The 288,358-nt window shown below is 42.4% G+C and overlaps 2 protein-coding genes and 1 long non-coding RNA gene across 7 annotated transcripts; 2 read left to right on the top strand and 1 right to left on the bottom strand.

The window, feature by feature from the left end:
• Positions 1 to 4,971: 4,971 nt before the first annotated feature.
• VSNL1 (visinin like 1) lies at positions 4,972 to 145,483 on the bottom strand. 5 transcript variants are annotated; one of them, XM_045011297.1, is made up of 4 exons: positions 145,290 to 145,483; positions 85,336 to 85,498; positions 6,692 to 6,907; positions 4,972 to 5,202 (listed from the first exon to the last, which is right to left on the bottom strand). In XM_045011297.1, exons 2-4 carry the CDS (start codon positions 85,495 to 85,497, stop codon positions 5,005 to 5,007), a joined length of 576 nt encoding a protein of 191 aa, XP_044867232.1. In that variant the 5' UTR covers position 85,498; positions 145,290 to 145,483; the 3' UTR covers positions 4,972 to 5,004. The 5 variants fall into 5 exon arrangements, with proteins under 5 accessions (XP_044867232.1, XP_044867231.1, XP_044867230.1 ...); XM_045011296.1 differs by having other exon boundaries at positions 85,336 to 85,502; XM_045011295.1 differs by lacking the exon at positions 145,290 to 145,483 and adding an exon at positions 107,883 to 107,900 and having other exon boundaries at positions 85,336 to 85,502.
• LOC123367213 lies at positions 5,106 to 15,938 on the top strand. Its single transcript, XR_006578358.1, has 4 exons — positions 5,106 to 5,222; positions 5,809 to 5,889; positions 14,409 to 15,092; positions 15,786 to 15,938. It is a non-coding gene; the product is annotated as an uncharacterized LOC123367213 (long non-coding RNA).
• Positions 145,484 to 189,825: 44,342 nt separating the features above from the next.
• On the top strand, positions 189,826 to 198,593 carry RAD51AP2 (RAD51 associated protein 2). Its single transcript, XM_045008884.1, has 4 exons — positions 189,826 to 189,962; positions 191,040 to 195,094; positions 197,039 to 197,140; positions 198,321 to 198,593. Exons 2-4 carry the CDS (start codon positions 191,077 to 191,079, stop codon positions 198,437 to 198,439), a joined length of 4,239 nt encoding a protein of 1,412 aa, XP_044864819.1. The 5' UTR covers positions 189,826 to 189,962; positions 191,040 to 191,076; the 3' UTR covers positions 198,440 to 198,593.
• Positions 198,594 to 288,358: the final 89,765 nt, after the last annotated feature.

Raw genomic sequence — 288,358 nt, forward strand, 5'->3', positions numbered from 1 at the left:
CAGTTTCCTAAACTAGATAAGTTGTTGCCCAAATGGGAGGAAACCAAGCTCTTCCAAACTTAACTGCCAAGTTTGTGTGAACACTTTTACTGTATTTGTCAAAATCACTTTAAACATACGTGTTCCATTTTCCAATGGAACTGGAGTTCCTAAGTCTATGACAAGATTCGTACTTTTCAGTGTATGTTCTTATGACTAAAAAGTGCAGAATTTGTTGGCAAATGATCTCTGATTGTAAAACTACCCTCTCACTCTTCCCAAGTGGTTCTCTTTAGCAGCCATTTGAGGCTCTTAGGACATCTGCATAATACAACTAGCAAATATTGCCTTTTAGGAAGTTAAATGCCGGATCCTATTTAAACAAAGCATGTATGTTAATGTCTTGTGCAAATATGACACAATTTAGATCTATAGTAAAACAAAACAAAGGAAACAAGCATACCCCACACAGAGCTGCCAATACCAGGGAATAGACAACACCGGAAGACATGGCACTCTGATAGTATGGTGATGGTCACAAGTATAAAAACCTAGCCTAAGAGACATGAAATATCAGATATTTTTAAATGACATTTGCTAGGTAGCATGTGCAAAAATATGTAAAACTAAATAGTTATAACATGTTTACTAAAATGCATGTCGGGGTTAAGATCCATGTGCAATAGCATGTATAGTAAATGTGTCAGTAGTTTACTTCTGTTTGCTGTTGTACAGTTCTGCTTCTGATTTTGTACTATACCTAGGAACAGTAGTATAGTGTTAACGCATGCAGGTATGTTATACAATAACCTTACTGCTTCGTTTTTGTAAATGTTTTAATAGCTTTTGAGCATGAAAAATAGGGGAGAGACTTTTTCTTTGTTTATTAATTTGATTTATCAAATTATTCCAAGTAAACTCTCTGGCCCCTTAGGAATTTAAAGCTATTAGGAGCTTTTCTGCAACTCAGTTTAAAATTCAGCCATTCTGCCTGCATCCTTTTGAAGTTGCTGTGGCTCTGGTATAACTCAGTTCTTTCAAATAACCAGCTGTTGTAATTAAAAGGGGTTTTTGTTTTGTTTTGTCTTTCCCTTTTTGATGCCAAATTTTAAATTTGTCTAGAAAAGCTTCCTTTTCAATTTTACTGTTTTAACTGACCTCAATGGTCCAGGTTTTCTTCAGTTGCAGTAGGGCGAGATGTCGATGTTCAGTGTTTACGTGTCTAGATTCATGTGAAATGGGAGAACACAAACTGTGCATACTTGACGCCAAAGACTATGGTTTTCCTCTATAATACCCTTGGTTTTTTGCTCTCTTTCATGAGCTATTTGATGTGGAATCCTGGTCTCACTACATGCTCTTAAACTAAGTGATAAATGTATTAAGATTTACTGACATCTACTGCCACTGGGAAGAAGTCCTCTAAGGCCCTTGCTGGTAAAATACGAACCAAAAGAATAACGTGGCATTTGTTCCCACTGACTTTCTTCAGGATTGAAGAGAATAAAGTGCATAGAAAGTGTGTAATGGCAAAAGGAAAAGCCTGCTTCATCTTAAATAAATATACATCCTTCATTTCCGCCTTTTTAGATAACTGCTCGGAGGAATAGGACTAGAGAGTTAAATTACTGCAGCTCTCACTAAATATCCTTCTAGCTTTTATACTTGATCCCAAGTTTTCTAGCAGTTTCCAGAAATAGGTAGACTTTTCTTAAACTATTTAAAGCAACAGCAAACATTTCTTCAGGCTTTCTGTTCAAATCACATGATGTATTTCTTCTGAATTTATCAGTTCCTGTAAAGTATAAAAATGTGGGACTGACAGAACTTCATAGGCACTGACAGGACTTCTTTTGAAGTTGATTTGCCCTGAATAAATCAGTTGTTAATACAATAGCTGAATCACCTTGTTCTTGTAATGCTCTTAAATGAGCCTTCTTGGTTCTTGAGTTCTCCTATTCTTAGAGATATTGATTTACTTATGCCTGTGATATGGCTGTTGGGCTACAAAAAGACAATCTTAATGCTGCCATAATTACCTTTCTGACATTTATATTCAAGCCAATGGCAGCGCTTTAATGTCTTGAGCTCATTGCCACTGAAATCTGTTGGAGCTTTTTCATTTACTTTAATATGAGGCCCTAAGTGAAATGTCGAAGACCCACTGCAAGTCACAGTAAATAAAGCAGTGCTTGATATGAGCATTAATTCAAGGAAGTACTCAATATATAATTACTAGCTTAGCGTTTAATAAGCACTTAATTATTTTTAAACTAACATGAATTATACCACTTAATAAATTTAGTGAGGGTACTAATAGCAGTGCCTTTCTGGTGCAAAATAGTAGTTGAAATTTCTGTCTTTGGCTGCTTAATGTGCACAGGCAAATTAAATGGGAACATGCCTGTTGTCATGATGAGGGTGGACCAACTGAACTGATTCTGATCAAAAGACGATTTAATTATTAGTATGCTTCACGGGAAAGTTTTATGGTGAAGAATCTGCAACATATGGACATGTCAAAAAAAAATGCTTGCTGCTTATTTATTGACTTGTTTGGAGATGTTTACTCTGACTTGAAGCTTAGAACCCAGCTTGCTTTCTCAGTCTCGAAATGAGGGATGATTTGTCTTGTTTTTTTGAGGCATGATTTGGAGATGGTCAGAACTCTGTGGCTTCTTCAAAAGGTAACAAAAGTAATTTTAGGGCACTAGAGCTTTGCTGTCTTCCCCCAGCTGGCAAACATGGCCACAGTGCATGCATTGTATTTTTCTGCCATAATCCTGTAAAGCATTTTAAGGGAAGTCAAAGGCTAATAAACTTGAGGGCCTTAGTGAGCTGGACAAGTGAAATGTTATCTGCAGTTCCTCAAGTCATTCCAGGTGGTTTCAGCCATGTAATAAAAGGTAATAATTGGAGATATACCAATCTCCTAGAACTGGAAGGGACCTTGAAAGGTCATCGCGTCCAGCCCCCTGCCTTCACTAGCAGGACCAATTTTTGCCCCAGATCCCTAAGTGGTCCCCTCAAGGATTGAACTCACAACCCTGGGTTTAGCAGGCTAATGTATAAACCACTGAGCTATCCCTGGGCTGAGTTGCTTATCTGTTATCTCACAGATTTTCTACTATTCTCTTTGCTTTTTTATTTGATCTAATTGAGGTTATAGTGCTATGTGGGATAAAATAGGGAGAGTTAGGCCAGCTTTAGGTCAAGAGAATGGGTGGTGCTTTGATTTAGAAGTAGTTTAGAAAGCTATTTAAGCAAAAGAGAATTGACATTCTTGCTGGCTGGAAATCTAAAAGGATGCTTTCAGGTTCTGGGTGAAATGAAGCAATACTTCAAAAATTGTCAGGAAGTAAAGCAACCCCTTTTCTTCCAGTTTGAGTTTTGAATTAGTGGCTGGTAGGCCTTGAAAATGTTCACCTTACAGTGCTTGTAGCCATTAAATCTTAAACTCCATTCTAATGACTCTTGTTGCTGCTGCCCTCTGAAGAGTTAATTTTGAGTGAGAACCTTACTCGGGTGTCAGTTGTGTCTGTTTTCTCCTCCATAATCAAGGCTTCTGAGGTACTTATTTTAAGCTACCTAGAAAGAATCTTGACTTGAATGTTTTGAATATCAGACTTAGCAGGACTGTATGCAGTAACAATAATGGTGATAGATCGAAGGCATTTAATATAGAAGTATTACATATTTGGAATCAAGGTCCTTTTGTGAGCGGGACACGGTCTCTAATATTCAGTGATTTTTCTGAAGGAGGTACCAGGAGAGAGGAGCTGCAAGTTTACAGTCATATCACAGCTCTTCTGACAATGCTGTGAGAAGTCCCACTGTCCTATTCCCTAGCTGCTTTTTCTTCTGTGAAATATACTGTAGCAGTGACTACTTCTGCAAAAGTAGGATTTGCTGCCAGTGCCATATTATTAGGGAGATCAGATACTAGAATACCATTGGATAAGGAAGAATTTTGAGGGTGAGCACCTTTGTATTTTTACCTGCTGTTTTCTCTCTGACATGTAGAATTGAGAATCTGTCCCTACAGATGCATATTAGAACCACAGCATTTGATTACAATTCATCAAATAAGGCACTTTGGACAAGAATTGAGTTCTACTTCCAATTCCATTTACACTGTTTGTTTTCATAACAAAATATGTATTTTTTCCAGTATTGTAGTAGCAGATTCTTGTCGTGACTGAATTATTTTTTTTTCCTCTCAGTAGCAACATGCTAAAGATGTGAAATAAGAATTAGGGGGGGAAAGTCAAATGTTATAAATTTATTTTGGGACATATATTGCAACCTCTTTGGAAGCTTTTGAAAATTCAGGCAGAAATCAATATAATTCCAATAAAACTTTTTTAAACTTCCAGTAATACAATATTTTAAATGTATATATACTTTTTAATTAAGGGAACATTTTAGCAGGATTTACTTAACTTTGTTCATACTGCATTCCTCTGACATAGCTCTTTCCAGATTGAAAGGATGCAAATGAGGTAAGAAGTAAGGCAAACCTAAAAGGCATGCAAATGAATTACATTTATATTCACTGACAATACAAGCACATGTGTGGATCAGACTCATGAACTGAGGAACTTTCGCCTCTGTCTGTCCAGTACTACTTTACAGCAGAATGGTGACATGGTTTATAATCAACAGTTACATTACCATGGGAAGTCAGTGTCACGAACATTACTCAGGCTAGGAGACACATAGCTAGCATCAGTAAAACGAACAATCAATAGTATTTCACTGCAGCACGGTACTGCTGCACAGGCTTCAGAGGAATAGGATTGTTATGAAATGACATTGCACACATCACATTGTGGCAGTTTATTTTTATAATATATACTTTTAAAATTCTTTAGCAAATGACATTCTCATGCACACGAGTGTTTCAAACACAAGAAGCAAGTCCATTTATAGGTAGTCCAAGCAATTTTTGTGTGTGTGGAAATAGCTGCAAACTGAATGGAACATCTAAACTTCTGTGCAGTCCATAATGCATTTTACATTAGCTCATTTTTGAATGTCACACTGCAGGAGTAATACAATGGAAGGATCACTCTTTGCAGCTTCTTTGAATTCATCCAGTGTGATCTGGTCATCTTTGTTCTTATCCATCTTGCTGAAAATCTTATCTACTCGTTGCTCTGGCGTGAGACCATCCTCATTCATTTTCATCATTATCACAGTACCCACCATCTTGTAAATGGCCTTTGGAAAGAAACAAAAAGGTAAATAATAAATTTAAAAAATCAAGACTTGGAGTAAGTATAATTAAGTCTAGTCAGTACATGGTTCTGGGTTTCATGACTATATGCAGAGTTGATTTTCTAACTTGAGATGGTGATTATGCCTTCAAATTAGCTTTAAAAATCCCAAACCCATTTGCTTCTGACAAGGAAAAACAGCCTCTTAAATATTTTAATGAAATTCATTAATATAAATACAGGCTTCTTTAAAATGCTTATTCCATTTGGCACATTAGAACTAATTTGATTCTTCAAACACTTGAAACCTTTGTTTAAAGAAAATCATAACTTTACTGTTATAAGTGAGTTTCCAATTACAAGTAGATGCATAGTTTTATTTATGATAATCCAATAGAAGTGTAGTCCTGTAGTCTTAAAACAAACTAGAACAGCACTACAGCTCAAATCCCCCTATGCTCTGGATCAGATGTGTGTGCACTTCTGCAGTCTGAGGTTTTTACCAATCTTCATCTCTTTGAAACATTTTGTACAAACTTTGACTGATCAGTTTCCTAAGGTCATATTCTTCAACTGCTTGGATCTTTTTTTGTTTTGTTTTTGTTACAAGATTATCTTGGTTGGTAAGAAGTAAACCTACCGTAATCATCTGTAGAACACTTGACCAAGAATGAAAAGATTTTTCCATCAGGTAAAGATTTAAGCTTGTTTTAGAACTATATGTCACTGTGAGAATTCCTATTTGAGGTCCTAGAAGTGTTCAGCTGTATGTTTTTCACACACATCAGAAAATTATCAAATGTACCTCTATTAAAATATAAGTATATGCAAGTGTGCACATACAGCCCTCAGAAATCATGGAAACATTTTTTTTTAAATCTTTCCATTTGCTAATCACTTTGAGAAACGACACTAAATGATGGCTCTGCATTACATCATTGTTATTCTATTAAGATGGGGGCCAGCTGAACAAGTCTATAACAAATGTCCAATGTTTAGTGGACACTGGATATCCTATTTTAGATAATGGAATGGTTTTTTTACAACTGGAAATATTACTGTTTGGAGAATCCAACTAAGCTACTGTATGTAATCACTAATTTGGCAACATTTTTAGACGTTACTTCTACTGCACATTTTTATAATGGAAGATTCTAGTTACTAATAGAATTAGCATTCTAATGTTGGACAGATAAGTTCTAACTATCTTAATGTGTTGTAAGATGCAAACTCCTTGGTGAAACTGCTTTCCACAAACCAGTAAGACTTAGTTAGGTTTCAGCATTATCAGCACAGCTTCTAGAGAAATACAAGTTCTTTGTGCACAGGCTGCATGTTTTATGCACAAACTCTTCTGAGCTCGGCACGCCACCCATGCCTGCTTGAGAGTGTTTGTATCAGGAAGTTTGTGTACTGGAACGGATGCTACACCTTATGGAAAATGTTCAAAATGTACAAAAATTGTTTGTAACAATGTGTAATATTTATCTTACCTCTATAATTTCCAGCATCTCCACTCTTGTAATTTTACCATCTCCATCTAGGTCATACATATTAAAGGCCCAGTTTAGTTTCTGTTCAAAACTACCCCTTGAGGTGATGGACAATGCACAAATGAACTCTCTGAAGTCAATGGTTCCATCGCTGTTCTTATCAAAGGTTCTGAAGGCATGTTGGGCAAACTTTGAAGCATCTCCATATGGAAAAAACTGCAAAATGAAATATAAATGCAGTCATTGGATGTTCAAGGGAACAATCTGCATACAGAAATATTGAAGTGAAGCTTTTAGGAAGACTTACTGTGATCTGAATATTTTATTGCATATTCTCAATTTATCAGCAATAATCCAGTATAGTCTATCAGTGCCTAATACTTAGAAAGTGACTCCTTACAAAAGTGCATGGTACATTGTACAGTAAAGCATTAAGAGCACTTTTTCATAAAAAGAGAAGGGGGGGAAAAAACCTTCCAACAAGGAAATATTTTGTACCCACCCACTACCTTATCTTCAAAGCGAACATTAAAGCAGATAATTCTTAAAGTGCAGCTATACACTGAGAAGTGATTGTAAATAAAAACAATAGCACTGAGGGAGCTAGCATCCCATGTTTCTTTATAGCAGCGGCTTCCAGAGGAAATTTGCTTAGTTTACATGTAGAGAGACAGTTTCTATCTTCCAGCCTTGAAAATTCAGCCTGTCATCTGAAAATCAAGCTGATTTTTTTTCTGGCTCAAGTATCTTTCTTAATAATATTCTGCATTTGAAAAATGTAGCCTAATCTGATTCCAAATGAAGTCAACAGGGATTTTGCCATCCAATGCAGGATTCAGCCATTAGTTAACAATTCTATTGCTGGTGGATTCTATTCTAGCTTGAACAACTACAATTCTCATGGTGGGTTAGCTCTGTGCAGTACTGCTCTGCAGTATGAATAGCAATGAAAACCTTATCTTGAGAAAGGTAAGTAAAACATCTCTGACTTAAATAAAATGTTAGAGAGGGTGACCTTTTAGAGCCATTTTTCTGATCATAACTGCCTTTTACAGTGGGTTCCTTTAAATGGGGTATGGATCATCAGCAGTAGTTACATTTACAACTGCATTTGCATTGAGATCTGTTCTAAGTATAGGAATTATTGCAACAAATGCCACAAGTTCATATGAACAGCACTGTCTTTATTTTTAAATTCAGTATTTTTGCTGCTTAAGAGAAATCGGTTGTTTTTCTGCAGTCAAGTTAGGGTGACCAGACAGCAAACATGAAAAATTAGGACAGGGGGTAGAGCCTATATAAGAAAAAGGAGCCTATATAAGAAAAAGACCCCAAACTTGGGACTTTCCCTATAAAATCAGGACATCTGGTCACCCTAAGTCAAGTACACGGGCATGTTTACTGCTGTTATTTTTTTGTTTATTATAACAAATTCACACATACAGTACAAAATCAGGAACATATGTTTACTTATGCTGATTTGCATAATACGAGTAAATGGGAAATAAACTGAGATCCAACTAAATATTACATTATGCTACTCGTGTTCATTTCTCAGTTTCTATTATCAGGTAAATATGCAGCATATTCCAGTTTAGTGAAAAAAATTAAAATTACCATTGCATGCATGTCTAGGGCTGAGACTTTCTAGTAACTGTAATGTCCTAACTCTCAGAGATTGTCTCTCCTATGGGCTCAGTGCAAGAAAATGTCATTCATGAAGGATATTTTCAAGCTCATGTTGAAATCCCAGTGGGCAAAGGGACTTAAGTACTTCCTGGCTCAAGACATATGTTCATAAAACACCAGCACCATGGAATCTGATCACAGTCTTTGGGCATTGCCATGATATAATGCCACAATGAGGTTGAGGGGGATGGGTGATACCATTCAACGTTTCATCTTATCTAATGCTGAATATGAGGGAATCATTTTAGAACCAGGGCAACCTTCCTGCTGTCTAGGGCCCCGAATGCCACTACACTATATGTAGTGTGGTACAAGTTTGCACAGGGGCACATGCTGCCTGTGCACTGTAGAACAGAGCTGCCCGTGGGTGGGAGTAGGGTAGGTCTGGGATCTTGAGGATCCATAACTATGCACATTCCATCAGCCATTTCCACCTTGTGGGAGCTGCTGCAGTCCTGAGGCTCTGGTAGCAGGGGTGAAGCAGCTTTGCCACTGCAACTTTTGTGGCAGGAAGGGGAGGGGCAAAAACTAGGATTCCTTATGCCCTTCGCCCTACTGCTTCATGCACTGGGATCAGGCTGTACCCCTCGCTGAACCAAAACAAGATGCTCATTGGCATGTGTGATTACCCATTTTTATCAGTTGAGAGTATATTTAATCTTGGCCCTGAGCCCCTAACCAGCTATGTACATCATACATCTTTGGACTGTATTAGGTTAAGCTACCATTACAAAGTACAATATATTTTAACCATTTGCATTCGAAAGCTGCGCTAATAGAGTATGTCTACACTGCATTGGGAGTGAGCCTCCCAATCTGGGTCCACAGACTCACATTAGTGGGGCTCATATTGAAAACAGCTGCGTAGAGATGGCTTTGACATTGCAGCTGGGGCTGGAGCTCATGACTACACAAGGAAGAAGTGGAGATTTGGGCCTGAAATCTTAAGCTATGTATGCAGCTATGCCTCAAGCAGGAATCGGGTCAGAGTTTGGATAAAAAAGTAGACAACCACATTGCATTTTATCTGTCTTCATGCCCTTCTTTCATTCTGACCTCTACGTGTACTTTGCTGTAGTGCTGAACGAGCTGATGAACAATGTTGCTTTCCTTGTGTTTGCCTAAAGGATATTTGTATATCAGGCTGTTTTTCTGCTTGTCAAATATTTATGGTCCCAGGCATTACTGTCTCCCACCAATAATGACAGCAGCAATGTTAGAAAGGTACAAAGCGAATTCAAACAAATCTCCAGTGATACGTGTTGCCATGAAATAGTGCAGTGGTCCCCAAACTATTCAGGGTCATAACCCCCCTGGGCATGGGGCTGGCAGCTGGGGCCAGGACCAGGAGCAGAGCTGGGTGGCACTCCCTCTCCACCCCCAGGCTCCAGCTGTGCCCCCCCAATGATCCTCCCTGCTCCCCTAGGGCAACATGCCCCACAGTTTGGGGACCTCTGGAATAGAGTCTTATGAAACTTGATTGGAAGATCGGTGAAAGTAGCTTTAGCCATTCATTGTTAGAATAGTTGATTCCCATTAAAATGAAATAGTGCCACAAGATGTTTTTATAAAATATATGGACATTGTACAGCTTGGAAAATCTGTTTCTTTTCTGAAGGGGCCTCTGCATATTCCCAGTTGTGGGGTGCACTCACCTGCCCATGGCAACAGTAGGCTTTAGGAACCTTCTAGAAGAGCAGCACTGGGTGGGGGTGTCCTCGCATGATACCAGACATGCATCACTTAGTTTCTAGTCCCCAAGCCCCTCACTTCCTGCCTCTTCATGGTCACCAGAGAACTTTTCCAAGGTCAAACCAAAAGTTTCCTGTTAACATCTTGTGAGGTTTAGACAGAATTTTAGGTAGCTTCTGCATTGCTGTGCAGTTTAGACTGCTGAGCTATCTCTGTCCTGGCTCCTGGGCTTATTTCCATTCCAAAGTCTCCTCCTATCCCCACAAAATACACCAGGTTTACATGGACATACCCAAAACCTGATGTGCCTCAAGGAAAGTCATTCCATGGATTGTTATTTCACAATTTCATAGGATTTAAGGCCAGAAGGGATCATTCAATTATCTAGTCCAGTGGTCCCCAAACTTTTTACATCATACCCCCCCCCCTTGCCTCTGTCCACCCACCCCCAGCGGTTGGGCGCTGGACCACGCTTAGGTCTGTGGCTGGGAGCTGAGCTGGGGGTGGGGATGGGGCCAGGAACAAAGACACAGCTTGGGGGGTGGGGGAGGGGAAGAGTGGAGCTGCAGCAAGGAGCCAAGGCTGGAGCAGAGTTGGGGGCAGAGTGAGGCTGGGTGGCGCTCCCGCCCTGCCTGATGTTGGGGTGGCCCGGGCCCTGCTGCATCCCCCCAGAGAGAGGGCTGCCCCACAGTTTGGGGACCATTGATCTAGACTTACTTGTATAGATCATGCCCTTAAACTTCACCCAGGTACCCCCGTATTGAACCCAATAACTTATGTTTGGCTAACGCATACATTCCAGAAAGGCATCCAAGCTTTTCCTGAAGACATCAAGAAATGAAAGATACACCACTTCCCTTGGTAGCGTGTTCCACTGGTTAATTACCTTTATTGTTTGTTTAAAATAAAACAAAAAACAGATGCCTAATTTCTAATTTAAATTTGTCTGGCTTCAGCTTCCAGCCCTTGATTCTTCTTATGCCTTGCTCAAGTTGCTCTGCAAAGTTAAAAAGCACATTAGTGCTCGCTATTATCACCTCACAAAGGTACTTATACATTGTAATCAAGTAATCTCTCCATCTTTTAGATAAGCTAAACAGGTTCAGCCCTTTAAGTCTCTCATCATAAGGTATTTTCACCAGCCCTCAAATAATCTTTGTGGCTCTTTTTCCTGCACCCTCTCCTATTTTTCAACATCCTTAAAATGTGGACACCAGAACTGTATGCAGTATCCATTATTGATTTCACCAAGGCCATGCACATGGGTGAAATCATAGCCCTACTCAACACTCCTGTTTATATCGCCTAGGATCCAATTAGCCCTTTTTGCCACAGCAGCATGCACTGAGAGTTCATGTTCAGCTACTTGTGACCCTTAAATCCTTTTCAGAGTCATTGCTTTCAGGCTGTGGTACCTTATTCTGAAAGCATAGTCTGCATTCCTTGTTCCTGGGTGTAGTCCCTTGCACTTGGTTATATTAAAACACATCTTGTTAAAATGGGCTCAGGTTACCAAGCAATCCAGATCACGCTGTATGACTACCCTGTCCTCATAATTATTTATCACTCTGCCAATTGTTGTGACAGCTGCAAATTTTATCAGCGGTGAGTTTATAGTTACATCCAGATCCTGGATGAAAATGTTGAGTAGTGCTGGACCTAGCACCAATCTCTGCAGAACCTCACTAGGACCCCCCCCATTCGATGGTGATTCTCCATCGACAACCACTTGCTGAGATCTGTCTGTTAGTTCTTAATCCATTTAATGTGTGTGTTAGTGATATTATGTAGCATTAAATTAGCGTGTCATGCAGGACTCAATCAAATGCCTTACAAAAGTTTAAGTAGATATTTACTCAGTTACTTCTCAACCAAATTTGTATCTCAAATAATGAAGCTAGGCTGCCTCACATTCATTGTTTGGCAACAGGGATCTTTGATGTCTTGGACCCCACAGGAGAGCCCAAAATTAGGGCCACAATCCCATGCTTGCACAGTGATAGAATTAGGCCTGCATTGAGTTTGATGCTTTCTAAAGTGGGGAAGCAGATGTCTTTGATACCAGGGTTGCTCCCTTCCGCAGGCTCTAATATGAAGAAGTATTCTTGGTTCATTTTTAGGCTTCTACAGGGCCCAGGGCTCAGTGATACCAGCATGAGAGAATTTTTCAAGTGTGAATATCCAAAGGTAACACACTATGAACCATGGTAAGAAAACTTTCTCTCTCTCTTTAGCTTACTAAAAGGAAACCTCTTATAAGTCCAGTTACAAGACAGCAAACATACCATTCCCATTCACATCATTACCAACCTCCCTGTTCAGAAATCATGAAATTGGCTTAAAATAGAATCACAGGACTGGAGGGGACCTCGAGAGGTCATCTAGTCCACATGGTGGGACTAAGTATTATCTAGGCCATCCCTGACAGGTGTTTGTCTAACCTGCTCTTAAAAATCTTCTGTGATGGAGATTCCACAACCACTCTAGGCAATTTATTCCAGTGCTTAGCCACCCTGACAGGAAGTTTTTCCTAATGTCCAACCTAAAGCTCCCTTGCTGCAATTAAGCCCATTGCTGCTTCTCCTATCCTCAGAGGTTAAGGAGAACAATTTTTCTCCCTCCTCTTTGTAACAACCATTTATGTACTTGAAAATGATCATATCTCCTCTTCTCAAGACTAAACAAACCCAATCTTTTCAATCTTCCCTCATAGGTCATGTTTTCTAGACTTTTAATCATTTTTGTTGCTCTTCTCTGGACTTTCTCCAATTTGTCCACATCTTTCCTGAAATGTGATGCCCAGAAATGGACACAATACTGGAGGCGAGGCCTAATCAGCATGGAGTAGAGCAGAAGAATTACTTCTCATGTCTTGCTTACAACATTCCTGCTAATACGTCCTGGAATAACATTCACTTTTTTTGCAACAGGGTTACACTGTCCACTCATATTTAGCTTGTGATCCACTATGACCCCCCCAGGTCCCTTTGTGCAGTACTCCTTCCTCGGCAGTCATTTGCCATTTTGTATGTGTGCAACTGATTGTTCCTTCCTAAGTGGAGTACTTTGCATTTCTCCTCATTGAATTTCATCCTATTTACTTCAGACCATTTCTCCAGTTTGTCCAGATCATTTTGAATTTTAATCCTATCCTCCAAAGTACTTGCAACCCCTCCCAACTTGGTATTGTCCACAAACTTTATAAGTTTACTCTCTAAGCATCATCTAAATCACTGATGAAGATATTGAACAGAACTGGACCCAGAGCTGAGTCCTGTGGGACCCCACTCGTTATGGTCTTCCAGCTTGACTGTGAACCACTGATAACTACTCTCTCGGAACAGCTTTCTAGCCAGTTATGCACCCATCTTACAGTAGCTCCATCTAGAAGTTTATGATGAGGTTTTGTTTAGTCTGAAGGACTCTTTATTTGTGTTTTGCTTTCTGAGCCTTTAGAATGCATTTTGGGTCACATTTTCAGGCTTTTCTCTGAAACCACAAGAGCTAGAAAGTATTTTAAAAAAGAAATCTCAGATTCTTACAGGATTCCAGCATAAGAACGTTAGAACATAATGGCCAAACTGGGTCAGACCAAAGGTCCATCTAGCCCAGTATCCTGTCTACTGACAATGGCCAATGCCAGGTGCCCCAGAGGGAGTGAACCCAACAAGCAATGATCAAGTGATCTCTCTGCTGCCATCCATCTCCACCCTCTGACAAACAGAGGCTAGAGACACCCTTCCTTACCCATCCTGGCTAATATCCATTAATGGACTTAACCTCCATGAATTTATCCAGTTCTCTTTTAAATGCTGTGATAGTCCTAGCCTTCACAACCTCCTCAGGCAAGGAATTCCACAAGTTGACTGTGTGCTGTCTTGGACTTTGAGAAAAACACCAACTATTGTGAGGTTCATGATAAAATTTCACGGTTTGGCAATGCTGTGCTAAATACAAGGAGGTCTGGGGCAGTGAAAACTCAGAGCTAGCTCCTGTGACAGTTCCACCCAAGTTCTGCAAACCAGTATAAACAGTCTAATATTAAATGTATAACAGTGATGCTGTTCCACATTGATTTGTTCCAACAAGAGCTTGGTGATGGTTCAACCCCAGAAGGGAATTAGAATGAACCTAATCTGTTTCAACTAGAGTTTCAGGGACCAAAGTTAGATGAACACTAAATGCCTTTGAAAATCTCACCCTCGTCCTGTTGGAGCAGGAGGCTGGCCTATTGCATAGCGGGTTAGGTACATTGTTATGGTTACTGTATTGTGCGGGTTTGCATGGCTGTTTACTGTGTGTATGTGTGTGAATCTCTCTTTTTTTTTTTTTTTAGGATATGAAGCTTCACAAAATCATGCTGTCTCACAACGTGCTGAGGAGCCTGGCTGTTGTCGAGGAGTCAGCACGTACTGCTAAAGGGGACCGACTACACCTTTGCAGATCTCTCTGTTACTTTCATTGGTGGTCACTATAAACACTACGGAGAAAGGCAAAGAGATGAAGGGAATTGGAAAAAAATAATTTTTGTGCCTTACATCACTAGAGAACCTCGCTAATATGCTTCCCAGTTCTACTCCCTGCGAACATCCTCAGTGTAATGTACACGCCCCTGGGCTCCCAGGCATTCCTTAGGCACTGACTGCAGGCCGCCATTAGTGGTGTTCAGGACTGTCTGCAGCAGAATGAGAAATTCTGTTTTGTCTTCATCAGTCACTCTTCTGTGCAGTGACTCTGCTCCCCTGTACTGAGAAGCACCAGGAATGGAGTTGCCCTTGGAGCCGAGAGGCATAACATAGCCGAGTATCCCTTTAACCCATTAAATCAAGCGCTGCAGAGTGAATGATAGAGATTGTAGGAAATGGGTCAGGAAGATACTGGGAGCATGGACTGCTGTGAATCAAGGAAAACAGACAAGGGGAGCAGGGAAGGAGACCAGCTGCTAATGAGACTAGGCATCTACCCCCCCAACAGAAACACTCTGGAGCCCAGCAGTCAGACTGGGAGCCCTAGAACTGAGGTGGGTGGGTTAGGATGGACTCTTTGGCTAGCAGGGTGAGTAAAGAATAAAGAGGGGTCTTTCTAATTTGTTCTTGGGGACCCATTCGTGTATCAGTACATCCCTAGTTAACATGAGCGTGTGGGCATAGTCTTGGTGTAAGCACAGGACTCCCACTAATCTGTGTTATGCCCACACAACTGGGAATTGAATAATATTCTATTACTCTTCATCAAGGCCAAGAGCTGGATGTGTCTCCTCTGGGCTAACATGAAGGCATTTAATATGTTCCAAATCTGAGTACTGAGGCAAATGAGTGAGCTTTTCACTGTTTGTTTGTTCTCAAGTTAACAGCAAATACAACAACAGGCCCCTGTATCACTGAACTGGAGCTCTCTTCCCAACTAGGAACTGGAACTTGTAATTGATGCTTGAAATACCCAGAGGAAGCCCTTAAACCTGCAGCTATGGATTTCTAGTATTCTTGCTTCAGACAAACCAAAACTCATTGTCAAAAATGTTTAAAGAAAAAAGACATGGATAATGTTTCCATTGTGCAGCTTCTGGCTCTGAGATTTCCATGTAAGAAATGGAGCCAAGAACTGACTTAAGAGGAAATTGGCACCTGGCCTGTCCTTGAATTATTTTTAAAACTATCCTTTTGTGTTCTTTGCTTCCAATCTAAGGTACATTTTAAAATGTTTTTTTTTACAGACAACTGGCCTAGAGATGAAGAAAGGAGGACAAGAACACTGCTGTGCCCCCTGTTCCTAGGCAGACGCAGGAACTGAAATAACCTCCTCAATCTATTCCCAGCAAACGGAACATGAAATTACCTAAATTGGAAAGTATCAGGGGGTAGCTGTGTTAGTCTGGACCTGTAAAAAGCGACTAAGAGTCCTGTGGCACCTTATAGACTAACAGACATAGTCGAGCATAAGCTTTCGTGGGTGAATACCCACTTCGTCAGACGCAAGCTCATGCTCCAATACGTCTGTTAGTCTATAAGGTGCCGCAGGACTCTTTGTCGCTTTTCTAAATTGGAAAGTTACTTGATTTTTATTAAAGCAGAGAATCTGCTGAGGAGGGTGAAGGGGAAGAGAGAGGTTGTTCACATCCACACAATAAAAGGCAAAGTTGCTGCATCCACCTTTGCCTGATTTTCAGAAATAAATGCTTAATGTCTATTGCTTTGAATAGATCAGGAGTACGCGTCGGTAGATGGAATCTGGCATATGTTATTGGGAATTAAAGGAATTAAGCTTTATCATTATGAAATCACTGGGTCAGAGAACAACAAAACACGTTTCTGTGGTTTGGTTTTTTGTTTCGTTTTTGGAAAAGTCCTATATAGTTTAATAGCTACTGCCCAAAGGGAAAGGAAAGGAAAGGATCCCTAGAAGGCACAGAAATGGTTCTGAAAAGATTGAATTTACCAGTCAGGCAACTGCCATAGGCCCAGTACTTGATGTTTCAGAAACAGATAAGGAACCAAGACAGGGATTGTCAAAAGATCCTAAGGGAGTTAGGGGCCCATTCCCATTGAAATTCCTAATTCCCTTAGGCTCCTTTGGAAAAACCTAACCCAAACCCTGGCCGATTTACAATGTGTTATGTCAAAAGGAACAAAATCTTCCTGGCTGCCACCAGCTTACACCAGGAAGGATGAGACTGATTTACTCTTATCAGTATAGGATCTTGCCTTTGCCATGCATGTTAGTGACTGTAAAATTAGCCATTTATAAAATCAAAGCCAAGTATGTCTTTGTGACCTTGTGCAGCATTGAATTCCATGGCTGACCAGCCACAGACTATCCAAAGGGCAGGTGAGAAGTTAAATTTAACATTTCTTGCATTTCTGCCTGTCAAATCTCATCTCTTTTCTCATCCATGCTTTCTAACTGGAGTAAAGCAACTGCTTAACAGCCACATCACTCCTTTGCAGTGCTAGGGATATACTAACTATTAGAATAAGTAGGCAATTTTAACTGGGGTGGGAGGGGAAGGCTCTTTTTTTTTGTAATGCTGGTTCCCAGTCTAGGAAAAGACAATTTTAGGGGGTTCTTGTCTCCTGGAAGATTTCTGACAAATCTCTTTGGCTCTCTCTGGTTTTGTTCAAATAGCTTAGGAAATAGCTTTAACGGTCTCCAGACCAAAGCACTAGGAATATTAATCAAATGTCTAGAAGATTTAGTTATGGCTGCACCTTCATAATGTCAGGAGGTGGGTCCTCTACCAGTAACAGACCTTTGAAAAAGTATTGTCAGCTGCAGCTCTCAAAGCACTCTCTAAACATTAACGCTCAGATCACACTCGGAAGGTTGTTTATTAACCCCATTTTACACATGGGCAAAACTGAGGCAGAGAGGTTAAACACATGCCCAGGATCACAGAGTGAGCTGGTAACAAAGCCTAGAATAAACCTGTAATCTCCTGCTTTAACCACTTGCCAACACTCCCTCTACTAAATATGCATATTGTAATTTGTTACAACAATAAATAAATATCAGCATGGCCCCAAACTTCTGAATGCTGAGCTCACTTGCCCGTACAGGAAAATAAAACAAATCACAAGCTTGACACCCCTATTTTAGAACTGTAATTGAATCACATTTTAAAATGGGGCCTTAAATGTTTAGTTCAGTGATCGTAATGGTTTCTTGTGTGGTCAAAATTTGGTTTTAGTTTAGAAAGTTGGATGTGATTCTAGATCACAGATAGAAAAATCACCTCAGCGCAACTCTTCACCCAACCTAACACAGGGCTAGAGTCTCAGAGTTTGTCTATGTGGAGAAATTTAACAGCAGAAATATATAAGTATAATTAAACCATTACAGTTATACTAGTATAACACCCCATGTGGACAGAATAAGCATGCCTTTTTCCAGTTTAGTCTATGCCCAAGTCTCAACCAGCTTAGCATTTATCAAAGGAAGTTGGGACAACTTTCATAAGTGCCTGAGTCCTATTTTCAGAAATGATTTAGGCACATAGGCTCCTAAATCTATTGAAAGTCGAGTGAAATCCTGACAGCATTAAGAAATCTTAAATTCAAACATGTAATCTCTTTACGGTAGCAGAAAGCACTAAAACAAAATCATCTAATTTCAATTGACAACGTATAAAATGTCTGGCATATGAAATATAGAACAAGAATTAAAATAATGTATAATAATCTAGCTATGCAGACCAAATTTTATTGTCTAGATTTATCAGTACAATATATTTAATTGAAGCAAAATTTGAAAGCTTATCACATCATCTGATTTGAAACATTTTACAAGAGATCATTTAGCTCCCAATGAGACAAGAAATAATGAAAGATCATTAAAATAAAATGTTTTATTTATTGACAATTTTATATTTAGAATTAAATTTGTATGTGGTCATTTCAGACCTCCAAGAAACTCCCTTCAGATCATAATAAAGGTAATAGTGAGAGACTGGACTGTATGACCACTAGGGAAAATAATAGGGAAAATAATACTCCAAAAAAACTTGGTTTGTTGGCAAATTAACATTGCAGTGTACTTATGTTTTGGATGAATTAATGATCACATTGTGTCCTATATTCAGAAACCTACCAGAGATACATGAGACTTCCATTTAAAAAAAAAATTAGAGCATCATTTACCCCATATATGAGAGGAGTTTATGTTTCTACTGAAATCAGCTATCAAGGTAGGAAAGCGGAATTATTTGTGAGTACAATAAAATGCAAGCGGGATACGCGTGTGGCACTTCTGAAATTACTAAGAGTGGGATATTTGGTGTTATATCCTTTAGCCCAAAATTGTCTACAGACATTTGACTGCACTTTGATACATATGTTCTTAATTAGGGGAAGTTGAAACTGTCTCTGTTCATTGATAAGAAAGATGTTATTGTCCGGCTATGCTGAACAAAGGACAGAAGACACTGCATGCGGTTTAATTAGGCAGCAATTCCATTCTTAAATGTCTGGGAGTACCTGGCAATAAAGGTACAGTGCAGGTAATTCCATAATCATTTCAATATATACCCAAGGGGCTTCCATTAGCCCTCCCCCTTACCCGTCCTGGTCCCCAGCAAACCCTCAGTCCTTACTCAGGCAAAACTGCCATTCGCTACAATGAGTGTTTTGACTGCACAGGCAGTGACTAAGCACTTCAGAATTTGGCTCAGTGTAAGCAGAAGTAATTACAGAAGCTTATCGGCCATTAATACTTTAATCAAATGTTAAGTGATATAGATCTTGCAAATGCAAAGGGTTCTGTAATGTTCTCAGCCTTCATCCAGATAGTGCCATACCACCACAGACAGTCACAAATATGCATCTGAAGAATACATCTTAGAGCTATTTTGTTCACACATATGGAAAATCAAATCATAGTTACTCTGGATTAATTTTATTACGGAAGTTCCAGGGGGTTGATTTTAACAGCTAGATTGGAACATGTTCCAAATCTTCATTACAGAATGAGATTTCAGCATACTGCAATACGACTGGCTACACTGCACACAGGTCTATGTAGTGAGCTCTGTTCACAGTTCAGATTTACATTAAAGAGGGGGCCCTTTCCGATCTGATGTTAACCCACTTTCTAGTATCAGTCTGTTCAGCAGTGGAATCTCAGCAGTTGTCCTATGTCAGAAGCTCACAATGTGTGGGCTTTATTCACCTCATATGCAACTGATGCTTGTAGGACTTTCCCCAGATTTGCAGCAACAGTTCTATGGAGAGCTTCACAACCATTTTTCTAATAACTGTAAGAGGATTCAAGGGAATAGACACTGTAAACATACTACAGTTCTGCTCCACCAGATGGTTATGTTTGTGTGCTTGAGTAGACAGGCTAGTAAACCAGGCATTTGCTTTGCTAAGCTATTTCCAGTTTTCAGATGAAGCTGTAGAAATCCACATTTAATTGCAAGGCCTCTGACAAAGCATGATCATTATTAGTCTTTCTTCACAAATGTTAATAAATATTTTCACTGGGTTGGGTTTATTCCCCTTTTAAAATCTTTGGACCACTATTCTACAACTCAGGCACTGGCTTCTATCGCACTTCAAGAGCTTCACATGTGTAACCGCAGGAACCGTAAAATTATCAAAGCAGTTGATGACATTTACATTGGCTCACCTATGGGACTTCAGCAGGAGCTGATAGAATACTCAGTAAAGAAACAACATTGCTGAGGATGTAATTTTCATTTATCTTAATGCAGTTAGTCCAAATGTAGAAGGAGATGCCATTTCAGAATCAGAGGCCTGCTCCTTCTCCCACTGACTTCATTGGTCACAAAATCAGGACCTGGGATCCCTCCCCTTATTGCAATTATTCCATCTTTGCAGAAAACAGCTATGCATTCCTCACAGGTCATACATCTGCCAGGGTATTTCCCAGAGCTAATACACGAGTCTCTGTTGGATAACTTGGAGAAAGAAGGCCAAATTATGGGTCACATGCCAGCACCTCTATGGTGCAAAGGGGCCATAAAGCTGCCCTAAGAGAGCAAATGCAGAGACACAGCCTGAGTACACTGTACTGCAGCAATCCTTGGCTATTGTAACAGTCCCTTGGTAGCCACTGCAAGCGGTGAAAACTAGAACAGCCCTGCGATACATAGTCACCTTCTCCTCCCCACTCCAGGCCTTCCTGGGCCCTGCACTAAGCACAGCTCCCCCAGGCTCAAAGATCTGGTTTTATGTTCACTGGTTAAATCTGTTAGCTGATAGTCAATGTGAATACAATGGATCCATATAAATGGAACTTGGTTTCAAGTTGCAGGATGCCTAGTAAGGAACTGGAATTACCATTGATTTCAGCATTAGCATAGGCTGTTGGTATCACTGCCACACTGCATCACAGAAGATAGCAGAGTATTTTCTGCTATAAAATTAATACAGATAAATAGCAGAAATAAAATGTCAACCCCAATGCAAGAAAGTTTAATAATGTTGAGAAATGGTCTAGGAAAAAGACACAAGAAATGATAAGTATTATTAAAAGTGACCTGTATTAGAAAGGCAGGAAAGAGATTCCCTCCCAATCCTCCCCCCCAGTTGTTTTTGGCCTTAGAGTTATTTTATACACAAACTTCCAGTGATCTAAGTAAACTGGTTTCATAAAATTGATATAGTTATTTCAGTGCAAGTCTCTGTGTGGTGACTCTTGTCCTCTCAGGTAAGCCTAACTAAATGAGTTTTAAACCACACCTTTTGTTGTTATAATGCATGCTTGTATGTAGACCCGTCTTTAGACAGATCCAGTGAAATACTGGCCCCAGTGAAGTCAATGAGAGTTTTGTCATTAACATCAGTGATGACTTCACTCATCAAGTCTTGTCTTCCCCACTTTTTCTGGAGGTTTCCTTGGAAGATCAGAGAATTGGAACAGTAGTTTTCTTAGCCCTTGATAACAAGGTTTTCTCTTCCAACTGTCTATTATATATTTGAGTTAAAATAGACAACAAACAAATCAACCAACTAACAATCTTCTGAACTGACAAACATACACAGCTTCTACTGACTGCCACAGGAGACATGGGTGCTCATCACCTCTGAAAATCAGCTCAAATTACCAATCAGCCTGACTAAACATTCCTGCTGAGCCTGCGGGTATTCGGGAGACATGCTAGTGAATTATCCTCATTTGAATTATTTGCAGTGTGCGCCTCTTAGGTTTTAGTGCACCACTCAACACTGTAGTGTCAGTGGACCAGAAGGCTTGTTCTTTGTGGAAAGCTTGGTGTTACTGCATGTGGACATTGCTTATTATGCCTGTCATAGAAACAGCAGATGGAAAAGATGTATTAGGTCATCCAGTCTATACTCCTGCACATTCAGAACTGAAATATGTGATAATTTCTTCCATGTGTGATATCCATGTTGCCCTATTTGCTGTGAGGTCTTCTTAATATTTAAAAAAGTTCAAATTTATTATGTGATTATTGTGTATAATCTAATTTCCTTCTTCAACGGGGAGAAGCAGTAGATGTGATAAAGCTTGACTTTAGTAAGGCTTTTGACACAGTTCCAAACAACATTCTTATAAGCTTATATAGGGGAAAACGGTCTAGATGAAATTGCTATATGATGTGTGCACAACTGGTTCCAAAACTGAATTCAGAGTAATTATTAATCGTTTATTGTCCAAATGGGAGGCCATATCAAGTATGGTCCCACAGAGGGTCGGTTCTGAGCAACAGTCGATTGACCAGTATTCAGTATTTCCATTAACAGCTTGGATGATGGAGCGGAGGGTACATTTATAAAATCTCAGGATGACACCTAGCTGGGATGGACTGTAAGCACTTTGCAGGACACAGTTAGAATTCAATAGGCTATTGCTAAATTGGAGAACTGGTCTGAAATCAATAAGAATAAATTCAGTAAAGTCAAATGCAGCGTAGTACACTTAGGACAGAAAAATCAGATGTACAAATACAAAATGGGGAATCACTGGCTAGGCAATAGTACTGCTGAAAAGGATCCGGGAGTTACAGGGTATCACAAAGCGAACATAAGACCACAATATGATGCTGTTGTGAAAAAGCCGAACGCCATTATGAGATGAATTAACAGGAGTATGGTATGCAAGATATGGGAAGTAATTGAGTCACTCTGCTTGGCACTGATGAGGCCTCAGCTAGAGCACTGCATCCCAGTTTTGGGTGCCACACTTTCAGGAAGCTGTGGACAAATTTGAGGTGGTTCAGAGGAGAGCAACAACAATGATAAAAAGTTTAGAAAACAAGACCCATGAGAAAAGGGCTAGCACCCCTTCTGGTCCACTCACACTGGTTTACATTGGTATAACTATACTGACTTTAATCAAGATATTCCAGATTTATATCAGTGGAAATGGTATCAGAATAAGGCCTATGGCTTTACTTTCACTATTCAAATGAATCGAGTGGATTTTGTATTAGTGGTGCAGAAGCTGTATACACCCCTTTTTGAGATCGATGAGGGCCACTGTAGATAAAGTGAATGGGCTGCAGAAATCCAAATATGAAACATCTAGAGAAGACATTTACACACTGCAACAGGGAGAAGTCGAGTTACCTGTTGTTTATCACAGATCTCCCGGCAGATCTCATGGGGAGGGCGTAGCATTAAAAAGCTTCCAACCTGCTGGATTAATCTCTTTATTCACAATGTGGAGAATTAGTCATTAACTAGGAGGAAAATGAATTGATTTTCAATCACTGCTTTTCTGTAATTAGATTTAAACAATGAGCAACCTAATGCAGCCACGTTTGTGCTACAAACCAATGTGCTAGCAGATCAGTTATGGCCCACTGCAAACAATCAATCGCAGAGAATTATTGCCCAAACAGTTAGTATTACCAGTGCATTACACCAGAGCTGGGACTGATTAAATGCGATTTCTTTTTATTCTTCCCCATTTGAGTGACAGCACTGGAGCATTTCATTTCTCTATTTTAATTTTGGCACGGTTCACACTGCCCCAGGGTCAGTCACAATACAGGGATTCAACAATGGCAGAATCCAGCTGTAGCTATACCCCCGTTTAATTACAACATCCCTTCATTTGACACCACGTCATCTGTTTAGGAATCTGGGACCATAACAGACTGTAGAATGCACCAATCTGGAGCAGATTTGCCCCTTAAAGAAGCTTCTGACTTCCTTTCCCTTCTGAAAAGGACTTGACTTTCCCAGTGAGTCTTAGCCCTGAAGGATCAGAGCATTAATTCTAATGTCATGCGTGCTGTCTCATGCAACTTTTTGAATATCAATTTGTAGCTCCCAAAGAAGCAGGATTAAAAGCACTAGTTTGTGCAGTTTGCAAAACAAGAGATTTGAAACGGAGCTCATCAAATGGAGATAATCACCTTACAAATAAATAGAGGGGGCTGTAAAATAATGAGAAATAGCTCTCTCTAAGCACTTATGGTTCTCATCCCCTAGCTACCTGTGTGCCACATTTACATTAATAAATCTATTCTCACAGCTTCCCCACAAGGTACAGAAGTAGTAGTATTCTGCTTTTACAGAAGGGCGATTGAGGCATAAGAGACTAGATGGCCAAGACAGAGAAAATTTTCCAGTAGACATGGGATTTGAACTCAGCCCACCTGAAACCTAGCTAGGGTCTTTAACTACCACTCCATCCTTACTCTCTGATAGCCAAATTGTACACCTGGGGGCCCTAAAGAGGCCACAGCTGACCCACAGCATGCTAAACTGCCAGCCACGGCCTGAACATGATTTTCAGAATGCAGCACCTTTAACTGCAAGATGAGCGCACTGTCCAGGATTTGGTACTGAACATAGAGCCCACTACCTCCAGAGACAACCTGGAGCTTCCCACAAGCAGACCTTTATTACAGCTCACTCAGAAATCATTCTGCCGTCACCACACCTGGACCCAGCCACCTGCACACTCTTGGTGTGGGCCACTGCTCGTTCGCTCAAAAGCCACAGTCTACTACCATGCAAAGTTGGCCAGCTGAAGGTTGGTGAGCTCAAAAACCAAGTATAATGAAAATGCCAGCTTATTACTGGGTATTGCTTTTACGCTCCAGTTTAGCATCCAACCAGTAGAGGACTCCACACTCCCTGTGCCGCTGACAGACCAGATGCCAGCTTTTGCCCAGGCTACAGGCATTGGCTGAGAACTGACAATCTGGTAGCTGCAGACCAGACCAAGTCACCTATATGTTACTTTTGCTCAAAATAGGTATTAGTCTCATACAAATACAAAGTATTTAGACTATGAATTCCTTGTAAATTGCTGCCTGCATTAATCTCACTTGTCAAGTATGGATTTCCTTATAGCATGAAATACAGGTGGTTTGCTTTATAACGTCAAAAATGTTTGCTCTGAACTTGTGAACTGAGGCATGGGTATAATTTCCCTCCCCATCCCATCCAGCAGGGCTATCAAAATCATATGGGCCATCACAGATCATCACACTACAAATGATTGGCCCTAGTGCACTGAGGAAATGCTACATGCAAGGAAGCTCGTCCTGTGGACTTGGAAGATGAATGAAGCAATAAAACAAAGCCATGGGAAAATTTGCCATTGTTTTGGCTGTTTGAATCTAAAGGGCCAGAGACTCTAAACTGAAGCCAGAGATCCCCTGGGGATGCCTCTTGAGTCTGCCCTGAAAGACACTTTGAATTGACAGATCACTGCAACTCTGTCACTCTCAGGATTTAGATGGTAACTCATCTGTGTCTATATGTTTGCTTGCTTTCACCTGTAAATAGGGTCTCATTTCTTTTTCCTAGTTAATAAACCTTTAGATAGTTTATTACAGGATTGGATACTGGGGTTGTCTTTGGTATAAGATCTAGCGTACCAATTGACCTGGGGTAAGTGACTGTTTGCTTGGGACTGGAAGCAAATTGCATGTGGTGTGATTTTTGGTGTAAGTGACTATTTATCACTAAATCCAGTTTGTCTGGGTGGCCAGGTGGACGTGAGAGTTGTCTCTTAGGGACTGTCTGTGACTCCATAGTCAGACTGTTACAGTGATCCAGGAGTTCACATTTGTCCCTGGCTTGGTGAAATCTAATTACAGAACACACCACCAGTTTGGGGTGTTTGCCCTGACTTTGACAGTCTGCCCTGAGGTAGGCACTCATCATCGTCAGCCACTCCAGGCCGCATGACACCCTCACAACAAAGAAAATGGAAAAGCAACCTGAGATCAGAGCCTCGGAGGAAGCCAGAGGCTGCATGGGAGCAGGAACATTAGGCTGGAGACAGTAGCCTGGGAGCTGTATTGAGACAGCCAGGTAGCAGCCACTATGGGAGGTAGGATGGGAAGACTGAATGCCAAAGCACAGGCTGTGACTTAACAGCATCCCAATGCAAAAGCCTCACTGGTGTCTGGAGTGAGTTTTAACTGGCCTGACCAGTTCACTGTATTTCAACTCACTAATGTCATAGCCTGTAAATAAAAGGTGTCATGTCAGATATCAACAGAAAGCTAATAACATACTGATCAGTAATATTATTGTCTAGTGTATGTACAGATGACAAATTCAAAATTACAAACATATTGGGAATTATGTTCTTAAAATGTATCTGTCAGGCAGGACTAAAGTTACCCCACCCTAGACAAAGGAATGTGGGTCTGCCACCTTGAATGTACTTCCAAGGTATAGTAAGAGACAATGGGAATGCTAGAAGCAGCAAAGAATCCTGTGGCACCTTATAGACTAACAGACGTTTTGCAGCATGAGCTTTCGTGGGTGAATACCCACTTCTTCAGATGCAAGTGGGTCTGAAGAAGTGGGTATTCACCCACGAAAGCTCATGCTGCAAAACGTCTGTTAGTCTATAAGGTGCCACAGGATTCTTTGCTGCTTCTACAGAACCAGACTAACACGGCTACCCCTCTGATAATGGGAATGCTGTTTGTAGAGAAGGTGATCAGGACCATCAAGCCAACAAGAGGAGAAGATAATCGATCAGCGTCACAGCAGGGAGAGGAGATTGCAGGAAACAGACCAATTTGCAGTTTAGCAAACACCAGTGGGGAAAGAAACCAGCATTAAACGTCATTCTCATGGAGACTCTATGGTGTTTTCCCCACAGTTTGAATGAATTTTACTTTGGGGGGGACCTACAGAAGAGGCTAGTTCAAAAGTTCCCAGGACTCTACAAGAGAGGGTTCAAGAACCCAAGTTATCTTTCACCTACGAAGACAAAGAAACCAAACACTCTGGGCTTTGTGGGGGATCCTGACCTGAGGGGGGTCAGCCACCTTGCTGGATGGTAGATTGTTAATAAAACTACCTTGAACAAATGCTGTAGCTTGTTGTGTTCAGTCCTGGCCACCAGAAAGCGTTTTTCACTTTTATCTGCTTGTAACCATTTCTCACTCTATCCTTTATATTTGAACTCATTTAAAATGCTCTCACCTTCTGATAATAAATTTGTTTTACTTTTAATTTAAACCAAGCCAGTGCTGTGTTTGACTAAAAGTGACAGCTCCATCCAGTTTAAGTGATAAGCTGTGCATTTTGTCTCTTTAAAGGAGCAAATGAACCTTATCTTCCTCTGAATGGTCCTGGAAAGGTCTGGGCATTGCAGAGCACACAGTTTTGGGACAATTCAGGACTGGGAGTGTGTGGGGATCACCCCTGCATATGGTAATTTGCTGATAGAGGGATGTTGTGTTGTGGCAGGCTGCTGGGGTCAGAGTGGTGACCCAGGGCTGCACAGCACACGGGCACTCAAGAAATTCATGCTTGTCTGCTGGCTGTTGGTGTCCAGGCTGTGAGCCACAGCAGCAGAGCATTCAAGGCATCCTGGGTTATGGGGCAGGCAGGGTAACAGCCCCTCACTAGTCTGAACCGCACCCGAGAACGTGACAGAGACATGCACTGACCTTGGCGGGGTTTGGGGGGGACAGCAGTTGCCGTAACAACCAGATTGAGAGCTATACCTGCAGGCAGGAGGATCATGTGGCCAGGCTCCAATGAGACCGTAAGTGATGGATAAAATAATTAGACTCTGGCCAGACAATCTACAGGCCAGTATATAGTTGCCTCCATGAGCGGGATGGGCTGGAGGGAGCATGTTCTGGCACTATGGCCTGCATCCACTTGTAATGGAACAGCTCGAGGGGCTGGGCTGAGCACGGTTGGGTTAACATTTGTATTGCAACCGCTAACGCTGTTGTGCTGAGAGTGTTTGATTTCTAGCAGCTTTAGCAAAGGAAGCCTCAGTTTCTGGGAGTGGGCGAGGGGATGTGGAAATGCACCTAGAGGTTGGGCCCAAAGGGCTCAGTGTCTGCCCCACGGCTCCTGGCACACCCAGGATGCTACATCTCTACATCAGAGGGGACTGGTGTACCAGTACAAATGCAAATATTAGGGTGTCAGAGGTTGGGTTAGAACGCAGGATGGAAGGGCATATGGTAAAGGCTGGGGCGTTGCTGAGAAGGACCCCCAACATTGAGAGACAGGGAGGATGGTATCTACTGTAACGGAGACTGGAGGGTTTGGGGGGGGGCCGTGTGAAATGGGCTTGTGTCATCCTTTTTTCATCAACATCCTTTAGCCTGGAGTTTATCCTATTGACTTCAGCTTTCAATGTTCAGTCTGAAAGCTGGCAAACCTGTCTCAAAGTCAGACTCGGTAATGAAATTGCAACAGACACGTTTTCAGATTTCCTCCCAAAGGAAGATTCATCCAGCGATAACTCTGTACACTTTTATTTTTATTTGATTTATTTCAGCTGCACGTGTATATAAAACCCAGGAGATATCATGATCTAGGGTATATGGCCAGGGCCGGCTCCAGGCACCAGCTAAAGAAGCAGGTGCTTGCGGCGGCCAATACAAAGGGGCGGCGCGTCCGGGTTTTCGGCGGGAGTTCGGCGGCGAGTCCCTCAGTTCCTCTCTTCCTCTTTGAGCTGCCGCCGAAGTGCCGCTTGGGGTGGCAGAAAACCTGGAACCAGCCCTGAATATGGCATGAGAGGGGGGTTAAGAAACCTAGGTTCTCTGCCACTGACTGGCTGTCAATTAGATACTCTTGGTGCTTTATTTTCCCTTTCTATAAAAGGGAAGGTGATATTTACCTGCATTTGTAAAGTGCTTTGAGTTCTACAGGTGAAAAAGGTTGTATTATTAAAAGGCACAGATAATTAAGTGTACAGAAAACAGCACAAATTACATAAAATATATAGTGGTATTTTCAAAATAGGCTCTAGATTATACACTAATTAATTAGCCTAGACCTTAAGACAATGAACTACAACCCTGGGCCAGATCATATGCCCTAGATGCATGCACAGAGCTTTGTCTCCATAAACGGGGGTGCTGGAACAATTTTTATAGTGAGCATGCTGAGAGCCATTGAAGCAAACTGTAAACCCTGTATATAATGGAAACCACTTCAAGTTTGGGGGTGCTGCAGCACCCCCCGCACACCTAGTTCCAGCACCTATGTCCATAAATGCATCTGCCTCTGGCTCTGGCTCTGGCTACTGTTTCCATGGAACTGTCTCACTGACTTTGACCCAACAGCAAGTTCTGTGGATGCAGGAATCTGAGCTTGGGGTGGGCCACCAGAGTGATGGGAAGATGACAGCTGGGAGGTAGCCAGAAGGTGCAGCAAAAAAAACTTCAGGACCAGACTTCAAAGAGAAACTGCTGAGCTCCAGTTCATCTGCAAATTTGACACCATCAGCTCAGGATTAAACAAAGACTGTGAATGGCTTGCCAACTACAGAACCAGTTTCTCCTCTCTTGGTTTTCACTCAACTGCTAGAACAGGGCCTCATCCTCCCTGATTGAACTAACCTCGTTATCTCTAGCTTGCTTCTTGCTTGCATATATAAACCTGCCCCTGGAAATTTCCACCACTTGCATCTGAAGAAGTGGGTATTCACCCACGAAAGCTCATGCTGCAAAACGTCTGTTAGTCTATAAGGTGCCACAGGATTCTTTGCTGCTTTCATAGAGTCAGGTAAGATCTCTCCCAGCTACCAACAGTAAATGGGTCAAAAAGTATACACAAGCTTCATTAACTTTTGCATGGAGTCTCCTTTGTGCCAAAGAATCTCAGGGTAAGGAAGGATTCCAGGGGCTACCACGTGCATGGTGCATGGTGCGTGGCAGTAGCACTCCAATGGAATCAATGTGCTAGGAAATGAAAAGCGAGGCAGGGAGATCTGGGGCCAGTATGGAGTATCACCTTGGAATGGCCATTCCTGTGTGGCTCAAATTTCCATGATCCCTGAGGACAGAGGCAGAACCCCCTATTCATCCCATGTAGAAGAAAATCCCAGCCCTATACGATGATGTGGGGAAAACTTAGTGAAGGGAACCCTCTTAAATCCTTAGAATTCCAGATACTAATGTTAATTTCCTTAGCATAGAGGTAACTTTAATCCAAATTAATGCTGTGAATTTTTCCCTTCCCCGTAACAATTGTCTAAGTGCCTGGAGTTCAAACTGGGCATCTACCGTCTATTTGTCAGAAGAAAGCTTCAAGGGCAGGGGTCTATTTATAGGCAAGGCAAAGCACAGAAAGATGCTTCAAGATCATTGTTTTCCTTTAATAAGCACTACCTAAGGCCTGGTCTACACTAGGACTTTAATTCGAATTTATCAGCGTTAATTCGAACTAACCGCTCAACCGTCCACACCAGGAAGCCATTTAATTCGAACTAGAGGGCTCTTTAGTTCGAATTTGGTACTCCACCCCGGCAGGTGGAGTAACGCTAAATTCGCACTTGCTAGCTCGAATTAGGCTTGGTGTGGATGCTAATCGAACTTAGCAGCTCCGGGAGCTATCCCACAGTGCACCACTCTGTTGACGCTCTGGACAGCAGTCCGAGCTTGGATTCTCTGGCCAGCCACACAGGAAATGACCCGCGAAAATTTGAATTCATTTTCCTGTCTGGGCGGTTTGAATCTGACGTTCTGGTTGCACATCGGGGCGAGCTCCGCAGCACCTGCAACGATGCAGAGCTCTCCAGCAGAGGAGTCCGGGCAATCCCAGAATAGAAAGAGGTCCCCAGCATGGACTGACCGGGAAGTCCAGGATCTGATCGCTGTGTGGGGCGAGGAGTCTGTGCTCTCGGAGCTGCGCTCCAACAAGCGGAACGCGAAGACCTTCGAGAAGGTCTCTAAAGCCATGAAAGACAAAGGATACAGCCGGGATGCGATGCAGTGCCGCGTGAAAGTGAAGGACCTAAGACAAGGGTATCAAAAAGTCAGAGCGGCAAACGGACGCTCCAGAGCCCAGCCCCAGACATGCCGCTTCTACGAGGCACTGCATGCCATTCTAGGTGGGTCTGCCACCAGTGCCCCACCAGTGACGGTGGACTCCGAGGACGGAATAGTGTACCGGGACAGTTCCCCCTCCCTGTTCGCCGATGGGGAAGATGAGGAAGGGTCTTTAGAGGACGGCGCAGGCGACATCGAACCCACTCCCGCTTTCCCTGACAGCCAGGATCTCTTCATCACCCTCACAGAGATCCCCTACCAACCGTCCCCGCCCGTTAACCCGGACTCGGAATCAGGGGAAGGATCAGGCGGTAAGTGCTACAAACAGGGAAACATTTATTTTTTTAAGAAACAGGGATTTATATAAAAAATAGAAATACTATATAAACATTTTTAAATATGAAACTAAACAAACAGCAGGTCTACACAAACAGCAATGGAGCAATAGTCCTCTGGGGATATTTCAAAAAAGCTCTCAGAGAGCAGCTGGAAAAGCCTCAGCAAGAGGTTTCTTGGGAGAGGTGCTTTATTGGGTGCTCCGTTGAAGCACACTCTTCCGCGCCATGCCATCCTCAGGTAGAGGGGGACCATCGCCTCTACAAGCATGGCAGCGTAGGGTCCTGGTCTGTGCAGGGCTTCTATTAACATCCGCTCTCTCTGTGTGCGCCTGACACGCCTCAGGGTGATGTCGTTGTGGAAGTGCTGCATCTAATTAGTGGAATTAGTGTACTGTTACTATTGTGCATGGTAGACTTTTACTTTGCATAAGAATGACCCTCGCTTAACAGAGTTTTACTTTGCATAAGAATGACCCTCGCTTAACAGAGTTTTACTTTGCATAAGAATGACCCTCGCTTAACAGCCACGTGTTCCAGGACTCAGAGGAAAAGCATACAGGGGTCTTTCGCGGTCACTGGCGGGAGATGCCGCATAACGCTCATCTTTTCTGCTTTGCACATTGCCTCCAGCAGGAGAGCACAGCTAAGCACTATCTGATAAGCAGTCTGTACTGTAAGGCTTACCAGGACTTTGTGCAAGAGGGATGCAGCTGTCTCTCCTCGCTTGTGCGCTATCCAGTGCAATCGCGCCGCCAATGAGAGCGTAGTCCGAAATCTCGGACTAGTTCCGAGATCTCCTGAGACTTGGTTCCCTGTTTGGTCTTCTTAACTGAAAATGACTAGACTGTGTTTACTGTTGGCAAACATGTATTTGTTCAAGGAAATCACCTACTTTTTCGCATCACACAGCTTCGGCTCCTTCACGGACTGCCCCGCCATCCCCCTCGCAGAGGCTGGCTCAGATTAGACGCCGAAAGAAAAAGACAAGGGACGACATGTTCCAGGAACTGATGGCCAGCTCCAGAGCGGAGGCGGCAGAGCAGAGACAGTCGAGGGAGAGCCTGTGTCAGCAGCATCGCACACACCTGGAACGGGAGGATAGGTGGCGGCAGGAAGACCAGCAGGCGACTCAAACGCTGCTTGGTCTAATGAGGGAGCAAACGGACACGCTCCGGCGCCTTGTAGATGTTCTGCAAGACCGCAGGCAGGAGGAGAGAGCCCCCCTGCAGTGCATCTGCAACCGCCCTCCAACGCCAAGAAGTCCTGTCCCCCCCTCACCCAAAGTGACAAGAAGGAGGGGCGGTAGGGGCCGTGAGAACTGTCACTGCACCGCAGCAGAGCGCTAATGTACAAGACACCTCTCGCGCTGTAAATCTGTAGAAGTTCTTCCCTTACAGGATCACCCAGTCCCAAATCCAAGTTTCAACCCCCCACTGTGTATAACATTATTAAAAGCGGTTTGCTGTTACTCTCTGTTTCCGTCACGTTTCTCGTGTCAGAAGACTTTGTGTGTGTGGGGGGGATTTTTAATTGCAGTGCATAGCCCACATTACCAGGGTACAGACTTGGGGGCAGGGTCAACTGCAGGGCACACACAGACTGCAGTCACTAGGCACCAGGGACAGTCTGTGTGGTGTATGCTGCCCCGGGTCTTTCCTTGATGTGTAGGGTCCTGGTGCCTGACATCCCCGAATGTAAAGGCAGGCTTCCCTTCACATGCATTTGGACCGTAGTCACGATCCTCCCCGGTGCCCCGAGCCCCAAAAAGAGACCTCATCCAGGGGCAGATACTCACCCTTCCCCCACACCCCTCACCCCTTCCAACGCCCAAACCCACAGCCGTCATGGTAACCCCTATCCAAGGACGGCACCCCTCGCCCCTTCCTGCAAACCCACCCATCAGTGCACACCTTAACCAGCACAGAATGCTTCCATGTTTCAACGAAGAAACAGAAATGCAAAGTCAACGAAAGATTTATTATTAATTACTAAAACATGTCCTTAGTTTTAAAACGTCCTTGGGAAGTGGGGAAAACTTGGTTTATGATCAGGCTCTCTTAAAATCAAGTGGACAGTCACAGGTTACCCTGCTCTGCGAGGAAACTCGCTTTCAAAGCCTCCCTGATGCATATCGCTTCCCGCTGGGATATTCTCTCAGCACGGGTGTCTGGCTGATCGTAAACAGCAGCCAGGCGATTTGCCTCAACCTCCCAAGCGGCCAAAAAGGTCTCGCCCTTGCTCTCACAGAGATTGTGGAGCACACAGCAAGCAGCAATAACTACGGGGATATTCTTTTCGCTGATGTCAGAGCGAGTCAGTAAGCTCCGCCATCTCCCCTTGAGACGTCCGAAAGCACACTCCACCACCATTCTGCACTTGCTCAGCCGGTAGTTGAAGAGTTCCTTTTCAGTGTCTAAGGCGCCTGTATAGGGCTTCATGAGCCAGGGCATTAGCGGGTAGGCCGGGTCCCCGAGGATCACTGTAGGCATCTGCACATCCCCAACCGTTATTTTGTGGTCCGGGAAGAAAGTGCCTGCCTGGAGGCGTCTAAACAGACCAGAGTTCCTGAACACACGCGCGTCATGAACCTTGCCCGCCCACCCGACGTTGATGTTGGTAAAACGTCCCCTATGGTCCACCACAGCTTGCAGCACCATTGAAAAGTAGCCCTTTCGGTTAATGTACTCGCTGGCCTGGTGGGCTGGTGCCAGGATAGGGATGTGAGTCCCATCTATAGCCCCACCGCAGTTTGGGAATCCCATCGCGGCGAAGCCATCTATGATGACCTGGACATTTCCGACAGTCACTACCTTTGAGAGCAGTTGCTCAACGATTGCGTGGGCTACTTGAATGACAGCAATCCCCACGGTAGATTTGCCCACGCCAAAGTGGTTCGCTACTGACCGGTAGCTGTCTGGCGTGGCAAGTTTCCAGAGGGCTATGGCCACTCGCTTCTGCACAGTCAGGGCTGCTCGCATCCTTGTGTCCTGGCGCTTCAGGGCAGGGGACAGCAAGTCACACAGTTCAAGGAAAGTGCCCTTACGCATCCTGAAGTTTCGCAGCCACTCTGTGTCATCCCAGACCTGCAGCACTATGCGGTCCCACCAGTCTGTGCTTGTTTCCCGGGCCCAGAATCGCCGTTCCACACCATGAACTTGACCCATTGCCACCATGATCTCCACTGCCCGGCGTACCCTGCTTTGTGAGAGGTCTGCGCCACTCTCCTCACCGTGCTGCCGGAGCCTCCTCGCCCGGTTTCTCAGCATCTGACTGTGGAAGAGGTGGACGATAACGTGCGAGGAGTTGACAACGGCCATAAGTGCAGCGATGATCGCAGCGGGCTCCATGCTCGCAGTGCTGTGGCGTCCGCGCTGTAACCGACCAGAGAAGGGCGCGAACAGATTTCCCGCCGGCGCTTTCAAGGAAGAGAGGGAGGGCGGGATTGACGGTTCAATGATGACACATTTTTCCCCCCAGCATGCATTGGGGGGAAATCCCACAATTCCAATGGGCAGCGGGGAGTGCGGGAACTGTGGGATAGCTTCCCACAGTGCACCGCTTCCAAAGTCGAAGCTGGCCCCGTGAATGTGGACTCAGAAGTTCGAATTTGTGTATTTAGTATGGATATACAAATTCGACTTATTAAGGTCGAATCCACAAATTCGACTTAAGTAGATTCGAAATAGTCCTGTAGTGTAGACAAGCCCTAAGAAATGCAGTGGAAAATTCAGTCTGATACAATTTGAGCTGCCCCAGAGTACAATTAATTAGTATGCACTGGGGGGAACTATTGATGCTTTTCCACACTGAATAATGAATATGAGCAATTGGTTTCACTTTGTTCCCCAAATATTCTGGCAAACATGTTAAATAGATCAGCTTGTATTTGGACTTGAATAAATGGCAGCAGTTACTCAGTGCTTAATGTGCAGATAGCAAAAAACACGGAGGCTCAGTATTGTGGGGGTGAACTGAGAAAAGCATTAGTCAGACATGGCCTCACTAGCTTTGGACAAAAAAGATCCCATGGAGCATTAAATACAAAATCTGAGAGAACTGAAAGGAACTCAGAAAAAAGACAGCTATTTAAGAGAATTTCTCATTCATAAATGAGAGCTCATGGGCTGAAGCTGAATTTGAACTAGTGTGTAAATAATTCAGGCAGAATGTTTTTTTAGATGAATGGAACAAATTGTCAGTGTCCTCAATAAAAGCCATTTGTGTAACCTTGCTCAGGAGGAAGCTGGATGCACTTTTGAAAAGGAAACACTACAAGGGTAAAAGTCTTTGAATGCCTTGGCACAGCATTTGCTAAGAATTCACTAGCAGACCATATCATCTTTAATGTTGCTGTGTTCCAAATGCAGTGAAGATAAATAAAATGCAATATAGGCAGAAATGGCTGGACTATAAAATACAGTAACCATGGCAGACCTGTTATGTTAGCACTTGGCTTTTGATAAGTAGACAAGGCAACTATAAGATATAAAGCTATAAGAAATTATTATGAAGAAGCTACCACTTGTATCAAGGTTGCAACCAGCTTCCTTTGTTAAAGATATTTCCTCTAGGGAACATTCTAAGGCCAGATGTGGAGCTCATTCCTATAAGAGGTGGTCAATGAGTGATGTGTGTGTTGGAGGAGAGAGGTAGAGGGAAAATGAATAGAGGTTTCCTGTTAAACAAGAGAAGAGAAACCTGTAACATGCCTCAGCCAGGACATGGATAAAGACAGAAAAATTCTAATGGACTGGGGGACTCCAGTTATATGAAGAAGTTTGTAGTCTGTGCGACACAGTGCTGGAGCACTAACAGGAAACAGTATTTTGGTGTTTTACCCTATCACGAAAGGGCCCACATGACCAACAGGGCTCCTGCAGTGGCAGAACTGACAGCTCTGCCTGAAATTCCTTAGTAGCAGTTCAGAACCCACCCAGTGGCCAGCTTGAGAGAGGTTGTATATGTTCCTAAGCCGCTGTACCACCGTTTTAATTCTATGAGCACTAAACCAGACAAACATTATTACACTGCCTGATGTGATAGGACAGACGGGAAGAGGATTATCAATACAGCACAAGCTATAAAGGACCAAAAGATATTGCTTTTCCCTGACCTGAGTCCTCTCCCGGACATGTCAGAAAGAGTTTGTCCCTCTCTGGTGTAGCTTAGCCTACAGGCTGTAAATAGGCTTCCAATGGCCCCCATGGAGTTAAGAGAGCACAGGGGTGCTTAAGCCATTACCCCCTTTCAAAGAGGTGGCTCATAAAGCCATTGATGTCAGCCAGGGATTCTCGCATGTCTGGGATTCTTCAGCTAGCTAGATCTATCCTGTTTGTGCACCTCTGCCTGGTGGACTGTTGCAAAAGGGATCTGGCACAGCATGTTACACGAGTGGAAAGAGCTGTACTTCCCCAACAATACGCCAGGTTATCTGAAGAAAAATCTACATCCAATTCAGCTAAGCTCTGCTGGGAAAAAAATCTTAGCGTATCTGTCAAGGTATTTTTAGTTCTCAGAAAAAAAAGGACCAATCGTTGCCCCTTCAAAGAATGTTTAGATCCCAGTTTTTTTATTTACCAGGTTCCTTACTATCGTTCAGCTGTGGCTGATTGGCTGCCTATTCTGAACTGGAGTGACGTTCTTTTTTTACTTTTATAATTGTTTTCACTCTATTTAGCTAGCATTGCACCTAGTGAAAGTAACTGGAAGCACAGGCACTGACTTTCAGCTTTCCCTGGGGGTGCTCCACCCCCACTCCACTCCAAGGCCCCACCCCCACTCCGTCCCTTCTCCTGAGGACCCACCCTTGCTCCGCCTCTTCCCACCCCCTCTCTGCCCTCTCCCCTGAGGCTCTGTCCACCCCGCCTCCTCCCCAAGCATGCCCTGCCCTCGCTCCGCCTCTTCCCCCAGCTCCTCCCACTCTCTCCCAGCACCTCCTGCCCACTGCTGAACTGCTGATCGGCGGCAGGCGGGAGGCACTGGAGGGTGTGTGTGTGTGTGTGTGAGCTGATTGGTGGGTGCTGAGGACCCACTATTTTTTTCCCTGTGCGTGCTCCAGCCCCAGAGCACCTAGGGAGTTGGCACCGATGATTGGAAGAACTTTTTGTGGGTCACAATATTTAATATTTAATTTTGATAATTCAGTCGCTGACCTGTTTCACTTCAGACAATAGGTTTCTTTCTGGGCAAGAAAGTTTGTTAAATCTTACCAGTTACTTATGTATACAAGATAGGGATTTGACCCAGTCTCAACTTTTGTGACTGGACTCTGTATCCCACTCTCTAACCCAGTGTAATATGTTGAGTTTCTTTTGCCTACAAGCAATAAAATGTATTTTGAAAAACTCCCAAACAAATCCCCAGGCTGCAAACTGTGGTGTCTCTAGACATGCAGCCCTTTTCAGACAGGGTTGAAGCCGGGGATTGAAAAATGAATAGAAAACCCTAGATAAGGCCAATTTCACTAGTATATGCCTCTGAGGTAAAATTCACCAATGCCTACAGGGCTGGCACAAGGTAAGCTTATGTAGTGCCAAAGCCTTGTGTTGACCTCCTGGACAAGGGTGAATGTCACCCATGGTGAACATGTCAGCATTTCCCCCAAGCAGCTGAATGTGATTGACTGAATAAGTAATAGCTCATATCAATACAACATATGAAAGCACTCTTCTTTTAGCATAATTAATATTTAACGATCTCCTTAAATCACAGGTGCTATATTGATTATGTTGGTTATCTGCTTTGTTAAGGAGGACTCATATTACCCAAGTGAATAATATAAACTGAACATATGAACTGTAGTTCAAAGAACAGGATTCCAATAATCAGGCAAAATCTGAGGTGTTATTTCCCACTTCAAGCCTTCTTTCATGTTGTCTTTAACCACTGACATGTTATCTGTGATCCTTCCAGGAAATTTACTAATGAACTGGAAAGCCCTGCTGAATTCCTAGTAAAATCCGTAAGTATCTACAGTGTATGGCAAATAATTCTAAACATTAATGTTAGATGACAGCAAGAGGTGGTGATGGAATGTGACTGAGGTTTGAACATGATGCAAGTTTGAGGTCACAGTATCATGTGGATGAGACTTGTCATTACGCTGAAATGTAACTAAAACTGTCATAGTGATACTGGTGCCAGAACAGTTTAGTGTGACAACGAGGTGACCAAAATCCAGAACGACTGAAATGCTAAAGGAAAGAAGCTGGGTTTTTCCTATCACCACTACATAACTAGGAAAGGGTCCAGCACCACTATTGTTCTATAATCACACTCCTTTTGAGATGTCAGCCTGAAATCAGAATAGAGCTGTGCTGTATTTATGCAGAGATGGATTTAGTGTGGCAGAATGTAACTTTTGGACAGGAACATATCCAAGGATGTTTCTCTTGCTGCATTGGCTCTGATCAGGATTCACAGAATCATAGAATCATAGATATCAGGGTTGGAAGGGACCTCAGGAGGTCATCTAGTCCAATCCCCTGCTCAAAGCAGGACCAATCCCCAACTAAATCATCCCAGCCAGGGCTTTGTCAAGCCTGACCTTAGAAACTTCTAAGGAAGGAGTTTCCACCACCTCCCTAGTTAACCCATTCCAGTGCTTCACCACCTTCCTAGTGAAAAAGTTTTTCCTAATATCCAACCTAAACCTCCCCCACTGCAACTTGAGACCATTACTCCTTGTTCTGTCATTTGCTACCACTGAGAATAGTCTAGATCCAGCCTCTTTGGAACCCCCTTTCAGGTAGTTGAAAGCAGCTATCAAATCCCCTCTCATTCTTCTCTTCTGCAGACTAAATAATTCCAATTCCCTCAGCCTCTCCTCATAAGTCATGTACTCCAGCCACTAATCATTTTTGTTGCCCTCCGCTGAACTTTTTCCAATTTTTCCACATCCTTCTTTTAGTGTGGGGCCCAGAACTGGACACAGTACTCCAGATGAGGCCTTACCAATGTCGAATAGAGGGGAATGATCATGTCCCTCGATCTGCTGGAAATGTCTCTACTTATACAGCCCAAAATGGCGTTAGCCTTCTTGGCAACAAGGGCACACTTTTGACTCATATCCAGCTTCTCGTCCACTGTAACCCCTAGGTCCTTTTTTGCAGAACTGCTACCTAGCCATTTGGTCCCTAGTCTGTAGCAGTGCATGGGATTCTTCCACTCTAGGTGCAGGATTTTGCACTTGTCCTTGTTGAACCTCATCAGATTTCTTTTGGCCCAATCCTCTAATTTGGCTAGCTCCCTCTGTATCCTATCCCTACCCTCCAGCATATCTACCACTCCTCCCAGTTTAGTGTCATCTGCAAACTTTCTGAGAGTGCAGTACACGCCATCCTCCAGATCATTAATGAAGATATTAAATAAAACCGGCCCAGGACTGACCTTTGGGGCACTCTGCTTGATACTGGCTGCCAACTAGACATGGCGCCATTGATCACTACCCATTGAGCCTGATGATCTTGCCAGCTTTCTATCCAGCTTATAGTCCATTCATCCAGCGCATACTTCTTTAACTTGCGGGCAAGAATACTGTGGGAGACCATATCAAAAGCTTTGCTAAAGTCATATAAGGCAATGAATGGGTCTCCAGTTACAGTAAACTATTTTGTGCTTTTGCTTTCCACAGACACAGACAGCAAAGCTGTCACTGCCTCGGGAGAGGTGACAGCCTGTGTATTTAGCCAGCCTCACGAATTTCTAAGATGTGTGGTAATAAAAGGTTTTATATTTTCCCCACATATAGGGAGCTGTTCTGATGACAGTTTCTCTACGGGCTTTATCAACTGTCATCTCAATTCCACAGTCATCTCAAAACAAGAAACTATTCTTCATGGCTGGGCTCCTGCACCAATGCAGAGCCCCACTGCCTTTGATGAAGCTCTGTGTGGGAAGCCCTCCATTGAGGTCACTGGGGGTCTGCACAGGCCTGGAGGTCCAGTCAGCTCGAGTAGTTTGCAGGATCAGGGCCTGTATACATCCATCCATCACCACTGACATCCATTACATCTAGGGTGAAGGCAGGAAGGTAACCAGTGTACAGTATGCTACACAACAGTGAGGGAGGGGAATGAGCAAAGAGCACAGGGCAGAGGCCTGCTCTTCAGAAAAATGCCCAGGGATTCTAGTTTCCATGTAAAGCAGATGGGATCGCAATTTTTGAGCAGAGAGGCATAGTTCGGCATAGAATCAGATCTGAATCCTGTCTTCCAGCAAATTCTTTATCGAAAGGATGTCCCCTACTTTAAAACATTAAAAAACAAGTGCAAAGGCCAACAAATGGGCTGTCCTAAGGCTCTGAGACATTCACCTTAAATTATGTTTTCAAGTGATTTCCAGGAATTACTTTACAGTATCAACTGCCATTTTTAATGCTGCATTAGTACATTTATTGATATTGTACTTTTAATACTAGATTCTCAGCTACACCCACTTGGGCAAAGTGAAGAAGAGAATGGAGCACAAAGGAGTCATTAGTGAAGAGACGAACCGGGCCTGCTGATAGTGGGGTGGGGGTTGGGGGTGGAGATCCCTGATCCTGGGGCTGGTTTCATGCTGGTCTCTACTGTAGCTTAGTCTCTGGGCTGTTGTACATTAAGCAGGCTGCCAACGACCCTCTGGGTGGTACCAGAGCACAGGGATTCTTCAGCTGCTTCCCCATTTGATAAAAGTGGATCACAGAGCCATTTATGTCATGCCACGGGAGTCATCAGCTTGCTTGATCCACTCGGTTGATGGCCCCTTTGCCTGGTGGACTCGTGTGAAAAGGCTGTGACACAGCCTACCCCATCGCTGGAACACCACTTCTACAACATGCACCAGATTTTTTTTTCCAGGTTAAATGAAAGAAATAAGAGCAATTTAAGCCTTTCCCTCCTCTGCTTCCTTAACTATTTTGGCCTAAACATATTCTGACAGGAGAATTAAAGATAAATTGTCAATAGCAGTAACTGAGACAAACTGAATTATGCATTTGCTTTACAGGAGAGGCTCTCTCTCTCTCTCTCTCTCTCTCTGCTAACAGTGCTATCTTTCTTCCAACAGCACATGTAGTAGAATGCAAAGCACTGCTCTGTCCCTTCATGGCACTTTATAGCTGGCAATACATATTTAGCGCACAGAGCACAGTCATTTTATTTCTCTTACACATGACTGTGCCATATCTCCCTTCCTAAATTCCACTCTGACCAGGAGTCAGGGATGTGACTCTGGATTGCTGACCAAGCTGGGTGGAAAGTTTATACACTAATGAATGTAGCCTGACCTATAGATTATGTATTAATTATATTGATTAAGAATTCCCAGTTATCACTTGAGGGTTGACAGGATCCCAAGATCAGGCCCAGTGTTATTGAAATGACTGTATAGTTGGGAACCCTGATGTGCACAGTTGCAACACTCACACTGTCAGAACCCTTCTATATTTACACTAGTTTATTAATATATTTAGCAAAGTCACAACCGCTCTAACTCAGTCAGGTAGATAGAGATACTACAGCATGTACAGCTGCACAGCTATATACTCACACCATCCCTTGCAGAGCAACCTACTATGTTAGCCATTATCTTCCTCATCACCATTACCTCCCTTCTCATCACCAGGGGCCATCATTCTGGCTCCTCCCAAGGGCTACATCTCTCTCTCCTCTTGCAGCCAGGCTGGGATACAGCTTTTATAATGTTATGCTGACACCACGTCTAATGCATATTCAGTATGGGTTTCCTCCCCTCTTCCCTATTCGTATTTCCTCATCCTACTAACATTGGGGTGCCTTTCTCCTATAGATTAGCATATGAATGATCTCTACTCTTGTGGTAACATAACTGCAGATGTTAGCTCATGTTCCTGTGGTTGGCTGGTGTCATTATGGTAAATTCCAACAGAATTCTCTCTTACACACTCTAGTCTCAGTTCCCCAAAACTCGGGGGTTACCGTTGGGCCATTTATCTGTGCCAAAGCTCATAGGCCTTGAGCCTTATGCTAACTGCGGCGCTAATATCTTACAGGGTACGGGCCTGTAAGTTCCTTGCATTACTGCTGAATATAATAAAGGCATAATATAATGAAGGCAACACAATGAATATAATAAAGGCAAGCTAGCCCTATAGGCTAAATGGACTAGAATGCAGATTTATTCCTGACAGAGTCCATGGTTTGTTTGGATCTCGGTGTAGCATCCTTTCTTTGTGTAGTCGTCACTGAAATCGCATGCCAGCTGTGGGCATTGTGTGGAACTCCAGGAATAGTCACCCAAAAGCAACATGACAATGCCAGGTGACGGACTGTACTTATGTTTTAGGATATCTTATTTCTTCAGTGCCACAGAAAAGCTAGCAACGGCAGACTGCAATTACCAGTGGAGGAAGGGTGAATTTACTAATCTAGGGTCCAATCCCAAACTCCTTGCTCATTTTTTCTTGGTCCTTACTCAGACAAACTCCTGCCGGAGTGTTTGCACAGCATTATAGGGCAGCCTAATAAGGTTATGTGGTTGCTACTATAATGTAGATAGTGGTTTTAGTGGGAGTTGGATAGGACATCCAGACAGTGGGAGCTGAGACCACAAAGCACCTCCAAGGAGACACTCAACACCGTGCAGAATCAGGCTCCTTTTGACTATCCATGAGACAGAATAAAATCCAATTCAATCTTCTATTGCTTTGCTTGGCAGCAAGATTAAATTCTTGTTCTGCCAATGCAATAAAGAGCTGTTATTCAAACAGACATGGTTAGCAGACATCCTGAATAAGAGGAGACATTTTTACCTAGTTGTTTGGTAACCATAGCTACACTTGTAACTACTTTGTAGAGGTCTAGGTGAAGATCATTGATTAAAGTTTGTGCCACTCATCATTTTATTAAATGAGGCCATCAAATAGTCATTTTAAAATATGTACGCATATGTTAATTCCTCAAAAATGACAAACAGAACATTCCTCAAAAATAACAACTCACCAGGCTTGAAACTATGGCTGTATGTTGCATTACTACTGTCATTTTTCACAAAACATCTATGTTTTGTTCATCTGCTCAGTAACGATGAAATGTAAAGCACAGATAATAAACATGCAAAGCAGTAGTCATTTGTTTTCCAAAATAATTTCCTCTTAAATATCCTCCACTATACATGGAAATACAGAAGTGATATATTAATGGAGTATTTGATCATTTGTGCTATCAGCAGCCTCTTTAAAACAAGCAAACAATGTTCTTGTCTTTTATACTCATTTTAGATCTGACCTGCTGGGTCACCTTGGTGCAGGTTATGCCATCCCATCCCAGTTAATAAACAGTGATAGATCTAACAAATGAATTAAAAGCTTCAACCCATTTGCCTCCCAGTCAAGAAGATCTTCTTGACTGGGAGGTAAATAGGCTGATATTACTAAGGTACAAGTCCTACAGGTGAAATTTTTCAATTTCCATATGTGATTCTGCTAAAAAGTTTTTTAACTATCTACCCACGTTAGGCTACAATTTTACCAGTAGATGGTAGTATTGCTTATTACACTTCTATTACACTACATATTTTGTCTGCCTTTATCAGAAACATTCTATCCTCTGAGAAAGATGAAAAATGTTGGCTGAATATACAAACCTCTGCCTTGGTATAACTCAAACAACATTCTTGTTCCTTCTAGATTTAGAAGCAGCCAACAGCCTTAACTCACAGCAGACTGCTGGGTCACAAAAACATCATACCAAAGTCTTAAAACCTTGGAAAATTATACGCCCAATGTGATATTATTGAGCATTTCAGACCATGTATGAAAACAAAAAAGAATTCAAAAGTTTCTCTAGATTTCACTTAAAATAACAGAGTTCTGTTGCATCTCTGCTTTACCTAGAAATTGCACTTTAAGAAGTAGAGGGCACTGGAGAAAACATCTGAGGCTTTTCCTCCTGAAGGGATCATGCATATGGTACAACTTCCAAACCCCGATAGTACTGACAAAGGGTCAGTCCCCAATGGTGCCAAACATGTGGGTGCCAAGGAAGATCCCAGTACTGGGACTTGTGAGGTGAGAATATTAGGTGCCATAGCCTTGACCTGCATCGGCGGTGAGTCTGGTACCAAAAGGCACAAAAGATCTCTAGCAGCTGCGTCACATTAGGCGTTGTTGGTAATGATATGGTAGCATGCACTGCAGAGGAAGTGAACACTGTTGAAGGTCCCAGCAATGGAGTCAGTCTCTAGGGTACTGGTAGAGGTGCTGAAAACAACAACTCTACATTGCTAGAATGTACCAGTGAGCATCTTAATGGAGCTTCTCTGACCTCGGTACCCATTTTTTTCTTATGAGACTGACGAGGATTTAACCCTCAAAGAAAAGGGTTTCTGATGATCAGAAATCGAAGTGCTGGACTTCTGCTGTTGCTTGCATGGTACTGGAAACAAAGAACGCTGCCTTCTCTCCAGCTTCTGCCAATGCAGGGAACCCGCTATGGCTGGCGGTGCACTTCGGGACTGAGTCATGTCCGAATGCCGCAAGCCCAGCTACTGCGCAGGGTATCAGACAGAGGCGCAAAGCCACTTCCCTCAGGATGTCTTTAAGCCAAACTTCCCTCAGCTTCTTAGTTCTGATTTTAAACACCTGCAAACAGGGCACTTACATCCGATGTGTCTTTCTCCCAAACACTTTAAGCAGTAGGAGTGAGGATCACTGACTGGCATAGATTGGGTAGAACCAGAACCAGCATCCTGGGGACTTAGGCATGCTCTGGCACAAAGCTAAAAGCAAACAGAGTAAAAAAAAAAAGTAAAACAAATCTCTAAAATGAACCTCACTATCTAAACAACAACTAGAACAGTACTACACTATTTACATGAAGGACCTTAAAAATCCTGCTAAAAGGAAAACAGGAAGAAAACAGATGCTCACACGTGCTCCAACTACCGATCACGGCTGATGAGAAGGAACTGAGAATTGTTAGGACAGTGCCACCATCTGTATACATTCGGCTAGCAGCATGAGCATGCAGAGGGAGCACGCAGAGGGCACATTTGCCACCCCAGTGAGCACCACTATGGGAAAAGTTCTCCTGCTTCAGTGCCTTGGTGCACAGACACCTAAAGTGGGATGAATGTGTGCAAGCACTCAAAGAAGAACGAAGCCTGTTTGATGAAAACAAAGTGAACTTCCTCACAGACTCTCTAACCAGTTGGAAAGAACAGCTTAAAAACAGGTAACATTTTAGGGTTAGAGGCTATATTGTTGGCATGGGCAGACAAGAAGGTACAAGGAAATAAGTAACTTTTCCAGCTCATAAATACTTCCACAAAGGGCAAGCGCAATATTAGTTCTTGCACTCCCAGCAAGAAGGACTGATGCTGTCTCAGAACCACAGCAATGCTAAGCACTCAAAAGTGGGTGGGGCAAGACTTTGAGACTTCATCCCTCCTCCTCCCCCATTTTACATTGTCCATCAGAGCCTCTTTTTGAAAAAGTGTCACTGCTCCTGTTCTTACATCTGCTCCCCTGGCACTGTCAGAGAGATCTGTGCTGAGTCATCCAGAATACTTCCAGGGACTGTGCTGGTGCAAGGGACCTCCATAGCTCCTGTCCTATACTTACCCTATTCCCCAGTGCGGGGTTTGACTGTAAAAGCTAGAACAGACCCTTAAACCTTCTCAATGTCCCTTAACATTAACAACAGAGTCATTCTATTACTGTGGCACATACACAATGCTTTTTTACTGAAAACCCAGTATTTGCTTAGGTCAATAATCAAGAGGTTCAAGATCTCTTCAGTTCCCTGGCATGGCAGATTCATTTGTGTATAATAATATATCATTCCTTTACTCTGTTAGCAGATTAATACCAGAGACACATAATTTCAATCCAATCACCATTGGATGACAACAACAGGCAAACGGAAAATACTACCTCCAAACCCGATTTATAGCTGATCATCCAAGATTAGAAAGAAAAGAGGATTATTGTAATGATCTAACATAACAAAAGATGATTTGGGAAGTTTTACAAATGGGGAGGTACATTTAGGATGTGACATTGATGGGCAAATGCTGCATAAAGCACAGTCAACTCTCCTCTGGAAAATGCCTCAGTCACATTAATTTAAGGGAAACTAACAGATTTGATGATTAGCGATGAAATTGTTAAGCTCTTGCTCTAATAAAGCTTTGCTATATTCTAGTACAGTGGCTCCCAAACTTGTTCTGCCACTTGTGCAGGGAAAGCCCCTGGTGGGCTGGGACGGTTTGTTTACCTGCCACATCCGCAGGTTCAGCCGATCGCAGCTCCCAGTGGCCGCGGTTCGCTGCTTCAGACCAATGAGAGCTGCAGGAAGCAGCGTCCAGTATGTCCTTCGGCCTGTGCCACTTCCAGCAACTCCCATTGGCCTGGAGCAGCGAATCGCGGCCAGTGGGAGCTGCGATCGGCTGAACCTGCAGATGTGGCAGGTAAACAAACTGGCGCGGCCGCCAGGGGCTTTCCCTAAACAAGCAGCGGAACAAGTTTGAGAATCACTGTTATAGGGAGGTACATATTTCCCTCAGCCATAATTTTAACAGAAGTCATTTAAAAATGTCATGGTCATAATGACTAATATATTGCCCTGCATCATAGCAATTATATTCTAATACAAACTGTGCAGTTCACAGGTATTTAATTTGTGATGATGTTTGCAGTGGGTATTATTATAGAGTGAGGTCACTGGATTTCATTTATTGATTCATGACTGGAAGAAATGAACATATTAAATGAACATAATAAAGATTGCACTATTCATTCCTCCAGCCAGAGGAATAAACTATAGGGAAGGACACATAAATGGCCTTTAAAAATGCTACCAATATTTGCAGACATTTCAGTAAACTCTGATGGCTGAGAGTGCCATTACTTTTATTTCTAAAGTCCTCTCCCTTCCCATTCCACATGTCCAAGGAGATGTAGGATGCTTCACAATTAACTGGGCTTGAATAAATTGTGCAGCACCTAATTGCCTGAGGACTAAGTCAACAAACCCAGGTAAGTCAGCAAAGATTATCCAGCTCTATGTCACTGCGGCTAAAAGACAGGATTTTAATACTAAATCTATTATGTGCTACACAGTGAATAAGAAAGAAAACCAAGTACAACGCATATTATACTCTTGCCATTAGTGGAATGAGCCCAGAGCTGGGAACCAGGAATTCCTGACATTTGACTGCTTCTATGGTCTTTACATGACAGCAGTAAATGTATTACGAAAACAGTCATTATCTATGAAAAATATATTTTAAAAAAGCCTTTTGGAACAGACATGACACAGTCCTAAGCTGTGCCTCCTACATGGTGCTGAGCACTCTGATTTCCCATTCAAAGCTCTTTAGGGCAAGGAGCCCATCTTCTTCAATAGCTGTAAAGCGGCATGCACAACCGTGGTGCTAACGACAGAAAGAAACAACTAACACTCTCTCTGATTCAGTTTCCCCACCTACGAATAATAAAAGTTACTTAATCTATTTCATAGGGGGTTTAGTAAGGATAAATTAATTAATGACTAATATTTTCAGACCTGGGTGGCTAAATTTAGTCTCCTCAACCCATAATTTAGGTAACCTAAATAAAAGAGGGCTGATTTTCAACTCCCACAGAAGTCAATGGGAGATACGGGTGCTAAGCACTTTAATAATCTTAATAATGACTAGTAGCTGAAAACCCAAGCTGCTGCATAGGTGTGGCAGTCGTGTCAAGTAATTTGCCATCTGTTCAGTCTCCCTTATATGACCAATTAAATTGTTGCATGCAAATTAGTTGGTGAGTAAAGGATGGCAATTGGTTGAGTTACCTCTGCTACAACAATGGTCTAGAACTCTTAGTGTGGCACAGATACTTGTAAGGCATGTAAAGTCATAAAGTCAAAATGGCTGATAACTTAAAAATTGGATGGTAACAGATTATGAATCCCATTGTTGACTCAACCTGGTGATATGCTGAACAAAGAGCTCTGAACCATGCTTGAAGCTGTTTTCATCACTTCCCACTGACTCACACATTTTAGGCTTCAGAGTGGCACATCCTAGAACTATAATATTGTCAAAAAACTTTTCCTATTGAAACAATATGGATGAGCCAGGCACAAATCAAAGTCTTATTCTTTTTTTATTTAATATTTAAATTATAGTAATGCACACATGTCCCAACCAGAACTGTGCTAGGTGTTGTACAAAAAGAGATAGACACAGTGTCTCTTCCAAGAGCTTGCAATATACATAATTTGTTCATGTGGGTTTTTCAAACTGGTCAGTTGGTGAGCAACTGGTATTTCTTGTGGGGAAGTCAGTTTGTTTACTTTATACAAATTGTCTGAGCCTGGGTTTCATTTGCAAAACCACAGATGATATGTTTAAGATATAGAGCTTTGTCTTCATCCATTCATTCCAGATCCTTCTTCTGGCCAAAACCAACAGAATATGATTTTCTCACATTTATTAAGATGAGACTAACTTTCTGAGGAGGCAGAAAAATCAAACAAAACCAAGCAAACACTCTGGGGACTGAAATGTAAAAACATGGCTTGATGTGGAGAAGAACCACAGTTCACGCATAATTTATTGATTACAGATGTCATATGATGGGCCTTCAGCTAGTGACATCATATAAAATAACAACCATGTGTTCCTTGTTGCATAATGTAGCAGAGGAGCAGGCCATAACTATGTATCAGTAAGTCTTCATACTGGGAAAACTGTTTTCATCTTCGACACGTAATGGCAAAGGGAATTTTATTGGTGTGTGAGTTTCTTCTTGTTTTGGGGGTTTTTTTATGTGAGACCATGGCAAATCAATAATAAAAAAAAGGAAGATAATATTGCTAGTGAGTTAGATCAGTGTGTAAAGTTTGGAAGGTTGATTTGAATGCTTATGCAAACTGCTGACTATTTTCTGGTCACCCTATACCCCTTCAGTATTCCTTCTCTCTCTCTCTCTCTCTCTCTCTCTCTGGCACAGTCTATCTAGCTATGAATTTCCTACCTTTGGCTTAGACTGTCCATTTTGTCCATAAGTGGAAGGGAACTAGATGGTAGCACTAAAGTGAGGGCACTACTATCTCTATGGCTTTGTTTCCCCTCTCCTCCAATTTGGAGAAGCAATTTCCATGGCTGCATTACAGGAATCAGTTTCTATAGCATGGAAGGGGGCAGGAATAGGTGTTGCCTGCTGGGCCTGATCCAACTCCTACTGACGTCAATAGGATTGACTCGATAGTCAATAGGATTGACTTCAGTGAGAAGTTGGATCAGGTACTATAACATCATCGCCATGCCCTCCACCCACCTCGGAATCCCTGATGTGCAGGGCCAATGCAGGTCCAGCTGTCAGAAGAGAGTCATTGCTAAAAACCGCTCCATGCTGTCACAGCAGTAGTGGGGAGGGAGCACAAGCATTAGAGGCTCTGGCCTCCATGGATCATCCAAGATCTGGGAGGTCGGGGGTTGCATCTTCAATCAGTTGTGAGGGGACATGACCTCCTGCCTCCCATACATCTACCCCCTCAGTGGGTCCATAAAGATGCTGAGTTTACTACTCTCTGTCATGGCTTTCCTCACATAAGAGATGACATGGCCCTTTGTTTGTGGCACATACTTACTGTTATGTAAATACTTACTCTTATCTTGTATTTAAAGTTCGCTCAGGATAGGTTAGCTCAAATTCGATCAGTTAGGTTATAAATACTACAGCATGTGAGGGTTTTAATGGAAGGGCTAGTATAACCTTAACGGCAATGACACAAATGGTAATAAGATTCTTCGGAGGTTTAGTTTTATTCCTATGGCTTTTCTCCATGGGTGTCAGAGATGGAATATCTTTATTCCAAGCATTTTATATTAGCTCCTTCAGGTTGTGTCATTCAAAGAATAAGACCTCTTAAAAATCATAATACACAGGAGAAAAGGAAAAAGTAGCTTGTCTCCTTGAGAGATCAATTACTTTTCAGAAAATGACAACGAGATATTCAAATGAGTTACCCGCTGCTCCTTCTTATACCTTTAAATATATTCCCACTTGAAAGATTTTGTAAAGACAGAGTTAAGGTTGAGACTACATTGCCCTTTAAAACAGCATTAAAATATTATAGTTAATAAAAAATAAAGCACTATGAATCACAGAAACTCAGAAAATTCACATGTAAAGGTTGTACAGTCCTAACATTGTTTACATATAACCCTATTGTTGAGTGAGCCTCACTAGTTGCCACACCATATTTAAGTCTCCTCTGTTGAGAACATTAATTTCAATCAGTGTGGTCTTTAAATGTATGATGACATAATATGTGATTATGTGTATCTATTACCAGGAGGCTGTCAGTGTAGATTAAATGTAGATCCTACTTTCTTTTGCTTTCACTGGATTTGTCAACAGTGACAGGTTCTAAATTAGCTATTACTACCCAAGAAAGAGATCATGGATAATTCTCTGAATACCTCCACTTAGAGCCCAGCAGCAGTCAAAAGGCTAGCCATATTTTAGGAACCATTAGGAAAGGGATACAAAATAAGCCAGAAAATATAGTGTCACTATTTAAATCTATGGTGTATCCCCACCTTGAATACTGTAGCCAGTTCTGGTTGCCCCATCTCAAAAGGGATATAATGGAACTGGAAACGATTCAGTGAAGAACAGCAAAGATGATCAAGGGTCTGAAACAGCTTCCATATGAGGAGAGACTAAAAAGATTAGGGCTGTTCACCTTAGAAAAGAGATGACTGGGGGGACAAAGGACTATAAAATCATGAATGGGGTGGAAAAAAGTGAATAGAGAAGTGTTATTTACCCTTTCATACAATACAAAAACTAGGGGTCACCTGATAAAATTAAGAGGCAGCAAGTTTAATACAAACAAGAGGAAGTATTTCTTCATGCAACGCATGACTAACCTATGAAACTTATTGCCATGGGAAGTTGTGATGGCCAGAAGCATAACTGGATTCAAAAAAGCACTAGATAAATTCATGGAGGATAGATCTATCAATAGCTATTAGCCATAATGGTCATGGTCAGGTTACTTGGGGCAACCCTAAACCTTTGACTACCAAAAACTAGGCGTGGAAGACAGAGATGGATCATTTGAAATCGCCCTGTTCTGTACACTCACCTTGAAGGTGTGGTATGGACCAGTGTCAAAGACAGGATACTGGCCACGCAAGACATGATCTGACCCAGTATGACAGCTCTTATGTTCTCACATCCAGCTCAGCTCTTGCTGTTGGCCAATGAAGTGATGCATCATGCACCGTACAGGACTCAGTGCACACAGAAAGAAGAGATTATTCCTGAGGGAATTCTGCACCAAAAAGTTAAAAATTCTGCGCACAGTATTTTAAAATTCTGCAAAAGAACACTATAGAACAGTGGTTTTCAAACTGCAGGGCATGACCCAGTACTGGGTCGCGGAATGGAAAGCATTGGGTTGCAGCAGCTCTGGTCAGCACTGTCGACCGGGCCATTAAAAGTTCAGCTCCCTCCCCCTCCACCCAACCGTGTCTTTTATTTGCAAGCTGTGAACTGGACTCTGAGGGACTAAGTCCAGCAGCTCCTAGTGGTGGCCAGAAGCTTTGCAGCCCATTTCTGCAAGAGAAAAAAGAAATTCTACACAGAACACTAATTCTAGCAAATTTTGCATCATGCAATGGTGCAGAATTCCCAAAGGAATAAGAGATGCATTTGGTGTACTGCAGCCTGTCCCAGTTATGTGATGTGTCTTGCTGCCTGGCCTGAACTGGGTAAATTGGCATTTGAGTGCTCCATGAGGTGCAGAGAGCTGCCACAAAGGGAAAGCAAACATGCTAGCTCTGTGTAGATGCCCTTACTTGGGGGGTGAATGAGACACATCCTTTTTCCAACTTGGCCAATTAAATTACATTTTTTACTAAAAACAATAAAAATTCTCCTTTAGGCAGAGAATAGAGCCAAGGATATTTATATAGAAAAGAACTTTCCCCAGTAAGTTAGTGTTGCGTGTGTACACACACACACTCACACTTGTGCTTTCTGAAGCAGTACATTTCATCTGAAAGACAGCGAGTCAGGACAGTACTCCTAACAGAATGATGGGGTATTGGTTCATGCAGACTCACAGGAAAGTGTTCTTGCAGCACCTGAGTTTTCATCAGAAATCTCTCAAACTACTAGCCAGTCCAGATTCTCCTCACAACTCAAAGTGATATGAATTAATACTGACTTTGACTTTAAATCTGTATTGTATGCACTTGGTTGTAACAAAAAAAAATCCAAAACAAAGCACTTCACTGTACACACTTCTCACTTCTCCCCCGATGAGATGAAAAAACAAACATGTGATACATGTTAGTCACGTTGCTTAATACACGACAAGAAGGCACTCAGATACTATTGTGATGAGCAGTATGAGAACGGAAAAGTAAAGCCTACACCGATTTCTGCATTCTGGAAAAAATCGAAGAATTCTTCCAGCAATTCCCTTTATAAGTGAGTGCTGTACTTTGTAACTCTACAGAAGCTCAAATATAGCCAGTGTAGGCAGCACAATGCAGCAAGTCTGCAGGATGCTATGGAGAGTGTGAGGAGCACTCTGAGTACCATGTATTTCCTATGAAACTAGACCTATTTAATAGGTGTTAATGAGTAAGGCAATAACTGAAAAGCAGTCTTAGTACTGATGATGTTGACAAGGAAAATATTCATACTGAACATTGTGCCTTTGCTCATGAGGAAAAATAGAGTGTGATTAGATGGAACAATTGCTTTAATCCGGCTATCACATTCTGTTCCTTTCACAAAATACTTGTCAAACTGCTTTCTAACAAATATATGACTGGAGATTAATTATTCAAAAATAAAATAATGCAAACTCTCCTGGCTTCTGTGGCGCATGTAGCAACATCCTTTTTGTCCTTTCCCCTCATCCTTTTCTTCAACTGCAAATCTGGTGCTGACAGGTCCCCTCAACCCCCCATCCTCCACCCCATGGTAATCATATTAATTTGTGGGAGGAAAATCCCAGACAGTAAATGAGGTCTTAAATCAACCAACCTGAGACCAGCAATGCAACTGAGGTATTTTATTATTTTATTTAATCACTACTAAATGTTTTGGCCAAAATGTCATACTCTTATATCCTCAACTACCTTTACGGGTATTAACCAAACAAAGCCTCTGGCTAGTTAAAGAAGAGATAATATGTGCAAAAGCATTTTGCAGCTTATAACTCAAATTCTGCATTTAAATTATTTCTGTGAAAACCAAGACCACTAAAAAGAACAGTGCAGCTCCATTTTGACAATGCTACATGTTTACAATGGCCTTTTAGGACCACGTGTTCCCACAGGGTCGGGTGCCTTGGAGTGCAGGAAATAGTAGCAATTTACTATGAAACTTCCCTGAAAAGTTCAAGCAGTAGGTAAATTTCCCATTTGTCATGTTGCCATAGTGAATTACTCCTAAAAAAGAGAGTATGTGAAAGATCTGAAGAAGGTCTGCAAAAAGAAAAGAATGTGGGAGAAGTCAATGGGAAATAAAGTCGTATGTAACCAAGGTACCGACTTTGAGTCATCCCTCTCACTAGACCCAAACAAATCTTGCTGCTTCTTGTACAGCATCACTAAGATCAGGCCTTTTCTCTCTGTACTGACAGCTTAAAGTCTCATCCTCATCCCTTAGTATTGTTGTTTTCACAACTTCCTTCTTCCTCTCTCTTTTGGAAAAAATCCCATCTTGCCTCACTTCATGCCATTTACAATGCTGCTGCAAACATTATCTTCCTGGTTTGTCACTTCAATCACATCACCTTCCCCCCCGCCCCCCGCCTTTTCGCATCCCCACTGACCTCCCTTTCTCTACTACTTCAAACACAAAATACTTGCCTTCACTCTTAAGGACCTTCCTGGACTATCCCTACCATCCCTATCATTTCTTGTATAGAATCAAGATGTAGACTTCCACCTCTGATCAGCCAACAACGCCACCCCGGATTGTGGTTTTGTCAAATTTTTGGGCAAGCACCATCATGATTCTTTCCATGTTGTCCCTTGTGCATGGAATTTGCTCCCTGTAAAAGTCCCCAAGGCCACCACATCCTTCTCCTTTAAATCTCTTCTTAAAACGCACCTATGTGGTGATGCCTACAAAACACTTGACAGCGGCTTGGCGGGTGGTGTGCTGTGGCATCAGGGGCTATTCCACTGTACAGAACTGTCATTGTCCATTTTTGCTCCCACCTAAATCTATTCGTCATACCCACCTGCTATCATTCAGCTTTATATTTAGACTGTAAATTCTTTTGGGCAGCGACCATCTATTTGTTAGATGCCTGTACAGTGCCCAACACAATGGAGCCATGGCCTCTTGGTATCATAATACAAACAACAACACACTTATCCTCCTGTAATACCGGTATGTAGGATTCCCTGCAAACACACCACTTAAAAACAAATCTATGTCGCATGTTACCGGTGCTTTTGGAAATATATGCGTTTTTACTGTTAGGGTGAAAAATGGCATATGAACACATTTGTGTGTTTCCGGCCCATTTGCAAACAGCAGGAGGATGGGGGACTCCTGTCAGACAGGCTTGGAAATGATTGATGCCCTGGCCCTCAAATCTACATTATACATAAAAGGAGCCCAAGTTACATGTGAATGAGCTCAGTGTTACCTAGGGTTGCCAGGCGTCTGGTTTTTGACCAGAACGCCCGATGGAAAAGGGACTCCGGTTGGTGGTGCAGAGGAGCTAAGACAGGCTCCCTGCCTGCCCTGGCTCTGCGCAGCTCCCAAAAGCGGCCGGCATGTTCGGCTCCTAGGCGGCCACGGGGGCTCCATGCGCTGCTTCCGCCCTGAGTGCAAGCTCCACAGCTCCCATTGGCCAGGAACCGTGGCACCACCAATGTAAAAAGAAGTGAAGAAAAATTACGGTACCTGATCTTATGGAGGCTGATCAAGTCCTTGTATAACAAATAACACAAACTCACTCATTTCGCACTCAAATGCAAACACTCCTTCCTCTGCCAAAACAAAAAACAAAAACCTCCATGCAAAAAAAATATGAATCAAACATGTGCTGAAAGCCTTTTGTTGTTCCTTAAATATGTAATTTATTCCTTGACGCCTCCTAGAAAGACTGGTACCTAACACTGTATGTGGACAGCTGTTCGTGACACAACTATGCAGTAGCTTTTATCAATTCAAATAACTGTCTAAACATCTTTTAATTTTGTTTTCACCATGAGTAGCCTAAATATAATGCATAAACTTGCTCTCAATTTTTTCAAACAATTATTTTACCTTTAGTAACATCTCTATATCACAATTATGTTCTCTCTACATACTGTTTCAGAAACAGACATTCTTATTCTAAGCATATTACACCATCCATCCACCCATCCCTCTTTTTTACAGCCCTGGGATTTAAATCCCAGATTTGACAGGTAACTCAGTCTTGTTGCTAAGCAGCTGGTTGGTCCACATGTAACTGCAATAATGCAAAAGTGGAAAGCTCTTGTCTGTAAAAAGCAGATGTTTATAAATCAGCTTGAAACTCAGTAAGTGGCAATATTAGATTAGCAAAATTCTTTCCAACCAAAATTCAGTCTTTAATCCCCAATCATCCAACCTGACACTCTGCTACCTATAGAATATAGAGAACTAGGAAAAGGGGACAATAATCAGCATTCAATTATGGCAATTGTAACCCATTCATCACTGTAGTAACTAGGCCCCCATACGGTTGCCAATAAAGTAGATCATCTTCCATCATATTTAGTAGGTGTGTGATGCTAGCAAACCAGGTGCTAGCTCTTGCCAAGATTACAGGCATTAGCTAAAAACTGACAAACTCATAACTGGTGACCAGTCCAGTTCACCTGTATGTTAGTTTTGCTCAAAACAGGTATTAGTCTTAGGCCTGGTCTACACTGGGGGGGGGGGTTCGATCTAAGGTACGCAACTTCAGCTACGCGAATAGCGTAGCTGAAGTCGAAGTACCTTAGTTCGAATTACTTACCCGTCCTCACGGCGCGGGATCAACGTCCGCGGCTCCCCCGTTGACTCCGCCACCGCCGTTCGCGGTGGTGGAGTTCCAGAGTCGACGGGAGCGCGTTCGGAGTTCGATATATCGCATCTAGATGAGATGCGATATATCGAACTCCGAGAAATCGATTGCTACCCGCCGATATGGCGGGTAGTGAAGACATACCCTTATAAGACTGTATTTAGTGTTTAGCCTCTATGACATTCTTATAAATTGCTGCCCACATTAATGCCAGTTGTAACGTCCAAGCTATAAGAAAATATGTAAATTTGAATTAATAACTTTAAAATGTTTGCTCTGAACTTGTGCACCGAGGCATGAGACTCCACCCGACCCCCACCCATCCAGGAGGACTATCAAAATTTACGTGGGCCATTATAAGGCAAAAGTTTTGTTAGCTGCCCCATCCACCTACGGAGAAGTATGAGCAGAAGGCCTTGTCCCATTGCTATGAATGCTGGAAGACGGAAATAAAAAAAAGTTGATGTGAAGATTTTTCATCTCTTTGCTGTTTGAACTCTCACAGAGTCAGAGAAACCAAACTGAAGCCAGAGATCCCCAGGGGTTACCTCGTGGGTGTGCCCTGAAAGACACTTTGGGACAGATCACTACAACTGTCACTCTTAGAATCTAGATGGTAACTCATTCGTGTGTATATGTTTGCTCATTTTAACCTGTAAATAACATTCCTTTCTTTCTCATAGTTAATAAACCTTTAGGTAGTTTATGATAGGATTGGCTACAGGCATTGTCTTTGGTTTAAGTTGTAGGAAACCAATTGATCATGGGTAAGTGATGGTTTCTTGGGACTGGAAGCAGCCTGAATATGGTGTGATTTTTTGGTGTAAGTGACCGTTTATCACTAAGTCCAGTTTGCCTGGGTGGCAAGATAGACTGGAGAGTCTAAGGGGACTGTCTTAGACTCCATGGTAAGACTGTTATATTGATCCAGGAGTTCACATTTGTTCCCGCCTTGGTGAAATCTAATGATAGAACACTGGGGTTTCTGCCCTGTTTTTGACTAAGTCTGTCCTAAGGTAGGCACTCATGGTCATGCTTGTGAGCCACTTAGGGTGACCAAAAACAAGTGTGAAAAATCGGGACGGGGATGGGGGGTAATAGGAGCCTACATAGGAAAAAGCCCCAAATATTGGGACTGTCCCTATAAAATCGGGACATCTGGTCACCCTAGAGCCACTCCAGCCAGCCTGACAGGATGAAATTTTGGCCTCATTGACGTCAATAGCAGAACTCCCATTTGACTTCAATAGGGCCAGGTTTTCAGCTAATGGCTTTTTTTAATGACAGTATATATTTAAACAAGCATCAAAACTTGTGTGTGTGTTAACTCAGAGCCATCAAAACTTGTGCATGTATATATGAACCCAGAGCCAACTATTTTGTCACTGCACCTCTGTTTACAGTCAGAGATCTCTGTTTCAGTCCACACTGTGATAGTTCCAGTTGCACCATGCAGCAGATAGACTGGTGAATTATACCTGAAGCTCCTATATATAGTGTCTTATTTTTAAGGCATCCAGAAGGATCCAAAAGTCCTCTAATGGGTTTTGAATGATCCAAGTCAGAGCAGAAGGATATGACTTCAAGAGACTACTCACAAACTTAAAGTAAAGCACATGCTTAAGCGCTGGTTTGGTGGGAGACAGAGTTCAGCAGAGGACTGTGCCCAAGTTCAGCATTGTAGACTTTAGCCCCAATTCTGCATTCTTCACACACCCAAAAGTCACTGTGTTTGGGGTGTTCACTGTGTTACTGAAACATTCTACACAATGAGTCAAATTCATACCCGATGTGACTCTACGGACTTATGCCAGAGATGAATTTGGCCTCTTTTGTACACCCCTGTGCTGTCTGGGCCTAAGGCACTATATAAAACAAATGTGGATTTATTTTCCATGTTTAATGTTACTGCTTTTGATGCAGGAAGCAAGCTGTACAAGGATCACTTCTAGTGCCCTGTTAAATGGCATGCTTTGCAGCGAACAGTATACCAGCTACAAAAGACTGAGCTAGCATCTTGCATGGCTGTTTAGGTTAAAAATGATATTTTCGTTGCGGCTGTTAAATGTATCAGCATGGTATGGCGGAGGCTACATTTGTTTTTAAAATATCTCTGCAGCCCAAAATAATCCTCGAACAGGACAGTCTCAGAAGATAGATGAGATTCCTCTTAGAAGCAGTCCCTCTAAGTCAGTGTTGAGGCACACAGGGGAGGCAGAGTGGAGACAAACAAACGGTGTGGTCCAGAGGATAAGGCACTAGACTGCAACACATGGGACTAGGGTGGCCAGATAGAAAGTGTGAAAAATTGGGACGGCAGTGGGGGGTACTAGGCTCCTGTAAAAGAAAAAGCCCTGAATATTGGGACTGTCCCTATAAAATCAGGACATCTGGTCACCCAACCTGGGTGCTATTCCTTACTCTGCCACTGCCCTGCTGTGTGATTTTAGGTAAGTCATTTCAGCTCTGTTTCCCTGCCCACCTTTTGAGTATAAGTTACGTGAGACAAGGACTAATTTCCATTAGCCAGGAGGATTAGATGCTCTCTCTTGTGACAAACAAGTCAATTGAAGTGGTAGGGTAAGAACCCAGGAGTGCTAACTCCTAGTTTTTCGCTCTTTACACCATATCATGAATTTATAATGCACTATTAGCAACATGAAAGTAAAGTATGTCAAAGGCCATGCTGTTCCAGGCCCAGACCAACACACACACACACACATTCACTTTGTTCATTATTACTTTAAAAATACAGAACCAGTTGTCTTCAAACTTCGCTAGAACCTCTTATCTCAAAGAGATCTTCCATATAAAAGGGGTTTGAAATGTCTAGCTTAATTATCAGAACATAATATTTCTGATCAGAACTTGTAGGCAACTTGTACTGTTTTATTCTTGAAAAAACAGACTACATGAACAGTTTTTGCTCAGACTCTTCAGACAATCACCACTGAAGTAAGACTGCATAGAAAATTTCAAACTAGAAGAAATTATTTTTCATAGATTAAGGCCAGAAAAAACTATGATCTACTCTGACCTTGTGCATAACACAGGCCATCAAACTTCACCCAGAAATTCCTACATGATGTCCATAATTTCTGTTGGATAGCTACAGTATATTTTGTTAACTGGGAAAAAAAAGAGTCTAGAAGTAGAAATTCAACTTCACCTAATACACCCACACTACATATACAAATACATACATATATACACACACACACGTTGATTTTACTGTGTTTATATTTCAACAGTAGTGGTGTAGTTTACCTTACAGGAACAGCATCACAAAAAATAAATAAAAAACAGTTCCACCTGAAAACTATACCTGCTTTGGTTACCTGTAATATCAGAGCTTTCCAAAACTGACAAATTAGAAAATTTCTCTCTATTTTCTGCCATTTACCTTGCATATTTGACAGCCCTTCACACACAACTGGGTTTGCTGTTCTGTTAATGGTCAGTTGCACTTCCTGTCTCATGCACCAGCATGACATTACTCATGTACTGCTCTGAGAGGGAATGCTTGTGCACACCCATGCCCAGTCCCTATGGCAGGGCCGGCTCCAGACCCCAGCGCGCCAAGCGCGTGCTTGGGGCGGCATACCGCGGGGGGCGCTCTGCCTGTCGCCGGTGTGCCTGCGGATACTCCACCGGAGCCGACAGACCAGCGGACCCTCCACAGGCACGTCTGCAGGCGGTCCACCGGAGCCGCGGGACCGGCGACCGCCAGAGCGCCCCCCGCGGCGTGCCGCCGTGCTTGGGGCGGCAAAATTCCTAGAGCCGCCCCTGCCCTGTGGAAGGCTGTTTACTACTAATCATAAACCAGAGAGGTTGCAGTGCCTAGCACACAGGGGCTCTCTAGGATTTACTGTACTAGAAATCATTTTTTAAAAATAATTTAGTCTGCAGTGTTGTCCACATGTGCTTAGGGCCGGTACAACCTATTAGGTGACCTAGGTGGTCGCCTAGGGCACTAGCATTTGGGGGGCGTGGGGAGGGCCACCTGCAGCAAGTAAGGGGGGGCACCGCACGCAGGGGAACCGCTCCCCGCTCCAGCTCATCTCTGCTCCACCTCCTCCCCTGAGCACGCCGCCCTGCTCTGCTTCTCTCCCTCCCAGGCTTGCGGCGCCAAACACCTGATTGGCACCGCAAGCCTGGGGGGCGGGAGAAGTGGAGCAGCGACAGCGTGCTCGGGGAGGAGGCGGAGCAGAGGTGAGCTGGAGTGGGGAGCTGCTGCATGGCTCCCCAGGCCTGGGGGAGCTGCCGCGGGGGGGTGGGGGGAGCACCTCAGGGTGGAGGGAGGGAGCTGCCATGGGGGGGGGTGCCTCAGGGCGGAGGGGGGATGGAAGGCTGCCACAGGGCTCGGAGGGGGAGGGAGGGCCCAAGGTGGAAGTTTTGCTTAGGGCGCAAAACATCCTTGCACCCGCCCTGCATGTGACATTTCAGGAGCACCAAATCCATTCATCAAATGTTTACATAGACTTGCTTATTTGCACATTGCTGAACACTAACAAGTTTTTACTTAATTCAACACCAGATTACTGCAAAAGGGTTGAAGTAACAGATTTTTCTATTCCCAGTGTTTTGTGGCAGGTTTTTTTTTATTATAATTAAACAACATTCATTTGTGATTTTTTTCTTTTTTAAAAAAATGAATGTTTTGTCAGCTTTAGTTGCTCATTCTCTAGATTCATTTCCATCAGCCACAGCACCGAATCACCTAGGAATGTTTCATTTTGGTAGCAACCAATGTGACGATTAAGCAAATATTTCTAGCTCAAATTCTCTACCAGTGTAAATAGGTGCTGGCACACTGACTTCAATGGAGTTTCACCCCTTTGCATTGCACCATTGTCCCATTATCTGGATGCCCAGAAGTGTAATGTTACAATTGAACCACATCCTTTCCCAGTTCTAGCTCCCAACAGACAAATAAAAATAAATATTATTTTACATGAACAAAGCTGTTTTAAAACTGTCTGCATTTTTAAGGATTGTATAAGAGATGATCAGTTACACTGCAGCCTCTAACAACTAGAAAATAAAATGTTTAGCATTTACATAGTGTTTTTCATCTTAAAGTGCTGCACAAACATTAAGTAATCAAGCTTCACAATAACAAAGTGAGGAATGTAAGGAAACATTATTTTGACTATGTATTGTAATTATATTGTCTTATTAAGAATTTCCTGGTTTGTGCCTTGTAAAGTAATTATTGTAATTATCATAAAAGCTAATAAAATGTCACAGTTTTTTTTTGTTTGTTTGTTTTGGGTTTTTTTTGTTTTTTTTGTTTTACTATGAATCAACATTAAGCCAAGGAACTAATTTACAGCCTACTGTAGGCATACATTTTTTCCATATACCTCCACTTCTGTTTTCTCCTCTTGTCTACTTGAGTAAAGTCCATTTAACCATTTTGGGCTTGACCTTAAGCCAACGGGCAATTTGGCCACGAACATCAATGGGAACAAGACTGGGCCCTTTATTTTTAGCAAACAAATTCAGGAATAAATGGTAAGTGTGGAGTTGCCTCAACAGTCTTTATTGGATGTTTGCAAAGTGCTATCATGAGACCTTTGAATGAAATGTCCTAGATAGGTTCAAAGCAAAACCATTAAGACATGATTGCCTGTGTATCCTTTCACTGGGAAAAAAGAGTCTGTAACCTATTTTACTTCCAGTAATCATAAAACCTGTATGTTCAGGTGCTATGGTCTATATAGGTAACTGGATAGAAGTGTTGCATAATGCTGAATTTCAACTGACCTCTTCTAGATCATCAGAAATGCAGCCAGAAAAGGCTAGGCTGCATCACTGAAAAATCTTGGAGAGTGAGGAAGATGATAGTTTGATTAGCCCTTAGGAGGGACTTCCTTATATGTCCGTGATTGACTGAAGGTTAACTCTGAAAAGAGTCCCAGTTAGTTTTCCTTAGCTATAAGCATGGCAGTAGTGGGCTAAATCCTAAAAAATTAAGGGTTTAAAAGGTAGGAATATGAAAGGCCTTAGGGCTTTGACAAGCATACTGTGGCATAGATGCTGGAACTAGAGATGCTGAGGTTGCTGCCGCACCCCCTGGCTTGAAGTGGTTTCCATCATATACAGGATTTACAGTTTGGTTCAATGGCTCTCAGCACCCCCACTATACAAATTGTTCCAGCACCCCTGCACTGTGGATTCCAGAGGAGACAAGGAAAAGACTGAACGTAAGTGAATTCCACTGGCCTCATTCTCCTCTCACACTGGAGTAAATCTCAAGTCCAGGAAGTTACACTGGTGCATAACCGACAGAAGGGAGAGGAGCATCACACCCTATATTTGGATTTACTGAGCTACCTGAACTGCTGGTAGATCCTAACAATACACACAAGTAATCTGCCTTCCAGGCACATCCAAAATACATACTGTTTTTTCTGACTCCCTGAAAATGACTGCCTTGAATGGTGCCGTGCTTTCTTGTATTATTCTCTATCACAGCCATAAGCTTATATTACCAGCTAGTCAGCTGCTAAATTGTTGTGGCATTAAGACCATCCAAAGCTGTTTCATAAACAGAGCTTCATCTATCCCCACGGGCTCTAATGTACCTTAATATGGGCTTTTTTTCAAGGGGGGGAAACTATCTTCCTTCTCCCTCTCTCCCACTTGAATCTTTATTATATTCTTAAACTTCTCCACAACAAACTGGTAGATCACAGGGCTTGGAGTTACCTAAGCAAATCCACTTTTATTATTACGATTGTTTATATTACAGTAATGCCAAAGAGTTTACAATGTGAATAAACAAGACAGACATAGAATGGGAAGAGAACAGTGAAGTGAAGAGACTTGCCTACGGTCGCATAGCAGGACAGTGGCAGAGCCAGGAACACAACCTAACTCAACTGACTCCCAGTCCAGGGCTCTGCCCACTGGCCACGTTGCCTCTCCAAACGCTATCTTCTGAAAGTTCCTTAATTCCTGAACACTCCAACCACGGCTGGACATGGTGCTTTAACAGCACTGGAAAAGGAAAGAGGCATCAAGTGCCATCAACAGTGGTCTTCCATACCAGACAGCATTTCTCCAATGGGTACCAGCAATAACATGCTGCTGGTTGTAGATATTTTGCGTGGCATTGACCTAGTGGTGCTAGAAACGGCTCTGACAGCAGATATGGGAGTATAATTTATGAACTAGAAAACCCTGCAGAGCCTGTAAGAATGGAACCCGATCGGCATGCCCGTTCCAGTTTCTCCTACCCCAGCTGTTACAGTAATCACCTGAGATGCGGGTGACCTGGGTTCAATTCCTTCCTCCACTGATGTGGAGAAAGGATCTGAACAAGGATCTTCCAAGTAAGTTACAGTAGCTCCTGGGGCTGCCCTGTGGGCTGTAGTGCTGCTTGGACTTTGCAGAGTGGCCCCACTATGACATGTCCCTCCCACACCCAGCCCCACCTCTGGAATGCCCCCATGCCAGGGCATCAGAGAGGATCCATGGAAAGCAGCCTCATGGCTGTCCTCCTCGGTTTCTGACCCATGGAAATACTCCCCTCAGCAGACACAGGGATTTTAGAATACTTTTAAACCGCTCCAGTCTTTTACTTGGCATAAAAAGGCCAGAGCAGAGGTGAGGATCTCACCCTCTTATTGCAAACTTTCATTCACTTGAGTATTCCTTATTCCCATGAGCCATTCGCATTGAAATCGGTGATCCTTACAGGATGAAGCCCTTCGTTTCTTTCTCCAACTCACAATACTGTAAGTAGAATAATGACATTCTACCAAGCTGGAATCTGAAACGCAGTACAAGATACTCTTGCAGTGTCTGATGTGTGAGTGCATAAACCCAAAATGGATGAAACTGAAGAAAAAGACTGGGAGGAGCCATTCCATGAAAACAAAGAACAATGGCTCAAGTATAGAAAACGGAAACACATAACTTGCCAAAGTGAAAGACACCCTAAGGCAAAGGCTAACCACAGCAGTAATACAGGAGTAATATTTTCACAGGGATGAACTGTTCTTGAGCAATTTTTTCCCCACATATAAAGCACAAACATACTTTTATTCAAACATTTATTTCTGGAATAAATACATTCATTGTACCCAGGCAAGAAAATTCCCACTCTGCACTGAATAATCCATTGGCTAGAGTTTAAGATCTTATTTCTAGTCTCTGTGGGTTGTAATACTTTGGTCTTATTTCACTTGTTGGGGGCTAGGTGGTGGCAGTGGCCTGTGATATACAGAAGGTCAGACTAGATGATCTCGGGGTCCCTTCTGGCCTCAAACTCTAGGACTGTATGACTCTCCCAACTAATGTCCTCTTTTGTAGGATCGCCTTAGACGAGTTGTGCTAAAGGAATCATTTTCACAAGAACTGGGTAATTTTGGTGAAGTGTCAATTGTCACCTTTACCAGGCAAGCATAGTTTGGGGACTGAATGTGTTGAGTTTTCACATTGGAAACAAACCTAAAAAATTTCACACATTTGTCTCAGGCAAAATTTCATCATTTTCACATACAAATGCTGTGCTTCTTACAGCAAAATGAGCCTGTTTTAGATAAATGAAACAATGTTTTACATCTGTTGTTCACATGCAAAGGAGAGAAAAAAGAACAATGAAATATTTCATTTTGGGGGGGAATTGTTGAATTATGTAGACTCCCCCTCTTTTCCTCTCCCTTTATTTTTTGCTTTCAACTATACTTCCTCCTTAAGTGTTATGGAGCTGCTGGCAGTATCTGCACAAGCAGCTTAGTCTTTTGAAGGTGAAAATAGACTTTATCTGAACATTCAACACATGTGCTGTTCTCTAAGGGTCCAGGAAGGAGTGTCAAGTGGAAAGAGAATCTGGAAAGAGTACAATAGGTCTGATTCTTCTTTCAGTTACATATTGGTTTTACATTGGAATAACACCACTGACTCCTGATTTACACTGCTGTGAAAGTAAAATCAGGCCCACTGCATACACCAGTTTCAGACAAGACTTTCCCCTTGATATGTAGAAAAACTCTCATGAGGGAAAGATTAAAAAAATAAGTGTGGAATGCACACATCTTGCAGGAGGTACTCATGTCAGTAGTCCCACCGATCCCTGTATTGTCCTTACAATTTTAATCTAGAACCATAAATTCATCAGGGTTTTCTTGTTACATACTATATTTTAACTCTAGCAGAAAATGATAAACAGATTGATTGGTTGCTTTATTATGGTAGTGTTCCACAGAACCTTTGTATATACCAGTGTATAAACATTTTCATTCTAAACTCTCATTTGAAGATACTTATACTTCAGCAGCAAACATTTGCTTTAAATGCTCAAAAATGTAAGACACACTTCGATAGAGCTGTTTGAGATTCTAGCCACTGGATTCCCACTGACTTAGGGAACCACCCACATACCGTAGCTTTGAAAATTAACCATTCTCAGGCCAAGAGTTATTTTATTTATTTACTTTCATTTTTTAAACAATTCTTCAAATTGGATATTGATTTTTTATTTAAAAAATATTTATTTTAAGCTAACGGGACCTAATACTGGAATCTCTGATTTTTTAATCCTAGAATACGGAGTGCCACAGAGGCCCCTTCCGTTCAGTACAAGGCAGCTACGGGGATGTAGGGAGATGGTTCTGGGTCATAACACTCAGCTATGTCTTTGTGCGGCATTGGAGAGAGATGGTGCAGTCACTCCATTTCCTACATCTAGGGCTTGGATCAGCTAACAGTCCAAGGCTCAACCCAGACAAGGCAGAGGTGATGCTAGATTTGGGGAAGCAACAAGAGGAGCATGGCAGGGATAACAGTGGCCCCTTTGACTAAAAGGGTATCCCTTGCTTCTGTTACCAGAATTTGTATCCTAGGGATACAGTTACATCCCTGGCAGCTTTTGAATGTCTAGTTTGGAGCTGTTAAAAGAGTGCTCTTTTTCCATCTTTGCATGGCTAGAATATTATGACTTTCATTGTGGATGTAGCTCACCCCAGTAATTCACACCTTTCTCATCTCCATATTCACATTGCTGGCCTTCTCGACAGCATTTGATCCAATCCGCTCTAGAATCCTACTCGTAGACGTGGTAGGGATTAGCATGATTGCACTGAGGTGGCTTCAACCATCCTCTTCCCAGGCCTCATCCAGATGATGGATGTCAGCTCCTCTACTTTCAGAGGAGCCTTGCAAGGATCCATTGTCCCCCTCATCCTTTTGAACAACCATGTAAAGATGCTAGGGCAAACAGCAACACTAGCGCTGCATCACATGCACTCCAGATGCAAATTGCACCTGCTCCCAGCTATCTAAGGGCACTGCTGAGATCAGCTATTAGATGAAAACAGCTGGCTGAAGTTAATCCTGGAAAGACAGGTAATGCAGGTGGGCAGGGGGAAGTATTCTGAAGTGCTCTGCAGGTGCACTCTGCAGGCCTTATTTCATAATGTTTTAGAGGATTTTGGCTACATAATTTTCTGTCTTAATTGTTAGGTACTTAGATGTCTCTACCATTACAGTTATGTAGCCTAATTACATAATTATCTGTGCTGATACATATTACAAAATTAGGGCATACCATTACCACATAAGGAAACAACTACATATTTAAATAAAGGTGCAGGGGGGAAATTTACTTGAGGAGGGAGATCGGGTTAAAGGAAAAGAATATGTCACCTTAAAGAAAGTCAAAACTTGGCCTTCATATGAGTGAATAGGAGCGGGTGCAGAGAACCTCCATTCCCTGGGCACCCTGGACAGAACAGGAGTCCCCAGGGCTCAAGTGAACTCAGTGACTGCTCCTTCCTAGTGTTTTCTGGGGAGCATGTCATGCCTTTTACAGAAGTTAGTGTTGGTACCAACCCAGAAACTTGTATCCAAATACTCCCAAACATTGGAAACTTTTTCATAGCTAGATCCCAAGTCATCTCTTGTTAAACAAAGTCCCAGAGAAGTTAAGTGACTGGGTTTAGGTGAGACAAGGTAGATGAAGTAATATCTTTTATTGGACCAATTTCTGTTGGTAAAAGAGACAAGCTTTCAAGCTCCTCAGAGTCTTTTTCGGGTCCAGGAAAGGTACTCAGAGTGTCAAAGCTAAATACGAGGGGGAACACCTTGTTTAGCAAAAGTAGTTAACACATATTCTAAGGGACCATGCAAGGAGTAATGCATATTAAGATGCTGGGCATGCTATGAGAACACAGACAGGCCACACATTGAGTTAGTGGCAGAGCTGAGAATCTGACAAGTTCCTTATTCTAGATACCGACATACTGGGTCAGATCTTCAGCTGATGTAAACTGCCATAGCTCCATTGACATTAAGCTACACTGCCTAGATTCTCACCCCACTACCTTTATAGGATGCTTTATAACAGACATTAACATGGCTTTAAATTCTGCTGAGATTTATGTCCCAAATCTAGGGTATTCAACATATCATTAACCTTATGCCACAAACATCAAGGGAGTAGACACTGCAAAAGGTATCTGGTGAGTCTCCAAAGGTAGAAAGCAGTTATTTCTCTATGGCAGAGGTGGGCAAACTATGGCCCGCAGGCCACATCCGGCCCGCGGGACCATCCTGTCTGGCCACCAAGCTCCTGGTCCGGGAGGCTAGCCCCCGGCCCTTCCCCTTCTCTTTCCCCTCCCCGGCAGCCTCAGCTCGCTCGCTCCGCTGCTGGCGCAATGCTCTGGGCAGCAGGGCTGTGAGCTCCTTGGGCAGCACAGCTGCAGACCCAGGTCTGACCCGATCTCTGTGCTGCATGGTGGTAGCAGTGGCGGCGGCATGGCCCGGCTCCAGCCAGGCGGCACAGCCGTAGCGCCACCAGCCACCGGTACTCTAGGCAGCGCAGTATGGGGGCAGGGAGCAGGGGGGGGTTGGACAGAGGGCAGGGGAGTTTGGGGTCGTGGTCGGGGATGTGGCTAGGGGTCAGAGCAGGAACAGGGGGTTGAATGGGGGGCAGAGGTCCCAGGAGGTAGTGAGGAGGGAGGGGGGGTTGGATGGGGCGGCAGGGGGCAGTCAGGAGTGGGGGTTCCGGGGGCAGTCAGGGGACAGGGAGAAGGGGTGGTTGGATGGGGCAGGGGTCCCGGGGGGGCCGTCAGGAATGAGAGGAGGGGTTGGATGGAGCGGCAGGGGTCCAGGGGCAGTTAGGGGACAGGGAGTGGGTGTGTGTGGATGGGGCACGGGTCCCAGAGAGGCTGTCAGGGAACAGGGTGGGTTGGATGGAGCAGGAGTCCCGGGGGGGACAGATAGGAGGTGGGGGACAGGCCATGACCCCCTCCCCTAACTGGCCCTCCATACAATTCACGTAACCCGATATGGCCCTCAGGCCAAAAAGTTTGCCCGTCCCTGCTCTATAGCATCACTTGACATATTTACTGCTCTGGAAACACTGGAGGTGAAGTACCAAAGTATGAGGTGAGGTACCACAACTGCTGCAAAGGACAGCAGACTGGGAAATAAGAGGGGGAAATGACATACATGAAGGAAGAGGTCTCAACCTCTTTAGAACCTAATCAGATTGACAGTAACACTTCTTTAAGGAACAGGTGGACAAAACTCATTCAGAATGAGCTGTGAGGGGAAGGGAGTAGAACTACATTGCTGCACCTTCTTAATGATGAACAGTAGGTCTGGGAGACATGTTCCATAGCCCTTTAGCACCTCAGATTAAAAGTTATATATACGGTGCATTTTGCATATGGTAGCGTGAGGGGGATAAGCATAGCCTGATATACCTTATAGGAAGGCTTGGTAGAATTTTATTATTATTTTGCTTATAATTTTGATGGGTCATATAAGTGGTTATTTTAATATTTTTTCTTTTCATTTTTTAGCAAATTTAAATTTTCACAGTTGTAGGAAATTATAAGGGGATCAGGCAATGGGGGTGGGGGGGTCCAACAATAGTTATTTATTGACAGTAAATGCGGAGATTCAAAAAGTTAAAGCTTTGTAACCGTTTAACCATCAACATCACATACCAAAATATACAAAATAAATATCCTTAAATCAAACTCTAAAAAGTTCTCAAACAGTATTTTTCTTACTTTGCCTAAATGTAAATGTCTCTTATTTTTTATCAAAATATTTGTTCATTGGGTTTTCTGTAGAGTGAAATCAATGTTTACCGATAGCTACAGATAAAAACTAGTTCTTCCAAGCCTACTAATAGGTGAATGGACTTTGTAGAAAATTGATGGCAAGACCCACAAAGGATTTCAGAGCAACCTCTGACTCTATTTTGTGGACTGTCTTATTTAACACTAGAAGCAGCAAAGAATCCTGTGGCACCTTATAGACTAACAGAAGTTTTGCAGCATGAGCTTTCGTGGGTGAATACCCACTTCTTCGGATGCAAGCAGTCCACTGCTTGCATCCGAAGAAGTGGGTATTCACCCACGAAAGCTCATGCTGCAAAACTTCTGTTAGTCTATAAGGTGCCACAGGATTCTTTGCTGCTTCTACAGAACCAGACTAACACGGCTACCCCTCTGATACTTGATTATTTAACACTGTTAGATTTAAATAATCCCAACCAGATTTTGTTGTTAACTCCTCTCCGAGGTAAATAGGGAGATGTTGGGTTACACCTCTGCTTCTGCTTCTCTGCATTAGAGAGAGGTTTTATGAAAGGCTGTACATTCACTTATGATGGGAGTGCTATCTCTGCAACCAATAGGCCTGGGAAATCCTTGGGTAGTGTGGATTCCATCCAACCACTCCTGAAAACAAAGCAGGATCTGGCATTTTTCTCTAGTCCTTTCAAATATCACCATATATTTCTCTACACTGAATTTTCTTGCTTTTGTCACTTTATCTTCCAACCTGCATGTTTTCTTTAGTGTTGTTTTGTTGTGCTTGAATATACAATTAACAGAGCAAACTCTCATGCCAAGTCAGTCATCTCAACTCTGCAATTAATAGGGTTGTTGGTGAAAACAGGCAATTCAGGTGAGCTTAATTAAACATGAAAAGAGGGGAAATTACTCTCGTTGAGTAAAAATTAGGTTGATGTCCCAAGGTGCTGGGACTGTTCTATGTTTAGTAGAAACCTGATTTGAATCTCAACTACAGCCTACATAATAATTAAAGGCATCTAAACTGATGCCTAATCCAGCACCTGACTGTTGTACTATGCCACAGAACTTCCTAAAGAGGCATAACTATTCATTATTAACCTACCGACCCACAAGAACGCCCATCACAGTGATATATGGGTACTGCACAAAAAAAGAACAAAGCCACTGCATATCTCCTGTTTATTCTCCACTCCCCCCGCACTCTCAGAAACGCTCTTCTCTCTCCCCCATCCTTCCCACATTTGTTGCAGGTTTTATTCTGGGGGAAAGCTAACTCAAAGAGCTGTGTTTTGGAATTCACACTGAAAGTGGTGAGATTTGTGGTTATTGCAATATTCTCCGGCAAGCGAATTCCACAACCTAGGACATGTTGGTTAGAAAGCCCTGCCTCCAGCTCTTACTACTATTACTCTTGGGGTTGAAGTTTCATCATCTTCAAGAAATGTAGCGCTCACGGGAGGCCATCACTACAAAGAGAAAGGCACTCTTGGAGGTATTTCAGACCAGTTCCATGGAGGGTCTTGAAGATCTGAGACCTTGAATCTGATCAAGTATTCTACTGAGAGCCAGCATAGTGAGCAGAGCACCAAGATGATGTATCCCTGGTGCTTAGTGTTGGTGAACAGGTAGGCTGCTGTATTTGGACTAACTGAATCCTTTTAATGTTGGATTGCTCAGACATAGTGAGTTGCAACAGTCTCTCCTGGAGACCATGAAGGCGGGGATCACTGTGGACATTTGGTTTCCTAACATGCTACTGAGTCCAGTACAATATTTGGGGCCAATTCAGCCCTGGGATCCGTGGAATTGTACTGTTTACATCAGGGCTCAGTATGGAACTCAGAGTTCCCAGGTGCACCTTCCGTAACATGAAGACTGTTTGTTCAGCCTGAGTTATGTCTACAAAACAGATATTGAAAACAGACACGTGGCACCACAGAAAAACATTCTTATATTTTGAAACAAAATTCCTTGTCTCTCACAATACAAGTTTACTCCAGTATCAAGATAAAATGTCTTCTACTTCCCTTTGTTTCAGAGACTTCTTCACAAACCTTGTAGTGCTGAACGGTTTTTAATATTTTAAACAAGTAGAAAGGCCGATTGTAAAAAATGTGTCACATTAAACTTACTAAAAGTCAGCAGTTCACTATCTTCATAGTGTTTAACGCTATGACTAAATCAAACTTACAGGAGACCTAAAATACCAGAAGATGGTCACAACCTTAATTATGAGGAGGCTACCCTTTATATATAATAATAGCTCTATCCACAGGACACATTTGGCTACAATCTAGTCATCTTTGCTATAATGAATCCCTGTAGACTTTGTGCTCTTGCAATTTAAAGAGAGTGCTCACTGAATCATTCCAGAGGAAAAGAAAACATTTATGCTACAAACAAGAAAGGATGCGCTTGTATTTGGAGCACTGGACAGGAACTTGGGAGATCTGATTTCAGTTCCCTGCTCAGTCACAAACTTCCAGTGTGATCTTGGGCAAGTCATTTAATCTCTGCATGCTTGGGTTCCCCATCTGTAAATCAGAGACTATAATACTTCTTTTCTCCCACCCTTGGTCTGTCTTGGTTATTTAGAGTGTTAGCTCTTTCGGGAATGGTTTGTCTCTTACTATGAGTATGTTCAGTATCTACCACATGGGTTCTCAACATGGCATTTGCGACTCCTATGAACAGGTTTCTTTATGGGTAGATGGAGGCAGGGTAGGGTGAGGGGGGCGGGTCCTGAAAAGTAAGAAAGGGGGATTCTAAAACTTTTTTTCTGTTGTAACATGAGGTCATGGTTGGGAGAAGGTTGTGAACCACTGACATAGCACAATGGGGCCCTTATCTCCATTTGGGGGCTGTAAGCACTGCTTTAAAACAAATAATAAAACAATAACTACACAAAGAAATCCATGGTCTGATTGTGGCAGCAGGATTGGCCTCTTACTTTGCCAGTGTTTTCCTGCACTCCCTGATATTATGTTTTAATGATGGCTTTGTCCCTTGCAACGGCACCACTCCTTTCCTTCTGTTTTATCCTCCAGGGAAGTCATAACCTGTACTTATGAATTCACAGGGTTTTGCCATGGAAATAATTTTGACATTCCAAATGAGGGACCCAACAGGTAGTAAAGGTGAGCTGTAATGGAACAAAGCCCTTTATAAATGATGCACAATCGCTTTTGTAATTAGCAAACATGCTTTTGAAAAAGTAATCTTTAGAGAGATGCAAAATGGGAATGAATTTACCTATTTTTGCAGTATCTGGAGAATTTTCCTAGCGTGGCTTTCCCTCATTAAGGTCTTTTGGAATGTAATGTGTGCATGGATGTGTGTCAGCTTTTTAAGTGCTCTAGGTAGGATTACCTTTCTACTATCTAACCAGGTTTTTTTAAGGTTGCCCATCACTATCATATCTTAGGGCTTTTCACACAAAAAAGATAAACACAAAGATCCGTTAGCCTTTAAATTCTATGGTTACCAAAGAAGCTTTCTTTATACTTTATGAGAGAATCTGAATTCAGCAGTTAGGGCCAGATTTTCAAAAGAGCTCACAACCAGATTTTTAAGTGCTCGGTTCCCACAACTGTGGCTAGAATTTCAAAAAAAGCTTATCTTAATTTTAAGCCCCTAAATAAGAGGCAGGATGGAAAACTTCCACTGGTTTCAATGAGGTCAGGATTTCAATTTCAGAATAGCCTGGCATCCAATGTGCTGATCTTGTTTGAATATCTTGATACTTATTTTGAAGTCTAAACAAGAGTTGTTTTTTTTTGTTTCTGTTTTTTTAACTGAATGCTGGGCTTTGAAAATCTGTCTGTTAGAAACTGGTCTGAGGAAAGGTTTCCTAAAGTGTTTCTGAGTCCAAGATCTATATATAGAGAGAAATATGGGAATACGTTAATGTATCATCCCCCTCCGCAATCACACAAAGAATCGACTTCACAGTTAATGCTGCCTCATTATACAGGATGGTCCTTCCGTGGGTGTTTCCATGGGAAGAACAGTCTGCCCCTTTGTTTTAGAATTCCTGAGAGCAGGCACACCGCGTTCCTGGCTTCTTCTTAAGAAATGCAAGAAGTTTCTATTATGGTTGTCTAATATGCATACATGTTTGGCATAACACCCTCTTATTCATGTTGCTAGCGAGGAGAAAGAGGAGATATATTGATAGCAAAAACAGCAGTGTTATGGGAAATTGCAGAAAGACAGTAAGAATCTTCAAAAAGAACAGGAGTACTTGTGGCATTGCCAAGAATACATTCTTTATGTTAACTAGCTTTGTACTAAAAGTAATGTCTTTTCACAGTTTCTCATAAACCTATTTAATACAATATTAGGGCACCAAATATATATTTAATACTGAAAAACACTACTCTATGAAAATTCTATGTCCCAGTGTGTTCACTTTTTATTTGTGCTTTACAGTTTCTTCTAAGTGCATTCTATACTGGGGCGGCGTCCCGCGGGAGGGCGGCAGGCAGCTCCGGTGAACCTCCCGCAGGCATGCCTGTGGAAGGTCCGCTGGTCCCGCGGCTCCAGTGGACCTCCCGCAGACGTGCCTGCGGAGGGGCCGCTGGTCCCGCGGCTTCAGTGGAGCATCCACAGGCATGCCTGCGGGAGGTCCACCGGAGCCGCGGGACCAGCGGACCCTCCGCAGGCACGTCTGCAGGAGGTCCACCGGAGCCGCGGGACCGGCGACTGCCAGAGCGCCACCCGTGGCGTGCCGCCCTGCTTGGGGCAACCCAAATCCTAGAGCCACCCCTGATTCTATATATTTACCTTTAAACAGAATAAACTTACTTTTGCAGAAGTTTGTGTCTTTATCAGGTATTTGTCACAAATGATTTCATTATATTTTTATCAAATGTTTAGATTTTGATTTAGCACTGAGGGAATACATTTAACACGTCTTCTGTCCATTTGATGTTTCCTACAAGTTCCCCATAATCAAAGCAGCATAGAATCTCAGGGTTGGAAGGGACCCCATGAGGTCATCTAGTCTAATCACATGCTCAAAGCAGGACCAATCCCCAGACAGATTTTTGCCCTGGATCCCTAAATGGTCCCCTCAAAGATTGAGCTCACAATGCTGGATTTAGCAGGCTAATGCTCAAACCACTGAGCTATCCCTCCCCCCAGCATCAGTAATGCTTCTGCTCCTTCTCTCTAACTGGTCTCCATTTGCATTTTTATCTATCTGTTGTATCTAGTCATATAGATTGTGAAATCTCTGAGGGCAAGGACTGGCTTTGTTTTACTTGTTTGTGTACATTAGCCCTGATTGGGGACCTTTGCCCCGCCCCCCAGAATAAATAATAAATTCTTCTTCTTCTTAATAATAATAATGGCTTCTTATCCAATTCCTATTTAAAAAGCTCATTATAAAATAATTACTATTATCTTCCTCATGGATCCTTAAGTCATATTTATAGATACATAGATATGATGTATGACTACGTCATGTTAGGTGTATACATGCTGCTGGTAAAAAGCATACAGTATATCCTACCAAATGAACTGCCCCATTGTCTAGGAAACTTCTCAGAATTCCAGGAGTGATATTTACATATAGCTGAATTGTTCCTGAATGTTTATATCCTGTAAGGCACAGACAGACTTGCCTGAAATAAATGGCATGCCCATCTACCCCTGCTCCACCCCCCTACAGTATACTAAGGGAGAACTGGTTCATTGTCCCACATTGGTATACTCATCTATTTCCCTTTAATGCTACAGTGGAGTGAAACAAGTGAGAATGTCCAGTAAAGTGCTACAGTGCAGTAATTATCTTTAGCAGGGCTGGACAAGGATCCTCCTAATTTTGTTGTGATGACAACTATCTACCTTGTCCTGCTGTCTTGCATACAGTGGCATGAGTAACAGGGTGGGGAGGCAGCAGGTTTAAAGGCAGAATAAGATGGTGACATCTATGGGCACTAGGATGGGGATCAGGGATGCAAGACTCTCACAAGGTTCAGAGTTCAAATAAGTGACCATAGATTGGATGCTTACCCAGTGCCTGATCCAAAGCCCAGTGAAATGAATGAAAATACGTTGATTGACTCCAGTGGCCTTTGATGTAGGCACTCAAAACTCAAGTGAATAATCCAAACCCTATAGACAGGAAAAACTGGGCTGGAAACCTCATAAGAGCAGATTCTTTCACACGATTTCTGACATTTTTATTTCCAGTCTTGGCAAAAAATTATGAAAGAACTTTCCGTATTTTATTTTTGTACTTCTGGTTATAGTCACAGCTGCAGGTAGTAATGGGGGAGAAAGGGGAGCCCATATCCAAACATTAAAAAAGGTTCAGGTTAAGCTCAGTTCTAAACATGGACAAAGGTTTATGGAGGGTCATGTTTCAAACCAGTTAAATATCTTTCTTATTAGAGAAGAATTAAGACATCATTCCTACTTTATTATATAAAGCCATCAATACTTAAAACATTACTGCAGAGTTGAAATGGTTGTCTTTGTTGATGAATATTAGTCCCTAGATTCCCCAACTGAGATCATCCCCCTTTGTGCTAGACATTGTGCAATCATAAGAGACAGTCTTTGCTCTAGCAAACTTACAGTCTAAACATAAAACAAAGATAAAGAGTAGGAGAAAGGAAGTATTTTTATTCCCAGTTTACAGATGAGGAACTGAGGCACTGAGATATTAAATGGTTTAAAAGGTTACACAGGGACCTGTCTAGGGCAGAGCGAGGAATTGACCCTAGATCTCTAGAGCCCCTGTCCAGTGCCTTCACCCCACAAAAAAACATCCTTCCTCACTATGCAAGTTATCCAGCCTTCAAGATGGGAAACTTCTCCCAACAGTGTTTTTTGTTTTTCCCCGTTTTGTCCAAACTACAACAATCATCCCTGTGTATATATTTGAATGTCTTACTCCCGAGACCCTATAAATATGCTAGTGGGTAGACAAGTATTGTTTATTAAGATTTTGAGGAGCTATGTACTTCCTACAGTACTTTTTGGCATATATTGAAATTTGGGCGGGAGTGAGGGGCTGGAATGGAGATCCACCTGTCTAATCTTCAGTAAATATTTGAGAATAGAGCCTATTTTTTTTCCATACACTCTTAAAATGACAATAGATTTCAGTTGGATCTCAGGGTACGTCCAAACTTACGGCCGGGTCGACGGGTAGCATTCAACTTCTCGGAGTTCGAACTATCGCGTCTAATCTAGACGCGATAGTTCGAACTCCGAACGCGCTCCCGTCGACTCCAGAACTCCACCACCGCGAATGGCGGTGGCGGAGTCGACGGGGGAGCCGCGGACTTCGATCCCGCGGCGTCTGGACAGGTAAGAAGTTCGAACTAAGGTAGTTCGACTTCAGCTACGCTATTCGCGTAGCTGAAGTCGCATACCTTAGTTCGATCCCCCACCCTAGTGTAGACCAGGCCTCAGTCAGAGAACGTGAGGGATAGCCCAAAACATGAACAATTATTTGACTAATTAAATCATATTATATTTTTCAGAGCAATTTAAATTTAAACTCAATAGTATGGCTTAATAAAATACATAAGATAAACTCATAAAACTTTATGCCCAATTTATTTTTTAATACTAGCCTAAGGTGCATCATATCATAATAGCTCTGAATATTTCCTTTCCATTTGTAGGACTATTGGCGTTTACTTTCACTGTTAACCCAGAGGACATGCTTGCCATGTTCAGTGACCTGGTTCAAAGAAGTATGACATCATGGGAGCCTATTTTCCACTCAGTACACACACATAGCTCATGTTATCATTAATGCCCATTATGTACACTTGCACAGTATGGGGCACATTCATCCCTGATGTAATCCTGCTGAACTCAAAACTTAAAGCAGAATGAATTTGGCCTTTTAAACCAAAATAAGATGTATGGAATCAACATGAATTCAGAATGCCCATGTATTTAAGCTGATTTACCTCCAGTCCCCAATTTTACCTTAATGTATTTTTATAAATTAAATACTCTGGGTCCTGGCCACCGGCCCCACACAGCCTGCTGCTGGTCTGGGGTTCTGTCTGACGGACCCTTGCCAGCCGGGGTCCCAGTCGCAGGCCTCGCTCAGCCCGCTGCCGGCCTAGGTGAACAGAACCCCAGAGCAGCAGCGGGCTTAGCGGGCCGGCAGCATAAGCTCAACATTTTAATTTCATTTTAAATGAAGCTTCTTAAATATTTTGAAAACCTTGTTTATTTTACAATACAACACTAGTTTAGTTATATAATATATAGACTTATAGAGAGAGACCTTCTAAAAATCATTAAAATGTATTACCGGCACACGAAACCTTAAATTAGAGCAGGGGTCTCAAACACGCGGCCCGCGGGCCGCATGCGGCCCGCGGAGCTCTTCCCTGCGGCCCGCGGAGCTCCCCCACCAGGGCCGGCTCTAGAGTGGGGAGCCCAGAGCCTTTTAACTCCCAGCCGCGGCTGGGAATCGGAAGGCTCCGAGCTGCCCGCCGCGGCGGGGAGCCCAGAGCCTTTTAACTCCCAGCCGCGGCTGGGAATCGGAAGGCTCCGAGCTGCCCGCCGCGGCGGGGAGCCCCGTGACTTTTAACTCCCCGCCGCGGCTGGGAATCGGACGGCTCCGAGCTGCCCGCCGCGGCGGGGAGCCCAGAGCCTTTTAACTCCCAGCCGCGGCTGGGAATCGGAAGGCTCCGAGCTGCCCGCCGCGGCGGGGAGCACAGATCCTTTTAACCCCCAGCCGCGGCTGGGAATCGGAAGGCTCCGAGCTGCCCGCGGCGGCGGGGAGCCCAGAGCCTTTTAACTCCCAGCCGCGGCTGGGAATCAGAAGGCTCCGAGCTGCCCGCCGCGGCGGGGAGCCCAGAGCCCTTTAACTCCCAGCCCCGGCAGGCTCCGAGCTGCCCGCCGCGGCGGGGAGCCCAGAGCCTTTTAACTCCCAGCCGCGGCTGGGAATCAGAAGGCTCCGAGCTGCCCGCGGCGGCGGGGAGCCCAGAGCCTTTTAACTCCCAGCCGCGGCAGGCTCCGAGCTGCCCGCGGTGGCGGGGAGCCCAGAGCCTTTTAACTCCCAGCCGCGGCTGGGAATCAGAAGGCTCCGAGCTGCCCCCCGCGGCGGGGAGCCCAGAGCCCTTTAACTCCCAGCCGCGGCTGGGAATCAGAAGGCTCCGAGCTGCCCGCAGCGGCTGGGAATCAGAGGGCTCCTGGCGCTTCCCGCCGCCAAGCCGCCAAACAGCTGTTGGTGGTGCTTAGCACTTTCCAGGAAGGAGGGGGGAGGAGCGGGGAGCCCCGCACTTAGGGGAGGAGGTGGAGAAGAGACAGGGCAGGGGCGGAGCCTCATGGAAGGGGTGGATTGGGGGTGGGGCCAGGGGCAGCAAGGGGGCGTGTCAGTGATGCGGCCCTCGGGCCAATGCACTCGTCCTCATGCGGCCCTCGGGGTCATTTGAGTTTGAGACCCCTGAATTAGAGTGAATAAATGAAGACTCGGCACACCGCTTCTGAAAGGTTGCCGACCCCTGCTATAAACACTAAATAAATACAACCCTCCAGTAAAACTGCTGCTAAAACTATTCAGTATCATTCAGCTTGGGGAACAAAGTCTGGGGTCTAATCTTGATAGCCATGACACCAATTGAGTCAAAAATCACAACAGTAACCCTACACCTTCAGATCTCTTAAGAGCTGCACACTGCAAGTCAGTTGCAGTGCATTAAAAAAAATAATAATAAAAATAAAAACTTTATTGAACCTACAAATTTACAGGCAATGTTAAATATTTTATATGCCAATACAAGGTGCTCTATTAAACTGTCTACATATACACCTGTTGTGACAAAGTTCCTCCTGTACCTTGGTGGGTCCTGCGCTTATTGGCAGATTTTCTCACCTCAGTGATCTTCCCCACAGTCTGTATCAACTCCTCCTGTGTCTGATCAGGAGTTGGGAGGTTTGGGGGGAACCCGGGTCCACCCTCTACTCCGGGTTCCAGCCCAGGGCCCTGTGGATTGCAGCTGTCTATAGTGCCTCTTGTAACAGTTGCATGACAGCTACAACTCCCTGGGATACTTCCCCATGGCCTCCTCCAAACACCTTCTTTATCCTCACCACAGGACCTTCCTCCTGGTGTCTGATAACGCTTGTACTCCTTAGTCCTCCAGCAGCACACCCTCTCACTCTCAGCTCCTTGCACCTCTTGTCCCAGCTCCTCACACACACTTCCTCTCCTCTGGCTCCTCCCCACCTGACTGGAGTGAGCTCCTTTTTAAACCCAGGTGCCCTGATTATCCTGCCTTGATTGGCTGCAGGTGATCTAATCAGCCTGTCTGCCTTAATTGGTTCTAGCAGGTTCCTGATTACTCTAGTGCAGCCCCTGCTCTGGTCACTCAGGGAACAGAAAACTACTCATCCAATGACCAGTATATTTGCCCTCTACTAGACTCCTGTACCCCACTGGTCTGGGTCTGTCACACTGTATACAGAAATATCACTTTTATACAACACTCCCAAAGCAAGTTCTGTAAACCAGCAAACACTCTACACAGAAGGTCTAGTTGCATGAATGCTATTTGTCTTAAGTGCTGCACAGTCAGTTCACAGAAAGAACCCCAGTTGCAATGAATTCAGAGCTGATCCTAATCAACATGCAGGGGAAAAAACACAGAACTGTTGGTGCCACCTCAAACAAAGCAGCAAACACTCCATCTACCACAAAGCCTTCACAGAGTAAAAACTAAAAATCAAATGAAAACAAATCACTCACAGGTCTCTACGTAACCACTGAAGCCTCCGAAGCAACAATGACTACAAGTTTTCCAATGCATTGTAAAAACAGAATGAAGTCACCAGACCGTAAAACTCTGCAAAACTGGCAATTTATATTAATATCACAAGAACATATTATGTGTTGTGACAGTAAACATTGTGGATGTTTTCCATTGGCTGGCTGTGTGTGGAAGGAGTCTCTTTCCTTAGACCAAAGTTTTGCCATGAACATTCTAATATCACTCCTTGATCAGACATGTCCAACTGCATGGTACAAATCCCATGAGCAGACAGATGCTGACATCTAAGAGAAAATGTAACACTGAAGTGAATGTAAACCTTGTAATCATCTTCCCAATAAAATATTTATGGAAGCCTTCCTGGCTAAAATCAAGTGAATATAACTTGTGAACTTCTTCTCTCCTAAGTGTAGGCTCACACTCAACATAAAGAAATAAATTAAGAAATCAACATAAATGTTATACCTTCTTACCATTAATATGCATTTCAGAGAACTGGAATGCTTAAAATCCAACAACAATGCCTTGTGACTTCTTGTGGTGACCTCTGCTGTGAAAGTCAATTTTCAAATCTGGATTTTTTTTCTGTAGTCAGAAGCTAATACTGAATGAGGGTCCCAAGCATCAAGAATCAACCTCCATGGGAACATGAAAAGTAATAGTGTCTCAGAGAGTCAGGGAATGACCTGTTAGAAGCTTTGACAGTAGTACCTCAGAGTCACGAACACCTTGTAAATGGGAGATTGATCATAACTCTGAAATGTTCATAACTCTGAGCAAAACGTTCTTTCAAAAGGTTACAACTGAACATTGACTTAATACAGCTTTGAAACTTTACTATGCAGAAGAAAAATGCTGCTTTTAACCATCTTAATTTAAATGAAACAAGCACAGAAAGTTTTCTGATGTTGTCAAATCTTTTTTTAAAAACTTTCCCTTTATATTTTTAGTAGTTTACATTTAACACTGTACTGTACTGTATTTGCCATTTTTTCCCCCTTTGGTCTCTGCTGCTACCTGATTGCATACTTCTGGTTCTAAAGGAGATTTATGGTTGACCGGTCAGTTTGTAACTCTGGTGTTTGTAACTCTGAGGTTCTACAGCAGTGGCTCTCAACTTTTCCAGATTACTGTACCCTTTTCTGGAGTCCAATTTGTCTTACGTACCCCTAAGTTTCACCTCACTTAAAATCTACTTGCTTACAAAATCAGACATAAAACTACAAAAAAGTGTCACAGCACACTTACTGAAAAATTGCTTACTTTCTCACTTTTACCATATAATTATAAAATAAATCAATTGGAATATAAATACTATACTTACATTTCAGTGTATAGTATATAGAGCAGTATAAACAAGTAATTGTCCATATGAAATTTTAGTTTGTACTGAATTTTTTTATGTAGCCTGTTGTAAAACTAGGCAGATATCTAGATGAGTTGATTTACCCCCTGGAGGATCTCTGCATACCCCCGAGGGCTCACATACCCCTGGTTGAGAACCACTGTTCTACAGAATATACATGATGGGGAGAGAAACTATGAAATCATGGATTTATTTAAACCAATGTGAGTTTTACCACTCACTTCAGCAGAGTGGGGATTTTGCCCTGCGTGTAGACATATATATAATTTTCAGCCTATAACAAACTAGGCTAAACACATAATAGTTACGTTAAAACAATATTAGGGGTACTTATTAACAAAAGCAGGAATAGCCAAACACTGGGGAATCTTTCTTAGCCTATATTTCCAAGCACAAGTGGAACATAAAGGCGCTAAAGCTCGTAGCCAGATTTTCCTTCTCTCTGCGTTGTCAAAGTTCTCATCCTCTTAAGCAGCACTGAACCCTCATACTCTGGGATTTACATTTTGCACTACCATTCAGTAACAATGGAACTAAATTTTATCTCTGGGCTATTTCCCCCTGGAATAAAGCACCTTGTGGGAGTCTACAATGACCTCTAAGGATTACTCAGAAACACTTTTGAAAAGAAGTCCTCGGCTGAGAGATGACATCATAAAACTGTCCCTTCCACACAACCCCCCTCCCCAAATACTTATTTAGACTTTATTCCCACCTTTTTATTTGTAATTTATCAAACAGGAAGCAATGGTTCCACAACAGTTAAACACCTTATATATTTTGCTACACATACATATTTTGCAAACGCTTATTTACTTTTCCTACAAACATGCATGAGAAATAAGATGCAAGTCAATGTAGGACACACGCCAAACATCATCTAAAATGGAGGCAATCAATAATCACTTATTACAAAACACAGTGCTCTAAAGCTGTAATAGCAGGGTTGTCACGAAATAACGAGGGAGTCAGAGTCTTTTGGAAGACGACTTTTCAGAACGCCGTTTTAATGTACAGAAATTAAGTGCACAGATGGTAACTTAATTCAGATATTCTGCAGATGGCAGTGTTTGTACAGTAACCTTCACTAGCACCGGGAAGGGGGACTGTAGCGGGGTGGACCCCGCTCCGGCCCGGAGGGGTTTAAAAAGTGGCCTGGCAGGGCTTGAGAAGACAGCCTTTAGCCTGGGCTGACTGGGGAAGTGGCTGCAGCTGAGGCCACGCCCCAAACTGAGCCACAGGCCTTATAAAAAGGCCAGAGAAGCCAGAAGCCAGACAGTCTCTCTCTGGCTATAGAGAGAGATGGGCCTGGCTGCTTAGGAGCTTGAGACTGGATACCTGAGTGAAGCAGGGCTGGGGAAGGCTGGGGAGCTCCAGCCTAGAAAGCCCCAGGTTGTGGCCTAGCAGTGGGCCAACAGGTACTGGGGGTTGCAGAGGGCAGCCCAGGGGTAGGCCAAGGCAGCAGGTCCAAACCCTCCTTGCCTGTGATGAGTAGGCTGATACTGCAGTCTGCCCCAGAGTGTGGTGCTAGACAATGACTGGCAGTAGCCAAAAACTGAGGCAAGGTAGGGATAGAGGGTGAGGGTTCCCTAAGGAGGGGAGACCCAGAGAGAAAGGGGTTACTGCTAGGGGGCAGCACCCCATGTAAGAGGGCACCGGGTCCAGGGAGGGACACGGGGGGCCAGAAGACAGGTGGATCACTGGCCTGCAGAGGGCGCTCCAGCGCTGGAACAGAGCTAATTCCCCAGAGCAACCAGCAGGAGGCGCCGCGGGGGTGAGTCCGACCCGTTACATATGGTGGAGAATGCGGGCATAGCGGTCCGCCCCTGATACAAGGGGCCAGGGCAAGGACTATGGGACTATTGCCTGGACTTTGAGACTGAGGGATAAAATGGTGGAGAAGAAAATGAACAGAGACTACTTCTGGAGAGCCTGTGTGGCCCGGCTCGCCGAGCAGCAAGCATGGCTGCTTCAGCTGCTGCGGGGGCGGGCACATGGACCTCAACTAGGGCCAGGCACCTTGGGCTGGAGGCCAGTGCCAAGGCCAAGGAACTGTTGGGCCTGTGGAGAACCAGGGCACTTGAAAAGGGAGTGCTCTCACGGAACTCGCAGGGCCCAGGCGAGCCCTGAAGGAAGGGCTATGCCAAAGATGGACCATGGACAGACTCGAGTGCCCCCTGTGAAGTTAACAGGGGGCCTCCAAACTTGTTGGGCTTGTGGGGAGCAGGGACACCTGAAGAGGGAGTGTCCTCATGGAGCTCCCAAGGCCCGGGCCAGCCCAGAAGAAAGGGCTAGGGCCCATACAAGCAAGACTGGGGCCGTGGCAGGGGGAAGGCACCAAGGGTGCTTCCACTGTCACACCAAGGGCCACATAAAGAGGCATTGCCCCCTGAGACAGAAATGGGGAGTGCCTGAAACCAAGGCTCGGCCTGGGACTAGCCGCCAGGAAGGGGTAGTCCAGACTGAGGCCCCTAGAGAGAAAGGGACTGGGGCAGAGAGGCCCCACCTTAACCAGGGAACCCACACAAGGGCCAAGAGGGCTGAGGTGGGGACCCAAACAGATGTGGGGACCCACGTAGGACTAGGGAGGTCTACGGTGGGGACCCAAACAACAGAGGAAGCAAGCAGGCTGCTCCAGAAGATGGAAGGCCTGCGAGCAGAGAGAGATTCTCTGCAGGCCCAGTTGAGGAGAAAGCTGGGCCGGTAGAGCACCCCACCTGCCCCCCAGTGGAGGGGTTCTTGAGGTGGGTGGTGTGTAGCGGGGTGGACCCCGCTCCGGCCCGGAGGGGTTTAAAAAGTGGCCTGGCAGGGCTTGAGAAGACAGCCTTTAGCCTGGGCTGATTGGGGAAGTGGCTGCAGCTGAGGCCACGCCCCAAATCAGCCCAGGCTAAAGGCTGTCTTCTCAAGCCCTGCCAGGCCACTTTTTAAACCCCTCCGGGCCGGAGCGGGGTCCACCCCGCTACAGGGACGTTTATAATATCTGTGGGGATGGTGTGGTCCAGGGCTGGGGAAATGCAGGAAAGATGGACTGCAGTTCCATTTCAGATAAATACAGATAGTCCTTGCCTACAGAGATCATTACTGAGCTCCAGGCCATCAAAGGTCTGGTAAAATTGACTGCTGGCATTTTTATTGTTCCTCAGCCTAGCACTGTAATTTTCTGAACTAAGTGTTCATCGCCACTATCCAATATTTTTCCTACTTAAAGTTACTTTGAAGCCTCTGACCTTCAGGCAGTTGTTCCATTTTGAATGAAAATGTCATTATTTTTGTAATATGAATACACATCTCATGCTGTCTCCAATGTTTCTCCCCTTACAGAATAAATACATAGTAAAAATAAGAAGACATGGTACATGATAAATTAATGATTAATTAAAAGAAGGTAACCAGATGTCTTACATACCCTCTCTCATACTCCAAGGACAAGGGGAAAGTTAATGAAAAGGCAACACATTTATAATATACAAAAAGAAACTTTTTTCCCCCACAGTGCATAATTAATCTATAGTACTTACTGCCACAGGACTTCACTGGGGCTAAGAAATGACTGGGAATCAAAAGAGGAATAGATATTTGGATGGGTAATGAGAACATGTACAGGATACTCATTTTATAAACCAGTGGCACTGCATGGAGGTATAGGAATCTGCCAACATGGATCATCTTGCAGGAGTGGAGCCATAACCCCTCATCCTTCAGAGCATAAAACAACCTCTAATTGAGAGGGGTTAGGAAGAGTCTTCCCCTTTGGGAAAATTGTATCCTTCCTCTGAAACATTTGGTATTGGTCACTCTCGGAGATAGACTACTGATCTATTTGAACCACTGGTCTAATTGCTATGGCAATTCCTATGTACATACCTGTCTGCTCCTTGTCAGAATAGACTTTAATTTGAATGATAGCCATGAAGGATATTTTTGCTCTACACATATTGAGGCACCACTCTGATACCCTTCTTGTGGCAGTGCAATAGGAAGCTAATAAATAACATACCTTTACATAAAGCTGCTGAAATTCGTCAAGGTTCAGTCTACCACTAGGACAGTCCTTTAGAAATCCTTTGTACCACTGTTTGAGTTCATGTTCGTTAAACTCCGTGCTCTTCACCAGATCCTCCATCACTTCAGGGGCCAGTTTGCTATTCTGTTTCCCCATTCTGCCTTAAGAAAAGCAAATTAATACAATTAGCCAAGTTGCTGTGATCGTTTTAAAACTTGATTAGCAACCAAGCTGGAGTATGCTACTGACAGCCTTGTTTTGTGCTCACTGATGCTTTCAGCCAAGCCTGACCTCATGCTCCCCCGGATTATTTGGATGCTAAACTATGTTTTAAAAAGTGTTAGGCTGAATTTGAGAAAAACTAAGACATTCATCTTTCAATTAAAGCTCTTAAGTCCTGCAGAGAGACTGCTGAGTTTGCTTTCAAAATAAATGAGACTTTGCTTAATCTTTTTAATAATAATTTAATATAAGGATTCCACCCTTTTTTTCCTTTTCTTTTGGAGAGGACTAACAAGTTCTTCCTACCAGTGGTTACCATCATATTAAAAAGTGACCTTTCTTTTAGTAATCTTGATAAAGTAGTTCCTAACCATTCCTTGGGTATTCAGTTATGAGAGAATGTGACTTAGGCTGACATTGTTATTAGTCAGTATTATGCTGGGTTGAAAAGGATCTTGTATGAATTAAAATGCAATGGAAAGATCACATTTCACAGATTCATAGATCTGATATTATTTACAGGTTTCTCTTTAATCTTACCTTAAACCCCTCCACCGATGTCAGTTCAATGATTGCCAGACTTTACAATTTATGGCCCCAATCCTGCAAAGGCTTCCACATATGATTAATGTTACATTTGTAAGCAGTCCCATTGATGTACATGGGACTTCCCACATGCATGAAATTAATCACAGGTGGAAATCTTTGCAGGATCAGGGCCTGTAATACACCTCGCTCTTGAAATATGAAGTGCTCTGCAGTATATTAGTGGGGCTACATTTTTATTTTGATAATTTTAGGTCTTTTTATTATATCCACATTGACTAGTACAAATATTTCTCCCTCCCCCCACCTCATTTTTTACTTTCTTACTAATTTTTTTAGATAATCATAGTTTATCCCAATGTGCATTTTTGCAGTAATCAAGACAGTGGATGAATGACAGTGTTGCCATTTCCTGTCCTAGGCTCTTAGGGCCTGATCTTGCAAGCCCAGCTCACCTGAGCAATCCTCACTCACATAAGTAATCCCATTGAATGAAGGGGCGAAGCCCTTACAGAACCAGGACTGAGGAAAAGAGTGGTTAGCTCCCCAAACTGTGAGAGATGGGGAGGGGCTTCTCTGCAATGGGTTCTGGGTAGGGAAGCCCTCATTAAAACCCCTGGCTCCCTCCAAGCTAGAGAGTCAGAGTTAAAGGGTTGATGAGGAAGAGTCACCTGTAGCAGTGGTTCTCAACAGGGGCCCAGGGCCCCATAGGAGGCCTCGAGCAGGTTTCAGGGGTGCCTCCAAGCAGGGCCAGCATTAGACTCGCTGGGGCCCAGGGCAGAAAGCCAAAACACCACTGCCTGGGACTGAAGCCCAGGTCCCTAAGCCCCGCCACAGGACTGAAGATGAAGCCTGAGCAATGTAGCTTTGTGATGGCCCCTGTGGCATGGGGCTCCATGTAACTGCCCTGCTTGCTACCCACTAACAGCAATTCTGGCTTTTATAGAACTCTTGTGGCACAGGTGGGCTGTGGAGTGGGGGGTCTCAGAAAGAAAAGGGTTGAGGACCTCTGACCTGGAGGAACCTGGGGCTGCAATAAGGCATATGGAGTACTTCGAATGGGTAAATGGACTGACACTATCTTATGGAAAGACATTCTTTGTTGTTCTTTTGGGGTATTTTATTTAAAATATTTTTGGTACTTTTACTAATAGCCCCTGGACTGTGTCATGCTGATTTTAGAAATCTTCCCTTATACTGTTAAGTCTTCCATTCCAGCTATGCCTCAGCTCATCACAGAACCATGTCTAGGGCGCTTTCTATATGGTGTCTTAAATATCCCTGGTATCACATTCGAGTCACCTGTCAACCTCTGCTCAGCTTCTTCACAAGCCAGCCATCCCACTCTTCACACCAACTGTAGCCGAAAGGCTGTCCAAACAAGTCAGCAGGATGCAGTTCAGAAAGGTTTAGCAAACAAAGTATCAAACATTCTTTTTTTTAAAAACAAACAAACAAACAAACAAACAAAAAAACCCGAACAACAAGTGATATTTTTCCATAACAAAATGTCAGTCCATTTACCTGCCTAAAGTACTCCATATGTCTCACAAGTGGCGGAGACGACCCTTCCTCACCAGCCCTTCAACTCTAACTCTCTGAGAGAGCCAGGCATTTTATAAAGGGTTCCTGTACCTAGAACCCTTCGCAGAGAAGTCCTTACCGTCTCTCTGGGTGATTGACAGTTTGGCTGACTCTTTTGGTCACTCCCAGTTCTATAAGGGATTCACCCCATCACACACACTAAATTCAAGTTAACCTGGTTAGCTGAGCACCTCCTGAACAGTGCTGAATGTCCTCAACCTCCATGGACTTTCTTGGGTGTGGAAGGTGCTCCTCAGCTTGCAGAATCGGGTTCATATAGTCTTTCATTCACAATCTGCTCCCATCTAAGTCAATAGCAAAACTTCCCTTTGTATGCAACAGAAAACCCACTGGAAAAATATAGGGCCTGATTCTCCACTCCCCTGTGCTTAGTGTAGTTATTTAAATCTGAGCAACACAGGATTAAAACACTACCATTCTGATCTGATTGCCTTTAACATCTACTGTGCCCTCACTCTGCACAGGTGTAACTGACAACACTAAATACAAGGTCCTAATCAGGTCCCTAACGTGAAGCATTGAAGAATATACTGTGGGGAAACAATCCTGAACTGGTGGAAGCATAGACAAGTCTTTTTCATCTATTGTGAATAGTTAATTTGAAGTCCAGAGATTAATTTAAATCTTGAAAAGGAATAAAAACAGACAGGAAAGAAGAATGGAAGTGGAGAAATATAATCATTAAGTGCTATATAGTGAACATTCAGTAGATCATTTACATCCAATTATTGTCAACACTTGAGATATTAGCTGTATTTATAAACAAATATGTCAGTTCTTTCAGTAATTTTTATATTGGCCCCTTTGTCATCTTTTACCAAAAATGTAAACATAATTTCCCTTAATCTCTCCTTGTGGGCCACATGTTCTAAATAGTAGTACTTTAGTTTCATTGTATATGATATTTTCTCCACTATTTTGCTAACAGGGTGCTCAAAATTTCATGCAGTGCTTAGTTGTGTCCTGTGCACAGAAAGAAATAATGTCTTCCCTGGACCGACACCTAGCACTTGTGTTTCTACATTCCAGTGTAGCACTCGCCTTTGGTGGCAGCTCTGCATTTCATATGTAAGTTCAGTTTTAAATCACCTGCCAACCCTTCCCCGCCCTCCCCGTCTTAAACTTTTTTTTCCTGCAATATTGCTTTTAAACAAACTTTTCCCCCATTTTTAAACGTAGTCTCTTTCTCATCAAGTGAGCTACTCGTTACTCTGCCCATTTCCATCACTTCCCCACAGCCTGCTTTATCTGGCCAGGCTCCCATAGCGTTAGCCATCCCTCCTAGCTTTGCGTGGTTAGTGACTGTGACAGGTGTATCTCTTTGCACAAATCTACTGAGTGATACTAGACATGGCACTAAAGCCTCTGGATCTCTGCTCAGTACCTCTTCCCAAGTTGTCACAGTTCTATTAATAATCTTTGTTTACAGCCCTTCCCATTCCATCAAGTATCCATCTAGGGTGACCAGATGTCCTGATTTTATAGGGACAGTCCCAGTATTTGGGGCTTTTTCTTATATAGGCACCTATTACCCCCACCTCTTGTCCCAATTTTTCACACTTGCTATCTGGTCACCCTATATCCATCCCATAATAATTATATCCAAACCAGCTTGTCCCAGAGGCAAGTCATAACTGTTGGCAAATCACTTTGCCAGGACAGCACAGGTTTCAGCAACAAGAGCATTTTGGACACCCAGAAAAAGGGGCACAGTTTCAAAGGATTTACTGGGTGTGAAATGAGTGCTGCAGGTATGACCAACTAAAATAGTGCAACCAATAGGACAAAGTATTATTAGCCAGGAATATCCCAAAGCCTTAGGGACAAATTCTGTCCTCTGTTGCACAACCACATTATGGTGCTGCACAGATGTAACTGAAGGCACAACTGGGCTCAGAGTTTCTTTAGGCATTGCCAATATCTAGCAGACAGACCTGGTAAAACATGCCCTGCATTTGCTTCGTATGTAAAAATCGAAGCCCATTTTCAATCTCTCTGTTCTTTGTGAATTATAATAATCCTCATGTGGAACAACTATCGATTTATCCATTTTGTGTAGGCAAAAAAACCTAGTGCCCTTGCTTCTACTCTCATTTAAACCAGCATAAATCATCGAAGTTACACCAATTTAAACATGGGTAAGGGAGAGACAATAGCGCTAAATGTTTGTCACAGTCAGACATACGCGTTCAGCTCGAGTGCGCCTCCCATACATTGTACAGGGAACCTCAGAGTTATGAACACCTGAGGAACGGAGGTTGTTGGTAACTGAAATGTTCATAACTCTGAACAAAACGTTATGGTCGTTCTTTCAAAAGTTTACCACTGAACATTGATATAATACAGCTTTGAAGCTTTATTATGCAGAAGAAAAATGCTGCTTTTAACCATCTTAATTTAAACAAAACAAGCACAGAAACAGTTGCCTTACCTTGCCAAATCTTTTCTTTAAATCTTTCCCTTTATTTTTTTTAGTAGTTTACATTTAACACGTTACTGTATGGTGTTTGCCTTTTTTTTTTTTTTTTAAATCTATGCTCCTGCCTGATTGCGGGCTTCTGGTTCCAAATGAGGTGTGTGGTTGACTGGTCAGTTTGTAACTCTGGTGTTTGTAATTCGGAGGTTCCACTGTATATGGCAAAGTTAATATACACACCTGCTTTTGTGGTAGGTTGATAATGTGGATATTCCAAATGCTTTAATAGGGCAAGACTGAGCCTTTTGGTCAGAAAGTCATATATTCCTCAGAATATCTGGCCCAATATTGTCTTTGGATGCCCTCCTTTTCACAAAGCTTGTGAATTTATATTGAAAAAAAATTATCTTGGGTTAATTTGACACAGCATATATTTAAAACCCTATACTGGCAAATCTAGTAGTAATACCTTTTTCTCCTTGCCTCCAGTCCCAATTGTTTACAGACTGGCTATTTTACTTGTTTTTGTGTTTTAACCGGCCTGTTGATTTCCTTTGCTTTGTTTCTTTTTTGTCTTTTAAAAATAGTGCTATATTTTTCAGTCCCCAAGTACCTTACTTGTTTTCCAAGAGTTCTCAAAGATGCCTACCAATACGTATAACATCTTTTGCTATACTCATAAGGAGCCTAAAATGAATGTCGTCTGGCTTCTTTCATTCATCTATGTCATTTTTACTTGACTTATTAATTTAGATTCTTGATATTTCCATATCCTCATTTTTTATTTATAATTATATTTTTTCTAAAATGTATCCATTTATTTACATAGTCCCATTGATTCATATGGCACTTCAGATATGTAAAGCAGCCAAAATCCCTTCAGGAAATAGCATTCTTCTGTAAACCTCAACTCCATTTTCCAAGAAAAAATATTTTCTCAGTTATGTGGATGTAATTATTGAAGTCAATGGAGTTGCTCCAGATTTATACCTGTGCATTTGGGCAAACAACTGGCCCAACATATCTATCTATATCTATCTATCTCTTCCATCATCATATTCACAGAAACAAAAGACTCCTTTTCCTGTCTTTCTCTGTGATACATGATCCTAGTATTTGCTCACCTGCTTGTTCCACTACAGATTGTCTGATCTGCCTCAAACACCTTTCAGCAGCCTTTGATGTATCTTGCCATATAATGTGAACCTCTCTGTGTATTGTATTCATGCTAATTGCAATGAATAGTTTAACAGAAACCTTTCATAGATGATGCTTTCTGTAAAACTTAACCAACATGTAAGGAAGCAATAATTTGGGACTGAAATCTTATGTATTTTCATTTATTTGTTGGTCCAGTTAAACATGGTACATTATTTGCTTTGCTCCATTTGATACAGGGAACCGAACAAGTTGATCAGTCTTGTCAGGTATAATCCTCTACTGTAATTATATCAACTCATTTTTTCCATCTCCTTTTCAACCTCTAGTTCTTTTGTTAGCAAAATACATTTGAATTACAATCTGCATTAAGGCTCAACAGTGTCATATGACTATCCAGTGAGCGCCGAGGCTTCTGGTTGCTGTACAGCCAATTAATTGTGGAAAGAAACCTATTATTCATAGATTTTTCTAGTTAACCATGAGATTTAGTTCAGTCTTCTATGGTTTCTTTGCATCTCTTATTATTATGGAAGAGGTATAATCCATCCTTAGCAATGAATGTACTAGCTGCCAACACACATTTAATTTTCTAAAATTAAAACATTTTTACATTAAGCCACAATAATCATGGTTTACAAAACATGTTTTTTTTTCCCATCTGAAAATTCATTAATATGCATTAGGCAGAAACAGCAGAGCACAGCTGCACAACCGCTAAGTTCTTCAAGTATCTATTGGGTTTCCGGGAAACGGGGCGGGCAAAGCCCACCCCATGCTAACGGAACCCCCCCCAGCCTAAGGGGAGGTACCACAGGGCCTCAGAAACCCATTAATTGCGGGGGACAACTAATAAAAGAACAGGGACAGGAGTGTGGTCAAAGGGTCATAAGAAGGGAGCCTAACGGGGACACCGAGCAGAGAACCCCGGACAGCGCCCACTGCTCCTCGAAGGCGTCAAGGGAGCCAGCGGACGCCGCCCAGAGGAACTCTGCCCGGAGACGTGAACGGACTAAGGATCGGAAACAGGCCCCACAGCTTCAAGTAGGCAGAAGGTCACTTGCTCAATATTAGAATCTTTTTGTGGAGCAAAATTTTTGTTTAATCTATTCATTTGCTTCCAAATCATTGTAGTATGTCAACATCCAAGCACTGTTCTTCAAGTGTTGCATATTCTGGAGAATGGCACATCATCAGGGGCGGCTCTACCTTTTTGGCCGCCCCAAGCAGTCATGCGCGGGAGGCGACCCGGAGCCGCGGGAGTAGCGGACCTCCCGCGGGCATGACTGCGGAGGGTCCGCTGGTCGCGCGGCTCGGCTGGACCTCCCGCAGCTGCGGACGGTTCGCAGGTCCGGCGGCTCCGCTTGAGCTGCCGCAGTCATGCCTGCGGGAGGTCCAGCCGAGCCATGGGACCAGCAAACCGTCCGCAGTCATGCCTGCGGGAGGTCCACTGGAGCCGCGGGACGAGCGCCCCCTCCGCAGTCATGCCTGCGGCAGGTCCGGTCGTCCCGGGGCTCCGGTGGACCTCCCGCAGGCATGACTGCGGCAGGTCCGCCGGCCCAGCCTGCCGCCCCCCCGGAAAAGGGCCGCCCCATGCGCGTGCTTGCCACGCTGGGGTCTGGAGCCGGCCCTGCACATCATCCTACAAAAATAATGTTTTGTTTCTAAGCAACATGCCTTGAACAAACATTTTTGAAACTTCTGTGTCAGCAAAATAAAAAAATCGACTTAATACAACCAGGGCAAAAATCAAGACTTTCCTGAAGGGTTGGCAACCCTAAGTATTGTCCTGGAGTCTCCAGGAATTAAAGATTAATCTTTAATTAAAGATTGACATGATAAAACCTCCAGGAATACATCCAACCAAAATTGGCAACCCTATGTTGGTGAGCACTTTCTTACATGACGAATCCCAGTGGGTCAAATTCTGATACCTTTACTCCTCCTGAGTAGTACCTTACTCCTTGAGCAGTGCCTTTGTGCCACATTGCAAACTTCTAGCAGACACTGAGGATGGAGTTGACATAGCTTAGGTTGACTTACTGCGGTGTCATCACCGCGCTGAGTCGACAGGAGACGCTCTTCCATCAACATACCTTATTCCTCTCATTCCCTGTGGAGTACCGGGGTCGACCAGAGAGCACTCTGCCATTGATTTAACGGGTCTTCACTAGACCCACTAAACTGAGCCCCGGTGCATCGATCAACAGAGCGTCAATCCTGCGGTAGTGTAGATATAACTTCAGATGAATATCCCCACTGCTCCTCACCATGAATGAGACAGTCACAGTCTATTCCTTTGTTGTTCATATAAGTACACATACTGTATCATTCATATATATAATATATATATATATATATATATAAATGGAAAAATACTGAAGGCAAAAACACTGGGCAAGTGAAGAACTGTGGGCGTAATCTGAAATAACAGACCAATTTTCTTGTTATTTTTTTTACTAAGCTGCTTAACAAATTCCCTGCCGTGCCCTGGTAATAACTACAACTCCTGACCAATCTCAGCATTGTTCCTTTCTCCTCAGGCTACTTCCGACACTGCCTTTCCTCTTACTAATGTCAGCATGAAGGATAGTTGGAAGCAAGACAAGGCTGTGAAACCAGCCTGGTGATTCATCCTTTCAAATATATTTCTTGTTCCACAGAAAAATAGAAATCTAGAGCCAGAACCTACCATTCACACATAAAGACCAAAAATCTTCTCCAGAGAACTCAGCCTGAGTAAGTAGCTGGGGGACTCTGTGAGTGGAATGGGAGAGGAATTCTCCCACCCAAACAATGGTCCCGGAGTCTATGACTGGAGTGGCCTGTTCTGGCCACAGCCCTCTCCAGAAACACCCCCGCACAATACTCTCAGGGATACACTGCAGAGGGGTATGCACCTCCAGAATGGCCTCCCCAAACCCTGTCCCATGCCTTATAAAAGCAAAGTGGTTCTGCTCCCCAAAGGTCCTCTGCACCCACAGGAGAGGAGACAAGATTTGTGCCATCATGGCCCAGAAGGGGAAGATTTATCAGAACAGTGCAGCTTTGCAGAGTGGAGGTAATTGCTGTATTCTTCCTTTTGGAAGATAGGGAGGAACCTGAATTGCCAGTTTTTCCCTTCACACGGCACTTTGGACGTAACTGTATGATTTTAACCACACTTTTGCTTTTATTTGTGCCACACAGTGCAACTGAGGCTATAGCCTTTAATGAAAAATAAATAAATGGGAATTTTCAGTGTAATGCTACATTAAAGTTAATGGCAAGAAGGCACCATTTACTGCTAACGAAACGCACTTCACACACAAAGTGTGTAAAAAGGCCAGATTCTTATTTCTGTTACACCAGAGTAAATCCAGTGCAACTCCACTAACTTTATGCAGTTACTCCAGAGATCAGATCCTGGCTCAGTGTCTCTACCCACAATGGAAATGATTTCTTTACTTGGGGGGGAAATGGAAAATTCTGACATTATACAATGCCGTCATACACAATGAATTCCTAACTCGTTAAAAGAGTTAAATGATACAATTACTGAGCTATTAAATAATAAACACAGATGGAGAGAGAAAGTAAGAGGTTTAGGCAAGTGGAAAGAGTTGTTTTCAGATGCTATTTGAAATGAGATGGACAATTGACTAGGTACTAAGATACAAAGCAGAGTGTTCCAAAGGGCAAGAGCTGCAGGGGCGAAAGCTCTAACAGCAGCAGTGGCCAGATTGTGTGAACTGATGCCTTTTTAGACCAACTGTGTTCCCCCCATTTCTGCTTATTTTGTTTCCTCTCCTCTTTTGGATGAGGTTTGTCACCTATGCAGGGGTGAAAGTAATATTCAATTCTTACCGGTACGGGGGCCCAGCTCTGGGCCCCTGGAAGGGGTGGGGCCTCGGGCAGAAGGGGCAGGGCTGGGGGTCAGCCTCCCCCAGCCAGCCCATCTGCGCTGCCTGGCCATGCTGCCTGGGGCCCCAGCAGGGATTTAAAAGGGCCCAGGGCTCCCGGCCGCTGCTACTGCGGCAGTGGCTGGAGCCCCGGGCCCTTTTAAATTACCGACCCCAGGGCAGCTGCCCTTTTTGCACCCCCACATCGGCAGCCCTTCTGGTAGGGTTCCTACCAGCAGGACCACCAATGGGGGGGTGGGGGGTGGGGCAAAAGGGGCAGCTTGAACATCGGCCACGTACAGGCCGGTACCAGCTTCTTACCGGTACGCCGTACTGGCCCGTACCAGGCCACTTTCTCCGCTGCACCTGTAACAGATCTCTCAGATAGTTTAGTGATATAAGGCTGGTTGTCCGTAAGGGATAATGGGTAGACATGTTTTGTTTTGCTAATGCTGACAGAAAATAACCATCTCAGTATAGGAGACAAGCAGATCAGTGGCCTCATTTCTCCTCATGCCTAGCCGTTATTAGCTGAAGTGTTCTGTAGGCACTGGGTTGTTACAAGTTTTAAGGAGAGATTTGTTTTATCAGGATTAAGATGAATATTTCCTTATTTGGACTATTCTCTTCAACTCTGTCCTCATCCAGAATAAGTGAAAACAGAACTTCAAAACATTTCCACCATCTATTGCTGTAATATGGGATTTATTCATATGCTAAATACCATGCAGCTGAACTTCAGTAATCATTAATCTGATTATTCAGACTGCTTCTCCCTCTCAGTACTCATTCATGCTTCATGGCAAAGTTTCCAGTTTCCAGCTGATTTCTGTGAGGTTTTTGGTTATAAGAGTTGTTGCTTCCAACAGAACACACTATCTCCCCCTACTTCAGTTTACCTCAGTTACTGATAAGGAAGTCCACAGTCTCCTGAATATACCAACTTCAACTTGACCACTTAAAGCAAGTTGGGTGGCTGTAATGCCACCATTGATAAGCATTTCAAAGACTTGGGACCGCCTGCACCATTTTAAAATCTTAAGAGATTCATTCCCTATTCAAAATACCCTTTCTTGATGCTGAAATATTTGATAAGAATTGCTCAGTTGCAAACTCCTCTTTGGAAAAGATGAGCAGTTCCAGCTATATTTGAACATCAATGCCAATCTCTGTGGGTTCCAGCCTTCCTTTCGATTTGAGACGATATTTGCCAGGATTATAAACAATTTACTGTTGATTTTATATCCTGGTGACCTATGCATTTTAGTCATACCAGGCATCTCAGTGGTTTTGATACAACTGAGCATGGGTTGTTGCTCCAGTGACTAACGGTCATTGCTGCTGGGTCTGGAATTGTCCTCTAGTTCCAGTTATGCCTAGAAGATAATGTTCAACTGATCTTGATGCACATTTGTGTAATCACTGAGAGATTAGACATATGATAACTTTCAAAGACCTAACCTGTTTCCCATATTTAGCCCTATTGGTAAGATTATTTAACACCATGGGGTAGAGCACCATCAGTGTATTGATGCCTCACAACTGTATCATTCTTGCTCTGGGATGCCTGCAAGTTTAGTCTTTACAAAATGTTTGGATGCATCAGAACCACCTTCTCCTCCCCACATAAAACCAAATTCTTGTCAGCAGTTAGAGCTCATGGTTACGAAGATACTCTTTTTCCTTGTGACCTGCATATTGAGGGTACATGCTTGGAGACAGTGAGCCAGATTTAAAATCTTGGCATCGTTTCTATGGAAAGCACGTGTCAGAAAGTTTTTTTTTTGTTTTCTTCCCACTGGTTATGCAATTTACAATGGCTGCTCCCATTTCTAATCTGTGGCAATTTCACAAAAACAAAACACATGCCTTCATGACCACCGGGTTTGATTGTTGTAATTTCCTCTTAACAGGAATTCCAGCAGTTCATCTGAATTGCTTGCATCACGCTTACTCACTAGGTTGAACAATCATGATTATTCCTGTGCTCCTTATACTTGATACATACAAAATAGCTAAATTACTTTAAATTGGCACTGTTGGTATTAACAATTTAGATCTTGGCCACATTCAAGACTTCCTCTTTTAGCCTCATCCTGGCAGGTGGCTATGCTCAAACACCATATGACTTTTTATGACTATGCCTTTGAGTCTTAAATGAGTGAGTTCTGCTGTGATGAGTCCTATGGTGTGGACTTCACTCCTTCTTTACATCCATCTCAGCCTCTTCATCAGGGCTTTTAAACAATATCTAACCACCCTTTTCTGTAAGTGTTTTAAGCACTCTGCTGGCCTCGTATTTATTACCTTCCTCCTCGAGTGCTTGTTTTTTTTGGTACAAACTCTAAAATGGTGGGCTTTATTAACCAGCTATTTTATTGTGCTAATAATTTACAGTGTCCAGAGCACTTTAGCAGGAAGGAAAACGGGTGCAAGGGCAATAAAGCTACTCTACGACTACTATTACTTGTGTAAATATTTATTCTTTTTTCACCACTCTATTTACAGTTACAAAGTGCAGATTTCCTTAAAGACAATCACAGAACCAATATGTTAATTGTTAACATGACTTCAGCCTGTCATGAATTGGTATGTACTGTGTTCCTGACACTGGTGGTTAACTGTTTTTCGAGGTCCTACTTGCTAGGGTATAATCTTGCCTCACTAGTCGATCATTCTCTCTCTACACTAGAAACTTAATTCAGGTAGAACTCAGTTTCAGAGAGCACTAGTTTATACAGCACAGGTTCTCTCTTATGGGACTGCTATTTACTTCAACCAGGGAAGGAAATGCATTAAGAGGCAAATCGAGTCTCTTTCTTCATGGGTGTGGAGGTTCCCCCTGCAGAAGAACTAATGCAGCTATAGTGCACAAAGGAGGTGAAGACAAAGGATGGGAAAGGTATGGGAGTGCATACTCCCTACAGTGTGAAGCCCTGCTCAAGGTGAGCTCCCTGAGTGGCAACACACAAGAGGTGGGAGAGGGCAGGAAAGTGCTATGGAAGGGCAGGGCCAGAGGGCTCCTGGAGCAGTCCTCCCATTCCCCCACAGGACGGGGAGCTGTACAAGAGTCTTAGGAGGCTCCTCCAGCCACTGGGTTAGAGTAACTGCCATGAAACAGAGGTTTCAGCCCAGAGAGGAAGTTTCCTCCTATTCTATGTATCTGTCCTCTATCTAAGGCCAGGGGATGAGTTCAGGTGCTGGGCCTGAAAGACTTAAATTATGTATGAGAAAAATCTAGGATATAATCTTAAAACAACAAAGAAAGATTCTATTAGAATGTGTCATGAAATTTTTGCAAAATTACGATTATGCATACTAAGACTTCTAAAAAGCACGATAAAATCCAAAATCTGCTCCACATGGAATTGTTACCCAACTATACCCTTATCCATGCTGTCAAGGCAGTATGTTTGTGCACCCATATTCTGGGTGTAATGGCCTCACACAATGATTTCCCTCAGGTTGCCCCTCCAAGGAAGACAAATAATTTGCAGATTGACATGTACGTACGTAGCATTACTGGGCCTCAAAGAAGACCAAATCCTGAAGCCCTTATTCAATGTTCACTTATTTAGTGCTACCTCATCGGGAATTTGCCTCAATACAGATGTTAGTAGAAACAAAGTACAGACTTTAGGATTTGATCATAGTAAACAGAGTGGAATCTTCTATTTTTATTCCTCCGCTCTTCGCATCCCTTCACTAGTTTCCTCTTCTCCAGTGAATCCAACTACTTGTAGTCACCTTTAAGGCCCTTCACAGCCTATCCTTGGCCTAGCTATCATCTCTTACATGGTACTGAGAGGTCGATTCCCACTCAACTTCCTTAAATGAAGCTAGCTATAATTGCCCATTTTTAATTTTTTCCAATATGCACCATTGGACTTTCTCACATTCTGCCTTTCATGAATGACAGGAGCTCTCCACAAATATCTGCAAAGCCACCTTATTGTCCTCCCTTTAAATTCCTTCTTAAAACACTTATCTGGCATGATGCGTACAAAAAACGCCCCCACAAATCCTTAATAATGGTAGGCAGCTGGTTTGCTGAAACCACTGATTTTCATGCTCAGCAGTATCATCTCACTATTTTCCTGGGCTCCCCAATCTGTTTTGTTCACCTATACCCTTATATGTAGGTTGCAAGCTCTTTGGGGACAGGGACTGTCTCTTTTGTTTGTACAGTGCCTAGCACAATGGGACTCCGGCCTCTAAGGGCAACAACATTAATTATTATTCCATAAAAAATTTCCCTATAAGCAGTCTCATTATAATACGAAAGGTTCAATCAGGCAAAAGATTATTCTTCATCCTGGGTGTAGCATCTGGGTCTCTCTTTGCTCACTGCAGTTACAGAGGGAGGGCACTAGTAGCTGTGCTTATTGGTGCGAGAGGGTCTCTGCTAGACAGTATCTGAAGCCACAGGGAAGCAGGCGTAGCAAGACAAGTCCAGAGCCTCTCCCTCTTTCTGCAGGGAATAGCTGCAGCAAGATTAGGCGCAGGGATTCGCTCTTACTCTCACCCCTACTCACAGAATACTGGCAGCTTCTCTTCTCCCCCTCCACCTCTACTTTGTCATGCGAGTTTTGCCTGATAAAGGCATGAGTAAAAAGGTGAGCAAGGACATCAGGATTTGCCTCAATTAACAGAGTTTCACCATAACTGAGATAATTACAAGCAGATTTCACTAGTCTCGGTCTTGTATTTACACTCAATTATTCCATAAAAGAAAGAAAAAGTAAGACTGATCCTCATGGGATTAGCTGTCTTTGGGTCAAATTTATCACTGGTGTAACTGAGCGGATTTCAGCTGATGATTTTGACCCTTTGTGCTAAACAACCACACTAATGAAAACCATATGAATGTAGATGCAGCAGCTGTTAATGGAAGTGGTTAGTGTGAATATAGATTAAGGCTTATTTTTCTACTAAAACCCTTTTACATCTAAACACCGCATCTGTGTTATTATGGCTATTGCTTCCCTCAGTACAAAACCCACCCCGCACTCAGACCTCAGTCATCAGAACTTTCCCCTGTGGCTACTTTTGATGGTGCTCAATTAAATGCAGGAAAAAAAGTATTATCGAGATGACGAATACTAATTCTGCAGGATTAAATGAGTGGCTTAATGCTTTCAAGTCAGACATAGAGGGATGGTCAAAATTATTACTTGGCTAAGTAAGTCAATAACTGAATCATGCATCACTACTTATAACTCAAACAGAAAAAAATACTGAAGATTTAACTTGTGGCAACATTAAATACAGAAGAAAAATAAAAGAGACCTGAAAACTTGTCTTTTTCATGGAGAAAGATGGGCAGGTAAATTGCTTCCTGGGAACTGGATAGCTCTTAGACTGGTAATAAAAGAGAAAGCCTTTCAGACCCAGGTTATGCTTCACATTCCATCCAAGCCAGCAGTGACTGAAAGTTATTGTCATTTGTCAGTTGTTTGATGGTCTATGTGGGATAAATTGCTGTTTTCTCAGTCCGATTCTAAATGGGAAGGTAAGTACCTATTTCACAACAGAGTGAAAGGATGGGCTTGTGGTTAAGGAACTAAGTGGAAATCCGGGTTCTGGAAAACTTTGCTTTGTCAAGGATTTACTGTGCTACCTTAAGCAAATCAATTAATCTTTCTGGCCTCAGTTCCCCATCTGTAAAATGGGGGTAATAATACAGTTTGTGTCTGTTTTGTCTATTTAGAGCTTTTAAGGACAGGGCTGTCTCTTACTATGTGTATGTACAGTGCCCAGAACAATGGGGCCCCATCTCTTGGTTAAGGTCTCTAATCTTAAATAATAATAACCACTGCACTAATTGGCACCCTTATTGGACATCTGGGCAAAGAGGCCAACGTCAGATGGGCATGGAAACTGAATGAGCCTTTCACTGGGTCCCTATAGTTCAGAATTTAGGAACACTGATGGGGAAGCTTTCACTGGCAGTGCCTGTGCTACATCTTTTACATAGATACTGAGCAGACTTCATTTTCTAGGACTACAATGTGGGTGAGGTAATATTTTTTATTGGACCAACTTCTGTTGGTGAGAGAAAGAAGCTTTCAAGCTACCCAGAGCTCTTCCTCAGGTCTGAGAAAGGTACTCAGGCCTGGTCTCCATGACAGAGTTAGGTCTATGTAAGGCAGCTTACGTCGACCTAACTCTGTAAGCATCTACACTAAAATGTAGCCCCCACCATTGTAATTCGTCCAACACACCGACTTAATAACTCCACCTCCACAGGAGGCAAAGCACTTAAGCTGATGTAATTAGGTCGACACAGTGTGAGTGCAGGTACTGCGCTGCTTACCTAGACTGTTGCTGCCTTCCAGAAACTATCCCATTATGCCCCACACTAGCAGTTACATTGGAGCAACCCCTCCTGGTGAGGATGTGCACCATCGAAGCAAGGAGTGTAGTGTGGACGTATAAAACCGATTCAATTACAGTAGTGACTGTATGTCTACATAACTTAGGTCGACTAAGGGCACGGCTACGCTAGAGAGCTTGCCGCTGTAAGCTCTCTAATGTAGCCACGCTAAGCCGATGAGAGTGAGCTCTCCCATTGTCTTACCTATGCCAGCTCCAGGGAGCGGCAGTAGTTATGTCAGCTGGAGCAGCTCTCCTGTTGACATAGCACTGTCTGCACCAGCACTTATGTTGGTGTAACTTACGTCACTCAGGGAGGTGATTTATTCACACACACACACCGAGTAACAAATTATGCCAACAAACTGTAGTGTAGACATAGCCTTCATTTTGTGGTGCAGACTTTCCCTCAGAGTGTCACAGTTCAATACAAGATCAAATAGATGGTTTATCATTAATAGTTAACACATATTCTAAGGGACTATTCAAAATGGTGGCCCTTTAACACACCTTTAGTCATAGGAGAAAAAGGGGAGAGGGTTAGCGGCTTACAGGCTGTTGTAATAGGCTATGAATCCAGTGTCTTTCTTAAGACCATGATTTTTAGTGTTGAGCAAGGTTATGAATGTAAGCTCCCAAGCTCGTCTTTTGAAAGTGTTGTGCAGGTTTCCTTTGGGGCTGAGGACTGATCAGTCAGCTGTAGAGTGAGCGCTTTGTGGAAAGTGTTCACCCACAGGTACTGTGATGTTTTTGTCTTTTATCATTTTCCTGTGAGAGTTCATTCAAGAGGGGGATGATTGTCTGGTTTCACCCACAGAGTTTTTATTGGAGCATTTAGTGCACTGGATGAGGTACCACATGTTGTGATAGGCATGTGTAGGACCAATGAATCTTGAAAGATGTGTTGTGTAGGGTGCTGATCACTGTAGTAGTGGAGATATGTCTGCAGGTTTAGCATCTGTTGTTCTGGCAGTGTCTGGTGCCACTTTAAATTGGTGTGTCCTCATCTCTGAGGAACCTGCTTCTGATGAACTCACACAAAAAGATGATAAAAAACAAAACCACCACAGCACCTATGGATGAACTACTTTTGTTAAACTATCTGTTTGATCTTGTACGTGGAGTGTCACAGCTAAATATCTTTCCCAGACCTGAAGAAAGAGCTTTGTGTAGCTCGAAAACTTGTCTCTCTCATCAACAGAAGTTGGTCCAATAAAAGACATTACCTCATCTCCAGTTTCCTGGGATCGACACGGCTACTGCACCACTGCATACAACAATAGAAGATTTTCTAGGACTATTAATCTAACATTTTCAAAAACCATGAAATTAACTCAATTTTTTCTAAAAGAAATTGCTTCTATACAGATAGAAAAATTATGGGTTCAGTAATCCAGAGGAACTTTTTAAAGGCAATATATGCTTATACTATCTTGTCAAAAACTAATAATGCACATAATAATTTATCTTCTTTTGTATTTCACTTGCATTACTACAAGTTAGCAATACTGGTATTTGAAATCTGATTGACAGATAACATGCATGAATCTCCCAAATCCTTTTTCCTGACATAATAAAAAAAGTTTTAATAGATGAGAGTGCAAAAGAAAAGAAACAAGTTTCCTAGCAGGGATATTTATTGGAATGACAACTGAATGTATTTGGATTAATATTGATAAAAAAGGCCAAAAAAAAAAAAAGCCAAAGCAAAAGGAGAGCTCTCTCTGTAAAGAGATTTTGTTCACAAAAAAGGAATTTCATTATTATTTCATGCCCTTCATAGCAGGACCTTAAGCCCTGGCCATATCCTTCATAGCCTAAGCTTCAAACAGAAAACTGAGATGCTGAGATATTCATCAACTGCAAACTGTTAGGTATATTCAGAATCAATACCAGCATTTTAAAATTAACTCTGTATTGAATAGGACAGGGTAAATAATATGATACATTTTCTCAAAATATAAATAATACAAGTCCTTTGGCCAAATATAATATATATCTATACATATATACACACACACCAGATGTAGTCAGAAAGATTTTTTTTGTCCTGAAAGATTGTATGTTATAATTTCAATACATTACAAACAATTAGCAAAAATTTTCTCTAATGGTCTTCAATGACAGTTGCATTTGCACAATTTTTTCCTCAAAGTTAGCTTCTGCAATTGTGCTAATACAAGACTATGAGACTCACATTGTGTGTGTATGTGCTACTAGATTCTACAGCTACCAAGAAGGATTCAACCTATGACTCGAGGCGGGGGGAAGGAGAGGAGAGGGGAAAACAGAGAAATCATCCAGTACCATAAGACACCACAAATCTGCAGTCACTATCACATCAAAACTATGTACCTCAGCCTGCAAGGATGAAAAGAGAGGACACTATTCATTTTCTTCCTCTTGCAGAACTGAGATAGACTTGTTTCTTAAATGCTGTATTTCCAGAATTTAGCAGTGCAGCAGTCACCTTTGTTTTGAGCATCAGTGTATGGACAGATTCTAGCAACAAGCTACTGGAATCAGTTCAAGATGAGTAGCTCAGGGAATGTGCAGTAGCAAAGGTGCCAAATGAGATAGGGGCAGGGGAAACCAGCAATAAAGTAGATAAAGAAAAACTGTTGTCACAACAAGGAAAATATGTTAGGATTATAAAACTAACCCAATAAGGAGCAAAATTAAAATGACTTTGCTTGAATTCACAGCACTTATATCCACAAGGATGGAGCAGTAAAAATGGACAGATTCAGAAATCTTGAAATTCAGAATCTTGAAATGCCAAGTTGCATTTCTGTTAGACTGTAGTTGAGGAAGTAAAATATCTTTATGATTCACTGCCCTACAAAACACCAGCTGGCAGATTCAGATCTCCTTGAGAAAGCTGCCTGAGAGGACCCAGCTATGAAGGCAGCACTACAGTCTTTGCATTCTGAACAGTGGGACTTGCAGTAAATATCCATAACCCTTCATGGGGGCGTGATGGTTCTTCATAACTCAGAACAGGTCACTGCTGCATTGTCCATTGAGGCAGACGATGCATACTACATACTGAGAGGCTCAAGGATGGGGATTCCAAAAGCTCTTCAACAACTAACCATGAATCTGGCACACAAAAGGTACCAGTAGGACCAAAACCGCAGTATGAGAGTTTGGTTTCGGGGCATACAGATGCTCTTGTTCAAAGGATTGTAAAGATCTGCCAATTAGGGCAGTTAGTGGCTTTTCAAGCCAAAAAGAAATCATGGGTCACATAAGACTAGCAAGAGCACCCAGAAAGCACTCAGCATTGAGTGTGTTTTATCACAATATCTGTTGATCCTGGATGACGCTTATTCTCATTAGTTACTGTAGTTCCTATGACTTCATTGTCAGCTATCACTGTAATCCCTTACCTACTTAAAGAGTGACCAATGAGTGTTTCCCCAAATGAACCCTAACACTGAGTGTTTATAATGTGAGTAAAATACATGAAAACATTTTTTTAAAAGGAATTGAAATTATGTGTGGTAATCATCTCCATGACTACTATGCTTGTATGTTTTCTTCCTTTCCCCAACATTTATGTTTTAGAGTGCAAATTCTTTGGGGCCGGGACTGTATCTTCCCACATGATTATGCAATGCCTATCACACTATGGGAGCTACTGCACTATAAATAATAGAAGAGGTAATTCACAACTTGATGTAGGATCAGCTTGAGATATATTATTAATTTATAGACTAGGAATCTCAAACAAGGATTTATAGATTCATGTATTTTAAGGTAAGAAGACACCATTGTGATAATTTAGTCTGGCCTCCTGCCTAATACAGACCATAGAATTTTTCCCAGTAATTCCTGCAACAAGCCAAAAAACTTGTGGTTGAGCTACAGTACATCTTTTAGAAAGAATTCAGTCATGATGTAAAGATTTCAAGAAATGGAGACTCCATGACATCCCTTGGTAGGTTGGTCCAGAGCCTCATTGTGCTAGGCGTCATACAAATATTGACACCTTGATATCAGTGCATGCGGGGAAAACATTAGAGAAACTCGAAGAAACAACATGGACAAAATTTAAAAGCAGACTACAAAAACTGCAGCAAAAACCAAAATAACCATAAGAGCTATTATGGCACTGGGCAGAATATTGGAACTACTAGGTAAATCAAATAAGAATCCATAGGGTGCCAGCAGGCAAGGAACTGCCTGACCTGATTATATTTGTAGTACTATTGTTGTTAAAATTACTCACAGAAGTCACTGTATATACAGAGAACTGTTATGAATCCCCTCCGGAGTTGAACAAGGAAAGACTCCAAACGATGGCTCTTTGATTTCCTCACTTTCCAATCTCAAGGACAAAGAGACAATATTAAAACAAATGAAAACTAGAAAAGCTGTTTGTTGTTTGAAGGTGAGGAAAAAAGAACCTCATATCCCCTGTCCTGAGCAGACTGGTGACTTGGGCCAGGCAGAAAGAATTTACAGGGTCAAGAAACAACTTCACGAAGGAGCAGAAGTCTTTTTTTGTCAGTTTGTCAAATCCACATTATCCTTCCAAGCCTATGTAAGCACCATCCAATCTATGCACTAACTGAGACAGAGATCCAGTAGAAAAAAATCGTACATAATCATGTAATTAGAGACTGCATTATTATAGATACACACAAAAGGGCCAAATTAAGGTTGCACAGGTAACCTCACTTTGACATTTCCTAACTTTTCAGTCCTTGACTCTGCAACCCTAAATGATATGGAAAAGGGGGTAAACAGTGAGATGGCAACATTTGCAGATGGTAATGCACATTGGAAAACATAATCCTAACTATACATATAAAGTGATGGGGTCTAAATTAGCTGTTGCCACTCAAGAAAGTGAGCTTGGTGTCATTGTGGATGATTCTTTGAAAACATCCACTCAATCATAGAATATCAGGGTTGGAAGGGACCTCAAGTCCAACCCCCTATTCAAAGCAGGACCAATCCCCAGACAGATTTTTGCCCCAATTCCCTAAATGCCCCCCTCAAGGATTGAGCTCACAACCCTGGGTTTAGCAGGCCAATGTACAACTACTGAGCTATCCCACCAAATAATATATGTAGATATATACCTATCTCACACAGCTGGAAGGGACCCTGTATCAGGGTGCTGCTGCAAGGGCACCTAATTAGCCCCTGCTCAGCCAGCCCCAATCAAGGGAAATAGATTGGGGCTGGGGAGAAGTCTGGTGCCTGGCCTCTGGAACTGGCTGCACCTGTGGGCCTGCCTGTTGAAGAGCCATAAAGGCTGGCTGGCAGCCAGAGCAAGGGGGGAAATGGCTAGGGAAAGGGCAGTCTCCAGGCTGGGGGAGACTCCCTGTAAAAGAGGAAACAGTAAGCCCTGTAAGGCTCTGTAAATAGTATCACTGGTGGTGGGAACTTTGTGTGAATAAAAGCCATGGGTGCTGCATCAAGAAAAGGCTCGCAGTGCTTTATTGGAACAGCAAAGAGATCAGCAGGATGGGGGCTAAGGAAAGGACCCAGTTACAGACCCCAAAAGGTCATTGAGTCTAGCACCCTGCCTTCACTAGCAGGACCAAGTACTGATTTTGCCACAGATCCCTAAGTGGTCCCCTCACAAGCCTGGGTTTAGCAGACCAATGCTCAAACCACTGAGCTATCCATACACAATGTGCAGCAGCAGTCAAAAAAGCTAACAGAATGTTGGGAATCATTAGGAATCTCTTTTCCAAACTGAAGAAAGAATGGTTTGTATTAATAACAACAGTTAATAATAAAAATCAGTTACTGTTTAACAGCTTCATATGATAAGGAGCAATATGAAAGCTAAACAATTACACCATTAAGACTTTTTTGAACTCTGTGAAATGGTTGTGCAGGAGACCAAGAAAAGCCTCTTTGCCCCCAATGTAGCATCCATGAAATCATGCATTAAAAAATTCTTCTGAATGGTGGAGAACCTGATTCATCTGGATTTTCTTCACTTGATGGCTGATTTGAGCCCCTTACATTATAAGAAATTTTAATATTTCCTTGAGATCAGATTCAGGCTGAGCCGTTTGCACCCGTGGTGGGGGCAGACAACTGGAGAGTGTTCACTAGTCAAGTTTCAGGCTGTCTGCCACTTGGAGGTTATTGGAAGAATTTCATTCCTCAATCTGTGACTTGGATCCAGGTTCTTGGAAGGAGAAGACCTGTTAGGAGAAACTGGGGTCCACTGTTGGTTGAGTTTGTCAGGACAAGGAGGCAGTTCATCTTTATGAAAGCACTCTGCCCAAGAAACCATTTCTTGACAATCTGGCCAATTATCGAACTGTTTCAAATATTTCCTTTGGGAGTAAATTGAGACAACTCACAATAGGTTGGGTGCCTCGGATTTCCTGGAGCCTTGTCAATCTGCATCCACAACCCATTACAGAGACTGCACCTGGCTGATGAGCTCCATCTGGAGATGGATGAAGATCAAGTGTACCAAGTTTATATAATTATATCTATCAGCTGCCTCTGATAATGCTGATTATGAGTTATTGTTGATTTGCCTGTGGTCCAAGTGGATGGGCACTATTAAGTGGCTCCATTTCCTTCTGTTTAATTCTAGATAGTAGTCTGAACTATTAGCCCTGAGGATGGAAGAACAATCTTGTAGGATTCCTTCTTGTTTACTGTATATGTGTGGCCATTTCTATGTTAATGAGGAGACACAGGTTACAGTGCCTTCAGTATGCTGTGTCCTCATTTCATCTTACCCAGAGGATATAGATGAGGACCTTACCCACTGCCTGATTGAAATTGGATATGGATACGGGCAATTTGATTAAGACCAAAATGATGTTAGTGGTTGGGCAACATCAAAGCAAACTAATGAACTGTAATATGTGGGAGGAGGAGCCACAAGTTTGCCATGACCATAGCATCAAATTCTCTATTATTTTTAATGTGACTGTGCTGTGAATTATGAATAACTTTACTGTGACAAAACTGTATCCATACTCATTGGGGTGCAGCTCAGCACAGAACCTGACCTGGTAAATATCATCTCAAAAGCTAGTGCAGCTGGTGCTTTTCAGTTGTCATTTATCTTTAAATGTGCTGACTTCAGATGCGGCATTAAACATGGAAGATGGAAGTAACTTTCATAATGGTAATACCACAGAAAGCTCTTAAGTTGTTTGAAGCAAATACAACAGTTAGTATAACAAGATTAAAGAAAAGTGTTCTGGAGGACATAAAATCTGGTGCAGAATAAGAGACTCATAACGCATTTTGTATAAGGAAAAACCAAAATACAACCACGAATGGTAAGAGAAAGAGGCTCATTCATCACTGTGTTTGTGCTTCAATTTTATGCCAGGGTAACTATGGAGCAACACTGACATTAAACTGAAGCACACAGTAGAGAAATCAGGTCCACAGTTTACAAAAATTCTGGCAGTAAAATTGTCTGATTTAACGTCCACACTTTGGACAGCAGCAATTCAGGAGATAACGGTTTGATGAGGTTTTTTTTTCTATCCCATTATATCTATAGACTGTACCAAAACAAGCATACTATGAAGTAGTTTTGAGGGTTGGTTTGTTTGTTTTTTTGCAAAATATGCATGACAAATGTCTTCACCAAAGACGTGTCAATTTGCTCAGTACAACTGTATATATTTTTGATGTACTCATTTTGTATGAATTTTAGTTATGGGAAAAAAGCCAGATAATAAAAAAGATTACACTTTATTGTATTACATAAGGAATTAGTTGTGCAACTCATCCTTAGAGCTTGTGCATCTAATTTCCAATGCAGCTCACTATGAACTAATCCCAAAATTTGAGCTAGATTCTGCTCACAGTTCCATTGCAATTAATCCAGGAAAACTCCCTTGATTTCACTGGCATTTTAATCTAGATTTACACCACATTAATCAGAATCTGACTCAAGGTCTCCAGGTTCATACATTTTTTTTTCTCATGTCTCAGGATACATTTCTTTAGGTTCTTTTTTTTCGGAGACAATCTTCATATCGAAATGGAAGTGACATGCAAGAGCTTTTAACTTCAGATTTATTTAAACTTATTTCTTTGATTTGTCTTCAGCCATGAGTTACGGTTATTTTGTCCTTGTATTTGCTCTCTAAAGCAGTTTGTAATGCTTGAAAGAGGAATTGATTTGTATTGTGTGTATATATATATATAAAAACCAACCACACACCACACTGAAGGGGACAATACCAAGGTTGAGAGACCTAAAATTAGACTTTTGAACTCTGTTGTCATTGGCAGTGGTGTTCGTGCGTATGCATTGTACCAGGCCTTTGCTCTGCCTCTTCCATTCTTGTGAAATTAACTCTAAAAAGCCTGTTTTCCTTGAAAAATATGGCAATTTCAAGTTAGCAAATGTCTCTAATACTATGCTTTGCTGGCCATGGTGAATAGATTCTCCCCTCCCAAACCTTCCCCATCGATGGTGCTTTAACAGTGCACAAGCAAATTGGTGCTCTTTTATAAGCCATTAAGAAGCACATGGCAGAAACTGAAAATATATATAGTGTGCTTTGAATACAGATATGCAAGTAAAACTGTTCTACAATGGTGTCTGAGGTAATTCTGCAATTTGCAAGTCCCCCCCCGCAACCTTAAAGAATATTTGATTTAAGATTTGTATTTTTCTGTTTAGAAAGAAAGCTAATGAGCATCCATCCATCATACAGAACAAATAACAGTAGAGCAGGGGTTCTCAAACTGGGTGTCGGGACCCCTCAGGAGGTTGCGAAATTATTTTATTGGTGGGTCATGAGCTATCCGCCTCCACCCCAAACCCTGCTTTGCCTCCAACATTTATAATAGTGTTAAATATAAAAAATGAGTTTTTAATTTATATGGGGGGAAAGGAGGAGGGGATCGCACTCAGAGGCTTGCTATGTGAAAGGGGTCACCAGTACAAAAGTTTGAGAACCACTGCAGTAGATGGTAATTAGTCATAGTGAAGTGTAAGGGAGGTACTCTTGTGCCCCCCCCCCCCAGTGTCTGGGTGTGGTACTGCAGTCCTTGGTGGGTTTTCAGCACCTTGGTCCTCCACCTGAGTAACAAAGTCCAAAAGAACCCCCTTAGGGGTAGTAAAGAGTTCAGCACACTGTCTGTCTGCCCGTACCAGGGTCTTTAGCCATATGGCCCCTCTAGTTTCACTCGACCTTAGGGTTGAAGTTCTCAGGTCCTCTCTCATCTCATCTCACCCAACCCAGCCCAGCCCAGCCCGGCCAGGAACTGATCTGATAAGGTCCTTTCATCTGAGCCAGCTGGGCTCTGATTTGCTGCATCCATGCAGCTTCTCTAGGGAGGCTGCAGGACCCACTGTTGCTGCTCCTTTCCTGGGGCAGGGTGTAGAAGGACTGCAGGGGATCCAGCCGGGGCACCAAGGCCCTGGTACACTTTGTCACATGAAGTAACAGGGATAACTTAGTCATAGTTGGGCTCTGTGACAAATATTGCAACCACATTCAATATCTTTGAGGACCATATTATATTAAGTTTATGTATCACTGAAGGCCAGGGATTGTATCCAACTCCAGGAGGAAGAGTTACCACAGTTCCTTCAATAAGGTGATTAAGGTAAAGCACTTAGCTCAGAGGTCCCCAAACTGTACGGCGTGCCTCCCTAGGCGGGCACGGAGGAACCTAAGGGGGGTGCTGAGGCCCCAAGCCAGCCCCCACAGGAGGTGAGGAGGGAGCACCATCCCACCCTTCCCCACCCCCAGCTCTGCTCCACTCCTGGCCCAAGGCCGAGGCTGGGGGATGGGGGGGGCTAGGAGCAAAGCTGCACCTGGCCGCAGGCCCGGTTGCTGGCCCCCACCACAGCCCGGCTGTGGCTCCGCTCCCGCCCCCACCATCAGCCTTGACTCCTGACCAGGGCTCCATCCCTGGCCCTGCTCCCAGCCCCAGCCTCAGCCCCCTTGCCCCTGTCCGCATATCCCCCCGAGCCGCGGCCCCACTCCAGGCCCCAGCTCTGGGGGGGGGCAGGGAGGGAGGGAGGGGCACGGACAGGTGTAAAGGGGGGTGCGACAATGGGCAGTGGGTATCATAGGCTGGGGAAGGCTGTGCCTCCACAAACAGCCAGGCATGGCCCCGCCCATTCTCTGCCCCCAGACCCTCCCTCCAGCTTCCTATTCAGTGTGGTTCCAGTCTTCCTGTGGGGTGGCTCTGGCTCAGGATGCACCACCCGGTATCCCATCGCTCTGGGACTGGGGGAGGCTGGGGCCACGCCACCCACTATCCCATTGCTCTGGGGCTCGGGGGCTGGGGCCGCACCACCCACTATCCCATTGCTCTGGGGCTGGGGGGCTGGGGCCGCGCCACCCACTATCCCATCACTCTGGGACTGGGGCCATGCTGCCTTCCCTCCCGTCGCTTCGGGGCTGGGGACAGCGGCTGTGGGGGGGGGAGGGGCGGGCTCTGGGCTGCAGCCGGGGGAGGGGAAGAAGGGGCAGGGCCTCATGTGGAAGGGGTGGGGCTGGGGGTTAGCCTCCCTCAGCCAGTGGTTCATGTGCCACCCATGGGCATGAACCTCAAAAGTTTGGGGATCACTGACTTAGCTTATAAACATCTCCAGAGAGGTCCCACCCCCTGGAAAGGCTTGCATGTACTGGTTCCAACTAGGTTTTCCAGAAAACAAAAGGCAAAAGAAAAGGCTTTTGATATAAACAGACTGGGGTTTAAAATGACTTAGGGTTTTCTTTCTGATCCAGCAAATAGACAGGACATTCTGTCCAAGGTTGCGGGGGGGGGGGGGGGACGGACCGATGTGGGGAACACTTCCATATGCGTTGGAAAGACTTTAGCCTTGTAAGGTCCCCTAAGACTGATGGGTGACCACTGATAAGCTTTTAGCATGTGTATAGGAATTTTTATTGGTTTCAATATGCTTTCTCTGCAATGCTTTTACCTGAAGAACAAATGATGGTAACTTGAGGCAATACACTGGTTTTAGCCCTTGGGGAGAGAGCACAACACAGAGGCATTGGCTGTTTGACAGAGTGCCTTGCTGAGGATATAACAGATATGATACCTTCTGGGTCAGAAGGGTATGGACAAGGGCCCTGCCCAGAGCAGGTGATGGCTGGAGCCCTGAGAGCTGACTGGATACTCTTAGAGTGGACCATGGAGTGGGGACACAGGTGCAGTTACCCTAAAACTGTGACAGGTTAGATTCTGATCTCAGATGCTTCCAAGCAACCCCTGCTGTAACCAACAGGATGGGGGTCTGCATGGGTTCAACTGAGAGCAGAATGTGTCATAGAAGGTCAAATTTAGACCTTATTGGATTTCTGAACGTAGAAAGTTAATTAATGCTACAAAAGCAGAGTTTCTATTTGTTCCCTATGCAGAACTCTCCATGGAGAGCATGAGTAATCTCTGTGAGATATGGAGTGGCTAAGCCAGAGAACTCCATACCAAATCTGCGGATGCTGCCCCCAACTCCAAGCCTCTCCAAAGCTTCTGACATGGAGGAATTGCAGAATAGAATAAAGGTTATGAGGAAGCCCCAACCTTGCAAAAACTGAACTCAATTTGGCAGTCTCTCCTGCCCATGCACTGGCAAATGCACATAATAGGAGAGAAGCCTGAATTTAGCCCCTAATGTGTGATTATTCACACAGCAATACACACTACTGTGAGAGGGGGATTTTATTATGAGTTAACCTTGTCTGAGCTGAAAGGCAAAAATAGTTTAGGCTGAACACCATATGTTGCCTTACGGCTGAAATCTTCCCCTCCTGTTAGAAAGAAGGCCTCTTTCCAACTCCCTGTGCTATACAGTTTGGGGGCCTGAACTGTGAAGAAACATTTAGAATTTTATAGTGTATCTGTTCCCCTGGAATCTGATGGAGGAGCCATTGTATTTCATTTCCCTGGATCCTGTTGTAGTTTTTTCTAACTGTGCAGTATTTCTCAGTCAATCTATAAAGTCTTTTGTTTAGAGGGTTCAAGTGACTGTAACACTAACTACTGCGTTAAAGAAAACTTAAGCTGTTGCTTATGTACTATTCATTCCAAGTGTTGCCTTTTGGTGTTTCAGGGGAATACATGAAATTGGAAGTGAGTTCCAGAAGTGAATAGTCAGAGTAATCCAGTTTCAACAAATATTCAAGCCCAGCTGTTGGGAGTTGCTTCCTGGGTGTTAAGGATATAAATTTAGTCTATGTTAATGTCTGTATAGCACTATGATATAAATACTAAATGCTATAACTAGCACCTGGGTACCATGGCAACCAAGTGCTCTTTAAATATCTAGCTAGCTAAAATTAGACTAGCTAAAAATGCTTAGTAGCATTTTGTCACTATACCTAAATTACAATATACGGAATAGGTATAAGTAAGGCAGCAATTATTTACCTATCCTAAAATGTCAGACTGCATCTCCAGTGTATTACTTGCACTGCTGCTGAAGACCTTGTTATGGCCTTGGGCACTGATTCAAATAGTGATTTTTTTTTCTATTAGAGGACTGTGGCAAAGTATATTCCTACTGCTATTAGACTAAGCAAAGAGGTGAACAGTTGGTAGTGGCCAGAGTAGGTACCAATGACAGTTGAGAAACTGCTGGTCCCAGAACTTGATTCAAAGCACATCAGTGAATGGCCTGTAGCCAATTCCCTGTATAAGAAATATCCTTTTTAGTCCAACATCTAGAAGCAATGTGGACACTGAATTTTACTACAGTTCAATATTATCAGTTTTTCCTAACTTTTTCTCACCCAATAAGAAAATGCACATGTGCATATCCCACGTGCTTTGCGCATGTGCTTTGTCAAGCAGTAATGTCCCCAGGTCATACAGTGTGCTTCAGACAGTGTGCAGGGAAAGAACTCAGGGAGGGAGAACAATTCAACTTAATATAACCAAAATTTAAATAGACACACCAGCTGTTCCCTGATTCACTGAGACCCTGTAGTGTGCGAAATCAGCCTCCTCAAAACAGCATCCAGGTAGAGTTTCAAAGCCAGTGTACAGTATTTTTCAAAGGAATGCATGGATAGAGAGGAGGCTGACTTTCAGATTTCTTCTTAAGTAGTATATCACTCCACTCAAGAGGCTCCTACCACTCTTAGGGAATAGGGTTGCCAACTTTCTAATAGCACAAACCCGAACACCCCTGCCCTACCCCTTCACAGAGGCCAAGCCATGACCCATCCCATCTCCAAGGCTCCACTCCCCACTCACTTCATCCCCCCTCCCTCTGTAACTCGCTCTCCCCCACACACTCACTTTCACTGGGTGGGGGCAGAGGGTTGGGGGGCATGAGATTCAGAGTGCGGGGTTCCTTTTCGACTGGGGGTTCCGGTCGAAAACCAGACACCTGGTCACCCTATTAGGGAAATCTGGCTTGAGTGCAGAAGGAGAAGACAAGATCTTTTTCCAGTACGCTTCAGATATCACAGATATCAAAAACACTAGGGCCACTTTCCTTTTTATGGCCGGGTGATAGAACAGAAACAAACAATGAATTTGATCTCCTAAATGCTTTATTCTGTCCAGCTGTAAGGGTCTAAATGAACTGAGTGAATTCTCCCCACAGCTAGCTGGGAGGGGGAGAGACTGCCAGAGAAAACTGTATTTACATAAACACACCTACTCTGCTTAGATATCCAGCAGACAGAGCGGATTATCAATTTATGCTGGTGTTGGGTTACAAATCACTTTAGTACTGAATGCAGGGGTAGTGAAATACTGTTACCAATATTGTTGGCATTACTGTAACACAGGGAAACAGGACTGTGCTTAACCTGTCCCAAATTTGGGGGTCACCCTCAGCTGAAAGAACTTTGTTAATCCAGGGGCTCAAATGCCAGACCTATGTGAAAGTAAGAAAAAGGGGGATAGGTGTCCCAGGAAGAATATATAGACCTCTTCCTGGACTAGTTTAATCTGTTCCCCCTCCCACACACACATTTAAAGAAAGAGTTACACAGGCTTCATTAAAAGTCTCTTTGTTATTTTAAATGCTCAATCAGACCTAAAATCAGTTGTGGTGGGACTGTGTTTCTGCCCAGCCTGCTAAGAGCTAAACATCACTGAGAGCTGAAATCACTTTGAGATGGGGCAGTGTTTCTGCCCACCCTGTAAAGAGCTGAAAATTACTAAAAGACTGATGTGCACAGGTCACAGCAGAGAGGCACATGGCAGAAGGTGACTGACTGCTGGCTGGCAAATGAGTGGCTGGTGAGGTGCTAAGCAGAACAAGAGGTTGGTGAGATGGCCAGACGGTGAGGAGCAGTGGCTGGTGGGGTGGCCAGGTGGCGCAGACAGTGGCCAGCAGCGCCACTGGCAGAGAGGGGCAACGAGCGAGTGCCCAAGCAGCAGAGTGTGTAGAGTGGGAGGTGAACTCTGCAGAGGCACCTCTGAACTCTGTGTCTGCACTGATCAAGAACAGCAATTGTGAGTGAGGTGGAGAGAAGGAACAGGTACGTTAAAGGGACTTTTGGGTTGCTGGACTTAAGAACCTGAGGGGAAAAAGACACTGTCCAACTTTCTTGGGGTGGGTCTTTTGCTCAAATAAACGCCGAGTTACTTCTCTCCTTCTATTAAAAGTTTCTTTTCTACACTCGGACTCTGTGCTTGCGAGTGGGAAGTATTGCCTCTCAGAGGCACCCAGGGGTAGTGTGTAATTTTCCCAGGTTACTGGGTGGGGGCTCGAGCCAGTTCTGTGTTGTATCGATGGAAAGGAACCCCTAGATATTGAACCCAGCCCTGGTTGCTGCTGGCTACACCTGTCAGAAGGGTTACATAGCTATAGACTTGTTAAATGGCAAAGCCTTGCTTGGGAGGTGCAAATGGAGAGGAGCAGCTGTTTAAGACCCTATGAATAGGGCATAAATGATGTGAGCTGTTTGGGTTCTCAGATAAATTGGACACCCACTCGCAGTGGTCTGCTGGATCTTTGGCTCTTTGTCTTTCTTCAACGGCCTTGCACTTGGAGAAGGGGACCCATTGTTGGATCAGAGGTCACCAGCAGTGATTAAAGTAGGTTCACTAGGCTTGATGGTAGTGATATTTTCCTTGGACAAACTGCTCTGGGACCGCTGCTTCACCAGATCCTTTCAGCAGCAGCAGCAGAAGAAAGGTGGCACTTGCCACTTTCCTGCTGGAGCTAACTCTCTTTCTAGCATGACCTGGTCTGGCTACCTACTGGCCCAGGGAAGGGAAGGCTTGAGAAATGTCTTCCTGGGCAATGCAGTTCAGAGAGCTGCCCCAGACCACAAAACCAGCAGAGCTCATTATCCATGTACTCTGTTTAGGAAGAGCTGCAAAAAGAGCAGGTTTTCCAGTTAGGCTTCTCTGCTTATCTGCTATGCAGGGATCAAGCAGAGACTGCAGGGGCAAGCCAGGGCATGTGCTGCTGCAGTGCCTCAGGAAGAAATGGGAGCTGAGAATCAAGTAAGTCAGCCCCTTTGACAGCCAGAAGGTCTGATTTAGTCCAGCCAAATTGAAACTCGTTTCCACCAGAAATGTAACTTTTAGGCTTTTATTTAGTTTAGAACTGTTTGAGATCCAAAGAGCCTACAATTATGGAACAGGGAGGCCTTTAACAAAACAGGCAGGTTCTTCTTTTCATGAAAAAAATTGTCCTTTTCATTGATCAGCTCTAATATATTTTTTTAAATGTCTTTTCAATGGGTCAGCTATCCTTCCACTGTCACACCCATTCCCTCCTGAAATAAGCTGGAACAGATAATAGCGCCTACTGCCAACTATTTTATTACAGTGACAAATCTCAGGCACTCCCCACGGATTAGCCATAAGGTGACTAACTATGCCTGTTTATTGGACTGCACTCTGAAATGTTCCTTTCTCATTCTTTCCCTTTCCTTTATTCATGCTGAAACAGATCCCTTGATACATCTTTTATGATACCCAAGGGGAGAATTATTTGTAAAGCACGTATTGCCACAAAGCCTGCCCGGCATGCAATCCAGCTATACAGTGCATGAGAGTTCTGCCATGTATGTATTCTGTCATGAAGAACACAAATGAGAACAGACTTGTTGCTGGCTTTTCCACAGATGGCCACTGTGTTCAAACTCAAATGAGAAAATAACCTGGGACCTCATTGTTTGTCCACTGTACTTTAGAAACCATTGGTGTATGGACAATTTTCATGCAGAGACAAGATGGCTGAGATAATATGTCTTATTGGACCAACTTCTGTGTGTGAGAGAGGCAAGCTTTCGAACCCAAAGAAGCACTTTATGTAGGGTTGCCAACCCTCCAGGGTTGTCCGGGTGTCTCTAGGAATTAAAGATGAATCTTGACGTGTGATGAAGCCTCCAGGGATACGTCCAACCAAAATTGGCAACCCTAGCTTGTCTTTCTCATCAACAGAAGTTGGTCCAATAAAAGATACTACCTCATCCATCGTGTCTGTCTTTCTTATCCCTGGAACCAACCTGGCTACAACAGCACTGCATACAGTTTTCATCCAGCCATTTGTGAGTGATAAACTCTGCTTTTATTGTACCATTGTACCATAGGCCTAACTAGGGAAAAAAACAAAGGAATTCCAAAACAAAAGGCAGTAAAAAAAGAATCTACGGACAGACCAGTGTTTGAGCCTACATGGAACAGCTGGTATTATAATTCAGTGATAATGAGGATATCTACCTCCTACACTATCTGTAAAGAGTCCAACTGCTATCCCAATAGCACATTTCTGCACAAGTTCTTGTATTATTATTATCAACATTATTATCAACAAGACCCATTGTGAGATCTCAGCGGATATATCACAAAATCTTGTGCAAGATGTGGAAATTCCAGCTGATTTCCATTTTATTGAGTAACCATCATCGTATTTTGGCATGTCTTTAGATCATACTTTAAACAACTTCTTTGTACTGAACATATATGATTTTGACTAGAAGTATTTTAACACGATTGTCTTGAATTTTATGAAAAGGATTACATTGTGTTTATATTTTGGAACAGATAGTGGGATAATATGACCCACTACCCACAAAACCTTGATTTTAAAAAAATGCAGGGCGGGGACTCAAACATTAATATCAACTTCTCTGACATAGGGTACCCCAAAGGAGCATGGGGTCAATATGGTTTGAAATAGCTTAGCTGAAACAATCATACAATTCTTGCTGTGCTGGTACTCTGAAAGGTAAAAGAGAAAAGGTTTCCTGAAAGTGCATAATAGTATATAGCACCAGACTGAAAAGCAGAGTAATTGAATCAGCTTCCTTTTTTGAACTCCAGAATTCATTTCGAAAATCCCCTTTTCAAATACTAGCCTTTTTATTGTATTATCCTTGAGATGTGTTTTTGCAAGATACACAGGCTACCAAAATATGTAAAGGGACAATGTAAACTACAACTCCACTCAATTTCAAAATGGAATTAAGAATAATTTCAGTTACTACACTTGTCTCTGGGTCCTTCTGCCAATTGCTGGTGCCTTACAATCAAATTTTCCAAATATTTTAAATGTTTCGTTTCCCTCACCTCTGTGACTACTGCAAAGACCCACACAAATGACAAAGAAGACTAACAGATTATACATGGGAAACAGTTAAACTATCTACACACACAGTGCTGACAAAAGTACATATGAAACAAAAGACAACAGAGAAAATATTTTCTTCTCTAAGCTCTTTCACACTAATCTTAGAGGTTACTTGTAACAACAGTCGGCAGACAAAAGGGTGATTTAAATTGACAGAGTCCATATAAATACAATGGACCAAGTCCATTAGTTCAATAGAGCTGTTACAACCTTACACCAGCTGAGAACCTGGGCCACAATATTTTAAATATTAGCTTTATTTCATTATGTGTATCCATACATACTGTACAACACAGACATTTTCCCTTATAGGGCCTGATCCAAAGCCCATTGAAGTCACTGAAAATCTTTGAGTTCAGATCACGTATATACAGCATATCTTTCTGGCAACACATTTGACTTGCACTTCATAACTGAGTACCATTACATTTTCTTAAACCACTTTTATAAGTAATCCAAATAATAAATCTGTGTTGTTAACATATTAAGTTTTTGTATATCTATTCTTGGGGTCATTGCTGCTTTAGTTTGCTCCAGGGCGAGGTAAAAGCAAACATATTGGAAAAGGATATTTCACTATCGTCATGCTGTGTATTTGAGACTTCATAGTTTAGGTTTAAGTTAGTTATTTTAATATTTTCAAAGAACGTTGAGATCCTCCCTCAAAAGGAACTATATAGTGATTGTCACAGTTTCTGTATATCTGCACCTGTATTCTTCCTCTGACCATCTCTTTCATGGTCCACTCCAGGAATGCCAAGCCAGGTCTCATGATTCCAGCTATCACCTGTCTCTGGGCAAGAACTGTTGGCCAACTCCCTTCTGACCAGGGGTAGGGAGCCCCTTGCCTTACAGATATTCCCCAACAAGCCCATCTATCTAAAGGCCAGTACCTGTGCTTTGCTTTCAGTCCAGCATCCATGGTTAACATTTCTCCAGGTGCTATAACAGTACTTACCTGTTTCCACACAGCTCTGTCTATGAAAGCACATTTATTCTTCAGCTAAAAGCATTACTCAGAAAACATAATACAAATAATAAATGTTCTGACACACATGCTACAAGCTTACCAGGGGTCACCCATCAGTCTTATGTGGCCCTAGTACCCCAAGGTCTTTCCAACCCTTTTCTGTGGGTTTGGGCCCTTGGACAGATTGTCCTGTCTGTTTGCTAGATCAGGAAGAAGGTCTCAAGTTAGTTCAAGTGCATCCTTTTTTACCCAAAGCCCTTTTATTGTTTCCTAGTCTCTGGAAACCTGGCCTGAACCAGTATATGGAAGCCACCTCACAAGATGGAGTTTTTTTAGTCTCGGTCCCTTAGGGGCCGGAGGACATGCCGGATGCTTCCTGGAGCAGCGCAGAGCCAGAGCAGACAGGGAGCCTGCCTTAGCACCACTGCACCACTGACTGGGAGCCGCCTGAGATAAGCGCCGCCCGGCCGGAGCCCGCACCCCAAACCTCCACCCACACCCCAACCCCCTGACCCAGCCCGGAGCCCCCTCTTGCACCCTGAACCCCTAATTTCTGGCCCCACCCTGGAGCCTCCAAACCCAGCTGGAGCCCTCACCCTCTCCTGCACTCCAACCTCCTGACCTAGCCCAGTGAAAATGAGTGAGGGTGGGGGAGAGAGAGCGACTGGGGGTGGAGGCTGGAGTGAGTGGGGGCGGGGCCTCAGAGAAGGGGTGGGGTAGGGTGGGGGCAGGGAAGGGTGTTCAGTTTTGTGGAATTATAAAGTTGGCAACCCTACCTGAATTACAATTTCTATCTAAGTTTCAAACAGAGATGCTTGACACTTAGCTGGAAATTGAAATTCAAATCTCAAGGTAAGAAAGTCAAGCTGAGTTTGCTGTTATCTGCTTATTCACAGCACTGTCATCTCGGATTTTATGTCAAGATGTGGATGCTGTGAATAAGGTCATGTCAAGTTCTAGGAATATACCGGCAATACTACAGGTGTATTATCCCTCTCATCACTGACATGGAGAATGAAGCATAAGCAACAGAAAGTGCATTCAAATGCAACAGGGTCAGAAATGTGTGTTATTTAAATTCTTCAAAACTAGGACCCCATCATAACGGTGTTGTACTGCTATAAAAGCAAGACTGTAACAGCAATATAAACAATCATAAGATCAATGAATCACGGGACTTACTGATGACAAAGACCTATAAAGGCTATCCAATGCAGTGTTGTTCCTCACAGTACATTCTTCAGCCCATTTCTGGAATTTACATAGTTTAATAAATCATAGAATCATAGAATCTCAGGGTTGGAAGGGACCTCAGGAGGTCATCTAGTCCAACCCCCTGCTCAAAGCAGGACCAAACCCAACTAAATCATCCCAGCCAGGGCTTTGTCAAGCCTGACCTTAAAAACCTCTAAGGAAGGAGATTCCACCACCTCCCTAGGTAACCCATTCCAGTGCTTCACCACCCTACTAGTGAAAAAGTTTTTCCTAATGTCCAACCTAAACCTCCCCCTCTGCAACTTGAGACCATTACTCCTTGTTCTGTCATCTTCTACCACTGAGAACAGTCTAGATCCATCCTCTTTGGAACCCCCTTTCAGGTAGTTGAAAGCAGCTATCAAATCCCCCCTCATTCTTCTCTTCTGCAGGCTAAACAATCTCAGTTCCCTCAGCCTCTCCTCGTAAGTCATGTGCTCCATCCTCCTAATCATTTTTATTGCCCTCCGCTGGACTCTCTCCAATATATCCACATCCCTCTTGTAGTGTGGGGCCCAAAACTGGACACAGTACTCCAAATGAGGCCTCACCAGTGCTGAATAGAGGGGAACGATCACATCCCTCGATCTGCTGGAAATGCCCCTACTTATACAGCCCAAAATGCCATTAGCCTTCTTGGCAACAAGGGCACACTGTTGACTCATATTCAGCTTTTCGTCCACTGTAACCCCTAGGTCCTTCATGTTACTCCTAACATCTCCGGCTAGCTGCAACTCCAAGTGTGATTTGGCCTTCCTAATTTCACTCCTGCTGCCCAGCCATTCGGTCCCTAGCGTATAGCAGTGCATGGGATTCTTCCGTCCTAAATGCAGGACTCTGCCCTTGTCCTTGTTGAACCTCATCATATTTCTTTTGGCCCAATCCTCTAATTTGTCTAGGTCCTTCTGTAACCTATCCCTATCCTCCAGTGTATCAACCACTCCTCCCAGTTTAGTGTCATCTGCAAACTTGCTAAGGGTGCAGTCCACACCATCCTCCAGATCGTTAATGAAGATATTGAACAAAACCGGCCCCAGCAACGACCCTTGGGGCACTCCACTTGATACCGGCTGCCAACTAGACATGGAACCATTGATCACTACCCGTTGAGCCCGACCATCTAGTCAGTTTTCTATCCACCTTACCGTCCATTCATCCAGCCCAGACTTCTTTAACTTGCTGGCAAGAATACTGTGGGAGACTGTATCAAAACCTTTGCTAAAGTCCAGAAATAGCACATCCACTGCTTTCCCCTCATCCACAGAGCCGTTCATAGAAGGCAATTAGGTTAGTCAGGCATGACTTGCCCTTGGTGAATCCATGCTGACTGTTCCTGATCACTTTCCCCTCCTTTAAGTGGTTCAGAATTGATTCCTTGAGGACCTGCTCCATGATTTTTCCAGGGACTGAGGTGAGACTGACTGGCCTGTAGTTCCCTGGAACTTCCTTCTTCCCTTTTTTAAAGATGGGCACTACATTAGCTTTTTTCCAGTCATCTGGGACCTCCACTGATCGCCATGATTTTTCAAAGATAATGGCCAATGGCTCTGCAATCTCATCGGCCAACTCCTTTAGCACCCTCGGATGCAGTGCATCTGGCCCCATGGACTTGTGCTCGTCCAGCTTTTCTAAATAGTCCCGAACTACTTCTTTCTCCACAGAGAGCTGGTCACCTCCTCCCCATACCGTGCTGCAGAGTGCAGCTGTCTGGGAGCTGACCTTGTCTGTGAAGACAGAGGCAAAAAAAGCATTGAGTACACTAGCTTTCTCCACATCCTCTGTCACTAGGTTCCCTCCCTCATTCAGCAAGGAGCCCACACTTTCCTTGACTTTCTTCCTGTTGCTAACATACCTGAAGAAACCCTTCTTGTTACTCCTAACATCTCCGGCTAGCTGCAACTCCAAGTGTGATTTGGCCTTCCTAATTTCACTCCTGCATGCCTGAGCAATACTTTTATACTCCTCCCTGGTTATCTGTCCAATCTTCCACTTCTTGTAAGCTGTTTTTTTGTGTTTAAGATGAGCAAGGATTTCACTGTTAAGCCAAGCTGGTCGCCTGCCATATTTACTTTTCTTCCTACACATCGGGATGGTTTGTTCCTGCAACCTCAATAAGGATTCTTTAAAATACAGCCAGCTTTCCTCGACTCCTTTCCCCGTCATGTTATTCTCCCAGGGGACCTTGCCCATCAGTTCCCTGAGGGAGTCGAAGTCTGCTTTTCTGAAGTCTAAGGTCTCTGTTCTACTGCTCTCCTTTCTTCCTTGTGTCAGGATCCTGAACTCGACCATCTCATGGTCACTGCCTCCCAGGTTCCCATCCACTATTGCTTCCTCTACTATTTCTTCCCTGTTTGTGAGCAGCAGGTCAAGAAGAGCTTTTCCCCTAGTTGGTTCCTCCAGCACTTGCACCAGGAAATTGTCCCCTACACTTTCCAGAAACTTCCTGGATTGTCTGTGCACTGCTGTATTGCTCTCCCAGCAGATATCAGGGTGATTAAAGTCACCCATGAGAACCAGGGCCTGTGATCTAGCAACTTCTGTTAGTTGCTGGAAGAAAGCCTCGTCCACCTCATCCCCCTGGTCTGGTGGTCTGTAGCAGACTCCCACCACGACATCACCCTTGTTGTTCACACTTCTAAATTTAATCCAGAGACTCTCAGGTTTTTCTGCAGTTTCATACTGGAGCTCTGAGCAGTCATTCTGCCCTCTTACATACAATGCAACTCCCCCACCTTTTCTGCCCTGCCTATCCTTCCTGAACAGTTTATATCCATCCATGACAGTACTCCAATCATGGCTCTGGCCCTAATCCTGTAAGGAGCTCCAAAAAAGACAGATCCCCTCGATGCACACAGAGCTCAGTTGCTAAACTGGAGCATCTGTATGGAAATGTGTCCTGAGATTCAGCCAAAAGATTCCTCTGCTCACCTTCATATCATTATTCCCGGACCATTTGTACCATCTTAATTTCTCTTCATCCTCTAGGGTGTACATCCTTCATGTATTTATGAGTGTTCATGTCATTCACGCACACACACACACAAGTTTTATCATGATTTACCTAACTAGATATTGTAATCTTCTCACATAAATCAGTTAATCCCCTCAGCCCTTAAATAAATTCATTTCTCTTCTCTGATATAGCCTGGCATTAATCTGACATTTAAGAAAACCGATTAAATGGGGAGAAGCTGTTCAGCTGGAAATGGCACGAATCAGCTGCATCTTTACTAACGTTCCATTTCCCAACACTTATTTTGAGACTCCTTAGATTTATCCTTCCTCTGCTCTAACAGTTATTTTCTCTACAACGTCTACAAAATTCATCTTTTTATCTCTGTCTCTCTATGATAAAACTAATTTCTATACTCTGGTTACTTCCTACCTCAAACTAGTCTGACCTTCTCCTTTTCAGCCTCCCTATCTCTTCTCTCTCTCCTTCATTCTGTTGAGTATGCTATAACCCAAATCATTTTCCTCTTCTATCATCCTCATTATATGTTCCTGTGGCACTCTGTGTTTCAATGCAGCATCCTGGAACCCCCATATTCACCACTGTCATATAATTATGATACATTTTGTACAAAGTATGCCTTGTGAGGTAGCATTTTAAAAGTCTTGATCTGTTGAACATTAATATCCTTTTGGATTGTATGTGCTATCATTGTATGGGAAGTTATGAAATTTTGCTATGTGTGTGTTACTGAAAAATGTTGTGAAGTTGGGAACTCCCACAAACAGCCTTTCAGACACAACAATGGAGCAGCCAGACACTGCTGATATTCCATTAAAGGAATCCATGCTCCCAAGGACTCTCCCAGGAACCATATACAATGGAGACTTCTCAGAGATAGCACGCAGACAATAGAGACTACTTGACTCACCTCATAGCAAAAGGTCTTTCCAGCAAGCTGGCAGAAACTATAAAAGAGAAGTGACATCATCACTTGGCCTCTCTCCCCCCACAACTCAACACCTGGAAACACATCTGGAGGACAAAGACTGAACTGGGGAGGTGGTCCCAGGCTGAAGGAAAGTTCCAGCCTGAGTATGGAAGATTGGTAACCTGCATGTACTAGGGTGAGATACTGTTTGATTCAAATCCTGTCTAGTTTATAGAACTCATTGCGGTTTTACTTTTAATTCATAGATAATCAACTTTGATCTGTATGCTTACTACTTATAATTACTTAAAATCTATCTTTCTGTAGTTAATAAATCTGTTTTCTATTTTACTTAAAACAGTGTATGGATCACTATTTTTACCTAAAATAGGGGATGGATCACTTGATGATTCTTTTCTATTCATTCCCTCTGAAGCACCACGCATTGGCCACTGTGGGAAGATAGGATACTGCTAGATGGACCTTTGGTCTCACCCTGTAGGGCCATTCTTATGTTCTTATTTTGGTTGAAGTGCTTGGAAAATCTGCTCAGGTTGCAAGGGCTGGTGCATGTCCACTTTCCTTGGTAGAAGTGATGGACTGGATAATAAACGTACACTGGTCAAGTATCAGGGGGTAGCTGTGTTAGTCTGTATCCACAAAAACAACAAGGAGTCCGGTGGCACCTTAAAGACTAAGGCTTTGGCTACACTTACACTTCAAAGCGCTGCCGTGGCAGTGCTTTGAAGCGCTAAGTGTAGTCAAAGCACCAGCGCTGGGAGAAAGCTCTCCCAGCGCTGTCCGTACTCCACCTCCCTGTGGGGAATAACGGACAGCGCTGGGAGCGCGGGGCTTTGACTACACTGGCGCTTTGTAGCGCCGCAATTTGCAGCGCTGCAGAGGGTGTGTTTTCACACCCTGCTGCAGCGCTGCAAATTTGTAAGTGTAGCCAACCCCTACGAGATTTATTTGGGCATACCTTCTGTGGGTAAAAATCCCACTTCTTCAGATGCATGGAGTGAAAATTACAGATGCAGCATTGTTATACTGACACATGAGGACAAAAGAGTTACCTCACAAGTGGAGAACCAGTAGTCAGGCTTTTGACCAAGGCAAGATGTTACAGCTCTGGGGTGCAAGGCTGGGAAGCTGGAGGGAATTGGCGGAAGCCTCTCTATTGTGGCATAGAGGGCGTGGTACCCCAGTTCCAGGTTGTGCCCTGGGGGAACCTGTTACAGTTCCCCTTTCTTATTCTCTACACTGGCTCCTCCTCTTCTTACACAGTCATTTTAAGCATCCACTCCACAGCTTTAAAGTTCTCACAACTCTGATCTTGTCTACATCAGTGACATGATTTCTGATTACACCACTTCCTGCTACCCAAGTTTCTGCTCCTTATGGGTTTGACCTAGCAGAATACTTAAGCATATGCTTAATTTTAAGAAAATGTGCTTAATGTTAAGCATATGCCTAAGTGCTTTGGTGTTTCAGGACCTTACTTCCTTTGCCCACTCCAACTCCATGCCTGCCTCCAAACTCTTCATTGGGAACTATGCACAGGCCTAAACCAAAACTCTGAGGGGAATACAGATCCAAATCTCAACTTCAGAACTAGTCCATATCTCTGTAATTGGCCACGCCCAGATCCAAGCATCCCCAAACTTGGGGAAAAAACTCAAATATGGATCTGAAATCTGAAGCTCAGGCCCATCTCTACTAGGAACAATTTCCTATTCATTGACATCAAGCACTGTCACTCTCTCCTTCCACTTGCTCCTAGAATCCAACCATTGCTGCTATGCCTGGGTGTGTTAACATACCCATGCAACTCCATTGCCCACTGTTGTGTTCATTTTATTTCATTGTACTAGTTGTGTCTTCAGTATGAACACTGGTGAAGGCAATGATTTTGTAATTTGCTTTTGGTATGTGTATATATACTATTACTACAGATACAGTATTGTATACATAATAAAAATTTTGCTTAATCTCTCACTTAATTTGGTTAGATATTGAGACCAGGGAAGGCAGCAGAATATTTTTAAATGGAGACCAAGTTGTACAGAAACAAAAGAGATGCCATCAATTTTGTTTGCCCAACAGGAAAGAAAACCTGCCTACTTCTACAGGTGCTATATCTCATGAGGATATTCTGAATGTCTTAATGCAGTGGTTTTCAACCTGTGATCTGTGGATCCCTGGGGGTCCACAGGCAATGTCTAAGGAGTCTGTGAAAGATTGTTGTTACCACAGAACAGGGGTTTCCAATCTGTGGTCCATGGACCTCCAGGGGTCAGCAGACTGTGTCTAGGATTTCCAAAGGGGCCTATACCTCCGTTCAAAATGTTTTAAGGGTCTGCAAATGAAAAAAAGGTTGAAAACCACTGCCTTAATGGAAAAGCTACATACAAAGATAAGATTGTTATTAACTGCTGCTTTGGAATTAGCTGAATCAAATAAACACATCAATTCATAAACTGGGAAGGAGGACAGAGTATGCAGAAGTATGTTAATTTTTTCATGGCACTTCAGACATTAAGGAGACCAGCTTAGTTCAAGCCCTGGTGAATAATATCTATGCTTACAATATTAGACTGTGGGGATTTACTGGATATTGTATTGTGGCTATTCCAATCCCTGGCTGTTGCTCTGACCTATCTTTATAAAGCTATTCTGAAAGTTTCATGAACCTTCTCTTATCTCTGTAGACAAGATGACATTAATACATTGTTATTGTTAATTATTTATATATATTGCTGTTAGTATATGTGCAACTGTATAAGAGGTGAAATGTGTTATACAAGTAACAGGACCCTGTTTTCGACACCTGGCAGTTTAGCGGCATGAAGTGTAATTTTCAAAATTATTTAAGTGACTTAAGGCGTACAAGCCCCATTGAAAGTCATCATCATCACCCCAGTTTTCAGAACCATAAAAGGATGTTTTCAGGCTTTCACATAGTCAAAGGAGATTGAGTTAAAACTGCTTCTATTGTTGATTTTAATTTTACCTTATATAAGTCTCCCCTCTTCCTAAAACCAAAACAACAATAAACCAAAAATGTAATGGGGTGTTTGATAGTCAAATATATATTACTTACTTACCAGGAATTTCTATTACACCCTGCAGAAATTCAGCACTGTGTAAGTTTATTGCTTCTCAATTGCTTGTAGTTATATACTATAAATATTTTAAATTCAGTGAAAAAACATTTCAAGGATCTATTAATCTAAAGTAACAGAGCTCATATATAATTGCAGTTAACTTACAAACAGAGATCTTTGATTTATTCTTGTGCAAAGAGAGCAAGATGTGCTTTGTGACCAAAGTACATACATTAGTGCATTTTATTAGTTAACTAACAACGTAAACACTATGGTATTGAGAGGTAGATACATGCCGACAAGCAGACACTTGATCCCAAGCCAATGAAAACAACAGATAATATGTTGTGCTACATCATTATAGCATTTTAAACCTTTTATTTTTCTCTTCATATCCTGCCACTGTTCTGTACATGGAACTCCAGCAGAAGTCAATGGGAATACAGGCTCTGAGCCTGCCATCAGCTCTATACCTGCAGACCCTTGCACTCATGTGGAGCTCCACAAGAGTTATTAGGACTCCACACAAGTGCAAGGCTTGGCCCAGGCACATAAAATTGCAGGAGCAGGGCTTTCGAATGTAGCTCAATATCAGCAGGGGCCCACTGCACTATGTATAGATAGAGTAGACAGACAGAACACAGTAGTACCTGAACTTCTGACATTGTACTCTGGTTCAGAAGCAGCCCTTCTGAAGACAACAGCAGTATATAGAACAATTTGTTAAAAAAAACCAACAAAAACCTGCTCTTGAAATATATTTTAGTTACAGAGAAGCTGGATTCAGTCACTGCTCCCAAATATGAATTGTCCTAATATAATTCCATGGAATCCTTGGATATATTTTTATTTTCATACTATTATTAACTGTGATTATATCATATATTATCATGTTATATATGAATATTTACATAGCACTGTAAATGTACATACCACAGTATGTACATATAAACAGACAATCCAAAAAGATTAGAATCTTAAGGCATGTAGTTGAGACAGGGAGAAAAGAAAAGGAGCAATTAAGAGAGGAGATGCAGAAGAATGTACAGATCAAGGGGGGATGAGATGAGGCAGAGGCAATCCTGACAATTCTGAGTTAGAACTTAATGTAACTACTTAGGAATCTTGAATGAGTAATGTTAATCTCTTAACCATGTAGAATTTATGTATGTATATATTTAATATATATGCATTCCAGTAGCACTTGTCATGTGCAAGGTACTGGCCCCTCATACAAGAAGACATAGTTCCTGGCCCCCAAAATCAGTTTAAAAAATAAGAAAAAGCTTTAAGCTAGACCAATCCTTGTTTCATATACTCAGAGCACATCCCCACATATCTGGATGCTCTTCTCGTAAGCTTTAATGTAAAAAAAATACGGGTAAGTGATGATCCACTCACAATATCTGAGGAAAATGGATCCTTATCATCTACTTCTTTTGGCACATGGATATGATATTGATACAGTAAGCACATTAGAAATACCCTAAATAGACAAAATAAGACATGTCAGTGGTTTTCCACCTTTCCTATATTGAGACCACCTTCTCATCTAGCAGGGATGCACTTTCCATTCAGTAATATGGGAAAGAGGGTGGTTGTGACCCTTCGACAACTGATCCCCTGGTTGAGAATCCATGAGATAAACTTTTTTTAAAGATCAAAAATATACAGCCATACAGACTTCAAGGGCCAAAAGTGTGTAGTAATCTACATGCACACTTTTTCACCCACCCAATGTACATGCATGCTAGGGGCCAGATCCCAAGCCCATTGAAGTCAATGAGAGACTTTCCTTTGACTTCAACAGCTATTGGATCATGCCCAAGGATACCGATACATCCAGACAGATGCCAAAGTGTATGTGAAGTTTAGTTAATGTGCATTTGACAATTTGGCCCCATCTGTCTAAAACATTTTGCTACAAATGAACAAAAATATTTAAAATAAATTTTATCCCTTTTGTTCTCCTTGTAAAAATCAATTATATCACCTTAAATTTTAATTCTCAAACTAGATTCTATTTCCAAGCAGCCATGGTTTCGTGTTTAATTCAGATTTAGAGTCACAGGACTAGAAGGGACCTCCAGTCTCCTGACTAGTAAGTATTATCAAGACCATCCCTGACAGGTGTTTGTCTAACCTGATCTTAAAAATCTCAAATGATGGAGTTTCCACAACCTCCCTAGGCAATTTAGTCCACTGCTTAACCACCCTGAGAGTTAGGAATTTTTTCTAATGTCCAACCTAAACCTCCCTTGCTGCAACTTCAGGCCATTGCTTCCTGTCCTATCCTCAGAGGTAAAGAAGAACAATTTTTCTCCCTCTTCCGTGTAACAACCTTTTATGTACTTGAAAACTGTTATCATATCCCCTCTCTGTCTTCTCTTTTCCAGACTAAACAAACCCAATTTTTTCAATCTTCCCTCAGAAGTAATGTTTTCTAGACCTTTAATAATTTTTGTTGCTCTTCTCTGGACTTTCTCCAATTTGTCCACATCTTTCCCAAAATGTGGCGCCCAGAACTGGACACAATACTCCAGTTGACGTCTAATCAGCATGGAGTGGAGCTGAAGAATTACTTCTCTTGTCTTGCTTACAAATACTCCTGCTAATAATCCCAAAATGATGTTCGCTTTTTTTTGCAAGTGTTACACTCTTGACTCATATTTAGCTTGAGGTACCCTATGACCCCCAGATCCCTTTCCGCAGTACTCCTTCCTAGGCAGTCATTCCCATTTTGTTTGTGTGCAATTGATTGTTCCTTCCTAAGTGGAGTACTTTGCATTTGTACTTATTGAATTTCATCCTATTTACTTCAGACCATTTCTCCAGTTTGTCCAGATCATTTTGAATTATAATCCTGTCTTCCAAAGCACTTGCAACCTCTCTCAGCTTGGTATCATCCACAAACTTGATAAGTTTACTCTCTATGCCATTATCTAAATCATTGATGAAGATATTGAACTGAACCGGACCCAGAACTGATCTCTGCGGGACCCCACTCATTATGCCCTTCTAGCATGACTGTGAACCACTGATAACTACTCTCTGGGAACGGTTTTCCAACCAGTTATGCACCCACCTTATAGTAGCTCCATCTAGGTTGCATTTCCCTATTTCATTTATGAGAAGGTCATGCAAGACAGTATCAAAAGCTTGTAGAAGTCTTTTCCAAGACAGGGGGAAAAAGCTCCAAAGAGTCCCTTAATGTCTCTACTCATATATATAATTTGAAAAATATATGTATAAAATTAATTTTTGTACCACTTACCAAAATACAGTATATGTTCTGCAGTAATGAAACAACATTATCTAATCAGATATGTGCTGGTTAGCTAGTAATCTTCCTAAAAAATAAATTGTGGGCAATGTTTGCCACAATGGACATTTAGTAGCTATTAATTCTAGTGACTAGCCACACAGATTTGAGATGGTCTAATGTTATATTTCATTAATTCCTCCAATTAAATCGTGAACAAACTAGTCCCCTTTCACATATTTGTCACATTCCATCAAAAACCATGTGGAATAATCCCTAAAAGCCTCCTATGTTAAACAGTATCTCTTATTTCATTCTTTATAAGCCTTTCAGTAGCTTTGTATTCCATCTAAACTATAACTGATAAAAAGAATATAAATATACTTCTTGTATTCTGAACTATCAACTTTTATAAACAAGATGTTCTAATTTTAAATTACTCTGTTCTGGATTAAATACATAGATATTCTCAAAGTCCACAAAGAAGATATCCTTTAAATTGTATTCAGTACCATTTAATATGGAATAATTTAATTTTTCTTCTGGATTAAAAAATGTTTTTATTAAATATGTGGAACTGATCCTTTAATAAATAATTCATTTCAAGTAACACACGATCATAGTGTAATTACTTCTTAAAATATCAAAATCAAGTTATAGATGCTTTACAAAGACTGTGTTTAATAAAAGCAGCAAAGAATCCTGTGGCACCTTATAGACTAACAGACGTTTTGCAGCATGAGCTTTCGTGGGTGAATATGCACTTGCATCCGAAGAACTGGGTATTCACCCACGAAAGCTCATGCTGCAAAACGTCTGTTAGTCTATAAGGTGCCACAGGATTCTTTGCTGCTTTTACAGATCCAGACTAACACGGCTCCCCCTCTGATACTTGTGTTTAATAAGTGGCCTGGTTAAGTTTAATTTAAAAAAAAATGACTTTGGGGACTGGCTAGCTCAAGGCCTGGTAAGGGAATACAGAACCTTGAAATGAGATATAAATGTTGAACCGTGAGGGTAATTAAGCACTGGCATAGATTGCTAAGGGATGTGGTACATTCTCCATCACCTGGAGTCTTTAAATCAAGACTGGATTTTTTTTTCTAAAATATATGCTCTAATTCAACCACAAGGTATTGGGCTAGATATAGGAATCACTGAGTGAAATTCTATGGCTTGTGTTACGTAGCTGGTAAGAGTAAATGATCACATTGGTCCATTCTAACTTTAAAAATCTTATGACTCGAAAACCTTTTCTCTCTAGGTTGCTACTTAAAGTGAGCAATGATCAAAAGTCATTATCATCAAAAGAATGAGTAGTGCCCCTATATAAACTAATCTAAAAATTATTAAAATCATCATTACAGCTGACATCTTTACTGGCAGTTTAAAAGAACCACTGCATGTCAGCTGAAACCAATGCAGCAGAGTAGATATACTCCCTCAGAGTTAAAACAATCAAGTTAATTCCATTAATTGATATTGAACTGATTGATTTATCTAATGTAAACAGAGCCTACACTAAATAGTCATAGAGACTCTGGCCTTGGCTACACTACAGAGTTTTGTTGATGTAAGTTACACAGACAATCAAAAACTAGTATAATTGCATCACTTGTGCATGTTCACAAAACACTCCTTCTATCAGCAGATAACACTGACAGAGAGAGCAGTGCACTGTCGGTAGCTATCCCACTGTGCTATTCACCACCTTCAGCAGATAGGAGGTGTGGGAAGGCAGAATGGATCAAACCGCATGATGGGTGTGGGTTGTATGTCCCATGATGCAGTTTTTTCCATCCCATCATTCCATGGGCCTCTGACAGTTTTGCGGTATTTTTCAATGGCCCCTGTTTACTGTGTGCTCACCATCTGTGTCTGAAAGGATGAGTCCTGCACTGCTCTCTACTGTTGTGGTCACTGTTAGGAACACATCGCAGCTGGTCGTGCAGTATATTATGAGCACCCAATCTGAACAGGAGTCAGAGGTGCCTGACCTGCTGTGTGCCATGGAAAGAAACAACTCCAGATTACTTTTGGCATTCAGGAGCTGCACATGGTGGACCATGGCTTTTGGGCTCGGGAAACAAGTACCGAGGGGTGGGATCGTATCGTTATCCAGGTCTGGGATGATGAGCAGTGGCTGTAGAACTTTCAGATGTGGAAAGCCACCTTCCTGGAACTGTGTGCGGTGCTCGCCCCAACACTGTGGTGCAAGGGCACCAAAATGAGAGCTGCCCTCTTGGTGGAGAAGCACATGGTGACCGCTCTGTGAGAGCTGGTGACTCCAGACTGCTACCAAACAGTTGTGAATCAGTTTGGAGTCAGGAAGTCCACCGTTAGGGCTGCGTTAACCCAAGTGTGCAGGGCCATTAATCACATCCTGCTATGAAAAACTGTGATTCTTGTCAACGTGCATGAAATAGTGGATGGCTTTGCAGCAATAGGATTCCCTAACTGCAGTGGAGCGATAGATGCCACACATATCCCAATTTTGGCTCCGGACTATCTTGTGACAGAGTACATCAATAGAAAGGGGTGCTGCTCTATGGAATTGCAGGTGCTTGTGGCTCACGATGGCCATTTCACTGACATCAACGCAAGGTGGTCCGGGAAGGTGCATGATGCACATATGTTCGGGAAAACTGGCCTATACAGAAAGTTGCAAGCAGGGACTTTCTTTCCAGACCAGAAGATTCCAATGGGGGATGCTGAAATGCCCATAGCGATCCTGGGAGACCCAGCCTACCCCTTACTCCCATGGCTCATGAAGCCTTATATGGGAAATCTGGACTGCAGCAAGGAGCGCTTCAACAATAGGCTGAGCAGGTGCAGAATGACCATAGAATGTGCCTTTGGCAGAATAAAAGCTCACTGGCACTGCCTTTATAGCAGACTAGACCTAAATGAGGAAAATATTCCCATGGCCATAGCAGCATGCTGTGCACTCCATAATATTTGTGAGGCTAAGGGTGAAAAGTTTCCCCCGGGGTGGAGCACAGAGGCAGATCACCTAGCAGCTGATTTTGAGCAACCAGATACCAGGGCTATTAGAGGGGCACAATGGGGTGAGGGGGGTGGGCTACTCGAAGCAGGGAGGCTCTGAGGTACCATTTTGACAATAAGCTCCAGTAATGTCTTTCTATACAGCACTCTGCCATGCTTTAACTTGCTGCCTTGCATGAAAATGTTGATGATTCCTGATCATGATTTGTATTCAACAAATGATCAAATTGCCACCATGTATTAATTCCAGCAGCAACAACAGTATGTAGGAGATAAAGATTGGTTATCTTTCAGAGAGTATGTTTTTATTAAATACCAATTAACAACACACACAAAAGGCTTGGTGGGAAAGGAGATAACAATGAAGGGCAGTGTAGGCTCTATAGTTGTGTATAACTCCATCTATCATTTTGGATGCTGTCCAAGGGGGTGGAGTGAACAGGGCACCAAGACGGGCAGGGAAGTTGCAAGGAATATGTGGGAGGAGTATGGGGAGGGCACGGAAAGCAGTTCTGTATTGGCTGCAGGCGGGGAAAGCACACATGAATTCAGCCTGAAGTGTGATTAGAGACTTCAACATCTCCATTTGCTTCTCCATCACTTTTATCATCCGCTCCTGGACCATTAAAATTCGCTACTGGGTCTCCCTTCTGTCATGCTTGTCTATTTTATCATTTTCTTTAAAGTTTCTCTTCATGTCCTGCATTCTTGTTTTTCAGCCTCTAAGGATTGCAGCATCTCTCAAAACATGTCTTCTTGCTCCTCCTTGGTTGCTTCCTTATCTGGCAGAGGTGCTCCGCGTGTTTTGGGGGCTCCCCTGAATGCCACATCTGCAGAAGCACAAGAAACAAGAAACAGAAGCATGATTGTTAGTACACGCACAGCATCAAAACATTATAATAAAATGCACCTTTTTAAAAATACAAATCAGCTTCCCACTGTCCTTGGCAAACACACAGCTCGACGAAAGCCCTAAACATGGTGAGTTCAGCCCGGGGGGAGGTGGGGTCAAGATGTGGCAAAGAATCTTGGTGTTTTTTTAAGGGGATCACGGCAGGTGACTAGGGACAATATTGTAAATTCTGCCATCATTTTCCACAGGCAGGGGTCATTGAAGCTGATATCTCATTCCTGAAGGTAAGCAAGGATGCAAGGGTGCATCTCCTTCACACATGTGGCTTCAGACCAGGTACCTATGCTGCTCACCTATGTGCTGCTTTGGTCCCAGCACAAGTGATTGCCGATTGGTGCAGGAAAGTTCCCTAAAAGGAGTGACGGAACAAAGCCAAGGAATCTTCGGCAGAGGATTCACGAGTATGTCCAGGAAAGTTTCCTAGAGATCTCTCTGGAGGATTCCCATGAAATCTTGGTGTGCGTTAACATGCTGTTCCGCTGCACTGCTTATCTGCACAGTGGAATGTGAAGCACACGCAAACACAGCTAGTCTCGTACATTTCTATCCCTTCACCCACTTCTAGAATATACAAAGCAAAGGACAGCTCTGCCTAATATAACCGAGCAGCATCAACTCAAAAAGATCACTTACCAAAGTTCTCCTCTCCCGTATTATGCGCACCAGAGACGGACTGCTGGGACTGGCTAGATCCCTCCGGAGTGGAAAAGAAATGCTGACTCGCCACACTACTGGACGACTCTGCTGTGTGCTCCACATCATTCCCCAACTCAACCTCCTTGTCCACAACTTCATCCTCTGGGTTGAGTCCGCAGACTGCAGTCTCCAGCCCTGTCAAAGTATCCACTGGGCTCTTGGCGGTGGAGGTGGGGTCGTCGCCAAGGATGGTCTCCAGCTCTTAATAGAAGCAGCAGATCTTCAGTGCAGCACCAAAATGACAGTTTGACTCCTTTGCCTTCTGGAACACCTGCCTCAGCTCCTTTATCTTCGCACGGCACTGATGTGTGTCCCGTTCGTAGCCCTTATCCAACATACCACAAGAAATCTGATTGTAGGTATAGAAGTTCCTACGGCTGGAGTGGAGCTGGGATTGCACAGCCTCCTCTCCCTACAGTACCAGCAGCTCCAACAACTCAGGTTTGTTCCAAGCGGAAGAGCATTTCCTGCACTGAGCCGCCATGGTCAGCTGGGAAGATGCAACATGAGCTGTCCACACTGAGCAAAGAGAAAGTGGAATTTCAAAAATCCCCAGGCCTTTAAAGGGGAGTGGGGCAGAAGACTGTGTATCTGGGTGCAGGGCAGCAGAATTCGAACTGCTGACCAGCGGTCAGGATGGGCATTATGGGACACCTGCTGGAGGCCATGTAAAGCAGCATAACCAAGCGCAGCATCTACACTGACACTCTGTCGATATAACTTTGCTGCAAAAAGCCAAACAGCTCTCATTGAGGTGGCTTTATTTTGTCGGCAAAGCAGGAGAGTTTTGTCGGCAGAAAGAGCATTGCAGTGTGCACATCTCCACTGTTTTGTCAATGATAGCTGACTTTTGTCGACAAAAGTAGTGTAGACAGGACCTCTACTACTCTCTAATGCCTACCACTTATCCCTGCCAGTATGGAAGCATGTTGCTGGCGCATTATGAGAGCTTTGCAATGCCACTGACTATGTCTCACTATGGCTTTTTGGGTATATAGAGGACTTCAGTTTCTTGGGCTATCTATCAGGTATCTTTGAAAAGTACTTAATTCACGTAAAGGGAAATTTACAACCTTTTTTTGGTTTTTGTGAGTGCTGGGGTGGAGGGGAGAGGAAAGACATTTCTAACTACAACTATCTGACAAATAAGAGAACAGTTATAATTAGATAATCCAAGGTGTCAAATAAGGTGTAGGATCTACTAACAAACCACACATTGTGATTCACTCTTTTCGCCACAAGAGAACACAACCCCCGCTATTTGAATGGGAATGACATGTACACATGGTATGCAATCCTGCTCCCATTAAAATAAATGGGAAAACTCCCACTGAGTTGATTGGGAGCAGAAGGGGGAGCATAACAATATTATCAGCGAATCTTTCATAGGATCCCATGGTATTTAGTGAACCTTATAATGGATCTCTATGAAAACACTGATATTGTTTTGAATTAATCATCCATTAAAAATCACAGTAACACTAACTCTAATCACAGAAACAGCTTTCAGAAGAGGTATGTTTTAAAATGCATTTTTTTTCTTGAAGGAAATTATTCAGTTACCATTACCTCAATAAATTACATCAGCTAAAGTGTAACAAAGTCTTGTTCCTGCAAATACCTGAACCTGGCAAACTTAGCACAAATTCTTCTATTTTTTCTGTACAGTCTTGGCTCCTAAGAGTGACTTACGTGGGGTCTGTTGTGGGCAGAATTGTTTAACTGATGGTCAGATATATTCAGACACCATGATATGATTGCCTTCTATGTTTCTGGGGACAGAATTTGAGACAGTGTTATTTTTAGCACAATAGACTTACTTATTTCTAATTAGTTATGTGAAAATTATTTACTTGAGGTCAATTGTGAATTTCTTGTTTTAGCTAGAACAATCTGTTCCCTAGCCTCCACTAGAAAGACTGCTGGATACCTTTATATACTTATTTTTAAATGTATGTTTAAAATTTTCAGTGCAAAAGAACATCATAGCCCCCTTACCCTTGCCACAACTTTCTACTTCCCAGTGAGCAAAACACCTCTCCTCTCCTCCAACTCCCTCCTTAAACACCATTTATTTTGCTAAGTCTTCCAGCTATGAGATCACCATTGACAATTTGCCTCACTTTTCACATTTCTGTTATTATCCCGTGGATCATATTGATATGAAGTAGATTGAAATGTCCTCAGGTTTCTCTTTGCTGTAAAGTTTTAAAATAATAATTATTAATATGTACCAATGTAAAATAAATAACATCAAACAGTAATACTAATTATGGATTTGGAGCACTGTCTGGAGAATTTGGATTCCATAAACAAGAACAATTATTTCAGCAGTTGTTGAGAGCCATGTTCTTGTTCCCATATGTTTCGTTCGGTTTAAAGGGCATTGCACCCATTTTTTCTCAGACTCTGACTTTTTCAGCAGTCTGAAATTTCAAAAGATAATAAGCACCTTTCTACATGAATGAGCTCAGGAGTTTGAACTAAGATGGCAACATGAGTGTTTTCCCATGCCTTGCCGGTGGTAACATCCTACCCAGAGCCTCATCTTTGCTCTGTTCCTGTATACAGCATTTCCCTAGCTTACCATTTCTTTTCACTATGCTGGTGCTGTACCCAGAACTCCTAGGCTAATGCCATGTGCAGAAGTTACAGCACAGGGCATGGATTTTCAGCATAATGAGGGAAAATAAACAGTGAAGAGGGCAGGAGAGAGTGAATATGAAGAAGCAAATAGAACTGATGCATGCAAAATCAGGAGGGGAAGGAACAAAGCTACAGTGGAAAGAGGGAAAATAAATAAACAGAATGTGAAGTTGTGTGAGACACAAATGCAGGAGTAACAGACACTCAAGTGAAAGGAGCAGATGCAATAATCTGATGGCACCATAACAAACTGCAGGACTAAATTTGAGTCGTGATGGTTGGGGTTAGGAGCTCTGCAGAGGGATAACCCTGTTCTCTAATAACCATAGGCTAAATGAAGATCCAGGCAGACTAAAAGTCACCATGATGCAAGACCTCTGCAATAGGAATCCTTTAAGACAGCTCTAAAAAGGACGGGGAGAGTAGACATTTAGTCCAGTCCACACTAACAAAACAACCAAGTATAAAAGGTGAGTTTAAAAACCATACTCAAGCTGTTTTAAAACATCATAGGCAAGAGACAGGATAAAATGGAAAAAAGAAGGTTGCAACCTTTCATGATATGTGACAGATATTTACAATTCTAATTATGTTTAAAACAAGCTTATCCATTAAATCTAATTTATAATTGCCCAGCTTCCTTAATTAAATCACATGTAATGTATGTTGTTATTTTAATCATGGTTAAAGGCTGATCTTGCATTCTTTGCACATCCAAAACACCTGTTAAAATCAATGGGAGTTTCAACTGCTTAAGGCATACAGAGTTGGGTCCATTATTATGGATGTGAGAAAAAGATAAATGTACATACTGCATATTGTATCTATAACTATCTTTCTACCTCTCTTTGTATAAATGATTTGATTTTAATCGGGGAAACAAAATATAATAAAATTAGAATCCCAAATTAAACAAGTGAAAATTTGATGAATGGAGCTGGAAGATCAGAAAGAATAAGATACAAAAATAAATAAGAGGAAAATTCAAAGACAATATGTTTAAAAAAAACAATAATGTTATTGGCCAGGCATTTCTCTATGAAAGTTCTAAAATTTAATTTATTTAGGTTTACGTACCTAAAATGATAAGGAAGCAAAATTTCTGCACATAAGGAGCATATGGACTTAGATCTAAGTCCTGCCCACTGCTATACTGGGGGTGAAGCTGTTACAGAGAACAAGCAGCAGGGATGTATCACTCCAAAGCACTTAAGAAAGCGAAAGGGAGAAAGGTGAGGTGTCACGGCTACAGGTGATGCAGTCTACACACCAGGCCCTCAAGAGGATATGGTCTGCTAGCTAGAAGGCACATCTAGTCCTCCAGCCAGCTAGTGTATATGCTACAGAGGCACTTCCAACTCCTTTCAGCAACCCAAGTGAGCCCTGTGGTGATTCCTCTATCGTGCCTATCCATAGGAATTCTATCCTGGGCACCAGGATTTCAACAGCCGCAAACTCATCTGCTACTGTCTTGCCTACACTGTACCCATCCACCTAGGCAACTTGCCTTGCAGTTCTGGCCAGGGCAAGATTTGACTTTGTTTGTATTATATAAACAGTAAGATGTCAAGTTGTGCCTTTTTTTTTCTTGGTAGATTTACACAAATAGGTTGGGGGTGGGGAGAGGGAATGAAAACATTTCTGACATTTGCTTTTAGAGTACTATGGTTATGTAACACTGTGACGAACTAAACACCGAAAAGGCTAAGTACCATGACAAATGACCACGGTCCCAGGCTTTGAATCTGCTTATCAAACTGGAGAACATCTTAATAGATTTCTAAGCAACGTACTAGTAAAGTGTGAAGACATTTTGATGTTTATTCTATGAGTAGCTATTCCATTCATTAAATATATTTTTGACGCATATGTGAGATCTATGTATACTGACTTACATCTGCACAAACAAAATCCAAGCAGCCAAAATCTACTTGGTTTACCTCAATACTCCCTTCCCCCCCAGACACAGACTACTTCTAAAAAACAAAGGTAAAAAATGAAAGGTGTCGTTATATGTCATGGCATATATCTGTATATGTTTAAAAGATAAGACCATTCAAAAGAACAATTATATTCACAGCCCTGCTCCTACTGAAGTCTATAGCAGAACTCCCATTGAATTCAATGGGAGCAGGAGCACGCCTTTTTTAAAAGGTGAGAATTGTGTAATGAAGATTAAAGACATTTTTAATTTTTTTCTTGAGGGTGACAGCAACTCAGACTACTTCGTGAATTTATTTATTGGGAGAGTTGGGAATGGAAGGAGAAAAGTAATAAAAGTATGAATTAAAATGACTCTCAGTCCCCAAACTTAAAATGGATACTACAGAAGGCTTTTCAATGGAACTGATATTGCTAAAATGTTTTCTTTACAAACACGTACTGTCAAAGAAGCCATAGTATAAATATCTGTATATATCTGAGAGCTTGCCATAGAAACAAACTGCTGTGTAAACAATATGTTTTGAGGGGACTGGTGAGAATAAATTTCACGAAGATCTAGATAGTTTTCACACCTTTCTGTTGCTCTGGTTTGTCTAGATTTTGTTGTGTACCATATACTGCCTAATAAATCTATTGCTTTTACTACTTAGTCTTATGTATAAATCGCCACTGATGATCCTTCTAGCTCAGCAATTTAATACGACAAGAGCAGAATTCAGATCTGCAAAAATGTTTGCTATAAAATGTTACCATTGTGGATACTGAAATCATTAGGAAAGGACCTCTATCTTTTAATATATCTGCTTCATGAACATCTTTGCAACAGCATAGCAACCATACATCGATTCAATATTTCACTAACTGGCCATATCACAAGCCTGAAAATAATCGTGTTTCATTTGTAATTAAAATTGGGTCCATCTTTGTAAAATGCCTCCCTCAAAAAATGTTATACTGTTATCTAAAAGGTTTCCTCTTCATTAAAAAAGATCGGATATCCGGATGCCCCTAATTCCTCCAGTAGCCTTACTATAAAATCTTTAGATTCTAAATTAATTCTGAAATCGATACCTTTAAATTATCTCTCGGTAGCGGATGGGATCTCGAGGCCACCTTGGAGAGGGGAGAAGATTTTTGCAGTGGGGGAGGGAGAGGGACTGAAAGCTGGAAGGCAGCCGCCAGAAGCAGCTGGAAGGCTGCTCTGCCTGTTCACATGCTGCTGCTCTGCAGCAGCTGCCAAAAGTACAGATCAGTCTTCGCTGCTGCTGCCCGGTGATTCATTTTCAGCCTGCTCATCAGGACAGGAAAACTGTCTTCTGCAATGTTAATGGGTTTTACAGAACGCCAAGGAGAGCACCCTGACCCGGGGAAGTCCATAAGAGGCTAAGAACTAACCTGCCAAGCCTCCACCTCCACCTGCATCTGGGAGAGCGCAGAGCACCTGGCGTGGGGGATGCTGGGTCTGTATGTTCTGAAGCTGAGGCCCAGCAGTAAAAGGAAGGTCGCTTTCCACAACCCCACAAAACATACCCAGCTCGGGGCTGTTTGCAGGTGCCCCCCAGGGTCTGACTTTCCACAGACTCTGATGAGTAGGAAACGGGGCTGCTCAGCATCTGGTGCCTCGGCAGTTGTGTCACAAAAATCCTCCCCCTCTGCAGGGGGCTGGGGAGAGCTCCTGTGTGGAGGAGGACCCCAGCGGGATCGGTTTACAGCGCCCCCCCCGCCGTGCCAATTACCGCCGCGGATTCAGTGCAGTTACATAACGTGAGGGTGCACGGTGCACCCCACCGTGATCTTCACACCAGCCCCCAGCGCCGCATCACGGGGGAGCAGAAAGGTGCATCTGTCCCCTCGGCCTCAGGACCACGTTCCGCGGGGCCACATCTCCCACAGCTTCTGAGTCAATGGGCTGCGAGGCGCAGGGACAAAGCAGGGAAGCGCAGCCGGTAACCGCAGACGAGAAAGGGCTCGTGTGGTGTTTGGGGGGTGGGAGGTACAGGAGGGAACGGCGAGGAATCTGCGGGGTGCAGAGAACGGCCAGGAGGGTCTAATTCCTGCAGCTCCAGAAGGTGCGGGATGATCTGGTATGTGCAAAAAGGGCTCTCGCGGAGATCTCGTGTGTGCAGAGAGAAGGCTGCAGAGGGCTCTGGTGTATGCAGAGAAGGGGTTGCAGAGAGGGAGCCGCGGGGATCTAGTCTGTGCAGAGGGGATTACTGCAGGGGGGGGTCCAATGTATAGTGAGAGGGGACTGCAGGAGGGATCAGGTAAGAGAAAAGAAGAAGCTGCCTGGGAAACGTGTGCAAGGAGCTGTAGTGGGGACCCAGTATGCGGAGAGGAGGTAAAGGGCGGGGGAGGCTGCAAAGAGGGGGCTGCTGGGTTCTGGTAAAGGGATGCGGGCGGTCTGGTGGGTGCAGAGAGGAGGTTGCAGGGAGATCTGGTACCTGCAGAATGGAGGAGAGGTAGGCAGGTGCCAGATCTCTGGTTAGCGCAGAGGCAATAAAGGGAAGGTCAAGTTGGTGCAGAGGGGCTTTATAGTAAGAGGCTGCAGAGGGGTTATGTGTGTGCAGAAAGGAGTTGGGGGCTGGGAGAAACGCTAGGGAAGGACCGGCATGTATTTCTAGCAGCATCTTTTAAGATACTGAGGGAGGAGGGATCTCGCTCTAAACCGCTGTTGTTACGCAATGTGGGGTTTCCAGAAGTGTTCAACGTCTTCCCCCTTCTTTCTACCAAACGGTCTCCTGCATCCCGTTTTCTGGATATTTCAGCCTATGCATGACCCTTCTGTGCAGAATGAGACACAATTTAAAAAAAACACTGTACTGAGCACACACAATTGTTCATGTGCTAACAAATTCCCTTTGTAATTTCAGGAATCTGCCTCTTATAGGTTGGCCAAATACTTGGGAGGGATGGAAGGAGGGGAGAAGGGAAGTTCCCACTTTTGAGTTACACCCCAGTACACCCAGTTAGCTCTCTAACTCGTTATTTTAAAACGTGTTATTCTTAAGCTGCACGTTTTGCTGCCCTTGCCACATTCTTCCTTGTATCTACTACCTGCGTCGAGACATCCTGCCTAAATTCCCTTAGAGATTGACCTGTCCCCGTCCCTTAGCTATAAAACATGCTAGATTTCTTAATAACACAGAACACAGCAGTCGAGCGACAGCAGCTTTTATGAAACTTCCTTTCTTGACTGGTTGGGTCACCGAGAAAAACGCCTCGATTCCCACACGAGTTCTGCCGATCTGCCTCAACTTGCCTCTCCTTTGTTTTGATCTTTGGAAATGAAATTCTCCTTTCGTCTCCTCTCCCTCTTTCTCACGCCTTCCTGTGGGAAATGACTTGGATTGCACACCAGCGTTTGTTATCTCCACCCACCTCCATTTTCACCTCGTTCTGTTCCCAAGTAAACAGGAGCGCAGCACATCCACCGTGCAGTTTACCACATCAAAGGAGTGAGATGAGCGCGCTTATTCCAAAGCTTATTCCTGAAAATATCTTGCAGATGCACAAAAGGGTGGACCACTTAAAAGAAACATCTGTCACACGAACCAAGTCGATCAAGAAAGTAATCGCAAGGGTCTCTAGCAATTTGCTCTTCACAATGGGTTTGATGACCTTGCAGAGACTACTGGTCTTCCTTTTAATTTTCGCATGGTCTGTTTGCACTGGAAAACATAATGACCTTTTCTCTATTGCTTTTCAAGTGATTAGAAATGTCAAAGGCTTCCGGCTATCAGCAAAACATGCCCAAACGCAAATTATTAAGCGAGCGATCAATGCCTGCTTTTGATGCTGGTGGTATTTATATTCTAATCAATATAGCAGTCAGTCTCTCATCTTAAATCAGGTCAAGGCAGATTGCTGTGGACACAATTTCCCTCCATTTGGTCAATAAAAACAACAACGCACACAAAGTATTAAGAAAGGAAAAGCAATGTTACACAACTTTGCTCGTTACAAGTATTTGTAAGCGCTAAAAAGAGGCAGAGAGAACCACATTGCTTTAAGCTTTTAAGTACTAACATATGGCACAAAAGCCTCCTTCTATTTCCATCCTATCCAGTTCATCCACTTTCACTAGCAAACACTTCTGCCACTTTTCCGGGGGAAAAGAAATCTGCACCGACAGGATGTCAGACAGTTTGACACTTTACAACCCTCTCATTTTATCCCCCACTTCTATCAGCAACAGAACTTCGCCATCTGCATCCAGAGATGTATGTATGTAGGGAGAAGTTTCTATTTATAGATTTAAAAATCATATCCCCCTCCCCCTATTGTCAAACCCCGTAGCGGACTTTGAAAAGTAATCCTAATCCTTGAATATCGTGCAGGCAAACACTTCACAGCTCACTTTCTCTTCACTATCACAAGATGTTCGCCCCCTCATCCTTTATTGCTAGCAAACAGCGGGATGAAGCAAAGCCGACAGCACTTTATTGTAATCATGCATTTCACCGCATCCATGCAAGAAATTCCAACCCCATCATGAACCCTAAATTAGCATCCAAGAGCAAAGGGAACACTTACAGTTTGCGTTGTGTGCTGTCACCTGCTGCAAAGGATAAAACTCAAAAGGGCAGATTTTCAGAGAGAGAAAGAGAAGTATTTAATTCAGATCAAGGGTGAATCGGTCCCTGCCTCGCCCGCTCTCTCTGCGGCTTAAATCCCCTTATAGAGCGCGCTGCGAGCCCAGCGGCTGCTTCCACACGTTCCTCCGCTTTGCGCTGCACTGCAGATCGGGAATCCCAGAGAAATCCAAGGTTCCCTTGCTGGATGGAGCTGCCTGCGCACGCGCTGCCAGTTCCGCGGGTGTCAGATTTTGTTCGCCAGGAGATAGGCGCATGCGCTTTCACAACAGCGAGGCCGCTGCCCTTGCTTCTGCTCTCACTTGCCATCAGAGATCGGATCCCGGAGCAAAACCAAGTGTGGGGGCAGGGGAGAGGAAAAGATCAAAGCGGGGGTGTGTGTGGGGTGTGTGTGAATAAAACAGGGAAGGGAGAGTGGAGGAACAAAAACAGAGTGACCAGATCATCAAAACAGGGGGAAGGACAAAAAAAGGGGAAAGAGGAGCAAAAACATTGAGGCAGGGAAGCACCTGGGCTCAGGGCCGCCCATAGAGGGGGCAAATGGGGCAATTTGCCCCAGGCCCCGGGTCCTGCAGGGGCCCCCACGAGAATATATTATTCTATAGTATTGCAACTTTTTCTTATGGAAGGGGCCCCCGAAATTGCTTTGCCCCAGGCCCCCTGAATCCTCTGGGCAGCCCTGCACGGGCTACAACACTGGGGAGCGATAAAAGAGGGGCAATCACGAAAGGACCAACAGAAATGAGGAGGACAAACGCAGGGGACAAAAAAACCACAACAGAGAGTGGAGCAAAAATGTGTTGTTGGGGAAGAGCAAAAATGTAGGAGGAGGGGGCAGGTGAGCAAATGCATGGTGAAAGCGTGGAAAGGAGCAAAACAGGGAGGGTAGTGGGGAGCATATCTGGAGAGGGGGCAGAGGAAAAGAAACGGAAGACGGACTAACATAAAAGAGGTTTGCGGACTAACATAAAAGAGGTTGGTTTTAAACATCACCTTTTCAGGCCTTTGGTACACTCAATTTTTCTTTCATCTGCAGGTCACCTTTAAGAAATTGTCAAATACTACACACAGTTGTCCATCACTCAACATTAAAATGGATGGGGAATATAGTCTGTTTTGTCCCTGAATTCTTTCAGTGGTTAAAGAAAAAAATATTGGGGCAATACATTGCTTTCACAAAAGTGCTGTCTACACATCCTTTACACGCATACTGGGCTGTTTTATTGAGTGCATTGTCACTGACAGTTTATTTCCACAACAATTTCAAACTTTCTATAAGAAAATGGATGTTAGCTGACTATTTTTAGTTTAGCTAGCCATGTTCCCTCATTGAATGTGATAAACTGGTGACTGACCCCCTTCTTTATATTGTTATTAATATGAACATTAAAAATTTGTTCCTAGAGGCCAGGGCCCCTTTGTGTAGGCACTATACAGACATGTACCAAAGAGACAATCCCTGCCCTGAAGATTTTATAATCTACGGCCTTGATCCTGCAAAGATTCACAGGCTTGATTAACTTTACACAGTGTGAATAGTTCCACTGACTGTTCACAATGCATAAAATTAAGCAATGCATAAATCTAAAGTGTAAGACTGTAGACTACAGGTGGATACAACAAACAGATAAAGGGAGCATAAGGAAATAATACTAACTGTGGAAAGCAGTACTCATTGGAAACCAGATACCTGACCATTTTTGAGGGTTTTTTAGGCATCGCACCAGATAAGAGTTTTAAGCAAGGATTTGAAGAAAGCTATTATTATTTAATTGCACACAATTGATTTAACTGTGGTTAATAATCATCATGAATTATTACTGTTCATTTATTTGTATTGTTGAAGTGCCCAAAGGCCCAACCAAGTTCAAGGCTGAATTCTGCTAGGCATTGTACGAATACATAGGAAGATACAATACTTCCCCTTAAGAGTTTCCAATGGATCTGATTTATTTGCCATTATAAACTGTATCTTTATTTACTTTGACAATTTAAAAAAATAAAAGATGGGAAGGGGAGAAAATTCCAAAACACAAAACTTGGTTTCAAAACTACTTAAGATGATGAAGTTTACTTAGATAACAAAATTACTTACCACATAATTTACAAAACAAAAACATTTAAAATAAGAAGTAATGTTTGCAGTATTGTTATAGCTATGAGAGTCCCAGGATATGAACATGCTTAACAATCTGATCGATCTATCTGTCTATCTTGACACTCTGGTTACCTTCTTCAGACCTGAGGAACAGGGGCGGCTCTAGACATTTCGCTGCCCCAAGCAGGGTGGCGTGCCGCGGGGGGGCGCTCTGCCGGTCGCCGGGAGGGCGGCAGGTGGCTCCGGTGGACCTCTCGCAGGCGAGCCTGCGGAGGGTCCGCTGGTCCCGCAGTCCACTGGCCCCGCAGCTTTGGTGGAGTGGCGGGACCAGCGGACCCCCCGCAGGCATGCCTCCGGGAGGTCCACCGGAGCCGCCTGCCGCCCTACCGGCGACCAGCAGAGCGCCCCCCGTGGCACGCCACCCCAAGCACGCGCTCGGCGCGCTGGGGCCTGGAGCCGCCCCTGCTGAGGAAGAGCACCGTGAAGCTCAAAAGCTTGTCCCTTCCACCAACAGAAGTTGGTCCAATAAAAGATATTACTTCACCCATCTTGTCTTTCTCAATAAAAAGAAATAGAATTTCATCCACTCTTGTGTTGTTTATTCACCTGCCTCAGTTAGATCTCTGAAATTACTGACATTTTTCTTTAGTCTTGATTAACTTAAATAATTTTGAATCATCGGCATTTTGCCACCTCATTGCTCACCCTGTTTTCCATATCCTTACAGCACCTCGTATGGAATCTTGTGGCACTGGATTGTTAACTTTTAGCCATGATGAAAACTGACCTTTTTTACTAATATTTTATCCAGTTTCTGATTTATACCACTTTGTCTCTCACCAGTATAACCATATTATTATTTTTGAGTGTTCAACTTAGACACCTGAAAGGGACGTGGTGCTGAACACTCATCATCTGAAAAATCAGGCCTCTTTTCCCATGTCTAGCATAGGCAAACAGCTAATGTGTTTTAAAACACAACCAAACATATTTTAACTAAAGCAATTTTGAACTGGGTTTTGTGTATAGGGGTCCATAGAAGAAAATGCCAAAATACCCATTGAGTTAAAGATGGGCAGAATTTTACCCATATTATAGACAGGACAAGTCATGTCATATGTTTTAAAATATGATTTGCCCTGTGTATGCAAGGTGCAAAGACCTGTTAAAAATCATGTTAGTTAAAATGTATTTGCAAACACATTTTAAAACAAAATCTGTTTTCTTTATCTAGCTGTTCCCAATCTGGAGCATGCAAAATCACTAGTCACTTTTGAAAACATTAGCCCATTCTTTTATCCATAATTTTAAAAAACACCTCTACCTCTGTTACCCAGGGTTCTTGCAACCCAAAGCTCTTGGTAACTTTTAGTCTGTGCGAGGAGGTGTCAGGAAATAAATCAGGGAAGACATGGCCGTCCGACCAATAGATGGCTGGCACAAACAGGACAACACAAGAGTGATTTCACTTAAAGCTAAACTTTACTAGTCTCGAGCACTTACACGTGCGCAACAAGATTAGTAACACACCCCCAACCCTTGATAATTACCAAAGTCGAGTATGGCTTTCGAGTGACACGGCAGCAGGCTTCCGGTGGCCAAATCTTCTGCTGGTGGGGACCGCAAGATATATCCAGAGGGAGAGTCCAAAGAGAGTTCAAAAGAGTCCCCAAATGAGTCCAACTTTCTCAAGCTTTTTCCCCTTATTTATACATTAGTAATAGAATGACATGTCCCTTAAAGAAACCTTGTTAAGTAAGCAATTTCAATGATCCAGCAAGAGGTTCCTTCTGATTATTGATTAACCGGGTGTGGGTATTTCCAGGGTTTTCAGCCTTGAGACCCCAATAGACATTCCTGAGGGTACATCCTGCTCTTTTAAAATGCATGAATCAGCAACTTAAACAAAATTCTTATCAGGAAGGATGCAGGGTCAAGCTGCCCTTGCTGTGGCACCCAAAACCACCTCCCCTCCTGCCTTCGTCAAACTGAGATTGCTGAATGGCCAATTTACAGCTTGCTGACTAGGCTGCCTTTAACAATAAGCCATAGTGGTTTTAGGCACTTTACTGGTTTGCCAAAGTCTCCCCGTACACCTCGATATAACGTGACCCGATATAACACGAATTCAGATATAACATGGTAAAGCAGTGCTCTGGGGGGAGGGGAAGGGGGGGGCGTCTGTGCACTTCGGTGGATCAAAGCAAGTTTGATATAAGGCAGTTTCACCTATAACACGGTAAGATTTTTTGGCTCCCGAGGACAGTGTTATATCGAGGTAGAGGTGTATAAATACAACACAAAAATCTTTTTGAATAAGAAATCTATGTAAATAAAATATACCCGCCAATACTACACTGATAAACCTCAATGCAAGTCTATATGCAAACTTAATTCTTCCTTAAATCAAAACTCTAATAAACATTTCTTATTAATCTTCAAACATACAATATTATTAATAAGAAACTAATAATAAACATATTACAAAAATTCTACTCTCAATCAACTAATGTATTAACTGATAATATTTACTATCTAAATATATATGTATCCTTTAAAAGAAACAATTTACATAACAAAGTTAAGATTTCAAACAATAATAAATAGTGATAAAATAGGGCAGAGTAAGAATAAGGCGCTTGGCTTTCTGCGGCACTCTGCCTCATGTAGTCACTTAAAGCTTGTGGTAAATGGGTGTAAAACATTACCAGATCAGAACGTTAATATTTTACACTCACTTTGCATTCACTGTAAATGGATGCAAATGACCACACAATATGTAAAGTTAGGGAGAATCAGGCCTAGTGTGGACAATGTAAGATTTTTTAATTTCCTTTCTCTATTGAGTACTTTGACACTGTAAATAATGTAAACCATTGTCATTTAGGACTTGTCTACACGGTGCACCAATGCACACCAGAGTGGTATGAATTTTAATGTGTACTAATGTGAAGTGCATTAACTGGCCCACATGGACCCTGTTGACATGGACTAAACACACACCAGAGAACTTTTTGTGGGTGCCAGTAGGGTTTACATGAGCCAGTTAGGTCGCAACCCATTGGTGCACATTGCTGCACTATGTTGACAAGTCCTTAGCAACTTTAAGTGGCTTTCGAAACTAAGGACTGGATTGACTACAGTGGAGCTATAGCAATTTACATTAGGTCAGGATCTGATTCAGAGTTTTTGTATTTAGTATAAATTAGAGTTTCTCATAGAACAGGAATGTGTTGGGGTAGAAGTATACATGCAAGACCAGGTGCTTATTACTTTTTGATCTTAGGTACATATATGACCCCCATTACCATAGCATCGGAGAATATATTATTCCTCAGATTATGCCTATGAAGTACTATTATCCCCATTTTATAGATAGTATATAATCACAGAGAGACTGAGTGATAAGATCACAGAGGAAATCAGTGGTGGAGCGGAGACTAGAACCTGAGTCTAGTCTAGAGACTCAGGCTAATAGCCTAACTACTAGACTCTCCTTTCTCACTTTTCACTTAAATGTTCTTTCTAAACAGAATATGATTATATGACTCATTCACGGAAGTTGCTCCTATCTGGAACATGCTTAGAATCATTTAGATCCGGGGTTCTCAACTTCATTGCACCACCACCCACTTCTGACAACAAACATTGCTACACAACCCCAGGAGGGGGGAGCAAAGCCCACTTTGGGGTCCTGACCCAGTTTGAGAACTGCTGATTTAGATTTTCTAAATAAGATGTAAAATCTAACATTAAATTATTATGACTTTAAAGCTAAACAGTTGAGACCATAGGCGCTGACTTCCCTGCTTTCCCCTGCGTGCTGGACCCCGCTCCTCTGCCTCCAGCCCAACCCCTTCCATGCGGCCCCACCTCTGCCCCGCCTCTTTCCACCCCTGCCCCACCCCCATTCCAACTCCTTCCCTGCCACAGCCCTGCCTCTTCCCTGCCTCCTCCACTGAGCACGCCATGATCCCGCTCCTCCCCCCTCTCTCCCTTCAACCCCCCCCCCAGCATGCCACCAAACAGCTGTTTGGTGGCAGCCAGGGGGAAGTGCTGGAAGGTAGGCGGAGGGGCAGGGACGCAGCGCACTCAGAGGGAGGAGGAGGAAGTGGGGTGGGGGGTAAGGGAGCTTGGCTTCAGTGGGAGCAGAGCACCCACTAATTTTTCCCCATGGGTGCTTCAGCCCCGGAGCACCCGCGGAGTTGGCGCCTATGGTTGAGACAAAATTCTCTCTCCATTCGGAAGAAAGTAGCATTTCCTGATTGTCATAAATTGCTCCATGCGGGACAAAAAAGAGGACTGGTGTCAGAAGCCATATCTGCTGGATGACACAGAAGTGTGTCAGAAATTGCATCCCCTCACCTGTCCAATGTGCTGCACCAGAAGATGTAACATCTGACATTGTTCTCTGGCTTCTGTAATAAATTGCATCCCCTTCACCAATGCTGGGAGCTCGTGAAGCGATTCAGTTTCCGGCACAGCTCCATATTACTATTATTATTACAGTAGCACATAGGTCAGAAAAGGGTCCCATTATGCTAGGCACTGTACACACATATAATAACAGGCAATCCCTGCCCTCTATTATCTGTTAGAAATTGCACCTTTGGATTTTGAATTTTTGAAGGAGAGAAAATAAAGGTGTGAAATGTCAGAATTATCAAAGAAGCAAAGTCTGACAGGAATACATGCAGCCTCCTCCATTCTTCTCCCCCAACTCAACACACAGTGCAACCCCAAGGAACAGAGACTTCAGCCATTAAAAGCTTCAGTCATGAGTCTTCCAAGAGGATCTGTAGGTAGTCAATCTCTCAGCAGGTAGCTTGTGGTTAATGAGGTGCTTTGCTTTGTTTTGTTTTTACTTAATCCTCCTGTTTTAACAGACACATATAATTGCAGAGTACCTTTTAAGTGGTTGCATTTCCCTTCTCCATTGTGTATTGAACATTTGCCAGGCCCATCCGCATATATGTATTGTACAGGAAGTAATAACAGCTTAGATATAACTAGAAGGAGTATATATTTATATATACATATTTCCCAATATTCTCAAATGCATGTGATACATTCTTAACAGTGATTTCCCTTACATTTTACTCCTTTTCCCCCTCCTTCTTGGCAGCAGTGTCTTAAGTCCAAGATTCACTTGCCTGTTGTGCAGCAAATTGAAAGCAGCAATGCAGCTGTACAGATTGACAAGAAGAGGCTGCTTCAGGGCTTTTTGACTAACCAAGGCTGTGGTGACACCCACCACAATTTGAGGGGGTGAAATCCTTGATGGTCTGGAGAAAAAAAAGTGTGACCAGTGTTATTAATTTCATTATGACTAAAGATTATATATAATACAATCAATAATCAACACAAATTGCATTTGATTACATAATTACATTTTACATATATCCATGTATTTATTATTACATACATATAATTATGTAATCTTCATATTCAAATCCCTCCTAAAGCTTTTCTTTTTTCACAATGACCATAAGAACTGAGGCAAAACAAATAACATTAATACTAATGATCTAAATTCTTCCCACTTCTGTTCTGTTCTCAGCAGCCTTGCCCCAGCCTTGTTGCATGATTTTGGTGAGATCACATAACCTTTCTGTGTCTGAGTTTATCCCTAGTAAATTAGAGATAATAATACTTACCTACTACCCAGGTATTTTACAAGGCTTACTTAATGAAGTGGGTGCAGTTCTTTACTACATATTTTCTGATGGCATGAAGAAACCAATTGCCTTCGCTTCAGGAACATTCACTATGCCTGAGAAGAAATATGTGCAAATAGAGCAAGAAGCTCTCAGCATGATCTTTTGAATTCTGAAGTTCCATTCCTATCTTATTTTACATTGCTGATGGATCATTACTTTCAATTCTTGGACCAAAAGATGGGATTCTGTCATTAGCTGCTGCTCTTATGCAGTTATGGTAATTGCTACTTTCAGCTCATTCCTATACTATTCAATTCCTTAAAGGGACTCAGCATGACAATGCTAATGGGCTGTTGTGCCTGCCATGCCCAAGCTCCTGTCAATTCAAAGAAACTTTGGACAAAGTATTTTATCTCAATTTGATGGATAGGTTACCTATTACTAACACAGATATCAACAAAGAAATTGCTAAAGATGATGTGCTTTCTCTTGTGAAAGGAATGGTACTACAAGGTACAGTGTTGGATCATAAGAATCAATGTGAATTATCTGTGAATCATGGTTGCATCTTATGAGGAATGCAAGTTATCATTCCAAAATCACTTCAGTCTCAGGTTTTGGAAGCTCTTCAAGAAGGTCATTTTGGCATTGTGTGGATGAAGGACATAGTCCAGAGTCATATCTGAGGCCAGGGATCGACACAAATATTGAGAGGAAAGCGAAGTGCTGTACTACGTGTCAGCAAATTCAGCATGATCCTGGCCCAGCTCGTCATGGCCTCAGACTCCTTGAACACGTATTCAAATGGACTTTGCTGGACCTTTAAACAGTTACATGTTTTTGGCCAGCGCCGATGCCCATTCAAAGTGGCCAGAAATTTTCTGAGTGATTTCTACTGCAGCTACCAAGACCACTGGACATCTTTGTACCTTGTTTAGTCAATTTGATTTACCATTATAGTTGGCGAGTTACAATGGATCTGAAGAATTTCAGAGGTTCCCATCTTCAATTGGAGTTCTGCACATACATTCTGCTCCATACCATCCTTCTACAAATGGACTAGTGGAACATTTTGTACAAACACTTAAGCATGCCTTAAGAGTGAACAAGTCTATTCTGAGTCATCAGCAGAAATTGGACAATTTCTTTATCGCCCACAGGAAAACGCACATGTTACTACTCAGGAGTCACCTTCAACACTTTTCTTGAAGTGGCCTTTGCATACCTGTTGATATCTGCTACATCCTGATGTTGCCTTACATGTAGCCAAATCCCAAGTTATGCAAATTGATCAATTATATGATACTCATCATCATTCTTTTCAAGTAGGAGACTTACTGTGGATTCTCAACTAGGGTTGTGGAATAAAAAGGGTACCTGGAGAACTTGTAAAATGCATGCAACATGTTTTGTCTGTGGTTAAACTATCCAATGGTATTTTATGGAAACAATATATGGACCAGTTGTAGCCTTGTCAAGTACCCAAGTCTGGGGATGTTCTAGCAAGACTTTCTGTTCCTCTAATCAAACCTTCTGTTACAAGTCTAATTATGATGCCTTGGTTAAATAAACTTTGGTACTAGATCCAGTTGATTCTTTACCCTAAACTGTTCCTGCCACACCACTATCACCAAGTTATCCCAAGAGAGTGCGAAAATCAGTGGTACGCCTGAACTTATAAATTGTTTAGTTAGTGAGTTGCTATTCCATGGCAGAATAATTCCTGGAATTTGAGAGTCTGCAGTAGTCCAGCCGCAACTTTTAGTTAGGTTATATAGTGTTTTATGTTAGCAATGTAAATGATAATGTGTATATATTTGGAAAGTTTTTTAAAGTAGGGTGGAAGAATGTGATGTCCTGTCACTTTAAATGTATAAGCACTCCTTCCCTGCCTGGCAGTGCAAAGCCTCACTTTCATGTTGGTTTCAGATTTGGTACCAGAATTATAAAGCCAATACAGTAAACAGCTGTCTTTCTTTCAGCTCCCTCTATGTCTGTCCCTCTCCTTCCCTTCTGGGTCCAAATATAATAATGACAACTCTTCATAATTGTCTTAATTTCTGAAGAAATATTTGTTAATTTATTTTACTTCTAGACAGCAGTAATGAATCAGTGCTCTTGAATCAGGAATCTCGGAAGAAGGACATACTGACTAGAGCATAGCTATATTTATGAGAACACTTTGTATTCATATTAAATGTTCATAGAATCATAGATTCCAAGGCCAGAAGGGACCATTGTGATTATCTAGTGTGACCTCCTGTAGAACAGAGGCCATAGAACTTCCCCAAAATAATTCCTTGATCATATCTTTTAGAAAAACATCCAATCTTGATTTAAAAATTATCAGTGATGTAGAATCCACCATGACCCTTGTTAAGTTGTTCCAATGGTATTCTCACTGTTAAAAATGTATGCCTCTGAGTGTCAAAACCTTGATGTGGAGGGATTGGATGGAGAGAGGAATTATGTCTGTGTCACAGCTAATTTATAATGATAAATTTAAACCATTTGTAGATCTTCAGCAACAATTTGGCTTGCCTTGCTTCGGAGCATGGAACTATCTCCATTTAAAGCATTACTTACCAATGTATTTGGACCAGATGCATTGGGAGTTCCAGAACCTCCAGAACTTTTATTGTGTTGGAGGGAACTTCCTGGATTTACTCAACCAGTGGTATCCTTTTACAATTTTCTGACCCTAAAAACTTTGCCAAAGTTTGATAATTTGACAATTGCTTGGAATAGAGATTTGGATACACAGCTATCTCCAACTCTATTGAATACAAGTGTATCTAAAGTTAAAAAAGCAACTGTAGACCCAAGACTATGGCTTCTTCACTGAAGGATACTTTTTTGAATATACTGATCCCCAAGTATATGCAATGGGCTTCATAAATGGTGACTGCTGTTGGAAACATTGGTGTTATATTCCCTTTGTGCTTCATAAGATCATATTTTTTGGGATAGCTCTTGCATCAAGAATTTCTGGTATGAGGTGAGTCAAAGGACCAATTTGATATTGGATGCTAAATTGGAGCCCTCCCCCGTAAGTTTTTGTTCTTGGATATATTCCTGATACGTGAAGCTTACCTGTAAAAAAGTGACATGGTTCCAATATGCAGCTTTGGTTGTTAACCAATTAATCCTTCAAAAATGGAAAAGTTGATTCCACCAAGTACTGATGCCTGGCTCAGTGACATGGCTGACATCACAGAGAACAAACAACTGGCATTCCACAGATGGGCAATGCCCAAAAAATTCAAAACAATTTGGGCTGGGCCTTTAGAGGTCTGTGATTAATGTAGACCCTGAAGATAGATATGTTATTTCTCCTCCTTTCCCTTTATCCTAACCCTCTTTACTTACTTTGTGTATTATGATGAATCTTGGATTTTAATATATTTGTTGTATTTTAAAATATAATAAAAATTATATGCCCTTATTTTGAGCCTCAATTTGTCTAGCTTCAACTTCCAGCCCTTGGATTGTTCTACTTTTCTTTGCTAGATTGAGGAGCTCATTACTAAATATTTTCTCCCTATGTAGGTACTTATAGACTGTGATCAAGTCACTACTTAACATCCTCTTTCTCAAACTAAATAGACTGAGCTCATTGAGTCTATCACTATAAGATGTTTTCTAGTTCTTCAGTCATTCTCATGGCTTTTCTCTGAACTCTCACCAATTTATCTAAATCCTTCTTGAATTGTGGGCACCAGAACTAGATACAGTATTCCATCAGTGCCAACTATAGAGGTAAAATAATCTCTCTTCTCCTACTTGATATTCCCTTGTTTATGCATCCAAAGATTGTGCTAGCTCTTTTGGCCACAGTATCACACTGGGAGCTCAGTTTCAGCTGTTTATCCACCACAAACCCCAAATATTTTTCGGTGTTACTACTTCCCAGGATAGAGTCCCCCCATCCTCTAAGTATGGCTTACATTCTTTGCTCCAAGTTGTAGACATTTACATTTAGCTCTGTTAAAATGCATATTGTTTCCTTGAGCTTAGTTTACCAAGTAATACGTATTGCTCTATATCAGCGACCTATTGTCTTCATTATTCACCACTCCCCCGAGTTTATTGTCATCTGCAAACTTTATTTAGTGATGATTTTATGTTTTCTTCCAGGTAATTACTAAAAATGTTAAATAGCATAGGGCCAAGAACTGATCCCTGTGGGATCCCACTAGAAACAATCCATTTGATGATGATTCCCCATTTACAGTTGCATTTTGCAATCTATCAGTTAGCCAGTTTTAAATTCATTTAATATGTGCCATGCTCACTTATATCTTTCTAGGTTTTCAGTAAAAATTTCCTGCAGTACCAGGTCAAACGCAGAACTCTAAGTATATTACTTCAATATTATTACCTTTACCAATCAAACTTGTAATCGTATTAAAAAGATATCAACTTAGTCTGAAAGGATCTATTTCCCATAAATCCATGTTGATTAGCATTAATTATATTATCTTCCTTTAATTCTTTACCAATTGAGTCCCATATTGCTAATCAATGATGGTGGGTCACTAGAGTGCAGCTCCTCTCCACTCCAAGTCTAGGCCCCACAAATATTGCTTCTCCCCCGTGTCCTAATGCTGGGACATTCCTACATCTCCTTCATATTTTCTCTATATGGCTGCTTATCCTTTTTGGCTCTCCATGGTACGGCTGCATGGTGTGCATATAGGTGCTAGAACTAGGAGTGCTAAGGGTGCAGCAGCATCCCCTGGCTTGAAATGGTTTCAATCATATACAGGGTTTGCAGTTTGGTTCAAAGGCTCTCAGCACCTCCAGTATACAAATTGTTCCAGCACCTCTGGGTGTACATGGAAAACTGAGTGGAAGTGAGTCGGGATGTTTGTACGAGAGGGACTGATGGGAGGGAAGAGGCTTGTGTGTGGCACAGGGTGGGGCTTAGTGGATGTACCAGGATTGTGAGGTGGGCCGGGGGTGGGGACCCCAGTATCTCTATGCAAAGGCAGCAGCTTTGGAAGGGCTTCCCCAGCAGTGCTACCAGAGATCCTGACATGATGGACAACAATGTCAGGGGTTGTCCTCAGTGTACTACAGCCTTGACACAGAGACTCTCTGGTTCCACTATAGGTGCTGGTTAAAAAATTTCCTTTAACATTTTTTCAATAGAAAAGTTGTAAAAAAAAAAACACCCCAAAAGATATTTCCATGGGAAGTGCCTGTTTTCAACAAAATTGTTGGGTTTTCATTGAAAAACAAAATTTTATGGTTTACAGCAACTGAAAACATTTTGTTTAATTTTCAGGATTTCAATGATGAAAATGAAACATTGTTTATCTTCACTGGAATTTTTCACTGAAAAAGAAAACATTTCACAACAATCTCTGCTCACCACCACCATCCCAGACCCATTGCACTGCTATAGAACTCACTTGCCCCAGAACCAAACACTGCATACAAGTTTTCCCTCCTCCCATAGGGCCTGTTATATTATTTAGATGGACTATATGGGCCTAAAGAGTTAAAGGTGTTAACATGACTCTGAAACTGTCCAACATTAAATAGTGTTAAACATGGTTCAGGGTTTGGTATTCAGAGATCTCAGCCTGCTGAGTAGCATGGCAAAGACACCATTAAAAATTGTTTTCACTTTTTATTAGAGATACAGAAAAAGAAGTAAAAACAGTTAAAGCATTTGAAATATAAAGTATTCAGAGTTTATTTTAACACATCTTTTTCCCTTTAGCTGTAGAGAGTCTTCAGAAGAAAACAAAAACCCTTGTTTGACAGTCTCTTAGCTGGCAATATCTGTCCTTTTTTAGAGAAAACGGAGAGTTCAAATGGGCTGGAGCTGTTGTGATTGCTGTTGCTGTTAAAGTCCAATCCTGTTGCCTAAAAGAAAAAACAAGACAAAAAGCACATGAAGGGAAAAAGAACAGCAAAAATATAGAAAATGTAGCTTCTGTCTCTGCTGTGGACACTCACTTGCAACCTCATTGCTGGAAAAAAACAAAAGGCACAGCTCATGGTCTTATCAGCTACTCTGAGGCCTTATTTACACTACCGTGTAGGGTTGCCAACCCTCCTGAATTGGCCAGGATTCTCTTCACTAGACCCGCTAATACAGCAGCGTCGATCCCTGGTAAGTGTAGATATGGCCTGAGACCTGGCAAACTTGTACCAGCTTCAGGCTGCTTAAGGCATTGCTTTTAGCTGCTTCTTTGGTCATATGCTCATAGCAGTATTGGAAAATATAATCTCTTGGCTGGTTAAGCCACACTCTTACTGAAAGAACTCAAATGTGAAGTTGCGGAACTATTAACTAAGGTTTGTAATCTGTCCTTTTATATCGGCTTCGGTACCCAATGACTGGAAGTTAGCTAATGTAACGCCAATATTTAAAAAGGGCTCTAGGGGTGATCCCGGCAATTACAGACCGGTAAGTCTAACGTCGGTACCGGGCAAATTAGTTGAAACAATAGTTAAGAATAAAATTGTCAGACACGTAGAAAAACATAAACTGTTGAGCAATAGTCAACATGGTTTCTGTAAAGGGAAATCGTGTCTTACTAATCTATTAGAGTTCTTTGAAGGGGTCAACAAACATGTGGACAAGGGGGATCCGGTGGATGTAGTGTACTTAGATTTCCAGAAAGCCTTTGACAAGGTCCCTCACCAAAGGCTCTTACGTAAATTAAGCTGTCATGGGATAAAAGGGAAGGTCCTTTCATGGATTGAGAACTGGTTAAAGGACAGGGAACAATGGTTAGGAATTAACCCTACAAAGGGTAGGAATTAATGGTAAATTCTCAGAATGGAGAGGGGTAACTAGTGGTGTTCCCCAGGGGTCAGTCCTAGGACCAGTCCTATTCAATTTATTCATAAATGATCTGGAGAAAGGGGTAAACAGTGAGGTGGCAAAGTTTGCAGATGATACTAAACTGCTCAAGATAGTTAAGACCAAAGCAGATTGTGAAGAACTTCAAAAAGATCTCACAAAACTAAGTGATTGGGCAACAAAATGGCAAATGAAATTTAATGTGGATAAATGTAAAGTAATGCACATTGGAAAAAATAACCCCAACTATACATACAACATGATGGGGGCTAATTTAGCTACAACGAGTCAGGAAAAAGATCTTGGAGTCATCGTGGATAGTTCTCTGAAGATGTCCACGCAGTGTGCAGAGGCGGTCAAAAAAGCAAACAGGATGTTAGGAATCATTAAAAAGGGGATAGAAAATAAGACTGAGACTATATTATTGCCCTTATATAAATCCATGGTACGCCCACATCTCGAATACTGTGTACAGATGTGGTCTCCTCACCTCAAAAAAGATATTCTAGCACTAGAAAAGGTTCAGAAAAGGGCAACTAAAACGATTAGGGGTTTGGAGAGGGTCCCATACGAGGAAAGATTAAAGAGGCTAGGACTCTTCAGCTTGGAAAAGAGAAGACTAAGGGGGGATATGATAGAGGTATATAAAATCATGAGTGATGTCGAGAAAGTGGATAAGGAAAAGTTATTTACTTATTCCCATAATACAAGAACTAGGGGTCACCAAATGAAATTAATAGGCAGCAGGTTTAAAACAAATAAAAGGAAGTTCTTCTTCACGCAGCGCACAGTCAATTTGTGGAACTCCTTACCTGAGGAGGTTGTGAAGGCTAGGACTATAACAATGTTTAAAAGGGGACTGGATAAATTCATGGTGGCTAAGTCCATAAATGGCTATTAGCTAAGATGGGTAAGAATGGTGTCCCTAGCCTCTGTTTGTCAGAGGATGGAGATGGATGGCAGGAGAGAGATCACTTGATCATTGCCTGTTAGGTTCACTCCCTCTGGGGCACCTGGCATTGGCCACTGTCAGTAGACAGATACTGGGCTAGATGGACCTTTGGTCTGACCCGGTACGGCCATTCTTATGTTCTTATGTTCTTACTAAACAGAAGGCAAAAGGAGAGAGAAACAAGAAATAAGTGGGGGAAGAAAAAGACAGGTGGGGAGGGGAGACAAAGTCTCTCATTCCAGGTTGTGTTCAGGATTTAGTTAAAAGCAGGTGGAGGTGGCAATGTCATCTGGGTCCCTCTCTCTGGCCTGGTCTGGTTAGATCTCTTGGGATTAGAACAATGAAGGCCTAGCAATGTTACAATGGATCCTGTGGTCCCAGGAAATGGTGGGGGTGGCAGCCATAATGATCAAACTTGTTGCAGAGATTGTTGGCAAACAGCTTCTTTTTCTGCTAATTTTTTGCCAAAAGTCTTTTAAGAACCACAAAGGGGAGTGATAGATGGACCAGCTCAACCCCTCATTATTTTGGACACCAATTAGACCTAATTCCTGACACACCGATTTTGGTCCATTGATGTTCAGTTCCATACTTTTCTTGGTTACCAGGCATGATCTTAACAATCCTTGATTTATATCAGTAGGCCTCTTTGTTTGGACCAATTCATTCTGTCTCTCTTTTGTACCTTTTCCCATCAACGTTTATTGTTATAGGTTACTGTGACATTTGATAAACTTTCACTCACTTTTACAGTTGAGCTTACAATTAGGGTAAATTAGGCCAACTATCACAACAGGCCCTGTAAATTCCTGCTAACTCCCACCTCTCTCTCCAAAACACCACACAATCCCTCATGTTCCTCAAACCCCATCCACTCTGCCTTCCACCCGTATACTTATTCTGCCATTCTACAGGCCTGCTTACCACTACGTTTTTTTCACTGAGTCCATTATGTTCTTTGCTGCCGAACCTGCCTCCCTTATCTCTATGTTAAGCAAGGATGATGACACAAAGCAGGAGGTTAGTATCAGAAAACAGAAGTAATTGATGGATCTGGGCAGTTCCTTCAAATAGTCTTGGTATAAATGACCTAAATAAGAACTGTTTAGGTATTTAATTTTAAATGTAGCTTATAGTCAAGATATTATCAGAATGCGTGTATGTGTGTATGTGAGAGAGAGTTTTAAAATTTTCCTTCAACCTGTGTGATTTGGTTGTAATTAAAGGAAAAGTAAATTAAAGAGGAAGGGAAGCAGTCTTATGTGGCTGCTCTGAATGAATTCTATTGTAACAATACAATGAATAAATAATAATATAGAGGAATCAAAAAGAGAACTTTTAGGCTGAAGTACTTCATACAAATGAAGTAGGTATATTCTAAAATAGCAGTGTCAAAAATTTAATTTTCTTTCTGTCAGTAAACTACCAAATCCCCTAGCTATGTTTGGGATTTTAGTCTGCATGAGACAGCCATGAAAGTCACAACAATGGATCTCACGTTCACTAGAAAATACTGTACGTGCAAAATGTAATACTTTTCACCTTCACCCCAGATGCATTCAATTATACAATATATCTATTATCCAAAGACATGGTCTGCTGAACAACTTGTCTTCCTACTAACTCATTCAAATTCTTTCTTGATCACCAATTTTGCACACATAAATATAAATCTACATGATGGCTGAAAGTGTGAGAGGGATCTAGCCAGATTCTGAGATTGGTCAGCATGTTTCTAGTCATCATCAGCTTCTGTTTTGTTCAGCAATAAGGCCATCAGTTTCTGTAATCTGGGAGGTGAACCAAAAATTATGGACTCGATTTTAAATTTAATTTAAAAGCAACTCATTGTACAAGAACCATGGCCACAGCTCATTAAAATGACTGCAGACTGCTGCTAAGTTAGGGCAAAGATAATGTGTTGTAAAATAACATTGTATCCTTGACATACATACACAAAAAAGAGAAAGCATATTGGCCCGGAAGATTATTAATAAAAATAAGAAACTAATAGAGGCCTAAGACTAGATATTTAACACACTCTTGCATTGCCCTTTTATCTGAACTAACACTGCTTATGCAAATATTGAATATATTATTCCACATGTAACTTTACAGTTTCTCTAATAAACCCAATATCACAATATGTACTTTTTCCTATTTTTTGCACTGTTTTACATAAGTATAACATGCTCTGAAAGTTTTAATTTAGGCTACTTTAACTGTAAAATATCTTTCAGAAAAAGATGACTGTAAAGTATTAAGCGCAATTCAGTAAGTTCAAAATTAACTTTGTTATATTATTTTACTTCCTCTGGGTTTCATTTTAGAAAAACTGCATAGAGAATGCTGAGTGTTATTATTTGTCCTATCAAAAACCAGTGCGTAATTGTGAATATGTGCTTCCACAAGGTGAAAAATATTTGGAGCTTTGGCTGTAATCCATTAAAACACCTACACTTTACTTTTTCCCCCTCAGATGCTGGCAAAGGTATCCCAGTTTTATGATACTTCATTCAAGCAAATTTCAGCTTTTCCAGTAACAATTGTTTACAGCATTTATCTCAGTCATTATTTTGTATGTAGGACACAATTTATGCACATTAAGCCAGAAATTAATTCCAGTTAGTTCCACATTAAATACATTAAAAGGCAGTTTTGAAAATGTCCAGGGGTATAAGCAATCTTGCAAAGAGCTGGGTTGCAACACCCTGCACTCTCCTAACTGCTCCTTGCCAGATGTTTCTCTAGCTGGATGTTTAGTAGACATTGTATGCCAAATATTTCTGGATGCCACAATAGTTGGTAATTATTCCTTAGGGAATCAGTAGTAATACGAGTGTAGTGCATTGAAAGGGGTAAGGAAGCAATCAGACGGAGTTAATCTGGACCTCTACACCACACCTGTGATGCTTGGCTAAGAATTTTTGCTGGATTGTAAAGTTTAAAGTTGGGAAATGTAAAATCACCTATTTTGCTAGGATGCTGTAATCTTTTGAGTTTGTTACCAGCAGCCGATAAGTCCTTCATTGTAGGGTTCCGCAACTACCATACATCTTTTAACCCCAATTCTTCCTTATAATCTCTTATTCATTCTAGTGGGATATAAAATCATTTGGAAAATATATTTTTTTAAAAAACGTGGATCATCTTCATTGGATCCATATAGGTTAATTAGGGATCTATAGAGTCAGATCCTGTTTATTGCACTCAGTGCAGCATATATGATTACCTGCCCTGTGGGCGGGTGGCATATGGGTGCATTTGGTACGAGGAGCTCCTGGCCCTCAGAGACCACGTATGGGCTTTGGAGGCCAGGGTGGTGGAACTGGAGGAGCTAAGGGAGGCAGAGAGGCATGTTGATGAGGCTTTCCAGGACACTGTAGATTTGTCCCATCTCTGGTCAGACAGCCCCTGTGCTGTTAAGGAGGATGAAAGGCTCAGGCAAGGAGAGCAGTCAATGGGAGCAGAAGGAAACCTTCCCATAGTTGGGACCCTCCTTCCAGAGGGTGCTGGGGTTGCCTCTCGCACTGAGGTTACCTCTCTGGGGGAGGGAACTCCAGTCATTAGGAAAAGGCAGGTGTTAGTAATGGGAAATTTGATCATTAGAAACAGATAGCTGGGTTTGTGATGACCGGGAGAACCATATGGTGACTTGCCTGTATGGTGCGAAGGTTGCAGATCTCTCGAGGCATCTGGATAGACTTATGTGTAGTGCTGGGGAGGAGCCAATTGTCATGGTACATGTAGGTAACAATGACATAGGGAAGGGTAGGAGAGACGTCCTGGAGGCCAAATTTAGGCTGCTAGGAAAGAGACTGAAATCCAGGACCTCTATGGTGGCATTCTCAGAAGTGCTTCCAGTTCCACGTGCAAGGCCAGGTAGGCAGGCAGAGCTTTTGAGTTTCAATGTGTGGATGAGATGATGGTGTAGGGAGGAGGGGTTTAGATTTATTAGGAACAGGGAAAACTTTTGGGAAGGGGGAGCTTATACAGGAAGGATGGGCTCCACCTAAACCCAAGTGGATCCAGACTGCTGGCACTTAACATTAAAAAGGTTGCAGAGCAGTTTTTAAACTAAAAGATGGGGAAAAGCCAATTGCTGCAGAGGAACATGTGGATCAGACAGAGATTTCTCTTAGAGAAGAGTCTATTGATAGAGATTCTCTAGGTTATAGTCAGGAGGAGAGGATGGAAGAGGATAAAGTATGGACCAGATCAGACAAGAAACATTCACATAAAAAAGAATCTGACACATCAGAAAAGGGCAGACAAATAAACAGCGACAAGATTTTAAAGTGCTTTTACACAAATGCTAGAAGTCTAAATAATAAGATGGGTGAACTAGAGTGCCTTGTGTTAAAGGAGGATATTGATATAATAGGCATCACAGAAACCTGGTGGAGTGAGGACAATCAATGGGACACAATCATTCCGGGGTACAAAATATATCGGAAGGACAGAACAGGTCGTGCGGGGGGTGGGATGGGGTGGGGTGGGGGGAGTGGCACTATATGTGAAAGAAAGTGTAGAATCAAATGATTAGGTGTTTGGAATGGGTCCCATATGAGGAGAGATTAAAGAGGGTAGGACTTTTCAGCTTGGAAAAGAGGAGACTAAGGGGGGATATGAAAAACGTATATAAAATCATGAGTAGTGTGAAGAAAGTGAGTAAGGACAAGTTATTTACTTGGTCCCATAATATAAGAACTAGGGGCCACCAAATGAAATTAATGGGCAGCAGGTTTAAAACAAATATAAGGAAGTTTTTCACACAGCACACAGTTAACCTGTGGAACTTCTTGCCTGAGGAGGTTGTGAAGGCTAGGACTACAATAGGGTTTAAAAGAGAACTGGATAAATTCATTGAGGTTAAGTCTATTAATGGCTATTAGCCAGGATGGGTAAGGAATGGTGTCCCTAGCCTCTGTTTGTCAGAGGGTGGAGATGGATGGCAGGAGAGAGATCACTTGATCATTACCTGTTAGATTCACTCCCCCTGGGGCACTGGCATTGGCCACTGTTTGTAGACAGGATGCTGGGCTAGATGGACCTTTGGTCTGACCCAGTATGGCCATTCTTATGTTCTTATCTTAGTCTTCACTAGAACAAAAAATCTACCTTCCTCATCTTGATTTATATCTAGAATTTGTAAATTGAGTCTTTTATGAAATAATATTGCTACATCAGGTATCGGCAACCTTTCAGAAGTGGTGTGCCGAGTCTTCATTTATTCACTCTAATTTAAGGTTTTGCGTGCCAGTAATACATTTTAATGTTTTAGAAGGTCTCTTTCTAAAAGTCTATAATATATAACTAAACTATTGTTGTATGTAAAGTAAATAAGGTTTTTAAAATGTTTAAGAAGCTTCATTTAAAATTAAATTAAAATGCAGAGCCCCCCGGACTGGTGGCCAGGACCCAGGCAGTGAGAGTGCCACTGAAAATCAGCTTGTGTGCCACCTTTGGCACCCATGCAATAGGTTGCCTACCCCTGTGCTACATCATTGGCTGTTGAGGAGAAACTGTTAAACACCCCTGCATTCACCTCCTCCTAAATTTGTCTGCCTCCATGTCATTAAGATGGGTTTCCTGTAGGAAGATAATATCCACTTTGAGTGTTTTTAGATGAATGATAATTTTTTCTTTTTATGTGATGATTCACTTTGTTGATGTTACAGGAAACACAATTTATAATAGTAGCTGTAAGGAGTGTATAGGTCAAATATATCTTTACCAGATGCCTGAATAGTGTCATTGCTTGAGCCATTGTTAATTCTTACCTCTCCTAGGTCTAATCTGGTTTCCCCCTCACTGCTCTGGGGACATGAGGGAGAGGGGAAGGGGAAAGGATAAGGCAGACCAGGAAAGGAAAAAAATAGGAAAACAGAAAGAGAAATGAAGTGATCAGAATTGACTAGTATCTCTTAAAAATTCATAACTCTTATCCAAACTGAAATAAGACCTAATTCCAGAAGGTTTACAAAGGGAGTGGTCTTGTCACTCACTCTCTTCCCCCACCTCCCAAAACACCCAGTTGGGGGTATAACTGGATTCTCTTTAACTTTAAAAAATAGAAATAGTCTCATATCAAGGGAGTACATGGTTTTTGCATTATTAACAACACAAATAGAAAAAGGGGAAGAAGGTTAGCCTATCAATTTGAGAGCAAGTCTATAGTGGAGATAAGAAAGTTATGCAGATTATTAAAGTAACCTTATTCCAACATAACTGGATCATTTGCAGATAATGGTTCATTAGCAGAACATTTCTGACTAAACCTTGCCCTCTTGAGTCTTGTCTATGCTGGATTATAGTGTGAACAACATTGCCAAATAGTTACATCAGTGTAAATCAGCATAACATTTATTTCAACTCATTTAACAAAAATAAAAATGAAAGATATCTGAACTGATAATATCGAAAAAATAACTGACAATCTCAGTAAGCTGATGACTCATAATCAGCAATAATTAAGTGTATATTTAGGGCAGATGGATTGAAACACTGAGATTTACTATAAGCCCAAAATCTAGGAAATCAGATGTGGATGAAACAAAGTAAAATCATTCGGACGCTGGGGGGGTATTTATTTTTTTTAAAAAGGCAGGTAGAAGGTTTGGAAAAGTTACCAGGAAGGAGAGTGACTCAGACAGACAACAACAACAACAAAAATCTCCACACTTCTCTGTTGAACCTGGCTGATCCATGGATGTAGAGTTCTCCGGTCCAGGGGAGTGATTTGCTTGGAGTCAGGATCTTGAAGGCGGATGTGATCCTGGTACTCTGGAATCATGAGGGCAGTGGTGTAGGGTAGATGGAAGCAAAGCACGTGTCTCCATATTGTAGCCCTCCAATCCAACAGCAGCAACAGGAGTCCATAGCTACTTTCTGAGACCAACTGGCAGACCGGAATGGTCAACATTCAATCAAAGATGGGCTGAGGCCCTGAGGCAAAGGCAAAGAGGATGCTGGGGCCATGAGAAAGTGGCCAGACAATTCACTGCAGTTGCCACTAAGAGAAGTGGCTGAAGACTGGACTGCAGGTCCACCAAAAGAGGTGAGCACAGTGTGTGGCACGGCCAGAAGGCTGTGTTGCTGAAGAGGACGCTGTGGTCCTTGAAGAGACGTGGATCCTAGAGCAGAAGTGATGGCGATGAGGCACCACCTGAAGAGGGCACTGAGCTAATTCCCAAGACAGCCAGAAGAAGGCATCGCAGTGCTGAGTGAACCTTGTTACACATGGTGGAGAATGCAGGCACATGGTCATCCCTCAGATAAGGGGAGGAGAGAGGACTGTGGGAACGATTGCCCAGGTACAAAGGGGTTTGAGAGCCTAAAGGAGAGATATTGAAGGTGGGGATGATGAATCTGGAGTATGCAGAGGTCTTCTTTGCAGAGGGTTCTTGTGCCATCCCAGACTGGACTCCAGCATCAGTACCCTGGAAGAAAGGGACTGACAGACAGCAGGGAAGCCTCAAGATCCTGCTGCAGGAAATCCTGGAGAACCAACAGAAGCAATGGAGGCATAGTGGTACCTCCAGACTTATTTGGGGCAGCTGGATAAGCAACCACAGGCCCTGGTAAACTCCTGCAGGGAGTTTAATAGAAGCTGCAGAAAGCATGAGGAGAAGCCAGGCACCATGGCCAGGAGGCCGGTGGCTGGGCTGACTGATTGTTATGCCTGTGTGTGGCAAGGACACTGGAAAAGAGATTTCCTCTACTGGGATGGAGGACTGAAGCCTCAACCAGAGAGTGGGGAGGAGCAAGACCCCCCCCCCCAGTAGGGAAACAAGGAGGGGACAGTAATATTTTTTATTTTTCTCAAGATGGTCTGCTCATTTGAGATTTATTTTAGCCAGTGCATACTTTTATCTAGTCTCAGAGAGGCAGCCTCTCTCTGGTTAGCCATCTTGACTGCAAGAGGGTTGTCTGACAACTTCTGCTTTTTAGGGTTTTGTAGAAAGTCTGGAGATGAAGCACCATCCATAATGGTATTAAATTAAAATAAAAGAGTTGTACAATAATAACTGATGAATTTTAGATGGAAAAAGGAAATTCAGTTGCTGATGGTTGTAGATTTTAAGAGGTGGGGAAGGGAGCTGTAAAACTATATAGTCACCCTCCTCCCCCTTGTAGCTCCTGGAAGCAGGTGCCAGTCTTAATTGTCATTTGCTGTATTTAATCACTAGACATAGTCAAGTTAATCACAAGGAAAGCTTAATTACCAGGTACCAGGATGTAGTTAAAATCCTTGGAGGGTCTGAAGAAGAGAAGTATATCCACACTATGCAATGCCACTCGTCATAAGTAATGGAAGATATCCTTGACCCTGCCCAGTACACTGAAAGTTACCATGCAATAATTTGAGAAAAAGGAAATCAGAGTCAAAGTCAAGGGTTCTGTGGACTGAGTTAATTGCTTTGTTATACTGGAAAGAAGAATGCTGCATTCTTAGTGTCTTTGGATGCATGTCACCTGAATACAGCAGCATTGCATAAACGCAAAACAAAGGAGTTTTGAACTGTTTGGCAGGCAATACTATCTTCATAATCCTTTATGAAAAAAATGGATAGTGGCAGATAAAATTGGATGAGGAGTCCTTGAATTTCTGCATATTCAGCCCCCTGTACAGAAATGACAGTTTCTGCTGTCTTCTGTTCAGCATCAAATCTACAAACAAGATGTTTGAGCAGAAAAATTAGGATCTCTTTTGGTACATACAGAGAGTTAATATAATGGGTGATGATATGATCACAACAGTAGAGATAGCTGAACAGCATGATCAAATTCTACATCAGGTGACGGGAACAGTATGTGCCAAAAACATCAAATTCAATAAAGAACATATTTGATTCAAAGTGACAACTATCAAATATATAGGGCACATGGCAATGGCTCAAGGAGTTTGTTCTGATGGAAAAAAGATAAGGGTCAGAGAAGACTGATTCACTCAGAGTTTAAAGAAGTCTGTCTAAAGTTCTTAAGTATGGTCCAGTTTTTGTCTACTGTATCCCTAAAGAAGCAAAATTAACTCTGAGAGCAGTATCGGGAGGGGGAAACTAGTGGTATCTATGGATGCCAGAGCATCAACAAATCTTCACTGATCTCAAATCAGAACTGTGCCAGGCAGCAGTGGGGGACTAGGGCAGTGGGATGGAGTTAGGGTGGGACGCATACTGCATCTTTTCTAAGCAAGTAGTAAGGGACAACTTTGTCCCACATTTCCCCAGTACTCCTGGTATTATATATGCCAAAGGCATAATGTCTCAGATCTCCCACTGGGACAGTACAACCCTACACACTTTCCTCTCACAGGATTGGAAGGGACCTCCTGGGTCATTGAATCCAGTCCCCTGTTTCACCAGTAACCCCTCCATATAAACCTGTTCATAAATTTATCACGCTCCACTTTAAAAATAATGTGTTTGCCTTCACTGTTCCCATTGGAAGGCTGCTCCAGGACCTCACTCCTCTGATGGTCAGCAAATTTCTCCTAATTTTTTCTTGCACTGTTCTTACCCATTTGTTCTTGTCCCAAAATTGCCCTTTGTTTTAAGAAGCATTTCTCCCCTCCCTGGTGTTTCCCCCTAATGTAATTATAAAGAGCAATCATATCCCCTCTCAGCCCTCATTTTCCTAGGCTAAATAATCCATGGTCTTTTATCTCCTCTCATAAGATAGGCTGTCTATTCTCTGATCAACCTAATAGACCTTTTCTCTCCATTTGATTGACCATTTTTCTTTTAGATTAAATTATTTTTTGAGAAGGCAGGGGGGAAACTAAGCATTTTTCTTGTATACAATGCAAATAAATGTCTTTCACAGCACTGCAGTTCCTGATGTCTGAATTTCACCAAGGAATTGTTCATAAGGAGAAGTTCAAACAACTCTTCAGTTTTGGGTAAAAATGGATTTTCTTAACCAAATCAACATTTAAAAACAAAAAACCCTTTTCAGTAAAGCAGAAGGCTTATGTGAGCTGTCCTTTTAATCCTAGCTTTTATGAGAGACATTTATATGTTGGTCATCAGGACTTTGTCAGCACCATACAATTGTTGTCCAATGCCTCCTCTTTGCAAATCAAGATACATGCAAGGTAACTTGAAAGCAAAAGGATAAACAACTCTTTAAACTCAAATACGTTGTCACCAGGAATTTTCCCCAAAATTGCCTTTGATATTTTTAGGATAAAAAATTATGGAGGAGTTTCTTCAGGAGATGGATGGCAACAAGGAGCAACAAAGGACCTCAACAGCAAAATCCAAAAATGAAGTGGGCCCAGGTAAATATCATGGAAATTAATATCATACATATGAATAGAAATGAAAAGAAACATCCACCACCATTGGAAAAAATCCCAGGAAGTGGGATATAAATAGCTGACAAAAATAATGGTTAACTCGAGAAATTCTTCTCCAAAATTTAGTTTACTTATTACATGACTTCTAGGACACAGTCCAACATTCAAAGGGAAAGCTTTACTCTAATTTCAGTTTTGTTGGAGTACATGCTAAAACAGGTTTCTGAATCATGCCACAGAACTGTGGCCTACACCTGGAGGCTGATAGCAATATATTGTAGCTCTTAAACCATTGTTCCTTATTGATTAGTAAACTACAGGCACTCTGCTATAAATATAGTCTTAGAGTTACAGTATGTGTGTATTTCCCCACCCCCTTTTATTTTCTGGTGTTCAGCCAAAAACCTTATCCACTTGCTCTGAGCTGATATGAAAACTTTCTCAGACAAGGTAAGAGTATAGAGCCTTGAGCGACTGCAAACAAGTAGTTGCTATTTCAGCACATTAGAGGGAGTGCAGGAAATTGTTAACCATGCTCAGGAGCTCTTTTGAAGTTGGTGTGGAAATCTTTATTAAGGGCAGACATTCCTGCATGTATACACATACACCCTCAGTTAGAAGCTGGAAGTTCCTGACAAATCAGTAGTGAGTTCTGTCATTGTCAGGGGTACAAAACTAGAAGACGTTTTGAGCATCATCAGTCAGATCCAGCTGAGCCCTGCAGGGAGCAGATAGAGCTGTTGGGGGAACCCAGACGGAATCTGAGAGTTGGATCTCAGTATAGTTTCCTGTAATTTACAGATTAGTTGGACCTTATTAGTCTGCAGCATTTCTGTGGTAGGCTATATATATATATATATAGCTATATATATAGAAAGAAATGATTACAGTTAAGGGGATAGGTAAGTTTGCTACTTGCCTAAAAGACTGCAGACTTACTTGCGTCTGATGAAGTGGGTATTCACCCACGAAAGCTTATGCTCCAATACGTCTGTTAGTCTATAAGGTGCCACAGGATTCTGTCGCTTTTTGCAGACTTACTTGTGTTATTCTAAGAAGCAATCTTAGAAGTAAGTAGGGAGATGTATTTGTGTGAATATATATATGTTAAGATACAAGGTGTAATAGGGTTAAGGGAGGGATAATGTAAAATAGGATCCTACCCCACCCTAACTTATCTCAGTGGGATAAGAAGCAACCTGTCTCTCTTTGCCCCCGGTGTTACCCAGAGGAACATCTGGACATGGTTTCCTACCTGTGAGGAGGGACACTAGTAACTCCAGCAGACTTCCTTCCTTAGGATCTACCTAGCGAGGTTACACGAGCAGGGCCTTGCCTATTGGGTCCCCAGAGCACTCTGGGATTGGAATTAACACTGCAGCCCTGTTACACTCCCTCTTGAGGGACATTACAGCTGTTTGTGAGACTGCAGGACTGAGTCTGAACACTGGAGACTAGAGCGAAGGAGCTTTCAAAGTACCTTGCCCTTTTGGCATGGTACCTCCTCCCCAGTTGCTCCTCTTACCCATGTCAGATCTGTTGGTGAGGTGGAGCCCTCCACCTGGTTACTAGACAGGAGTATGTTACTTCTTGGGAATCTAACATGGGTAGTAGCTTTATCTTGAACTAAACTGTTAAAAAGGGCACGTACCCAAAACACCAAATAAAACAAAACCGATCTATCTTTCTAAGGAACAGCCTGAAACCAGAGAAAACTTATTAGCACACCAAAGTGGTATGACTTTTGGGGAGATTATGTAGTTTAGAATTCTCTGTCCATGATAGAAGCATGGCTGACCACTGCAGTCTTTCAGGCTTGAAATTTTACATTCAGAGAAAGGTAGTTCCCATCCATTAATACAGCATTGTAGCAATGTGCGGGACTCACCCCTGCAGCACCTCCTGCTGGTTGCTTCTGGGAATTAGCTCATCCAGCCTCCGGAGTGCCCTCTGCAGGCCAGTGTCCTGCTGCCGCTTGGCCCCTGTGTCCCTCCCAGACCCAGTGCCCCATTATCTGGGGTACTGCCCCCTGACAGTAACCCCTTTCTCTCAGGGTCTCCCGTCCCCAGGGAACCCCCACCCACTATCCCCACATCACTTCAGTATAAGGCTACTGCCAGTCATTGTCTAGCCCTGGGGCAGACTGCAGTACAGCCTACTCATTACTGGCAGGGTTGGATTTGGACCTGCTGCCTTTGCCTACCCCTGGGCTGCCCTCTGCAACCCCCAGTATCCATTGGCCTTCTGCTAGGCCACAGCCTGGGGTTTTCCAGGCTGGAGCACCCCAGCTGCGCTCTGCTCCACTCCACTCTCAGAAACTAGAGGGAGTCTGTTAGTGCCTGGCTCCCAGCGTCTTATATAGGGCCAGCTGAGGCCTGATGGGGTGTGGCCCAGCTGCAGCTGCTTCCCCAATCAGACTCCTAGCTGCTTTCTCCTGCAACAGCCCTCTTCCAGGGCTGTTTTCAACCCCTCAGGGCAGGAGCAGGTGAAAACCCTGCTACAAGCATTTAAGTCACTGCATTTATGAAGAATCAAGGGGGCATTATGAGCAAAGCTTTTGTGAAAAGAATTATGCTAGAACAACTGAAGTGAAATAAAGAACTTGTGGAAAATTGCAATTTGTCACCTGATAGGAATCTAATTGTCAAATTTTTAGTGACTTGGAACTAGGTACTTAGAGTTGTACTTCATTATTTTCTGTTCCTGCTTTGATGATCTTTAACTCTCACCTTTATTTTGTGTTTTGATTTGTTCTGTATATTCTCTTGACTTCTCAGTTTTCATTATTGTCTTCTGTAAAAGTAACAAAGATCCGAAACAAATTACACTTTCTTCCTTTTATAAGATTGTTTTAAATAATAGTTTTAGGAGAAGGAATGTTTTTCTGGGGTTAGGACTTCTGGGTTCTATTCTGTTCTACCATAGATTCACGCTGTGATTTTGGCCAGGTCACATAGCCTCCCCATGACTCAGTTTACCAATCTGTACATTGCATATAATAATTATATATCTGTTAGGTGTGTTATGAGGATTAGTTAATTGATGACAGTAAAGTGTTTTGAGATCTTTGAATGAAAGCTGCTCTAAAGGTCCAAAGCAAAGAGAAATGTATAAAATCATGGAAATTAGAGATAGAAAAGACTACATAAAATGAATACTAAATTTAATTAAAATTGCATTGTAATGGAATAAATAAATTGATTCCACTACTTCATAATTAAAAATATGCCATATTAAATTTGTCATTAGTAATGTAAGTAGGGCTTTTTTCCCTGGCTGAAAACTGAAAAGTTGCACAGGGCTCTCCTGAGTTACACCAATGTAAATTAGGGGAGAAGCAGTCTTTCCTTTCTCTGTTGCTAAATTCAGTTGACTTCTGAAATAAAAACCTTGGCTGAGATCCTGATGCTGTCCGTGCTATTGTAAGGAAAATGTCCTCATGACAAAAGAATTATCATAAAACAACAACCAACTTCCTATCCCTTTCACAGATGGCTATCTGCTTATGATTCACAACACACATTACAGGGACTGTAGGCCTTACAATACTTTAATGGGGAAATGAGAAGTCTTTCTTTTCTGAAGAGGATAGAAACAGTACTGAATATTGTAGTACTGTTAGAGCAGAAACTATTAAATATTAAATAATGTATCTCCTAGAAACACCACCAGGGTTTACTTCTGCAATACAAAAAGCAGTAAATATAAGCCATAATGAATCTGCAGCTTTCAGTCATTCAGCTTCCTTATGTGGTTTACAGTCTTCTATCATTATGGCACTGATTCAGCTATGTATTTAAACATATGCCAGACTTTAAGCATGTAATGGAACTACTCACATGCTTAAAGTTAGGCAGGCACTTTTGTATCTTTCTGAATGAGGGTCTATTCCACTGATACTATTCACTAAGTATTATAAAGCAGAATTTAGCTGGACTAACTGACCAGATTCAGTGACATTCCACAGAAAGCTATTTAAGGGCCTAATTGTGCAAATGTTTATTATTGAGCATAGTTTATAACCATAAATAGTCTTATTGGACTTCATTGGGTCTGCTCGTGGTAGTAAGCACTATTCTCATAGAATCATAAAAGTATAGGACTAGAAGGGACCTCAAAATGTCATCTAGTTCAGTCCCCTGCACTCAAGGCAAGACTACACAATGACCAGATCATTCCTGACAGGTGTTTGTCTACAACCTGTTCTTAAAAACCTCCAGTGATGGAGATTCCACAACCTCCCTAGGCAATTTGGTCCAGTGCTTAATGACCCTGACAGTTAGGAAATGTCCAACCCAAACCTCCCTTTGTGCAATTTAAGCCCATTGCTTCTTATCCTAGTCTCAGAAGTTAAGGAGAAGAATCCCCCCCCCCTTCCTTGTGGCCACCTTTTATGTACTTGATAACTGTTATGTTCCCCCTCAGTCTTCTTTTCTCCAGACTAAAGAAACTACAATTTTTCAATCTTTCCTCATGGGTCATTTTTTCTAGACCTTTAATCATTTTTGTTGCTCTCCTTGGGACTTTTTTCCAATTTGTCCACGTGTTTCCTGAAACGTGGTGCCCAGAACTAGACACAGTACTCCAGTTGAGACCTTATCAGCGTGGAGTAGAGCAGAAGAATTACTTCTTGTGTCTTGCTTACAACAATCCTGCTAATATGTCCCAGAATGATGTATTTGCTTTTTTTGCAGCAGTGTTACATGGTTGACCATATAGCTGGTGACCCACTATGACCCCCCAGATCTCTTTCTGCAGTACTCCTTCCCAAGCAGTCATTTCCCATTTTGTATGTGTGCAATTGATTGTTCCTTCCTAAGTGGAGTACTTTGCATTTGTCCTTATTGAATTTCTTCCTATTTACTTCAGACCATTTCTCCAGTTTGTACAGATCATTTTGAATTTTAATCCACTCCTCCAGAGCACTTGTAACCCCTCCCAGCTTGGTATCATCCGCAAACTTTATAAGTGTGCTCTCTATGCATTATTTAAATCATTGATGAAGGTATTGAACAGAACTGGACCCAGGACCAATCCCTGTGGGACCCCACTTGATATGCCCTCTCAATTTAACTGTGACCTACCGACAACTACTCTCTGAGAATGGTTTTTCAGCCAGTTATGCACCAGTCGTCTGGAATCTCTCTCATCTTCAGTGTGTTTTCAAAGATAATCACTAATGGCTCAGAGATCCACTAATCAGCTCCTTGAATATTCTAGGATGTATTTCATCAGGCCCTGCTGAGTTGAAGACATCTAACTTGTCTAAATAATTTTTAACTTGTAACATTAGTAAGTGTTTGCAGGATTGGATTAAGATGCTTTTTGTTGTTCTTGAATGGTCTTATAGTGATTAGTTGGTTTAGAGCAAACCTCAAAAATCAACATTATTATAAATCTGTTTTCCAATTAAATTTCAGCAAAGAGTTAAAGAAACATCTACTTCTAAAGTACAGTTGCAGTCTTATTGCACCAAATACATGTTATTTTTGGAATAAAGGTCTTTGTGGCAAAGTCGGTCTTGGAACTGAACCAACACTTACCACCTACAACCCCCAACTAAAACCTCTCCAACGCATCATCAAAGATCTACAACCTATCCTTAAAGATGATCCCTCACTCTCACAGATCTTGGGAGACAGGCCAGTCCTCGCTTATAGACAGCCTCCCAACCTGAAGCAAATACTCACCAGCAACCGCACACCATACAACATAAACACTAACCCAGGAATCTATCCTTGCAACAAAGCCCGATGCCAGCTCTGTCCACATATCCATTCAAGTGACACCATCATAGGACCTAATCACATCAGACACGCCATCAGGGGCTCGTACACCTGCACATCTACCAATGTGACATATGCCATTATGTGCCAGCAATGCCCCTCTGCCATGTACATTGGCCAAACCGGACAGTCTCTACGCAAAAGAATAAATGGACACAAATCTGACATCAGGAATCATAACATTCAAAAACCAGTGGGAGAACACTTCAACCTCTCTAACCACTCAGTGACAGACTTGAAGGTGGCAATTTTGCAACAAAAAAACTTCAAAAACAGACTCCAAAGAGAAACTGCTGAACTCGAATTAATATGCAAATTAGATACAATTAACTGTGGCCTAAACAGAGACTGGGAATGGTTGGGTCATTACACTAATTGAATCTATTTCCCTATGTTAAGTTCTCCTCACACCTTCTATGGGCCATCTTAATTATCACTTCAAAAAGTTTTTTTTCCTTCTGCTGATGATAGCTCATCTCAATTGATTAGACTTTTCCTGTTGTTATGCATACTTCCACCTTTTCATGTTCTCTGTATGTATAAATATCTCCTGTCTGTGTGTTCCATTCTATGCATCCGAAGAAGTGAGCTGTAGCTCACGAAAGCTCATGCTAAAATAAATTTGTTAGTCTTTAAGGTGCCACAAGTACTCCTGTTCTTTTCACTCTAAAACAGATATTAGAGGCAGTCTTTTCTGTGTTGTGGATTAATCAGTAGATGAAATCTGAAAGTTGGACAAGCATATGAAAATTTACCCATGTAGATTCTTATACTATTCTTGTGGGATTATGCAATTTATAAAAATACCAAGAGACAAGAGACTCTGCATGTTTAATTTCAGTCAGCAACACTGAGCTTCTTGTGCACCGTGTCTTTTTATTTATGACCAAGTTTTCAAAATTCACTGCTGGTTTAGGGGATCTCTATTTGTGGTGTTCAACTTGAGATATCTTGGACTGATTTTTCACTTGTTTCGATCACCCACAATTTCAAATCAAGAAAGTGAGAGTTTCAGGTGTTCACCACCTCTGAACATTGGGTCGTCGGTGTCTCAGGTTGGACACCTAAATATTGAGGCATCCAAAAATTAATGGATATTTCTTGCAAATTTGGACCTTAATATCTTATAATAAAAAGACAAATTTGTGCTTTTTATTGTGTCAGATTGATACTGCATCCAATGTGCCTCCTTTCTTATTTCTTACCACTGAATTATATATGAATATAATCAGCCTGTTCTTCAAATCTTAATTTTTAATTAGCTAGAATTTTTTAAAATGTTCATTGATGGGATTGTTTGTTTTATTTAGCACACTCCAATGCAAACACCCGATCAAATGATAAAACTTATAAAAGTGGGGGGAAACTGCTTGTCGATGAAGAAAAGAGGAAGATTAGTTTGTAGTAGACATTTAAAAAAGTCTTATGATAATGCTGTTTCACGGTTATTACCTGTAATCAGACTTGAAACTTGTCACAGCAGAGAAACCATTTTAACCTAGTCTGCTGTGTGAAAAGGGAATCTGAGGCACACCACCTCACAGAAGTATCCTATATAGGACACAGAGTGAACAATGGATTGCTTTGCCCTGAACTCTTGAAAGTAGATGCTATTAAGAGCTGGACTGTGCCTAAAACAAAGAAGCAGGTCTAATCAGGGCCGGCGCTTCCATCTAGGCGACCTAGGCAGTCGCCTAGGGCACCAGGATTTGCGGGGGGGGGGGCATTTTGCTGGGAGGGCGGCAGACGGCTCCAGTGGACCTGCCACAGACGTGTCTGCGGAGGGTCCGCTGGTCCCGTGGCTCCGGTGGAGCATCCGCAGGCACACCTGCGGCAGGTCCACCGGAGCCCCGGAACCAGCGGCGAAATGGGTAGAGCCGGCCCTGCGCCTAGGGCGCCAAAAACCCTGGCGCCGCTCCTGGGTCTAATTCTTTATTTGTCTGGCTAACTATTACAGAGGTTTGTAAAGGGGTTCAGTGACATTGTTGCTCCCATAACAGCACAGAAAGGGACAAAGAAAGGGAATATGGATGGAGGTCTGTGAACAGGACTTCCACTGCCTAAAAGAAGCTTTATCTAGAGAACCTGTCTTAGCCAGCCCTGATTTTTAGATTCCTGCTATGCATGGATGTTTCCCATGTTGGATTGGGGGCAGAGCTCATGCAAGAAGGGGAGGGTCGTAAAAGACACCCCATTGCACACACAAGCAAAAAGCTAACATTGGCTGAGCAAAATGATGCAACAGTAAGAGAGAATACTACGCAATTGTGTGGGCTTTTAAGAAACTCAAGCCCTATTTTTACAACTGAAGGTATTAAGTGACCATGCCCTCTGATTTGGCCGCATAGAGCTAAGGGAACCAGTTCTAGATTATTGCAATTTAGCCTTAGAGGAACATGAAAGGAACATAATTCATCTTAAGGGAAAAGAAAATGTAGTGGCAGATGCATTGTTAAGAGTGGGAAATTCTTAAGAGGTGTTCAGCAGGGTCTGTGACACCCTTTCCTATTTCAGTTTTGTGTTGGGGGTGTGACACTGTATAAAAAGTAAGATGACTATGTTTACATTCAGGTATAACCATTGATGTATCACCACTGTTGCACAATTGTGATAAGTCCTATACAAAGTATGCCTTCTAAGTTAGCATTTGTCAGACGCAGAGGAGAAAGTAATCCTGAATGTGACAAGTATGATGAAGTGTGAAAGAATAATGAATAACTAGTATTGTTTATAGATACAGCAAAATGACTTAAGTGTCAACTGTATGGGATGGAAGAAATGGAGAGGACAATGTACTAGTACTGAATGTTATTAGCTTTCTGTGGAATTTTTTAATAGTGATTTGGGCAAATGAATATAATCAGATAAAGACCTAATAATGACATGCAATAAGCCTCTCCTCCCCTCCAAAAGAATTAGTTAACTTTCAGTTAAGGTTCTTAGATTATCTATCCTACCAACAAAAACATGTGAAGTTACTCAATACCAAATCTACATTTCACTCATCAGATCACCATCTAAACTCCTTCTCTAACCCTCTTTTACTCGTACAGTACACATATCTTCACCCTCATCTTGAACAATTAATGGAAAACCTTGTTCTGTCTAAAACCAAAACTGAAGACTGGGAAAAGACAAGGGAAATTGTAAGACAAGTGTGAAGAACAACTGGGAAAAAATACAGCTATTTTTAACTTTCCCTAGAGATGATTAGAACCATTCTGAATTTATGCTGTTTGAAGCTGACAATTATTAATAATAATGATTTGTATTGTGGTAGTACCCAAAGGCTATGTCACAAAGCATTCTCCCTCACCCTGGATTTCTCTTTGCAAGGTGTCCTCACACACTCTCATGTAAGTTTACCACGACATAGTTTGTTTACAATGTCTTATGCAGCTTCACATCCAATCACCCTAAGGCCTTTCCCAAACATCAACATACTCCCTAGGAAAGGGTGAGAAGAGAGTTCATATTTCTCTGACATCCTGGGCTTCTTCGTCCTTCCTTCCAGCCTCCTCTTGCCCTTCTTGTCTCCCATTCAACAATCCCCATATGGGGAGCTGAATCCCCTTGTTAACTGGTTAGTCACCAATTATAATCAATTACCTTCTACTTTGGCCCATGCAGGGATGCTTACAAAGTGCACAGAGAAGTGAGTCAGCTTTAGGCTACTTCTCTTCTCTCACAATCCCCAAGCAAGTTTGGGGCCCCATTTGCTAGCTGCCTTGCAAATACAAGATTCTTGTCTCAAAGGGTTTTCAGTCAGGGGGAAAATATATATATGAGGAGAAGGGGGAAGTATATTAAGATACTAGTATGGTGATCAGCTGATCATATATATATATATATATTTCTAATTAATTTCACAGTCTCTTTGTCTGTGTGTTTTGCAATATTTTGAACTGTTGTAATCAACTTTTTGTCAATTTCACTCGACAAGAAAATATTGTGACTAACCACCATTAGGGGAGCTAAATCATCTGTAAATGTTAAAACCATGCTTTTTCTATTTGAAGAAATTGAAAGAAAAAGAATAGCAGCAACAACAATGAAAAAATTCCCCCTGTATATCACTACCAAGAGCAATGTTCTATGGAACTTTTTATAAAGGTTGAATAGGTGCAGTGAAACAATGTTTCTCTGCCAAATTAATTTTTCATGTCAGGTTTATTAACTTAGCTTTTGTCTTACTCAACAAAAACTAAAACATGTTTATCTACAAATATTTTAATTATCATGCTCCATTTAATTTACATTATCCATAGGAGGCTATTTCATGGTAATATGATTTCTTACTTGTATGTCTGGGATTTAACTTGAGTGCTCGTTGAAATTATGTTCCTAGTCTATTATGCAAGTACTTTTATAGAGAACCACAAGAGATTAAATGCAAATTATATTAGAGTGTAATTTAATCTCAGAAGCATCTAAATTACAACTTTATTGGTTAAACCTATGGAAATGATTGCAAGTGACAAACCCAGATATTATATATGCTCTGTGAAGCTTCTGAAACAAACAAGCATATTGGATTAATTACATTTTGCCATTCCCTGCCATCTTTTCCTTGGTGCACATCAGTCCTGCAACATCTATGAAAGAACAAGTACCAAATTTTTTGGTGTCAAGATCATTGTAGCATAAGGCTTTTTCTCAATATTATGCTGAATTGTCAGGCAGCTGCCATCACCGTATATGAACAGTGGTCCCAGTTGTAGATCCTGAGTTTTTAGCAAAGCTCTTATTGCCTTTACAGAGCACAAGCATCCATCTGCACATTCCTTCAACACCACATAAGCCCCCTTCCCTTTCTGGTCTGTTTCCAAGTCTCTTAAATGTAGAGACACCACTCAGGCAGATAGTTGCAAATCTGTTACATTTAGCGTATGCTGGGACCGATCCACAGCTGCCATAGGTACCAACTCACTCACTCACTCATTCACTCTAAAAATGCCAAAAAAGGCCTCTTAAATAAAATGGCATCCCTCCCACAGCTGCAGACCCACAGCAGAGCCTGTACTAATTCTGTCAGGGTTTCCAGTGTTATGGATAACCTGTCATCCCTCTGGCACCTGCCCCTCCTGGACCACCCTTCTAAGAGTTTTCACACTGGAATGCCCACATGATTCTGGGAAACCCACCAACTTACTCCACTAGGACATGCCCACTAGCCAGCCAGAGATAGTAGAGGAAGCCAAACTGTGGTGGGTCAAAGACACCACATAATGCACCAGCTAGTGAAGCCCTTACAGTGCTATAAAGTCTATGATCTCTGAAAGGCTGGCCTTACAGGCCGTCAGAGTCTGAGTGGGCAACAGAGTCCTCTACTTGTCCCACAACTGTCTTGAGTCAAGTTTCCAGAGTTGTTGGGGCATCACCTGTGGATCATTGCTGGCCAGTGGTATGAGTTCCTGGAATCTGTTATCATAGGTATAGTTTGACTTCTGTATTTGGGGGGGCAGCTCCAGTCAGGCCAACAGGGCGGTGCGTCCTGGGGGGAAGGGCAAATTCCACGCCTGCCTGAAGCTTGCAGTTTGGGGGGAGGCATTGCCCTCTCTAAACACCTCCAAATTACACCCATCTCTATCATCCTGAAATCAAGATAGAGCATCAGCAACACCATTATCTACTCCTGGAACATGCACTGCATGAAAAAGGATATTAAATGGCAAGTAATGTAAAATGAAGGTCCTCCCCAGCCTTATTACCCAAGCAGTCTTAGCTGACATATTTGCAATATGAACCACAGATTGGTTGTTGCACCAGAAATTGACTTTTTTGTTCTGAAAGTTTGTTCCCCAAATAGTGACTACCACCAGTATAGGAAAAAATAATAATCAAGGAACGTGATGTCCCCTATAATACCCTGATCCGCCCAACTTTCTGTCCACCTCTGTGCATACCACTGTCCTTGAAAGTAAACCCCAAAAACTATACCTCCTGAGGCATCAGACTGTACCCACCGCTCTGAACTGCCAGTCCAAACACCATATTGAAACCCCACTGAACTCTTCCAGGAATCTTTCCCACACTTCTAAGTTTTCTTTCATTCCCCTTCTCATTCTAATAAAGTGGTGGGTTTTTTGCACTCCAGAGGAGGCTGACACCAGATGGGCACAAAATGCCCAATCAGGAGCCAAAACCCAACATGCAAAACTTAGGTGCCCCATGACCACCTGTATTTCCCTCAGAGTAATTTTCTTTGCCCCTTTGAGAGCCTGTATCTGTGCCATGAACGATTCCAAGTTCTCTGTAGGCAACCAGGAAACACTTCAAACTGTGTCCGCTTTGATGCCCAGGTATGTTAAACTTTGAGTAGGATCTTCTGTTTTTTCTGTGGCAAAGGGGACCCCAAGATCCTTGGCTAGGTTCTGAAATTCCTGAAGCATGTACTGACAGTTGCCTGTCCCTAACCTTGCTGCAAATAAGTTGTCAAGCCAGTGTGTCACATGAGGCACACCAGTCTCATGTACAAATACCCACTCCAGAATGGAGTTGAATCTTTCCAAAGTGGCACATGACACTGAGTACCCTAGGGGCATGGCTTTATCAAAATAGTAATGGCCCTCAACCTGAAACCCAAGCAGATTAAAATCTCATAGACTTTAAATTCATAAAGCACCATCATGATCATCTACTCTGACCTGCACATTGCAGGCCACAGATCCTCACCCACCCACTCCTGTAATAAACCCCGAACCTTTAGCTGATTTACTGAAGTCCTGAAATCATGATTTAAAGACTTCAAGTTACAGAAAATCCACCGTTTACAGTAGTTTAAAATAACCCATGCCCCATGGAAGTAAGACATGCCCCATGCTGCAGAGAAATGTGAAAAAAATCCAGGGTCTTTGCCAATCTGACCTGGGGAAAAATTCCTTTCTGACCCTAAATAGGGTGATCAGTTGGACTCTGAGCATGTGGACAAAACCCAGCACCTGGAAAAGAATTCTCGGTAGTAACTCAGAGCCCTCCCCATATAGTATCCCATCACCAGCCATTGGCTATATTTGATGCTAGCAGTTGCAGATCAGATAGATGACATTGTAGGAAGTCCAACCATACCATACCCTCCATAAGCTTATTAAGCTCAGTCTTGAAACCAGTTAGTTTTTTTTGCCCCCACTGCTCCCTTTGGAAGACTGTTCCAGAATTTTACTCCTCTGATGGTCAGAAACCTCCATCTAATTTTGAGCCTAAACTTGATGTCCAGTTTATATCCCTTTGCTCTTGTGCCACACTGGCGCTTAATTTAAATAACTCCTCTCCTTCCCTCGTATTTACCGCTCCAATGTATTTAGAGACAGCAATCATATTTCCCCATAGTCTTCATTTGGTTAGACTAAACAAACCAAGGTCTTTGAGTTTCATCTCATAAGGTAGAAAACCATTCCTCTGATCAACCTAGTAGCCCTGGGGTGCACTGGAAGCAACCAGAATGCAGACTTGATGGTGCATTTTGCCAATAGTGCCCTTCTAGGGCCACCCTCCCTAACCATGGCTACTACGTCAAATGACAAATATCTCACTGAACATAGCTATGGGTCAATATAATCATTTACTGGTGAGCCCCAGGGGTAGGACAGGTGATGTATCAGATGATGATCCCCTTCCCCTTCCTTAGTACCACACTCAGGGGAGATATGTGAAATCTGGCAGTGGAATACATCAGAAGGGGCCTGCCCTATCCCTGTTGCCACCTCTGTGGTGATATTTGCCCTTATTGGGTATGTCTACAACGCAATTAAAAACATGTGGCTGGCCCATTGTGATGATCCCCTCTGGTGTTATCCAGACTGGTGATCTGCTAGGTCACTCCAATTCTTGACTCTGGGAGCCATACTTACCCTGAACTGCTGTGAGAACCCCCACTCCTGGGCTGTTCATGCACAGCCTCTGGGATGTAAGCTGCTCCTTGGATTGTACAACTGAATGACACTAGACAATACCTCCTGTCCCAGACACAACCCTAGGAACTTCCATCTTGCAGTGTCCAGTTATGCCTATTGGATGCTGCAAGCTTATATAAGTTCATCAATTTAACAAAGAATTTGATATGTACCAGTCTTGTTATCCCAAGGGGAGCCTCTGACACACTTCAAACCAAATGCACTGCTTCAGGCAGAATAAACAAACAAATTTATTAACTATTAAGATAGATTTTAAGTGATTATAAGTCAAAGCATAACAAGTCATATTTGGTCAAATGAAATAAAAGCAAAATGCATTCTAAGCTGATCTTAACACTTTCAATGCCCATACAAACTTAGAAGCTTTTCACCACAGGCTGGCTGGTTGCTCTTCAGCCAGGCTCTCCCTTTGATCAGTGATTCAGTCGCTTGGTGGTGATGTCTGTAGATGTAGGTGGAAGAGAGAGAGCAAGCATGGCAAATGTCTCTCCCTTTTATCATGTCTTTTCTTCCCTCTTGGCTTTGCCCCCGACTTCAGAGTCAGGTGAGCATTGCCTCATCGCAGTTCCAAACTGACCAAAGGAAAGGGGGTGACTCCCTCCAGAGTCTAACAGATTGTTTTGTTGCTGCCTAGGCCAGCGTCTTTTGTTCCTGTGAGGCTGAGCTGAGTTTGTCCCATACATGCCCTGATGAGATGTGAACTGCCTCTCTGTTCTTGGAGAGTTTTTGCCTGGGCTTGCTTTAAGCCACGAGGATACATTTTCAGCCTCATAACTATATACATAAAATTATAACCTATTACCTTCCTATAATATTACTGTAACAATTACTATAACATCACTATAACAATCATGATCAGTGCATCAGGAGCCTTCGAAAGACACATAACATGACAAACTTTTAATTGGATACCACACAATCATTTTATAAAGATGAACATGGTAGTGTAGGGTGTTCCCCCAAGGTACAGAGTGTCACCCCGATGCCAGCTGACTCGGGCATGTGGGGCTTGAGTTCATGGGGTTGTTTAATTGCAGTGTGGATGTTTGGGTTCAGGCTGGAGCCTGGGCTCTAGGACTCTACAAGGTGGCACCACGTGACCTCTGTCCCCCTTCCTGATGAGCAGTGGGATGGGAGGGAGTCAAGGCAACAGACCCAGTTTGGGTAGGGTCACCCAGGGATCCTGAACTTCTCTCTACCAGCATAGATGCACCATGTGACCCCCAGGCTCTCTACCCAGCAGGTGAGGGTTAGAAATGGGTCCTATAGGTGTGGCTCCAGCAGGGCTGCTTGGCCACACAGAGCCAGGGCCCTTTCCAGCCACCCTAGTAGTACCACATGATGCCTGGCTCCCTCCCCCTCCAGAAGGGAGTCTGGACAAGGCTGCAGCAAGAAATTCTGCTCCTGCCAGACCATTTGCAGCTGTCATAGCTGCACAATTTGGCCCCCGGACTCCTCTCCCTGGTGCAGGAGGGGCATTGGTTGCAGGTCCAACCTGGGCTGCTCTTTTCGGGGACCTGGCAGCCTTGGCAACTTCCTCATGCAGCTCTCAGCCTCACCACCTCAAGTGGGGCAGGGAACAGGAAGCCAACATGGTATCTCTCTCCAATAGTAGGCAGACCCCACATGCTGGGGGACAGGGGTACTAGCCACCTGCTGGGGAGAGGGACCCCTGGCTGGGGCAGACCCCTCACCTATTTTCCTCTGCATGCGAAGGAGGAGAAGGACTGCTGCTTCTGAAAGCTGGTGAATAACTATTAAATTTATGGCTCCATATGATGGGGAATGCTGGTCAATCAGCACTCCACTCCCCCAGCCAGCCAGTGGGTGCCAGATACTCCTAGGGAAGGAGCTACCTATTGTCCCTTGGTAAATGTCTCCCTCTCTTGCCGCTGGGATTGTCTGCATTTCACTGCCAGACCCATCAATTTCCCCCACACATTGATGCACATGGGTGGCATTTTTTAATCTTCTTGAAGATGCAGAATCCTTCACTTCCTTACTCCTGCACTGCAGCAGACTTATTAGCCTCAAGCCCCAGATGTTTTATACTACTATAGGCAAATAAAGAGATTATCTATCTGCTGACATTTCTGATGTGCTGCTGAACAGTTCTCTTTCAAGTTCTATATCCATGTATGTTATATTCGTTTCATCTTCAAATTGCACAGAAAGTACTCTCTAGTTCGTACCTCCTTTAATTATACAAACTTTGAAATATCTAAAGAAATAACAGTGAAACCATTTAAAATAAATATGTAAAATTGTTATATCACTGATACAGTAATTTCAAATATTTACAAAATGTGATATTTTCACTAACAGTGCATTTGCCCTACAGCTCCATCTGGCAACAAGGAGACATGAATATATAACTTTCACTTCCAAAGCTGATTTCACTGTAATTTTGAATACATAGTATAATTAGGGTTTAACTTCCTTTACTGTATTGTTAGAAGTTTACTGTATATAGGGGGTTTACAGTGACTTACCATATAAACATAAAAGCTATGTTTAGACTTTTAGAAATGACATACTATTGATCTGATTGTTATCTTTATTATTAGTGATATGTTTTGGAGCAGCACTCTGAGGACCCAAATAGATGGAGGCCCCCACAATGTGGGTTATAGGCTGTAATTTTCATGTCTCTAAGGTTCCTTTGATTATTGTAGCTATGGGGCCTGGGTAAAATTTAAAGCCAGTTTTAAAACTTGTTCAGTAAAACTAAACTGGTTTTAAAATTGGTTAGTGCCATAGTATAGACTTGGTTTAAGGCAAAAAAAAAATTGGAGATATACCAATCGCCTAGAACTGGAAGGGACCTTGCAAAGTCATTGAGTCCAGCCCCCTGCCTTCACTAGCAGGACCAATTTTTGCCCCAGATCCCTAAGTGGCCCCCTCAAGGATTGAACTCACAAGCCTGAGTTTTGCAGGCTAATGCTCAAACCACTGAGCTATCCCTCCCCCGAATCATATCCATTTTTACTGAACCAGTTTTAAAATGAGCCAGAATATGTCCCTAGCAGAGAGAGAGTTTCTGGTGTCAAAAGCCTCTGACTGTATATGATAAGCATAGGGCACTGTATGTTATGCTGGTGAGGGAGTAGGGGATGGTATTTTATGGCCCCTGTATGTTACTATTTAAAAAACAAACAACTTTCCAGATGTCCAAGAGCTAGTTATACCCCTGGAAAATCTTGGATTTTAAGAATTTTAAAAGAAAAATTTGGTTACGATGTCAGTATTTTGCTGTGATTTATAATTTATATAAAGGATGAAGACTCTCCAGTCTGCAGCTGTTCTACTGCTTAATACTGGATAACTCTGTACACATTAAGGCCTTCCTGATAATAACTTGGGGGCCCTTGAATGTCATTGGGGGGCGGGGGGGGGGAACACAAATGTTCCCTTTGCCCCATCCCCTCAGGAACTCTGGGTCCCATTAGCAGAGGGACAGTTTCTAGTGCAGACAGACTCTCAGAGTGATAAGAACATTATTTTAATGACAGTTTCTATTCTGGAGAGGTTGGCCCCAAGGCAAACCCATTTTGAAGGCATGTAGAGTGATTGCTGTTAGATTTGGGGCTCTCCCCAGCTTTCCTAATCCTGTTATCTATGGGCCTGAACCTGCCATCCCTGTGCACACAAATCCCAACCTGCTCTGTCCCCTCCCTAGTGAGGCTCCCCACAGCAGAAGTTTGTGTCACTTGATGGGTCCCCCGTCCCCTCAGAGATGAGAGTGACTGGACTCCTTTTTCAGGGGTCACTCCAAAATGCAAGGTTTCTGTAGGGGAGGGATATTCAGACTAATTCCACCCTTTCCAGGATGAAGAAGTGTTGGGACTTTCCTTCATCCAGTTGGTTCTTCTTTCTTTCCTGGCTTGTGCAGCTCCCCAGTGGCCAAGGAAGCACAAGTCACTAGGGCTGTGACTAGTGCAGACTGGTCCCAGATCTAGGGTCGAGGGTGATGCCATTTGCTAACTCAGCAAGTTTCTTGCCCAAAACAGCCTATCCACTGGGCTTACATTAGAGTCCAGGACACAGGAAAAGCAGGTGTTGCCTGAGAGAGGGGCAGGCAGCCTCTATGAAGGGGAAACTGCCTCAGAGAAGAGAGAGGGGGCGGTCACCTCAGTGAGGGGGAAACTGCCTCAGAGAGGGGAGAGAGGCACAGGCACTTCTGTGAGGGGGAAACCACCTCAGAGAGGGGAGATAGGGGTGGGCAGCCTCAGTAAGGAGGGAACCACCTCAGAGAGGGGATAGAGGGGCAGGCACCTCCATGAGGGGGAACCACTCCACAGAGGGGATAGAGGGGCAGGCACCTCCGTGAGGGGGAAATCACCTCAGAGAGAGGAGAGAGGGGCAGGCACCTCTGTGAGGGGGAACCACCCCACAGAGGGGAAAGAGGCACGGGCACTTCTGTGAGGGGAAAACCACTTCAGAGAGGGGAGATAGGGGTGGGCAGCCTCAGTAAGGAGGGAACCACCTGAGAGAGGGGAGAGAGGGGCAGGCATCTCCATGAGGGGGAACCACCCCACAGAGGGGATAGAGGGGCAGGCACCTCTGTGAGGGGGAACCATCCCACAGAAGGGATAGAGGGGCAGGCACCTCTGTGAGGGGGAACTGCCCCACACAGGGGATAGAGGCACGGGCACTTCTGTGAGGGGGAACTGCCCCACAGAGGGGATAGAGGGGCAGGCACCTCTGTGAGGGGGAATCGCCCCACAGAGGGGATAGAGGGGCAGGCACCTCTGTGAGGGGGAACCACCCCACAGAGGGGATAGAGGGGCAGGCACCTCTGTGAGGGGGAACCGCCCCACACAGGGGATAGAGGCACGGGCACTTCTGTGAGGGGGAAACCATCCTCAGAGAGGGGAGAGGGGGTGGGCAGCCTCAGTGAGGAGGGGAACTGCCTCAGGGCGGGGAGAGAGAGGTGGACAGCCTCTGTGAGGGGGAAGCTGCCTCAGGGAGTTGGGAGAGCTGCCGCACTTAGAGGGGAGAGAAAGGCAGGCTTCACTGAGGGGAACTATTACCTCACTGCACAGAGGGACAGGACTTAGTTGCTCCTGCCAGTACAGGGTAAATACCCTCCTACCTCAGAGCCATGGGGAACTATTCCATTCCTTGACGAGCCAGTGACCTTGTAGCTCTCCCCATGGCCATTAAAGTAGGAGATCTGCCACTCAATGGATTCCCCATGGTCTTCGAATCAGGGGACCTGGCACACTCCATAAGGCACACTTTAAGTCATACTTCCACTGGTATGCTGAGGTCAAGCCCTGTAGACACATAATCCTCATGTGACCCTGGAAATTGGAGACCCAGTCTGCCCACAGTGTTTTGGGTGTTTAATGCTTACTCTACTTAAAGCTTCTGAAAGAGTTGGTGATAATTTGGCTAATTTATATATATTAAAAATAGTAATTTAACAGCAATATGTCTACTTTTCTCCTCTTAAATACAAATGTTCATTTTGCCCAAATATGACCCATTCCCCTTTTTAAAACAAAGATGCTTCACATAAAGATGCATTTAGATAAACTAGCATACTACATAGTGTGTTAGTCATAAATAAACCTTCTCTTAATGAGATGCAATGCTTTTGCCACCCTTTATCCTCCAGGTTGGTTTTGCAGCTCTTTCTCTGAGTTTCTCTATAAATCAGCACATAGTGACAAGAATGCTGGCTGGATTTTGCAGACTTGACAACCTTAAAGGGCCTGCACTCTACATCTGAAGAACTCATTACTAAGGGCTATTTATTTGAAAAATTGTAATGAATACTCTGATTTTTGGCAAAATTCAGTGTGATAAATGATCTAATAATATGATTAATATTTCAAACTTGACATTCTCTTGACACACTGGAGGCAATTCCTTCCATTTTAAGCTCATGCACATCTTGGATTTGTAATGAATGGATAACTTCTGTCTGGTTAGCTTTAACTTAAACATATTGTGGATACAGAGCAAATATGATTATGGCAATATTGCTATAACTTCCTTATAATAGCAAGGTGGTAATAATATGAATGTGTGTTTTTTGGCTTTATAGAGAAATAGTTCTTACTTACTTATTTTTGTATTCTGTACAGTTTTAAAATTATTTAAAAATAAGTTTAATTTTTAATCATTGCATATTTCTTTACATTTCAGGACTGCCATATCAAGCAAGTGCCAGATATTTCTGAGGATGAAAGGCTTGAGTTACCAGACATTTTTATCCATGTCATCAAATGAAGCTGATGGGTACCCATATCCAAAACGAATTAAAATAGAAAATAATCATACAAGTGTAGAGAAAGAAGAGCAACAGCAGTTAGAACAAAGAACATTCCTTGTGGATGAATGTAGGAAGTCATCAAATAAACCTATATATTTATCAGAAGGATCACTTCAATTCAGTCAAAATGCTTGGAGATTAGAAAAGGAAATCAGTGGTAGAGAAAGAAAAACTAGCATGTGTGAGTTTATAGATTTTAAACCTTGGATTAATGAAAAATTGCAATGCAGGCTATTAGAAAACAAACTGTTCACTAAAAAATGGAATATTGAAAATGAAGAGCATAGTATTATAAGAGATGACTCTTTATTGAATGTAAATGGACATTCTTCTGAAGCAGGATTATACCAAACATGGAATGTAAACAAAAACAGCAAAAATATAGCAGAAAATAATAAAACAGACAATGATAATGAGCTTAAATTAAATGCTTCACTTTCATCTTTAAACACAGATTTGTTTCAGGTAAAAACATCAAGTCAGAAAATTGGCACTGATAACAAGTGGAAAAAACACCAGCTTTTAGATGTTCCATTTTTATGTGGCATTAATTCTACATTTTCTGAAATAAAGAATAACGACAGAAACAACTGTTTAAAAAAATTGCCCACTGAAGAAAATAAAGATCATTATGGTAATGAGAGTGAATCTGTTGAACAACTAGGTAATAAAGAAAAAAATGCTTCATCACATACATTTCCTATATTAAAATTGTTTAAAAATATACAAACATTCAAAATCCCTCAAACAAATTTTTTTATGAAAGGGAACATAAGTAAATGTTCTAATGCTTCAAATACATTAAATAGTAACATGTTATCAACTAATTTGAAGGAGATAGAACAGAAGAACTTTAAACATCAAACATATGTGATGCAATCTGCAAAGATTTACTGTTCCCAAAACATATCTATGATAAGGAAACAAAAGTTTCAAAATGATAAAAATATTGTGAATGCTGCTAGTGTTTGTTCTGAATTTAATGAAAGTAACCACCAATCTGTTAGTAAGCAAAAGACTTTGGCTTTAGCAGCAGAAGAAGAAAAAATAACTGAGAATAATTTAAGGAACAACATGAACAATGTCAAGTGTAATCAAATGTTTGCTAAAAGGATTGTCAAGGAGAAAGAGCTAGGAAATGAAGAAGGCAATGAAGACCAGGAACCAAACATATACCTAAGCGTTCACACATACTTTGGTTCTAAAACAACTCAAAGTGATGAATGTAGCAACTCTACCAATATTTTGAAAAGAACATGGGGAAAAGTCAGTTATGAGGATGTGACATTTAATATACAGGAAACAACTATTCCATTGATATCAGAAGTACTAAGGAACAGAGATTTAAACATAAATTATGACATGCATTGTGCTAACTGTAACAGGAATTTACATGAATCAGAATTAAAACTTTCTACAACAAAAATACTTGACATCAAAAGATACTTATCTAAAACTGTTGTCACCAAAGACAATTGCCCCTATAGTACTACACAGGATTTGCCAGATACAAGAGACATTGACAATATATTGAAGAGGAAAAAGCTGACTGAACCAAAAATCTTCTTTCATGATATGTTATTAGGTGGTCTGAGGACAAGACCTGGATCTTTAAATGAAGAGGTGCTTAAACATCAAGAGGATGACAGTATCATAGGCTGGTTTCATTTGTATGAAAAGTTAAAGTCAGTAGAACAATACAGCATTCCAGAGCTAATAACCAGTATTAATAACAATAGTACACATATTTATTTGCAAGTTACTGTTTCAGAACAGCAAAATGTGAACACGATAAAATCAAACCTGGCTTTTTTCCCCTATAATATAAATTGTTTACATCCAGCTGAAGAAAAATGTATACCAGTGGAGAAAAATCCTTTCTATTGCAGAAAACAAGTTAAGAGAAACTCACACATAAATAATAGTTTGAAAGGAAACACAAAGTCTCAGCAAAAATACATAATTTATCCAGGTATGTGTAAAGAAATTATAAATCCTAAATTAGTAAAAAATGTTGGTTTTCAATTACATCACAAATATCAGAAAATTCATTATTCTAGCACTGTAGCTGAACACAAGGAAGCTTCTTTTCTACACAAAAGAGCACTGTTTCATAACCAACAAAGAGCGTCACCTGAAGGGAGATGTGCCAAACAATACTGCCTCTTATCCAGAGGTAGTACAGGAATGCATAGTATCATTTCAATGTTTGACAGTGAAGAAAAAGATAGTAAAAGGCAACTTTTAGTTGCTAATGGACTGCTTTTACCAAGGGACAATTTCGATAGTTCTTTCTTATGGAAGATAAATTGGTGCAGTACCAAAAAAATATTGACAGAAACAAACCTTGGACTTCTGAATTATTTGCCTTCAATTTCAAAAATGAAGTTTGAAAAGATAAATAATAAATGTTCAAATCTGCAAATGCTGGTAGCTACAATAAAGCATAAGAAGAAGAAACAAAGAAAAATACATAATATTGCTTTTCCTAAGGAAAAGTTTAAAACTTTGCATTCTGTTTTAAGTGAAAATATAAAAAACAGAAGCAGGAGAATCACAAATAGTGTGAACTTTGCACATGAAGCTACAAATCTTATTCCAAAATATCTGAGAACCGCTAACAAAGAAAACTCTGACAAAAAAGGGTATGCCAATTGTAGAGAATTGCAAGAAAATTGCTGTAGCAATCTTCCAAAAATACCCTTTTTTTCTATTTTTGACACATACGAAAAAATTCCTCTCAGTACTGATTCTGAGGAAATGGAACAGATTCCACTTGTAAGGCAAATTAATCCTAATAATGAAAAATACATTGAAGAAAGCACAGTTGCTAGTATAAAAAGTGTTCACAATGTCCCTGCTAAATCAGATGTTTGTATTCTACCTGAATTGTCAACAATAGTAAACTGTAACTCTGAGTTACTGCCAGACAGTAGAAATAGTCAACATTTAGAAAATGAAAGAAAATATGTACACTTCCTAAATACTGGTTTAAATTATGGAAACATATTTCACGGTTTCTTAGACAATGGCCAGTGTTCCACTTCACCATTCTATTGTGGCTCTTTTACAGATAAAGATGTAGTACTAAAAACTGAAGAGGGACATTGTAGGAGTTTCTTGAGTGATGACACAGAAAAACTGTGTGAAGAAATGAACAGCATTTTACAATATCAAATTGTGAGGAGTTCTGAAGTATCTAATAATAATATGTATTTTAAGGTTCACAGAGAAGAAACAATGACTTTTTCTCTAGATGAAGACATTCAGAAAGATAGAAATTTTTGCACACTCAATTCAAAGCCAATGACTATAAAACAAAATCTTGAAGATTTACAAGAAGTGGGAGAAATAAGTTCTGGGAAAAATAATATAACTAACAAAAATCAGCTTCAGACTATACTGCATGGAAGTAGATCAACTAATTTAATTTTGTCATATTCAGAAGATGAATCTGCAATATGTGTTGCTTCAGGAGACAAATTAATACCACATTTATCCATAATGGACAATGGATGTTTTGAAGATATGACAGATCAGCATTTACTGTCAGAAAATAAAAACATATCTGAATTTGAAATGAAGAGCAAATTTGATTTAGTGTTGGAAGAGCTTTGTATGTTTCATGAAATTAGTAAGGAACATGAAAATAAGCTATCCAAAGTAGAAACAAACACTATACAAGAAAATCCTCAAGAATTGAATAATTCTGAAGGGGTAGATGAAAATTTAAAAAGTGTTTCTCAAACAAAAGTATGCATTTCCTTTCCAATCTGTGGTACTACAGCAGGGCAAAATATAATTAAGAATAACCAAAGTTCATTTAAAGGAAAAATATTAAGTAGAAATGTAAAGCAAAAAGTACCTCATGAGTTCTGTTCTTCAAGTATGTCAGATGAAGAATTGCTCTATGCGCTTTCTGAAGAAGGTAAGCAAATATAATTATTTAAAAATATTATCGAATATGTTAATAAACATTTAAATAAATACTTGTAATCATATTTTGTGCTCTGCTCCATGGGTGTTCTATTGAGGACATGCATGTTCTATTGAGACGTGGTGCCTGGGTACTAATGAGAAGCTCTTATCCATACAGTAGCAGAGCAGGATTCTAGCTTATGAACAATTTTTTTGTACCCCGTGTAAAGCCCAAGTATTGAAAATTGTCTTTTCCCACTGGGTTTGTGCCAGTATTAGTGGGACAGAATCCTTCCCCAAATGTAGAGCAACTGCAAAGCTCTTGCAGCTTGTGAATTTCAGGAGCTGCAGTGTCTCAGTGCACACATCCTATGAGACAGCTCTTTAGTAGAAACGTAACACCTACAGACCCCGGTCATCGATGGGTGGGATCGAACCTGGGGCTTCTGGAGCTTAGTGCATGAGCCTCTACTGCATGAGCTAAAAGCCATATGGCCCTCAGCTAAAGCTGTAGCAGAGAGAGGACAGAGCACCACACCCAGGAGGTGCTAATTTTGTAAAGGAGAAGTACATTTTCAGTTTTAAAAATATTCACTAGAATATAATTATTGCATGAGAGCAGACTTCTTTTTATGAATATTGCTTGGGATAATGGTCACTGTTACATATTTACATACCTTACAAGGTTTGAGGCTCTATTGTGATTTTTTTTGTTAAGGCAAGGTCCAAAATGGGAGTGGGAGCTGTAAGGGAATCTACAGAATTGCCAGGCTCTGGCTGCATTGAGACAGCAGTTGATCAATCAGAAGCCTGCCTAGTGGTTCTATAGGAAATATAGGAATTAAGTACTGAGCTAATGTCACTAGTACAGTGCACGGGCTTCAGTACTTCAGTACTTCCTATAGCTCATGCAATTCTCTAGGGTAGCATCCTATCCTTTCCTCTGCCACAGAATTCCTATGCAATGCTAAAAAATCACTTAAACCAAACTTTTCAGAGGTGGTCACTAACTGTGTGTTCCACATTTTTTGGGTACCCAATTTGAGATCCTGGAGACTGATTTGCAGAACTGTTGAGCGCTCACAGCTGCAACTGAAGTTATATTCAAAGCATAACTCCCAATAGAAAGTGCTATAGGATGCTAAGTACTCTGAAAAATCAGGTCCTAGGCATCTCAAATTGGGCACCCCAAATTAGTGCATACTTTTGACTTAAATCTCTTTATGCCTCAGCTCTCTATCTGTACAATGGCATAATAATAGCCCCTCACCTCACAGAGATTTTATGAAGATACACTAATTAATGTTTCTGAAGCACTCAGTGACAATAGTGATGAGTGCCATAGAAATGTCCATGAGGAAATTAATAATTCTGCATAGCAGGGTTTGAATAGTGTGCAGTAAATAATGCTTAGGGATACACATTGAACGATAAGGATAAAACAAAATACTGAATAGCTCCTCATTACTTGAGCATCATCCGTCCTGTGCCCTGAATGAGTCAGGGATTTATGGAAAATTAGTATGTGATTATGTAATTAAAGACTGTGTCATAATATATTTTTGCAAGGGAGATGAATTAAGGTTGCACAGGCAACCTTAATTCTGGCATTTCTTAGCTTTTGAGTGTTTGACTTTGCAATCTTAATAATGTTCTTTTAATGTGGCTTTTTGTGTAATAATAAGTAGGGGTAAGAATTAAGGAGAATGAGCCGTAAAATTGTCTTTTCGTACAAGTGTCTTATTGAAAAAGTATGAGAGACAAGAACTACAGACAATGAATGATGCATATGCAGAGCTGTATATGCTATTTAAACAGACTTTTTAAATTATATGTCATGCATATATGTGACATTTTTACTCATACCATTTACAAGCAGTACAAATTGCAACTTTTAATTATCTACGTATAGCAGTTTAAAAGTTAAATGTGATATTTATGCTTCTGTTTTAAGACTATGTTGATTCAGGCTGTAAAAATCGATTCCCATGGGACCCTGTTTTTTTGTCTCACACATTTATGAAGGAAAGACGTGACAGTTTACAGAAAGAAAGAGGTAAGAATAAAGTTATTATTCTAATTATGCAAAACATTCCAGTGTTATTAAAATATTACAAAAATGTGTATTTACTTTTTTCCATTTTCTATAGCACAGCATTTATGTATCTTTTTAATTGTTGATTAGCATGGGGGTATCCTGTCATTCATACCTTATCCTTGAGTTTAGAACAGGTGGGCAAATCATACCCTCCTATTCTATAGGTAGAGGACAAAAGCTCCAAGGATGTTGAGTGGCGTGGGATGCAGAAAGAGGAAGGAGCACTTTCTGTACTGTATTTGCCCTTCTAGTATAGTGGAAGTCCTTCCATGGAAGCTCTACAGTGATATACTTCAGGGCAGGGAGTGGGAGGGAAGGTATGGCTACTGTCTTCAGCATCAACCCCCTTTGCTAGGAAATCAACAAGTGAATGATGATCCAATCAGCTTTAAATTTCTCACTGTCCCACTTTGTGCCCTGAAACTGGTAATTGCAGGCAGCAACAGCCAGCAGGGGAGTCTTGGAGCAAGCAGGATGACTCCATATAGTGAACAATTTTGTCATGTGCCATAGAACTTTGTTAGAATAAGTTAAACAGTACTCTCCCTAAGCAACTTTCTCTCTCCTTGTTTTACTGTAGAGCTGTCTAGAATCTTTCCCAACTTCCTCTGACCTGGCTTCCAGCTATATTTTAAACAATCAGTACACGTGCATACTCCCATCCTTCCCTCTTTTTTCATATAATTAATATTTAACACAAATTTTAGTTCAAGAGGAGTAACCAGCTTCACCACTTGTTCAGGTCTAATTATTATCTGGGTTTGAGATGGGGTTATGTCTAGTTGATTCGCCTGTATTGTCAAATCCCAAAAGGTGAGACTACTGCTCAATGGTTCTCCTTAACAAGTCGTTTTCCTGGCCATATTTATAATATAGTGACTTGTGTTCTGATTGTTTGAAGTATAATGTAATAAGTTGGTCCTTATTATGGGTACAGACAAAACTATATATCCTTCATATTCTATCTTTCTATGTATTTTTTATAGTATCCATCTCCATAGTACTAACTGTCGAGTGTCCAGTATAGTACCCATGGTTGATTTCTATGTCCTAAAGGAATGTACTTTATATGTACATGATATGAAAATGGGTTTTTGCTTTCATCATTGATTTCTCTCTCTTTTGTTTATATATTTAGGAAACTATTTGTCACATGAAATTATAAGAGTGCAGCCTCTTAAAACATGCAGTGGCCCTATCAGGATTGGGCTGTCAAGAAACGCTAAACCCAAAAAGCTTCACCCGTATCTGAAATAATTTCATGGATTCTTTTACCAACATTGAAGCAGAACAGCTAATTAGACTTTAGTATCATAAATCACTTTGTCTGATAATTGTTGAACTGTTTTGTAAATCATTAATATAGATAGTTTATGTTTACTATTTTTGGGTTTTACCATATTAATATTGTGTTACTGTTTGGTGATTTATTCAGGATTACTCTTGTGAATATTTGAAACTAAAGAGTTTTTATAATGAATATTTATTAGTAAAAATGTTGATAGAAAATAAGACACTATTAAAGTTTATGTAACATTAATAGAAATCTGATGTGTGTAATAAGCCTCATTTTTCATAAAATATTAACAATATACAATTTAAATATATGTGTTTTATGCAACAAAATATTAAGATAGTCTCATGATTTACATGATGTTTAGAACCCACTTAAAATGATTTGATCAATCAAAAGTTATTACAAGCAAACATCTAATTATCATTATTTGTCATGATCTGTTACATCATAAGCATTTTCCCACAGCTACCAATTATGATGTTCACAAAGATAGGATTATGATTTAAGGTAAGAATTAAGCAGAAAGAGCAGATAAACTAAGAATAAGATATTTTCATGCGAATGTCCTCAATAATAAATAACAAGAGAATAGAACTATATAAAAATTGGAAGTGTAAGAAGAAAATGTCACATTTTCCCATACATTCTGCTTATGTATCATATTCAACTCTTTTATAACTTGTAATATTTTTGTAGATCTATTCCCTTATGTAGATCTATTCCCTTATGGTGAATTTTGGCTTTCATGTTGTTTCTGATAACATATCTAAAAGCAGGGTAGTGCTATACTTATAATAGAAAATGGATACAAAACCATGTTGGGGGTAAGTCTTCAATATTTATTTTGAAATCATTTATTTGTTTTTATATTTTATTTCCAACTGGGTTCTAGTTATATGTTGAAAAAATTACTTCAACTTGATGTAAAGAATTGCTCATATCAGCTCTTGGAAATTTTGAAAAAATAGCTCAGAAATAATCCTCATGTATTGTATATTATAGTTAGTTCCGTTTTCTAGTTCTTTATTAATAAGGACATTTGCATAAAAGCAGCACTTGAAGAAGAAATGCTGGTCCTTGTGTGTATTTCACATGTGGTACGTATGCGTGCCATGCGCCTGAGTCCAGAAGTTCTTACAAACAGTGTCCATTGGTCCATAGCCCTGTGTTCCTGACCAAGGGTATGACAGACAGTGCAGGCCAATGCCTATCCAGTTGCTTCTTACTGCCACATGGCCTGCGTCAGAATCGTGTGTCCTCTCTTCCTTCAGCTATTTTGTAAAACCTGTAAATAGATTTGTAACTAGTTTTATTCTTCTTAGACTATTAGTATAGTTAGAGTTTATAACATAGTTAGTGTAGCTTGTTTTTTCCCCAACTGGGGATTCTTTCCCCATTGTTTGAGACTATGCCCAGAATCCTGCAATTCAAGAATTGTGTCTCTTGCCCTGACTCCTTCTCCATCAGCAATGAACACCTGTGCTGCATCTACTGTCTGGGTGATATGCATATCTCTGCAAAGTGCAGTAGTTGTCACTGGCCCAGGCAGTTTTGGTTCAAGAAGCTCCTGACAATGTTTGCCCATCCCTCAATCAAGATACACCCCTTCTTGAACCTCTGAACTCAGGAGAGGAGCAAAATCAGACACCCCAGTCTGGGCTCACTCCACTTCACAGCCTGGTGTTCAGATGAACATTGGAAATAGAACATTTCTACTCGGCTTCTGTTCAGGCTATCCTTATCTAACGTAGGAAAGATTCGACTAGGACTTGGTACCTGGCCAAATGAGAGGCATTTCTCTGCCTGCTGCAGCACCATCAACAATTCTCCAGTCACTGCAAGTATTCTGATCAACTTTATCTCCCATCCCTAAAGGTCTCAGGTCTTTCTATTAGTTTGTTGCAGGTCCACTTCTCAGAGATTAGTGCCTTCCTCCCTCTGGTAAATGGACATTCTGTCTTCACCCACCCAACTACAGTTCAGTTTATGAAGGGCCTAATTTGGACACCAGTGATCAAGTCTATGCCTCAATGGGGCCTTAATCTCGCCCTGTTGACACTCTCCAAACCACCCTTTGAACCCTTGGCAACATGTTCCATGCCCCACCTGTCCATGAAAGTTGCATTTTTAGTGGCTATTACTTCAGCCAAGAGGGTCAGCAAGCTGAGAGCCATCATGGTAGACCCTCCGTATATAATTTTTCACAAGGAGAAGGTTTCCCTTCACCTACATCCTAAATTTCTTCCCAAAGTTGTTTCTGAATTCGACATGAACCAAAATGTCCACTTGCAGTCTTTTTTCTGAAACCCTATGTTTCCATCAAAAAGAAGAGACTTCACTCCCTCGATGTCCGGCATGCCCTGGCATTCTACCTGCGAAGAACCAAACCAATCAGAAAGTCACCAAAACTTTTTATTTCCATACCAGAAAGATTGCATTGTTAAACTAGGTCCACTTAAAGTATCTCTAAGTGGGTTTCAGGATGCATTCTAGAATGCTACAGGTTAGCACACATCCCTCCGCTGGAGATGTCACAGCTCAGTCCACAAGAGCACAGGCTGCCTCTACAGCTTTCCTGCAGGAGGTCCAGATATAAGATATTTGCAAAGCGGCCACCTGGAGCTCCATCCACACATTTGCTATACACTACATGTTAGTTCTTGCTTCTGTTGCGGATGCAGCAGTGGGATCTGCATTACTGCAAACATCCTTACTATTGGCTTCCTCACACCCAACTCCAGTCTGAGCACTGCTTGTCAGTCACCCACATGGGGAATAGACATAGGGACAAGCACTTGAAGAAAAAGTGGAGGTTACTTATTGTAATTGGAAGTTCTTTGAGATGTGTGGTCCCTATCTGTATTCCACTACCCACCCTCCATTCCCTCTGTTTTGGATCCTGTTGAATTCACAGTAAGAAGAAGAACTGGAGAGGAGTTGGCCCACACCATCTTCTATACCCTCAGTTGGGAGTATGAGGAGACCTGCTGCACATATGCAGGCCAATAGACATTGCTTGTAAGAATTTCTGGACTCAGCTGCATACCATGTGTGGAATACAGATAGGGATCACACATCTCAAAGCACTTTCAGTTACAGTAAGTAAATTCCATTTGTTTCTTCATAGTTGATCTCCCTTTCCTAATTCCCACTCTGTATTATAGTAGTCTGTAGTCTGTGATTTACCTGGCTGATTTGAAAATGATCTGATGAATAGAAGAATATGAGAAATAGAGAACAAGTTACACATTACTTGGTTAGACACTGGACTCTTACTTCTTCTTTTTCAAAATGTGAACCTAATTCACTCTTACAGTCTCTAAGGACTCCTATTAATTCTTTCCTTCCGTCAGAAATTCTTCAAGGTAGTCTTCCTCGCCAGGGAGACTCTCCAATCCTCTCATTCCCTACAATACTTTGGACCTCCTTTTTCTCTCCTCCAAGTTCTCTTTATCTTTTAGGAACACACACATATAAAAAGAGAACTGGAAATAGTAGTACTGTTGTATTAATTGGGGGCTGTGTTTGGCGGGGAGGAAATTTGGGTCTACTTCTGTCCATCCTGAAACAAATGACAAAACTACCATTGCCTGTAGTTATGCCCATGCTACAAGCAGGATTAACTACTTCAACTTTATTACCATTACATAAAGAAGAAAAGCCCTACAAATTGAGAGCTTTGTTGAGTAAAAAGTAGGTTTAGGCCTTGAAACAACTGTATAAGAATGAGCAATTATGATAAAGTGATGTTAATAATAAAAAAGGAAAGGATACATCATGCTTAGGTTTGATACAAGTATAGCATCTTACATAACTTTTCCAAAGCTGCTGTGGTTAAAAAAGGGAAATGGAAATTGAAAGTGACAGTGTATTGCAGATGTTTCAAGATCTATAGAAAACTATTAATGCATATATAAAATTTGGACCCAATAATTATTTTGTACGGTAATTCTAAATGTACCTAATGAAAAAGCCGGGTATCTACTAACATATTTCCAATTTATTTATTAATTTTGCTGCTGTACTTTGGTTACAAATTCAAACAAATTAGTCTCTGGGTGATATGTAAGACACCTTGAATTGATCCTCTAGTGGAGCATGAAAATGCAATTTGGAAAATGTCCTTGTGCTGAATACTGATAATTGCATTGCTGAAAAACAATAGTGATGCATAAAGTTAGGAAACATAATTAATTATTGGAACAATGCTAATTAAATTAGATTTAAGTATATTTAATACTATGTGCAGGGCCGGTGCAAGGATGTTTTGCGCCCTAGGCGAAACTTCCACCTTGTGCCCTCCCCCATCCCCGAGCCCCTGCCCTGAGGCGCCCCCCCCGTGGCAGCTCCCCACCCCCCACCCTCAGCTCTGAGGCACCCCCCCGCCCCAGCTCATCCCTGCTCTGCCTCCACCCTGAGCATGCCATTGCTGCTTCACTTCTCCCGCCTCCCAGACTTGTGGCGCCAATCAGCTTAGGCGCCACAAGCCTGGGGAGGTGGGAGAAATGAAGCAGCCACAGCGTGCTTGGGGAGAGGTGGGTCAGGGAGTTCCCCTGTGTGCTCCCCCCCCTTACTTGCTGCAGGCGGCCCTCCCCGTGCTCCACTGCTCCAGCTCCCTCCGCCTAAATACCAGCGGTGACCGGGGCGGCTGAAGATCTGGCCGCCGCAGTCGCTGCCGAAGAAAATGCCGCCCCCCCAAATCCTAGTGCCCTAGGCGACCGCCTAGGTCGCCTAAATGGTTGCACTGGCCCTGACTATGTGCATTAACTTGATTTAGAGAGCAAATGGTACATTAAAAGTAAAAGCATGATTTATAATACTTCATGTAATGTTCAGTTGTTCAGTGTTTCCAAACAGCATTCATCTCATAAATGCCTCCCCTTTAGATCTTAAATTGGGTGAAACTACTGTCAAATTTAGGTTTTTTGTCCAAATGTCCTTGCCCAATCAGCCCCAGGCTCCGAAAGCCAGCAGCTCCTCAGCACCTCCTCAGTCTCAGCGCCTCCTTCTCAAACCCAGCCTCCCAGTTCCTATTTGCAAATTTCTCACAATACACCCTTTTATTTTATTTTTTTTAACTTTCTACAGTTTGGAGTTTCTAAGTTGTAGGGATTGAAAAAATCATGAGACTCAGAAAGTGAACTATTTTGGTCAATTTTTACTTGATTAGAACTTGGCAACTAATTAACCGATTTTCTTCATCCACATCAGAAAAATTCCAGTTTTATCCAAAGATTACATGCTGAAAATTTGGGTCAGATACAGTGTGTTATTCCTATAAAAAGAACCCAGAATGATCTCCTACTTTAGTTGCAATATAAAATGCAACCTTACCTATGGTGTAGCAATTGCTCCACCATAATACTGTGTGACATCTTGCTATTACAATTCTCTCTTCGTTACATGAGCTCCCAAGTATTCCACAAGTTTTTTACTGTTTATTTTGACATGAGATACTGTATTTCTAACAGAAACAAACAGCTGCATGACAGAATTGTAAAGTAATATAATGATCCAATAAAACATATGGAGGCTTCTGAGCAAATGAAAAGACTTCATTTAAAATCTGAATGAAATTTGATTTAACTTCTTCCTGTATTAAATGTCTCCTCTCTTTGTAAGTAGATAGTTAAATGTACCAGACACACTAGATATTGATAAGAAGTATGTAGGTAGAAAAATATTTACTCTACCTACCAGCAGGGACTTGCCTAATCCTATTCTGACTGAAGTCAATGGAAATTTTACCATTAACTTCAAAAAAATGGGTCCTAAGAGTGGATAACATTTCCAAAGCAGTGCCATGAGCCTAAAGCTTAATAACAAAGTTATTCACAAAAATGACTGAGATAGAGGTCACCCTGCAATTAGGTAGAAAAATTAGCCTTAAAATGGTTATTTTACCATCTTTCCTGAATTTTTAGGACATTGTAGTTTTAACCTCTCATAAAGAACCCTGATAAACCTATTCGCTTCCTTCTGATTTTATGAAAAAAGGTGTATAATTTACTTAGGAATCAGAACTAGAAGTGTGTCTTCAGTTGTTGAGGAAGTACTAATAATAGATACAGGCAAATTAGATTAGGTGAAATACTTGCTGTGTAGACAAAATGTGATGGTAGGCTCGTTTGGAATCACAAGACCTTGGCAATAAAGTTCTTCTCTATTTGGATTTGAATAATAGTACTATAACCCTCCTTTCCCTCCTGGGTTACTTGAGAGTAGGCAACTCTCACCTGTTGCCTGGGTGCCTTACCTCATTAAGGATAATGGAGATCCTGGGGATCCCAGATTGTTACTGGAAGATTTGAATCCAATTATACTATACCACTGATGTAGCCTAAAGACACTGCTTTTAATTTAAAACCTTAATTCTTAATTTATTTAAACTGATAACCAAGGTTGTGGTCTGCCCTAAAGGAATTGCCAGGGAAGCAAACTAGCCTTACTGACCCTTGAAAGGACATGGATACAGTCCTCCAATCAGGGATAGACAAGCAAGCAATAAATCTTCAAAAACAAAAATAATATTTTATTTAAAGTGAGTGGTTACAATAAAAGAATAGAAATAGATAGAATAGTGGTTATAGTTAAGGGAAAGAAGCGGTGCAACAAATGAAAAACACACTAATACAATAACAATCTTAGTTAACTCTATAGCATATACCAATATAACAATTAAACATACAATACTAAATACTTAATACAAAACATCCAGTAAGCGCAGGCCAAGTGGTTATTAGATGGGTAGGGGAAGATCTCATTCAGACCACAGCCAGCCAGGTTTATTTACAAACGAAACCCATATGCTATTGGATAGCAAATAAAAGAAAATTGGACTTAAACAGACACAGCAATTCCCTCTGATTGTCTATGTAGGCCCTTCTGCACTGTCAGATGTAGGGAATGCTGTCCTCTGTTGCCCACTGTTGGTGGCTGCTGCTTTGTTGACACTTGCCATTGTTTGCTGTTTCTGAGGTAAAAGCATTGTTCTCTGGTGACAGCTATGGAGGCCTGCTTGGCTGCTGCTGCAGTAGCCTCCTACTGTCTGGGTAGCTGGAACAGCTGTTGTATGGGCAACCTTGGAATTCTTTGGTTGGTGCTGATGCTTAGGTAGAGGCTTTCTGGAACCCCAAGGCAACCCCCTCCCAAAGCCTAACAAGACTCCACCCCAAAAGCTGCCTAACAATCCTTTTCTTCCCAGGTAGATGTCTTGCAGCTTCCTCTCTCTTCCAAGGTCCCTATCCCACTACAGGGGTCAGCTGTCACCCTTGTAGCCGTCCGCTGGCTCTGTCCCTAGCCCCGCCCAGTCATATGTACCTACATGTGATAGGAAGTTGCATATATTCCTGTGGGCTACAATGTATCTCTATAGATTTTGCTGAGTCATTCCCCACAGGAAATGATGCAATATTGTCTCCCGATTGCATCAACCCTATACATTCCTATGGACTGCTATGTATTCCTATGGGAATTTTTCAGATGACCTGTGGGTGACCTCAGTAGCTGTCAATCAAAGTTCCTTACTGGAAGTGAAATTTACCATTGCATCACAGGAAATGTAATTATTACATCATAGGTAATGGACCCCCATCTTCCTTAGAGATGGAACCTATATCTGCCATTACTGGATTTTCTAATTTAAACTATAATTAATTTCTATTTAATTAAAGCTTTAATTTTAAAACTAATTACTAATTACTGTTTTAGACATTCCAAAGGGCCCTGATACTATCACGACTCTTTTTTATCCCCAATTACACAAATTATAATTTCTCTGAATTTAAACCCCCTTCCAAGGTTTTTTTTGGTAATCCCTCATTTAAGATGCTGTAAGGCAACTCAAAACAGCTAAAGGAAGAACCTTTCGCTACAAGATGATATGGGGAATTAGGTGGTAATCCGCTAGTCACTCCTCTGCAATAGTGCTTTTACTCCTATGAATACCTATACTTGGCAGTGCCTCCACCTGGACAGGCACTGCATTCACCTGTGCGTATACCCTGGTTGCCTCCAGGAACAAAAATATAAATAATGGCTCTTTTAGAAGCAATAAACACCCACAATAAAACCAGTGCAATTTTACATAAAAAGTTATCCTAACACGATAGATTAAGTTATGTCTATAGCAGATCAGTAGGTGGCACTGCAATGGCTCAACTAATGGCTGCAGCTTTCCACAGCAAGTTGCAACATAAACCTAACCAACACGCTTGGAATTATACACTGATCTACCACATCCCCGAATGCACTCTCCCTTGAGTTTATGGTCCTTGTGCTGGTTTGCTGGGTGAGCAGGAGTTCAGGCCAGCACTTTGTAAGTCTGGCAAAGGCAGTCCAGGTGAAGCGAGAAAGAGTGAGGCAATTTTGTATTATGACCATCTTATGTTAACAGTACTAGCTGGCAATAACAGTTGTTATGTTAGAGAGCAATAACCCAGAGGTAACTCACTCTTTCCTAAAATTGGCTGTAAGCCAAATTCAGATCTGCTGCACAGCGGACAGTCTCCAGCTTCTGCTCTCAATGCCTAGCTGTGGAGGAATCCATAAACTAGGGCATAGCACTAACAAGTTGCCAGCTGTAGTGTAGCCTTAACCCTGGTTATGTGTCTTCAACCCTGGCAACTCAACACCAGGACTCTGTCACAGGGTCTCTTGGGCCAGACCCAAAGGGGAGCAGCAATTCTCTGTTCCACTTCCCTGACCACAAAATTGAGGCCGTCAATCCCCTGCACTATTTTATGACGCAGGAAGCTCAGTCCAGGCCCAGAGAGCAGCCAGCAGTGCATCCTGGGACTTGCAGTCTTTCAAAGCAAGCAGATACTATATAGAGATCTGTCTAATCAGGACACCTCTGAAAGGATTCAGAGGCTCCTCAAATAGGTGTGCCTACATTACTATTATCATAGTTTGCTCCGAAAGAGATGGATACAGTACCCCTTTGAAAAATCTGGACCCTGTCTGGTTTTCTTCTCTCTTCTACTAATCAGACCAATACTTGGAAACTGAGAGCAGGTCTACACTTAAAACGCTGCAGCTGTGGTGCTCTAGACCTTTAGTGAAGATGCAACTATGCTGACAGGAGAGCTTCTCCTCTTGGCATAATTAATCCACCTCCGTGAGAGGCGGTAACTTTGTTGATGGGAGAAGCCCTGTCTACACTGGGGGTTAGGTTGGTTTAACTGCGTCACTCAGGAGTGTGGATTTCTCACACCTCTAAATGACATAGTTATACTGATGAAAGTTTATAGTGTAGACTTGGCCTGAGATTAAATATGTAGGCATTTGTGTAAGGGAAAGAGTAGAATGATGCTATGTTCTCTGTGTGGCCAGAGAACTTCCCCAGCAGTTCTCTGGCCACACACCCTCTTTCTGGAAATCAAGAGGAGCATTGGCATAGGAGACACTATACTGGCCCTATGTCACTTTGAGATTCCCCATCCATCTACATCCAGAGAACCCCAGGTAGCTGGTTAAGCTAACTAAAAGCAAGTGAAGTTGGGGCCAGAATATTATCTCATGGGTAAAATCTTCAGCTGATAATCTTAGTTACCACCTTAGTAAAGTGCTTTGAGAGCTACTAATGAAAAGTGCTAGATGGCAGATAGGTAGTTATTAATTATTATTATTAAATGTAAAAAATTGTCAAGAGCTAGGTAACTATATTATAAGGGACTTAAAAAGTCAGAATGATAATCCCATACAAAAATTGTGCCAGAGGAACATAAATACAGTAAAGTTAAGCATTCATTAGTTACAGAAATGCCCATTTTAAAGTTCTATACTGAAGGGAAGTTGTCACTCCAGGTTCAGGTGAGAGCGTTGATATCCCACCAGGGGAAACTTGTACTGCGGTTGTCCATACTCTGTCTGTTCTGTGAATAGAGGACTTCATTCTCCAGAGCTGTCAATCTAATGAGCAATATAAAATAAAAATATATAATAAACTCTCTTTATAATATTACTATGTGTCTGATATTCTGATATGAAAAGCTTACTCCAGCCTTTGGATAAAAATGCAAATATAGCCCATTTGCTTCCATTTGTTCTGTGGCATGCAGGAGGTGCTGGGGGGAGGGGCAGAAATGGGGGCAGGAAGAGGTGGAGGAAGGGGCAGGGCGCGGGTGGAAAGAGACAAGGTGGGGGCTTGGAGGAAGGGGTGAATGGGGACAGGGCCTAGGGCAGAGTGGGGGGTCAAGTGCCCCCCGGGATCTGAGTAAGTCAGTGCATATGATGCAGAGCACCTATTCTGATTCCTCTTCCTGTCTCTGATACCCTGACTCGCCATGTTCCTCCAACTTCCCATACTCCCCATGCAGAGCACCATCCCAACTTCCCCAAACACGCCAACTTCCCCCTGTTGTATTAATTTTGATGGACTAATGGGTTCCAAAGAATCAGAGGTGTTAACATGACCCTGAAACTGTCCAACATTAAATAATTTTAAACAAGATTTGGGGTTTGGTGTACAAATACCTAAGACTGTTTAGTACCATGGCAAACACTGTATTACAAATCCTTTAAAACCTTTTATTAAAGATACATAAAAGACAGAAACACAGTTTAAGCATTTCAAATATAAAATATTAAGTAAGGCTTTCATTTTAACAAAAACATTCCTTGTTCCCTTCCTTCCCTTTAGCTGAAGAGAGTCTTTAGAAAGAACCCCTCCTTGTTTAACAGTCTCTTACATGGTATTAAAGACGGTAATAACTGTTCTTTTGGGGAAGAGAGAAGAAGCTATTTAGTTTCAGCCCATCCATTTCCAATTGTGATGGTTTGTGCTGTTGAAGTTCAATCTCATTTCCTAGAAGACAGAACAAAACAAACACACACACAGGGAGAAAGAAAAGAATAGCAAAGATAGAAAATCCAACTTGTCTCTGTTGTTGACTTGCAATCCCATTGCTGGAAAACACAGGCCCAGTACACATTCTTATCAGCCACTCTGAGACCTGGAAAATTTGTACCAGCACCAGACTGTTTAGGGCATTGCTTTTAGCTGCCTCTCTGATCATATGCTTACAGCAGTCTTGCAAAATATACAGTCTTGACTCGCTAAGCCAGACTCTTTATTAAATAAAAGGCAAAAGGAAAGAAATAGAAAAGAAAAAAGGCAGGGAAGGAAAAGGACACTCTGTGTATTTGTGTGTGTGCATGAGAGAGAGAAACAAAGTCTCACATCTTAGATGGTGTTTAGGATTCAGCTGGAATCAGTGGAGGTTGCAATATCATCTGAGTCCCTCTTTCTGGTCTGGTCAGGTCATTTTTTGGGTTTAGGGTGACAAAGGCCAAATGATGTTGCAGTGGATCCCAGTGTCCCAGCTAGGGTAACCAGGCATCCGTTTTTCAATCGGAATACCTGGTCGAAAAGGGACTCTGGTGGCTCCGGTGAGCACCGCTGACCAGGCTGGTAAAAGTCTGGCTGGCAGCGCAACGGGCCTAAGGCAGGATCTCTGCCTGCCATGGCTCTGCACGGCTCCCGGAAGAAGCGGCATGCCATGGCATTTACCTGGTAGAGCGTCCCAGCCAAACAGCTTGGATATTTCTGTTTCTTTGCTGCCTCTACGGTGTAACCAGTAGACTGCATCCATGTTCCACCTAAAAAGTACCTATGAAAAGTGAAAGATATTTTGTCCAGAGTGGCGGGGTGTGAAAATAGTTAGATCAACACTCTAGTTTCAACATCTGTCAAGAACATTCTAATTGGCAAAGGTATTGTACACTTCTTGATACTGGCAATAGATGAAAGGTTAGCAGTTGTGTATGTTATACAATAATGTAAAAGTGAAATGTAGCATATAAAAGCTTATAATTAATTTTACAAGTTAATTTAATGCATCATGGCTTTTTAATGCTAGCAGAAAAAACAGCTAATCATGTCATAGGATATAGATTACCTGTTTGATATTAAGTGCCCATTTACACTAGAAACCTTTGCCGCTACAGTACTGTCGATTAGGGATGTAATTTTTATGGCATTTCTATACAGGCAAAAGCCCTAGAGTACGCACAATTATAGCTGTATAATAGTGCTGTTTGCCAGTATAGATTATCTCACATGGGGAACTGGTATAAACTGTACTGGCAATAGCAATCTTTTGTTGGTACAAGCTGCATCTAAACTGGTATACCTATATCGGCAAACCTTCTAGTGATACTATGCTTAAGTGTAATTCTTGTTCAATATAGACCTGATTCAAGCCCACTAAATAAGAGGAGAGATTTCTGTTGAAATCAGTGGGGTTTGGATCAGTCTCTATATGAGAACATAAGATTCCGGGTGGTGATGGTTGAAAAAGAATTTTATATCCTATTTTGTTAGCAGTTGACATTGTTTTTTAACTGACCTGAACCATCCAAAGAATTTTCTAGCCAATGATGATACCTGAAAATTGAGAAATATGTTAACAGAACTCACTGTTTAATGCCTACACACTTCCTAAAAGGGATGCTTCTTTGTCTATTACTCAGGGCCAGCACAACCCATTAGGCGACCTAGGCGGTCGCCTAGGGTGCTAACATTTGGGGGGCGGCGACCGGACCTTCTGCTGCCTCTGTCGGGGGCAGCATTTTGGGGCTGGGACCTTCCGCCACCTAGGGCGGCAAAAAAGCTGGCAGCGCTTCTGCTATTACCATACTTTCTGCCACTGCCTAAATGTGATCTATTTATTGAAGAAACTGGAACTTAAATGCTTCAGTATAAATATGAAAACATGTTTTAAAATGTATCCAGAGAGCAAGGTTATCATGAGTGTTTGGAATCTCTAGTATACACCTCTACCCCGATTTAACGCTGTCCTTGAGAGCCAAAAAATCTTACTGCCTTATAGGTGAAACTGCGTAATATCAAACTTGCTTTGATCCCCCAGAGTGTGCAGCCCCTCACCCCCCAGAGCGCTGCTTTATCACATTATATCCAAATTCATGTTATATCGGGTTGCATTATATTAGGGTAGAGGTATAATATATTGATAATCGTATATTTCAGTAAATATAGTTATAGTTTATGGCTACAATGTTTAGTATATATGTATTGTAGTGAATTATTTCCTTTTACGTATGCATTTGAAATATATATATTATGAATCTCACAAATGCATTATGAACCTTATTGCTGTTTAGCAGAGAATTTAGTAAAGATGTCAATAGATTTTTTAAAAATTAAGTGTCAGGCTATTTGCTAGATCCCAGTAATAATATCGTAGGCCAAAATAATGGTGGCAGGAGTACATCAGATTGAAGAGGAGCTATTTTTACTAGAGGTTATGCTAAACCAAAATTTCAGATCTGAACATCTCCTAACTTTGATGTGTTCAAAATTCAGATATAGAACTGAACTATTCATCTTACAAACAGCTCTTATTTTTATATCCTGATGATGAATGCTTTGGATATATAGTATTCATTTATAAGAAATCCAAAACCTTGTTGCAGTGCTTCTAGTATGAGGTCAATCTAAATTCATTGGTATAGCTAGAATCTAGGTAAAAGGTAATGGTAATAATTGGAGATATACCAATCTCCTAGAACTGGAAGGGACATCAAAAGGTCATTGAGTCCAGCCCCCTGCCTTGACTAGCAGGACCAATTTTTGCCCCAGATCCCTAAGTGGCCTCCTCAAGGATTGAACTCACAACCCCTGGGTTTAGCAGGCCAATGGCTCAAACCACTGAGCTATCCCTCAGTTAATCTATTTAACTGAGCATAAAACCTAGTCCATGTGTAAAAGTTTCAAAAAGCACCTAAGTAACTTAGGAGCCTAAGTCCCATGGAAATTCACTCCTCCTATCCCATGGATAGTTTAGAGATGCTGTTGGAGACTTTCCTGAAAATCAATGAGACTTACTCTTCTAAGTCATTTAGGTCCAGATCCTCAAAAGCATTTAGGCTCCTGACTCCCAGTGAAATCAATCTATTCTCATGGTAGTAGAGAGACCTGGGGGGTGGGGGTGGGGGTGGGGGTGGGGGGCAGGAGGGCTCCTGCAGGGCTAGGAGGAAGCCAGGGGGGGACGAGGGGGAATACCTGGAAGATACAGGACTGGAGCAAGCTCCCGTGGTTAACCTTAATACAAGGGTGTGAACTAGACTTCTGGGGGGAATCCTGGGAGGCACTGCTCATTACAAAGAGCCCGAAAATTGACAGTGAAAACATTGTTGGCATCCTTTAATCTACAAGAGAGTGGAAATTGCAGCCTATGATGTAGGTGGTTTGCAATGTCTCATGTGACTGAATACTCCATTCCAAGATTTGCATGATCTTTGGCAGTTATTGCAAATGTATGTATCTTGGTTGGGAGCTGTTTGCTTCCTACGGGCTCTTTTCTCTTCAAGCTGTAGGAGCCAGCTTCTGTCATGGAATTTGAAACCTTGATGGAGACAATGGCATCACTTTTTACGATCACTTGCCAAGATTTCCCATTGGTCAGGATCAATTCCAAATTCCTTCATATCTCGCTTGCTTGTGTCTTTATAGAAAAGCTTGGGACGTCTTGTTGTTCTTGTTCCCTCTGATAGCTCCCCATGTAGCATGTTCTTGGGTATGTGTCCGTCTTCCAACCTACTCAGATGGCCCAACCAGTGCAGTCATCTTTCCTTGAGCAGGGCTGTCACACGTGGTAAATTTGCCCTTTGAACAACCTGTGCATTAGTAACTTTATCTTGCCATTTGGTATTGTGTATGCGGCGTAAACAGCAGAGATGGAAACTGTTTAACCTTTTCTCCTGATGAGCATAAGTTATCCATGTTTCCCCACTCATACACGAGAGTCTTGAAGGACTTGAAGATCAAGATAAAGAGGAACTTGAAATTGCTGTAAAGAGAACACCAGGATGATGCACATAATTCCTTGTTGTACTTGAGTAAATATATATTTGTGAGTGCAGTTACCTGAATGCAGACTCCTTCTCCTATTTTGGTCCTTGTCTTAATTGTTAGAAAAAAATATCCATCAGCCCTCTGGCTGTGAAAAAGCCTTTCAAGCTTGGGGTAAAACCCATCAAAATCATTCTTATATCTTTTCAGAAGTGTCCCTCTAGTGAACAGTTGTCTACATGAAAGACAACAAGGGTTTGGATTATGATTTTTTCTGTATCATTTTTCCTGTATGCTATGAGAGTTCATAAAATAACTTTGGTTTTAGCAATGCATAGGTCATTCTTTGTATTAACCATAATTGCATGTTTCAAAGAATAGGGTAGGAGAATTAAGCATACCTAATATTTAAAGACATCATAACTGTGCTCAGGAAAACTGAAGACACTCTCTAAGACATGTTCATCCTTGTGAAAATTCTACCCTTGTAGTGCTGCCAAGGCCAATGTCAGCTTGAATACTCTGCTGCATACTGTAAATGTTAACTGTGCAGATTAGTATTGCCTGGGCTATTCTAATTTGTATCTTCAACTACTAAACATGCATTTTTATATTTTTTCCGTTAAACAAAACAAAACAAAAACAGTTTAAAATTTACCTTGTCTTCCATTTCACAGCAACTCATTCTCCACCCATTTTTCAGTTTGACCCATGAATATTTTCACATGGTAAATGGCCCCTTTAAAGGGAGTTGAGGATAGCCCTCTGTGCTTTAATTAACTATCTCTCATCTTGAGAGGTGGGATTAATGGAGTTACGTGTTAGCATGGTGAACACCTAGGCCTCATAACAAGGCTTGAGAGAGAACAGCTTGGAGGGAGGAGACTGTGGTAGAAACAACAGGCAGCAGGTTAGGCCTGGGGATAGGTCTATAAGAAGCAGGGCTGGGAGAAACTGCTGGAATGCCAAGAGAAAGACGACAGTGGGAAAATTGCTATGAGGAAAAGAGCCCCAGGGAGAAAACCTGCGGAGGCAGTACGCAGTTTTAGGAAATTAGAAGAACGTTACAGGACCTGGGAGTAGAGGTGAAAAGCAGGCGACTTCATTGTAACCCAACTGGAATAGAAGAACTGTTTGTTTGCAAGTTTATTGGGACTTTCAGTTGGACGTTTGTTACCTCTGAAAAAGACTGAACTTGAAATGTGACCTGGCTGGAGAACTGGGCTTCAGAAGATACAGACTGCTGCAGAGCCATATCAGCAGACAATAGGGGGTGCTAAAGTGGAAGAACCTAGCAACACCATGTTCATGCATGAGGCAGTGGTCAGGCAGTGAGCTCACCCATTACAACTGGACAGTAGGAAAAATTTCCTGTCAGGGTAGGTAAGCATTGGAACAAATTCCCTAGGGAGATTGTGGAATTTCCACCATTGGAGGTTTTTAAGAACAGGTTAGACAAAAACCTGTCAGGAATGGTCTAGCTATTACACAGTTCTGCCTTGAGTACAGGAGGCCGGACTAGATGACTTCTTGAAGTCCTTTCCAGTCCTACACTTTTATGATTCTATTAATATGTACCAATAACTCTCAGGTTACCCTCAAACCAATTTTTCTTCATAAATAATAATTTTGCCTAATAAATGCACAGGCAATTTCCTGTATTCCCCTATAAATAACATGAAATTGGAACTTACATGGATTATAAATCACTCATTAATGGGGCTCATTGTGTAGATCTTAATGTAGAGTAAAATATTAATTAATATTGAAGGTGGAACTGCTTTTCTCTTTTTTGTTTCACCTGCATGAATTATATCGTTAATAACACTTAATCATCTGCAGTACAATATTTCTTGTAATCCTCACCCATCTTGTTAAGAGCTATGTGTTTATCTAAGCCTTCAAAGAAAGCTTGAGAGAGAAACTAACCTGTCTGTCTGTCTGTCTATCTCTCTCCGTTGTTGTAATGCCAAGTCAAAGCCTACAGGACTTGAGCCAAATTCTGTTAGGTAAGATGTTTTGCTGTATCAAACCATTCCCTCCTAAGGAGAAAAATTAAAACACAAACTTAGCTTGTGCAAGTTCACTATTCCAGGTTTCCTTGATGAGGTCTCAGGTGGGTAGTTGTCCCTATAGTGACTTGAAAAGCAAGTCCTTTGGAGGTTTGTGGTACCTCCTGGAGCACCAAGAGCAGGTAAGGTAGGAATCTGTCACACTCTTTGTTCCTAGTATCTATAAATTTGTTTGTAACTTTGGTCTTTGACCTTTTCAAATGTGCCAAGAAGGCCATCTTGGTGAGGCTGAGACTACTTATGTCAAACCCGCTGGTCTGAGAACCTTCCTGCAAATAATTATGGGATATACTGTCGTAGGTTCCTGGATTTACTGCTGGGCTTCCTGCTGATGATGCTTGACTGCTGATTGTGCCTTCTCCTGGTGTTGCTGTGCTTGAAGCTGCCCCACTGTGACTTCATCTGGTGTTACTGTGTTTCTTGCTGCTGGTGCTAAGTTGCCAAGTACCTCTCTTGCTGGTGATGATGTGCTTTCAAATGGGCCTTCTGCTGGTGGTGATATGTTTCTGATGTTCATGTTAGGCTGCAACTACACCTCTTGCTTGTACTGTGCTTCAAGCTGACACTTTTGTTGCCCACTGCTTGCCCAGCTGGTGTTGCTGTGCTTCCTGCTGCTGATGCTGGACTGCCAATTACTTTCCAAGCTGGCCCTGCCTTGCCTCTTGTTGACATTCTTGTGTGGTCTATTGTAGTTGTGGACTTCGCACCTACAGCTCAGTCAAGTCTGTTGCTGTTCCTGAGCTGTGGCATGGTGCTGCAGATCTGCTGTGCTACTGTGAATGGCTGCAGTTTTTGCACCATGATGTTTCTTCACACTACATAAAAAACACTCCAAAGTTGCTCAGTGATGAGAGGAAGCTCCTGTTCACAATGCACCTGGGAGCAATGACATTGGCCTTGAACAAAGGCAGCAGCTGGATGTGGTTTCGAAAACAGTCTATTGTCAGCCCAAACTACCTTCATCTCTTTGAACACTTGAGGCCAGTCAAAGTTACAGGGTGAGCTGTGTTTTAGATCCCTTTTAGTTTCTCATGAGTAATGACTGAACTCCTCAGAGGACAGGCCTGGTTCCCTGCATATGTCCCTGTGTGGAACCACGGTGTTACCATTCCTGGACCGGATGCAGCCCCCCCATGTTAACCAGCTGCCTTAACCTGACAGGTCCAACTGACTTTGGCACCTAAAGTTCTTTTCCTCCAGGAGCCTGTGACAGCAGCTGATTAAAGTGACTCAGAAACAGCTTGTCCAAAGCATTATTTGTTCAGCCAATGGTACATGGCATGCAGAGTAAAGGGTAAAACCAGAGATCTATATGCATATTTTCCCTTACCCAACCCTTAATCTTTCTTTGCAAGCTCAGTAATTTCGATTCAGAAAAGTTACTACCATCTCTGGGCTGGCGGAGACAGCCTGCTTGCTATAGTTTTTGTGTCTATTTCTCAATGTGTTTCTAATCAGCATCTCCCCCCTCGGCAGCTGCAGATAGCCCCCTCAATCCCCGCTAAAACGTACCTAGACCATCCTTCACATCTGTTACTACCCAGCAGAGGGATGATGCTGATGTCAGAATGAGACACTGGTACTGGAAAAAGGGACAATGCTATATTAGCCAACAGAGGATACAAACTTCCTCCCAGCCTTAGTAAGAAAAGAATGCACCTTTCTGTGCTTGCAGCAATCACTGATGCTTGAATTTGGTTCAGGCTTGGAGTGGTGACCCTAGTCTGAGTCATCAGGTGTCCATCTCCTATGGTCATCATGCTGGTAAAGGCTTCCTCTCCTGGGTCTGTGCCCAGCCTTGGGGTAATCCCATAGCCCTGGGTTCAGGCTACCTCTGGGCCTGCTTTCTCCAGCAGCAACAAGTGCTCACTGCCCATGGACTTTCTCCTAAGTACCATCCCTGTGCCAACCAATAGACCCATTGGCAATGATGTAGCCTAGAACCAATCCATTGTTCCTACTTGTGTAGGGGTAAGTTCCCAGCATTCTTCTCCTCCAGTGAGAGGCAGACTGGCAGCAGGAAATCAGGAGTGAGATTTCATCCCAATTCTCTAATCAACCAGTGCTTTGGGGCAGAGCCCTTACCCATCCCCTAATCAAAGTTCAAAGGGCAGAAAGACTAACCTGCAACAGTGCTGACCTGTTCATGCGGAGTAGGGGCACCCTACAGCAAAGTCAGTTGAAAAACTAGTCTATGGGATTGCATTCCTTTTCAAAAGACAAGCAAAGTTTAGGTTGTTAGAAATCTGGGATAATAATGCCCTTAGCCCAGCTACAAGTCTCTCATTAAATTCAGTTATTTACCATGGGGAAAAAATTCTTTAAATTCTTTTCTCTTGCCCTTAAATTTTTTCATGTATTTCCTGCTTGACATTTTCATTTTTGTCCACAGGGATGTGTTATTTTCTCTTTCAACCATATGTAGTCATCTGGATATCATCTTTTCTCTCCACATCAGCTGACTGCCTTTTGCTCTGTGTGGCCACAGTTACTTCAGTGAATGCTATGCTGAATTTGTACTGGGCCTGTGAGAATTACTAAAGTTAGCATCACTGGTTTGGGTGGTAATGGAAGGGATGTCATTGCCTGGTCCATTTCTCTCTGGCAATGATGAGTTTGACTAAACCCGTTTGGTTATCAGCAACTCTATTGCTGGTGTTAACAGCAGTTATCAATGGTGAAGTAACCCTCTGCATCACTTCCCCTTGTCAGTCGAGGCCCCGTTCTGGGATAGTTTGTAGATTCCAATTCAGGTGAAAGGGGCAGAAGCTTCAATTCCTCTTCAATTCTTCTTAGCTACTGTTGTCAGCTCTCTTGGCAAGGGCCTTTTAAGAGCCCGGGATTTCTTGAAGCTTCCAGAAAAAGTGCAGGAGAGTGACTGTCCCCTTTCCTTTCTTTCTTTTCTTTGTTGTATCTCCTAGTTAGAGCCTTCTGGGCTTAGGAAAAGTTCTTATAGGCAAATATCCTCACAGCATCTAATTGCTTCTTCATGCGCTGCATGTATTGAAGAATAACTGGGTTTTGGTGGACTGACTCTGCCTGATTTCCTTAATATGGTCTAGGATTCTTTGGGGTTGGCCTCCACATAGCAACATGAAGGAAAACCTGTGGAGGCCTATGGTGCCTCATATATCCAGTTGCACAGTCCTATCAGCATTTTTCAGTAGCTCTTTTAACCCAAACAACTTTTCAGTTGAAAACAAGGAAATCCTGAGTAAACTCACGTTTGGAAACATATAGACTTCAAGCTCATTTTTGAGAATAATGTTTAACAAATTCCAGCATGCATTGGGATGGGTCTTCTGCTGACTCTGTTGAAATGATTTTTAGGTTTTCCCCCAAAGTTTCAGGGTAACAGTTCATAGGCCTTAAATCTGCTAATGTCTCCTTGAAGAAGGCCACATCAGGTAATTCTACTGCTGGGACAGTGTTCAGCACCTTGCAAGATCTGGCCCTAAGAAGTGAATATCAACTTTTTCCAGCTTGAAGCTTGAGCACATATTCTTTAGAACCCTGCTTTTCACTGATGTTTATACCTGACATCATATCAGAAAAATATGCCAAAATGCACTTTCAATAGCTTTCTAAATGGTGTTGCCTCAGCCTTCTTAACTGCTTGCTCATTATCTGATTCACCATATCAGCAGCAGGGTTGTTGCTATGAATAATGAAATTATATGAGTTATATAAAAGAAGTCCCCTCTCTAAGAATCACATAGTCAATTTGAAAAAGGGGGAAGGCATTGTTTAACTACAATCAAGCAAAGAAGATGCTGCTAGAGAACAGTAAATATTAATTCTTGCCTGAGGATAGCACTCAGTATGATTGCACAACATTCTGAAAAATATGCACTTCCACCAAAAAAGTACTGTCTGAGCAAACAGAATTATATAAGAGTTTTCTTAGGGCTTTTCAATCAGAAGGCTATGATTTCAGGTGGGTGGCCAGAAGACAGGGATTTTAGTTGCTGCATCAGATTTCTTCTTCACATGGCATTAAAGGGCAGCTAAGGTACAAAAATGTTCTGTAGTTCATCAGTCCATGGATTTGTAACTTCACTGAAATGATCCATATGAAACCACATGTTAATAACAACAAAATAACAGCATTTGGATCATCAGCACTGTTTAGCAAATGAAATTAATTGGTAGCTTATCACAGTGGAATGTGATTGCATCTGACATATCATGCTTGCCTGGTAGAATAAAGCATTCCTGAGTCACAGATGGATGTAATTTCTGTCTTCAGTTTGGTATACACTTTGTTGTTGTCCTTCATTTCATCCTTTTGCAGCAGTGTAGATTAAGGCCTGATTCTCTTCTCACTTATACTAGCGAAGCATCATTTTAAAGCTGATGTGAGCACAGAGTCAAGTCCTATATTGAAGCTTTTCAGGAAATGTATTTTTCCCATGAAAAGTTTTGCTGAAAATATTTTTTTCTTAATTTTCATTAATTTTTCTTCAAAATTCTGTGGACTTATTGTGGCATGATACTCCATATTCTTTATGGAAATATGCTTATGATATGGATATAGCATAATGGAAATATATTTTATGCAAGATTGATCTTTTAAGGTATCATTGGAAAGGTTATACTTTACTGAATGTGATTATCTGATTTGTATACATGTATCATTTCTAAATCTGGAGTTAGGAATATTGACAATGTAACAAGTACAACTGTTGTTATACTTGGAGATGCCCACCAGACAATAAGCAATCAGACTTATTTTTTGTGACTTAATGGGCCATTAGGAAAAAGACAATGAGTCTTCTAAGATGTGGATTCCCCATCTTCTGGGAGTTCCTTCCTGTGGACATTGCAAATAAATCTGGTTTCATGGTTGCTTTGATACTGCAAGGTCAGGTTATAATGTCACCTGGTAAAAAGTGCCACCTTGGACACTTCTGGTACTTTTCCACTGGAAAAAAAAGGCTTCCCACCTTATGTAAATTCTAGTTAAGGTTGGGGAGTAAGGGAAACAAGACTTTTCTCCATTGCCTATGCAAGAAGAAAGACTGCTGAAAGTACCTGAAGAAAAAAAGGAACTAACCTGAGGGGAAAGGCAGGGATGAGTCCAGTCTGTAAGAAGAAATAACTAGAACTCCAAGCTACAGAAACTCAGCAACTTGCCTAAAACAACATTTAGGATGAGAAATTATTTCTTGAAACCAGTCTTTTTAAGATCTTAAGCTTAGTTTGCATGCTTTGTTTTATTTGCTTGGTAATCTGCTTTGTTCTGTTTGCTATCCCTTATAATCACTTAAAATCAGCCTTTTATAGTTAATAAACTTGGTTTTGTTCATTATTAAACCCAGTTTGTGCAATTTCTAATGGGAGAGGGGGAAGAAGTTGTACATATCTTCCTCCACATTGAGGGAGGGGGCGAATTTATGAACTTATGATGTATAGATTTCTTTACAGTGCAAGACAATATTATTTTGGGTGTACTTTCCAGAGGGGAGCTGTACTTGAGTGCTGGACAATTTCCTAGCTGAGTCTTTTCATAGAGAGCTGTTTGCAGACTGTGTGATTCTACAGCTGGTGCATCCCTACCTGTGTGTGTGTGCTAACAGAGGCCAGAGAGACTAATTCAGCAAAACAGGCTAGTGGAGCAGGCAGGCTCAGTGAAATCCCAATACATCAGATGGCATTCCAAAAAAGGGGTCTAACCTGTCACTTATATCAAACTGAAAGCCTGATTTTTTTTACTTTTTTTTTTGGCAAAAGTTTCCATTTAATTGAGAAGTTAATTACCATTGAAAAATGACTTGGATGAAAAATTTTGACCAGCTCTACCTTATGTTCCTAAGCATTAATGATTGAGGATAATTTCTAAAGTCATTATAAACTGGTGTAGTGATTCAGCAAAATAAAGCAGTAATCACCAAGGATTTTACAGCAAGGATTTTAAATCAAAATAATTATTCATAGGTGAAACAAACATAACAAAAATCCTCCCCATCAGGGTGTTGGCCCTTCCGTCCCAATTTGGATATTGAGCCCTGTCTTTGCACAGGTGTTCTCTGCATTTACATTTAGTAGCATCCTTTACTTAAAGGGTTTGTGCAGGGGAAGACGGTAAGGAAGCTAGAGCTCACCTGTTTACCAGGATTCAAGTACTGAACCTGCACATTCTCACAGTCAGTAAGGCAAAAAGTGCACACCTTGCAAAGTACTAAAGCTCACTGCTGTGTGCACTGCAATACAGATAAATACATGGATTTCTAAAAAGTTATAAAATAAAAATGAACACACATTGGTAAGCTAGAAATGTTAATGTTCAACCTAGCTAACAGGGTCAGGAACTTGGGCTGGCATAGTATCTGATCACCTGTGGAAGCAGTTTGTCAGTGCACCCACTTCCCTCTTGTGTATGATAGAAAAGAGACAGAGAGATGTGTATGCTTTAAAAACAGTTAACAAAGATTTATTAAGGAAATTGACAATAGAAGGGATAGGGGATAGAATAAACAACCCAACACAAATGCAAATGTGGCTGCCCCCAATTGGACGTGAAGCCCGGAGAGCCGTACAACCCTTAACCTTGGCTATATTCAAACTAAACAAAAAGGAAAATGCAAACTACCCCAATACTGTACTGAGTCAGAGGAGACAACTTCAGGTAAGACAAAACAGCTGATAGTGGTGTATCTCGTTGTAGCTTGAGAGCGAGGGATCCAAATCCTGGACCTCAAACCAAGCTTTGCAGCCTGACAGGCTATGGGAAGGAGGAGCACAGGACCATCAGCGAAGATCTACTGGAACCAGGATTGAATATAAAGATGTCACTGGAATCAGGATATAGGTATAGGGTGACTAGATGTTCTGATTTTATAGGGATAGTTCCGATTTTTGGGTCTTTTTCTTATAAAGGCTTTTATTAACCCTCACCCTCTGAGCCGATTGTTCACATTTGTTGTCTGGTCCCCCTATAAGAGGTAGGTGTTCATGAGTGATGTCTTCTTGGCCGATGGTGCGGGTCCAGAGTCACTGAGGAGATCCTCAACGTCCACGCAAATCAACATGATACCTGGCTACTGTTCTGATGGACAGCAAGAATGCTCAGGAGCACAGCCCTTTTTATAGGTTCGCACCACTGAGCCTAGCGGTCTGAACTGGTTCTAACTTCCCCCCTAAGAGTCCGTTGCTCTTTTCCCACCACTAGTTTGAAAAGGTGCGAAAATTCTGACAAGAAGGAGCAACAACATGGAGTCCGAATTGTTATTATGGCACGACACCATCTTGAATCATGGACTCCATTGATTTCTGTTCCATAATTAACTCATTTTATACTAATCATTACAGCAAACACATCAATTCAAACATAAACGCTAACATTAACATAATTAAACATACATTTAGGGGAAAACTTCCCAACAGGAACTAACATGATGCATACTGTGCCATACATGTATTTATGCACTACATTCTTCCTTCTTCATTGCTAAATTTCCCCCATCTAGTCATTCATCCATTCAGGTTCTTATACTGGCATCCACCATAGCATCCAAGCATCCTATATCCTGTCTGTCATATTCATGTTACATAGTAAAGCATTTGTCAGAATTTATACTCTGTGTAAAGCACCATGCACACCTATGGCACTGCATACAAATCTTTTTGGAATAATTTAGAGTTAATAATGTGTCCATTATCATTAATTAAACAACCAAGCAAATATATGCTGCTACTCACACATGGAATGGAAGCCCCATGAACTGCTACAAAAATAATTCTTTGTTCTCCTTCAAATCCCCCTTCCCCTTAATACTGTCCTTTGCTATGAGGCCTACAAAAATAACTGACCGCAATTAGGCAGCTAGTGTATTGAGATCATTAGTTGTCATGTTGAATAAGCTTGTCTTATGGTTTCCTTGAACTCCATCATCAGTCTGTATTCATCTCTTGTCTTATACTTAGATTGTAAATTCTTTGGGACAGGGAGTGTTCTTTTCATTTTGTGTTTGTTCAGCACCAAGCACGCTGGGATCCAGGACCACAGTAGGACTCCTAGACACTACAGTAATACAAGTTGTAGTACAAATACAACAGCTAGGTCAGATAACATGGTCTTGATCAAAGGTAATCACAATGGACCAGATTCCAATACCCTTATTCATGTTGAATCATACTTTACACCACAGATAATCCCAGTGATTTAAGAAGTGTTTGAGTAGTAAGACTCTTCAATGCCATTGTCACTTAAGTCTATAGTAAAAGTGGAAATGGTCAGGTCACCTGATTTACACACCAAGCTGTGTTTTAGACAAAAAGTAGAAACAGACACTAGAACAATCACACATCCAATTTCATTTTATTGATGTACCTAAAGTGCTGTAATTGCTGTTAGGATGGAGACTTGCTTTAAACTTAACTAAAGAAAGAGGTTGAGGTGAGAAACAGACAAGTAAATAGACTGGTGTGACATTTCCTTGAAGATGAAGAGTATACACTTGAACTTTATATCCATGGAAGAACATAAGGTAGTACAAGTACTGAATGCATTAGTCACTCCTAAAAATCTTGCCTTATTGCTACAGATAAGACCTGAGATTACTATAACTAAAAAAACCTATGTATTTCCCTATTTATTTTGTTTTCTCTGTGCTTTTGACAGCACTTAATGTATATCAATTTAACCGGTCCCCCTGCCACATTTCCAAGGGGAAACTAACTAAACTGACTAACTGAAAAGACCCTTATAACAAATATGGGAGCAGAAAAACTTTTATAAATATTTGAAATGAATATTTAAAAAAAATTAAGAATTCAGAGCATTCTGCTTATGGGTACTCTATCAGAAAGTAATTTTTTTAGATTGGTTAATTTAAAAACAAAGAAAAAACACGTTAGCATTGTCCCTTTTAGGTGAAATAGTAGTGGCTGGACACCCAGAAGCTCATATGACAGAGAGATGAAGATACAGGAGTAAACAAAGGAATGTCCTGAAAAAGTGTGTCACCTTATGAGATTAATTAACACTGATGTAAACAAGAGAGTTCACTATCTTCTCTGTAATCTTACAGTCACTGGCTCCAGTATTTTCACTAAATCTGTACAATGAGCAATTTCAACACATTTCCAGCACAAGCACTTTTTTTGCAATACTTAATGTGTGTGGTGGGAAATAAAACTATTGTTTTATTTAGAGAAAGCTTTGGATGACAATCAGAACTGCTTTGTCAACACAGGAACACAACTCATTAAAATGCTCATTTACCAAATTCCTTGACATTGTCAAAATCTCCATAATCATGCAAATTCTTTAAATGTTGCTTCTTGATTAATTTGCTTAACCAGCTGATTTTCCTATTCATCCATGATTTTGGCTGATACAAGCACTTAGCTTCTCATTAAGGGTTTGATCTAAAGCCCATTGAAGTCAGTGGAAAAACTCCCATGGACCTGAATGGGCTTTGGATCAGGCCCTAATTGTAATCAGAATAACACATATTTGTCTAGGACATCATCATCTGCTTTCCCTTGTTTTCTTATGGGCAGTTCTTTACTGGCACTGTTTTTATGAATGATGGGTTTTTACAGGATGGGCTTTTACAGGAAAATCTAAGTTTTTCTTGAATATAAATGTTTAAATAATAGAACGTTAATAATGCCTACTTACACAGCATGTTACATCTTCAAAGGACTTTGGGCCAGATCCACAAAAGGCTTAGGTACCTAAGTCAAACATTTAGGCACCAGGATCCTCAAAACTCCTGCTCAGTTGTCACTCACAAATCACCAGGCACCTGAGTCTGACAATGAGCAGGCACACAGCTGCCTAAGTCTAGACACCCCATATGACTATGTACCCTTTCCCTAAACCACCGTGGGGTCTTCGGACAAAATAATCCCATGTGGGGCCCAACCCAATATGCATTTTCAGAGCATACCTGAACCCGCATAGAACTTCAGGAGGCAACAACAGCTGTCTCCCTTAGAAACAATAACCCAGTGGGTAGATACTCACCCCAGATGTAGGAGGATTCAATCCCCCTTCTGCCTGATTCGGGGGGAGGGAAGAAAGGGACTTGAACTTGGATTTCTCTTCTGCTCCAAGGCCAGTAGGGACAGCCAATATCTGTCAGATGCTTTTCTACTGCACTGGGGACAGGGCCTGCTGTATGTTTTCACTCTGTTTCTATTGTTCCAGAAAGTGGTACATCAGGACATGGTGAGGATGATTCTCAACAATCCAGCTTGGCCATGCCAGCAATGGTGCACTGATCTCCTCCAGCTATCAAGCAGAGTTTCATACATCTTCCTCCATCACCAGATTTGTTATCTCAGAAGGAAGGGAGGATTCCTCATCCAGAACCATAGTCCTTCCCTCTGACAGCTTGGGTGATCGTACTTTGACTCTGTCCAATCTTGAATAGACTTATTTGTTGGCTCTTTTCAATCTGCTGCTTAATGCTAGTAAGAAGTCAACCAGACAGTGGTGCAAGTCAAAATGGACCAGATTTGTGACTGGAAAGGTGGTTCTCCTGCTTCAACATCCATACCTTGTGTTTTAGAATATTTGCTGGTGGGATGGGGTGTACCTACCCTGCCCCAGACCCCCAAAGGGTTAACTCTGCTTTGCAGGCTGAAGAAGCCCCAGCCCTTCGACCCTGCTGGGCATGCTCAGCCTGGAGGCAGCACAGCTCAGTCTGGAGAGGCTGCAGATGGGGAATGACATAGGCTGTAAGTACCCTGCAGGGAGTTGCTACAAACTCTGACTGTGGCTCACAGAGTTCCTGACTGGAGACTGCCTGATGAGCCCAGAGAAAGGATGGCACTGGTGGGAGCCTGGATATTTGAGGGACCTGGGGAGTTTTGATGGGGGGGGGGGAAGGGTAAGAAGCAGCCCAGGGGACTCAAACTCTTTGCTGGCGAGTGAACCGGAGGACCAGTCAGTGTGTTTTGGGAGAATCCCTGCTGACTCAGTGGTGAGCATCCCCACCACTAGGGCCCTGGGCTGGGGCTTGAAGCAGCAGGGAGGGCCTAAGCCCCTTACCTGGGAACCACATCCCCCTGAGTGGCACCCCACTCTGCCAACTGGCCATGCAATCTCACAGAGGTGGCCTACTTCACTGGCTCTGGCCATTGGGCCATGCTGTCCTGATGAGAAGGTCTGCTCACTGACTTTGAACTAAGTAACACTATGTCATGTTACAGTAAGGGTCATTGGCATAGAATCACCTCCGCCCTTCCATTTAACCCTATGTGACCTGACACCCCGTGCTAGGGTGTACCTACCCCATGAAAGATGGTTTTAAAATCTGAAGGCTTATCTAATTCATCAGTGAGGGCTCATTTGGTGGCCATTTCTGCTTATTGTACTCCAGTTCATGGTAGATCATGTAATACCATTAAGAAGTTTATGAAGGGTTTATCTAATGTGTTTCCTTCTTTGAGAGATCTTGTCCCTCCTTGGGATCCCAGTTTGGTTCTTGCCATGCTGATGAAGCCATCCTCTGAACCTTTTTTTGAGTGTTCTTTATATTCTTTGTCAATTAAAATAGCTGTTATTGTTGCTATAAAGGCTGCCAGAAAGCTGAGGGAGCTAAGTGCTCTTATGGCTGATCCACTGTTCATTGTGTTTTATAAAGATAAGGTGGTTCTTCAGCCTGACCCCAGATTTTTACCTAAAGTAGTTTCTGATTTTCATCTCAATTAGTCCATTAATTTGCCATTTCCCCCCCAAACCACTTTCTAATAGGGGTGAGTCAGCTTTGCAAACTTTGGCTGCCAGAAGGATCCTTATTATTTAGACAAAACTACAATTTTTCATAAATCATCCAGATTATTTTGTATGGTAAAAATCACATGGAATATATAGTTTCTTCCCAGAAAATTTCTAGATGGAACAAACAATGTATTATTGAGTATTATTCCTTGGCAGAGTCTCCTAAACCTGGGACAATATGTTCACGTTCTACTTGAGCCTTTGTAACCTCTTCTGCTTGCCTTAAGTCCCAACTGTGGAGATTTGCAGAGATCTACCTAGAGTTTTGTTCACACTTTCACTAAGTATTATTGTTGTGTATTTGGTTGTCATGGTTTTTGTTCCTATGGCAACTGAGTTAGATTATTAGGGGATAGCCCAGCCGGTTTCGGCCGGTTGGGTGAGCTCTGTGTCTGTAAATAAAATGGTAGTTTTGTTAGCTGTCTGCTGTCTGGCCTCAAGTGATTTCTTCCTAAACCGGCTGCCCCCCCAAGGATATAACAATTATGCTTTGGACCTGGCCTCTAGGGTGGATGCTGGATTTGGAGGAGCGAAACTGCCGTCTCTGTTCTGTAAGGACTCTGTCCCTGCCACCACGTTATTTTCAATACTGCTTATCAGTCTATCCCGTAGGTGGAAATATGCAGAGCCATTCAAAGGAGAAATGAAGGTTACTTACTAGTTCTTCTAGATGCCTCTGAATAGTCATACTCCTACCCACATTCCCCTAACTGCCTAAATATCTTTACAAATCTGGGACTTAGTGCCTAATTTAGGCACCCTTGTTTAAAAATTTTAGCCTGTGACTTGCCCGCAGCTGAGATCAAGTCAATGGTAGAGCTGTGATTTGAGCTCTGAGTTACCTAGGCTCCAGTTATGTGTTCTACATACTGGACAGCATTTCCTTGCTGTTAAAAATAGGTACGTGTCCCATATTAGTTTCTTGCATTTACATTTGTTTCCAGTCTAAAATTTAGCAACTAGTTTATTTGGGAGCCAAGAGGCAGCTACCAAAATATTGTGTTCAGTTTGTCATTAAATTACCTTTCTGCTGGAGCTTCATTAATATTAATTCACTTCAATCTAGTCAGACAAAAATAAATTGGGAGTGGTTGATTGGACACAATACTTGGGAACTTTCTGCACATGTTATCCCTAATATTTATTTTTGCAAACTATCTTGAAAGAGGCGTGGTTGGTTGACTCATTATTAGATCACCTATCATCCCATAAGATCCCAAACAATTTTACTGACTTACCTATATAGTTTGTATATCAGTGCATCAGTTCAGCATCACTGAAAGGCAGACATTTGTGGGGTGAAACAGAGAAACACTATACAGCCATTTAGAAAAGCAAATGAATAATATACCAAGGAGTTTGAGCCAGGAGTTTAGCTAGGCAGAATTTACCAAGTGCCAAATTAGTATTTGGCCAGGACACTTCAGTAGTATCCTGACTTTTAAAAATGTACCATTTCATCATTAATAACTACAAGTTCCTTGAACCCTAGCTTTACATCTCATCAAAAAGGTAGCACCTCCAACAACAGAATGCCCTCAAACCTCATACCTGGGTATTGGCTAGTTCAGTAGTCTCAAACTCAAGAATTAATGTGGCCCAACCTGGAAATCTCACAGAACCACAGCAAAATGTGGCACAGCTGCATTCCCTCGTTCCATGTAAACTAAAATGGAATAAACTTAAGACACTTAAGCTTTCTATTTATTAGCAATCAGAATGCACCAGCACAGCATAATTTGTATTGTTTATCTTTAGTCAGAGCTAGCCTGGCTACAGGACCCTCCCTGATTTAAAGGCCTGGGAAATGTCAGATAACCTCTGCTTTTCCTAAGAGCCCATCTCTTCTAATAACAGTGTGACCTAACAGATGGTGTGCTGGAGTAAGACTCAGGAGATCAAGGTTCTGTTCCTGGCTTTTCCACTGGCCTGAGAGTAACCTTGTGCAACTGTTCTTAACCTCTCTAACACAGAAGCAAACCACTCTAAAGCCTTCCAAGATCTACTTCTATTTTATTGCACAGATGAAGTGTCAAAGTATGTTACTTTGATGCAAGTTAAATTAACGTAAAACAAATAAAGGCTATGTAAAAATTCGATAAAACGTGGCATTTCCACCATGTAAAGGAATTTAATTAGCCTTTTAAAATTATTGGGTATCATTACCTTTTGAACATGTAAAATATTTCACTGTAGCAGTTACAAATAGGTTACAATAAGCTGGTATGAGCCATCTCACAGAATTCACTAAGAAATCACTAAAGCTAACCCAATTGATCAAAAGTGCTGATGATATTAAAATTCAGAATAGCAACACAAATATTAAAAATGCAGTCTCTCATCACTAGACACAGCCTATTATTGAATTATAATATATTAAGAACCTGCTTAACATGAAGCTAGGTGAGAATGGTACTGAAAACTGAAGCACATGCTATAAATTTGGTGGAGAGAAATGTGGGGGAAAAAACTAATTATCTGATATTAGTTCTCACTAAGTGTGTGTTTCTTGAATTCCATAAAGTAAAGTATTATAACAAATACCACTTGTCATAGATATGGATGATATTTCTATAATTTATACAGGATAGTAAAAAAAACAAAAAAAACCCTTCAGTTAAAGTCATACTGCACTGGCTGTCTGTAATTCAAATGAACTGGGGACACAAGTTTAAGAAGAGTCAAAAAAACAGAAGAAAGTGAAAACTGGCACAAAAGAGTAATTTACTTTGGTGTTTGAATGCAGTTATTTTTCAGAAAGTAATCTCACAAGCTAAAGCTATCCCCAGAGCCTAAACAAATTTTAACTTGCACAGAGAGCACAAAACAGCCAAGAGCTATAAGCTATTACTAGCCATGTCGACATTACAGAAACAATTGTGATATAAGAACTGTTCTTGAACAGGTGTTAGGCACCAATAGGATATTCTTCTACTTCAGGTACGTATGACTTCTTGTTACTATTTTTTCATCTTCAATAAATGTTTAGTGTGGCTATTCAGAAGTAAAATCCCACTCTACAATTATGTTCTTGTGTCTGTCCTACATTATCATTATCTCAAAGAAATGAAACAGAAAAGAACTTGTACTAAACTCATATCTGGTTTTTAATCTGTCTTTAAACATTTCAGTGCCAAGGGACACCTGCTAGAGCTTAGTGAAATTCAGCACCAGTCTATTCAGTTTCATCAATTTATTATGTGATATAGACATACTCTGTTGCCTAGAAGGTATTATAATGGTACTTTCTCTGTACTTACCATTATGACTAATTTCTGTTAGAAGCCTGTTTTTATCCTTGCCATTATAAATCTGGACAAAATTCAATTGATACAGCTGATATCTCATATGTGCGATCTTCTGGAAGAAAAGCTTTGTGGAAAGTTGAGGGTTAAGTACATAAGGTGTTCACAAGGTATGACATTTGGAATAAATCAGAGGATGTGTTTTTGAATGTCATCTCTCAAAAGCAGCTTGGTCTAGAGCAGTAGTGGGCAACCTGTGGCCCATCAGGGTAATCTACTGGCAGGCCGCCAGACAGTTTGTTTTCATTTTCACAGCCGCCCGCAGCTTCCCGTGGTCGTGGTTCTCCGTTCCCAGCCAATGGGAGCTGCAGGAAGTGGCATGGGGGGTGGTAGAGTAGCTTGGGAGTCTTAGAGCTCTGACAATGGACTCAAACATTGCAGTTCAAAAGACTTAAATATTGAAAAGTCTGGAAGTAAAACTAGACTTAAAATCAGGCTCTTTCTTCTAACCACCAGTCTCCATTTAGTCTTCCACTATCACTGACAGATCCCCAGTGTCCCAGGAAAATCTCTGTATTCCTGCACATGAACTGAGAGTTCTACGGAAGACCTGACCTTCCTACAACCTATGGCAAAACCAGTCACCACAGCATCTCATGTTCAGTCTTAAAATCCAGAACACTGTAACTTTGGGATACCCACATCAGTTCATCCTTCCAGTATTGGTCAAGTCACTGGCGGAGAACATAAGAATGGCCATACTGGGTCATACCAAAGGTCCTTCTAGCCCAGTAACCTGTCTTCTGATAGTGGCCAATGCCAGGTGCCCCAGAGGGAATGAACAGAACAGGAAATCATCAAGTGATCCATCCTGTCTCTGTTGCCCATTCCCAGCTTCTGGCAAACAAAGGCTAGGGGCATCATCCCTGCCCATCCTCGCTAATAGCTATTGATGGACCTATCCTCCATGAATGTATCTAGTTCTTTTTTGAACCCTGTTATAGTATTGGCCTTCACAACATCCTCTGGCAAGGAGTTCCACAGGTTGACTGTGCGTTATGTGAAAAAATACTTCCTTTTGTTTGTTTTTAAACCTGCTGCCTATTTTCTTTTGGTGGCCCCTAGTTCTTGTGTTATGATAAAGAGTAAATAACACTTCCTTGTTTATTTTATAGACTTCTATCATATCCCCCCTTAGTCATCTTTCCCAAGCTGAAAAGTCCCAGTCTTATTAATCTGTCCTCATATGTCAGCCGTTCCATACCCCTAATAATTTTTGTTGCCCTTTTCTGAACCTTTTCCAAGTCAATATATCTTTTTTGAGATGGGGAGACATCATCTGCATGCAATATTCAAGATGTGGGCATACCATGGATTTATATAGCGGCAATATGATATTTTCTGTTTTATCTATCCCTTTCTTTGATTCCCAACATTGTTTGCTTTTTTGACTGCTGCTGCACACTGAGTGGATGTTTTCAGAGAAATATCCACAAAGACTCCAAGATCGTTCTTGAGTGGTAACAGCTAATTTAGACACCCATCATTTTATATATATAGTTGGGATTATGTTTTCCAATGTGCATTTCTTTGCATTTATCAACACTGAATTTCATTTGCCATTTTGTTTCCTGGTCACCCAGTTTTGAGATCCTTTTGTAGCTCTTCACAGTCTACCTGGGTCTTAACTATCTTGAGCAGTTTTGTATCATCTGCAGATTTTGCTACCTCACTGTTTACCCCTTTTTCCAGATCAGTTATGAATATGTTGACTAGGACTGGGATCAATACAGACTCCTGGGGGACACTATTTACCTCTTTCCATTCTGAGAACTGACCTCTTATTCCTACCCTTTGTTTCCTATCTTTTAATCAGTTACCAATCCATGAGAGAACCTTCCCTGTTATCCCATGACTGCTTATTTTGCTTAAGAGCACTAAATCCACTGGATTCCTCCTTGTCTACATGCTTGTTGCCCCCATCAAAGAATTGTAGTAGATTGTTGAGGCATGATTTTTCCTTTACAAAAACCATGTTGACTATTCAACAAATTATGTTCATCTATGTATCTGACAATTTTGTTCTTTACTATAGTTTCAACCAGTTTGCCAGTACTGAAGTCAGACTTAATGGCCAGTAATTGCCGGGCTCACCTCTGGAGCCCGTTTTAAAAATTGGCGTCACATTATCTATCCTCCAGTCATTGGTTACAGAAGCTGATTTAAATGATAAATTACAGATTAGTTAGTGGTCCTGAAATTTCACATTTGAGTTCCTTCAGAACTCTTGGGTGAATACCATCTGGTCCTGGTGACTTATTACTGTTTAGTTTATGAATTTGTCCCCAAACCTCCTCTAATGACACCTCAATCTGGGACAGTCCCTCAGATTTGTCACCTAAAAAGAATAGGAATCTCCCTCACATCCTCAACCATGAAGACCGATGTAAAGAATTAATTTAGTTTCTCCGCAGTGGCCTCATCTCTGAGTGCTCCTTTAGCATCTCAATCATCCAGTGGGCCCAGTGGTTATTTAGCAGGCTTCCTGCTTCTGATGTACTTAAATTTTGTTTGCTATTTCTTTTTGAGTCTTTAGCTAGCTGTTCTTCAAATTCTTTTTTGGACATTCTAATTTTATTTTTATACTTCATTTGCCAGTGTTTATGCTCCTTTCTATTTTCCTCAATAGGATTAACTTCCACTTTTTGAAGGATACCTTTTGCCTCTCACTGCTTCTTTTACTTTCTTGTTACTTATGTTCTTAGAGACAAGACAATCATTTGCTATCTGCTTTTTCCATAGCAGTTGTCATTCTAGTAACTGAACATCTCACATACATTCATGAATTTAGCCTTGCAACATTCTTGTGATATAGGAAAGATTATCCCCATTTTACAGATGAAGAAAGAGGCCTCCATGACTTTAAGATTAAGCTAGATAAGTTTATGGAGGAGATGGTATGATAGGATAACGGGCTTAGTCAATAGGTCAATTAAGTGCCACACTGGTAATTAGTACAATGGGTCAATGATAGGATATTGTTAGCCTTTTTCCAGAGGGTATGGCTGGAGAGTCTTGCCCGCATGCTCGGGGTTCAGCTGACCGCCATATTTGGGGTCGGGAAGGAATTTTCCTCCAGGGTAGATTGGCAGTGGCCCTGGAGGTTTTTCGCCTTCCTCCGAAGCATGGGGCAGGGGTCGCTTGCTTAAGGAGTGGGTGGATCGGCTTATGTGGCCTGCATCTTGCAGGAGGTCACACTAGATGATCATAATGGTCCCTTCTGATCTTGAATTCTATGATTCTATGATTCTAGGCACAAGAAAATTAAGGTCCTGATTCAGCAAAAACACTTAAGGACACGCTTAGCTTGGTGCATGTGAGTGGTTCCAAACCACGTGAGTAATCCTCTTTAGGTAAGCACATGCTTAAGTGCTTTGATGGATCAGCAACTAAGGGGCAGACACTCAAAGATATTTAGATGCCTAACTCCCATTGAAACCAATGGGAGTTAGCTGTCTAAATACCTTTGAGGATCTGGGGCTAAGTGACTTGCTAAAGGTCTCCAAGAGACAGGGCCTGAATCTAAATGTACTGAGACTCAATGCATTGCCACAGTCATAAATTCAACCTTTATTTCTCCTCTTTCTTCCCTCTACTCCCTTATTCTCTCTGCTGGATGACTCACAAAAACAGAGAATGTGGTAATATCAGGAGATTAGGACCACACCCATTCCATTCAGGTATCTGCTTGCATTATGCAACATCCTGTGTTCTAGTCACTGGTGAAGAGTGAGTTTTGTAACTGCATAAAATAAAGTGGTAGTTATTAAGAGTGGATAGTGGGGACTCAAGACATATGGGACCTGATTCTGATCTCTTACCTGTGTAAATAAGGAGAAACTCAATTAAAATCAATGGAACTGGATGAAAGTAAGTGTGAGGAGAATCAGATCCCTGCATTTCATAGACTTTTTTTTTTTTAAAAAGAGCTCTTTTGCCCATACATGAAATAAGACCTTAAAAAAATCTGTCCTTGTTTTGTTAAGTGATGGTTTCTGTAATTTCATAGGTTGAGAAGTATTTCTCACTGAAAATTGATTTTGTAATTAGAATTCTCATTAATGTGGGCATTTTGGTGCCTGCTGTTGCCAAGAGTTAAATTTCTGAAAGGTGATATCATGTGTGAAACCAGCAACATTGTACTAAAGTTGACGATCTCAAACCACGCTATATCCTGCTTGCATACAGGTTTCAAAAATCAGAAAAGTCTTGTTCACTAAATATTTTGTATAACTATTTTGGTAAAATTATTTTATTGATGCATTTACTATGTCTGGCAATAGACCGCTATATTGCTGTAAATAAGGCATTTATAATGTGGATACCATAGCAAAAGACCCAGAAATAGCTTTCAAATAACAATATTAAATTCTTTTATAAATAACAGATTGACTGGCTGCCAGGGATGTTAATGTCATTGGACTTGATCCTCCTCTTATACCAATTTTATGCTAGTGTTATTCCATTCACCTTGATGGTGCTGCTTTAAGGGGAGAATCAGGCTGTGTGCAATTTCCCCATCTATAAATGGGAATGATGCATTAACCTACATACTATGGGGAAAATCCTACTTCACAGAGCTGTTGGAGTGGGTTAATTAGTTTCTGAAGTGCTTTGAAGGTATTAGAGATCTAGATAAAGAATGTCAGTGCCAAACATTATTTTAGACTTTCTGAAAGTTCTTCTCACCAGGTGAATATCAAACAGTATAATCAGACTGGTGCACCTTTTTTTTTTAGTTACAGGCCACCTGGTCTGGGAAGGATTTGCTGCAGCTACCCTGTCAATGATCTGTAAGGGCCACTTCTTAGTCAGAGACCATGAAAGCTACACACCTCACTGTTTCATTAAAAAGCAATCAGCATGTTTCAGACTCCACCCAAGTGTAATTTACTGGACAGTTAAAAACTCATAAAAGCAAATTCAGCAATGAACACACATGGAGATAAATCCTTTTCCATCAAGGTCACCTAGTGAGCGCACAAATATCTGCATCACAAAAGCACTACTACAGCTAGCATCAAATGGTGCCTTTGTTATTGGATGTTTAGATTAAATATCTGTTTCACCTACAAGGAGTCTCTCCATCGCAAAGCTGAAGCATATTGGTAAGTGGGGATGGTGGAACTCTCTGTAGCACTTTGTATGGTACCTCAAAGCAGCACCCTGGAAGGAACCCCCATATTCACTATGTAACAATGATATTTTGTACAAAGTATGCCTTTACAGTATCATTTTGAAAGTCTTGATCTGTTGGACATGAATATCCTGTTGGATTGTACTATCAGTGTATGGGAAGTTATGAAGTTTTGCTATGTGTGTGTTAGTGAAGTATGTTGTGAGGTTAGTGCGTGTCCTCTCCATATTGAGGGAGGGGTGGACTGGGTAATGAACTTACACTGGTCAGGTTTTTGACCAATGGAAGTACATTTAGTACAAGATAGTACATTTCTGGGGTGCAAGACTTGGGAGCCATGGGGAATTGACTGGAGCCTCTCTACTCTTGGTTCATGAGTGGCTGGGGAAAGCATTCGTGTAACTCAGTTGGGTGTGTCACTGTCTGTGGATTTCTGTGTAATTACAGCACCTGCCAGAGGTTTGTGGCTCAGCAACAGCATGACTGTAGCGATGTGGGACTCACCCTTGTGGGGCCTCCTGCTGGTGTCTTGGGAATTAGCTTGTTTCCAGCCTTGGCGCACCCTCTGCAGGCTGGTGTCCCACTGTCAGTGGGCCCCCCACGTCCCTCCCTGGACTCTGATGCCCCGTTATCTGGGATGCTGCCCCAGGCAGTAACCCCTCACTCTCAGGGTCTCCCCTCCTCAGGGAACCCACACCCCTATCCCCACCTCGCCTCAGTGGTAGGCTACTGCCAGTCACCAACTAGCCCCTGCTCCATGGGGCAGACTGAAGTATAAGCCACTCATCACAGGCAAGGTTGGGTTTGGACCTGATGCCTCTGCCTAGCCTTGGGCTGTCTCCAGCAACCCCAGTACCTGTTTGGCCTTCTACTAGGCTGCAGCCTGGGGCGTTTCCAGGCCAGAGCTCCCCAGTTCCCTTGGCCTTCCTCCCAGCCCTGCTCCACTCCAGGTACCTTTTTCAGCTCCCTACAGTCAGGCCTGTCTCTCTCCATAGCTATAGAAGAGCCCCTGCTCAGTTTCTGGCTGCTCTGGCCTTCTTAGAAGGCCCAGATGCCCTGATTGGGGTGTGGTCCAGGTGTAGCTTCTTCCCCAATCAGCTTGGGCTTTTTCTCCTAGCCCCTAGCCCTCTCTCAGGGTGGCTTCTACCCTGTCAGGGCTGGAGCAGGTAACCACCCCGCTACAATCTCCCTATGAGAGGGATACCCTAGGTTGGTAGGGCACAGGGCTCAGTCACAGAATCCAAGTTGCACCCAGGGACCTTGTCACATTCTCAATTGCCACTTCTCCAGCACTTGCAATTGGCACTCCACATTCTTGAAGCATATTGGGAGAGCAGAGAGCAGAGCACTAAATCCAGCCATTGAAGAAGTGGACCTGATGGGGAGGAGCTGTGAGACATGCTCCATTCATGTGAGATAGGGGTGGGAAGGGGCTGAAGGCAGTTCCTAGCTCTGCTGGAAAGCAAAGCTCTCTTCAAGAAGAAGCGTGGATAGAACTCTTAATTGGAGATAAAGGATTGGTCTAAAGTCCATTAAAACCAGCTGAAGGGCTTAGGATGGGGGCCATTAAGATGACAGGAAGGATAATACTTCATATCTGAGAACCCACTAAGGATAGCAGTAGCCCATGATCCAAGAAGCTATCTGCTCCTTGTGATCTAAGGGGAGCAACAGCTGGAACTCCTTTGGGATTTTAGGAAGGAAAAACTGAAACTAGCACTGGCTTCCCTACTTGCTGATATCAGGAGAGAGCTGAAGTTTTTCCTTTTTGTGGGGGAAGGGTTGTAGTAATGAAGTATCTAAATCTATGCATTTGAGTAAAATGTATTGCAGGTAGCAAGCTTTTCTTATCTGAGCCAGTCAACTTCCTATGAGTACTTAGAATAGTTGAACTTAATTTTATAATGATAGGGAATGTTATCTTGCCACTTGGGATCTGTTTTAACTGTCTGGTATGGAAAATGTCAATGTACATATTCATTCTGAGATTAAAGTGGACTGTGAAGGATTAACAGTTCTCAAGTGTACTCCTTTCTTCATGGTAGAAAACTACATTTCCACTACAATGCATTGGTGACCTTCCAGAAAACACCATCCTAGCCACCATGGATGTAGAGGCTCTCTACACAAACATCCCACACACTGATGGAATACAAGCTGTCAGGAACAGTATCCCTGATGATGCCACAGCACAACTGGTTGCTGAGCTCTGTGCCTTTATCCTCACACACAACTATTTCAAATTTAATGACAATATATATCTCCAGATCAGTGGCACCGCTATGGGCACCCGCATGGCCCCAATATTTTTATGGCTGACCTGGAACAACGCTTCCTCAGCTCCCGTCCACTCACGCCCCTTCTCTACCTACGCTACATTGATGACATCTTCATCATCTGGACCCATGGGAAGGAGACTCTGGAAAAATTCCACCATGATTTCAACAGCTTCCACCCCTCCATCAACCTCAGCCTGGACCTATCTATATGGGAGGTCCACTTCCTAGACACCACGGTGCAAATAAGTGGTGGTCACATTAACACCACCCTATACCGAAAACCTACCGACCGCTATGCCTACCTTCATGCCTCCAGCTTCCATCCCGGGCACACCACAAGATCCATTGTCTACAGCCAAGCACTGAGGTACAACCGTATCTGCTCTAACCCCGCAGACAGAGACCAACACCTAGAAAATCTCCGCCAAGCATTCTCAAGACTACAGTACCCACACGAGGAAATAAGGAAACAGATCAACAGAGCCAGATGTGTACCCAGAAGCCTCCTACTGCAAGACAAACCCAAGAAAGAAACCAACAGGACTCCACTGGCCATCACATACAGTCCCCAGCTCAAACCCCTCCAACGCATCATCAGGGATCTACAACCCATCCTGGACAATGATCCCACACTTTCACAGGCCTTGGGTGGCAGGCCAGTCCTCGCCCACAGACAACTTGCCAACCTGAAGCATATTCTCACCAGCAACTGCACACCGCACCATAGTAACTCTAGCTCAGGAACCAACCCATGCAACAAACCTCGATGCCAACTCTGCCCACATATCTACACCAGCAACACCATCACAGGACCTAACCAGATCAGCCACACCATCACCGGTTCATTCACCTGCACGTCCACCAATGTAATATATGCCATCATATGCCAGCAATGCCCCTCTGCTATGTACATCGGCCAAACTGGACAGTCTCTAAGGAAAAGGATAAATGGACACAAATCAGACATTAGGAATGGCAATATACAAAAACCTGTAGGAGAACACTTCAACCTCCCTGGCCACACAATAGCAGATTTTAAGGTGGCCATCCTACAGCAAAAAATCTTTAGGACCAGACTTCAAAGAGAAACTGCTGAGCTCCAGTTCATCTGCAAATTTAACACCATCAGCTCAGGACTAAACAAAGACTGTGAATGGCTTGCCAATTACAGAACCAGTTTCTCCTCCCTTGGTTTTCACACCTCAGCTGCTGGAACAGGGCCTCATCCTCCCTGATTGATCTAACCTCGTTATCTCTAGCTTGCTTATATATACACCTGCCCCTGGAAATTTCCACTGCTTGCATCCGAAGAAGTGGGTATTCACCCACGAAAGCTCATGCTGCAAAACGTCTGTTAGTCTATAAGGTGCCACAGGATTCTTTGCTGCTTCTACAGAACCAGACTAACACGGCTACCCCTCTGATACATTTCCACTGAACTTTATTGAGCCTAAAACTTTAGCCATTGAATGTTGTTAAGCCTAAATTCAATATTCTGATCTTCCTCCCTCCTTACAACAGCTAGTGTTTTGTGCATCAAAACTTATTTAAAACCCCTTAAAACATATTCCTTATAGCAATGCTAAACATTCCAACCAGATATAATTTGCATATAACAATCAAGCCATGATAACCAAATACTTTAAAATTCTAAATAAATTATAATCAATCAGATGTGGGGAAGCTATTTAAATGTTTCTTCTGATAAATAATTGAATCATAGACAAGTAGGGCTGGAAGGGACATGATGAGGTCATCTAGTTCATACCCCCATGCTGAGGCAGGATTAATTATTTCTAGATCATCCTTGACAGGAGTTTATCTAACCTGTTCTTAGAAAGCTCCAGTGATAGGGATTCCACAGCCTCCCTAGGTGAAATGTGTCAGTATTGATCATAAGCATAACACTTGACTACTTTGTAAGCAATATTTGAGGGAAATTTCCTTGGATACTTGAAAGAAACAAAGTTTAGTAGAACTTGGACCTTTTATTCATTTGAGCCTTTCAATACATTTTTGTAATACATATTGTGATAGTTTAATTTAATTGTAGGTCTCTTGTGAAGTCTGATATTAATTATGTGGTATAAATTAGTGGGGAAATTGTTATACCAATATAATAAAAACCAGCAGGATCTTATTAAGAGGGATAAGGCAAAGATGCCACATTTATTGTAAATACCATAACAAAACAAAAGACAATGTTTTCCTACTTGTTTCCATTACTACTTATTCCTTATACACACACACACACACACATATTCATCCACACAATCATTCATTCAGGTTCTGTATAGATGTTATAGTTACCAGCCTAGATGTTGCTCATGCCAAGTTACTGGCCAGGTATCTTGGTCATGAGGATGGAGCCGAGTCTGTGTCAGATGCATCTGATGCTCCTGGAGGTTGGTATCAGAACCATAGACTCAAAGTCCTCAGTCTTTAGAGTCCAGTTTTATAGGGATTTTTCCCTATGTTAGTTTATAGGAGTTGCCTCATTCTGCTGTTGCTAAATCAATCAGCAGATGGCTGGTTCCATTCTGTCAGATGCTTGTTTTTCCTTCCTTTGAGGTGTGGTGGGTCATCTGGTTGATCCCACTTGACACCTTCTTCAGCCAACACTGAATTCTTCAGACTGGTAACTCCCTAACCATTCAGTCACATACATTCTCTATCTTAATCACATCTGTTTCACTGTTTCTTTACTTTTTGGGGTGTTACCAATTTATGTGAGACTCCCTGTCTTTTAACAATCAAAGATAAAGTGAGATGAAAACTTACAGAGGGTGGGGGGTCTCTATTTATACACTATAACAGCTACTGTTTTGGCTTACTTAGAGTTAATTAATGTTTAACAAGTTTTATACAAAGTATTTCTTTGAGCAGGCTTCACACAGACACAGCTGGTGGCTTGCAGGTTAGAATCACAAATTTACTTTTAACATAAACCTTTAGTTATGAGGCATCAATTAACAATAAGTCATTTTTCATATAAACCATGTCTAATATAAACCTTCTTTAATATCCCTACATAATAAGTGAAACATAGATTGATCTGAGTTCAAGAGACATCTATGTATGAGGTAAGTTCTGCTCGCCACTGAACTGGTGTAAATCAGTAATAATTCAAATACACTTGTGCAATGGAAAGCAGAATTTGGATTTATAACTCTTGCTGTGGAAAGAGGATAAAAGGTGCTGTGAAATGGAGAAAGAAACTATGAATGGACTGGATGGGCTTATCTTTAAGAGCATAAAATAATTAGGAACAAAGGTCAAATCCCACTCTAATATACAGATCTCAGACTGTTGTGAGAGTAGTGTGCATGTAGCAGATGGCAAAAAGGAGCCTTTGTCTAAATTCATCTCATTTATTGAAGGAGATAATCTTGCTGATTTGGTTGCTAAATAGAGATTCCATTGAAAATCCTGCAATGTTTGAATTAAGAACATGGTTTATTCTGAGAATAAATTATGCAAGGAATATTATACCACTACTGAGAGAGTCAGGAAATAAAAAACTGTCTTCGGAATCAGCAATCTTCCATACTGGTCACATGACTCTTAATGTAAAGTTACAGAGGTATATGCCTGCATCTTTTTTGTAAATAGTTCAGCAGTCATTACATCTTACCAGATTACTCCTATTTGTCCCAGCAATTAGTTGATTTGTATTTCTCTTACTTGTTAGCATAGTTCCTAGTGAGGCACTGTGACTCGAGGGTATTGCTTACCCAGTTCCATAGGAGTGAGTAGGTTCAAGAACTAAAATAGGTGAAGTCCAATCTCACAGATTTAGCCACCGTGTGAATACCAAGAAATTAGCCAACCACAACACTGATCAGTCTCTCAGTGCACATATATTGCAGATGACACTAAGCTGGGGAAGAGGTAGATACAATGGAGGGTAGGGATAGGGTCCAGAGTGACCTAGACAATTTGGAGGATTGGGCCAAAAGAAATCTGAGGTTCAGCAAGGACAAGTGCAGAGTCCTGCACTTAGGATGGAAGAATCCCATGCACCGCCACATGTTGGGGGACTGACTGGCTAGACAGCAATTCTGCAGAAGAGGCCCTGGAGATTAGTGGATGAGAAGCTGGATATGAGTGTGTGTCCTTGTTGCCAAGAAGCCCAATGGCATATTGGGCTGTATTAATAGGAGCATTGCCAGCAGATTGAGGGAAGTGATTATTCCCCTCTATTTGTCACTGGTGAGGCCACACCTGGAGTATTGCATCCAATTTTGGTCCTCCCACTAACAAAGGGATATAGACAAATTGGAGAGAGTCCAGCAGAGGGCAATGAAAACCATTAGAGGGCTAAGGCACATGACTTACGAGGAGAGGCTGAGGGAACTGGGGTTATTTAGTCTGCAGAAGAGAAGAGTGAGGCGGGGATTTGATAGCAGCCTTCAGATAACTGAAGGGTGGTTCCAAATTGGATGGAGCTCAGTTGTTCTCAGTGGTGGCAAATGACAGAACAAGAAGCAATGGTGTCAAATTGCAGTGAGGGAGGTCTAGATTGGATATTAGGAAACACTTTTTCACCAGGAAGGTGGTGAAGCAGAGGAATAGGTTACTTAGGGAGGTGGTGGAATCTCCATCCTTAGAAGTTTTTAAGGCCTGGCTTGACAAAGCCACGGCTGGGATGATTTTTTTGGTGTTGGTCCTGAGCAGGGGATTGGACTAGATGACCTCCTGAGGTCTCTTCCAACCCTAATATTCATTGAGTCTGATACAAATAATTAGTAATTGATAATATATGTGATAAGCAGGGGTAGTATGCTAGGTACACTAAAACAGACATGATCCATGACTCATGGAGCCTATAATATAAAATACTGATACCCTCAGAGATGCTCCAGAGGGTGGTGGTATGTTAGAATGGAGTTTAATTTACTTTTTCATATAATTTTATGAATGGTTCAGGCAATGGGATTATATTAACATGAATTAGTGTCTGAGCCTTGCAAAAGACCTTTTTGACAGGTTTTGAATGAAGACTAGTGGGAGATTGACACTCTTAGAGGTTTAGGCACAGGGCATAGTATGGAAGAAAGTAGGGAAAACAACAGGGGAACAAGGATATAAAAGGAGCAGGGAGATTGGCATTGTCTTCAGAGAGGAGGTATAATAAGAGTATAAATGTAGCAGAGAACAATGTTCTGCAGTGCCTGGAAGGTAAGGACAAGAATCTTAACTTTGATTCATATAGTAAAGGGGCACTAGCTGGATGGATTTGATCTAGAGAGGGACATGGTCTGAGTAGTGATTAAGGAAAAATATGATGGTGTTGAGAAAGGAAGGGGGCACACAGCCCTGAAGAATGCTACAGATGGAAAGGGAAAGAGGTAGAACCACTGGAAGTGAAACAGAAGGAGCAGTTGGAAAGCCAAGAGGAGAATATTCAGAAATCCGTTACAGAAGCCACAAGGAGGGGAAGTTTATGGGGAGGCAAGGAGGATGTTGACTTAATCAGGAAGAGGCTTTTGGATGTTGGTAAGTTAAATTTTGGCGAAGGAAAGATACCAGAATCTAGACTGAAGGAAATCTTGAAGGAGCCAAGGCGAAGGAAGATGGCAGACATGGTCATGGGATTTAAAGTTAGGGCATACTAGATCATGCTTGAATGCCTAGTGGAAAGAATGATTAATTCTCTAGTCATAAAGTTTGTTCCTTCACATACATTCATCTATATTCACTAAGGTGCAGCAATTAAAACCTTATGGTTTTGCACATCCCCTTTAATGACAATACATAAACTTTTGTCTTGAATTCAGTACCATACAATATATCAGATAGAATAAGAGTTTCTACAAAAGGCAGATTAGTGACTAGCAGGAATGATTAATGCTCTAGAGTGTGCTTTGCAATTGTCTTAGTCCTGAATGCTGGGGTTGCAGTGCACAAGCTCCACTGCATCACAATCCTTGTTTATTCTTCTAAAATAAATTCCTGCTATTGTAGAATAAAATCTACTCTGGAAACAAGCCACCAAAGAATACATCATGGGGTGCAGTCCTCCTGTGGAAGGCATCTGGTGCTCGAGTGTGCAATTCAGAAAGAAGGACAGTGTCTGAATTTTTTGACCGTTATCTCCAGGACAGCTTGCACTAGCTTTTACTCCCAGGATTATGAAGCAGTAGCACTGTCTTCCCTCTGTTAAGATAAATACCCCTACTTGTGCAACTGCCCCTACAGGTGCAAGAGGGTGCAAATCCCATCTCCCATCTGTGCATTGAACAAATCCTATTTTTTTCCACTATGCCAGCATTGGATTATTGCTGGTTCATGCAAGTGTCCATCATCTTGTGCTATGGTAACTCTGCACAGCTTCATTTCACTGGGCAGGGGTGGCTCCAGGCACCAGCATGCCACGCGCGTGCCTGGAGCGGCAAGCCACGGGGGGCGCTCTGCCGATCACCACGAGGGCGGCAGGCAGGTTGCCTTCGGAGGCATGCCTGTGGAGGGTCTGCTGGTCCCTCGGCTTCGGCAGACCTCCCGCAGGCGTGCTGCCGAAGGCAGCAGCCTGCCGTGCTTGGGGCAGCAAAATACCTAGAGCTGCCCCTGTCACTGGGGAATACTTGTATAGGGAAAACATTATAGAACAGGCTAACTTTGATAGTGTACAGTATTTTGCCATCAGGTAATTGTGAGAACAGTAAATTCTAGAAAAGTATATGGAGTTTTACCTTTTAATGTCCACATAGGAACAATTTTAGTATTCAGTAGCAAGAATAAAGAGATGTGTATGATGATGCACATCAGCCCAACATTCTAAGTAGTACTGTGTACTACTTACTAAAAAAACTATTGGGTTTAAAATATTGTAACAGACATTGGTGCGTATAAAGAAAACGAACTGCATCATCTTGTGCTTAGCTGGCTGGTTCTTACTCACATGCTCAGGGTCTAAGTGCCATATGTGGGGTTGGGAAGGAATTTTCCTGCAGGTAAGATTGGGCTTTTTTGCCTTTTTCTGCAGCGTGGCATGCAGGGTACTTGCAGGGATTATCTGGGTAGATCTCATTTGATCAATTCCCTGCCATTCCAGGGACCTCAGGCATTGGTGAACTTCAGTACTACTTATTCTCTACCTGTGTCATATAAGAGTTTAGTCTTCTATGGGCTGTAATGCTCTGGTGTGATTTCAGTTGGGTTGAGTGTGAGGGTGCTGGTGGCCAGTGAAATATAGGAGGCCTGACTACATGACCTAGTGGTCTCTTAGGGCCTTAAACTCTATGACTATTTTACCAGTTGTTGCCTCCAGTTTAAATTAACTGAGTTACTGAGCAATTACTATTAAAGATCAATATTCTGCTGAGTGGCATATGAGACATATAAAGATAGCCCTTGCCCCAAATAGCTTATGATATAGGACACCAATCCAACACCCTCTGAAGTAAAAATAAATGATTCCCATTGATTTAAGTAGGAATTGAATCAGACTCTGAGAAAGAGACAGAAAGGTAAGACAAGACATATTAGGAGACCCAGAGGAGAGTGTAAACTTAGTTCCTGATCCTGCAATGAGTGCTGCATAGACAGTTTGGCCACAGAAGTGTCACTATGGGGTCAGGAGCACAGAGGATTTTGCTTTGGATTGTTTTCCTGATCTTGCTCTCTTCTGTTAATCTAATGATGAAATGGAAAAACACATTTGATGTAGGCCATTCTTTGTGGCCCTTATCAAGTGAGCTGTCAGTGTACTTTTTTTTTTTTATACACCTTTTCCATTGTATAAAGTTTAAAAATTACACTGCTTACCTCTTTCAGAAGACAATTCTTAAGCAATCAATGACACACTTGGCAGAAATTAAATTGCTACCCAGTTCTATACAAGTGCTTTCTAATATATACTGTGGCTGCCAAACAAAACCTGGCAGCTTTTCTTTCCTGATTCTCAGTAACACCCCTTTCATAGCCACCTATTGCTGTGTCTCCAATACTTGTTTTCTGTTCCAAGAATATTAGTGTCATAGGCTATGCTTCTGTTGAAGAAAAATTAGCTAAGGAAAAAGTACAAAAATAAGCAAAATTATGTATCCTAATGTTCATGAAATCACTCATTAGTGGTCCAAAACAGGACTTGGGATGGGAGGGGATAATTTCTCTTTTTATAAATGAAGGGCCACATTCATCAGTTACCAGTATTTGGGACTGGAAATCCCACAATGTCCCCTGTACAGAGGATCCCTGGAATCATGCTCTTTGGGGATATCATTTGCATACCCTCATTGCCAGGGAGTGAGCTGGAGTCAAGGCCCAGAGAACAGGATCCAAGGGTCAGCCATGCTCAAAAGCCAGAACCAAGTCCAGGGAGCAAGCCAGGAGTGAGGAGCCAAGGGTCACAGCCAGACCACAGCAGAAGCAGGAGCTAGAAGTGGAAGCCAGGAGCCAAGTCACAGCCACAGTATCAGCTGGAGCAGGGGTAGTGGCCAGCGTAAGGAAAGAGCTGTGTGACATGACCAGGACCCAAAACACAGCTGCAAGCATAGAACACTCTTGAGTAGCCCAATACCCATTGCTGCTGCAGGGTTTAAGAATACACCTGCTGGAGTCTTCAGCCAATCAGGGGTCCAGGTTCATTAGCTGAGGGCAATAAGCTCTGTCAGATGTCAGGGATCCCAGCTGAGCCCAATCTTAACAGTGTTTTTAAAATATATTCACTGTCTTGATATCCGATTTGACAATTCCATACTTGCAGCCCATAGGCTATTAATGAATTGTGTATTGCCATTGGAAGGCAATGTGACATGCTATATATACTGGAAATCCTTTTTCCAATTCGACTGCTTTTCTGTTCTCTCCCCTCCCCCGGACAGAAATATTTATGTCCGGAGGATGCCTTAAATGCACTTTTCCTTTCCTGAACAAAAAGGCTTTACTTCTGAGTAACTGGCCACTACGATGCCCATTTCTCAATTTTATATTTGTACTTTGGGACAGATCTAAAGCCCATTGAAGTCTTTTGGTTCACATCTTTTTTGCATATCAGAAGGTTCACCTTTCAGCAAGTTTTCTCATTCTTCTAGAAAAGCAATGGGAAAAAGGAACTTTGGTGCCGATCCATAAAGGTACTTAGAAGCTCAAACCCCAACTAAGGTGCCAAAGTCTTAAGTTTAGGCACCTAAGTCTCAGTTTTAGGCTCCACTGCAATCCTCAAAATGTTCACTGAACATGGTGGGTCCCTAAACTCGCCCTGCACCAAGTTTTCAGGGTAAAAGCTCCTTCAGTGCCTAAGTTTCTGCCTGAGGCCATGTACACTGCTGCCTCACTGTACGCATCCAAATGCCTATCTCCCCACACCTAAGCCCCAGAGTGATCCATGAAATGGGGGAAGATAGGTGGATGGCTGATCTGAGCGGCATGCTCAGAAGCTACCTATCAGATTGGGTCACATTCAGAATTTTGTTAGAGGAGGTGGCAGTGGGGGTGCTCAGTGGTTAGAGCATTTGTATGTTCATGAACTATGCATCTATAACAGTCCTCACTTGGGGGCTAGTTGGGGAGCATGGCCTAGTGGTTATGGCCATAACTCCTGACTGCCAAGGAAGTTGTGAGGAGAGCCCTTTGGGCTACCAGTAGTCTGGCAAACAAGGCTGCTTGAGGCTGTCCTCCTGGGCCTCTTCCTCTTGTCCAAACCACAACAACTAAGACTGGTTACCAATGTCCAAGGTCCACAGGATACTTTCCTCTCTGGTTGTCTCTAGGGTTCATCCGTCCTTCCTTCCCTCAGGGAGAGCCCCTTTGGGTAGCTGTGACAATCTTGGGCTTCCCACTGCACTGCTGGAGTTGTGGGCTGCAGGTCTGCTCACCTCCAGCTCTGCCACCCAAATAGGATAATTCCCTGCCTATTAATTCCTCCAGCAGATGGAGTATTTGCTGCAGGTGTGGCAGGACAGGGCTGGCTGGGCCCAAAATAATCCCTGAACTCCTTGTTGCTCAGTGTGGGGTTTGTACACCCCATCTCAGCATCGCTTTAGTAAATGAGTGGAGAGGAGAGGCTATATAGATATATTTGGGGTAAGGCAAGGTTGTCTCAAGTCCACTGTAGTTTTTCTTTAGACCCTTTACTATGGGTAGTGTATGATAACAGAGGAATTCAGGGTTTAAATGTGTCAATTAAGGTGATTTGGTAGAAAAGTTGAACAGGAAGAAGTGGTTTGCCTGTGTCTGTTACAGCTCCATTTTGTTTCTTAAAGCTGTCCCCTTACTCCATTTTGTTCTTGTTCTCCTCTGTGGCCGCCCCTCCCTGGCTGTTAAGTTGTTTACCAGGGCCTCTGCCCTTCTCAAAGAGAGGGCCCCTTAAGTTGTTCAACAAGAGCCATTGCCCTTCTCAAAGGGATGGCCACTTGTGCTAAGTGGGACCACTGCCCTGTTCAAAGGGTTAGTCCTGTTATCACCTTATTAAAACCTGGGCTTGGTGTAGGGTAGGCAATGTCCAGAGCTGCAAGACCTATTGTGTTTTTAAGATCCTGGGCATGAGTCATAGACCTCATGTGCTTTTGAGTCACCTATTGCACAGGACTTGCCCAGACATGCCTGTGGCTGCCTGCAGTCTTCTCCCTGCCTTCTCTCCTCCCTGTAAGAGGGGGAGCCAATCAGAGTTACTGGCGGGAAGCTGCTTGGGTTTGCCTTTATAAACAGACATTTTCTGAACAGACTTTAGAAAGGTTCCTGCATTGCTGCCTGGTCTGATCAGCCAGGGGGTTCTGGGGGTCCTTTCTCTGCTCTTGTTTTATTTTTGAGCGTACCCCAGTTTTTTGAACCCCCCCACCACGAAGAACAAATTGCTGCCTGAGAGATCTCCTGATTATCTAGACTGTATCAAGCCTTCTGATGTTCTTGCTGCTTCTGCCTCTGCTGCTGCCTTGGGGGCTGGTAAGAATCCCTCTGTGAAACTTTCTATACTTTTGTTTTATTATTTTAGCTGCTGGCTCTGTCTCCCCAGCACACAGACTCAAGCTAAACCTTGGTCTGTGTTTTAAAATCTCTCTCTTAAACTCCATGGCACTCTGCCACTAAAAGTAACTTCCCCATAGCATAAGGTGCACCATAGGTTTTGTTTCTTTAGTTTAATAAGTCATAGTTTGTTAAGATTTATAAGCTTGTAAGTCTCACCTGCCTTGCTATAGTTCGTTGTTTTGTTGCTCCATATAGCTGCTTGTTGTAGTTTGCTTAGAATTGTGATATTTGTTGTTTTGCCTAGTCATTGGTTAAGATAGATTTAAAAAGTCATTGCCTGATTGTATTCTGTACCTGTTTTGTTACTTTGTAGAAACTGCTTGTCATTTTATGTAAGTTTAATTATGTTAGAGGATAGATAAGGTTCTTGCTGCTCCAATCTCCTGCTCTGAACTTCCCAAACCCCTTGCTGCTTTTTTCCCCAGCGTCTGCATCACCCTCTGAACTATTCTCATTGCCATTTGTGTTACATTGTGTATAAGGCCACCAACCACTTAATACATTCTATCTAAGATTGTTGACCATTCTATATAGAAGCTACCATTTTATTTTGCATCTCTTTTTGGTATGTTTTACATTCCACACTGTATCTAGAGTTGTTAACTGTACTGTATCCCATTGTGCTAAACACCACTTACTGTACCCCACTGTTAGAACTCCCTACACTGTTCAATAAGAACCCCCCCACCATCATTGTCTATTGTAAACACCCTATACACCCCATCCCATTGTATTTCATTGTTAAATTCCCACCACTTCCTTTTTCCTTTAATAAAGAAACTAATTGGCACCCCGCCCATGAGGTAATTGCTCCCCAAGATCCCATATACCTGCAGGCAGGGACAGCCTGAAGCCAGATTAAGGTGCTGGGGTTCAGGAGATGGACCCTGACACTGGCAGAAAGGGTGATGTTAATTAAAACATTCCTGCTACCTCTTTGCATTTATGTGGCATATGTGTATCTTCCTTCAGGAAAATTGTTGATCAGAGGGAGAGGGGTATTTTTTCAGATGGTCTGGGGCAATAAATGTAACCCGGTGAAGGAAAGTATAGTCTACCTGCTGGTTAAAGAAGGGGGCTTGGGGACAGTATGCCCTGAAGCTTTCTTGATGGGCCTGGTTTTGTTTTTTTAATTTTCATAGCATTCATGTAGCAGGGGCCAGGGGATGGCCACTTATTTTCCACTATTACTGGGAAATGTCACAGGGGAAGAAATAGGGCAACTGGTGGGGGAAAAAGGAGATGCAGCCCCCAAAAGGGTATTTTTCCTGCACAGCCCAGCAGGTTCCCTCTTAGATACAAATTGCTTTAAGATGCATTTTCTAATGACAAATGTAGGCAAAGGCATTCCATGATGGTGACTCACAGTTTAGGAGAGTGCAATGCCAGTGGTGCTTTAGAAATATTTTTTTGAGAACACCATTTAGCAGCACTGAATTGTACAGAAGATTGTCTCTGTGGGGCATTGTTGTCTGTTTGAAATAATAGACTTCTCTTCAAGTACAGGGATATACGGTGGTGGGTGTTTCATGGTAAATTGTATGTCAGAGTTAACCTACAAGGGAAGCACATAGTAGATATAGGCGGCCCCCGGGAAGCCTACTCTGAAGTAGAGGAGACAATGGAAAACTTTTTCATATTCTACTCTGACATCTGCATTTGGGATTTTTTGGCCTTGAAACTGAGTCCCACTGTTGTGTAGCCAAACTTGTGGACAATTAGCCTTTGGACATTTTCAGATGCCAAAGGATTCAGCATCTATCTCAATCAGGAAGATCAGACATTTGCCACCCACTTTCTTTTGAGACTGGCTGTTGTTAACATAGTGGTTTTATACAACATATGGCAGAGTCGACGTTCAACCTATTTTCAGGTACGGAATGACTCACCTGAAACTTTAGTTCACACTATTTGTGCAGTTATTAGGCTGTTAACAATGGTGGAGGGGAAAAAAACAAATGAGTTTGTCAGAATGGTGACTAGCATGGGGGCCAATGATACTGGATTGACTGTCTAGTTTGCAGGGTAAAGCGTCCGAGGCATGGAGGGTTTGGATGGTTTCTGTTTGTATCAGTGATTTGTCCTCGTTGTGACTGTCAGTGTTGGTCTTTGTTTTGAAGTTTTTATGAACATAAACATGAACAGAGAGCAAGAGTGGGAATGACTCTGTAGTTTGGCGGTTACGGCACCCACCTGGGAGGGAGGAGACCGACAGTCCACTCCCTCTGCGCCAAGCAGTCTTTAGCTAGTGGAACAGCTTCAACAGGAGAGATTGAGAGAACCCTTACATCAGAAAATCACATAGCTCAGCGGTTAGAGAACTCGCCTGAAAGGTGGGGGAAGGCACCTGGTCAAATCCTTTATTTTCATTAGGCAGAGATGGGGGAGCTGAACCTGAGTCTTCCACATTCCAGGTGAGTTTGCTAACTGATCAGTGGCATCACAACCTCCTCCCTGGCCTGTTTTGTCTAGAATGAGGAAGGTGCCTAACTTATTCCCACAAGAAACTATGTAGGTGCCTAAGCTGCTGGGAGGTGGGCATACCTCTCCCTTTGGAATCTCCCATGGGCTAGCTTAGGCAGATCCGCACTGAGTGTGCTGGCTTTTGTGGCTTGCATTCTAAGGTGCCTCTCTTCCCATTTATTGTACATGGAGCCTATAAAGCCTTACTCAGCTTTATGGATCACAGTGTTCCTATGATTTTCTAGGTGCCTAAAAGTTAGGCACAGCTGCACTCAGCATTGTAATGTTTCAGTCCCTTTGTGGATCGAGGCCTTAGTGACACAATGTGAAGGTGCTCCAGCATTTACGTCATAAAAGGAAAGAGGAAGCAGAGGGAAAGAAGGCTACTATACAGTAAGGCTGTGTACTCTGCTCTTCCTACTGATGCAAGCCGGAGAGGCTTGGGTTATTGCCCAGTAGTTTGAGTTGATTTGTTCTGACTCTGAGAGTTTTTCGGAGATAAAAGCAAACCCCGAGGAAAGGCTGTGAAGTGATCAGTATCTAGGACTTTATTTTTCTTCTCCTGGCTGGTGAGTCTGCCCACTGGTTCAAGACTTTCACTATACTTCAATTTATCTTAAAAAATAAAGACTTTGCAGAAGCATTAGTGTTCAGCATTTTCTCTTTAGAACTATTGTTGGTTGTAGAATACACAGATTTATTAGTCATTTATCAAATCTCTCATTAGTGGGATATTGACCTCTAATATTAAAAAGAAGACAAATGGCATGGAGAACTGTCAATTATTTATTAATTCAACTAAATACCAATACTCATATGGGCTTGATGAGATAATTAACTCATAACAATTGCTCCCCCAATTCTGTTCCTAAATGACCATGATAAAATTATGGGTCAGGTGCACTTTATCTTCATAGTGTGAAAACTGATACCAGAATAAGGACAGTTGGTACAACGTTATTCAGTTTATCCAAATGGATCACTTGTATTGTCTGTGCCATGAGGTAGGTAAATAAAGTCTATATACATTAGTCAGTTATTCATCTACTCTTATAACATCTTTATTTGCATAAGTATAGAATAATTTTTCACTGAGGATGCTTTATGAACATATGTATAAAACAGAATGTTACTAAGGCCCCAATCCTCAAGTATTAATAATACAGGCAAAATCCCAGTGAATTCAATGGGAATTTTGCCTGCCAAAGGACTGCTGGAATTGGTCATTCACTATTTGTCCGTCTTCAGTTAAAAAAACATATAGCATTCTTTACTGCAGACTGTGTACTGTACATACTTCAAAAAACCCATTTACAAATCCGTTACCCCACATCATATTTTAAGACTGTAGATGCAAAAAATTTTGGTGGAGTCAGTAACAAAGATGTGTTTTTATTGGCTGGTTGACACTATCATTTGTTAATTATATGTAAAAATCACATGCTTGTGAAAAGCAGTGTAATAGGGGACTGGACTAGACCTGTTGAGGCCCCTTCCAGTCCTATGATTCTATGAGCAGGCTAGGAATTTATCTGCCACTCATAAGTTTTTTTTGTACACTTCATATTCATAAAACAGGGGTTCCCAAACTGTGGGCCTTGGCCCAAAGGTGGGCTGCAACACAGCTCCAGGTGGTCTGCTGGTGCAACTGCATTCTCCAGTCAAGCTTTTAGTAAATCTTTAACTCCATGTGACTCATGTAATCTAAGTAAATGTAATGTTTTGAGCTGTATATGTTGGATGAAGAATAGAAAAACTTTCTTTATTTTAAACTAGTGCCAATATGTCAAGTTTAATTTTTCAGTACAACAGTGGGTTTCACTGCTAGGTAACCTAGCAACAAGCACACAGCCTGCCATTTACAACTGTAAAAATAGCAAGCAGTATTTCAATCTGACATGGATTGGTTTATTTTTCAAATGAGAAGAGTGCACTGGTGGAGAAGATAATGAAAGTCCTGGACTATCTAGAGCTATATAAAATGAGCCAGCCAAAATAATAAAGTATATGATGACACATACTTAAAGTTTGGATTCTCCTTTACCTGATTGGATGAGTACCCTTTGCCTCAGTGTGTTTATAATATAACCATTATTTTATATTTTTATTTACAATATTAGATTTTTTTCCTAATTAGTAGACAGTAGGTCTAGGTCTTTACTTACACAGCACAGAAATTCAGAGTTTACTCTAAAAAATTGAAAACACAATATAGTATTCAAAGTTGGACAACTATTTTGTGTTAAAATCAACAAATAACACGTGTTTAACAATTTTGTTAGTTGTTACTTATTATTCAGTTTTATACAAAATTTTGTTTTGAACATTGCATTTTGCTCTCAATATTTTTTGAAGTGTAGTTTTACTAGAACTGTTTAGTTTCGAAGCATTTCTTTGAATGCATATTGCTAGGGATTTATATAATTACAAGTGTATATATTAAAAGGAAACGTACATTGTATGTTTCCTTTTAATATATATGTTTATAATGTTATAATTTATATGTAGGTAATAATTACAATTAATAATTTTCCCCAAGAAGTGGGCCGCAGTGCTTTTTGTAGCTGCACAGGTGGACCTCAGGGGAAAAAAGTTTGGGAACCCCAGTCTTAAAACAAACAAACATGATTAGTTACCTGTACAGTAACTATTGTTCTTTGAGATGGGTTGTGCACATATACATTCCACTTGAGATATATTTGTGCCCAGTGCATTTGAATTGGAGACTTTTGCCAGCAGTACCATCAGGTGGCACATGCACCCGTGCTGTTCTTGTGGGCCTGACTGAGGGCATAAAGGGGTTTGTCCACTGCCACCCTCCCCATTCCTTTGCAGCACTGTCTGTGTAATGTCCAAAGTAGTGGGGAATGTGGGAGGGTGGTGGAATATATCTGTACACAGGTCATCTCAAAGAACAGTTGCTGTACAAATAAGTAACTGTTTTTCGGCTTTGGGTGATTGTGCACATATACATTCCTCTGCAGATGACTCATCAGCAGTTCTCTTAAAGGTGGAGAGACTTTGGCTCATCTGAAAAGAGTGTAATACTGACTTGCCAAAGTTGGCATTGCCATGAGAAGCCTGAGTGAGGGCATCATGTTTGAAAAAGTTACATACAGACAACCATGTTACTTCTATGCAGAGATCAGCTATCAAGGTATTGCTCAGAAAAGCCAATGAGGTGGCCTGATCCCTGGTGGAGTAAGCTGTTGGTGAGAGACTTTAGCCAGACCATAGCAGAGCTTAATGCAGAGAGAAATCCAATGTAAGATTCACTGAGCTGACATTGATTGGCTTTTAATTCTCCCAATGTAGGCTACACAAAACCTGGGAGAGGCTCAGAAAGACCTAGTGTGGTCGAGGTAGAACACCAACATTCTATGAATGCCCACAGTTTGAAGCCTTTCTTCAGCTTTAGAAGAATGGGGTTTTGGATGATGGTGAGTGGCAGCATGGGCTAGCTGCCCCAACTATGTACCTGCTGGGTGTGGGTGGGTTTGTATTTAGGAGGCTAGCCCATGCCACTGTCCATGCTACTGCAGCTACACTTCTATTTTTAGCACTCTAGCTCTACAACAGCTAGAGTGAGTATATCTACTAGACCTGTGAATCACAATCTCATTTTCAAGCGTAGACATAGCCTTACTGAGTATTGCACTGTTAGCACCTGCCCTTCTAATGACATCTAGTAATTCCACTGCACCATAAAAGTAGAGCCTGGCTCCAGTCCTAATCTGTCAACCTAATACTGCATATCATAGATTCCAAGGCCAGAAGGGACTGTTGTGATCATCTAGTCTGACCTCCTGTATAACACAAGTCATGGAGCTAACCCAGAATAATTTTTGAAGCTCATCTTTTAGAAAAACATCCACTCTTGATTTAAAAATTGCCAGTGATTGAGAATCCACCACAACCCTGGGTAAATCGTTACAATGGTTAATTACTCTCACTTAAAAAATTAATGCCTTTTTTCCAGTCTGAATTTGTCTTGCCTCTGGACTGAGTTATACCTTTCTCTGCCAGATTAAGAGTCCATTATCAAATATTTGTTCTGCATGTAGGTATTTATAGACTGCAATAAAGTCACCCCTTAACCTTTTTTTCAAGATAAACTCAAAGAGCTCAATCAATTTATCACTATAAAGCATGTTTTCTAATTCTTTCATCATTCTTGTGGTTCTTCCTTGAACCCATTCTAATTTATCAACATCCTTCTTGAATTATGGGTACCAGAACTGGACACACTATTCCAGCAGTGGTCACACCAGTACCAAAAAATAACCTCTCTATTCAAACTCAAGATTTCCCCATTTGTGCATCCCAGAACTGCATTAGCCTTTTTGGCTGCAGGGTCACACTAGGAGTTCATGTTCAGCTTGTTATCCACCACAGCCCCAAATCTTTTTCAGAGTCACTGCTTATCAGGATAGAGGGGGCACCCTGTAAGTATTTCCTACATTCTTTATTCCTATATGTATACATATACATTTGGCCATATTAAAATGCATATTGTTTGCTTGCATCCAGGTAATCAAGCAATCCAGATCACTCTGTATCAGTGGCTTGTCATCTTCATTATTTATCATTCCCTCATTTTTTGTCATCCACAAACTTTGTCAGTGTTGATTTTACATTTTTTTTTTCCCCCAGGTCATTGATAAAAATGTTAAATGGTGTTTGGGCCGAGAACCGCTGTCTGCAGAACCCCACTAGAAACACACCTGCTCAATTATGATTCCCCATTTACAATTACATTTTGAGACCTATCAGACATCTTTTAATCCATTTAATGTGTGCCATGTTAATTTTATATATTAGTTTTTTAATCAAAATATCACATTCCCAAGTCAAATGCTTTACAGAAGTCTAAATATATTACATCAACACTATTATCTTTATCAACCAAACTCATCATCTCATCAAAAGTATCAAGTTAGACAGAATCTATATTCCATAAACCGATATTGATTGGCATCAATTCCATTACACTCCTTTAGTTCTTCATTAATCGAGTCCTGTATCAGCCACTCCATTACCTTGCCCAGGATCAGTGACAGACTGACGGGCCTATAATTGCCTAGCACATTCTGTTTACCCAGGGGCGGCTCTAGCAATTTCGCCGCCCCAAGCAAGGCGGCACGCTGTGGGGGGCACTCTGGCAGTCGCCGGTCCCGCGGCTCCGGTGGACCTCCTGCAGACGTGCCTGCGGAGGGTCCGCTCCTCCCGCGGCTCCGGTGGAGCATCCGCAGGCATGCCTGCGGGACGTCCTCCGGAGCCGCCTGCCGCCCTCCCGGCTGACAGGCAGAGCGCCCCCCGTGGCATGCCGCCCCAAGCACGCGCTTGGAGCGCTGGGGTCTGGAGCCGGCCCTGTGTTTACCCTTTATTAATATTGGCACAACATTAGCTGTCTTCTAGTCTTCTGGAACTTCCCCAATATTCCAAGACTTATCAAAATTGTTTTAGTAAAGAAGTAGTTTTCTACTCTTGAACCTTAATCTGTGATCAGATTGTCTCTGCCTTTAGCTTGCACTTAACCCAGAAATGTGGTGCTGTTCATACTAGTGCTTAAAAAGAAACAAATTGGGTGTTTATTCTTCCTTCCTTTGATCCCTATTGTAAACACAAAAAAGGACATGCAATTACTGTCTTGTAGCATAAAATGGCTGCAAGTACTTGTGCAGCTGTAAATCAGGAAAGGCACAGAGAAGGACAGAGGCACTGAGTATACATAGCTACTGAACCATCTGTGTCCACACTGTCAGAAGACAGAAAGTTGCCAGTTTAGTTTTGTTTTGTTGGTCTGGCGTTTTGTAAAGGGCATCAAAATTACTGACTTACAAGAGCTGTAAAAGAGCTTTGCTTACATCTCTAACTATCTAAAGCACAAGTACTGAATATTCTTTATAACCATTGTCTGCTTTTTGGAACTCCCCTTGTAATACAATTCCATAGTGCAATATGGTGAGTCAGCACTAACCTTTCAGCTTTCCCATTATTTCTGCTTACTTTTTGGAATTATTCAGACTCTGTTAGTGGAATATAGGTTTGTTTTTTGTCAATTAATTTTCTTAGATCATTTTTTCATTCATATTAGAAAATCTTAGAAGAGTCGCATGGAGGTGCATAGGACACTGTTACATGATGATTATTCTATCTTTAAAACTCTAAATTTATTGAGGACCTGTTTAATTATGTGGATGATTGCCAGAAGCCAATACTGTCTACTTTGTGGATGTATGCAGTGTAGCTGTCGTCATGGGCAGTGGGTATCTTAGGCAGGGGGAGGCGGTCCTCCCCAAACAGCCTAGTGTGGCCCTGGCCACGCTCCACCTCCAGACCAGGCTTCCTCCTGCAGTTCCCAATGCTCTGGCTGGCCTACCTCCCACAGCGACTCCAGGCAGCTGCTGCTGGGGCCGTGCTGCCCGCCTGGTGCTCAGGCCACGCCACTTGGTGCTCTGGGGCTGGCCGTCTGGTGCACAAGGGCGGCCAGGCAGCATGGCCACAGCACCCCCAGCCCTTGTGTGCTGGGCAGCCAGCCCCAGAGCACTGGTGCTGTGGGTGCTGCAGCCACACTGCTGGGCCACCCAGAGCACTGGGGCTGTGGGTCCTGGGCACCTGGAGCACTGGGGCTGGGGGCATTGGAGGTGCTCTGGGCTCCTGCAGGGGAGGAGGGGAACAAGTGGAGGGAGGGCATAAGGGGAGGGGAAGGGCCTTGGGCACAAGGGGAGGGGTCAGGGGCTATCCTCCCCCAATGGCTGGGTCATCAGCTGCCCATGGCAGTAGCCATGTCGGTCTCACAATATTAGAGAGAGAAGGTGGGTGAGGTAATACCTTCTGTTGGTGAGAGACAGGCTCTCAAGTCACACAGCTCTGCTTCAGGACTAGGAAAGAAACTCCCAGCATCACACCTAAATGCAAGATAGAACAAATTGTTTAGGGTAAGTATTTAGTACATATTGTAAGGGACCATTCAAGGTAGCCTATTAACATGTCTGTAGTCATAGGACAAAAAGAAGGGGTTAGTGGGTTACAGATTAGTGTAATAACCCATAAATCCAGTGTCTCTGTTCAGTCCATGATTTTTGGTGTCTAGCAGAGTAATGAATTTCAGCTCCCAGGCTCGTCTTTTGAAAGCATTGTGCAAGTTTCCTTTGAGAATGAGGACTGATAGCTCAGATATAATGTGTGGATGGGTTTTTAAGAAATCCTTAAAAGCATTAACCAATGAAGAACCTGATGACAATCTGAATCTGGATTCTGAACACACCATACATTCTGGGGTGTTCAGTTCTAGTGTTTTGAGTTTTGGAGGTGAAGTCAGCAGCAAAATTTGAACCAGATGTAAATTTGTATTCTTAACATAACATGGTAAAGTTCATGGATACTTGGATCTTGAGTTTTGACTCAAGTCATCTCTAAAGCCTACATAACAGACTGCGGCAGCTCTATAACCAGTTAGGGATTCTTTAACCTGCTATATTGGCTTTTGACACTACTAATACAACAGACCACAAGAAGGTCCTGCAAAATAACTCTCTGCAGCCATTGTGTTCAGTTATTTCAAAGCTGACCTGGAAAATCCTTAGTTAATAGAACTTCTTCAGAGAGAGCCATGTAGCTACCACATATTGTCAGTCTAATACGTCCAAATGAAACTTTTATTGGCAAATAATTAACATGCATGGTTGGCACCCACTTTCCTAAATTAAATAATTCGTTGTTAAGAAAAAAATTTAGTGTTTGTGAAAGGTGTTAGACTGATAGAGAATTAAATCCACTATTCAACAATAGAACGTGGCCACTGGCAGCTCAGACTTGTCTGTATATTGTCTGCAAAGGTGCCTCAACCCTGACCTGGAAACACCAATAGTATTAAAGCCTCGGTCTCTCTGAAACTACCTGCAAAGGTGCTAATTGTGATGTTTTTAGTGATGTGATGACTGAACTGGGCCTAAATGTGAAAAGTTCCTTCTTTCATTATCAATTGCCTGAGCTATCCAGTACCTCAGCTCAGACATGTTTGAGTCCAGGTTATTAATGTAGCAGGCTTGCAACATAATACATTTTTGGCCAGAATAACCAGTCCACAGTTGCTTTTTACCAGTCGAGCAATACACAGCAACTGTAAACCCAGCTTTGCTTTGTTCTTCATTTGTGCGTTATGAGCAGAAACGGTGAGGAGGTAGAAGTGTATGTGCCCCACTACCAGTGACATGGGCTGCGCCTGGGGTTTTGGCTGCATGATAGGCTAAGGATATTCTCTTATATACAGAGGAGGTGTGTCCTGTCAAATTCTCTCCTATTATCACAAACAAAGAATGATTTCTACCCTGGGCTGTACATGCAGGGATCCCATTGATTTCAATGGGAATTCTGTGTAAACATCTAAAGGATTAGTTTTTAGCCCTCGGGCTTGCATTTTAGCATATGCAGGTATTTTTGTCTTACTACTGAGAATTACATAATATTCTAACAGCATTGTATAGACTGTAGCTATAAGAAGGAAAACAAACTCCCCCACCTTTTTCTTTTAGTCCTTTAGTCCCAATGAAGGACTGCTCCTTTATAAATTATTCTGTGTTTTATTGCTTTGTTTTATGTGTAGTCTCTCTTTTTAATGTCGGAACTATAACATTCCAGTATTAAAGATAGAGAACTCTCATCAGAAATCAAAGAGTAAAATAAAGAGAAAAATGTTTTCCATAAAAATGAGGGAATCAATCAGTCAATTAAATCATTCAATTTCATTTATTACTTGGCTGCAAATCAGTCTAAGTCCTCAGTGCATTAGGTTCTGGGTTGTGTTAAATGTTGAAAATTGATATTCATTTATCTTTCGGAGAACATGATTTTGAGGTTTGCTGCCTACTTTAATTGTGGAGAAACATCTAGGCTGGTATGTTTCTAGCTCAGGGTTTCCCAAACTTTCACTCTGTTATCATAGAAAAAATACATTGGCTTCTCATATTGTAAACATTTTAAATAGTCTGGGGCCAAAGCAGTGCCGATGCTAGCCCATTAGGGGCCATAAGCAGGAATATTTTTGCCCCCCCAATACTAAAACAGGCAAGTTTTTATAATAAAAAGTGAACAGCCCCAGCTGGTTGGGGCCCTAAGCAATTGCTTAGTCTGCTTATACCTAGCGCTAGCTTTTGGCCCAAGAGTGAAAGAAAGGGACATCACAGGGAAAACCCTGAAATTCTATGTTAGACAGTTTGAGATTTTCAGAAGTGCTCAGCGTTGGTTTGATCTGCTCCCATTCAACTCAATGGGAGTTGTAGCATTGACTTCAGTGGCAGAAGTGTTTTGCCAGCTCTCTGTGGTTTTTGAAAATCGTACCCATAGAAAGGACTGAGCAGCCTGATATCTCATTCTGCTGTGTCAGCTTTACTCTTTGCTTATCAAATTGGGACTCATCTAAGTATTCATTTCTGAATAGCCTGTATTAGGTTTATGATTTTTCTCAAGTCCTAAATCCAATCTGACAGTTGCCATCTTGGCCAACACATAAGGGATTGAACCTCCAGAGCTAAAAGCATGAGGCTCTACAGCTTAAGCTAAAGAGCCAGGGCTCTGTAGCAGATGCTCGTCTTCCTTGGCTCAGGAACAGAGGGGAACGCATATCACATACTGACAGTGAAGAGATAGTGAGCAGAGAACTGAGCCATTACTAATAAACTAGTCAGATAGGAGCAATATAAGCACAAACAGTTCAGTGCACTCACAATAGCAAAGCTAGATTGGTTTAGAAATGTTCCAGTTTTTCCTCTGAACACAGTTCTAAAGAGCTGCTGTTGCAATGTCCTCTGAGTATCTATCCCACAATTCCCAGCACAGCTCCTAGCAGCAGGTGCATAATCTTTACTGAACATTGTGTATATCTGCACCTCCTCACACTTTCTATTTCTGAGTTAATTACACAGGCTACTTCAAATTGTTCTGTCCTGCACGAGGGCACTACCCTTGTATTGTGTGGGGCAGGGCTCTGCCCTTTCACTTGTAGGAGGCTTGGAGAGTCCCCTGATCCCTTGTCAGACTCACTAGAGGCTGGAGACCCCGAGTTTACAAAAGGCACCATTATCGTTGGGGTGCTATGGAAAAAGAACTATTGTCCTTCTTGATGGCCAGTGTTCAAACTTTTGCCTTCCTTGGAAATTGTTCTCATCTCCCTTTGAACAACAGCGTCGCAGTTTGAGAATCCAGCTTTTACTATTATGTTTACAGCAAAACCTGTCTTTAACAATGAGCAAAAATTGATTACCAGTCAAGGTGGTCAAAAGCCTTATGAATGCTTGAATGTCATTGCTTTAGACTGGGGTTTGGGCATTGTAACATTCAATTAACTAGAAAAACAGTATTTAAAAAAAAAGGAGTAATTCAAAACCAGAATACAGACACGTCTACCTTTTTAAATGCTAATTTCTTTCATTCTGTTGTGGAGAATTTCCGCAGCATCTGACATTTTTCAGTTTTATATACACCTGCATACGCATATTCTTTATACCAGCATAGCTATTCAGTAAAGGGTGTGACAAAGCCATCCCTCCCAGTGACATATCTATGCTGGCAAATCCCCAGTATGGATGAATCTGTGCCAACATAGGAGTGCTTCTGTCAGCACTGCCAAAGTTATATGGGGAGTGGTGTTCCTACAGCAGCAGAAAAACTCTGTCAATGTACATCGTGCCTACATTAGAGGGGTTGTGTAATGTCAGACAAAATGTTGCTAACATTTAGGCATTGCAAAAACAAGAATTTACAAAACCTAACACCAATAGGTATGCTTACAGGACTTTTTTTTCTAAATTAGAGTGGGAACAGTTTTTAACAAAAGCTGTCCCTTGCAGTGTTCCCAACTCAAACACTGCAGCTTCGTGCTAGGGCATAAGACCCCTAGATGGCCTAGAGACCAGCTGGATATCTCTCTCTCATCTAAAAGGCTTATGCTCACCTCCCAAAGAGTGAAGTTGAAGGACGTTGGGCCCTTGCTTGCAGAATTTGCTGCAGCTAGAAGTTTGCCTAGGTCCAAGCCTGGCCCCTTTCAGAATATTTGTCCAGGCATTTCTATAAATTCCAGCTTAGTTGCCTTATCTTCTTGACCTTTTTTCAAGTACTATGTGTCTTAAAAAGTCTTAAAAGATTGTGATGTTGAGGAGAGTTGAAGGGAATTAGCAGAGAGAGAGAGAGAATGAATATTTTTGCCTCCGTCTAAGCCATGTACAATACATCCTGATACAACATTGATGAGTGACGTACAAATGCCCACATGTCAAAGGGAGTTTTGAGTCCAAGTACGGCCAAGTAGTGAGATTCTAGACTATGCTGTCTAGTGGTGGGAATCAGTGGTTGCTTTGCCTAGCAGCAGGATTTATCAGCTGTGTCCCATGGCAAGAGTCAGTGGCTGAGGGTAGTAGAACCCAGGCCCTTCCTGCTTCACCAGATTCAAACTCAAAGAAATAATAATTCAAATTGAGGAGCCTAGAAGACAAGCGCCCCTACAGCTGCTCCCAGAGCCACTTCCTCCCCTGGCTTTGGCTCCTCTGCTGGGGCCACCACTCTTTCTTTGGGTCCCCTTAGAGATCTTTTGGGCAGGGGCGGCTCTAGCCATTTCGCTGCCCAAAACACGCAGCAGGGGGCGCTCTGCCGGTCGCTGGTCCCGCAGCTCCGGTGGACCTCCCGCAGGCGTGCCTGCAGGTGCTCCACCAAAGCCGCGGGACCAGCGGACCCTCCGCAAGCACATCTCCGGGAGGTCCACCGGAGCTGCGGGACCGGCGACCGGCAGAGCGCCCCCCACGGCGTGCCGCCCCAAGCACGCACTTGGCGTGCTGGGGCCTGGAGCCGCCCCTGCTTTTGGGCCACCCTCCAGAGTGTCTCCCCCTGCCTGTGGCGGTTGAGCTCTTCAGCCACCATGGTTGAAGGGTCTGCAGTGACTTGACTGTAGAGCCTGGTTCTGGCCTTTGTGAGCCTCAGCCGCTCCTTTGCAGAAGGCTGTAGCACCCAACCATTCTTCCGCTTGGTCAGTCCAGACCAAGTTGAGCTGTTCCCTTTTGAACTCATTCTTCACTGGGAGCATGCCCAGCAGTGGCAGGAGAGCATGGCTTCCTGTGTTCAGATAACTCCATAACTCCCACTTCACCACTGTGGGGTTGGTACACCCTGTCACATTACAGGGTTTGGACAAAACTGGAATCTCATAAGAGTAGCAAATCTCATGAGACTTCATCCATTTACTGCTTAAACTTCATGTGAATAACTCACCATTTTTTAATGCCGAGTCTTACCCTAACTCTGATCTGACCTTGATCTTAAATCCTAGATTCTCTGGACCAAGATTCACATACTACATCTTTGGCCTATCCCTGGTATTAATTAATACTATAAAATATTTTTAGTAGGATAGCTAATTTTTTTCTAAAGCTGACACTTTTATAGGCCTTAAAATAATGAAATATTTTAAAATGGAAAGCTCTTGGCTGAGATTTTGTCTATTACATTAATGCTGGACAAAAAGGCACTGCCACCTTAATATTTCTAAAGGGATGAGTAAGACTGCCAACAATCAGAAGGCAGAATCAAGGATGGTATTCATCTTATCTGAGAGAGAAAATTAACATTGATCTTGCAAATAAATAAATGAATCAATCAATCACCATATAAGAAGGTTTCAGGCAGATATGACACCAGAGAAAGCAATTTGGTGATGAGCTGTTCTGAAATACCAACACAGACATTCCAGACTTAATTTTTTACAACAATGTACCTGAGACATAATTATATGTACAAAACCAGAAAAAGAATACAACAAACCAAGAAAGTGGAATTAAACAGAGCAATTTTAGTACAGAATCCTCCTGTTCAAAACAATCCTACAATACAATATAGAATCAAATTGATAATTATAGGGCAAATTGAAATATCATTTGAGATTTATGTCAAACTTTTTTACTCCAGTCACTTTGATCAGTCTGTCACTCATACTGTAAGTACAACTTCATTTTAACTATGCAGCATAGGGCGCTTGTTCAGCCAGTTGCCTTGCATCAAGGATTTAATTAGTGTGATGAGGTTTACAAACCCCACACTAAGGCGAAGGAAGGGGAAACGCTGGAGCAGTGCTGGGCCTGGAAAGCTCTGCCCCTCAGCACTGCCAAGCATGCTCCTGGCGAAAGGAGCAGTATAAAGAGAGCTTCAGCAGCCCAGGCAACAGAGAGGAGAGTTGTCATCTTCAGGATGTCATTTTTCTGCAACAGTAGCGGAAGAAGCTTTTACTGAGGAGGTCTGTCAGTGAGTCTTCTTTTGAGAACTGTATGTGAGGGGACCAAAGGGTTGCCAGGTGTTTGGGTTTTGACCGGAATGCCTGATCCAAAAGAGACCCTGGCAGCTCCAGTCAGCACCACTGACTAGGACATTAAAAGTCCGGTTGGTGGTGCAGCGGCGCTAAGGGAATCGCAGCCAATGGGAACTGTGGGGACGGCACCTGCAATGGGGCAGCGTGCAGAGCCCCCTGGCTGTGCCTCCGAGTAGGAGAGGAGGGGGGACATGCTGCTGCTTTCAGGAGCTGCCTGAGGTAAGCACTGCCCGGAGCCTACACCCCTGACCCCCTCCTGTGCCCCAACCCCTTGTCCCAGCCTGGAGCCCCCTCCTGCACCCTGAACCCCTCATTTCTGGACCCACCCCTGGAACCTACAACCCACAGCCTGTACCCCCTCTCACACCCCAACCCCCTGCCTCAGCCTGGAGACCCCTTCCATACTCCAAATTCCTCAGCTCCACCCCCCAGCCTGGAGCCACCTTGCGCACCCCAAACCCCTCATCCCCAGCACCGCCCCAGAGCCCACACCCCCAGCCAGAGCCCAACCCCCTGAACCAGTCCAGTGACAATGAGCAAGTGAGTGACGAGGGCGGGAGATGGAGTGAGCAGGGCTCGGGCCTCGGAGAAGGGGCTTGGCCTCGGATGAGGGGCCAGGCAAGGGTGTTCTGTTTTGTGCAAGTAGAAAGTTGGCAACCCTACCTGCATCAGCCCTGAGACACTACGGTTTGGAGCAAAGGACTACGATTAAATGGCAGCTATGGCCCAAATTGAGGAATTGGTTGTGGTAGGAAGTGGCCCACGGGAAGGTGAGCAGGAGGTGGGCTGAGTGTAGACCATCCTGGTGCAGTCTCACTTTCAGAGCCTTGGACTAGGACCCAATGGATCATCAGGTCCTAGTCCCCCTTCCCACCACAGATTTCCCCTATGCCTAGGGGGGCAGGTTTATGGGGTTACTGACAAGGAAGATGAACCCCATTTAAGGAGATCTGGACACTCTGAACTAAAAGAGAGACTGAAGCAGCAGGCCCTGACCACGAGGACAGCTGACTACACACTCAACCCTGATACAATTAGTAAATTGATTAAAAAATGGAACTTGTCTATTTAAAAAAAATATTTTCTGTCTAATTGTAATTAGTATTGAATCTGTATGATTAAGGGATAAAATCCACTCTCATACTATGAGGCCTAAGGTTGCCAACCCTCCAGGTATTAAAGATTAATTTTAAAATTTACATCATGTGATGAAACTTTCAGGAATATGTCCAACCAAAATTGACAGACCTAAAGAGACCACTAGTTTCTTATATTTTACGTTACTGTATGTTGAGGCATCTGATACTTAGCATAATTTTCTGGACAACTAATTATATTTTATGTAACAGTAGCTATCCTTTGACACTTGTAAAATGTCCGTGTTGACTTGAATTAATGGGCTAATTTATTATGGCTCACCACCGATCTGATCAGAAGATATTTTAGGTTCTTGTCCCAATTCAGGCTACAGGGATGGAGAAACACAGAGCTCAATATCGTGAGAGGACTCAGGGTGTCTGGCAAGGACAGTTATACTGAAGACAATACTAACTTGTTAAGATCTTTATTAAAATGAATGCAAGAAGAATAAATGTTACAAAACACAAAGTCACAAAGTAATACAATTCTTTGACCCCTGGTGGTAACATTTCTATTCTATTAAGCTAGCATACTCACACCCTTCCCTAAAGACCTGGTAGTAGGAGACTGAGGACCAGTCTCGTTTCTGGCATGCCTAAGGAATTGATGGTCCAGGCTTCCCAAGTTGGTAGGGATTAGGTTTGAGTGTTGAGTAGTTAGGCTGTATTGCGAAGCTGAGCTGATAGCTTGATAGAAGATAGGAAAAAGTGATGACCTTGCATGGTTGTTTGCCCTCTTATAGGGTTCCAGCACTGCCCACTCCTGGAATCTAGGCCCAACCTACCATGCCCAAATCTTATTTCCTCACTCACATAAATCACAGAATATCAGGGTTAGAAGGGACCTCAGGAGATCATCTAGTCAAACTCCCTGCTCAAAGCAGGCCCAATCCCCAGATGCCTAAATGGCCCCTGCAAAGATTGAACTTACAACCCTGGGTTTAGCAGGCCAATGCTCAAGCCACTGAACTATCCCTCTCCCAAAGAGAGATATACCTACCAGTCCAGCTCCCTGCCTTCAATAGCAGGACCAAGTACTGATTTTACCCCAGATCCCTAAGTGGCCCCCTGAAGGTCTGAACTCACAACCCTGCGTTCAGCAGGCCAATGCTCAAACCACTGAGCTATCAAGTACACTTACTCTATAGGTTAACATATTATGACATATATTCATACATATTAGTATTGATTGTCTCATTCCCAAAACCGTTACCCTTGGCCTAACTCATGACTTCCATGTTCTGTGGTGTGCCCTGCGGTTACCAGTCTGCTCCAGACCTAAGGTAAAGAGATTCAGTTCTTTGTTTGGTTCCCCATTCAGTTCCCCAAAATTAAGTGGGGGTGACCAGTAGGCCATTTATCTACGCCAAAGGTTACAAACACTTATACTAACTTGCTCTTGTTTGGCCTGTAGTTCAGCCCCAAAATAGAAATTACTGTAATTTCCTTGTTTCTGAGTTGGAACTGGAGGTGATGAAACTGATCATAAGTTTGAATTTTTAATTTTGCTTGTGAGAGAATGTTTTAATTTTAATATGGAGATATACCTATCTCATAGAACTAGAAGGGACCCTGAAAGGTCATTGAGTCCAGCCCCCTGCCTTCACTAGCAGGACCCTTATATTCACCACTGTCATATAATTATGATATGTTTAGTACAAAGTATGCCTTGTGAGGTATCGTTCTAAAAGTCTTGATCTGTTAGACATTAATATCTGGTTGGATTGTAAGTGCTATCATTGTATGTGAAGTTATGAAGTTTGGCTATGTATGGGAATATAAGGTGGATAGAAAGCTGGCTAGATCATCAGGCTCAACGAGTAGTGATCAGTGGCTCCATGTCTAGTTGGCCGCCAGTATCAAGCGGAATGCCACAAAGGTCGGTCCTGGGGCTGGTTTTGTTCAATATCTTCATTAATGATTTGGAGGATGGCATGGACTGCACCCTAAGCAAGTTTGCAGATGACACTAAACTGAGAGAAGTGGAGGGTAGGGGGACCTAGACAAATTAGAGGACTGGGCCAAAAGAAATCTGTGGGGTTCAACAAGGACAAGTGCAAAGTCCTGCACTTAGGATAGAAGAATGCCATGTATTGCTACAGACTAGGGACTGAATGGCTAGGAAGCAGTTCTGCAGAAAAGGACCTAGAGGTTACAGTGGATGAGAAGCTGGATATGAGTCAAAAGTGTGCCCTTGTTGCCAAGAAGACTAACAGCATTTTGGGCAGTATAAGAAGGGGCATTGCCAGCAGATTGAGGGATGTGATCATTCCCCTCTATTCAACTTTGGTGAGGCCTCATCTGGAGTACTGTGTTCAGTTTTGGGCCCCACACTACAAGGAGGATGTGGAAAAAATGGAAGAAGTCCAGCGGAGGGCAACAAAAATGATTAGGGGGCTGGAGCACATGACTTATGAGGAGAGGCTGAGGGAACTGGGATTGTTTAGTCTGCAGAAGAGAAGAATGAGGGGGGATTTGATAGCTGCTTTCAACTACCTGAAAGAGGGTTCCAAAGAGGATGGCTCTAGACTGTTCTCAGTGATACCAGATGACAGAACAAGGAGTAATGGTCTCAAGTTGCAGTGGGGGAGGTTTAGGTTGGATATTAGGAAAAACTTTTTCACTAGGAGGGTGGTGAAGCACTGGAACAGGTTACCTAGGGAGGTGGTAGAATCTCCTTCCTTAGAGGTTTTTAAGGTCAGGCTTGACAAAGCCCTGGCTGGGATGATTTAGTTGGGAATTGGTCCTACTTTGAGCAGGAGTTTGGGCTAGATGACCTCCTGAGGTCCCTTCCAACCCTGATATTCTATGATTCTAAATGCTGGAGGCAAGCAGGGCTTGGGGTGGAGGTTGACAGCTCATGACCCCCCATGTAATGACCTCGTGACCCCCTGAGGGGTCCCAACCCCCACTTTGAGAACCCCTGATGTAGCCCTTCCCCCACTCTCAAAGCATGGATTTAATGCCTCCTCCTTAGGAGGTTACATCAAGCATGATCCTTAGCTCAACCTATTTCTCACTTTATACATTAAAAAACTGACAATCTACAATTGAAGCCCTGGAACAAACTGTTTTTTGACTAAAATAGAGGTTTTAAAACCAGGAATATAGGTGCCTGGTTCACCACCTAATTACTTCAGTGTAAAGCAGGAGTAGGACCATTTATAGTCAAAAGTTACCCTGTGTCAAAGTGATGTTAGTGAGATTAGAATCTGGCACCAGGCGATATATTGGTGCTGAATGTAGCTGGGAGGAAAGGTTCAGTGGGTTCAAGTTATTATAGCAGGAAAGCTTGTAATGATAGTAGACCATGTGAGGAGAGAGAGGATAAAATTGTCAGATGCTTTTAAAATGTCTTTTTTTCAGCCACCCTTTCTGCACAAACTGTCTCTGCAGTTACAGAAATATCCTTCTGACCATGAGATAGTTTGTAAATCCAATACATGCAATTATGCACTGGGCACAAACATTGCATTGTAAGTTGAATGTGACTTTTCAAAATGTGAATGTGACCTCAGAGTGCAACAGTTGGCTTTGAGTTGAACAACCTTTTGTACGTTGTCTAACCCAAGTTTAATAAAACAAATTACACTGGAAGTTGTTCCATGTTAATTACTCTAGAAACCGCCTACTAAGATGCTGGCATATTTTCCTTTTACAACTGTTTATTTCCCCAGATTCAGTGTAATATCTTCACAAGAGGCAAAATCCTAAGGACCTTGGGAGAGCTCCACCATGTCCTGCCTGCTTCTGAGTTCAGTTAGGAGTATCGTGCAGTAAACAGCACAGAGGGACTGCTCAGAAACTTATAGGAGGATGAGGAACTAATGCAAAGAACCATTTGCAGAATTTTCATTACCATTGTTGACAACGCACAACCCAGCAAGAACACAACTTGACACTCAGATCCCAGGTTAATTTTGCATTGCTGGCAGTTAGCAAAACCATAGTTTTTTTCCCCCTTGCAATCAGATCACATCTGAGAGAAAGTAATATGAACCCAACAGTGCCACTTACATATCTCTCATAGGTTTTCTCCCCCACTTGGAGCTGTTGGGTTCCAAGATGGGGACCTGCATGGACTCCTCTAAACTAAAATCCTAGTTTAGATCTGGTTCTCGCTGCCACCAGTCAGTTTTAAGTGTCTGACACACTCCCTGTTCCCCAAAAACTTCCCCTGGGGAACACAGATCCAAACACCTTGAATCTCAACACAAAGGGAAATAATCCATCTCCCCTCTCCTAGTGCTTAGGAGAGATACCTTGATTCAAACTCCTTGAATCAAACACAAAGGGAAGCAGCCCACTTCCCCCTTCCCTCTCTCTCCTAGCCTACTCCAGAGAGAGACACACCGATTCAACTCCGTGAATCAAACCCAGGAGGAACTCACTCTTCCCCCATCCCCTTCCCCTGAATATCCAAACAAGGGAAGAAATCAATCAAGTTCTAAAAGGAAAAGATTTTATTAAAGAAAGAAAAAAAAAGTACACTCTCTCTGTATTACCAGGATGCAAAAATACAGGGTCTAACTTATAAAAACTGGAGAGACTTCCCCTCCCTCCTCCTCAGCATAATCAAAGTAACAGCAAACAGAAATAAAGAATTCCTTCAGCAAACACACAATTGCAAATATAGAATGCAACTCAAAAGACTAATCTGCCTTTTTAACTAATACTCACTATACTGGATAGTAGGAAATACTCCAGGAGAACTTGGAGACATGTCTGGCCTCTCTTAGATCCAAAGAGAGCACACAGAGCAAACAAGGAACACAGACAAAGCCTTCCTTCCAAAGAGATTTGAAATTATCCTGTCCCTTGATTGGTCCTCTGGTCAGGTGTTCCTCAGGTTACTGAGCTTGTTAACCCTTTACAGGTAAAAGAGACTTTAACCCTTAACTATCTGTTTATGACATGAGAGAAAGTAATATGAACCCAACAGTGCCACTTACATATCTAAGGATGAATTCTCAGTTACACAAAGGCTTTTACACTGTTCTGGTGGGCTGGTAAGTTATACCTACTCTAAGGCCCCTTTACACCCCTCTGGCCCTGTAAAAGACCTTACTGTAAGTGTAAATCAGGCCTTTACTTTTTAGTCAGATTACACTACACTGCACCTGAAAATGAAACATCCCATCACAAGGAAGGAAGAAAGAGAATTACAATTCAGGTCATTCCTTCTTCCAGGTCATTCAGTGCTTAAAAGGTGCAAGCCAGAACAACGGTAGATTAAATTATATCCTGGCTGACATGTCATGCTTCTCTGTTGTGTTTAGTGTTGTTGCAGAGCGACAGAATTTAACACTATGAGTGCATCACTCATACCAGAAAGTCTCAGTCAACATATGACTAATCTATGTCTTAGTGTGACCCGGTCATTTCATGTCCTATAACAAATTACAACATGGGCTCCAATAGGGTCAAATAAACACACATTTCATGCCAGTAGCCAGTGGCTACTACGGTCATACGCCATCCTTAATCAGGGTGCAAGCAGAGCAACAAACTCAGTCTCGCAGGTTTAAAAAGCAAATACCTTAGCCAGAGAAAACAAAGCAAATGTAAAAGTCCCACACCAGGCTTCCTTGTCTCCAGAGAGATACCAACATCTAGCAGTTTTTGGATACCCCCTAGCCCTAGGAAGTCCTTCTTTCAAGGAACCAGTACAAGAGATCTACTTCCTCAGCCAGTCAACCACTACTGAGCTGGGTTTCCCCCACTTTTTAATTACACTCACAGGTGTAATGGGGTCAGGGCTGACAGAGACCTCAGGCTCTCATTACCCCCTTCTTGGTCAGCATGAGGTCTGTATATCACATCTGACACCGGTGCCGACTAACAAAAGTCTGAATATTTTGCGGGCAGAGAAGTTAGGATCAGCACTTAACATTAAACGACTATAAGTAATTGATATATTTTTGCTTAGACTATGCAAGAGAGCTGGACTAATGTGAGACTGCTGGGCTACCATGCCTACAAAACAACCACTGTATTTTGTGACCTTTGGCATCCTGAGAATTGTGTTCACATTTAAGGGAGCCCACTGAGCTGGTAAGTTTGTATTTTCCTGCAGCCAGCTCAACCCCAGTGTTAATACTGATTCCACATAGCCACTCTGGAATCTTTTGAAGCTTGAGCTGAATTTAGATTCTTCAGGTTAATTTTTATCATCACGTTGCAGGTTTCTGTTTCGCTCTTTTTTAGAAACTAGGATAAATTGCATCAGATTCTGCAGATATTACCCTAACTTAAACTTCTCTCTTACTCATGTTGAAAGCCCAGAGCCAGATTACAATTTGCACTGCATTCTGGGGACACAAATACATAAGAACGGCCATACTGGATCAGACCAAAGGTCCATCTAGCCCAGTCTCCTGTCTTCTGACAGGGGCCAGTGCCAGGTTCCCCAGAGGGAATGAACAGAACAGGTAATATTCAAGTAATCCATCCCCAGTCCCCCATTCCCAGCTTCTATCAAACAAGCTAGGGATGCCATCCCTGCCCATCCTGGCTAATAGTCAGCAGAGACTTACCCTTGTGGAAAGGAGAACCCCCTTGTTTTAAAAAATAAAAAAACAAGAGAACCCAGCTCCTAGGCCGTCTCTTCCCCACCCCAAATGTAAGGGCTGTGGTGAGGGAATAGAAGCCTCACATTAGAAACCTTACACCAGTGACGTATATCAAAGCAGCACCTAGGTCCAGGCAGCGCAGAATCAAGCCCGTGATGCCTGCTGTTCCTCTGACCCAACCTTGGCTGCAGGAAAGGGGCTAGCTCTTAATGTGGAAAATGGCATTATTTTAACAGGGAGAGGCGGCAGAAGATGGTGGTGTGGGGAAAGTTATTATTTATTACTCGCAAGACACGTTCTAATACAGAGAAAAAGGGATTCCTTGCCCTGAACAGCTTACAGTCAAAAGGCCTGTGGTGTTCAGAGATCCCACAATGCATAAGGTACTTGCAAGAGCTCTGCTTTATTCAGTGTCTGGTTCCAATTGACTGAGTATGACAACAAGAGCTTCACAGCACCCCACCCAGACTTGCTCAGCCTTGAAGGCACAGCCCCTAAATCTGCAGATGCTACTTGTGAGTTCAGTGGTGTTAGGTGCATGGGAGTCAGAGATGCAGACTGGAACCTAAGCTAAGACAAGAATGGGAAGAAACAACATTGGGAGTGTGGAAGAATGAAGGAAAAGAGAGATGACAGGGGGAAGCGAAGCATGAGGGGAAAGAGTTGTAATAGAGGATCATAGTGTCTGGAAGAGAACGGTAATAGAGAGGTGGGAAGCAAAGGAAGAAAAAAAGTGAAGAAATTAGAGGGACAAAGGGCAGGGAAGGAGACCATAGACTAGGGAAGTGGTTCTCAAAGTGGGTTGGGACCCCAAAGTGGGTTGCATCCCTGTTTTAATGAGGTCACCAGGGCTGGTGTTAGACTTGCTGGGGCCTGGGGTCGAAGGTGAAGCCTGAGCTTCACTGCCCAGGGCTGAAGCTGAAGCCCAAAGCCTTCAGCCCTAGGTGGCGAGGCTCAGGTTACAGGTCCCCCGCCTGGGGCTGGAGCCCTTGGGCTTTCGCTTTAGCACCCACACCCGGAGCGGTGGGGCTCAGGTGGAGACTCAGGCTTGGGTCCCCCCTCCTGGGGTTGTGTAGTAATTTTTGTTATCAGAAGTGGGTCATGATGTAATAAAGTTTGCGAACCCATGGGCTAGGGAGATCAATGTGGTGCCCTGGGTTTTAACAACTCTGATGACTGTGTGATTAATGGACATTTAAGACGGAAACATTCTGGATGCAGCTTAGAAAGACTTGTCTCCTGGAAGCAGTTGCAGCAGGAGTTGGTAGGATACCCGACCAAGGAGTGAGGTGCGATGTGGCTTTTGTGTAAGGACCTACTTGATTATTCTAGATCAGAGGTGGGCCCCTCCTCCGTTGTTCCCCTTCCCCCACCACCCCTGGGTGGCAGGGCTGCGAGCTCCTGGGGCAGCACAGCTGCAGAGCCCAGCCTGATCCGGTGCTCTGTGCTGCGCAGTGCATGGCTGGCTTCCACCAAGCGGTGCAGCTGCCTATCCTGCTGCTCCAGGCAGTGCGGCTGTAGCACCGCCAACCACCATTGCTCCAGGCAGCGCGGTAAGGGGACAGGGGAGTTCGAGGTGGTGTAGGTCAGGGGTCGGGGTTGTGGATACAGGTCGGAGCAGTCAGAGGGTGGGGAATGGGGAGGGCTGAAGGGGGGGTAGGTCTCCCGGGGGGCAGTCAGGAAGGAGGGGGGGTTGGATGGGGGGTTGGGGGGCAGTCAGGGGCAGGGGCTCTGGGGGGCAATCAGGAGACAGGGAGAAGGGGTGGTTGGATGGGGCAGGGGTCCCAGGGGGGCTGTCAGGGGGTGAGAAGCAGGAGGAGTCAGATGGGCGTGGGGGCCGGGCCATGCCTGGCTGTTTGGGGAGGCATAGCCTCTCCTAACCAGCCCTCCATACAATTTCAGACACCTGATGCAGCCCTCAGGCCAAAAATTTGCCCACTCCTGCTCTAGATCCTGACTTTACCCCCTGTCTGAGTCATCTGAACTGCACTTTCTTGCCTGCCAAACATAGAAAGCAGGAGGCCAAGAGGTGCTCCATCTGTGAGGAGCTGCAGAATGGTGGGTTCTCTCTCAAATCAGGGTCTGTGGATCCTTGATTTGCTAAGAGAAGAGGCTCAAAATCAGCCTGTTAGTGGATCTGTCCCCTCCAGACACTGATCAGAACTGCTCCAGAGACATATCCAGAAAGGCAGGTCAGGGCTCTACAGCATCTGGGACTCCACTAATCAAATTCTAACCTCCATTAGTCCAATTTACTTGAAAATAATCCCAGGGTCTGCTCCCATGTCCTAGGGTAGTAGAGTTACTTGGTAAGGAGTCAAGCATGTTTCCTGACTCACAGCTTCTTTGAGGAAGATGTGGGCTCTTTCCCAGGAGGTACCTGTGCATATCCTCTCTAATTGCATATCAGAGGATGAGAAGCACTGTGATTCAGTCACCCACTGTGACTCATACTTCATGGGCTAAACCCCAGAAAGGAGCTCATCACCATTCAGGATCTGGCCCTTACTTAGAGGACAATCTGGAAGATGCCAGCATTCTGAAGAGTTAAATCATGTAAACAGAGCTCTCTACTGCTGTTTTCTCTGTTTTTAAAACCAGATTTGCAATATTCAGAAGATGTCCTTTTTTATTAGTGTTCACAGAAACATTATGCATAAGTTTCCAATATTGTATAAGCTTTTATAAACTTCCAGTATTCTACTAGCTGGGCTCCTTGTAAGATGCAGCACATTAAATTATATTATGCAGCAAGGTCTCCTTTGTTATGGTGGAGCCACAATGAATTATGCAGCAAACTGGGGATGATGAAGCAATGTTAAATGATCATGGAGTCATTCTACAACCTCTCCTTTTACTGAAATTATTCTAAAAGTGCACTACAGCACAAAAGTATATCATGAATGCATGTTGCATTCAAGTAAAAAAACAAAATGTGATTCCGAGGTTGAGGACATTACACACTAGGGGTGTGTGTGTGTATGTATAGATATATACACTGAACACCAGTGGGGTGTGTGTGTGTGTGTGTGTATTTATATGTGTATGTATATGTATATGTGTATAAAAATTAGGAGCTCTGTATGATAGCCACATGACTGCTTTGCGTAACACCAAAGCTTGGTGTTCAGTGGCGGAAGCAACAGGGACACTGCCTTATGAAAGTAAAGGGTGGCTTGCTGGAGCTGTACAGGAGTGGAGCCACAGATAGCAGCCAGTTCCTGTAGCTGTCCCTTCCTTAGTTAAAGCTCCTTTGCCCCCATTCCTCGGGGACGAGGTATGGCACAGTAGATTACTTCCCCTAACAGAGGTGCTGAAACAATTTCTATTGTGGTGGTGCTGAGAGCCATTGAACCACACTGCAAACCCTGTATATGATGGAAACCACTTCAAGCCGGGGGATGCAACCCCCAGAACCCCTAGTTCCAGCCCCTATATTCCCTTATTGTTGCTCTGAATAAGGAAGGATCTGCCTTTGTCTGGCTCCGTCTCTGTTCCATCAAGGGCAGCAGCACTGGAGCAGAAAACCTGCTGAACACCCTACTATGGAGAAATCACAGAAACAGACCCACACAGACCTGGGGAAGGAAGGCAAAATGAAATAAGTGTCCAAGCTCAGGAACTGAACTATATAGGAAATGGTCTGGGTTTTCTTTGGGCTTTTTGATAGATTTGTGATCACATCCCTCGATCTGCTGGCAATGCCTCTACTTATACAGCCCAAAATGCCATTAGACTTCTTGGCAACAAGGGCACACTTTTGACTCCATATCCAGCTTCTCGTCCACTGTAACCCCTAGGTCCTTTTCTGCAGAACTGCTTCCTAGCCATTTGGTCCCTAGTCTGTAACAGTAAATGGGATTCTTCCATCCTAAATGCAGGACTCTGCACTTGTCTTTGTTGAACCTCATCAGGTTTCTTTTGGCCCAATCCTCTAATTTGTCTAGGTCCCTCTGTATCCTATCCCTACCCTCCAGCATATCTACCACCCCTCCCAGTTTAGTGTCATCTGCAAACTTGCTGAGAGTGCAGTCCATGCCATCTTCCAGATCATTAATGAAGATATTGGAAAAAAACCAGCCCCAGGATCGACCTTTAGGGCACTATGCTTGAAACCGGCTGCCAACTAGACATGGAGCCATTGATCACTACCTGTTGAGTCTGATCTAGCCAGCTTTCTATCCACCTTATAGTTCATTCATCCAGCTCATACTTCTTTAACTTGCTGGTAAGAATACTGTGGGAGACAATATCAAAAGCTTTGCTAAAGTCAAGGAATAACACATCTACTGCTTTCCCCTCCTCCACAGACCCAGTTATCTCCTCATAGAAGGCAATTAGGTTAGTCAGGCATGACTTGCCCTTGGTGAATCCATGCTGACTGTTCCTGATCACTTTCCTCTCCTCTAAGTGCTTCAGAATTGATTACTTGAGGACCTGCTCCATGATTTTTCCAGGGACTGAGGTGAGGCTGACTGACTTGTAGTTCCCCGGATCCTCCTTCTTCCCTTTTTTAAAAACGGGAAGTAAATTAGCCTTTTTCCAGTCATCCGGGACCTCCCCCGATTGCCATGAGTTTTCAAAGATAATGGCCACTGGCTTTGCAATCACATCTGCCAACTCCTTTAGCACCCTTGGATGCAGTGCATCTGGCCCCAGTGACTTGTGCTCTTCCAGTTTTTCTAAATAGTCCTGAACCACTTATTTCTCCACAGAGGTCTGGTCACCTCCTCCCCATACTGTGCTGCCCAGTGCAGCGGTCTGGGAGCTGGCCTTGTTTGTGAAGACAGAGGCAAAGAAAGCATTGAGTACATTAGCTTTTTCCACATTCTCTGTCACTAGGTTGCTTCCCTTGTTCAGTAAGGGGCCCACACTTTCCTTGACTTTCTTCTTGTTGCTAACATACCTGAAGAAACCCTTCTTGTTACTCTTAACATCTCTTGCTAGCTGCAACTCCAAGTGTGATTTAGCCTTCCTGATTTCACTCCTGCATGCCTGAGCAATATTTTTATACTCCTCCCTGGTCATTTGTCTAATCTTCCTCTTATTGTAAGCTTCTTTTTTGCATTTAAGATCAGCAAGGATTTCACTGTTAAGCCAAGCTGGTCTTCTGCCATATTTACTAGTCTTTCTACACATTGGGATGGTTTTTTCCTGCAACCTCAATAAGGATTCTTTAAAATACAGCCAGTTCTCCTGGACTCCTTTCCACCTCATGTTATTTTCCCAGGGGATCCTGCCCATCAGCTCCCTGAGGGAGTCAAAGTCTGCTTTTCTGAAGTCCAGGGTCCATATTCTGCTGCTCTCCTTTCTTCCTTGTGTCAGGATCCTGAACTCAACCATCTCATGGTCACTGCCTCCCAGGTTCCCATCCACTTTTGCTTCCCCTACTAATTCTTCCCGGTGTGCATTGCTGGCAGTTAGCAAAAACATAGTTTTTTCCCTTGCAATCAGATCACATTTGAGAGAACGTAATATGGTGTTAAATTAAACACACTTTTTAATATATTTATTAGGGAGGTCACACTCAGAGGCTTGTGATATGAAAGGGGTTGCCATTAAAAAAGTTTGAGCCCCACTGGGCTAGAGGGAGGGAGAGACAGATTTAGGACTAGACACTCAAAACAGACTTAAAAGTGGTAATTCTTCAACAAAAAAACTTCAAAAACAGACTCCAATGAGAAACTGCAGAACTGGAATTAATTTGAAAACTGGACACCATCAAATTAGGCCCGAATAAAGATTGGGAGTGGATGGGTCACTACAAAAACTAATTTCCCCCTGCTCATACACACACCTTCTTGTCAACTGTTTGAAATAGGCCACCTTGTTTCCATTGGCCTGATTAGCACTATGAAAGTGAGTTCCACCCCTTCTTGTTAACTGTTGAGAATAGCCCACTTCCACCTTAATTGAATTGGCTCATTAGCACTGACCCTCCACTTGGTAAGACAAATCCCATCTTTTCATATGCTGTGTATTTATACCTCCTTACTGTATGTTCCACTCCATCTGATGAAGTGGGTTTTAGACAACACAAGCTTATGCCCAAATAAATTTGTTAGTCTCTAAGGTGCCACAAAGACTCCTCATTGTTATTGCGGATACAGACTAACATAGCTACCACTCTGAACCCTGTCAGCTGGTAATGTTTCTCTGGTGACATGTTCACCAGCTGAAGCTAGCAGGAGTTCAGCGTACATATAGCCATGTTGACTTTATGCCAGCTAAGAGCTCCGTGCTTGGGGAAATTCTCAGCCAAGGTGAAGGGGGAGTTTCCAGCAGTTTTCATGCCTGCGCACTATTATAGCTGTGTAAAGGGGCCAGATTGTCAGATAGAAGCTAGTCCAATGAAAATTTTGCATACTCAAATACAACATAATTCACTTACCTCTAAAACATAGAGGGTTAGATTATGATACCTTTAAATCAGTAGGGACTGATGACATCACCCTAGGGTACCTTTAAATCATGTTGAATAGTACTTTAGTACACGAGTGAGGCTGTTGAAATCAGTGGGACTTCTTGTGCAGTAAGGTACTACTCAGTGTGAGCAAGCAGGTCTAGCCCAAAGTGACCAAAAGCTGCAAAGTAAACATTATCGCATTGTCTTGCAATTCTAGAAGCCAGGAACTTCTGAGCTGTAATTCTGGCTCTGACTTGACATCTAGCCTTGCACGAGTTATTTTGGTCAAAACTTTGTTTCCAATTGTGAGGCACCTAAATAAAAGCTGAAGTCAATGAGAGCTGTGGAAGGCCAGAGTTTCTGAAAATGAGACCATATATTTAGATGCCTAACGTATGGATTTGACTGTAGGTGGTTAGCTTTACATATTCAAGCTTTAAAATTTCGGCTTAAACCTCTGTAATTCAGTGTCCCTGTTCCCATGGGAATAATGGTACTTCACAGGAGTGTTTCTGAAGATTACGTAATGTCTGTTCAACCCTTTGAAGATGTACAGCACTGCATTGCTAAATAAAATTTGTAAGTGTTTATAGAAATCTCCTGTTTAAAAAAACAAACCAGACCAAAAAAACCCCTCTTCTATTAGGCAGTAATTCATTAGAGCTGCTCTATATAGGAATATATTTAATAGCTATTAAGTGTATCCTCTAATCATAATATAATGCTTAACACTATTTTCTCCAAAATGCTGTACAAACATTAATTAATAACAGTCCACAGGAAAAACCAGATAAGAGTCAATAGATGGCACTGAGAATTTCTGCTACATTATCCTTTTGGCTATCTTTGCTTAAAGGTAATTGTAATGGAATTCCATTATTTAAAAGTCAGAATGTTAAAGTCCTAAAGAAATTAAGAGCTTCCCATAAACATCCTGCCTGTGAATAAGCTAGGGAAATTGCATTTTTTATAAATGAGTTTGAGGGATGGAAAAAGAGAGCCAAAAAGAGGGAAGACTGCTGTTTTAAGAGGGAAAGCACATCTCCACTTGAAAAATATTCCTCTGCAGCAAGCCCAGGAGTAGTCTGTTCAATCTGACCAAAATATACAGTGTTGTATACCACACCTGTGAGTTTATAGCACTCTGAACCTACACTATTAGCTCAGTTATGTACTAAATTGTGCCAATAACAACTAGGGCTGTTACTGATGTATATTCAAATGAATAAATACCCCAGTACTGGGAAGAACTCACACCCATGATATTATAGTGGAATTAACAGCTCCCTACTGCTCAACTCTGAGTAACAGATAGAAAACCTTGTAGGGTGATCTATTGCTGATTCATTTAGGGCCAGAATCTTCCAGGCATTTAAATGGGTGTATGAAGCAGGGGCAGCATAGTTCATGATAAATATTAAAGAATACTGTTTTTAAATCAGTAGGGACTGATGACATCACCCTAGGGTACGCAAAGAACTAGCTGAAGCAATAGCTAACAGTTACAAGATTATCTTTGAAAAGGGAAACTGAAAATCTGGGGAATTATAGTCCAGTCATCTTAATTTTGATACTGAGAAGATACAGGAACAAATTATTAAATCAATTTTTAATTCTCTACAGGATGATAGAATAATAAGCAATAGCCAACATGAATTTGTGAAACAAATCCTGCCAAACCAATTGATTTCCTTCTTTTAATGGAGTTATTGGCCTAGTGTATAGTGGAGAAGCTATAGACATGACACATCTCAATTTTAGTAAGGCTTTTGATAGGGTTCCATGTGACATTCTCATAAACTAGAGAAATCTAGTGATTACAAGGGAGGTGCAAAACTGGTTGAAAGGCCATACTGAAAAAGTAGCTATCAAACTGATTGCTGAAAAAGTTAATGTCAAACTGGGAGGACATATCTAGTGGGTCATGCAGGAGCCTGTCCTGGATTCAGTACTATTCAACACTTTTGATAATGGAATGGAGAGTACCCACAAAACTTGTGCATTACACCAAGCTGGGAGGGGCTGAATTCAAAACTGGATTAAAATTCAAAAACACCTTGACATATTGTAAAATTGATCTGCAATCAACGAGATTAAACTCAGTAAAGACAAGGGTGAAGTACTACACGAAGGTGAATAACTTCCTAGGCAGGAGTACTGCCGAAAAGGATCTGGGGATTATAGTGGATCACAAACTGAATATGAGTCATCAGTGTGATGCAGTTGCAAAAAAGGCTAATATCATTCTGGGGTATATTAACAGGGGTAATATGCATAAGATATGGGAGGTAACTGTCCCTTTCTGCTTGGCACTGGTGAGGCCTCAGGTGGAATACTGTGTCTGGTTCTGGGTGTCTTACTTTAGGAAAGTTGTGGGAATATTGGAAAGAGTCCATAAGAGAGCAACAAAAAATGATACAGGTCAGGTTTTCTAAATCTTTTGAGGAAAGGTTAAAAAAATGGCTTAATTTCTTCTAGAGAATGGGTGGAGGGTGGGAAACCTGATAACACTTTAAATATGTTAAGGGCTCTTGCTAAAAGAGGACAGTGATCAATTGTTCTCCATGTTTACTAGAGATGGAACAAGATGTAATGGGCTTAATCTGCAGCAAGGGAGATTAATGTTAGATATTAGAAAAAGCTTTTTAGCTAGACGGATAGTGAAGCACTGGGATAGTCTTCCAAGGCAGGCTGTGGACTCCCCATCATTGGAGGCTTTTAATAACAGGTTAGACAAACACATGTCAGGGATGGTCTAGGGATACTTTGTCCTGGTTTAGCACAGGGGGATGGATTAGATGACCTCTTGAGCTCCCTTCCAGCCCTACATTTTTATAATTCTATATGAAGGCCAGGAAGAAACTGCAGTCCTTGCAGTCAAGAAAACAAGGACTGCTCTCTGACTACTGCCCCACAGCACATGATGGCCCATATAAAGTAAGGATGGGTGGAGAATACATGGACCCATGGCTGTGTGCTGGTCCATGTGAGACTGTCATGTTTGTAACATCTTGGATCATAAGGCATTCCACATATGGGTGGGGAGCAGGCAGGAGATGGGGTTCTGGATCCCCTTCCCACCTGTGCAGGAGGGATGTGGACAGGAAGCTAACCCCCACAGTGGCGCATTAGCAAATGCATGGTGTCTAGGTACCAAGGAAGTCCTGCTCCCTCTGGGACTTTCCACTTACTATGAGCTGTACCTAAATGGCACAACCTAGCCCTTAATGCTTTGTCTATGGCACTTTGCAAACTCCCAAAGCCCCAGATGTGCTGTTTGAAATCATACACCGACTGCGTAGCACAGAAGTACAAGTATCATGTAGCTGGTGGTGGTTTCATGTGGCATTTGCAGTCAGAAGACACAGAATAAAAGCAACACCAGCTGCAGGGCTGTAAAATGACAAATATGAGGCAACAGCTTTATTGTGCTCCACTGCTTGTATGGCTCTTGCACGGCAGCACAGAGCTTTTCATTTGATCAGATTCTATGCAGTCTGACTGGTGATTGTTATGGAGGTGCTGGCGGTCACTCCATAATTAAGGTTGGGTTTTTTTGCACCTAAAGCAGGAATTCAGCCTGTCATGTATGGAGAATACTGTGCACCATCCCTTAACTTGCAGTACTTCTTTTTTGCACACACTGGTTTTTCTGAGACTCTACATGTAAATCTGCTAATTAGTTCATGAATTTAATAACAGCTCCTTTAAAACAAACGATCTCATTGACAGGACTCCTTTGTCCTAAATGATTTTAATAATCAGATCATATCAAATTTCCAGATTTGAAGAAACTAGGTTCCAATTAAGATTAGTTATTTAAGGGCATATCTAATTGTTCAGGTTATAGACTAATAGACAAAGCCAGGCCAATAGCTCATGTCACTCTTAAGTGTGCCATTGTGATATCAATTCAACCAATCATCACCCCTTGTCACCAGCTAATTTGTATGCTGCAGTTCTGTTTGAAAGTATCAAGGACATGAGGTGGACTGTACAACTTTGGATCCGCTGACGATCAGGCCCAATATTATTATAACACCTTTAGCTTGTTCCCACAGCTCAGATACTATCACAGCTATGAAACAGCTGAGAGTCTGGAAGGGCAGTCTGGCTTGGCAAGCTATCCCACTGAAGGTGATCAGTAAGGAAGGCAGATGTATCCTTTCTACAAGAGATCCTGAGAGTGAAGGATGGGACTTTACGGGAGGGAGCGGGGAGATGTTGCAAGGTCTAGAAGGGTGGTGCTTACTGTTCCTCTTAACACTAACTGACACTTGTGTCTTCTCCAAGTACTGACCTTACTTGCTGCCAACTAACCCTTGCTGCTAATGGCAGTGTATGTGCCATCACCTTCCAGCAAATCACATCCCCCTGGTGCATGTGATGACATGTTAGCTAGACACATCATGTCATCAACTTATAATCAGAAATCCCCAGTGGTACCAATGCAGAGTTCTGATTATAGACTGAGGTCATTGCTATATATTTTTCCAGTCAGTCACTTGTCGGTTTATATGTAAACCTTATGTTTCTACTCAGTTGTTGTGATTGAAGTAATAGGAACTGCTTCTGATAGTTGTTATGCAAACAGTCCCACTGAAATCAGTGGGGCTGCTCACAGGGCTCAATCCAAAAGCCCATTGGAGTCAATGAGAGGACTTTTGACTTCAGTGGGTCCTGGATAAAGCCGATAATATTGTATTATTCTGTGTGAGCAAGTATATCACGTGTGGCTCATAGTATTTAAGAGTTCAAATGTAACTTAGGAACAACAACACTCTTAATAATAGTAATTCATATCCATTAAATTTAAATTATAATTGACATTTAAGTGCACTAGGAATTTACAATTGATATTTAATTTCACGGGCAAGATGGACAAACATAATTCTATCTTGACAGACACTCCACCCACCGAAGTTCTTGACAAGTTATATGCATTACATCTCATAAGTAGCTCATGCCCTGTGGATAGAACATTGTTACTAGCTGTGGGTGGAAGCAGTTGCCCTTTAAAAAGGGGTGTGGGTTAGAGTGAGGGTTTCATATTCAAACTTATTCATGCAAATATCACTTCTGCCTCCCACCTCAGTATTAAAAATGTACTAATTTTTATGCCTCCTCATTGGAATCTTTAATGTTTTAATAACTCTGTTCCAAACTTTCTAGCAATGTCTAATGACAGTTGTGAAATAGTTGGATGATCGTAATAGGTAATAGCACAATGTCCCCCATTAATATAGCATTCCCTCCAATAAAGTACAATAAGTCATATTCATCATAGCATAAAAAGAGACTTTACATTTGCTAAGTGCTTTCTTGTAAGAAAACAGAACCAAACAAAACAAAATAGAGAGGACTAATGGAAAGATGACACAGTACATAGCACATCAGACAGGGAAAGACCATGCAGAGCCACTGTGTTGCCCTCATATAGTAATGACATTGCATACAGTTATCTAGTTTCAGTACTATACAAACATCTAGTAACTGTCCTGTGTGTGGGTTATACACTCCTGTAGTGAGGCGGATTGGCCACCCACAGACCCAGAGGGGGAGTGGCCCCTCAGTGAACCCTGCTGGGCAGAGCCACGCCATGCTCAACCCTCCCACCGGAAGTCAGTGGGCAGGACAGGAAGTACAAAAGGCGGGATGGAGAACTCAGTTGGGGCCCAGTTGCCAGAGGAGACAGACACCTCCTGCGAGTTCCTAAGCTGGGAGGCTGCTACAGACCCAGAGGGAGCCGAGGACTGGCCAGGACCACCAGGACCATTTACAGACCCAAACACAGAGGAGCTGTGCAGACCCTGAGGGAGAGACCTGATTAGATATAGAACGGCTTCCGTATGAGGAGAGATTAATAAGACTGGGAATTTTCTGCTTGAAAAAGAGGTCTATAAAATCATGAGTGGTATAGAGAAAGTAAATAAGGAATTGTTATTTACTCCTTCTCATAATACAAGAACAAGGGGCCACCAAATGAAATTAATAGGTAGCAGGTTTAAAACAAACACAAGAAAGTATTTTTTCACACAACGCACTGTCAGCCTCTGGAACTCCTTGCCAGAGAGTGTTGTGAAGGCCAATATTATAACGGGGTTTAAAAGGGAGCTAGCTAGATTCATGGAAGATAGGTCCATCAATGGCTATTAGCCAGGATGGGCAGGAATGGTGTCCCTAGCCTCTGTTTGCCAGAAGCTGGGATTGGGTGACAGGGCATGGATCACTTGATGATAACCTGTCTGTTCATTCCCTTTGGGGCATCTGCCATTGGCCACTGTCAGTAGACAGGATACTGGGCTTGATGGACCTTTGGTCTGACCCAGTATCAGCTGTTCTTATGTTCTTAGGCCTTCTTCCCCAATGACCAGGACGACCCTCTATGAGCCAGGTACACCGTCATGGGAAGTTGGGAAAGAGCTCAGGGGTAGCCAACCCCTGTCTGGCTGCAATGTTGCAAGCGAGTGAGTCAGCGTGTTGCGGTCAGGATCGTCGCTGACCCAGTGGCAGACCGCTCTGCCAGTGCTAGGGCCCTGGGCCAGGATGCAGTGGACTGGGTGGGCCTGTGTCCCCCCTGCCACCCCAATCTGTGGGTGGCAGTCTCCCCCTTTCTTAGGCAAGAAGCCTGCACTTGTTGGCCCTCCGCTAGAGCTAGGAGGCCTGACTGTTTTGTGGCTCAGCCTGAGTGCAGGCTCTCTACCACTCCACCCTGAGCAGGGGCCTGGGCTAACTGACTGTTCAATTGCTCAGCCTGAGTGCAGGCCTGAGCCAGAGACTCTTTGCTGCTCTGCCCTGACCAGGGGCTAAGGCTCCATAACTGTGTTTGTCATTTGGCCCTGATCACAGATCCGAGCTCTCGTGTCCCATCACCCTGCTGATTCTCCATGACAGGTAACCTCCCTGCCAGATTGGCTGCCCACAGACCTGGAGGGGGAGGGACCATTCCCCCTCAGTGGACTACAACTCCTCTGTCTCAGTCCAAGTCATGCACTTAGACTTTTGAATACAGAATTAATTGAGTTTTAGCACTGAAACTTGTCTGTCAGACATCTTCTTTAACAAACCCTCATTCAAATGTGTATATAGCATATTGAATATAATCCTTGTTTGTTATAAATTCCCCTCTATACCCAAATAGCTGGAATATTCAGGAGCAATTGTAGTTTCCAGCAGTCACATTGTATCAGTCTAATGTAAATATACGGTTCCCTCATTACCACAGTATATAAGCACCTCACAATTGTTAATGTAGCTAACCTTCACAACACCCTTTCAAGGAAAGGAAGTGCTAATTATCCCCATTTTACAGACAGGCACCTGAGGCACAGTCACTGAGACCAGATTTGTAAATGTAGTTAGCACCCAGCTCCCACTGAAATTAATGGGAGATGGGAGCCTAAATACCTTTTTTTTTTTTAAATCTGAGCCTAAGTGACTTGCCCAGAGTCATACAGGAAGTGTTTGGAGGAACAAGATCTCAAACCTACATCTTCCAAGTTCTAGGCTAGAGTTCTAATCTCTGGCTATCCATTAGTCTCACTGATGACAAAAAAAACCCTTAAACTGACACATGGAGTCTCGATGGCAAATAAATAGCCTTTGAAGCACTCATGTGTATATCTGTCGCTCTCAGCTGCTCATATACTGCCTGATCCTGCACTACTGAAGTCAATGAAGGTGTTTAAATGACTTCAGTGGCTGTAGGATGAGGCCCATAACCCCTAGGTAAATATGAAATCAAACGTTTTCACTTAACTTTTATGTCATAGGTGACAAATAATTTTGGTCAGGAAATTCAGATTTACAGTTTCTAGCACCCCTTTAACAAAGTCTCCTTGCAAATGCCTGTGGTACCAGTTAACATATGGCCGGCTACCACAGAATTCCACAGCACCGCTGAAAAGAGATTTACACCACAATAAAGAAGCAGAGGGACAAATTTTCAGAACGGATAGCGTACAGGACAGTGTGATGAATGCTTCTGCTCTTTTTAGGGCCAAGTCTTACAAGCCATTAATCACATAAATGGTCTTTACGAAGTTGACTAATCCCACTGACATCACTATAAAGCCATAGCCGTCATATTTTTCAATAAGAATAAGTGAGGGTTTTCAGTACTGGATCCTCTATTGGTCTAGCCCTGTTAGTTCTGCTGTGGATTTTCTTTCCACTGGTTGGTTTTAATTTTAATTACTGGTTGAGGTTAAGGCTGTCATTCGAGCAGTATTTAGGCCCCAATTCAGTTAAAGATGCCCATGGAGGAAAGCAGCCAAGCATGTGCTTAACTTTAAGCACTTGCTTAAATTCCATTGGCACCAGTGGCACTTAAGTGCTTTTCTGAATTGGAGCCTTGGGCTTGAAGCTGTGTGTCTTTCAGGGCTAATTTGGACAGCTTGTCTGGGACATGTGCTTTGGAGTTTTCTGCATCTGACAGACAGGATTCTGACCTTCTATTTGCCACAGCCTACAGCCAGAATGTTTTGGTAGGGTTGTGATCACTCAGTTATTTCACAAAAGAAGGGGGAGGGAGGGAGGAAAGATACTGTCCATGCCCGCTGGTACTGTTACAAGAGGATTTCTTTTATTTTCACTTATTTGACTTCTAGGTAATGACTGGCAGTACCCAGGACAGAAGTATATGAATGCATCTGCTTCCAAGGAAAACCCCTGGAGGGGATTATATAGCTGAAACATTCACTTCCTGCAATCAGCTTAACACAGGTAGTGTTAGCATCAGAGTGCTTTGGTTTGCATAAAACTGAAGTTAGTTTCAGGCTAGATACTTTAGGTAAATTATAATTAATGATAGCTTGTAGGTAAAAAACCAACATGGCTGCCGCTATTATTTTCCATTAGGAATTCCCAAGATGGAGGACACAGGCTAAATTAACTAATAATAAGTCAGAAACAAGGGTTGAACAAAGGTCAGGAGAATGACTGAAAATACCTGCAGTGAGGGGACAGAAGGAGTAGCAGCTATGACGAAAGGGCAAAGCTGATTGGCTGGGAGCAGGCAGCCTGTCAATCAGGGGCGGCTCTAGCAATTTCGCTGCCCCAAGCACGGCGGCACGCCACGGGGGGCGCTCTGGCGGTCGCCGGTCCCGCGGCTCCGGTGGACCTCCTGCAGATGTGCCTGCGGAGGGTCTGCTGGTCCCGCGGCTCCGGTGGAGCATCCGCAGGCATGCCTGTGAGAGGTCCACTGGAGCCGCGGGACCAGCGGACCCTCCGCAGGCAAGCCTGCGGGAGGTCCACCAGAGCCACCTGCCACCCTCCCGGCGACAGGCAGAGCTCCCCCCGCGGCATGCCGCCCCAAGCACGCGCTTGGCGCGCTGCGGTCTGGAGCCAGCCCTGCTGTCAATAAAGCCAGATGCCTGCTGCTGAGTGAGAACTGCCCCATCCCCTCCAGTGAGCAGCTGGTCACTACTTGCAGAATGATAATTATTAACTGTTTAATGCTATATTCTAGCGCTTTTTAATGCATAGGCTACTTGTATGTTACATTGTCATGAGTCTAAGGTTATTGAATTAGAGGCCTTATATATCTGTATGAAAGGTTCAGACTGTGCTGATATTGCAACACTGTATTTGTCTTAAAAGTTTGTGTAGTCTCTGGTACCATGTAAATGCAAGAC

This window comes from Mauremys mutica, chromosome 3 (assembly GCF_020497125.1).
Source record: "Mauremys mutica isolate MM-2020 ecotype Southern chromosome 3, ASM2049712v1, whole genome shotgun sequence".
Taxonomy (NCBI): domain Eukaryota; kingdom Metazoa; phylum Chordata; order Testudines; family Geoemydidae; genus Mauremys; species Mauremys mutica.

Coding starts and splice junctions, on each gene's coding strand:
- VSNL1 (XM_045011297.1), bottom strand. CDS start 85,497: ATGGGGAAACAGAATAGCAAACTGGCCCCTGAAGTGATGGAGGATCTG. Junction 6,908..85,335: donor TTCAGCAGCTTTATGTAAAG/GTATGTTATTTA, acceptor TTCATTTTGCAG/TTTTTTCCATATGGAGATGC. Junction 5,203..6,691: donor AGATGCTGGAAATTATAGAG/GTAAGATAAATA, acceptor TTCTTTCCAAAG/GCCATTTACAAGATGGTGGG.
- RAD51AP2 (XM_045008884.1), top strand. CDS start 191,077: ATGAAAGGCTTGAGTTACCAGACATTTTTATCCATGTCATCAAATGAA. Junction 195,095..197,038: donor CTATGCGCTTTCTGAAGAAG/GTAAGCAAATAT, acceptor TTCTGTTTTAAG/ACTATGTTGATTCAGGCTGT. Junction 197,141..198,320: donor CAGTTTACAGAAAGAAAGAG/GTAAGAATAAAG, acceptor TTATATATTTAG/GAAACTATTTGTCACATGAA.